The sequence below is a fragment of the Centroberyx gerrardi genome, chromosome 15 (assembly GCF_048128805.1).
Source record: "Centroberyx gerrardi isolate f3 chromosome 15, fCenGer3.hap1.cur.20231027, whole genome shotgun sequence".
NCBI lineage: Eukaryota > Metazoa > Chordata > Actinopteri > Beryciformes > Berycidae > Centroberyx > Centroberyx gerrardi.
In genome coordinates, this window is record NC_136011.1 from 17,090,367 (window position 1) to 17,315,719 (window position 225,353).

The 225,353-nt window shown below is 41.9% G+C and overlaps 2 protein-coding genes across 4 annotated transcripts; one reads left to right on the top strand and one right to left on the bottom strand.

Annotated features, from left to right (window-relative positions):
• The first annotated feature begins 45,428 nt into the window (after positions 1–45,428).
• LOC139929191 (protocadherin-15-like) lies at positions 45,429–185,724 on the top strand. Of its 3 annotated transcripts, XM_078288689.1 has the most exons (39): positions 45,429–45,519; positions 60,838–60,852; positions 61,683–61,748; positions 86,989–87,149; positions 89,801–89,956; positions 91,829–91,948; positions 92,112–92,222; positions 95,154–95,324; positions 97,735–97,843; positions 98,013–98,125; positions 102,807–103,013; positions 104,899–105,033; positions 107,205–107,354; positions 109,080–109,273; positions 110,592–110,724; positions 111,391–111,470; positions 116,029–116,122; positions 120,953–121,081; positions 128,043–128,348; positions 129,664–129,894; positions 135,435–135,551; positions 140,774–140,914; positions 142,008–142,120; positions 156,984–157,093; positions 158,125–158,265; positions 160,591–160,718; positions 163,820–164,035; positions 165,307–165,395; positions 166,850–167,026; positions 169,076–169,294; positions 170,816–170,824; positions 171,998–172,117; positions 179,566–179,587; positions 180,356–180,394; positions 180,539–180,612; positions 182,432–182,543; positions 182,760–183,906; positions 184,105–184,717; positions 185,104–185,176. In XM_078288689.1, the coding sequence occupies exons 1-38, from the start codon at positions 45,429–45,431 to the stop codon at positions 184,692–184,694; spliced, it is 6,336 nt and encodes a 2,111-aa protein (XP_078144815.1). In that variant the 3' UTR covers positions 184,695–184,717; positions 185,104–185,176. The 3 variants fall into 3 exon arrangements, with proteins under 3 accessions (XP_078144815.1, XP_071778112.2, XP_071778111.2); XM_071922011.2 differs by lacking the exons at positions 182,760–183,906; positions 184,105–184,717 and having other exon boundaries at positions 185,104–185,724; XM_071922010.2 differs by lacking the exons at positions 179,566–179,587; positions 180,356–180,394; positions 180,539–180,612; ... (2 more) ...; positions 184,105–184,717; positions 185,104–185,176 and adding exons at positions 173,530–173,535; positions 174,629–176,156.
• A 35,538-nt stretch (positions 185,725–221,262) lies between these two features.
• On the bottom strand, positions 221,263–223,266 carry LOC139929207 (dickkopf-related protein 1-like). The gene is made up of 4 exons (XM_071922041.2): positions 222,913–223,266; positions 222,637–222,781; positions 222,263–222,397; positions 221,263–222,118 (listed from the first exon to the last, which is right to left on the bottom strand). Exons 1-4 carry the CDS (start codon positions 223,126–223,128, stop codon positions 221,853–221,855), a joined length of 762 nt encoding a protein of 253 aa, XP_071778142.2. The 5' UTR covers positions 223,129–223,266; the 3' UTR covers positions 221,263–221,852.
• Positions 223,267–225,353: the final 2,087 nt, after the last annotated feature.

A 225,353-nucleotide genomic window follows, 5' to 3' on the forward strand; every position in this document is an offset into this window, starting at 1 on the left:
TATGTTTGTAGAAAGTTTTATGACTGCGCGACCTTGCTTGGCAGAAAGAAAATTACTATTACCGACTTCTCAGTCAGTTCCAGCAGTGAAAGATCAACTAGCTGGAGGGGCTCGGACTATTACACTGCATGAGGACTATATCCAACTGTTTCCTGCGTGCAGAGAGCGGGTTCTTGGCACACACATTTCAACTTCATTAAACATTTGGATTAAAACTTAACACTATTATTTTCATCACTGGATTGTAGACAAAAACCCTTGACTTCCAAGTCAATGAATGTCGCATCTTCATCCAACTCAGCATATCCACACCTACAATACATGGCTGTTCAGCTGCAGGTGTAGAATTGAGACAGCTAGAGCAGACAGATTTATCACAGCAGCCAGTCTCTGTTGTGTTCTACCCTCTAACAAGAGCAGCAGAGCAAACCAAGTCTAAATATACAAGATGGAGATTCAATGCACTGGAATGGAGCGAGGTTGAACCCAAGGCTGCTGTTGCTTCCAGTTGCAAGCGACCTAAATTTACTTTCAGGTGAGACTGAATAAAGCCTACTCGTTCCAGGTGAGAGAGAGTGTCTGTGGGGCTCTTCACTCTCTTCCTGCAGGGTCCTTGGGATGTAAAGACTTGATTTAGGAGCAGCCTATACCCATAGTGCTTCATGACTTTTATTTTGTTTTTTTGTCACGTTGCTCTGTGGAATATTACAGCCTCAAGGCATGCCTCCTTTTCTAACTTTTTGTTCAATATAATTTTTTCAACAACACACTCAGGCCTACTCCACTCTTGTAGCAAAGTCTTAGATGAAACACTAATCTACTACACTTGTTATTCGTGTGGCCTAAAAAATAAAACCCAAACATCACAAGGAGTCACATCATTGTTTTGAAGTCTGTTGATAATGGGGTCAGATGAAGTGGAGCTTGACTTGATCAAAACCAATGCGGTGCTTCGTCTCTAACAGGCATAACTGACTCCATTAGCTTCCCTGTAATGAGCAGACCTACAGTACCCGCCTACTGGCTGTCATTTGGAGAAACAGTTCAGTCCCAGCATCGCCTGTGGAGCTGCATGTCATGTCTGATACTATAGATTTTCCAGTTGAGGAAGCTTCATGCCTATGTCCCAATATGCCAACCCTTTGAGTCGGAGTTGCTTTTTTGTTTGGGTGCAGATAATTAAAACTGTCAAGTGCCAACTGGTTTCAAACAAAGCGCTGACAACAAACCTTGATCTGTTTTTGAGTGTATGTGTGTGTGTGTGTGTGTGTGTGTATGTGTGTGTGTACGCTTGCTGATGTGCATATGTCTGTGTCTATGTGTGTGTGTGCGCTGACTTACACATGACCATGTTGTTTCATTGACAATGGCTGGCCAAGTAAGAGATGGAAAGCACACTTTAATTGACAACAATTACATTGTGGTCTTTAAACATGCAGAAAGGACATAATGGAGTATCTGAGGAAGAAAGGAAATGCTGCTTCACCTTTTTCTTTACCTCTTCTTCCTCACAAATAGTGAGTGACAACTCTACAGTACATTCACTTTAACCCGACTACTCTGCTGTATCTCAATCTTGGTCTTACACTATTCTTGTGCTTGGTGTTTCTATCCATATCCATATCTATCCATGCTTACATAAGCCTCTTTATTGAGAACACATACTCTTTTAGATTTAGTGTTAGAAGTGCTGCAGCCAGGCTGAAAACTGGTGTTGTCTGGGGTTGAAGGTGAACCACTTGGCCAGTGAAGAGAGATTGTGCTTGGAAAGTTGCTAGTTGAAATACCTGAACTGATGGAGTTCGAGTCTCCCTCTCACCAAGCCCTCTTGAACTCCAATCTGTTTCAGTGGAGCTGCTTGTGGCAAACAGGGCAGGGACTGAGTGTTGTTTGGGAGGTGGAGAGAGCCATGAGCGGTCCCGCCGGTCAATGAGGGGCACCTGCGCCAATTTAACCTCTCATTCTATATCTGTGTGTTTCACTAGACGCTGGCTGAAGAGCTCATAGACTGAATGGCCAGAGCGCACGTCCTGGCACTGAATGACAAGAGCGAGCCACAAGCCTTTCAGTCTGAAAATGTTATTTGTACATACAGGCTATTGCCTTTAGCGCCCAACGGGGAGCGTTTAGTTAGAGACTGTTGACGTATCCCCAGAAGGGGAAGATTGATCTCTTTGATCTCTTGATGTGTTGGTTGTGTTAACATGGTGACAAATAATGATGCACATGGGATAGCAAGAACACTCTTCCCCAGTGTCCGTCTTCTTCAGAGACTTTTCTACACTTTACTCCGTGGTCACACTGTGAGCAACTTGGTTGATGGGTCTTGGTTGATCTGCGTAGTGATGTTGTTGTGCAGCTGCAAAGTTTTGACCAAGAAAAAGAAGCTGCATTTTTCAGCTCTTTTTTTTCGCTGTTTTGGTTTTGCCTTTCATACATGGATTTGATGAGATAACATAGCTAGCTAGCAAGCCCTAATTAGGCAGCACCAATCAAAGAAAAATATCAGTAAAATTACTTCAGAGCCATCGACCCCACCAATCGTTTTTGAGACGTTTGTTCCTGTAGTCTTTCAAATAGAAGTTGTAGATAACTGGGAAGCTTTGAATGGCTTTAATCAACTTCTCACCCATTTTCCACTTGTCAGGAAGAATTATTGTTCATGAAACAAAACTAGGGAAATAAAGAAGCACAAAATCTGAGTTCAGCTGTGGCCAACTTCTCAGCCAACAAGCCTGTTGCCTGTCCACACATCCACCGAGTTTCCCTGGTCACTCAGCTCTGTAGGAATAAAATGGATTCCAGTGACAAGATACAACAAGATACCGCTCCATGGCCAAACGTGCCACATGTATGTATCCTTCAGTCATCCTGCGACTCTGTTTGTTGCAGTTGAATTTTACATATTTAATATTTTTCCTGGTTCGGAAAAATTGTCGACCCAACTGCAAGGTTTTCACTTGGTCAGATCTATTCTAAGGTTTTGCTGCACCATAGCAAAGCCTAGGCTAGTTAAGGAAAAAGGAAAAAAAAAAAAAACCTCATTATTTTTTTTCTCTCTCTTAGCGATAATCACCTTGGTCCCTAGTCCAAGCTGCTTTTCCCTTATTTTGACATTTGATATCAAATATTTCATTAATCCAGCCTAGCAAGGAGCTGAGAACACTGTTTGAACATGACAGGCTCAAGGGGATGAGGAGGGATGGGCTTTTAATGAAGAGGACAAGGTTTTAGCTTGGGAAAATGAACACCAGCAAAGAGTGGGAATTACTTCTCTGCGTCGCTTTGAAGTTAATGTGAGAGCCTCAATTAAATTGAAAAAAGTCCCAGTTTTTTCCGCACTTTGCTCTGCTTAGCAGAAATCCCTAACCTTTTTCATAAAGAGACTTCCCACATGCCTTGGTCTTCAGTGCTACTGCATCTTGCTTCACACTGCTCAAGATGAGGAATTCGGTGTTTTTGCTGCATGCTGTATGTGGGGTATGATACTCGAGGTTGACAGCAGCGTGTAAATGCACATGGTCAAGGCCCATTACCTCTCCAGTGAGTGGTAGTACATTCAAAAGGGAAAATGACTTTTTGGTTCAGTGAAATAAGTGATTTTTTTTTTTTGCTCCATATGTGGGGATAAACACTTTTTTCTTGCCATGGGGGTTGAAAATACAGCTTGCCATAACAGTCTATTTTAGTGATTTCACAAAAGGGAAAAAACACAATAAAACCATAACATGAGTCAAAGAAGATGCGATCTATTTGTAAATGATGTCATGATTGTCCTCATCAAATCAACATGGGTTGGCAATTGAAACAGTGACAACATACTGAGTAATTCACATTTATTTATCATTTGCTTAACAGAGGTAATTCACAGTAATCAAAATTGCAGTGTTGCTTTGATGAAAGTTTACAGCACATTAAAATTAAAAGAGATTGCAGTTTCATATATAACCACGAGTTGCAAGTTGCATAAACTATGCTCTTTGTTAATACTGATGCTGATGACTGTTAATGCTCTGGCGCGGGGAAATGAAATGCAATTTTTTCAGGGAAAACAGCTGACACAATTGATTAAAACTGGAACAATATATGCATTTAAAGCTAACTATATCTGCTCCCACTCAGCACTTTATCAGATTTCACAGTGGACAGCATCTGGTGATATCATTCTGAGTTAAGTTGCACATTACAATGTAAATGGCTTTGGTTTAATATGAGCTCTCTTCCAGTCAGAATCACCCTCGGGCTGCATCATGTGTGTCTTTCAGATGTGACTCTACCTCAGGCATTGGACTGAGAACTCATGCTGAGTACCGTATGTAGCAGGAAAGCGGGGAGTCTTATCTGTATCAGGGGGCTGTTGTACAGCAGCTGTAGGAATGAGGAGGTGAGAGGAATTACTAGAATTACTAGTTGCTTGGAATTACTAGTGTTTAATGATGTTATTCCTATTAAAGGCTTAGCTGATGAAGACTGTGATATACAGTTGGTTTGACTATACTGTTGACAAAATGCACTTATTCCAAGTCACTTTGGAGAAAAGCATCTGCTAAATGACGTAATGTAAGTATGCAGCCTCAAGGCCTCATTGGACAAGTTGAGGGAAAGTAGACAACCAATTGAATTCAGGATATTCCATTCCAGTGCATTCCATTCCATATCCAATGAATAGCACAGGACAGTCTATGCCATTCTAACAATGGCATTAGGGACGGACAGTACAATCATATTGAGCTATACTGTAAACTATTACTATGTTGTCTTTCACATCGTACCTCAAGGCCATATTCTCTAAAGAGAGAATTACTACGTTCATATGTATTAAACGTTATAGCAGATGATCAATTTCAAACGGATTTGTTTTGTTAAAAAGTGAGATCAGAACATATTTAGGTCGCGGTGTTCAAGCACTGGAAAATCCATGTTTCATTGGTCAGTGTCTGTCATCGTTACCACCAACAATATCTAATAACAGAGAGAGAAAAGTTTATTGTAACAGATGGCAATAAGACATTAGTCACATGCTTTGACATGCCTTCTGTGCAGTTGTATTGATTCTTGCGGCTATTTGGTGCATTCATTCAGTAATGCATCAGTGAATGATTTATTTTGAATGTCAGTAATTGTGTAGCGCTATACTAGAATGAATCCAGGACAGTCTGCATCTGCTCGATTAAAGTGCCCAATTGAGACTTTATTCATGCGGTTTTAGTATAATATTGCTGAAAATCAGATTTTTAGTCAGGGCAAATGATGTATAGCATCAAAGAGGGGTGGATGGGTCTGCTTCATCTGATATTGTTCAGTACTGGGCTATAGACAATGCACTGTGCTGGTATTACTATGAAAACAAAACAAACAAAAAAGCTTTATTCAGCAGTATTAATAGATATATCCTTACTCGCCAATAATCACGTTTTGGCTCTGTGTTTGGTGTTGTTGTTTCTCTTTTCTTCTGCTCCTGGCTTGTACACAGCTTCAGCGCTGAATAGGACATCCGTTAGAGCAGACACCAAATCAAACCTTTTACCAGAATGTGCTCTGCTCCTGTCTAATCCTTCCCCCAGTGCACCTCCAATATCAATTCTCCTGACAACTCTGATAACACCAGACGCTGGAGAGCTATTTATACACCAAAACTGCCATTTGCATCCGAAAGCCAGTTGGCAAGCGCAATCACCATTCTCATAACACCCACAACAGGGGCCTCTTAGAAATATTTCCCCATTTTTGACACTGCATTTATTCAGTGGGCAGGAGGAACAAATGTAACCTTGCATTCCATCGTGAAGGTTATTACTTTTGAGGCAGCGTCGGGATGTCTTGCAGGTGCAAGGACGATTTCACAACCAATTACAGCAGTTATACGCTCTTTCTCACTCATCACCATTTGGCAATGTTGCTGCAGATGAAGTTGAGAAGCAGTATTATAGTCCTATTAGAGCCACATCCCTCTAAGCCATCTGAAATGTTCTGCCCTCATCCTCCTGACTTCACACCCATCAGCAGTCTTTTCGCTTTTTTATTTTGTCATCGTAAGGGCTTCTGAAACAGATCCTATAAATAAACCCTCTTGTTTTTAGGGGTGATGATAGCTGGTGCTGTAGTAGTGAAATTATTCGGAATCAGCTGATTGCGTATAGGCTTCAACACAGTCACACAAGGACCACACAGTCCTCTTGATACTGTACATACACTGAAAGGAAGGAGTCATGTTTGATAGTCCTTGCAAGTAGAAAATGCCTAGACTGCATAAATCTGTGTAAGTTATTTTAAGGGAGTGAGTGTCATTTTGCAAGTGTACTTTTAGTTTGAAGTCCTCACTAATTAATCTCACTAGGTGTTTAATTATCAAATGGCAAGGATCTTGTAAACTGCCAGAAAAAATGTTTTCAAAGGCTTTCTGCGACTATCTGAGCAATCAAGTTTCCTCTTTGTCTTCAAACTGCTTTTCTAGATCAAGGGGTCCCAGAGGAGATTAAAACACACTCATGCTCTCACTCCTGCGAGAGATGACATTTAGTACTTTGCCCCCGAAAAGGATAATGCAAGAATCAGTGCAACAGCGCAACAAGCCTAGCCTTTATCAAAGCATGATATGACACTCTGACATTTAAGAAAGTGCCATGTTGCACTTGTTTTCACTTCCAAGGCCGGCAATAAAGAGGCTTCCTCAGCACTAGAGGCTTCATTAATGGATTGCAGGATTTGAAAAATGTGTTAGAGATTTTATTGGCACTCAGCAGGAATGTGCAGTAGTCATACACACACCTGGTGATTTAAGTAAATTAGGTCTGAAATATGGAGCTGTGCTGACATCAGGAGATAATCAAAGCCCTCTCCCCCTCACCCTGGTAGGCGTTCAAGTAGGTGCCCAAGATAATTAAAATAATCAAATTCAGCATGACACATTTCCTTCAAATTGAACTTAAAAATGAAATCAAAGATGATTTTAGTGAATTTTTGTAATGTTTTTTAATGAAACTGACAACAGTTTCATCCATTCACTTTCTGTACTTGCTTAATCCTTTCTCAGGGTCACGGGGGGCTGAAGCCTATCCCAGCATGCATTGGGCGGAAGGTGCTGAAACACCTTAGACAAGTCGGCCAGTTCATCACAGTCCATCACAAATATACATGTTATTATTTGTGTTTGACACAGTCCCTGCTCCATGTCTCTTTGCCCCTGCATGTGTTCCTATTTGGCGGCTTTTCCTTCCTACCTTATTATTGAGTGTGATAGGTTACCTAGCAACAGTGGACATGACACCCTTGGTTTAAGGATGTCAATGTCAATTTTCATTTGCGACTAAACATTCTTAGAACTCAGTGTATATCCAGAGCAAGACACATGAAATAGCTGTTGCTTATTTTATTTGTCCTGCAAATGATTCAATTACAAGTCACTTACTTTTAAAAAGAACCCAGAGAAAAATGCGGGCCTCCTTTGGAGAAGCCACTAATGCATCAACTAGTGAGCAATTGCCAACATTTTTTATTTATTGCAAGTGGAAATGTTTTAGTACAAACTCCACCACAGACGATTTCACATGAAACTCATGTATGTTAAATGTTACGCCAAGCGGAGCTTTGTTCAAATACATAGCACATGAAGCATAGTTTTTATTCCAGAGCACTTACCAGAATAGCACACTGCACCACACGAACACCTAAAGGCTGTGTCTGTTTTATTTAGTAGCAGGTCATATTGAGGTCTTGCTGTGACACGGACCTACAGGGTATAGTCAAATAATGAGGACACCAGCATAAGGACTGACCTCAGTCATGTTGGCTCTGTAATGGTGTGGCGATTTTTATTTTTTTGGCATGGTTTTGGCCCACTCATTTCCTGGAGAGTAAGGTCAATGCTAATCACTAACATAATCACTGTAGTGTAAGTGGTTGCCTGGGACCTGTGGTTATTGAAAATGCCTTGTCACGCTCTTTAAATGTTCCCAAATTCTCCTCAAATGACCATTCATCTGTTCTTGGAAGGGGCATTGTCACACTGGAAAACGCTGCTCCAAGCAAGAAAGAAATGCATCACAGTATGAAGGTAATTCAGAATTGCTATAGGCCGATTGGTAGCAAGCTCACAGACTGTGATGCAGTTGCTGCTTCCCTGACCCTTTATGTACACTTACAGAATGTCTAAATTTAATCTTGAACACAGCAAGTGTTACTGCCCTTCTGATCAATCCCAAGCCCTCAAAATGTGTTCCTTGGACTCATGCAGTGTGGCTGACTCTGGAACACAGCCATGAACACAACTGTCACCCTTGATGTACTGAGAAGGATAAAGATAAAACTCAATAGATTACATTAGTCTTTTTACTTTGTCTGACTATGGGGTTTAATGGCATCTGCAGTAATTCTTAGGACTAGATGAAAAGATCTTTCAGTCGCTTCCTATCTCTCTTTCTTGCTCTCTCTCATTTATTGAGGCTGTCCACACTTCTTTTCCAAAGTGGCAGTTTGAGTGTGGCTGTTTTCTCACTAGAGAGTGTCTCAATGGCTTTTTACTGTCCATTAAAGCACATCAGCCATGACATGTGTTAATAACAAGGAATATCTCACCTTAATGGCCACTACCACAGATCTCTGGCTGTCAGACTGAGAGTGTCGTATGCAAAAGGCATTCATAAAGGGGCTGCTTTTAGCACCCTGTTCCGACAATGCTGATGAGTGATCCCATGATGCCACAGTAGACATGCAGGGTGTCTGTGTGCATGTGTGTGTGTGTGTGTGTGTGTGTGAGGGGACTCTTTCAACAGGGTTCATAAGAGTGCAGTTTTTCATGTTTATAAAGCTTCCTGTGCTTCATTGTGGCTCCCAACTCCCTTTATGCAGTAAGTTTACTTTGCACAAGCAACTGCAGTGGACTGGATGAACTGAGGCTTTGCAGATGCTTGATTGTTGGTTAGTTGACAGTTGCACAGGAAATGTGGCCTTCTCCCCTATATACTGTGACACAGAGCAATGTCTGAAGAATGTGATTAACCTTGTGAACAACATCAATGTGGCATCCCCTTGACAAACAAGACTGCATCATAGTGCTGTGCATTATTCCATTTCAGTCTGCCAACTCACGTAAATAGATTATTGAGAATGAATGCAAATATATATATACAGAGTTTAGTATGGCGTGTAGGCTCTGATCCTGTCACTCCCTGCGAGTAGCTTTTTTTTTTTTGTACTCAAATCTACTACTATGTCACAGAATGCATTTTAAGTGCACAACTAAATGACTTGTAAATGTTTTTAGTATCACTGAAATACTGAAAAGTATAACAATTTCAGTATTTACAATAAGTAAACAACCCAGGGAAGATTACAATTTATGCAAACCCATGCATTTAAAAAAAATATACATTGACACAAATCTTGCTCTTCTAGTAGATTTTTTTGTTTTTATTCTGTCCCTGCGCTCCATACAAATGTTCTATTTCTTTGGCACCTGCCACTGCTTCACCTCTCACCCTGCAGACTGCAGATAGAGAAAACATTTCAATGAGAACAAATGTGGACGGGATAATGCAACATTTGATATGCATTCTTCAAGCAATCTGTCATTGCGGGGGAAGATAAAAGTATTTGAGGTGGCACCTCTGTTTAAACAAAACCCAAAGCTTAAAGACACACAAAAGGAAGCTCAGCAAAGATTAGCAGAATTATTCCTCATATGTCCCTTTTCTAAAGTTTATTCTTTTAGTCAATAGCAGTCTGTTTAAGGCTGAGACTCTTAAGGGTATAACTTTCAGTATCCTATTGGCAAATCTTTGTGTTCTTAGAGGACACAGTTTTTAACCTTTAGCTTTTGGGAATAATTCATCAGGACAGTAAAGTGCAATAAAAGAGATATATGTCTCGTAACGGGAACATGAACATGCCATCTGCTGAGAACAAAATGAATGATAGTAATGGTTTTGTTCATGTAAAAAAAAGCAATCCAAACAATCCATGAAACTGCATCGTCCATCTAGGTAACTAATCATCTTGAAATTGCAAAAAGTCTTTTGGAAAGCCTTCTACTTCTGGTTGGATTTTAAATGTGGGAAGGCTGATTGAAATGCGATCATACACCAATCTGCTGTTCTTTCTTACTGCTACATGTATTAACTACTGCCCTCTCATTGTCATAACTGCCAGAGTCTGTGACAGGTAATTAAGACTATGGTGGAGGGGTGGGGGGTGAAGATCAGGGTGAAGAGCACCTCATATTTCTTCATTATCTCCACAAAGCAGATATTTTCCCCCAAGCAATGTCCTTTCTGTGTTTAAGCATGGGATGTGTGTGTTATTTTCATCCTTAAAAACAGAAGTTCAACCCACATTCGTGACTGACAGAAACGCACACACATACTTGCATCTTTGTGAGTAAAATCTGCAAGCTGCCAATAGAGTTTGCAAAGCAATGCTATGACAACCCTTCCACAAGGTTGCTCAATGTCTAAGTGGGTTGCAGTGGCTGATGCTGCTGCCACAGGGAGAGGCCATCTTGAGGGCGGAGGAAATGCACCATAAGAAGAATATAAGACCGTAAAAGCACATAAAATAAAACCCTTAATGGCTTTTCTTATGTACTGGTTATTTCTCCAATCTCATGATCATTTTGTAAAAGAAAAAAATCTTGAGTTTAAGAATATTGGAGGATCTAAGGAACCTTTTTGGTTGAGTGGAGCAGTTGCGTCAGACCTACTCTGCACTAAATAAATATAAAATCACTCAAGTGCATTAAGACATTATTCTCCTGTAGTACCCCATAAATAAACTTTTGATGTGGCTTGCTTTGGAGTTTTACCTTTTTGGATGGGCACAGTATAGTGCTTGGCACTTTAGCTGCTGTGCAAGCATAAAGCACTTGCATTCAAACTATGGTCATCTCTCTCTCTGTCTCCCTCTCTCTCTTTCTTGCTGTCTGTCTCTCCCTCTCTCTCGCTCCTCTCTCTCTCATTGTTCCTCTCTCCCTATTCCTCTCATATTTTCCCCCTCTCTCCCCTACTCCGTTCCTCAGCTGCTTCGCCTCTGCCTTTCCTTTCTTCATATTCTGTGTTTCTCTCCCCGTTTCTATCATTTTTCTTTTCTCTCTCTCTCTCTCTCTCTTCCTCCTCTCTCTTTTCTCTTGTTTCCTTTGAAGTGCTAAACAATGAGAGGGCTACATTCCCTGTTGAGCTCGTAGGGAAATCCAGGCTGAAACTGCATGGCACAGTGCAGCGCAGCAGAATCATGTCCTCAGGACCACAAGGGAACAGGAGGGGAGGAAGCAGCATTGGAAGTAGTCAGAAGACAGTGACATGACAATGGCTCTGCACCCGCTTGATCCACCCCAGATACCAGGCACAATCAGCACAGCATGGTCCATGAATACTCTGACTCATATCCAGAGAGCATGTCTATCTTTCTTTGTTGCTTTGACTGCTGAATCTTGAAAACTGTCCATTTCCTGACAGCGTCTGAATGTGACAATTGGGGTGCAATTATGGAAACCAGAACATTTCCATGTCAAGACCCTGTTGACTATAATGATTAAGTTAATGCTTTTCATTAGTCCATGATGTCAGTGAAAAGGAGAAAAGACAATGACTCGCCCTCCCACCCTGTCTGTCTTTCTCCTCCTGTCTTTTTCCCAGCACACAGTCACAGACACATACAGTGATGAATGCTATTCATTACTGGAGATGGAACGGGAAATGAAGCAAAATGAGTGCTTTGGGAAACAAGCCGTGACTAGGGCATATACTGTCGTCTGCCGAAGCGTCTGAGACATGTGTTTATCCACTCCCACATGTTTTCTTGAAGCTATATCTCACAGTTACTCACACTACGCTGTATGCTCTGAAATCTGATTCAGTCTCTTTCTCTCTCTCTCTCGTCCATTCTCTCTTTCCCTCTCTCTGTCTCTTTCTATCTTAGTCACACAGGCATACACTATTACCAACAGTGTATGATATTCTTGTATGTGGTCGCTGATGCATTACCAGAATCAAACTCTCTCTTACAACAAACCCTGTCTATCATTCACCCTCCATCTCCCACCCATAATTAATGCAAATAAGCCAATGCTTTGCTTCATAGTGATATGACCACTTCCACACAGGGATTTGAAATAACAAACCAACATTTCATTTACTTTCATAAATCACAAATCGTATTGAGTTCATATCTGTGAAGATATAGAGTGTGCACCATATTTGCTTTTTATCTGCTAATAAATCCCTGCAATGGTGTTTTTAGCACTTTGTGAGGCATGGGGGTAGAAGATTGTTTCACTCTCAGCTTGGCTCTACTCTAACACTCAATCTAATGGCTGTTTAATTTGTTTGATTACTGTGATAAGGAGAACAAGTCTTCAGGTCTCTCCATGTTACTAGAATCGTTTGAATTTATATGCTCTCTGCAGCTCATTGCACCCCGTTAGAAACACAATTTGTTAATTGTGAAGCCCACTGAAAGAATTCCTGCAGAGGGTTTGAAAGACTTGTGTCACAGCACAGGTCTATATAACTGATTACTACTGTAACCTTTGAGAAACGAGGCATTTGAGCTGCCTATCCCGCCATAATCAACATGATATATTAAACATAAACAATTATGAGGTCATGAATTTGGATAATTAAAGCATTAATTAGCAAATATTTCTATGTCAAATTACTCGTCTTCACATAACATATGGATGGTATTAATATGAACGCTGTATCCTAAAGCATTAAGGAGTTATAGTTGTTTCAAGAAAATCTGTTTTTCCTCATTAATATGCAAATTTATGCAGCAAGGAGCTCCAAAATCTAATCAGATCATCTAGTCTATAGGGGGAACCTGTGGTGTAAGTATATAGTGTAAGTTTCTATCATGTATTGTGCTTGAGTTATTGTGTTCACAAGGATATGTCTACAGACAGACAGACAGAAAGACAGATGCCACCATAACAACATGATGTCCTAGAGAACATGGTGGGGCATAAAAAGGTGTGTTGTATCATGGAAAGCTGAGGAGTTTCTCTTAAAGCTACAGTCCGCGATTTGTGCTCCCTATCATGGCTGTGCAAGAGGAATTACAAAAATATCTGCCCCAGAATGTCAACAGTTTTTTTTTTAGCAAAAGCTAATGTGGCTGGCTAGCTAGCATGCTGATGCAAACTAGCATGGTAATGACATCAAAAATGTACTTAGTAGTATAGCAAGACGGTAGCTACAACCAATATTGATCCGGTGCAAGGTCGCATGCACAAGTTCCTTTATCATGCGCCGCTTCTCCCATTGAGTACTAGACGTCATTTAAATGTTGCATCTCTCATATAGCCCAGGATCTTTTTGCCTATGCATAGCCCAGTTTTAGACCAAGAAGTAATGCATTATTACATATTTAAACAATGCATAAACAGCTGTAAATATCAAAAATATGCATCGGAGAAGTCTATATGTATACTAAGCTAAAACGTTGATATCTACTAAACTTTCACTTTTAAACCCTGTGTAGCCTAAATGTAGCCTTGACAGCTCTTAACCGTTTAGACGTCTTTTGAACAGCTAATCAATGTAAAATTACTCAGTGGGTGTAGGTGGAGGATCAGTAGATGTAGCGTCTGACAGTCCCAGGTTACACATCATTACCACTTACGTTATCTTTTTAGATGGTCTTCAACTCAATCCAGCTTCAACCTCTGTCACCATAGGTGTCCTGCCCCCACCCTTACTTATACGCTCACCTGGAGGGGGCGCTGTGGCACTGCCCCATCACCCTCTACAATACAAGGTTTGCAAAACAAGCACAGAGTGAGGCAATGCATCAAACACGGACTGTAGCATGCAGCTAATACTGGACCATCACATGCCTGCCGTGCTAGGCTTTTGAATGAATTTTCTTTTTATTCCTGCTCACATCATGTAATTAACATTCATACAAAGAGTTGCTTTGGAAAATCAGTAGAAAAACCAGCCACACTGTTGATTCCCATAAAGGTCTCAAATGTTATTGTATAAATAATACAGATACACATTCAGCATTCATCACAATACATGACCTCCTGCAACAAAAGGATGCTCTCCCTCTTTGTCCAAGATGAACTAAAGTGTTTCAAGGGCAGTTATGCATCAGATGGCTCAATGGAGGGCGACAGGAGAGGTGGGAGAGAGATGGGGATTACTTGTGAGTGAGGTTATGAACTGGACTCAAATCAACAACTTAGTGAATACATGGTGTGTACCGTAGTCCACTGATCCATGGTATGCCTCACCATTTGTTTCTATAAAGATTTTATGAAGTGTCTTATACTTATTGTGCAGTGTGGATCTGGCATTGAGACTCTCTTTGCTTTATAGGTGTGTGTGACTGAAGGGAGAGATGTGGTGTGATCGCAGGAACTCAAGTCAGGTATGTCTTTCTCAGTTTTTACCTTCTGAGTAATTGGCAGGTTAATTAAATCAATCAGGACTAATGCAGTTAGCAGAAACTGTAATAGATTGATTGATTCAGATGTTGTTTCGGTCTGTGTGTGTGTATTTCTGTTTGTCTGTGTGCATGCATGGTTGCATGAGTGCGTTTGTACTGTATGTTCTATTCAGCAAGTAATGTAATATATGCTGTAATTCTGCCCTGGCCGACTAGAGTGGGACATGCCTGAGCCATACTGAAACAGACAGGAAGGACCAGTGAGGTTTTTAAAGCATTGCTTTGCGATGTTTTATTGATGTCCCTTAGATGATTCACCCTGACATTTGCCGATGCTCTCTGTCTCAAGCAAATCTCTAGCCATCGTAAAACTGCTTGTCCGGGGTCCACTTGGTAAATATTTGAGGTCCCCTGCCCCTTCATTGAATAAGGTCATTCTGGTGCATCAGTGCTCAGCAGCCTCCCAGACAGTCAGTGTCCGTTGCCCAGTGTGTGTTGCCTTGATCAGTGTAAGAATTTTATTGTTGTTGTGGAGTTGCTCGAGGTATTAAATTATGTATTTGGCAGTGTATGGCTCTAGACCAAGAAAGGAATGGCCCATTTACTGAGAGGCGACTTTGAACTCATGAACTTCAGACTAGCATTTGGGCTCGAAGCTTGCCTTCTGAGTCACTTAGACCCTTTCATCTGACAAGCCCCAGTGTGTCCCTATTCACATTATTGTTCAAAATATGGCTTTTCACATCAGGTATTGAAGATGTTTAACTGATATTTGTGTAGCATAATTAAGCAGAAACTTCGATCAGTGATCAATTAATGGCCAAATATTACATGATTATTGCAGATATTACTCTTTTACACTGAATGTCTCTCATATTGAAGCCAGATGTGAATCCAAACATTTTTCACAAGTGTAAATAAGGCCTCATATCTCAATAGTTTGAATCTCTCTCTCTTTCTGTCTCTCTCTCTCTCTCTCTCTCGTTCTCGTTCTCTCTCTCTCTCTCTCTCTCTCTCTCTCTCTCTCTCTCTCTCTCTTCTTTGTTATGTAAATAGGAAAAACTGGTTTTGAATACTAGCTGCTGGTCCACCACCTCTGAAGGTGACAAGCCCAGTCATACACACACACACACACAAACACACACACACACACACACACACACAGATGTATACGCACACAGACTTGTATATGCACATACTTACTGAGTGACAGGTTCAGAGTTTGTGTTGAGAACTGAAGAGGGAGTGGGAGGGAGAGGGAGATGGAGTGGGATAAATAAGAGGCAGTGGTGCAAGAAGTGTGGCATGTACCAAAGCAGAGGGGAGAGATGCTGAGCAAGGGGTAGGAACAGAGAGGGGAGTGGAAACAGCGCTGACAGGGTTCAGATGGGCACGCTTATAGTTAGAGAGAGCATGTGCGATCAAGCACAGGCGCAGACATCAGGCTGGTATGGTGGTAAGATGAGGATTGGGGTCGGAGGTTGGATATATGAGGCGACCTCATATGTAGAAGAAAGTAAAATCGCAGTTGAGGTCAGCGGCTTACTTCTGTAGCTGAAGCACCATTGTATACCTGCACTCCATGGCAGCACAGTCATTTAAGTCTCTCAAGGTACTGTATTTTTAAAGCAATATTCCACTTAGTTTTAACATGGGGGTTATTCGGCACTTGACCGCCATGAAAACCAGAATATAAACTACTCACCAAGATCGGATGCAGCTGGACGAGTTTGCAGCGTTCAGATTTTTACTTCCCATTCATTTGATTGAGGCCACGAAAATAGACTGAAAACTTAAAATTTAACACGTTCGTGAACAGATTCAACAACAGATCCCGCTACTGTGATTTTGAGTTGATGGTCCAGCATTTTAGAACATAATTTCGCCAAATAAGATTTTTATTGATAGACAAGAACATAGCGGAGGGATACCAGTTCCTGTTTGGCAGACCGGATCTACTTTTATTTTTAAATACTAATTTTAGTGTGATATGTTGTTGAATATGTTCACAAACATGTACGTTTTCAGTCATTCAAACACTACAAATGCTACAAACTCGTCCAGCTGCATCCGATCTTGGTGAGTAGTTTACATTATGGTTTTCATGGCGGGCAATGCCAACTAACCCCCATGTTAAAAGTTGAATATTGCTTTAATTTTACGTCACAAAGCCTAACCTGCCACAGGACACAGCAGCTTCAGAATGGTATGAAAAATCTACCATCCCCTGTTCAATTTATTGGATTACATCCGTCCATCCTGTACATTTCATGATTAATCACATTTGTCATCATTGTCTTTCAACCCTGTCCCTTAACAGTTTTCCTATCAGAATAGAAGCGAGGGAAGAGAGGGCCTCTGAGAGGATCCAGTCCAATGCCGCTCTGCAGCTTTACTGTAACACTAACATAATCTCCCTCCTCACTCAAGCCCCAAATGCATCTCCCTGACAAAACAGTAATCAGTGCACGTTTTGCTCTCTCTGGTGCCTTACATCCCGTAATGGGATGTTAAGATCTGCGGCGTGTTTCTAGCTGTTGTTTCGCTCATCTCCAATTTCATTTGGATGTTTCCAGTAGGCAGAGCATAAACAACAAGCCGAGTTGCGGAGGCAGTGCTGTCAGACAGCTTGGCTTTTTTTGTGTGTGTGTGTGTGTGCCTTGGCCTTTGCATCCTGGACCCTGTGCTGTATGGACTTCCAGTTCACCTGTAATTAGCTTCAACGGGTCCAGGAAGCAGAAGCAGTGATGTGGGCGTACACAGCACACAGAGGGATGAAATTGTCTGGAATAATGTCCTTGTGTTTGCTGCTCTACTGTGAAGGTCACCCACTCTTCCCACTGTATTCCGATGATGCCTGTGCTTACAGTATTTCAATTCAGTTGTATTCTGTGTTATTTGGACTGGAGCTCATACACTGTCGTCATTACAGCAGCACTGCGGCTTAGATTTGAACCGTTCAAAAGCTGTGATGGCATGGGGAAGGGAACTGAAAGTTTCTGAAGATGAGCAAGGAACACTTTGTTGTGTAGAGAAACTAAATGAACACTTGAATCACTCATCATAGAGAGAGAGAGTGTGTGTGTGTGTGTGTGTGTGTGTGTGTGTGTGTGTGTGTTTATTAGGGATGGGACGATAAGCTTATCTCACAATACGATTCAATACATGATGTGTGGTTCACGATTTGATACAATCACAATATAATGTAATAAATAAAAGTTCAATGACAACAAAGTATAACTGTGCAGAATTACGTTTATTCCTGAGCCACAAACCTTTCTAGCAATGCAATTTGCTTGCTGGAATATAAACTACAATTTAAAAATGTGCAAGTAATATAATTTTGATGGAAAGCTTGAGAAATTGTGATGGACAAGCTGTCTCATTTGTGATTACTACAGCAGAATTACAGTAAATGTAGGTAATATCACATTTCATATCATTCATATCATTCATTTTTCTGCCCCACAATATATATTGTCACTTTTTTGTATTGTGATATATTGAATTTTGATATATTGTCCCATCCCTAGTGTGCATGTATGTGAGCGTTTACCCATCAACAGTTTTTGGTCTTAATCAAACTCTAATCAGAAAACATTCATGGGCATTTCATTTAGAAAGAAAACACATTTTCAAGTTATCCTGAGGGAGACGTAGTATGCTCTTTGCCTGTCAGTCGACGCTTCATCGTGTCTATGGTAAAGGGGGAAGTACTGGAGATGCACTTTCTGACAAGTAATAAAATGGAGCCCTGCCAGCCGAGCCCAAAGCTGTGATTAGGACCAGATTCTAATGCACTTCATTTGCTGTTCCTCTGTCAGCTGTCTGTCTCCAAACGTTCTCTGCCTCCAGTGTACTCTAGTTGGTGTGGCTTTGGAGCTGTAGAAAATAGGCTCACTCCACCACCTTCATTTCCAATCTCTGTCACGTCACCTCTGTCTGAACGCCTGTGTGCCAGCCGTTCATAAATGTCTGAAATTACGTATTATGCATCACACACGCTCGCGCGCGCACGCACGCACACGCATGCACGTACATACACACACACAGTCACACTCAGGAAACAGGAAGGACCTGAGCTAGGAAATGAACTTGCAGCTGCCACTCAGAGTGTTGTGGTAGGAAATGACAGAAGGGATTTACAGACGAGGAATGTGCTTTTTGAGAGGCACAACTATTATGAAGCTGGAAAGAAAATGTCCCGAATAAAGTCTAGATGCAGTACAGTGTAAGCTAAGCACATTTTGCTTAATGCAGCTCCCTTTTGATTTGTCACTGAGCAGTTGTCTGTGAATTGTGCACTGACTCAACAGTAAATTGGCTGTGTGGTTTCTGCACATGATCCATACATCATCATGATACATGGATGTGGACCGTGGCAGACCAATTCAGCGAGATCATGCTTCACAACACAAAAGCAGTTTAACTGGGGACATTTAATAGCTTTATATCTTTAGCAACTTCAGAGGAAAATTATTCTCTCGCATGTATCTGTTGAATGGAGTTATTTCACTTTGTGCATTTTTCATCATGGGGACGAGTAAGGATTCACATGAACACTAACAGTGTGACGGGACGTATGCTGTGCACACGGGTCAAGGGCATTTTACAGTGAGAGTGTTGTCGCTTCTGTTCACTTTCCCTCTCTATTTCTCTCTCTCTCTCTGTGGTTCAAATGGAAAGTCTTTCTGTGGAACAGTGTCTTTAAAATGGTGATAATAAAGACCTTTTGGAACTCTCTCTCTCTCTCTCTCTCTCTCTCTCTCTCTCCCTCTCTCTCTCTCTCTCTCTCTGTGTATCGGCTGCCACTTCTCTATCTTAGCCCCATCTCTGTCTTATCTCCGATTGCATCTAAGTCCTTTATCTCCTGCATCTTATCTGCAGTGCCAGACACAAGGAATGGCAATCCAAAGGAGAGAGAGAGAAAAGGAGAGCAGGACTCACAGCATTAAGGACAGGGAGAGGGATGGAGGATAAAGAGAGTGAGAGAAAGAGAGATTCAAAGAATTTCTGCAGGTGCTATTAAGCCCTATAGTCAGGCAAAGTTAAAAAAAAGTGTGTGTGTCTCTTTTCATCTGTCAATATAGAGGAAATAGATCATCCCTCAATCCCTCTTTCCTTTGCAGAACTGAATGGAACTGTTCTTTGCCAGATTTCAGTTTTCATCATTCAAATCTTATTTTTATTCCAGCAGGCAGAAGTCCATATATCACCATGAAGTTGGGCAGCATTTTACATTTAGTCATATTTCACATGGACCAATGACACAGACAGCCGCTTTTACATAGGATTCATTACACATCCTTTGCTGAAATTTCAGCTGTACAGTGTATGTTAGAAGGACTTGTCTTCATTACCTAGTGTTGTGTAGCTATTGATTTGCACAGTGTGATAAAAGAATAATGCTGGGGGGCGTCCTGGTGGCTCAGTGGTCTAAGGCAAGTACCGTGTAACTGCAACATTTTGGGTTTGAATCCAGGCCAGGACCTTTGTTGCATGTCATCCCCCCTCTTTCTACCCCAATATTTCGTGTTTCTCTCCACTTTCAACTCTCGAATAAAGGCAAAAAATGCCCCCCCCCCAAAAAAACCAATACTGGCTTTGTGCACAACCTGTGACAGTGATCGGTGTCCCTTTTAAACATTGATTTTGGGACTTAATTGTTAATATTTTGTACAAACTGTTGATTTTTTGATAAATAATAGGCTCTTGATTCGAGTCCATCCATTTTAAAAGTTGAAAGTCCCTGCCACCCTGCTGGAGAAGTCAACTGCTCTTCTAAGTGCTAATGGACTCTCCAGAGGTCCCATTGCCCCTGGTCGTAAAAGTAATAACCTGTGGTAGCTGTCAAAAGAGCTGGCTCCCCAAGGTTGGCAAGGTGTACTCTGAAGAGGAGAAGAAAAGGCATGGAGGGGAAAAAACAGTAAGGGGGAACATTTTCATTACAGCCCTCAGTGTTGGTTTCTTTAGCCGCTGGGACTCCTAGTCACAGATCTGGTGCTACTGCTCTGGTCCCCATGTGTTCCAATTATCAAACCCCTTCAGCTTCTCTGCCTGTGTGATCAGTCCACAGCCACAATGTCTCATGAGCGTCTGCTGTCACACAGCTGTAGGGCAATTTAAAAAGACAAAAAAGTATAAAAAAAATATATCCTTACAACTAGTTTTATTTCAGTTGCATTCAGTTTATTAATTGCTGTTAGAAAGTATTGCTTAAGACAGGTACACCTGCATGAGCTCGTTGCTGCTCATGTTGTTTTTGTTGAATTTGGTGATTGACCTGATGTCCTTTTCCATGATTATCCTAACTGTTGTGACTCTCAAGGATGCGCACACTAAAAGCCTTTTCACACCAAGGATGATTTCTCATGCAGAAAACTCAGACGGCAATAAAATATAAATTGACTCAAAGTCTGCTCTCTAAATGCTCGCACAGTGGCTCAAATCAGGCACGGTTTGATTTTTTTGCAACATTTTGCAGTTTCAACTAATGAACAGGACGTCTTCAGATTAGCTTTGGATTTACTGTCACATTGTCACGTAGTATATTTCCTACCTCACTAAGGAGCAGGAAAACACCACAACATGCTGTTTTGAACAAACCCGTCACAGTTATTTTTAAATCCACCCCCTGTGCAGACTTAAGCCCATGGATATTCCATGCTAAACTGGTGAGTCAGCTGCCTTGCTCTGGCCTCAGCCCCCCTTTTTTTTATTTTGGTTAGAATAAAATTCAAAGTGGGTTAAGATAAATGTTTAAACTAAGCTCAGCGGGAGTACCTGTAGAACTTCTTAACCATTTTTTTCAGATTATTGCTTCTAGCTTTGTTCAGGTTGCAATACAATTACACCCTCACCTCGGCCCCCAACACCTCAACGTTTATTACCATTGACAGGCTACGATGGAACAGAATTATCTGTAATAATGATACTGTGCTCCTATCATGTTATTCCTGGGGATGATAAATATATTTGTAACACCTTAAATGCTCTCTCTCTCTTACTCTATATCTTGTTCACTTGTTTTCTCTGACCTCTCTCTCTCACTCTCTCTCTCTCTCTCTCTCTCTCGCTCACTCACACTGACCTCTCAATATCACACAAGTTGTCAGTGCCACACTATGAATGTCCCTTGACACTTATTCGACTCAAGCTCCCTTCGGCATTTCCATTTGCACAGAGCCAATTTCAATTTTTATATCGCACCGGGCGGGGCTAGTGTAAGGCCTGCAGTAAGGAGCAGCCAAAACTGAAGACAGAGAAACAAGAGCCCCAAGCAAAAAGTTATGTGTGTGTGTGTGTGTGTGTGTGTGTGTGTGTGTGTGTGTGTGTGTGTGTGTGTGTGTGTGTGCGTGTGTCTGTGTGTTTTCTTAAAAGGTTTGCTCACTCATCCAGAGGAGGCCTTTTGAACCCCCTTTTAGCCAATTCTACCATCTAAGCCAAGCTAGTCTAATTACTATCCTTTTAATTGCTTGACAAATACGAATATTGGCTCATCAAGTGCATTCAATGGGATTTTTATCTTACTTCTCCTAAATAAATCAAGCTAATTCATATCAATGAAATATGCATGAGGTCATTATTATGTGATGACTCTCTAGTAAACCAATTATAGTGGGCCTCATTGATGATCTATTGTTTTCTCAATAGTCCTTTCATAATCAAATCTATTTACCAAAGCCATCATCATAAAACCTTATCATTCAGTTCACATACTTTGTATTTAGTCTGAGTGTTCAGTATGTTTTGAGGCTCTAACCCATTGGCTTAAGATATATCTGTTTGCATCTACATAAGCATTTGTAATCCATTGTTTTTTATGGGTTTCTTGTGACACATTCTAAATAGGATTAAAATGTGTTTGGTAGCGGGCATGCCAATAGAATATGAATAGAAGCATTTTAGTTGCACAGTTAGAAATAGGCAGGGAGCTCGGCAGCAGGAGAGCATGGGGCTGAGCGGGCTCTCATTCAGCACCGCAGACAGCGCCACATACTTCACTCTGTGAGGAGAGAGGAAAGCCGCCTTCAACATTGAAACCATGGACAGCTCCCTGCCTGCCCTTCTCTCTCTCTCTCTCTCTCTCTCTCTCTCTCTTTCTCTCTCTTTCTCCAATTCAAATTGAAATGAGCTTTATTGGCATTAAATACTTCAGTGTCTGTTGCCAAAGCAAAACAGTGACAATCAATAAAAGTAGCAATAATAACAATAAAAATGATTGAAGAATAGAAAATAGCAATTATTCGATCACACACAAAGCAGAATAGAAAGTTCAAAATAAAATTAGTAGAAAACTAAATTAGTAGTTAGTTGTCTCTCCTGTCTCAGGTTTTCACAGGATGTTATATAAATGGCAGCTAGAGTGGCACACTCACTTTTTTCTCCGAGGATATACAGGAGGTTTTTGTCATGGGGGAGTTTTTCAAAATTACATACATTTTGGAATTTGGAGAAATAAGTTGCTCTGACATTTTCATATTTCTTATTTCTCTCTCACTCACTCACTCACTCACTCACTCACTCACACACACACACACACACACACGCTCTCTTATGCACGTGCCTTTTTCTATATTGCTCTCTCTGTGCATGTGTTTGTGTGGCCATATCTAACCCTAACTACAGATTTGTGCAAATTTACATTTGTCAACACAGCAGTGTTTCCCCTTATATAAACATGTCTAATTATTTATTTTTTAGCAGTGGTGGTTGGAGGTCTGCCCTTCCTTCTAATGCAGATTGCAGTTCTAAAATTGTGCTTCATATAAACATTGGAAAATAAGGCTAGATTTTGTATTTAAGAAGTGATGCCAGCACCTTTTGAATGAATGCAGGGGTAATGCTGCTATGGGGACATTATCAAGTCCAATTCACATATATCCAGAAAATGTATTGGGGAAAGAAGAGAGAGAATGTGTTATTGCCCCGTGCTGCGCTTGAAAAGCAAGGCATCCCCATCGTACCCTAGATTTTCTTTGCTCATGGTGTCGCACGTCAGCACATCTGGAAGCTGCCCTCCCCTCTTCCAAGCTGTGGTACATGGTACAAACACAGGGAGGGAGGGAGAGGGAGAGACTGAATTTTGCGTTTGTTTGTTTGCTTGTTTGTTTATAACTTTTTCACAGCATTTCTTACTATATTGGCAGTATCAACCTCTAGAATAACTGAATAACTGATGTGCTGCACTGTTTATATCAAATTGCTGTTCAATTACAAGGCCGAGGTTTGAGACTCTCAGCTGTTTCCCAGCTGTGTGTCTGTGTGTGTGTGTGTGTGTGTGTGTGTGTGTGTGCAGTTGCATGTGCGCAGGCGTGTGTTTGTGTTCCCTGGGGATTGCCTACAGGGAGCTCGCAGGCAGAGGATTTCAGGACTGAACAGCTGAGTGCACGGGTACAGTCCAGGGAAATGATGCTTCAACAAGAAGAATTGTTCAATTTGTCCCGAGCGAAAAACAATATTCAAGATGAAGCATACATTTTCGTACTGCCAGTATCTTCTTGGTCTTGATATTTTTTCCTCAAGAGGCTTGTATAGCATCATTGGTGCTGCTTTGATGAGTTTGTTGACAGTATACTTTAAGCTTTCACCTTAAAGATGCAAAGCAATATGAGAGAGATTTTAGAGATAGGCACTGGAGGAATTGTGTTCATTTTCCACTCTTCCAAGTATGGCCACACTCTCCTAGCAACAGGCCTCTGAATGATTTATTGTGCGATTGATTCAAAGAGCTCAAAGAGGAGCACGCACGGGCAGTGAACTAATTTTCAAATCAGAGGGGAGCATCATTCGCGCTTGAACATCCCTGCCAGATCCATGTTGAATGGACTGTTGTTGGAATTTTACATTGGTGGAATAAACTGAGAGACTCTGCTGTGATAAATACTGCTGCAGATGGCATGCAACCAATTACCCAACAGTGTCTATCCAAGTCTGAAAACATCCAATCCCTGTTAGAAAACATCAAGTCATATTCAAACGCGGTTTAATGACCCAAAACCAATTTTATGGGTCGGCAAAATTCAATAGGAAAACAATGCACCTCCCACCTAAAAAAAGGACAAATAATCACTTGCTGTTGAGTGTAGCCCCACAAATGTGAGAAAAGAAGTCATTTATAGAGAATAATTAAACCATTACTGTCTGTCACTACAGGAAGTTCACATCTGCTAGGCAAAGTCGGTTTCTGGAGCTTTAAAGAAATGTCTGAAAGCGCTTTATTAATGCAACATCACTAATAGGAATGATTTTCCCTGCAGATGCCTTGCCTTCTTAGTGATTGAACCCTCAGCTGAATACAGACAATATGCATCATTCATAAAGGGACCCTTAGGCTTCAGTGGTTGTACACTATATAGACACAGACATTGATACAACTCTGAGCATTCTCAGAAGAATACATGGCACCTCAAAGTCAACTTAACTGCCCCTGGTTAAGTATAAAAATATTTTATGTCTGCATAATTAGTTTTACAGCATGCAAGCTTTGAAAGCTTTCGTTGAATAATGTGTCTCGTGTCAGGTTTGAACCACAGAAACAGACTCTTTCTGAAATAAAGGAAATTATTTCTACATTCCCCCTTATATAGGCATTATCGGGACAGGCACACATGTTGCTGATAATCTTTGTTTCTTGAAATTCAGCTGTTTGAGGGGAAAGGGATTTTAAGAGTGATATGAATAATGGAATAATGAAGAGTCAAAGGCCTGTTGATTGCTAGTTATTAATCTGTATTAGACAAGTGCCTGCAGTTATTCTCTTACACACCTATCTCTCACTCTCATTCTCACTCTCTGCATGATTCACTGACACACAAGCAACGTACACACAAATATTAATACCTACACCTGAAACACACACACCTGCATATCATGTCAGTTTGGTGATTTCTCATTACGAAGGCTTCATTGGGGTGCTGAGAGGAGACTTTACAATTCTTCCCAAGAGCAACATATCCCTTAATCACCCTTCTCTGTGGAGTGTCTTCACTCCTGCCTGAACCCTGGCCCCTCGTTTTCTCTGCAGCAACAGAGACGAGATGAGAGGGAGAATTAGCGCTGTGGCAGGGTCTGATTATTAGAGAGAGAGCTTTTGCTCAAAGCCTTCCTCATACCAAAAACAAGCTAGGCCAAGTGGAGGTAGTGATGACTTAACCTGGATTAGCTCTCCATTCTCAATCAGGGCCGATGCATGCCAATTAGAGGGCTATTTTCATGCAAATTTAAATTGGGCATTTCCATGGATGATGGATAGACACAATTGTCTGAGAGCAGTCGTGTGACGTAATAGTGGGCAATATGCATCATTAGAAATGTGGTGCATGTCTTTGAAATTACAAATCACACAACAATGGAAGAAATTAAATAGATACATTCTTATAAAAAGGTAGTTCTACCTCTGCCAGTCTCAAACACACTAGTCAGGATGCACAGATCACACTCTTGAATTAGACAAAGGATATAGTATTTCAAGCAGAGGAACGCATTTAACCAACCAACCTCTTCAGCTCTGTTAAATATACATAGAAGAAATTCTGCTAATTTTGGTGAGGCACACACATTCAGAAAGGTTGGTTTAAATTTCCATGGGTTAGATGGTTGTGATTTCCCTTTTTTGCATGAAATTGACAGCCACAACCTACATGCCCCCCAGCACACGTTTTTGGTCTAATTTGACTGTCCGTGGGTGTAGGAATGTCTGCTTTCGCTAAACCTCTTTATGAATACTGGCAAAGTTGAGGTACAGTAACATGCTGGATTTGACAGGAGCTTTGTTCATTTGTTCATGTCTCACCAAAAATACAGTGACATCTGTTACTTGAGAAAGATACTGTCATATTGTCAGAAGCACTGAAATTTGACTGCTGTTGATGTGTCTTTTGTGTGTAAGAGCACATCCTTGTTTCCTGTGTGGAAGTCTTTTTATATATATATATATATATATATATATATATATATATGTATATATGTATATATATATATATATATATATATATATATATATATATATATATATATATGGATATATATATACATATATATATGTATATATACATATATACATATATATATACATATATTCTCTCACAACCTCTAGTCTGGACTTGTTCAGCACAGCAGATAATTAGAGTGAGCTATATTGATGGGAGACTTTTTGTTGTTGGTTAAGAACTAGAGGGAAGGAAAGGTCAGTGATTGTTGAAAAGTGACAGGTGAATCATAGCTGCCTCCAGTAGTAATATTTCTCAGCTCCACTCCAATCAGTGCAGACAGACCTGGCTAATGGAGTTAACTCTGAAATAATTGACAACTGACAGTAAATAGCTTTTGGTGACCTTGAGTCAGATATTACAGCTGCACTGTGTTGAGAAAGTGACATCGCTCCAATACTGACTGGCGGTGTAATAGGTTATGGATTAGCTGGGCTTTTTTTGGGTAGGTTTGGTGACTTTTTTTTTTCTTCTTGTTCATCAGTTAGAGAATAGACAAGGCTGTGATATGCTTCTGTTTTGTTGTTCAGACTGATTGGAGTATGCTATTCCCAACAGTCTTAAATATATTCTATTTCTGTCAGGGGAATACCTGGTTTGGTTTGGGCAGGTGCATATCTAGCAGATATGTGGGAGGAGGAGGGGGAGTGAAGCTTTAGCCGGCTTCACCTTTACTGACCGGTGTAATAAGATTACCTGCTTTACACGTCATGACGAGAGAGAGAGAGAGAGAGAGAGAGAGAGAGAGAGAGAGAGAGAGAGAGAGAGAGAGAGAGAGAGAGAGAGAGAAGGAGGCAGGCAGGCTCATAGTGCTGCGTCTCCTCCATGCATTTTGCTCGCATTAGACCCAGGTTACAGGGTAGGTTACAGCCCCTCCAGTGAAGCGTTATTTCTGCTGTCCCTCCTCTCTGTGGTGGTCTTAAGGACACTGGGGCAGCAGCCGCGTGCCGATGTGCCCGTGTGAGGATGCTGTAGCGACAGTGCCAGCCGGTATCTGTGGCTCCTTTGCCCGTCCGAGCAGGATTTGTATTGGCTATACTTTTGGAACCAAAACATGGTAAGACGTTTTCTCTCGGCTGTCATGATGATTTCGTGCGTAATTGCACATGGGCGTTGCGATACGCTCACATTCAGTACTCCTAATGTTTTCAGCACGCGATGAACTGTTGATGTGCTGCGTTAAGTGTCGTGTGGACTATGTAAAGAGCTTGTTACGACGCCTGCATGGCCACCCCGCGGTGTTTGAACTGTATCGTTTAGGTTCCCCGCTGTGAAATAATCATTAGGACGTTAGATTAAATCCATTGGCAGTGTCTAGTCGTCCACCACCTCAACTCTGCCTAGATATCTGTGCCGCTAATCTCTTGAGGGCGAAGTTTTAAAACACACTGACTGAGCGCATCAGCGTTCACGTTGGATTATCCAAGGCTGATATCCCATTAATGCCAGTGTTTGACTGTAAACTACATCTGGTGGTTTGATAGACCACGCGCAGGCTACCGCCGACTGCGGTTGTTTTAAATATTTCAGTGAGGGATTCACGTAGCCTTTACGAGAGTTATTATCGAGATTATCATCTTTTTTGTGTGTGAAGACACCTCGATGGAAAACTATAAGCTCTCGGGTCAATTCACTGGCTGAGCCTCGACAGCTGCACTTCTTATTTACTTGACATAAGCATCTTGCCTCACATGCATCTCAATTAAGGCGTTTTATCGAGGACATGATCGGCATGCTACAACTTCCACCTGCGAGTAGCCTAATGTGCATTACTGCGCTGTAGGAGGCAATGCATACCCCTACTTCATTCACTCACACTCACTCTACTCACAGGTTTATATTGGTAAAAAAAAAAATATGTTCACAGGTTTATAGTTGTAAAAACAAATGTAACACAGGTCGTTTAGTCGTGCAGTTTTTTGCTTTTAGGATTTAGTAGCCTTTTTTATTGGCTCAAATGATTGCAGAGTCCAGCATAGGAGATCACAAGCTAAATGACCAGTCTCCTGGCCAAGGTATCACAACAGATAGACAACACAGCTGTGTTTTTGTCTGATAGCACAACAGCTCTGTGATCACAGGATAAATCACTACATATTACATTTGTAACTGCAGACACCAGCAACTAACCTGAAAAATGAAGTTTTATCCACATGGAGTTCTCTAACACACTTATAGCCTATAGCAATTACCCAATGTCACAAACAACAGCTGGCTGCATAGACCCGCCACTTTATTACCAAGAACACAGTGGGGCAATCATGAAAATAGGCCGAGCTAAGTCTGCATAGCCGGTTTGCTACAGTAATAAAGTGTCCATTGGGGTCAGGGCTCTAACTTGGGACTTTTTACTACTATTGCACTGACAAAACAACCGTGCTAATCGAAAAATCCTAGCAGTGCAGTTATCAGGCCCAAGGTTATCAGGATTGTTGCAGTTTACTATTCAGAAGATCTGAGTATTACTCTTTTTATTGTGGAGACTGCAGCCTGTTGAAGTTTTTTGGTGGAGTTGCACTAGAAGATGAGCACGTCAGATGTGATATTATTGCTTAGGCCTATTTGGACTGCCAAAACTGAGTAGATTAGGAGGAAATGCTATAGTGTAGTTTTTGCTACCTCAACATTCTTCTCAAGCTAATGCTCTTCAAGTGGCCCATTTGGCAATAAACACCATTGGGAGAATTTCAAAAGGTAAGGACTCGTCTGAAAACCACTGGAAAGCTAACGCTGTTCTCGTTAATACTATAATCAACAGGTTTATAGCCTTTATGGGCTTCTTGAGTAACAGCCATTGTTACGCCATAATTAGTAGTCTGTAATTAGACATCTGCCCCTGCATGTTAGACAATCAACTTGAAATTGCCTCTATACCATATGTTGTCCTAGTTTGTGTGTGTGTATGTGTGTGTGTGTGTGTGTGTGTGTGTGCATGCCTGCGTGCGTGTGCTATTGTGTCTCTGTGCGGCATTTAGTAGGTAACTGCTCCGGGGGATTCCATCCTTTTAAAATGATAATGTGACAAGTTCCAACACACAACACTTAAATAAAGAGCAAGCTGAGGAGTAAAGGACACCCGCATAAGAGATGGGATCTGTATGTTTGTCTGTTTGTGCGTTCGCGTGTAACATTTTTTGCAATGCACCCTGCTTAGGGGAATTATGGTAAGCGCTGTCTCAGTGGCGCAGAGCCGCAAGAGCCCTGCATAAGGGAAATACAGTGTGCGCTCGTACACCAGGCAGTACGGTAGAAGTCAAACTACAAGCATCAACCAACCGGAAGCTGTTGCGCTGTACAGCCACATACCAGGAAGTAGCTCAGTGATTTTCTAACACATAAATCAAATATTTTGTTCAGCCATTCTCTTAGAACGACACTGTGCGACCGCAGCACTTTGGTGTTAACAGGTGGAGTTTTTAAAGTCAGTATTTCACTCACTCCAATCATGCATATCTTCACCCCACCCCTCTACCCAAGCACCTACTAGCACTTGTAAGACTTGAAAAAGTAATAAATACAAATGTGCAAATATTTTGGATTATGCCATCATCAGTGTCAAATACAAAAATATAACTCAAGAACACACTTCACGATGGTTATTCATAAGTGTAGCAATTAAGTCCACCCAGATCCCCTCTACACCTGGCTTTAATAGGTGTCTTCAGGGTGTTCAGACTGTATTCAGATGAGCTTAATCCGAGGCTTAAAGGGTTTAAAATCCAGGTGTAAAAGCACCATGGAAGAGCCAGTCACCAAAGCCACCCCCTGAGGTGGTCAGAGACATGTTTGGCCACATTAATACCTAAATGTCAATTCCATACATTTACATACGACGACAATGTAAAGAGAAATAAGTGTTTGCGATTCAAACAGAAATGCACTTCAAAATATCTAGGAATGTTGAAAATAGTAATTTATCAAACATGGAAAGTTGTAGTGGTTAGTCTACCAGATGGAATAAATCTCACTTATTTTCCAATCTAGCTTTTTCTTAATTTTCTCCATCTTATTTCAACAACCGTGTCTTAACAAACCTCTGTGCGCCTGACAAAAACGTTTCTAAGTTGGCGCAAAGCCCCACCATGCACCATACACCATCATGAAAATACTGGCCCAACATAGTGTGATAATGAAGACACTCAGTGTAAATTGCAGCCTCTTACATTTCTTCTACCTTTTGTTCCAAACACACTGCTGTTGTTGCTCCCATAAAACACATCACTTACTGTGCAGCAGGGGATTTTTAGAACAGCAAATGTAAACGCTTTCATGAACTGGATCTACGTTGAATCACTATTGTATGCTATCAATTGGTGATAGAGACTAGCAAACCGGACATTTATTTAAGTAATGGTTTATTTGTTACTCTTTCACTTGTATTTAATGAACTCAAATTATATAACTTTTTTTTGTTGGCCTACACTTTCTTTAAAGGCTGCAAATGGACTATTGCCATGTTACCATATGAGTTGTAGTTTTCAAGTTAATGCTTCTACCTCTCTTTAGAAAAGAAAAAAACGAAAATATTGCAATGCATGTCATGAATCATGAAAATGTGAAAATATTGTGACATGATATTTTGTCCATATTGCCCACCCCCTGTATTACAGAGACAGATTGATACCAGATCTTTAAAGCATATCTTACAGCATGAGGACAGTTGAAATGTATATACCATTTTTATGGTCATGAGGGAAGACAGGAAGCTCAAGGCGTCTTCCCTTTAAGTATTAATAAGGTGAACTAAAGAGGTTATAAAATACTCTGGTAACTGAACTGAACCAGGGGGCATGAATTAGGCAGCGGTGAATTATGCTCAGAAGTAATGGAGTGTCTCTTTCATACCAAAGGATGGAGAGGGAAGCCTGCAGGGTGTGGTGCACACAGGTGGAAGTGAAAATGAGACTAATCAGTCCACTGGGTGGTCGGCCTCTAGTAGATGTAGCACGTCATTATAGATGCTGGAGCTTGTTAGAGGGCTGAATGGCTTTCCTTGTTATTCCACCTCAGCATTACATTTCAATATTGAAATACAATGCTCAGCAATGCATGATTTTACAGCTCGAGGCTCTGTATGTTCTGATTGCTCCGGGTGAATCGTTTGCATTTATTCATTCATCGCCTCTTCATTACTGTACATGAGCTCATGCCAGGGAGGTGTGTGTGTGATAAAACACTAATTAACAAGGGTTGCAGCCATGACTGACTAATGATCCAATCTTGTCCGTTGCATCAACGCTTCAGCACAAAATGCGTCCTGGTGCTATGACAACTGAGACTGTAGTAATGCTGCTGCTCTTGAGAAATACATGCACAACACATCATGTTAGATAAAAGAATAGTCTATTTTTAGCCTCAATATATTTGCCTTTAGTTGCAATATGCACCATAAGCCACTGTCAGTTACAATGTGTTTATTTCAAATGGCATGACAACAATAATGGCTTTTTTTCACAAGGTGTTGATCGTTCTGAGTGCTTGGAGTGCCGGCATGAGAAAGGTTATACTTCTGGGGAGTTGTTTAAATGTTGGCTTGATATCTTCGCTGTTACCTCAGGGATTAGTGAGCGCCACGAGAAACACCAGAATTTCAGTCAAAGCAGGAAAGGCCATGAGGTCACTGAAGCAATTACTTGAAAGGTGAAAGGTCAGGAGTGTAGAGCAGACATGGTGCTGGGATGTCAAAACATGTACCTTGGAGTTTTGAACGCTCTCGGGTTTCAGAGAGTGCCGACATGGGATGCACTATAAAAATGGGATTTCATCATATTATAAAGGATATTTTTCCCACAGTGCATCAGTATCATAACTTACTTATCATCCAGCAAATATGACTTTATTCATATGCACAATGGACACCTCAAGGAAACCATTTCAGTATTATTTGATAAGAGACTCGTGGGTAGCGATGCCTGAAATGATTTTGGCCCGTGTGCATGGTGAGAGGAAGAGGAGACAGGCACATTAGCGAAATCCTTTCTCTTCCGTTTCCACCTTCCTCCTGGTGTTTCAATTTCCAGTGATGTTCTCCCACAGATTAGGAGGAGGTGCTGTGGGTTGCAGGCCGGTGTTATGATTTACCGCCTTCTCCCGCCCGTTTTCATGTAGGGAAGGGCAGATACTGCACAGCAAGAGCACCATTATCAGATCAGCAGCTCAGCGTCAGATATTCAGAGGTAGTGAACTCTCTATTCCATCTCCACCACCTGTAGTGGAATGAAATATGGGGCATGGGGACCATTAGTACTGTAACAGTGGCACAGGCTGCAGTGAGCAAGGAAGGGAGTGAGAGACGCAGGCGTGGTATGGGGGACTGACAGAGGCATGAATCTGGGCAGCAGGGGAACTCTTCAATATGGTTTATGGAGTTTGAGGACATCTATTTTCATATATTCACAAATTATAAGTTTTATTGAGTTGAGAGTCTATCTATTCTCTCTCACTTTTCTATATCAAAATGTCTGCCTCTCTGTCAATAGAGCCATCTCTCCTCTCCTTATTGTACCTTTGTGTCAAGTTGCCCTCCTTACTATGGATTTATACAAACCTTGTGTCATTTTTTGTCGTAGTACTTTAGCCTTCTTACTTTAGTTGTGAAGACTAATTAAGTAATGGAATAACACAGGTAGTATATCCAGCGGACGTCCACACTTCATCAGTGCAAGTGTCTTTGTGCTTTCTGTCCAACTTGTCCACTTTATCTTTTGCAATTCAAGAGGGAGAGCATGAACAAAGCTAATATCTCAAGGCTAGAATACAACTGAGCAAGTATTGATTCTCCTTAAGAAACAGACCTTGAGCATAAGGCGTATTGGGAAAACAAGTCACCGTTAATATGCTTAAAAGAGGCAGAGATAGAGGCATTGTACATTACACCAAGGTACTTGGTGAGTAAGTGTGGGATCTCAGAAGCGTCCTTCATTAATTCTGCAGTATGAAGCCTTTCTTCCACATTGTGATTAGTAAGTGAGTGAGTGTTTAAAAGACGGAAATAAGAATATAACTACTTATAACTTAACTAGCTGGCTGACTGCTGTTTAGATTTTTTTTAATTTGGCTTTTAGTGGAAATGGCAGTGATTTATAAACTATCACAGCTCATGAAATCCCATGCAGAGTTGTTGCGCTGCTTTGTATCTGGTTTGGAGAAGATATACACACTGTCTTGGCCTTTGAACCATCATTAGTGTAGTTTGTACTGAGAAGTTTATTGAAAAAATAAGTTTGAGTAGCAATTGACTCCATGCTGTGCTGGAGCAATACAAACTCCATTTGAAAGTTTAATTTAGGGCATTTGCATTATTAATTTGTTTATTGTCACTTTAGTCAGACTGGGTGTGTTCCAGCTGTGAGCTGGTGACTGGAGGGTGGCTGGCATTACATCTATGGTGCCTGTCACCACTGCAGAAATTCCCTTGAGCAATGCTTTAAACGCTGTGCTGCTCCACAGTGTATAGGCAACCCTTTACTCTAAACTTTCTGAATAAAGTTAGTTATGTTAGTAATTCATACTCCCCCATATTTCCCACCAATGCAGTCTACATAACATGTTTAAACTGACACCAGCATGTATTTGTAGAACCCCACAATAGTTTACATTATATCTTATTGCTTTGTTGTTTTTATCAGTGTTATTTTCCTGTTACTATTTGCTGCCACAGTGACCTAATTTCCCCACAGGGATCATTAAAGTTTAATCTAAACTCGTGAATGTATATATGCATAGGGGATGATGTGTTTATCGAGAAGACAGACAGTATGTGGAAAGACAAATGACAATTACCTTGGCAAATCATCTTCTTCAACCAGTATTCACCTTGCTTTGGTAAAAATATACAGTAATAGCAGGCAAAGTAGTAATTTATCACCTTTACATCTGGACTGAAAGATGACAAGATTTTGAACGTTGTTGGATCACTTTGGGGTAAAGAATGACAACAGTGAATTTAAAAAATGCAGAGGAGGCAGTCCAGGAGAAAAAGTGTCTCTAGATGTAACGGACTGAAGGTACACAGACCCTTACATCAGACCCTTCATTTGTATAGCTGCCTGCATAACTAAGCATGTGACTTCAAAAGAGTCATTGAGCCGCCTAGCAGCCGAAGAGTGTCTAGATGTTCGAAGGCTGCAAGATATGTATCTTAAGTTAATGGGACAGGGGTCAAAGGAGCCCATTTGAGTTTCCAGGTAGCTCCTTTCATGTACCTTTACTGCAGGTTTGAAGAATTACTGTGACATACCGTAGCTTCAGCTGAATGTTACTCACAGGGCTTTGTTGGTGCATAAAAGGCCCATTTCAACACAAATGGCTGCACTCTCTCTTTTACACCAACCATTATGGAATCCATTGAAGCCTTTGAAGTGTTCGCAGGAAGTTGTAGAGCTGAGTGGATAGCACCGTATGATTGTGCAAACTTTGACGCGCCACTTCAGCAGGGTTTTTTTACGGGGGAGATGTGGTTGAAGTGAACTGTTTAGACTCGCATAAGGTCATTGTGTTTTTCAGATTAAGATTGAAGGTTGGTTGTAGATAAAGGAGATGCGAGAGGAGCTATTCGAGACTCCTGTGTGCCAAAGCCCTCATTCAGAAAATGTCAATGTCAGGTGTCAGGTCTTGTTAGCATTCTTCACATTCTATTTATTTTTTATGACCTGAATGCACATCTCAGTGGGACACCAGTCAAGCATATTCTCAAACTGAAAAGTAAAGATCTAAAAGACGGTTAAGGATTCTTTGTTTTTTTCTCTTTTTTTGTATCTCATGGTCTACAGTGTTTTGTCTTAAGCTTCTTTATGAATGGCAGCAATAATGATCATTGAGATGTCTAATTTCACAGGGTATATTATAAATCCATATGGCATTATAAGGCTGCCAGATATAGATTTTTTTTTAGTGGTTGTCCTAGCCTTGGAAGACCTGGTAGAACAATGTGTGATATTTCCATCAATTTATTCAGGTCTACATTGCAGGCTAGTGGTGACAGATGGCAATGTATTGTTGGCTTTTACTGTATTTAGAGCAGTGTAGCTATATCAGTCAGCTCACCAGTTAATATATTGTTCTAGTTCATCCAAACTCACTTGGCACATCATGCATTTGATGCAAGGTCTTTGTGCCAATATGTGCCTATTTAGTTTCACATCTCTTTAGCAGGGAGCAATGTGACATTAATCTTTATTATTTCATTATTTATTTTCTTCTTTTTTTAGTTTTTAGTTTTTTCAACAATATTGTTCAACTAGATAAATTCAACATACAAACCACATACATACATAATTCTAAACATTCCGTTTTGGATTTTTTTGTGGAGGGATTAGTAATCATGCATTCAGGCTTGGAAAGAACCTTGTCATGACACAGCCATGCTGCGATTAGAGCGGAGGGAGGGGAGTTGCCCATTAAAGAGGGTAAATCTCCAAAAAGTCCAAATGTTCTTTTGTCTGTTGTCAGCTGCATGTGTTTAAGACCATGTGGCAAAGTGGTTCCCATTGTGTTGAGCCGTGTGCCTTGTGACATGGATACTGCATTTTTGATGCTAAGCAGAGAGCACGGAGCGGCCGTAGCACCCACATGGGCTGAGCTCAGCGAGGGTTTAGAGATTTACAATGTGGTCATGAGATGACTAAGGCAGAGGGATTAGAACCTCCCAGATCTGTGCCACTCTCCCAGTGAATTAGAGGAAATGAAAGGTTTAGTGGACCATTGGGCTCTGTTGACATTAGATGCAGGAGCATACATTATCTACTTACTGCACTTTATATGTTTGCTTTTCAGCTCCATAGTGTGGGTTATTCAACACCAAATGATGTTGACATGTGTAAAGATAATTTGGTATTTGTGGAGTTATAGATATATGTATATGTATATATAGGCTTCAAGACTATAGACTGATTTTAAAGAAAGCTTGCTATGGCATTATAATGAGCGGGTCTTGGAGGTCTAGAAAAAAAATAGTTACTGTGAAATACAATATTATTCCATTTATATGCACCCTTTATAGTGCATAGATCATGTCGTTCTGGAGTGACATGATATACTCTGTTTCCCACTCGGAACAAGGTTATGTCTATTCATCTCTACTACAGCAACATAAAATATATTGCATAAACACAGGCGCAGGATTTATCATGTTCCAACCATCCCAGCCCTTCACAATAATCATGAGAGCACTTGAGGCCCACATTAAAGCTTTCATTTGCTACTGGTAGCACTGTAAAAGCACATAAGGGTGTTTATTCACTTTCACATTAGGGTCAGTCATCCCAGCCGAAATATCCAGGCTAAACACCCCAACCTAACTGTCTGTGTTCGGCACCTGCACCAGTCGGTTCAGCATGCTTTTCAGCGTGGGATATGATAAAATGTAGTCCTGCATGGCAGAGGTGGGCTGAAAATAAAGTTACATATTTAGGGAAACCAAATGAACAGTAACTGCATAACAGCTTTTCATTTCTATGTCAAGTACACATTAAGATCACCACTCACATTAAGGGCCACTCTTTTCCCATAGCCGCATGCATACAATGACCACTCAATTAGGAATCACTCATGTCATAATAGCAGTTACATCAGCTTGCAGCAGACCTATAGTGTTAGAGATTGAAGAAAAACAACATTAAATGATCAAGCCATGCATGGAGCGCATGGCTACGCCCCCCACACCACTACATATTGAGCTGCACCAAAGCATATGAAGTCTGGTGTAATGGTTGAAATGGTATAATTTGCAGCCCTACCAGTGTAATAACATGGATATAAGAGTGTCTGTGTATAGGTGGAGGCTAGTCTTAAATACATTAACATTGATGAAACACAAATCATGTGGTCACCGCTTGGGCCAGTCAGTAACAATTATAAGCAAGTAGCAATAACCGCTTCCCCTTAATTGTATTTGTGCATATATAGAGTCTATTGTATATGTAGTATAGGTGTATCTCAGTCTACATACAATTTACACCAAGTGTGGTGTTGATTGGTCCAAAAATGAAAAAGCCTTAAGGGAAAAACAGTTTCTCAAGATATTCAAAATGGCAGAAAATCCAATATCGCGAACACTGATGTTGCCAGAGGCACATTTGTTGAGAAAGAATAGCAGGGTATTTGCAGAAAATCTCATGTCAATCAAACTTATTGTGTGGAGATATGACTAATTTTGACTTGTAATTAAAGCAACCTTTTTGGGTCAATCAGTATCATTCTGTAAATTTGAAAATGCAGTGAGCAAACTGCATCATTCCCCCAAGATGAATGCAGGATGAAGGGCCCACTTTGGACCAGTCAGTGTAATTTTGTAAATGTCTGAACTCGGTGCATCACTCATCCAACTTTTGTCAAATTTGGACCAGATATTGTGAGACTTTGTGCGTAATGGACAAATGGCGACCATCCATATTACCCCAACGATTTAAAGCTGCACTACATAAGATTTTCATCTAGACCTTATCATCTTATCAGCCTAAATCACAAAGTGGGGCTGCAAAAGAGAAGATCGCCCCATCCCCCCTAATTGAGACCCTGTTGATTTGCCTTTTTTGCCCAGATGAAGTTCTCCGCTGACAAATGGAACCTTAAGAGCGAAATACAAAACTGTCTCCCAAACAGCAGTGAGCGAGCGAGCGAGCGCCCCGTCTAAAAAAAGCTGAACTCACCAACGTTAGATCTTTTGCCTCTCTTTTTCTACTTTGGTATATATTGATCACTGACCGGCTGGGTTGGTAAATATGAGTGTGATGTGGGCAGTTTACCAACATCATCTAACATGATTTCTGGGTTTTGAAGCTCAAATTTTTCAAACAGTTACCTCTCGCTGCCAACATGCGAAGTTGCCTGGTGCAGCTTAAAATGTGATTAGAGCACATGACCCAGCGTAGAGCATGGGTTACAGTGTCCTCTCAAAGCCTGCTTGTCTCAATAATCGGTTGCCTTAATCAGTTAATGAATTGCTTTGGTATCTGTGAACTGGTGGAGGTGGTTTGTATAGGTAAACACAGAGGGGGAGTGAGATAAGGCTTTAGCACCAGCTGCCTGCCTGGATGTTTAGCCTGATTCCGTTCTGTTTTGTATTTGAATGCTATCTTTAGCAGGGTGTGAGCCATGTGGAGGCCAGTCTGTTAGCCCGGGCTAATCACTTCAGTCATTACAGAGTGCTGGGGCTCCCTCGCCACCACTGATTACATCTTGCAGTAGGTAATGAATAGCCCTGCGCTCTCCTGGCACACCTAACAAAGACATTGGCTTACATTAGCTTGCTTGCTTTCTTTATTTCTCTTTCTTACGCTGTTTCCCTCTTTCTTGCTTTTGCTATTTCTTTCTTTCGCTCTTTATTTCGCTCTTTCTGTCTTTCGCTTTTTCTCTTTCGCTCTTTCACACTTTCTTTCGCTCTTTCTTTCTTTTGCTCTTTGTGTGTGTGTGTTTGTGTATGCATGCATGCATGCACGTGTGCGTCCGTGTGTGTGCAGCCATGTGCCTGTGTGTGATCTTACTCCAGGCTCCAGGTTTGGTTACACTCAGTAGTTTTGTGTTGCACACAAGGACCGTGCAGAGGATATTAGATAACTGTGACAGATAGGTTACGGTGAGGATAAACGTGAGCTCGTGTTTGAAGCTGTTGCCAAGGTAAAGATCAGTTTGCACTCAGTTTGGACTTTCTGGTTTCATTTTATGACTCACCAACTGATGCACGTTGTGGCCGTATTCTATGGTAGTAATTTTATCACTTCTACTCCCCATTTCAATACCTTTTTAGTAGGGATGCACCGATCTGACTTTTTCAGTCCAGATACCGATACCGATAACTGGGCTTTGGGTATCGGCCGATACCGAGTACCGATCCGATACCAGTGTTTAATTAATAAACTGTAGGCTATGCCTCACTGTGTGGAAGAGACTGGGATCATTCTTTTATGTGTAAGGCAACATCAGGCTTGACTTTAACATTGCTTTCCTAACTTTGTAAAACAAAATGTAACAAATAAATACATAGATATAAATGTACTCAATTGTTATTTATTATTAAAATAATAAATAATCGTGCTCCAGCAACTTGGTAAAACATCTTCAAAATTAACAGGAATTACAATTCAAGTGTAAACCTTTTAAATGCAGCAACAAATTGGTCAGGAATTAAAATTCCAGTATAAAACAATACAACTGCATCAAATGAGAACAAAATGTAAACATTAAATCACAATTAAGTCACAAACTAGTGCAAACAAACTTGATAAATTAAATCACAATTCACACAAGTAGTATAAACAAGTAACTTGGTAAAAACAAAACATTCAAAATATGCAGAATAAGCCTAAATTACTGAAATAACTCTGGCTTAACTGGTAATCTTGCTTTATGAAACAGCCCTCAGAAAAAAAATCAAGGTATGTTAGTCTGACTATGTGTCGGCCGAATGGAGCAGCAGTACCTGACGAACACGGAAAACACTTTAAATCGTGTTGTGGCAGGAAACAACGTTGACCTACAGCCGAGTCCCTGTAAACCTTGGATTTATGAATGGAGTCTGGCTGGACGCGCCGATTGTATAATTGGTGGAAAACTACTTTACCTCGCAGGTTAAATGGCAGCCTGCTCGGCCGCGCGGTGACCCGGGAGAGTTTAAACATATAACCGAGACAAAGTATTCATGCAGGTGCGTTTTTAACTACCGAGCATCAGCACCGACCCCCGGTCAGCTCACCCCGACCCCGGCTCTGTTATGAGGGTTGGGCGCCAGGTTAGCTTGTTAGCCTGGATGCTAGCTGCGGGAGGCTCGCGCCCCACGAGCGAGAATTCAGTGCGGGAGACGCTGCGCGCGGCAGGCGGGATCCTCCGGGATCCTCCGGAGCTGCTGGACCGGAGGAGCCACCAGACGGACCGAAGGCAAATGGCCGGGTCTACCGGCGCGCTGCTGACGCATGACGTAGTATGCGCACGTAGACATAAACATAGAATTGAATTGAATAGATCGGCCCCATTGTCACCGATACCCGATCCAGCTATTTGAGTCAGTATCGGACCGATATCCGATATCAGTATCGGATCGGTGCATCCCTACTTTTTAGGTACATGTGTAGTCCCCATTTCAGACTTACTATTATGTTGTAGTTGCATGCTATGATAGGGAATACATGATATTACCAGTTGGTCATCAAATTACCATCCAGTGTCATAGGCTAACTGTTCAGGTTAAAGCATGTTGGGGACTCCACATGGCAGCTAGATGTAACTGTTTGAAAATGTTGAGGTAACTGAAAAGTTAACCAGAGGTGGTCATATGACGTGACTTCACACAGTATGCTCATGCTCAACGTGGCCGCGGTTTGTGATTGCTGTATACTACAGGATATCAAAGGAACGAGAGAGGCAAAATTTTAATTTAGGTACGAACGTCAAAGAAACAAACGAATATCTGCATTTTCAAATATTTGTGGCCAAATCACTATGCCAATGTCACAACTATATACTACAATGTGCATTGCCTTGTCTTCTATTACTTGTATTATTTGCCTTGTCTCTCTTTATATTACTTGTTCTCCCATTCCTCACTCCCCAGTTTTGTATTGTGGCAGTGTATCATGTTGATGTATCATGTTTTGCCACACCAGCTGACATTCGCCAGTTCTGGCGATGTAACTTGTTACATCACTAGAATGAATCTTTGGGTGTCTACATTGTCACAACATCACAGCAAAATAATTTAGTTTGCTGGGGTGTTTATGATGGGCCATCTCAGAGCAAAACACTGATGCTGATTGCTAATAGCAAGGTCACTCATACAGACTAGAAATTGTTTTTACATCTTCTTAATTCCCCAGTTGGGTGTACAGTATATCAGTTGCACTATTTATTATGACTTTCAGTTGTGGTAACCTAGTCCAGTTGATTACATGGAAATCACCGTAGCTGTAGTTTTGAATGCAGTGAGATAGAATTGAGCATTGTTGCACAGATTTCACACAGTATCATAGTTTATAAAAATATTTTGACTTCAGTAATGGCACTAAAGACCAGGTTACTATACATGGTTACTGCAGAGGCCAGGCCACTGTTTGTGTCAAGCTGCTAGAAAAGCAATAAGCAGTATGTGTTATCTCCGGGTGTTTTAAATTGGAGTGTGATGGCGAGGACAGTCCACTGCTATTATAATTCTAATTGGGTTGTAAAAATGTTGTAAACATGCTGATTAAACAAATACTCCTTATGTTGCAATTTGTTTGTGCACCCTGGCATTATTATGTTAAATAGGGTGTGCTGATGTCTGATTTATGAAACCATGTGTTGCTGTCGTCTCCCAGATTTTATGACTTGGATATCTGCATGATTTACAGTGCCTTGTTTTTCATTTGTTCACTTGATCAGTCAGATGACATGACACGGCACTGTACTGTAAATCACTCAGTTGGCCATGGGGAGGAGCCACTCCAGATGCAATTTGGTGCTGTTGTTAAACTGATGGCTCTGCAATTTTCATTACCTGCACTGAGGGGAGGAGGTTGATATGAGATTGATGAGGAAATCAAGCTTACTGAGAAATGGCTTTTTTTCTACAATATAAGGCACTTTGTTGCTGAATGAGAAAGTGTGCAATTTAGTTGGTGAATGTTAGCAACATTAGAGTTTTGATGGCGTATCAACCCATGGGTTCAGTGTCAGCAGCAACTTTACCTTTAACAGGGATAAGCCTATACCACAACTGGGAATCTCAAACTCATAATTCATAGTAAGGGAGAACCGCTATTAAAATTCTGAACTCAAACAGACAAACAAAAAATCAACAACTTTGTTGTTTGTTTGTTTGGTTTTGGCTAAGTGTTCATTTGGTTAGCTCTGGTTGGATCTAAAGTGGAAATTAGGCCCGTCAACAGAAGGCAAATTTAAAATTTTCTTCAGTATTCAGACTTGTATAAATCGGATTATGCCAATGAAGCTTGGTTTTTCAGCTTCTAGTCCATTGTGTTCTGCTACAATGGTCGACTGTGCTGTTACAATAGCCGTTGGTGTTCGACTGAACCGCTGTCAGCTGTCCAAGAGAAGCAGCCATCCACACCTCCACTTCATAGCTACAAAGCAACAACAGTGAGGTTTCTTTTCTCGACTGCTTGGGTGGTAACCATCATAGAAGTCCATTACGATCCATATACTGTATCTGGCAATAGCACAGCAGCAAACGCTTCAATATTGTGTCTTAAATGTAGTGAAGTAGAAATGAATAGGCATACTGTGATACAAAACACATGTCTCTGCTTGTCTGTGTCTATGTTTTGCTTGATTGCCAGACTAAAAAAGTGGAACTTCTGTAGTAACTACATAGACATAATATAAGTATTATCTGTACCTCTACATGGTCAACTCTGAGCTGTGTAACATGTCACATGACAAAGATGCTGTTTCAATGTTGAACCCTGACTATTTTAGGTAACATACCTCTTTTATTCCATCTGCTGAGAGGGATATTGATGTCAAAATTATTACAATTTACTTAGGTGGATGGGGAAAGCATTGAAGTGGCTCCTGGCAGATGGGCACATTTTAGATGCGATTATACAGGTACAGTGAGTGGTTAGATTACCTCTTTACTCCACTCATGTTTAATGGAAAGACGTGGTTTCCTTTTATCAAGACATTTGTGACAGTCTGCCAACTCCAAAGCACATGGCGGGGAAACAGGAAGAGGTGGGAAAAAAAACTTGATGCCTGATGAAAGGCGATCGAAGGAGCACAGACAGAGGGAAAGAGAGAGAGAGAGAGGGAAGTTGGTATCGTTTTTTTTCATTTTTTTTTCAGGGAGAGCAAACCCCCTGCACTCAGAGGATAAAGCACTGCGTCTTCAGTCTCCGTGTAATCCATAACTGTGATTGCTTCACCCCTCTCCCCCCACCCAACCTCCAACACCATCCGCTCTCACTTGTCCTCCTCCTGCATCATCAGTTTGATCTCTTTTCTTTACCGTTCCACTATTCCTCACCCTACACCAAAGAGATGTCTTGGCAGAGATACAAACAAACACAGGCGAGCGGGTTTTCTGAACTGAACTCTCTTCCACTCAACTCAGTGGGATTTGTGGTTAGAACAAGTTATAATACCATTATATGCATTAACACAGCCAGATAAAGGAGAGTGGTAGTGAACTGTTGCCCTGGTAGTTAACTTAGAGTTGTAGTAAAGTATTCTGTCATGGCTAGAAACATTGATATCTGTTCATGATGTTATTCACCGGCAGCTATGAGACGATTGCAGCGGAATCGGAGTTTTGGAGCTATTTTTCCTTCAATAGATGGTCAGCAATCTCCCCGGTTCCCCTGTCCGTTAAGTTTGAAGGAACATCGTTGTTAGCCTATGTAAATGAGATACAGCGTTCCCATGTCAACCAAGAAGAGACCTGGAGGAAGCAGTGGAAAGAAATGTCTTCTCTCTTCGGGGTGGCTGGTTTTGCAGGTCTCAGTTTTCTCATGTGAAAGGGATCAAAGCAATCTCGCTCAGCCCTCTTAAGAAAGATAGATGTACGAATGTGGGAAATCAAATCTGCTTCAAAAGGGAACACCACTGGGAGCCAGAGAGACGAAAACGGAGTGAGAGAATAGGAAACCAGTGTGAAATCACTCTGTTGATGCACTGTGAGAGAAGAGAACAAGGCTGTCTCCTGCTGTCCACAGGGTTTTCACGCTCAAGATGTCTGTCGTCGTTTCAATATGTTGGGTTCAGTAGTGTAAAATGTATGGTAGTGTTTGTGTGTATTTGTGCATGTACAGAAAAGAAATGGTAGCAAGTAAGTAAATACTGTACTGTAAATGTGTGTGGTATGCGCATGTGTGTGAGAGACAGAGAGAGAGAGAGCGCGAATGGGAGAGAGAGAGAGAAATGCCCGGTACAAATGATGTTTCTGTCAGGAGTGCTGATAGTATGAGTTACAGAGATGCTGATTCCGTTAAACATGCTTTGATATGATAGCGTTGATGCTTATGAGTCCCTCCCCGTCCCCTTACCATATGCTATGAAAGCTGATTTTGCAGCTTATCGCCTGCTCCCAGAGTAAGCCTTTTGAGGAAGGTGTGACACCAAATACCTCAGACAGATAGAAGCTCAAAGCCCCTCTATTCCTCATACTGACACCCTGCATTCCCCTAGCTCAGAAAGAGGATATGTGCTGTGGAGATTTGCGCACAGTGCACAACATAGCTCAACACACAATCTGCACACGCTGCTTTGTATATAATTTTCACTACAGTTTGAATCGCCGCATTTAAATCCTGTCTATCAGTAGTAAGTCCAGCCACCGGCATAATGTATGGAGCTGACACAATGTCTGTGCATACAGGTGTGTCTCTGTCAAGCTGATCTTTTGTGGGAAAGTAAAAGCCTTTATTTGTCATGAAATTATAAACGCAAACAGTTCACTCGCCTTATCTAGACAGTGAGAAAATGGAGATTATAGAGGAGAAAGCTCTGGCTGGACTCAGAGGAACACATGGCTTTACAGGCAGTGGACTTAATCAATTGTCTGTCTGAGAACACAGTACTTCTCTCTTCTATGGTCATTCTTCAGTCACAAGAATATTGTCAAGGAACAATAACCCTGACCATTGTGCTCTTTATTGGTTGCTTTGATGTTAGTGATTTAGGAATTTAAGCTTGCAATCATTCTAAGTTGCTCTGGATAAGAGAATCGGGCTACAATGCAAATATATTGATGACAATAACCCTATTCAAATCAGAATGTAAATTGGAGTAAAAATATGATTTGGAATATTGTATTGATGTAATGCAAAAGCAACTGAATGAAATCAGGTCGATCCAGTGGATTATGTTATTTACGATAAGCAATGTTGCATTCTGAGTTTAATGTGTTCTTGAAAAATGATGCTGCTAGCCTACTGATAAAGCTGTAGGTACATGTGTATGTGTGCGTGTGTGTGTGTGTGTTCTTTTTTGCATGCTTGGTGTGTGTGTGTGGGTCCCAGCTGTAAATGCATGAGGCCTGGAGGGCTCTCTGAGAAATGAATGAAAAATCCTCTCTCCCTCTTTTTTTTGTCCAGGTGGGCAGGCAATAAGGCTTGACAGAAGATGCGACGGGGGTGGTGGCTCGTCAGATGGCTGGGGACAGGCATGGCAATCCTCTCTTTGCTAACCCACAGCTGGGGCCAGGACACAGAAGGTACAGACAGCCAGCACTAAGGCGATCACCCTCAGGCCCCCCCCTTCTCCAGTTATACTGTTGCTGCACTGCCGAGAGGAAACTTGTGTATAAAAGAAAATGTCTCTTTTCTCTGTTGGTAGGCCAGCGGGGTGGAAAAGCCAATCACATAACAGCATAAAACTATTGTTACTGATTAATTATGTTCCAAACTGCGGTGTGAACCATTTGAATAATGTTACACACTCTTGCTAAATGATTGCTGGAGTAGAAGTAAAAGTCATTTTGAAATATTTTTTTGAAGTTAATGACTATCTCCAAGGCCTTTACTTGCAGAATATGATTGGACATTTTGCATTTCTTCCCAAAATAGATTTAATAGATTTTGGAAAGAAATGCTACATTTCTTCAAGACTGAATACTGTATGTGAATGGTTTCTGTAGTAAATATGAAGTTTACTGTAGATACTATTACTAATCCCTAGAGCAGATAGGCTGTATTATTCTATTCATGCGATTAATGTACATTTTGTGTTCAGTGATAGTGAAGATGATCGTTTTTGGTCATAGTCCAAATGTATTGCAGTAGAGATTATAGATTTGGTTCAAGCCGATGCATAGTTGTAGACTTGCCAAACATCTATAAAGGCTTTGATTGAAATGCCATTGAGAGGTCAAGAAAAATCTTTTTCCATTTACTTGAAGGAGGACCGTAGAGATGTTTCTCTCAGGTGGGCTGTGAATATCCTGCATGCTGCTACAGTGTAAATCAGTTTGCTTTCACTGTAATCTTCCTATCCAAATTTACATAATATTGTTCAAAAGACATTATTTAAAGAGAGTGCATACTGTAAATCCGGCTATCTCCCTACACACTTCACTGAGCTTGCTAAGAGGATTCTCCTTGTAGTTTTCCTGTTCAAGTTCCCACATTACAGAGAGAATCTTTGTATTTATAGTTTCAACTCATCGACTTTAGCAGATGCCAGTTAAAAGTGAATTTTAACTTTGAAAGATTGACAGTTCTTTAAAGACAGTGCCTATGGTGAGCTTACAAGATGTACGGAGGCTAAGGTCAACCTTACAGTAAGATGCTGTACTTTTCAAAGTAGCACATTCCCTGCTCTCTGTTTTCCTTCCTTCCTTCTTTTTATCCTTTCTCCCTTCCTTCCTGCCTTCCTTGACAAAATCACTAATGTAAAAGCATTTTCAGATAACGGTATAATCTCTGCCATTACTTTGTCATTCAAATTAAGATTTTTTTTATAGAGTTTTTCCTTTATGGCTTTATATGATATCATTTTGGCAGAGAAATTGCCTTATGACTGACTGACCCTCTGAAGGTGAACGAGTGCCTTGTGGTTTCCTTTTTGGATGAAGTCTCACTCCCAGGCTCTGAGCGCATTAACAGATAAGTGTTGTTGTGTTGAGTGAGGAAACCACTGACCCAAAACATAACAGCCTTGGAACTCAGAATAGCCCCGTGGAATATGGGTTTGTGGGTACTTTCTTTTGCAACTTGTGATGGCTTTGTCCCCCTGTTAATGCATGGCTTTACCTTGGTGAAGCACACTAAGGTGTAATTCTGTTAAAGCCTCTATTCATCACAGCTTCATATGGTTTTGGCTGACATACAAATCATCCTCATTAATTGGGTTCAGTCACCTTGAGGGAAAGTTAATTCCCACTTAAAGAAACTTGTGTTTGCTTGTTTGTGAGATTTTATGTGTGAGCTAATGCACACTTTGGTTTTGTGTGTGTGTGTGTGTGAGAGAGAGAGAGAGAGAGAGAGAGAGTGCGCGCACGTGCACCTGTCTGTGCATATGCAATGTTTGATGCTGCACTACACATTATGTATTGAAGAGACTTAATATTACAACTGATGACTGTTACAACTGATAACTTGCTGAATGTCCTGTCCTCTTTTCCTAATATTCAGACATCACAGTAAGTAGCAGGTTAAGCTGGACTGGGACAAATCCATGTGGAGCATGCCATTTTAAAAGGACTTTTTGTATATTAGTACTATGATTAGAGCTACTAATACAATAATAAGAAGAATAACAAGAAAAAAACTAATAATATCTATTCAGCACTCATCTAAAACAGTGTTAAAAAGTTTTACATTTAATGTAACAACAATAGGTAGAATCATAATAATAAAGGAAATCAGAATGTTAAAGAAAATGACTGAAACTGACTGTGGTGCCGCATTTGTTTGGAGAAATAGCTTCCTTGTTTCCTTTTATCTAAATATGTATGCCTGAAAACATGCAAATGAGGATCAGGCTAGGAAATTATCTGTCTGTGTGATGCTCAGATGAAAACCAAAACAAAGACAGCACAATACTTTTTAAATGTCTCCAAATTTCCCATCTGCCCCATGCAATAACATTGATCTTTGACATCAAACGGCTGCTTTATTAGTATGATCACATACTGTCCTGGCACCCCTCCGTCCCTGGCATTCTTGATGAATCTGACAGTGTCCTCTGACTATGTAATAAGGGGGTTTTCAGCCCACTGATTATGGATGTGGCCGCCGCCTGTAATTTGACTGGTTGCAGACATGGATAATTACATGGGAAGGGGGAGAGGGTGGGGGGGGCAGGTAGGAATTAGTGATAGCTACACTGCCTGCAAATGAGCCCGGATCGGATCAGAGTGTGCCAGCGAATGCCCCACAGTGTCACAGTTTAATGAGTGAGGGGAGAGAGAGAGAGAGTAAGAGAGTGAATATCTGTGTCGCTGTTTTGGCATGAAGAGGAGGGGTGGGGGTGTTGTTGTTGCCTCCCTTTGCCGCTCAGTGTCACCTAGGGATGATCTTGGTTTGAGCAGGGATTTTCAGCATCCGTCACACACACACACACACACACACACACACACTCCCACCACATCCCTCATCTTCTCACCCATAAATCTCCCCGGTCTGCCCACCTCGAAGCGCCCTTGGCTCTTGGCTGTGACAACCTGTTTGTTGTCTGTCTATCAAATAAAAATAGCAACTGGTGATATAAAATGGCATTGAACTGTGGAATGATGTATCATTGGCATTGATAGTCACAGTGTCTCTCAGGAAACAGTCATTTAGTTCATTTAGTCCACTCAAACAGATCACTTATCATGAAGACTAATAACAAATCTTGTGAACATGAACACAATGTGAGAAAATGCAGTGACTTGTCTCTCTCTCTCCTCCTCTCTGTCACGCTTTCTCTCTCCATCTCTCTCTTCCGTCTCTCTCCTCTCTCATGTCCTGGCTCTGTTCTGCCCCTCCCTCTCCTTCGCTCCTCTGCTGCTCTCTCATTTTTCATCAATAATCCTCTCCCTCCTCCGTCATCCTTTCATGTTCTCCTCCTTACCTCAGATCATCTGACTCTGACTCCACCTTATGCTCAGACGGTCTCTCTCAGCAGTCACACATCTCTGACTTCACATATGTGTGTCTGAATACTGCAGTGTTGCCCTCGTTAACCCGTGCGTGTCCCGTCAATCCCAGCTGTCATTGGAGACCGGCAAGCCCCGCAGTTTAACGAAGGGTAATGAAAGGTCAAACCTCAATCTGGATCACAACAGACAGACAAACACTGTGCATACCCCCAAATCCCTTCATTGCTAAATCCAGATGACGTACCAATGCACGTACACGCACCCACACACATATACAAATCTACATTCAGTAGTATTTGTGCGTGTGTGTGTGTGTGTGTGTGGTGAAGTGTGGATTAGTTAATAAGCCTGTGGACACTTCTTCCATGTGACATCAGCCCACCTTCCTCTCTCGCACTAATTCCGCCTCTCTCAATTCCACTCTCTCCATCTTTCTCTCCCCCTCTTTCTCTCTCTCAATCTCTCTCTCTCCATCTGCACCTCACATTCATTCTGGACCACGATTGTTTGTCTATTTTTGGGATTGTCTGATTAGGGGCCAGATGTGCAGACTGTGTCTGGCTGCAGCAGAAGCCTGTGGAGTAGGGGAGCAGTGGAGTGACTGGGGGAAGGGGTTTTAATCTGCCCGCCAGCAGGCTGTAATCAGGCTCCGGGCGGCCCAAGAAGGGAGGGGGCTCTCTGGGTAAGACTGGGCCCAATGCTGCCTGGGGCCTGGACTTACCGGCCCATACCGGAGCTCAGTACGTGAGCCTGTGAGCGCTGAACAGTTCACTGGGAGTGTGATTGCAACCTTCGCCCTCCTGCTAGCGTTGTTAACCTCACAGAGGGAGAAGGATGGGCAGGAATGAGGGTAAAGTGTTAGAGGGCAGGAGGGGGAGACTCCCCAAGGGATTACACATCAGTAACGTAATCCCCTCCTCTCTTCCATTATCAGTCACAGATGAGGTACTGTACATGCCCGCTTCCATCTCTCTGACGTACTTCATCACTTTTACTTTCTCTAGTCCTACTCCCTTTCCAGTAACAGTCACCCTTTCACCCTTTCTTCTCTCTCTGCCTCCATCTCTCTATACATTTCCTACCTACTCTCACTCTCCCTTTCTTGTGACTCTGAAGAAAAAAGTACATACACACAACTACAGAGAAGAGCCATTACAGAGATGCCTGCACTTCTAGATGACCAGAATTTGTGAGATTGCACTGTGCCGAAATAGACATGCTGTAAGGGGACATATAGGCACATGGCCATTTCCACACTGATTTTGCTGTTTTTCTTTCAAGTGGGGGAATGGTGGATGGCTGAATGGCCATGTGTTGCTAAATGTAAGTGGGCATGCTGTGAGTTTGTTGTTTCTTTACAATAAGAACATCACAGAATAACCTTCATTCCTGAGAGTCTTGTTGTCTTGAATTCAGCTCATCTATTTTAATTCTTGAGTGTTAATTATTATGACTACCTGTGAGTCTTATTGGTTTGTAACTGTGTCAGATGTGTTGCCTTGGTGCAGAGCAATAGCATGACATCAAAGCTGCAACATTTCCTTCTATGTAAAGAAAACTAATGATTCTTGGATTCAGATGCTTGGCTTCCATTGCTTTGCACAGGGAAATGCATATTGCTGGTGAGGTGAGTGAGGGGTAAAATTTCTGGCAAGCATAGTCTTCATGGCACATATAAAATGGTTTAATCCCTCATGTTATATTCAGATAGGGGGGGCGGGGGCTTGTTGTCCCACTTTTGGCTCTCGTGGATTTCTCAGTCAGTGTATCTCACAAAATCAGCTAAAATTTTTGAGTTGAACTTCAAAGACACAGTCGGGGCTAGTTATGACATTGTGTCAACTAGCCCCCCATGGTGAACAACTAGCTCCAACTATGGGGTTGGTTGTCACAAAGTGTGGGGTTGGTTGTCCCTATGTTTTTCAATGGATAAAACACCAAAATATGTACTTTTTTTGTTTTTCTTGCTGGAGACACCAAATCTAAATTTGAAATTACATTTTGAAAAACATCTGGCTCTATTATATCTATTAAATAACTAGGTGGCACTCAGTAGAGCTCATACCTCCACCAACAATATGCAATTTCATCAATATATGCCAGCTCCAAATGTCGGATTTTCACCAAAAATGTATTTCTTCCATGCCCCATTACCAACTTGTTTCACATCAGGAGATGTACAAATTGTCATTACTGTACCTGAAATGGGACATGTATTGAGATATGTGATAGGCCTGTTCAATTTCTAGCACTTTGAAGCATTTTAGCCAATTATCTCAACACCACGTGGCCAATCAGCACTTTTTGTTCAGTGGCCATTAGGGCTCCACTTCTACCACTGTACCAAGTTTTGGAAAAATTGTCTGGGCGGTTATGTATGTCTAAACTGAAAATGAACTCTCTGGTGCCCCCATGTTGTTTGATTGGGCCAATAATGGATGGTTTGCCTCTACTTATGTCTGCTGATAGGCACACAAACATTAATCACTACATTAATCCATTTGGGAATTATATTCCTTTTTGTGAGAAGCCACTCCCCTCTTTGGCCAATTGCAGGGCTGTACAGTGCGACTGTTTTGCTCGCATTTGCTATTAAAAATTATTCTGTGCGAAGATAAATAGTAATCCACTCGTTGCATTATTATCATTGAGATTTGTAAAATCAGCAGCATAAACTAGCGTTGCAACAGCCTACCAAACAGGAGTGCCCGAGAGAGCGTTGCCAAGGACGCGTTGTCAAGGACGCGTTGTCAAGGACGCGTTGTCAAGGACGCGTTGTCAAGGACGCGTTGTCAAGGATGTGGTGGAGGAGGGAAAAGTGGTAAAGTTAGTCCGGTTTTGTGACAGGACAGCCAACGTTAACTGAAGCTAAGGCCAAAAAACAAAAATGAAAAGATATTTTTCGGTTGTTAACGTTGCCTCGACAAGAGAGCATGCTGGCACCTCTTCCAGTGAAAAAAATAGAGCCCGCGTAGAAGAGGACGAGTCCCCCTCATCTATACCGGAGCAAACTACCTTTTAAAGTTTGAACGCCGTTGATAGCTTAAATGATTCAAAAGTAGTTAAGGTCCAAAAATTTGGCGGAAGAATAAATAATAAAATAGAAGTAAATCCGAGTATATAAGTATGACTTGCTGAAGCAAGTACACTAATGATAATGAAATCAACATACACAATTGCATAAATTGAACGATGGAAGATATGAACCAGCTAAGAGATGGGAATAAAGGGGCGACACTATGAGTATCTGAAAACACTGAACAAACTGAATAATCACTTGAGTAACGGAGCTATGTATGATTGTGCATAGACTTGCAGAGCGTTGAGGTGCTAATTATAGGGAACCCAATAAATGCATGAGATGTGATATGGAGTGTCATGTAGTGGAGTAACTACGTATGTGTAGTGCATGGATGATGCCCAGTGGACAATGATCACACAGGTCCGGAGGGAGATGAGGCACGCAGAGGTCAGGAGGCTGTGAAGAATCTCGGCTCAATGGGCTCCTGGTAGGTGATGAAGATCCAACGACGATTCGGAGTTAAACTCAGCAGGGCCGCAGCAGGGCAGAGAGCGTAGGCTGCACAGTTGGCGAGTTGGACAGAGTGGTGTGTGGGTATTTCAATGTTGACGCACCCTGGAGGTTCTGGACGAGTGATGAGCCGGTCTCTCAAAGCATTCGCAGACCCAGCGGGTCCGACGGTTATTCTGAGTTGAATTCAGCGAGTTAGCTGAATAGCGGTGTTGCAGCAGGTAAGGGTCACATACACAGAACAGGTGTTTGTGTGTGTGTTTGTGAGGCAGATGCAGCAGGCACACTTCACCAGTTGGAAGATGGAGCAGATTCTCTTCTTGGCTCGTGGAGCTGATGTTGAGGCAAATCTCTGAGACAAGTCTTAGAGACAAAGTTATGCAGATTCTCTGTAATGTGTTCATGACCACGTAGGTGTGAAATCCGCGTTGGGCATGTGTACATGTGGTTTTGTTATGATGGGTAAGGGAGTGTGTGTGTGGGCTGTGTGTGTGTCTAGTGTTACGGCCGGAAAAATCTCATTACATATGCACAAAACATTAGTTTTGACTCCCAGATCTATGCAATATAATTTACCGTCGTAACATCATTACATTCCGCGCAAATTTCGGAGCATTTTGATATTAAACACGGCTATCTAAGTTCCATGTGGCGATGAAGAAATTAAATTGAATAACTGTTATATAAAACATCACAGTTACACGCAAAATAAGATATATGCATTAGAGTCCACAGCAATGTGATACCCAAGGTTTCATGAGTCTGTATCAAAGATTTCTCCTGATTTTGGGAACATTCCGATGTGTGTCATTTCAGACTCTCTGGTGCCTAGGGCTTATCAGAGACAAGGCTGTGTGTTGGTGTTTTATGGTTGTTTACCGAGTCTCTTTCTTGGTACCATCTGTGAGGAGTGAGAATGAAGTAATTTACAGAGAGGTCAGTGGCCTTCTGTAGGATCCAACCCCCCCCTCCCCCCAACCTACTGATCTGTTATCAGGGAAGAGGCTCGCAAAGGGCCTTTCCAGATGTGGGATGACAATGATGATGTGGGTGCGTTCGCTACACACAGCCCGGTCTCCCCCATTATAACAGAGTGCGTTCATCTGCTTTGACTTGCTGTCTGCTCGTGAGCAGCCATTAACTGGCAATGTGTGTCATTGGACAGGTGCCCTCTGTGTCTCTCTCACCATCCTGTGCCAGCCCCTGCTGGACCTGTCCCAGAGTGCCCTTCTGCCCCATTGGACATTGTTCCATGCAAAATAAACTCTATCGAGCCAACTGGGAAATTAAAAAAGTGTCCCTGTTTGCTCTGTCTCCACTCATCCCTTTCCTGGGCAGCCTGCCACTTCAGGGATGGGTCATAACTTTAACCTCTAACCCCGCAGTATTTTAAGTGGATGCTGGTCAGACCAGAGGTTAGCAGACAATCCTCCCTCAGGTGGACTACTGGCCACAGTGGCTGGCATCGGAGAAATTACCTCATCCAGATTCCCCTGTCCTTGGCTCAAGAAGGGTGACGTTCCGCAGGCTCTGTTAGACAATTCCTCATCATCACATATGGCCTGATATTTATATTAAAGGGCAGGAGTATTTATGAGTGCATATGGATGTATAAGAGGTTTTATGATTGGAGGAACCTTGTGTTGAGTTGGCAGTAAGCCATCCATCCAAAGGACAAGAGAGAAGTGGTTTGCTTTTCTCTTCATTGCTCCTGCCTTACTCAAGAATCTCTTTTCTCTCACTCTCTTTTATCTCTCTCAAGCTCTCTGAACCCTCTTTCACTCTCTCTCTTTCTCTGACAATTTTTTTTGTGAGAAACTGTCCATATCTGGAGAGAACAGATGTGTTTGCCTTGCAGTTTGTTAATATGAAATGATTTGCATATGTTTGAATAAGATGCCTCTGGTTCTGTGTAGGCCACTAGTTTGTTGTAAAGGTGTGCCAGATTGATTGAGACAATGCAGCCTGCCAGACCATGCTACTTATTAGGTTGGCTGTCCTTTAAAGTGTGTTTTTAAGATCTTGACTCCCAGAGAGCTGCAGCACTTTGATTTATTGGTTACTAAAAAGGTGCTTTTGCAGATGAAGCCACAGGAAGGCAGAGGCTATTGAATCGAGTGGCAGGTAAAAATGTCTTTTGAAACTAAATGTCATTGAACAGCATTCATCTTGCCAGGGCCTTGTTTCACTGCTCCAGTAATGTAGCGGTCGATGAGCTGCCTTGTAAAGAATTAAATTGCATGGAGGCGGCTGTCTGTGTCTTAGGCCATCTCATTTGAAGGTTTGCGATGTTGAAGATACTATGCCTGGACCAACACATAAAAAAATAAGAATACACCTTTGCTATAGCATATAGCACGTAGCCCCAATGGTCTGTTTCATGCTTTAATTTGCTCCAATTTGGGATTACTCACAATACCCTTTGCATTCCTTCAAAATACCTTCCAGTTGACTATAGTAAATTATATCTCAAAAACAACTGGGAAGAGAAATAATGAAAGGTGCCAAAAAAAAGCATCTTACAGGTACTGTAGAACATTGTGATGGTCATTTTCACTATTGATTTGAAATGGTATTGTGTGTTTGGAATACATCATAGACAAATTACCTTGTGATATATTCTGCCCAGCTTTCTATCCTGCCTAATCAAATTTCGCAGGTGTACGGTGGAAGAAGGTTGCTCCCATCTGTCATGAACCCTTAACAAATTGATTGAAAACTTGCCTGTATCCATTTTTTCCACCAGATTCTTTTGTGAGACAAGCAATACACATTTTGTAATTGAAGTTTTACGGCTTCAAGTCAAAATTGGTTGGTTGATTAGGGAGAAGATCTTTTTAAATGAGAGCAAATTACCCTGAGGTCAAAATTAGAAAATTTTGATTGTCTTTGGATTAAGCTCCTGAAATGTACAGTGCCCTGATTACCAATTAGTGATTGAATGCTGCTTGTTGCATTTGTATTTCCCCCCATTTTAAACCGCTGACTTCACCCCACCCCCCACCCTATACTCATTTTACTGTGAACAGAGTGATCAGGTCATTAAAAAGCAATGTTCCCTGAGATTAACTGAACAAATGCTTGTTGAGTATCTGCTGAGGAGTGGGAAAGTGAACACAGACAGTTTATCATAAAGGCTGGTAAAATATACGAATCGTGATCTTCTGTGTTGAGTGAAAGCCAGGTGCACACTACACGACTTTAGGCAAAATTTAGCCGTTCCAGACAAGTTTCTTTAAATCTGAGACAAAATCTCCATGCACACAAGGGAACCAGGTAGAGAGGCAGAAAATGTATATAAATTATTGGTTTTGAATGGTATTCCCTAGACAATACTAGATACACAGTATGGACATCAAACAAGGCACAGTCTAGCTAGTTATGTTGATTGCTTTATAATTTGCTTCCAAATCTCTCTGCAGAACAGACAACCCATGCTGCCTGCATCTCCCCCACCATTCCCCCCTCCAAATTTGGCTTTTTTTCTTTATTGGCACAAATGAGTGCACACACAGTGAGCAGTGAGTTGCTCTTCCTTCTCAAGCTCCATTTTAGCACAATCAAGTGAAAAACAAAGTCATGTTTTATGTTTGTTTTTGTGAAGCGCGGGGCTATCGAGATCCCCCACGACCAAATCTAAGTGAAGAATCTTTTGATGTCTGACCCCCCCATCTGTGCCACATTGTTTAGTGTGTGCACTGCTGCGGCGGTAAGACAAGAAGCTACAGGAAAGAGGGTCGTTTAATGTGAGCGCTACAGAGATGTTAGGTTTTTGACATAACACCGACCTGTTACACCAACAACTCCATATTTATTCCAGCATCTTTGCACTCTGCACCATTGCACTATTGTCCTAGTGTTGTTATATGTGTGTATATATATATATATATACTTTTTTATATATATGCATATTTGTACATAGTAGTTAGATGTTTAGGTTTACCTCTGTTCATTTTGTTGTCCTTGTTTTTAGCTGTATATTTATTCTGTGTAAGTACATTGAGAGCAGCGAAAAAAGTCAAATTCCTTGTATGTGTACATACTTGGCCAATAAAGCTGATTGTGATTCTGATTCTGATTCTGACAGTTGAGTTGTTTGCTCTCAGCAGCATTTGTGATGTTAAGGATAGATATTACATGTTAAAGGCATACTGAGCAGGATTTTCCCCCTTGAAATAGCATAAACTCACCCAAAAATTATCCTACTCAATCATTACTTATGGTCCATGCTCATCCACAGCTAAATCGTTTTATATCTAAAACCCACGCTGGCTGCGATAGCCGTCTTGAACTCTAAAACAGAGCAACTGGTCAGAGCTAGTGTGTATCGTGAACTGGAGGCTAGCTATTGTTAGCGTAGCTTCGTTGTAGTAGAAAAGCTGCAGCTAAGCTAACCGGCACCTACCTTTCCAACAGAAAACAGGCCAACTCTGCGTTGCTTTTCATCCCCATCCTCTCCTTAAATATTCTCCAACGCGTGAAAGCAAACCCCAGATTCACTCTCGTTTTGGAACAAGCCTCGTCTGCTTGGCGTTTTGCCTCGCTGTACTTTTTTACAGGTTTTTACAGGTTTTTACAGGTTTTTACAGGTTTTTACCATTCTGGCAACTGCAGGGAGGAGGGGTCAACTTTGAAAGTTGTGTTTACAAGCCACAAGCAGCAAAATCCTACTCAGTATGTCTTTAAGGGAATTGTTACATTGCTCAGTATTTCATTTGATAATGATTTTTTATTTTTATTACAAAAAGATTGGTAATTGGCCTCGAAGGAAGATTTGACATCAAGCTTACCCTTTGATCTACCACATAAAATAGTTGCTTCATTCTCAGTACCACTGCACTTTTTACACAAACTGTGCTGCCACTGGAATACATTGTCCCTTGTGTTGCTCTTGTCACAGTCCAGGCTCAATGGACTTGAAAATGGACTGTACTGGCATTAGTCATGCCGAATGATTGATCGCTGAGGTCTTTAGAGCGTCATGTTTGCCATGACACCTGTCTCTGAAAGGCCAGTCTCACACTCTCATAACTGCGCTCACTGTTGACCCGTTGACTCATTTCAACCTTGAAATAAAACTGCTGCTGAGTTTCCATGGCCACAGTGGTAACCACTACACTTCTAGATCTAGTAAATGAGAAATTGTATGCCACTTAAGCTTCTTTATCTTCATAATCCATTAGCACACCTTGCTAGTTCTTCCTGGCTATGTATTTGCTCCACCATCGGCTTCCTGTTTTCTAATGGTTTTGGTCAATGGCCAATTTCAGGCAAAGGGATTTACATATGTGCACACAGGGTCACACACAGACCCAGACTGATGTATCATAGCCTGTATCCTATTTATTTATTGTTATTTTGATGTCAAAATTTGCATATTGTAGCTTTAACCCAAAGAAGAAAGTTGTAAAGAGGAAGTCAAGTAATGCAGTGTATCCCTACAGCCACAAATGACCTACAGCCATTTAGAACAGTGTGGATCCAGTCACACTCGATTCCATTCTTGAATTTGATTACCATGGAAAATCATCCTCAAGCCTGATTAGCAGACGTGTTGGAAATCTAAATTTCATTACAGCATCCTTTTGTAACTGGAGATCACATGCTCAGTATGTGGTCCCATGCAGTTGCATACCTCTCTCCCTGAGCTGTGTGTTAACTGTGTCTCCACCCAGTTCTCCTGCTGTTCTGCGCTGTATTGATTTTTACTGGTAATCACGTAAAACAATTGCTTCAAATCTCTACATTCCCCCAGATTGCTTGTTTGTGTCTGTGTCTGTGTGTGTGTGTGTGTGTGTGTGTGTGCGTGTGTGTGTGTGTTGTGCCCTTTCCTGTACGCACAAATGTGTGTGAATATTTTCCTTTCCTCTTCATCCTCTCTCTTTCTCTCAGCGTTCTTGGTTATTTGATGTATTGTTTATCCTCTATCCTCATCCTGTTTTTCCATGTTACTCTGCGTGTCAGAGATATACTCCACAGCATTGTGGGAAAAGCTGTGCTCTCTTCTGCAGTCTGAAACAGCACCCTTCTGTTGCACCACAATGTATAATGCCATTTCTCTGGCTCTGCTACCATTTTCCCCTTCTGAGCCAAGTTAACCCACTCTATGCCTCCTGACTCAAGAATGTCGTTTTTTAGGATTGGTCCTGGTCTGCCAGATAAGTGGATAAGTCTGTAAGCAGCTTTCCAATCGTGTGTGTGTGTGTGTGTGTGTGTGTGTGTGTGTGGTATATCCACTGTAACACTATAGGTTTCATGCCGTATTATTACCTTGAAGAGCATTGCAGGCAGCGGTATTTAGGAGTTTTGGCATGACTATTTCACGCTTGCTTGTATGAACCCAGAGAGCCAAGGGATGGGGCAGCGCTAGAGAAACATCTGTGATACTCTCCAGTTATTGTAGGAGGTTGTCTCAACGGGAGGAAACCTCGATGAAGAATGTCACTCAAAAATAACACCAGCTGCTAAAATATGTAAACGTAGCAAGAGGTTGAGACCATTTTGGCTTTGTAGTCAACATGACTCTGAGCAGACGTTGTTAGGAGTGCGCGTGTGTGTGTGTGTTTGTTTGTGTGTGTGTGTATGTATGTGTGTATATGTGTGTGTGTTCATATGGCTGTGCGTGTATGTGTTTCTGTGCCTTGGTGTGTGTGTTGGTGTTCTGATCGCACTAGGGGACCGTTAGCACTGCAAAAGGAGGTATTGTTCTTCATCTCTGCTTGGTTCTGCCTTTTCTCTTCAAAGCAGTCTTTTGACATCCTCCCCTCCCACTGCCACAACTACCACTTAGACATACACATACACACACACACACACACACACACACACACATGCACCCGCGTGCACACACGCAAACACACACACATTGAACACACATATACAAAACTAACAGAACAGACTCCCTGTGATCCTTTAAGAAGCTTCTCAAAATGAGTGAGGCTTCTCTGCAAGTAACTTTTATTCCACACACACACACACACACACACACCACATATGCGCACACATACACACACACACACACACACCTATGCACACACTCTTTCTACTTCACACAGAGAGTATATTCTCTCAGAGCAGATTTGCATACTTATTTTGATGTTGCATGTTGTTTATGTCTCAGATTGCTAGGTGTGACCCACTTGCTCTGATCATTTTGTCGCTATTAAAGGAAACCCTCATCCTGCTATTTCTTCAGCAGATGGGTGCAGGTGTTCTAATTGCTATAAAATCACGCAACTCAAAACCCGAATAGTGAGTACACCATAGAAATTAGCAGTGCAGTGTGAGTATGCATTGAGAATTACTCCCAAAGGATTTTCGATTAGGGAAGGTACTGTGTGCTTCCCAGCAGATTCTTTTCTACTGAGAATGGATTTTCACACTCCCAGTCCTGTGCAATATGGAGCAAAGCTGTAATGCGTTACATGGATGTAAAACGCCGCCTCTGGATAACCTCTTTACACTTGACGCATTTCAAAAGAACATTGACCAGTTCCTGAAACAAACTCAAATTGGAAGGAACAAGGAAATGAATATGCAATTGATGATTTGAATGAAATATTCCATATTGTGGCCTCAGGTTTTCCTTGCCATTTAATTGCTAATTATCATGCGTACCTGCGCTTTGGAAACAGCCTTAATTAAAATTAGAGCAACATTACATCCTGGGGTTTTATCTCTGATTAATATGCGCTTTTAAACCTCCACATTAGTGAAGGGCTCATGGGCATGCATATTTGATAGGAAAACTATCCACTGTTTTGCACCTGGCAACAGGTGCTTAGATGCGCAATTGAAGTTCGGCAACAGAAGGCTGCTGGGAAACCCTAGAGCGATGACTGTTGATGTGGTGTCAATATCCGTCTGTTTTTTGCTGTCCCTCTCTGATTACATGTAATGTAACAGGACACCACCTGACAGCAGGCTGCTTGTGTCTCCATATCTTACAAGATAGAGGGAGAGAGAGATTGAGAAAGAGAAAGAGACTATTCTGACTCACTTGTGTATGGGTTCCAGTGTTCTGTCACGCTGTTATGCCTTTTCCAGGAACACACACTAACACTTCATTTACCTCGAAAAAGTGTTTTAGTTTTGCAGTTGGTTCATGTTTGCAATGCTCCCCACTACCTCTCATGTGGAATAATGTCAGCCGGCAGCTGCTGGCAGCGAGGAGAGATCTGCTGGCCATGTTTGTAACTGTTTGTGGTTCACTAACATTCACTATTTCTCCAGTGGAGACTCCTCTTTCCTCCCCCACCCCCCTTCTGTCTTCCTCTCCCTTCTGTCGTTTTTTCTAATGGTCTTTTTTTTCTATTCTAACGTCGGAGCTCTCCCTCAACCAACTGTTTCATGCTTTTTTTTTATTTCATGCTTCTGCTCTGCTTCCCTCTGGCTCCACTAACCCCTGACCCCTTCAGACTGGCAGTATGAGGGTAAGAGGGCAAACATCCGTTGTCTCCATTTTCCTTTCATTTTATTCTATTTCTGCATTCTCTCTCTCTCTCTCTCTCTCTCTCTTCTTCTCTCGCTGTCTGTCTCTCTCTCTCTCCCTCCCCTATGGAAAGACTCACATTTAATGTTGAACATCCTTCACTTCAGTCGCTGAGCGTGTTGCCTTGCAGCACCTCCTCACTCCTCCCTCGGCACAAGCCCCTCACTCCCCTCCCATCCTCTCCACCTCTCCTTCTGCCCCATCTGGCGTTGTCTGTCGAGCTGCCATTACCTGTGTCTCATGTGCTCATACTGTCTAGCTGTTGTGACCCTCCATCTGTGAAGCTGATCTAGTCAACGCTCTGCTTATGATGTCGCCACATGCATCGACCACCCTGTTTGTCTGCATTTGTGTCAGTGTCGTACAGTCCATTCTTGTCCATCGTCGTACAGTAGCAGTCATTGATACCACCATTTATAAAGAGATGTGTCAGTGTGACAGCTTATGGCATGACAGATAGACACAGAACAGACGTTCTGCTGAGGTTTATTCCCTCAGAGCGATGAAATATTTACATTCCAAGTTACTGTATTTCAGATGGGGTCTTTGCAATGTTGTCCTTGCATTGTTATCTGCCGCATTCAGTACTGTATATATTCAACCCCATGTAGCTTAAATATTACAGCAACAAGCTAATTGTAATTCTTCTACTTTACACAGTATGCAGTCATTTTCATAAGCTGCCATGAAGTGTAATGTACTTGCTATTGCAATGTACTTTTTTTTTTTCTTTGTCAATCGTAAAATTACCTTTTCTCTTTGCTTATGCAGAGTGTAAGCTGTCCCGGTCAGGCCCCCCTGCAACCATAGTGACCATCGACGAGGAGAGCCCCAACGGTATGTACCAGGCACCTTTTCTCCCCACCTGTTTCTACACCGCTTCATTCCGTATTCCAGTATGGTAAACACTTCGACGCTCAGGTGGCATGGATTACACTGTTGGGATTGTTTCAGTAATACAATATTGCTTTGGTAATGCAATACGTATGAAAACTTGCCCTGCTGGGACTGTACAGCATTATTAGGTAATGGACTATGAATAGTTCCACTGAAAGCATGGTCTTGGGACATTAGGTTGTTTAGGAAATGTTGTGTCACACATTTTGGATTTTACTAAAAAAAAAAAAAAAAAGCAGAAAAAAAGAAAAACAAGATTTTTTACTAGTTGTTGGTGGTGTGTATTTGTTTTGGTCGCTCTGGGTAAAGCAGTGGTGTGTGTGTGAGTGAGTGAGTACAGATGGTGTTTGGCATAGAGACGTGACATGGGGCTCTATTAATGAGTAGTTTGCTCCCCGCGCAGGTTGTCTTTACTATGGTGTACCTGGGCTACAGCAGTACCAGAGGACTCACTGGTGCATGGAACAGATGTGCCGTACTTGTGTGGGTCAGGTGTTTTGAAACTGTTCTGCTCCTCCTCCTCTCCTCCTCCTCTACCTCCCTCTGGCCTCTCCATCACCTGCACCCACTTCACAGCTCTGATCTCTCCTCTCTCTGTCTTTCCTGTCTTCTTCTCCCTCCCCTTTGTGGGTTCTTTCCTGTGATGCGGGTTTTGTGGTTTTGCCATCTGTATTTTGTTGTCGGAGTGTGTATGTGTGTATGAGAGAGAGAGTGTATGGATATCTCTATGTGACAGGGAGTGCTGACTGCTGGTTTGGGAGGAGCTATACATTCATTGAGGGAATGAGGAATGCATTTCCAGTGGAGCAGGTGTGTGTTTGTCTCACTCAGCTTTCCCTGCAGATATTAGTACTGCAGGTTAACAGAGTTTAATGAGCAGCACTCTCTGAAGATGCGATTCAGAGCTTGTTTATACAATCAGAATACTATTTCACAGATGCTCCAGTGTGCTGCTACAATATGGGCTGGAGGCACAGCTGTGTGTGTGTGTGTGTGTGTGTGTGTAAGTGTGAGAAAGAGAGAGAGATAGAGAGAGAGATAGAGAGAGAGAGACTGTGTGTGTGTGCTCACATCTGCATACATCCTTGTGTGTATATTTGCATCCCAAGAGCCTAATTGGGTGGCTGTGTGTCAGGTGAGGCTCCCATTCTTCAACTCAATAGCTTCCAATGTAGGCTGTCATACTGTCTCCCCTACTCCTGCCTGTCCATGTGTGTGGCTGAGATTTGGGGCTTTGATTGATTGCCGGGGGAATGTGCATGACGGAGGTAGCCAAGGCTTGCATCCGAAAGCGCCCCTCGCCCCACATGCGCTGATGCTCTGTTTGTGAGGGATTTGTGCTAATCTTCCTCATAAAGCACTCATTTACCTGGGATATGGGTCTCTTCTGGCTCCACCGTCCTTTTATTTATCTCTCGGTGATGAAACGGCTCAGGGCCCGTCCTCCACATAATGGAATGTAAAACAGGCAACCCGTCATTATTGACCAAAGCAATTATCCTTCTAAATGTGTTCCATCTCTTCCCTTCTGTCACGCAGAAACCATACAAATGACACATAATAAGATTCCATCTTTTCTGGGCATTCGCTTTTATATTCATTCACGTCAGTGAATGGGAAAACAAACAACATAATCACCCGTCTGTCTGGCTTTGTTTGGTCAGGGTCAGAAAAATAAAAACCCTTCTCTCCCTTTTCCCTTTTGCTTCCCAGAGGAACAAATTTTACACCAGTCAGGAGAGCCAAGTTAGTATAGGGTTCCCCATGGCAGAGGTGTATTGCTAAGAAACATGATAACATTTGCAACTGTCAAGAAGCTACGTTTTATCAACAGTTCATTTATTGATTGTCTGGGGTAGAATTATATTTGACTCAGTTAAAACAATAGACCTTGGCAAAGACATGTGAAATAAGCCTTTTCTTGGTTCTTCCTTTTTTCATTACAGCTTGCTATGTTTTAGTCTAGGAGGGTTTCTCTTTAGAGAAACGGATGGTCATGGGGGGATGGTAAGCCAGTTGCTCAAATGAAGCATAACATGTTTAATTTATCCAAGCTGCTGCTTCTGCAGGCCCACTGACAGGTGCCAGACACAACACATAAACTCTCACTCACTTAAAGAGTAGATCTCTATTGGGAAGACAAAGCTTGTTTTCTATAGGTTCCTTTGCTTATTCAGCCTGTGAGCCAAATCCAAAAGCAGTTAATCGGATTGAAGAGATTTCTATCTAGTTGAGGAGGGATAGAGGCTGCTGCAGTTGAGGAGAGAGGAAAGAGAGAGAGGGTACATTTTCTCATTGACTGGATGCTTCCTACAACAGCAGTGGGAAATCAGAGTGTCCATAAATGAGAATGCTGTCTCCTAGCTTTTATCTTGTCTCTGCAAATTCATGATTTGTATCAGCTGTTGCCTGAAGCGTGTGAGGATCCTTTCTCCCTCATGCATATTGAGCAACAGCTCGTAGGAAATCAGAAACGAGTGCTGCTGAAGGGCTTTATTAAAAATAATTCAAGCTAACATTCTTTCATGTGCTGTATATGCCAAGGTGGATTCACTCTAGAGACCGATAAATCATTGCATCCATGAGGAAGGCTGACATCCACTTGAATGAGACAATGAAAGTAAAATACTCCATAGGTTGAAGATACAGATGATAGTATCAGTCTCTAAAATTTATACTTGACCTTAAACATTACCTCTTGGACACATGGGATGTTCATATCAAGTGGCTTGATGAGTAATTGAACCAATTCACATATAGTAGAAAAATGCAGTAAGTCAAGCTTTCTTGGCTGAAAGTTTCCTTTTATCAGCGCACCTTTAGCACAGTAATTCTTAGAGCTTTCAACTACTGACTTTATACCACTAATGATGATATGAGGGCTCTAGGCCTATAGAGTAATACACCTATCAGCTGTGCTGTAGCTGAGGAAGCAGATAACCTGCTGAGGAAAATAAACTGTGCCAATACCAGTGTTAAAAGGACAATACCAGTGTTTGGGGCATGTGAATCCTATTATGCCTTAATCAAGTAGAGAGGGAGAAGATAAAACACTTATTAGAGGCTGTTTCTGGGCACATCGGAGGAGGACACTTCAGAGTTTAGTGGGGCCTTTTCATGAAATTTGGTGATTTGATGTGTTTGAGGCAAATTGTCAGATATACCGGAAGTGTATGGTGATAATGAAACAACGCAAAATGGCAAAAAATTACCTTAGTTATGGAAATATATGCCAGAAGGTATTTACTGCTATCATAGCAAGAATGACATAGGACCCTGTCAAAAAGCTGTATTGTTGCCTCAGATACACTACTGATTTTCAGTATAGTATTAACAGCATTAGCTCTGTCTGTTGAAATTATAAAATAGAGAAAAACAAACAAAAAAACACATGAATAAGATATTTGAGACTTCAACTGAGACTTTATCTGAGAGTATCACTACTGGTAGGCACTCCTTATCTCTCTGACAGTTACACTTTGCATTACATTACTGGTTTTACGTTCTCCTGTCGTAACACGTGCCCCGATGAATCATTCATCTGACGGAAAGTACACACTTCTGGGGAAATAATGTCCTTGCCTCGCCTCTGCCTCTTCAGACCCGGCTCAGAACTCAGACCAAAGTCAGTCAGACAATGTTCATCAAACAGACAATGAAGTGACAACTGCGCCACAATCTGTGCGAAGATGAAGAGAGGGAGAGCCAGTTGCAACTTCTATTTCAGCTATTTCCTGTGGTCTAGTGTCAACTCCTTGCCTTCACCCTCTCATCAGTATCTAGTGTCTACGATATCTCGCCTCTTTTTTTAGACTCAAGACAACTAGCCACAAAGCAAGCCTGACACGACACTGGAAGAATTGACATAGCCGAAATGATGGCAAACAGCAGAAAATATAGAGTGCAGATGCTAAATGCCATTCAGTCTGTGCAAAGGTCTCTCATGTCTTCCAGGATGACTAGCTCTCTCAGACAGTGGTGTAGGCTTTCTTCCTGAGGAGAGCACCATGGTCCTGTCAGGAACCGGTGTGCCTGCAGGACTGGAAGGCCTCGGAGGCAGCTTGAGAAAGTATTAAATGTGTTAGCAGGTTTAAACAATTAATGAGATGAGCCAGCCTACGTGACGTGTTTTCCTCAGCCACCATGGACTCATTAGCCTCTCTCCCTAAAGTTAATTCAATCCCTCACACTGTTCCTCTCTCCCTAGTTTGTCATTAGTTTGACCATACTCTCTCTCTGTTGCTCCGTTCCCTCACTTCTACTTGTGTCTCACCGTCCCTGTCTCTCTGTCCGATTCTGACCCTCTTTCCCCCGTGCGTCTTTCTTTCTTTCTTTCTTTCTTTCTTTCTTTCTTTCTTTCTTTCTTTCTTTCTTTCTGTCCTTCCTTCCTTCCTTCCTTCCTTCTTTCTTTCTTTCTTCTCTCTCTCTCTCTCTCTCTCTGAATGCAAAGGCTTGAAATTTAATATTATTAAATTTAACTTTTAGCTATAATTTCAAATTTGGTTTTCCCAATTCAAAATTGAGTCAAATTAATCTTCCTTGAGACACACAAGGGATTTTTATTCCCCAAGTGACGACTGGAAGGCCTCCAAGGCTGCCAACAGTGGGCTAACACTGTTCGCTTACACTGTGCTAACACTGTTCTCAGCCTGTGATTGAGCCTTATACTCCCCACTTAGTGAAAAAAACATGCAAATCTTGTAATTTATTTTAGGTTAGTTAACATCATATCAACTTGATTAATCAAGTTAAAATTATCTGTTGTCTAAAAACATGTGGCCTAGTTAGTAGCAGTTAATGGCTAACTACAGTACATTGCTTGGCAGCTAAATGTTTAGCTTAGTTAAAAAGTGATAATTAACATTTCTCTAATCCAAATACAATCTCTGCTGGCAGTAAAGTCTTTCCATACTTTCCATATGGCTTTGTATGTTTAGTTATTCATCCTCTCAAAGTGATTTAAAGGTGATACATGTTTTTTTGCTGATAAGGTTTTTGTAAATTCCTGTTGTATCTACTAATTCTAGCTTGCAGTAGAGGAAACACATCTGGGCAGTCGTGCCAGAGTTACCCAAGTGGCCAATTTGATTTTGTGGAGCTGTGATTCTGTTCAGGAGCACTGCAGTGTGTGTGCACACGTGCATACACGTGTGTGTGCATGTGCAATGTGTTTGTGTTACAACAGTGTCTGCTTGTTTGTGTATGTGTGAGACTGAGTGTGTGTGTGTGTGTGTGTGTGAGAGAGAGAGAGAGAGAGAGAGAGAGAGAGAGAGAAAGAGTGAGTGAGTATATGAGTGTGGAGATGTTGCATGGGTTTGTGAGTTCTACTTTTTTATAATTTACTGCAGATGTCTGATTAGGATTTGAATGTGTTATCTCTCTCTCTGTCTCTCTCTCGCTCTCTCACACACACACACATACACACACACACACACACACACAGGTCTTTGTTCAGTGCTATGATCACGTCCAGTTGTAATGATTGCTGGGGTAGCAATATATAATTAGAGAGTGGCTGAAAGGCCAGGATTAGTGCACAACACCTGCTCCTTGTGGATTAGAGAGCAAAAGGGGAGGGGGGGATATTCAGTGAGGCTCATGTTGCTTGTATTTTCTTTGCTATACACCTGTTCTTTCAAATTACATATACACAATAACTATGTCATACAAGACTGATCTTTTGTAAAGTTTGTGTGCATAACAGTGTATTGTTTTTATTTGACATGATTCATGGTAAACTCTCTCTAGTTTCCAGAAGATAAAAACCTGTGTTTATCAAATCTGAAGTGGCCAACCCCAGCCTGTACCTCCCAGTCTGCTTGCCCCTAATTAGAGTCCTAGACGTGTTAATGCTGTTGTTTTCCTTAGAAGTGTAGAACGTATTTTAGTGTTTGATGTGCAAATAAAGACAGCAATTACAGTATAGTGTGGAGATAAACGGTCAGCATAATTACTTGTGTTTCTGTAGTAAATCACTTTGCCTCTGTGTTTACCCTCATTACGCCATAGAACCAGGCCTTTCATGTGTTGCACTGTACTGTATCATCATTTGCATGAACGTATTTGTCTTTCTATGTGATTTTCAATAACCATGTAGAACGCTCAGTCTCTGCAATGCAAATCACCTCTGAGTCAAATTGCTAAATCTAACTTAATGTGTTTACTTTATGCTTGATCAGAGAAAATCACAAGATATTAAGTAAACATTCTGCACTAAATTCAAACAATTTTAGGTTCCCTCAGCACTGTAGTTTTCCTTTTTTTTGTTTAGAGGGTGATGTAAAATGCCTTTTTATGAGTGCTAGTTCTGGCATGAGCACAAAACCCACACTGCATTATTCAATTGGTTTTCTCCCGAATATGGTGGGATTGTCAGCTTAGATTAATGTTGTCATCGTAGAATATTTGTTGTTTTTTTTATTCACATCTCTCTAAGGGAATCCTGGGTGTATTTTCACTGCAGCATCTACCCATATTTACGTGGAAAGACTATAGAACAGAATTACTGTCGCCTGTATACTGCACTGTACCGTGGCCCAATAGAATAGAGATATCAGTGTAACACTTTAAATGTAACTTGTAACAAAACAGGGTACAATAGTTTTCAGATTCTGTGATGAGTGAGGTTCTTAAACAGAAAATGCTCCTTGAAGCAGAATTGACATCTTAAAGGATTTATAAACATGAACAAGTCTATCCCAAAGCTAGAGAGCCAACGCTGTCTCAATGGCATGATCAGGAGACAAACCCTGGAGCTGCTCCATTGACAGTGAACAGGAGGCCAAGTTTGTGGATGCCGTAATGGTGCCCAGGGTGATTTTAATGATGTTGGCATTTTCTGGCTCATAACTGTTAGCACTGCAATGAAATTAAGCATAATCAAAACATCCTTGAGTCTTTGGAGTCAGACTGCAGCTCATTGTCAGTGGAGAGGTCCCAGGTTTTACTGCTTGATGAGTTCAGTTTGTGAACTCATCAACTCATGAACTCGTCTTTTAATTCATTTTCACTAATGGTCAATGGTAACAACATATGGGACTTATGTTTTAATGTGGATTTTTGCTTTTGAAGTATATTGGGATTCTGCATTGTAAAAGAGGGTAATGTTCTGATTTTACTATTGGAAGCAACCACATGTGTGTGTGTGTGTGTGTGTGTGTGTGTGTGTGTGAGTGTGTGTGTGTGTGTGTGTGTGTGTGCGCGCATGCGTGCATGTGTGTTTGTGTGCACACAACATACATGTGTTCAGCTATTCCACCAATAGCTTAAAAACGTAATTGAATTTACTGTAAAGTTTCTTTTTCAGACTTGGTGAAATCTACAGTCTTATTTTTCTCTTCAAAAAGTATCAAAATATTTAACATGAACATGATACAGTCATACAAAGAATTATGATATATTAGCATCACAATTCTTTTTAGAAAAACCCTGATACACTTCTTATACACTATATTGTTGGATCTGTTTGTGTGTTTGTTAGCCGGTAATTTGCATTTCCACTGTTAATGAGATACAGAGCATTCATCAATTAATTTCCAGCACATTGTAATGAGATCCTGGATTGGCTTAATCCTCGCATTAGGCTGAGCAGACATTAAAAAGATTGGTCACTCATATTTCATAATTAGATCTCATTTCCGAATAGATTATTCAAAATTGCATACAGAATATACAGTATCTGTTGCCCAACAGTAGGAAGGCTGCTGTGCAAGTTGAAATCTGATTGGTTGCGAATATATTATGAGAATTGCATTTCCTATCCAATCTATATGGGCATAACTTTGTGTTGGACTAATGGGGAACAGTTGAGCTATGTTTGTCTCTTTCAAAAGTCTACCCCGCCTACTGTTTACCTCCCTCAGTAGGTAATTAAATTGAATGGCTAGTTGCCAAAGTTTGGTAAAGTCCACCTTTACATTTGATGCGGAGTGGCCCCAGGAGCGCGCCGACTGCTGAGACATGCTTTTGTAGCTTCTCGTTGCTTCACCCCAGGATGCCAGGCTGGCAGAATTCTTGAGGAGACGCGTGGCACAAGGATAAGAAAAATAACTTATTTGCCCTTGGTTTTAGATTGTGGTAATAAGCACAAAATGGAGTGACAAGGTATGCTGCTGGGACATTGTTAAGGAGCTCATTGCCATCCACAGCTCAACTGTGTGCTGAGGCTGAGCCAGACTGGCACCAGCAGCCTTGATCTCTCTAGCCATTGCTTAGGTCTGGAAAATAATCACACAATCCCTCTAGTTACTCACAAGTGAGACAGAGAGGGATGAAATGGCTGTGAATGACAAACCAAGAGAGAGGGAGAAGTAGGCAGGCGGATACAGTGAGGCCTTGTGTTTTTAGATGGGCACGCTGTTTGAGAATGTGTATGTGTGCAGCAGTATTTTTAATGGGCTTGCATTTTGAAGAGCCTTGGGTCTGTCTGGCTGACTGAGAGTGTGATGGGGCTTTAAGCTAATCAGAATGCTTTCACTCACACCAGATTTAGCACCAGGGACCGACAGTGCAAGACTGAGAAGCGAGTGCTGAGTATTCGGTTATCCCAGTATTTGGCTTTTCTTGGCATTCTTGGCTTTGAATATATTTTTGCTGCATACTTTATGTTCTTAAAGTATGGTTCCAGCAGAATCTTCATGCTTCCTGATAAGTTCAGGTATATCGTGACATCTGGAAAGAGTTTCACTTTGATTTCCACAAATTGAAGATAGTGCCATGCATTTGTACAAAATGACTGCTGCGTGAAATTGAAGGGCAACATTTTACTACCAAAGTTATTAGCTATCTTAAAATAGTATTTTTGAGAATGGCGTCATCTGTTTTTGGAATATGAATTGGTGGATTTCGGAGGCAACAGTTTTTCCACAAATATACAGTGTAGGGTTTTGGAATTAATTATTTTGTATCAAGACCTGCAATACTCATTATTTAATATGATCAAGGAATACTGCTCGGATTAAAGTTAGACTTCAGCATTCAAATATTCATGTCATTCCTATGCCTATAACAGTTTGGTCTGTTTTAGTGAACATTCGTCACTGTCTCCGCCAGAATCAAGAGAGAAGAGTTTCGCCCCATCTCTGATGTCATTCCAATGTACAGCTGCATAGAGAATGAACTGAACATGATGGCAAAGGAGTCAGTACCAATACTCACAATGTCTTTTTGAGCTAACATTCCAGGAATGTACAAAGTCAGTCTCCCGTTCATTATCAATGGAGCAGCTCCAGGCTGTAAATCAGTATGACATCACAGATGAAAAGCTTGGTTCTTGGAATTTGAGCTTCGGAGGGATTTGTTTCATTTATGATATTCACAGATACTGGCTGTGTCTGATTCAGACCTTCACTTAAGCACTATGCAGTGGTGCTTAATTCAGTTTTCACGAGTGTGCCACAATTTTCCGATTCACACACGGGGATCAGCGGCTTCCTGCAGGAGGCATATTGGTGATGAATATATGAATCAAGGCTTGTCCAGTTTCACATTAGGATTATTGTGATGCACACTTAAGTCAAATACGCACCCAAAGCTCTGCAATGTCTAGCGCTCCCCTTGGCTTTTCTGGTGTAAAACAAGACATCTCCATGCATCGACAATTTGACCACTCTCCTCAACTAAGCGGTCAAAAAGTGCCCTGCCATTTATGTGCTCAAGCTTTTAAGGAATCATGAAAGATGGATCATCCTATCCATCCATGTGCCCTCTTCATCCTGGCAACAGTTACTTTCAAAGGCTGTCTGTCTCTTTAAAGGGCTCTGTGGGAATATCTTAGGTCTCCCACTGCCTGACACACTGTACACATAAAAAAGACCTGATCAAGGACAGATTGTATCGCATGCTTTCCAAACATCATAGCTGCAATCCACTGTATAGATGTGACCACTGTAGATTTATACGAATACGAAAAGACAACATTCTATGAACACTGAGTTGGTGTGTTAGGAAGACTAGACTGTAACAAGTCCAGGACCCTAAGGCCCCGAGCAAACAGCACTACAACACGGTACACAGTGCTAAAAGGGCTGTTGTGGAAAGTACTTTTGGCGTCTAGGTTCAGATGTATCAATACTTCTGGTGATACAGTTCTTTTAACACTGGCAAAAACATGCCATGCTTCATTACATCCCTGAGCTGAGGCATAACTGCACCTATGCACCCAGATCCATGGGACGCTGATGGCAATGATGAGGCCATGGTGAGTGCCTGGTGCAAGTGATGTGGTAAACTTGTGGTAACTTATAAACATGTAGCTCTATTGCACTGATAGGCTTACATGTACAATGGCAAATAATTTCCACAGACTTGTGGGAAGCTATCATATTTACTGTAGTGGAAATTATATTATACTGTAGAAGTGGCAGGAATACGGAGACGGACAACTTCTCTCGTTGACTACACCAACTCGTGTGTCATTTATTTCTAACCCACAGAGCAAGACAATTTACCTCGCGCTCAAAAACACAACATTACGTCGAGCTGACGTCAGACTCAGAAAACCAGACTTTCTTAAAGGGACCGTGTCTCCTTAACCCTGAGAAGCACACAATATAACTGTGTGTGTTAAACATACCCAAACCACAGATTATGGTGAATAATGTCTATCGAGTCCGCCACAATACCATTATATACCATTCTATTCATTATGTATTAAGCACAATCTCATTCCTCAATTGAATGCTGTCTCTGCCTTCAGAAATTTTCCGTTCTCCACCAGTTTGAGATAAACAAAGGTTCTGCCCAGAGACGGCCTTGAGTGACCGGTAGGAACTGGATTTTGTTATGCACAGATGCACCCTAATCGCATAATGTTTCAAGTATAAGAATAAGTGTCGGACTTCGCATGACTCAGCTGTTTCTTCAATTCAAATTCAAAATTCAAAATAACTTTATTTATCCGTTAGGAACTTCATTTGTGTAAAAGCGTCCGTGCATACACAACATATATCCAGACAAACGACAAACACAGAGTGGACAACATACAAGTGCAGCTTAAAACAGTTAAGATGTCCGCCATAGGGTTAAGTGTGCTTAATAATGTCCATAAATAAACAGTAATAAATAAGATCAAGCACCCAAGCTAGCTCAGGCATTAATAAGTCTAATAGAAGTAGGCACGAAGCTTGACATGGCCCGCTTGGTCTTGAATGGGAGTGACCTGTATCTGCGGCCTGACGGTAGGTGGCTGTATTGGTTGTGTAGTGTGTGTGTGATATCCGAGGCTATTTGTAGTCCTTTCATTTTACACCGTCTGCTGTAGATGCTGCTTAGTGGTTCTTGGTCCAGTCCAATGATTTTGTTGCTCATTCTGATGATTTTGTTGAGAGGATTACGGTGGATGTTACTCAAAGCACCAAACCAGGCTGTTATGTTGAAGGTGATGATGGATTCAACGAAGCACCTGTAGAAAGCTAGTAGAACTGATCGGTGGACCTGGAGTTTATGGAGTTTCCTCAGAAAGAAGAGGCGTTGCTGACATTTGGAGAAGATGAGTTCACTGTTAGGTTTGAAGGTGAGTTTGTGGTCAATTGTGGTGCCAAGGTATTTGTATGCCTCCACTCTCTCTATGGCCTGGCCATTGACCTCCAGTGTAGGGATGGTGGACTGTCCATGACGGAAATCAATGACCAGCTCCTTGGTCTTGGAGGCATTGAGGTCAAGGCAATTCCCCTTACACCATTCTGAGAATGTGTCCATCTCAGCTTGGAGCTGCCCTTCAGAGTTAGTGGTATCCACAATGACTGTGTCATCAGAGTATTTGATGTAGATTATTTCTGGGTCTGAGCTCCTGCAGTTATCAGTGTACAGAGTGAAGAGCACAGGTGAAATTACAGAGCCCTGTGGGGCTCCAGTGGAGATGGTTCGAGTAGAGCTGAGCTGACCGTTGATTCTGACCACTTGATGTCTCCCTATCAGAAATGAAAGGACCCAGAGGATCAGATGTGAATTGACGTCCATTTGGAGCAGCTTTTGACCCATCAGGTGGGGTTGCACTGTGTTAAAGGCGCTTGAGAAGTCCACAAAGACCATTCTGACATATGCCTTGGGCTTCTCAAGGTGGGTATAAGCATGGTGCAGCAGTGTCAGAACAGCATCATCAACCCCCCTATGTTGTTTATATGCGAACTGGAGAGGGTCAGTGTGCACGCCCACTTCCTTCTGTAACTGGGAAAGAACAAGCCTCTCAAAGCTTTTCATTACCAGGGATGTTAAGGCTACAGGTCGGTAGTCGTTATCACAGGTGGGGTTGCTTTTCTTGGGTACTGGACAAATAATAGAGGATTTCCATATTGTAGGGATTGAGTGTTCTGCCAGGGAGTGGTTGAAGAGCTCGCAGAAAACACCGGACAGTTGACTGCAGCAGGCCTTCAGCAGGCGGCCACAGATCTGGTCAGGCCCAGGTGCTTTGTTTGGGTTTATCCTCTTCAGAGTGAGTTCTACCTCCCCAGGCTGCAGTTCCAGGTTTGCAGTGGTGAGTGACATGGTAGCCAGGTCAGATATTAGCTCCTCCCTCTCCAGTGTGAAGTTGTGCTGGTCAAACCTGCAGTAGAAGTTGTTCAAGTTCTCTGCCATGCTGACACAGTCTTTTGCCTCAGATCTGGGTATGGTTGGATTATTAGGGAGGCCAGCCAGTGTTTTAACACCTCGCCAGGCGTCCCTGGCTTTGCCTTCCTGGAAGAGCTTCTCAACTTTTCCTTGTACACTCTCTTGGCCTCTTTTATTTGTTTGTTCAACTTGTTCTGAATGAGTTTGGACTCAGTTCTGTTTCCTGAGTTAAATGCTATTTTCTTTTCGTTGAGTGTGACTTTCAGAGCTTTTGTGATCCAGGGCTTATTGTTAGAAAATACCTTGACAGATTTTGTGGGGACTATCATCTCCTCGCAAAAGGTGATGTAGTGAGTGACAACATCAGTAGCCTCCTCTAGACTGCCCCCCTGAGTTAGCACCTCCCACTCTGTACAGTCAAAACAGCCCTTTAATGTCTCACATGCATTATTGTCCCATACTTTCACCAGTTTCTTAACCACGCCCTCCCTCTGTAACTTTGTGCGGTAGGCAGGGATGAGATGGATAGCATTGTGGTCCGCAGTACTAAGGGGTATTTTTTTGTGGGCTTTGTATGCGTTCTTAACATTGCCATAACAGAGGTCAATTGTTTTATCACCCCTGGTGGCGCATGTGATATACTGCTGATAAGTCGGGAGTGTTTTGTTCAGCCTACAGCTGTTGAAATCCCCAAGGATGAGGACAGGGGAGTCTGGAGATGCGCATTCAATACGATGGACGCACGTGGCTATAGCCTCTGACGCGCGTGTGACGTTGCCAGATGGTGGGATGTAAACAAGCACTAAAGCAAGCTGACCGAACTCACGGGGGAGATACTTAGGTCTAAATGTCACGGCTAGCAGCTCTATATCAGGTGTACAGCAGGAATCCTTCACATTAGCAGTCTTACTCCATGCCCTGTTTATGTACACACATAACCCCCCCCCCCCCCCGTGTCTCTTCTGGCTGCTCACAGTGTCCCAGTCTAATCTGAGTGGGGTCCCGAAGCCATCTAGAGAGAGTTCTGAGTCGGCGATCGTGTTGTCAAGCCAGGTCTCCGTGAGGCAGATCAGACTGGCCTCCTTGTATGCCCACTGGCATGTTATATTTGCTTGTAATTCGTCCAGTTTGTTGTGTAAAGATCGGACATTAGCAAGCATGATAGAGGGGAGCGGCGGACATACCTGTGTGCCGGTGAGTCTCTTCAGTCTCTGCCTAACTCCCCCCCTTCTCCCCCGCCTCCTCTTGGGCACTTTGTCCCGCTGATCGCGGCCCTCTCCGCGCTGCTTTGTTATTAACTCCCAACAGTCGTCCAGTTTCGGGGCTGAGTAGTCCAGATTTCGTAGCAGCAGTATATTCTCCCGAGTGTACTGCAATATTCCGCCTCCAAGAGCATTTGTTCCCACGGGTGTTGCCAGTAACGACTCGATTGTCCAAAACAGGAACATCAGCAGTAGGGAAATCCATTTCCTCATGATTGTCACTTGATGCAAAATAAATAAGACAAAATAATCCAGTTGACTAATGTGTTGTACAGGGCTCTTGAGAAATTACTGCTGTAGTTGCCACTCGACAAACGCAAACACATGCAAAACCAGGTAATGCACGCTGATAGACGCCTCTCCACCTGTCGCCATTACAGCGCCACACCTATCTAACCTTTATCTAACCAGGCAAGTTGACTAAGATGTACTTCTACTACATGATTATAAAAAGGGTGGACAAAACACATTGGTTCGCTCTTTGTCTCACACACTCGTTGGGTGGGCATTGCGTCTTGCTTGCAAGCAATAAAGATAACAGAAGGACAACTTCTCATCTCCAAGTCTCTTTATTACAGAAAACTTCCACCACATTTACCTTAGTTCTGTGCGCAATTGTTTGTTAAAGTCAATCCATGTTTGGAAGGTGAACCTACAATCAAATGGAATTATAGGCTGCATAATTCAAAAAATGCAGAATACCCTAAATCAATTCAGATTTTGTAAAGTATAGTTTATTACAGCGTGTTTTTATCCAATTAGGGCAAGTCGCCAATTCAATCTCAGTGCGCAGTCAGCCTAAACAAAACTGAATTAAAGGCACACTGTATATAAAGGCAATGCTCAAGCAGAAAGTCATGAAAAAGCAAATTACCCATGGCCCAATTTTCCAGAATACCCATGGGAAGGATAAAGAAGCTAAGGTTTTGAATGAACCTGTGCTCAAGTGAAGGCACACCCAAAATCCTCACTGCACACATCAAAAAGGCAAAAGCTGAATACGAAGAGCGCAAATTGGTGTATTTCTATCCACGAAAGACACATGTAATTTCGCACAGTCTGAATCCAGTTCTATATGGATACAATGTTTGAAGTCTCATTAGTCATGAAAATTGTCGACATACTGCAGTGTAAGAAATTTCAGAAAGGGAAGTTTTATACGAGAATTTTATTAAAGTGTGTCTGTATGTGTCTGGGGAAGGGGGCATTTAAAGGTACATATTGACGCATAAATTCAATGAAAACATCCTTCATCTGTGCCTGCATGATTAAATAAATGTTTTGTAAATAGACAATAGCAAATGTCTGCCAGGAGGTGTGTACCACCCTGTGCATGTGTATATGTTTGTATGGGAAGGATAACAGGGGACAATTAAAAATTTTCAAGGCCCTTTTGGAACACAAAAATACATTACAACATTGGAATTTTAGCTGCACATAGACACACCGTCAATTAGGTGTTATTCTCTTGTTATTATTATTATCATTATTATTATTATTTTTTAGACTATATGATTAACAACAGATGAAACACGCCCACATGGGAAAGAGTAGGACACATACAGCACAAGAGTAGAAACTGCTGCCATACAAAAATATTATGACCAACTTGAGTGTCATTCACCGTTATACCACTGTAGATAGGATGCAGGCAGAGCAGTGCATGGCAGGTCTCACCAAACCATAGTGCAGCCTACAAATCAAAACAGCATAGCACAGTGCATAGTGTTGCAAATTTATGCAAGTAATACTGACAGAATATGCCGCCTCGATTCCTGGACCAATTTGCTTTCTTGAAGCAGCATTATGACTTAAAATCAAAAGTAATGGCAGCGTTCCACCGAGAGAAGTGCATTTCCATCCCAACTATGCTGCGAGTGCTGGTGAAATTATAAAGTAAATAGTAATGTGTCGCATTTATTTAAAAATTTAGATCATTTGATCGCTGTGTGACATCTGTTAACATAATAAAAAATCACAAGGGAATCTGATGATACAATTGTGGTGGAGGCTGTGTAAGTGAGGGAGAAATAGGGATTACTGTATGGAGTCTGATTTTCCATCATCTTCATTTCTGTCTGGAGATTCAAATGATTTTTGGAATATTGAATAAAACCAGCCAGCCTTAACAACTAGGCTGGCAGTTCTGTGCGGTATATCACCACATAGAACTGGAGACACATTTTTCTGTGGGTATGTTTTGGCTGGGCCAGCAGGTATCCGGAGCTGGCGACCAGCCCAAGAGGTTGTTTTTTTCCAACCTTTTGAGCATGTTAAACAAATATCAGACATTTTAAAACCAGCTAGGCTCCATGATTCCTGCAGGCGTGGCTCATGCTGCAGAGGTGTGAGGCGTTGCTTTGGAAACTGCATACAATTCACACTAAACATTCTAAGTGTTACGTAAAATGAGCATGCAGGCGGACGATGAAGTTCCTGGTGCTCGCCGTAGTCCAAATTCAAAAGACTACAAATGTAAGTAGACAATATTAATTTCAATAATATGGCTCATGTGTCATCAGTTATTAAAATGCTAATAGTGTATTCGGATTAGGTATTTTGATGTTGAAAATGCAAATATATATACGGGCCTGCTACAGTAGCTTGTTAGCCTGCTTGTGGTAACTGACCATAGACGTAAGCAACTAGTTAGTTTGGTTTGATAACGGTTTCCCACACCAGCCGCTAGCGTTGATGTTGTAAGCAAATATGTCAGAATACTGAGACGTTAGTCAGCTGTATAACATTAACACCTTACAACAATAACGTGCCCACTGCAAGGTCTCTCCCTGCAGGGAGAAAGGGAAGTCATTTAATTCATCATTTCTCAGAGAACTAATTGATTATGTATTACTGATCACATCTATCTATACTTGTGTTTGTTCGATTAAAGTTATACATGTTTAATCTACTCATGTAGTGACATCTTTAAATTAAAACAAATTGTTTTCTTAATGTGTTTGAGACATGAAACAATTAAATAGTTTGCAATATTTAAATAATTTAATGTGTGACATGAGAGAAAATAAAAAATTCAGGCATATCTGGAGCACTGATCTCTACCTACGAGCAGATTTGTCTTCTTTTTGCTCGTGCTGTTACCACAACATGGTAAGTGATAAGTGGTATGAGATTTATCTGTAGTGGTAGTGAGTGGGTAGCTGATAGAGGGGTTACCCAGTTGACTTCTTCTGACAGGAAATTAGTGAAGAACGGGGAAAATGCATTAACAATGTTATGCAAAAGAGGAACAAGTAAACACGTCTGCCCCCACAAGTGATGCAGGCGCCCCTTGGGCCAATCAGTAGTAAGATGCATTAAATGGTTTTGCCCCTCAATACATCTCAGGCATACTTGATCCCTACAAACATACCTACAACCTCCGCTCACAGGATGCTGCTATTCCTATGATGGTTCCCGTCTTTGGAACCAGCTTCCTTCACATGTCAGTGAATCAGACATTGTTATGTCTTTAAGCCCAAACTCATTTATTTAACATGGCCTACATCCGACCTTAACATCCCTAACAAACCACCATCGCACACACACACACACACACACACACTATTCCTTTCCTCCCTTCCCTGCCAGAAAGTCCTGCTTGCTATGTTTGCCACTGCTTCATCTATTTCCAGAACTCTCTCATATTCACATTCACTTTGCACATGTGGGTGAAGCCACACACACACACACACACACACACACACACATATACATATACACATACACATACATACACATACGCAAGCACACACATGCAAACAAACACATACAAGATCTCAGCGACTCTGTTGTGTTTGTCTTCACATGTTTTTGAATTGTATTTGTGTCCTCTGTTACTCTGTAAAACACTTTGTGACAAACCTGTTTTGCTGGAAGTGTAAACTTAAATTTGATTTGATTTGAAGATGCATCATCCCTCCAATCGGACCATTGGTGTCTGACATATTACATTGGAGTATAAAACTTGACCTTTAATTATGGCGCCCTCATTAGGCCCAATCAGTGTAATTTGAAGGGATAGTTTTGTGTAGCAAGTTCCAAGCCCTAATTTAGTGCCAGCCGCAGATCAAGCACTGTGACCTTGCGAAGTCGCAATTTCATTGGGCGAAAGCAGATTTTTCTCCAGCCTGTGCCCATTCTGTAATTTCGTGGGTCATCATGACATTGATCGGGTCCAAATGGGCAGGGGAGCACATTAGAGGGAAGTGTCAATACTAATTAAACTATGCTATCAAAATTAATTTGAGAATGATGTATTGAGATAAATATTCTACGCGTAGGGACTTTCTTTAAGTAAAACAAACTACATGCAAACAACATAAAAATGGAAACATTTTGTTTTACTCAAAGTTAGGTGTATTTGCAAATGTGGTTATTGTGTGAACACAAAGCTGTCAATGTGCATTATTATGCATGGAAAACATGATGACAGGGAATTCAATATCTTGAGAAATGGGAATTCAACTTAAAAAGGGACATCATCTGCCCATGGAAGCATATTCCGGGTGCTGTATATATGTGGTCATGCTGGTCATGCCTAAGTGCGGTATTGCTGTGAAGTTGCACAAGTGGTTGCACCTTGATGCACAAAAACAGGACCCTTCATCTAAATCAGACTTACAGTGTAGGAGTTATGGCCTTTCAAAGTTAAAAAGTTTGACCTTTAATTATAGCACTCCCATCAGGCCAATTAGTGTAATTATTGTAAACACCAGAAGACACTGCCAAAATGCATTATTCCTCTAAATTTTGTCAAAATCGGATCAGCGATCTAGCAGTTATGGCCTTTCAAAGTTAGAAATTTTGACCTTTATATATAGCATCCCCATCAGGCCAATAGTCCACGCACCATAGAAGCAGAATGGCCCGGCCACCTGTAGGCACACCTCGTCTTATTTTACCCAAGCAGCTCTTGCTATGCTAACCTTAGTCAGTTTCATGTCCAATACAATAATTTTAAGCAGAAAACCATACGATGATGAAGGTGGATAAAACCTAATAACATTCTCTGAGTAGGTCTAATCACCTTTTGTGCTGTGCTGTAAAGGGAACAGTATATGAGTTAATGGAAAAGACAGGTTTCAGTCTCATTTTGTTCTGACTCTGTGAAGTCACCCAGGTATCAGTAAGCTTTTGGAGCCATAATGAGCACTGAGAGCTACGGGGTGCACTGACTGGTTTATAGGCCTTCTACTAACAGCTAACTTTTGTCGCCACCACTTACCATGTGGCAATTCTGCGTCGCTTGTTTGTTTGGTAATGAAGTATTTCATGAAAAGGCTGCTGTAATAAACTATGCCTATATTACCGCTATCTCAGAAGAGCTGCACAGGAGGCAAGACTGTCATTTGGAAGCACAATGTAGTATTAAATGTTTCCGTAGCCTGGGGATGAGGTTTGGCAGAGGCAGTCCGGTTGAGACCAGGGATAAGGACAGAGCTGCAGTCAGTTGTGAGATGGTTTAACATTACAAGACTATTGTACTGTACTGATTTTCATAGACCACTTTTGCAATCAGAAGAAATGTTAACTTATTATTTGGCCATACACGGAGGCAAATTAGCTGCCTGCCAACATGACAAAGTTGATAGTTTCACCCAGGCTGAAATTAACCCACTTTTGGCGGATGGCAGGCTGTTAATTTCATGCCCTGCATTGACACGATTATGCCCAGGGCTCCATATAAGCTCAGTATGAGCATACTTATGACTAACACCTCAGCCAGCATAAAAAGGAAGTAAAGAAAATACTTTACATTCCTCCAGAGGAAGAGATTGCTGCGACGCTGTTTCTCAAAACACCTCTTGGTATCGCTGTTACTGAATGAAACAGCTGCTGCTCTTCTCCTTTGCCTCTTTGACTCTAGTTTACTTTGGCAGAAATGCATAAACAGACAGATGTTTCTTCACGTCAAATTACATCAAAAGTAATTAGAGGTTATTAAGCATTTGGAGTGCTAAGATGGCTGTGGTATAACATCCCTCCTCATTTGGAGGCGGCTGTAACTTAGCACATATTTTTAGCTGGCAATGGGTGCTGCAGGGTGGGTCCCTTGACAGCTGGTGTGTATGTGTGTATGTGTTTATGTGAATTTGTGCCGGAGTGAGATAGAAAGGGAGTCTGAGTCTGTGTGTGTATGTGTGTGTGTGTGTGTGTGTGTGTGGAGATTGGGCATTGGGAGTATCAGTTATGACAGTTGGATGGTGAACTTCATCAGCATCTCAGACTTGCTTTGCATTTTCAGATGTTCCCGATGCTTTACTTTGAAGCACACTCTCATAGAGTAGCTTATGTGATGTTCTGGAAAATATGTTGTCTATGAGCGCTGTCTGCTGTATACAAGACAGAGTCTGATCATCTATATTACAGATTTGCTCCAGAGGTTTATACCCTCTTTTATCAGCCACATCATTTGACCACATTCGCTCCCTAGGTGTGCCTCTTCAAAACATCCTTCTCTTTGTTGTTGCTCAGATTTAAAATATTCCTGCAGGTTTAGAGGAGGTGGTATCAGAGAATCACATTACTGATCTGATTCCACTGTACCCATGTTTCTGAATGCCAAAGGCATTTTTTTGTTTTAGCTTTTGTATTTTATCTGCTCACTTCTTGAAAAATAAATTAAAAAAACAATTCTTATTGTATTTCTCAGAGATCAAAAGTGAATAAACCTTCCCTCTGTCAAACCTAAGTAGAGAGAAAATTAAGTGTTTTATTGACTGATCCAAGCCTTTGGCAAATCTCTGCATCGGTAATTGTCCTGCGGCTGTTTGTATTGCTCTGTTGTTAATGAAGATGTTAGGAGTCATGAATTATCTGCTTCAACACCACATGAAAGATTTTCCTCCTCCATACCCACTAATCATCTAATTTGGTTTGTTGCCTTGTGGCACCTGAATCTATTTAAACTTTTTCATATACAACGACATAGTTTAAGGTCGAAGCATATCTCTGATAAGACTTCATGCTTGATACCAATGAACCTTAGTGCAGCCAACTGTCTTTGGAGCTGAACCTGGAGGCCTATCAGAAATATGCTTCGAGACTTATGTGGTGCCATATTCTAGGGATGCCAACACTATTGATATTTGGGATAAAAGTAAGCCCCCTGTCCTCCCTCTGTGGGGTTACTCTACTGTGAAGCCTAGATCAGAGGCATCTCTGACAGGAGATGGGCTGCTGTGTGGGAAATGACCCTGCCTGAGAGCAAGCCACAGGCTACCAAAGATATTAGAGTTATTTTTATTTTTTATTTTTTTAAGTGCACATATGGGGGTACTCTGAGTAACACTTGCTTTTGTAGCTCTAGACAAACTCTGGTACCATCTTGACTGAAGGAGAGAATGCAACAACTTTGCTGTGTGACTTTAAGATTGAGAGAGGAAGTGACCAGAATAGTGGGAGGGCTGCCACAGTCACAGCAGAACAGCTGAAGTCCAATTAACTTGAGAAAGAAGGGAGGCTCCTTTGCCCTCCCTTGTAATATTATCAGCCATGTAATTTATGACCTGAGAGTTTCAAAAAGATGTAGCCCACCGCTCAAGTTACTGAGGCAGAAATATTTATGAAAAGCTGTGTTTTAGATTAACGAACCAGCAACAGGGAGCGGCTTTTGACTTTTAAATTAAATTCTTAGAAGATCCATTTTTCAAATGGAGTTCAGTCCAAGTGAGACAGAGATAATTATAAGTCCTTGTGATCACAACACAGATGCATCAAACTCTGAGTGCTGCAAACAGGGTGCACAGTCATTAATAGCATAAAAATGGAGGAGTGTAAATTATAATTATAATGCAGAGGCTTCCCATCACTCCTCCATCTGTGATCCTGCTTGAGTCTGGGTGACTCTGCAAAATGGATAAACCAATTTTATGAAACCATAAAATACAAACGGTATGGGCAGTAATTAAAAAGCCCATTAAGATACCACCACCCTCTTAGGTTTTACAGCTGGTGGACTGGTGAGACTTGTCGTTAAGTGTTTCTAGTGTATATATCCTAACATCTGTATATGGCTGAGCCTCTTCAGACTAAACTCACACTCGGGAGAAACCAGTGTACATAGTCTAAGAAAATCACATACTTAGGAGACAGGAGTCAGGTGTTGAGTACAGATGGGAGGTATTGGGCAGATCTGGTTTCTGAAGAGCATGTCAGTCAGCCAAAAGAGATAACACTTAACACATAAAACTTATAAGAACTCAGTAAAAGTCCTATTTTTATGCTAGGCAGCAGTGCTGGCACACATCTACATGTTCCGATCTTGGGTAAGAGACTGTAGGATTTTGATGAAGTCGGTGTTGAACTGTGCATGTCTGAATGGACTGAGGTAGTAAGCTTTAGGGGCCTGCTGATGGCCATGTTGCTCACTTTAACTCACTTGCTTGAACCTGCAGTAGTAACTTCTACTAGCATGCAGACGGTTGATTGACTGCTTGGGCATTGCATACTGCGACAGTTCCCCATAGTACTATGATTGTTAACTACAGTATGTGCCAGCTTTATGTACTGTACCTCTCCTTCTGTAGAGGAATCATTTATTATGGTGTGTTAAGTAGAGCTGAACAATCAATCTAAAAAAAAAAATCGCAATATGAACTTCTGCAATTTCCAAATCACAGAGGCTGCAATTAATGGCTTAAGGGAGGGGCGTCAAACATGGATTTCAAGCAAAGTTAGTCTAAAAAAGTCTAAAAAGAGCTGTAGAGCTCTGGGTAATCTTTGGTCCATTAATCAAGTACAACATTGGTGAAAACCTTTCATCAAACTCTAACAAACTCTGTAACACTCTAACACTAAATGCTGCAGACTGATGTCTATTTTTTTTTACGCAATCACTTTTCTTTAAACGATTTAAAGCTTGTGATGATATGAATCGCAATGTAATTCACAATTGCAGTATTCTGTTAAATAATCACAATTAGATTTTTTGTCAATATCTTCCAGCCCTAGTGTTAAGATGGTAATGTTGTAAGCACATTTGGTTGACTATCTGATGAGGTAAGCTCTTGAATAGGGTAACGATGTTCACTTTGTTTTCTGTGTCTTCAATAGATACTGTAGGTATGGTCAAAAATGCCCTTGACTGGTATATATACTGGTATATTTCTAGGGATGCACTGATCAGGTTTTCTGAAGTAATTCCGATTTTTTTAACACTGTCATCAGCCGGTCACTGATCTGATCGCAGATTGAAACGATGCCTTTAACCCAGACTTTCCACTAACAATGGCACATCATGTACAAGTTCACAGCAAGCATTAATAGTAAAATTCCAACATAGCACTCTGTTTAACAGATTGTTCTTGTGGCTGCGTGACATACTGTAGCTGGCTATCCATGTGTAAATAAATCATAGGTTTTATCCAGACATAGTAATTGTATGTGGGTGTGCTAGATGACTGAGGTGCTTACTCACCTACTGCCACTGGTAGTGCCTGGAAATTAATTGCAGCAGCATAGGCTCTGCCTTCTGTCTAGTATATTAAACTGGTTATAATCTATGATCATAGGTTGTGAAATTCAAAACACACACACTGGTTTTACACACATTGCATTGAAACTTTAAAAACATTTTTAATCGGCCAGTTGAAACATTGATCGCCCAATCACAGATGACCTCCTCCTCCACAGGTGACGCTTATCAGCCAATTATGATCGGTGGTCGAACAGTCGGTCACCTCCTACACCTCCTACTCCTACTCCAAACACACTGTCATCCCAATCGAAGGTGTTGCTATAAGATTAGAGGTGTTGTCTGTATCTATGACACTCGAAAACACAGTTATTTCTTGCCAAGATGCTCATAGCTGACAATCATGTAAATAGCACCGAGCTAATTTTCACTTGTTATAAAGTTGGATAAAGATAGAGTGAAGGATTTAAGATGCTTGAATAACAGAGATTAGGGCAGATTGATAGGCTAACTGCAAAATACCTGCATTATTTTCATTTTCCAGTAGAGTACCTGCTGGATTTTTTTCTCTTTCTTTCTTTCTTTCTTTCTTTCTTTCTTTCTTTCTTTCTTTCTTTCTTTCTTTCTTTCTTTCTTTCTTTCTTTTTTCTGTAAAACTACACTGAGAATTGCTTTTAGAAAAACCTATTAGTGAACTGCCCATTATTTTGAAAATCCACTGCTGATTTGGCCACTTAGGAGCAACACTTAGACTTGGAAGACTTACGGATGACGGCCCCAGAGGGCTGCTGTGTCAAAGTTTAATCTTTCACTGATCAAAAGCTTTGGAAATTAAACCAGAAGATGCTGTTGCCCTTGAGGATGATAATTATCAATGCCAAAGATTTGCCTACATAAGGTATATGCCTAACAATCTACAGATATCTGGGGCTGTATTCACACAGCTTTCTAAGGATTATGGTTGCTGTTCACTGGGCAATTTAGGAGTAAATTCAAAAAACCGTTGGAGTTTCAAAAGTTTTACCAAAACTAATTCTCAAAGCATTGTAGCAGAAAACTAGAAATTGGCAGAGATTACAAAGTGATCCTGGCAAAGTACATTTTTTTCACCTTTTCTTCAGTCATTATATTGGAATAAACACAGGAGAAAAAAAACACACAGAGCTTAGATAATTGGATCCCCCAACAGAATCCAGAAATTTTGTTTTGTGTCCCAGGGCTTCCATAGTCAGTTTAACTTCAAAACGTGAAACTTTACTTAAGTAAGGTTGTGCGGTGTAGAAGCTTCAAACTTTCTGTTTTACATGAATCCAGTAAACAATAGCCATATAATGTTATTTAAAACAACTTGCATTCAAATTATTATTAGGTTTCTGAGAGTCAAAATATTCAAGAACAGTTTTGATTGAAGATTTGATTTTAATTGGCGAGCAGCATGAAGCAGCAGCTCTAATTGCTACTGATCCTGGCTGCATGATGTCTAGGGGTGACACTTCACTATCTTGCTACACTGGCTCTATGGCCACCATTATGGATCACTATCTTACTAAGCTGCGACATCATCCATTATGCATCAAAGCCGCACACAATTTTGCAGATTTGCACTTGTTTATTTTGACCACCTGATCATTTGAAATAATAGAACCTTCATCATCCAATCGAAATGGTTGAATCCCTTTGCAATGGGGTCAGCTGTACTCTTTCAACAACAAAATTCTTCATCAACAAAATTCTAAAATGAATGCAAATTACATTTACGCTTAAGATAAAATATTTTTTTGAGTAGTGTTAAAGGACATGTCGACAAATCATCAAATGACCTCTGACCTCTTTAAAAATCCCTTTCCTTCTCTGCTACCACACATACTTACATAATAATAAAACAGTGAGGCTGAACTTCCCTTTCCTCATAACATGGGCCTGTTATTAACTGGAAGCTGCTCTACCTTCGCAGGTACGGTTCTGGTGGAAAACATGCAGATCAATGGCCGTGCCCAAGACCCAGGCAGAACCATCTCGCTGACGTTGCTGGACAACTATGACTACTGGGTGATACTGGACCCGGCGCGGCAGAGGCTCTTCCTCAACAGCACCGGACGAGTCCTGGACAGGGATGTGAGTATTGGACTCTGATGGGGAACTGTGGAGCGCAGTTTGTTAGTATTGGAAATGGAAAAAGGTGATTTATGTGGGTGAATGTTTTGACATAAATCCATTTGCCATTGCTGGTGAATAAGGAGCTTCTCCAATGTGAGTTGATCCGGTGGTGAGAATTTTAATGAGCACATGATTTAAGCAATAGAACACAGGAGGGAATACCTTTTAATCAGTGGTGGAAATGGACGGACGGTCACTGGTCACATGGTCAGCTGATGAATATCAGAACTTTCTTTAATTATCAGAGCAATTTAATTTTATTAATTAGTCATCATCTCTGTCATTTGTGAGGTTAGTAAGAGGCCATTCAGATGGTGAAGAAAGGGATCAATTGGGAATAAAAACTAGTCAAAGCTTTCTGGGCCTCTGGGTGTTATGATTACATTTTTTTTACGGTTGCTTTGACCCAAGTTTAAAAGTGAATAACTCTTAATGCAAAATTCTGTATTTCCAATTTTGGGCTCAAAACCATATAATAGTATGCAGAATAAAAAGAACTCTGTCCAATGAGGCAGTATGTCATGCCGCCAAATAAAACAGCAAAACAGAGTATGCAAAGGCCATTTCCTAATATTTAGATTATCGAAATAGCAATGAAAAACTCTGTTTTTAAAATCGGGCCAAAGCAATCATAACAGAAGTTAGAAGTTAATCGTTAGAAGTTAAATCATATTGGCAAATTAGAATTACTGCAATGTCAATAGTTCACTCCATTCAAAATTCCCATTTAGTCACTGTTCTTTCTGTCTCTTGGTCATTTTGTCTTGCACTGTCTCTTTGCTCTTTTCTTTTGATTCTTTTATCATCTTTCTTCTGCTTCCTAACAATGAACAGATAACAAAGGTGATATATCAGATCCGACATTTGATATAAATTTGCATATGTTAATGCTTTATTGAAATAAAGGTCATCATGTCAAAATTATCTTCTGAATTAAGACCGTTATCCTCAACACTTATTGGAGCAGAATCTTTACAGATCGATTTATTCCAGTATCACAGATGCTGTAGTCTGAACATCTGGGGCAGTAAGACAGTTGTTTAGCTATCAATGAGAACTGCTCTGAAATATGGGCAGTTAACAAGAGAAATGACAACAGTGGAGGAGCACACCAGGAGACAAACCCAGAGAGAGAGAGAGAGAGAGAGAGAGAGAGAGGGAGGGAGGGAGGGAGGGAGGGAGAGAGAGAGAGCGAGAGAGATAGAGAGAGAGATGCAAACGCATACTATGCAGTTGCATGGCAAGAATGCATGTTGATGTAAACCTGATTTATAAAATGTATTTATTTATTAAATGAAACGGAAAACCACCCTGCTGGAAATCATTCCTATTGTCTTTCTAAGAGAGAGAGAGAGAGAGAGAGAGACGAGCTAGGCAGGCTGCGTTATCTGGCCAGATCATCCTGGTTGCTAAATTCAGGCTGTGCAAAGCTGTCAGACAAGTGGTTGTGCAGTTGACAAGAAACATGCTGCTGCTCTCCAATTTGCTGCTCACATTCAGGTTGCATTCAGGGGACAAAACATTGCACAAGGCATACAACTATTCATTCAATCAGAGATTTGAATAATTTATTACACGTAATTTTTGAAAAGCAGACTCAGGTTGTATTCAATCTGAACCAGAATGCTGCTCCCCTTAAAATTACTGGAATGGCATTGGTCTTTTCACCCCACCTCCATGCCTGCTTACAATGAATAACCTCACCGTTGTGGTGGTTTGGTTTTGTACAGCAGTGCTATATTATAATTTAAAAATGGGATTGAATAACAACCAGCTTTTTTCATCTGCACAAGCAGGAAATAGATCTTCAAAATTTCCATTGTTATCGTCACACGAGCTCATTAATTAGTCTGAATCTAGCAAGTTAGTTTTATTTTTTATCTCAGTGTGATGGCTACACAGTAAGGTGCAGCAATCTCTATCTACTTAGAAACAAGGAACAAATTAATTCAAATAAACCTGGTTCTAATGGCAGTCCTGGAGGATGCTGGGAAACTGTCATTCCTTAATGTTCCATCACAGGAGTGTTTTACAATAAAAACCTTCAAAAACAAATCAAAGAAAGCTTCAAACATTTGATAGGCCCTGCTGATCTGAAGGTCTTGGAACAACTGGCATTGCAAGATGTGCCAAGAGTTTTCTTAACAGATGTGTCTTGGAGATATCCAAACAAAATACCATTTTTGGCCAAGACCTCTCTTCCCTCTTTCTTTGTGCTTTGAACAGCATCATTTGTATTCTCTATCGTTTGCTTGTTGTGCTCGTTGCTTTGTAGCTTTGTCTGTTTGCTGGATGTATTTGAAACCAGTGCCCTGGCTGAAAACCCATGTATCACCTCTCTACTCATGGCCTCTGAAGAAGTATACATATGGTCTCTTGGGAAATGCAAGATGCTGTACTGTTGGAAGAAAACAGGGGAGGCCTGTTATGTGCCCAGTCAAGTGCTATGGCAGCTGGTTGGTGTGCAAGTCAAAGAAAAGGGAGCGAGGAAGTGTGCGAACAATTGTAGCTAGATTTGTTATTTGACTCACTGTCTCTCTTTCCCCCTACCTCTCTGTTTCTCTGTTTCTCCCTCTCACTCTTGCTCTCTCACTCTCGCTGTCTCTCAGCCCCCCAAATACATCACTACCATTGTAGTTCAGATCCAGTGCACCAATGAGCTGGTTGGTACTGTCATTTTGCACGAGGTACGGATTGTTGTGAGGGACAGGAATGACAACACCCCTCGCTTTGAGCACCGACGCTACTACGTTGCAGTGAACGAGGTAAGAAAGAGCCTCCTGCTGTGCTGAGCTTATTGGCCATTGGTTCCTCAGGGTTTCCTCAGCCTTTGCCCACCAATGATATTTGACTGTCAGAGTGATCTCCATGAGTCACCGTCTCAAAGTTACTGAGCAGCGTGACTGCCTGCAACGAAACAATTTTCAGCTTTTAATAACCATCTTTAACAATTAGTTATTGTTGAAGTGAAGGTTTAATTTGTGGGATAATAAATACCAAAGCATCCTTGTCTGACTACTGTGGCTCATACATTTTTATCAGTTTTCCCACACCCCGGCTTAACAGAACATATCCGTTTTTCAATGCAGCATGTGCTACATCCCCCCAAGATACAAGTGTTTTTTCTTCAATACTCAATATTTGTTCTTGTTCCTCTAGTGCATTAAACTGGTACATTTGATACATGTATCTATGCGTGCAGGCTGGCATGTCAGCAGAGAATGGTTGGGTTTCTGTCTCTGCATGCTCATGCTATACACTCAGTGGCCTCATTATTACACACAGCTAGCGAGTGCCAGGCAGGACCCTATTTTGCCTCCAGAACAACCTGTATTCTTCAAGGCATGGAGTCTGGAAGTATCCAGCACCCTTGCCCTTTCTAACGTTAAGTTGAACAATAAGTAAAAATCTCAACCCTGTCTTCATGCTTTATATACTGAGTCATAGCCATGTCAATCACTGTCTGGAGGAATGAGCTGTGTGCGTAAATAGGGAGGTGTACCTAATAAAGTTTCCATTCAGCGTAGATGTCACCATGCCCGATAATTTGCAGACAATACTGTTGACAAATGCAATCAGCTCAGGGAATTTACATTAGTTTGTGTGTGAATGTGTGGGTGCAAATGCATGTGTGTGTACGCACATGCATGCGTGTCTGATAGAGACAATTTTTATTTAACAGAGACGGCTGTGAGCGTTAATTCATGATCCAGACAGACAGCACTGTGGAATCTCAAATGATGTTTTGTGTTGGTTACCACTGTGCCTGGAATGTAAAACATATTCAGCAAAAAAAACAAAAAAAACAAAACAGCCTTAAAGCCATTTATTAAGGCTTTTATGAGAGTCACCTTTGAGTGTGAATGATTTATCATCTTTATTCCAACTGGCTCAGTCTGTAACTGATTAAAATTATATATTGTCATGGTGTATTGTGAAAGCATTGTTCTTGGTAGGGCAAGGCAGAGGCCTAAGGCAAAGTAGAATAAGTAAATAAATATATTGCATTGCTGTAATATACATTTAAAGATGCTTTAGAGATACTCATATATAGCATGTACATTCCACCTACATAACCTACAATCACTCAACACCTTTCATTACACCCAGTGACTTCATGGTGACATCTGTTGCGATGGAAAGATCAGGGTTAAGGGTCCGCCTGCCACGTTTTGGACAACCGTGACTATTATTTCCTTTGTTCACACTTCCTGTGCATTGCAGGCCCTGTCTGCGCGTGTTACCACAGCCGTATACAGCTGCCCCGACAGTATAGTGAGTCATCCCCCACTGCTGTCAGCTTCTCCCCTGAACGAACTCTCCTGCCCAGTGCCTGGTCCTATGGACTTCTCTGAGGGCTCAGGGGAACAGCAGGGGTTCTCATACTCACTTTTTGTTATTCTGGCAGCAGTGTGCATAAGCCTTCAGAGCGAAGTATCAGACTGCTGCTGACTGCAACATTTCCCATTGCCAATTGAGATGCTTTTTTTTTTCTTTTCTTTTTATATAATGGGGTGGAGTGGCAACAGCAAGAGCTTTATGCATGGTCTCTCTGCTGTAAGTAGGTGTTGTACTTTACTCACAGGGGGGAGTTTCAGCTGTTGACATTCCTTTCCTACTCTCATATTTTTCCCTAGCTCACGCCGACCGGAACTACCATATTCACAGGCTTCTCAGGAGATAACGGCGCTACCGACATTGACGACGGGCCCAATGGACATATAGAATATGGCATCCAGTACAACCCCAATGACCCGGTATATGGACAAGTCACGCCATGACAAATACCCTTTTTAAACAACGGCATTGTAAATTTATTCTACCATGAACAGAATATTCCTCATCTCAACTCTCTCAAACCTTTCTCTCCTCCTTTTTCTTCTCTCTCTCTCCCTCTCTCTCTCCCTCTGTGTGTTTCAGGCATCTAACGGGACAGTGAGTGTTGCAAACACCCTTTCAGGACACATTATTCTGGCAGAGAGGCTAAACTACGAGGAGAGAACCCGCTACCTGGTCATAGTCCAAGCCAATGTAAGTCAGCAAACCTGCACAGGCACAGTCACTTTTGATTGTAAGTGTGAAGATGTGTGTACCAGTGTACCCGTCAGTACTGAATATGAACTGATTATAAATGGGCCCTGATTTGTACTTTTTTTCTGTTTGTTTGAGCTTGTCTACCTTAGCCTTGGTCTTGAGCTGCAGAGAACTCTTTATGCCAGTGAACTGATATCACAACTTCTAGTTAGTATTCAGTGGCAGCAGCTGCACCCAGAATTTTTCATTTGTAGCATGGAATTGGAGCACTCAAGGACCTGTTTTTCTCCTGGCCTAAGAGAGTGAACATTTTTTCACCATGGACCTTTCAGTTATTTTAAGGAGCAGATGTTGCGAACATAAAGTCAATAGTTTGCTGCTTCGTTGAGTACAGGTCCTTACACTGCATAATTCCTGTCATTATTGCAGTTGTAGGGGAAGATGTTCTCTTGGTCTATTTTCTTATTGTGATTTTATCACTTGTAATAACAGGTAGCGCATCATTTCTCAAAAGATCTTTTTTTTTTTTTTTTTTCAATTTTACTGATATTAAGAGGAAGGCTAGTTCCTTTTAACATGTTGACAAGTAGTAATTATATATATTTATCCAGGCAGTCCGTGTAGGGAAATCACACAAACAAATGTAGCTCTTTAACTTGCACTTACCTAATGCTAAGCCAGAGTTGCTTGTGGTCAGAAAATTAGGCAGGAAAGGGTGATCCCTTCAGGATGTAATTATTATTTACCTGATTATTTGCATAATGATTGAGGTTGTCTCGGGGCCTTTTTGAGATTACTGTTGGTATTATTTGCATATCAGAGCAGCTTTGCATATCAGAATTGATTTAATTATGGATTTTACTAGAAGAAGGGCATTTTCCCTCATACTCTCACAGGGCAATGTGACCGAGAAAAAAGTGTAAAACAAGTAACCCTAATGACGCAATTTTAGCAGCATGAATTATAATGAAGGCATTTTATAAGTGTTTTCTGTGTGCCTTACCCCTGGTCATTAAGCAGCAAAAGTCTGTCAATAGACTAGAAGCTGTGAACTGCAAGATTATTGCCAAGAATTTGACTTGAATTAGAGAATAGCAAGGTTGGGATACAAGCTTTTCCCAGCTTAGAAAATTAGTGGGAATCTATTCATATATGGACAAATGAGTCAGAGCAACTCAGTTCATATTTAAAATGGGTGAATTGCCTTTTTTGAGTGCTAAGAGGTGCAATATACTTTTATTTAGAAGAAAGCCAAGCAATAATTGCCCTGATCTTTAGACATAATCATTTCCCCCTAACAAGCAGTGGTCAAAGATTATACTCAGATATAATGGGAACGGTATAGTACTGCAGGACAGATAATCATTTAGCAGACAAGTCATCTCCTATTCTCTTTCTACCTCCTTGGAGGATGAGGGAGTAAAAGTCTCAGGCCTTTAGCCTGGCAAGAGGTCCTCCAGGGAGCTTTCATTTTCTCTTGCCAGAGAACGGGCGGAGTGGCGAAGGAAGACATGGTATTTACTAGAACTCTGCGCTGCTTGTGTCAAGAGTTCAATTACACTGACATTGTGAAGCTTGGAAGTGCTGTGCTGCTCTCTTCTTAGAGAACCACTTTTTTGAGGATATCTGCTGCAAAGACATGTTTTATGCCCTAGAAATATTTTCCTATTTTCTCTTTGTATAGGGTGTGCATGCATGTGCGTGTGTGTGTGTGTGTGTGTGTGTGTGTGTGTGTGTGTGTGTGTGTGTGTGTGTGTGTGTGTGTGAATAGCTTGGAAAGATAAAGAGAAGAAGATGTAGTAAGAGAGTATTGTTCCATCTGGTCTGGAGTGGTATGAGATTTGACCACCAGCATATAAAATATATATATATATATATATATATATTCTATATCTTTAACTTCCACTGTCAAACGTTAACATGACTGTTTTTGGCATTCAGCTAATAGACTCTCGCAAAGAGTGAGAGCACATTAACCTGAGGATTGGTTGACAAGGTCTGTTGCCATGGATATGAATACATTTCATAGCAAACATGACAGTCAGGCAGCTACACTTAATCTAACATCACGTTGTGAGAGATTTAAATCGGGTAATAAATAAACCATGTCTATAGTATTTGCTCCTCTACAACATTTGGTTTCGGATCCTTACTGAATTGGACACTTTGACTAGTGAGCCACAGTCTTGAGACCGTATCATTTAGTTTTGCATCAGAGCCCTCCTTCAGCTGAGAAAACATTTTTATCAAATGTTTATTTACGATTACATGAAATGTAATGAAAATGTTATGTGATAATGGCATGTTTACTCAGCAGTGATTATGGAGCTCTTATGGGAACAGTACATCATCAGATTCAACAGGGAATTTCTTTAGCCATCCTGGTATTGATGCACAGTTAAGTACAGTTATTGTAGAGGTCACATTTTTTACTGCACATGTGCTGCATGCAAGTATGAACTACTGGTGTACTGTTGCTCCATCTCCAGAAGGAAAATCTAATTTTGCCTCTATACAGTCAGACGATTATTGTAGAGACACATTTTTTGTTCCTGTTATTTAATTCTTACAGCATTTAAAAAAACAATATGTTGTAAGGATAAAAGCAGAATTAATGCATGATTGGGGACTTCCATAGGATGTATATGATGTGTATATACAGTATGTATATGTATGATGTAAATGACATGTATATGGTATGTAAACCCTTTAAGACTTGACTGTGGTAAAGGGCTATATAAATAAACAAGACTAGAATAATGGTCACCACTGTAATATATGCTGAAGAACTGCTGCAGGGATCTGCTATGGTTTTAACAGATTCCATTGATTTTGACAACAACATTATGTAACCCCAGTGCACAAAGCAACAACAAGTCACCTAGGAGATTGAAGGTTGAACTGTAAAGCATTTGTTCGTCCCTCCAGGACCGCGCTCCATACCCTCCCAACAGGCGAACGGCCACCACGACTCTGACCGTGGACGTTCTGGACGGAGACGACCTGGGCCCCATGTTCCTGCCCTGTGTTTTGGTCAACAACACCCACGACTGCAACCCCCTCACCTACCGCGTTGTTATCCCTGAATTCACCGAACCGGTAAGAACCAGACAGACAGCTAGCCGCGAAACACACTGCAGTTCCACAAGGTCGTTTGGACAGAGATGATGCAGAATTTCCCCCTGTTAATGTGCAGACATGCGTGTATACGTGCGCATGCCTTTATGTTTCTCTAGATTTGTGTGTGCGTACGCGTGTGTGTGTGTTCGTGTCTGTGATCCTGCGTCTGCATGTGCCTGTGTGCACATGTCATTCAGATTTCACTTTGTGGTACATCTGTGTGCTACACCCTCTCCTTAAATCACATCATTACTATACATGTCAAATGTTTAACTATGCAACACTTTTCACACAGTCATCTAATCTTTGCCTCCTCACCTGGACGTCAGAATAAGCCTTGCTGTTTTGTCTCAGCATGGTAATTCCAGGGGCATTTTCTGGTCCGTTGGATGAGCAATTAGAGCTGAAGGCTGAGTTGACCTCAGATGAGAGCTAAACACCGCTGGAATTCAGAGAAGCAAGGAAGAGAGAGAGCGAGGGAGAGAACAAGAGATAAAAGTTTGAAGTGGAGCGAGCAAGTGAGGCACCAAGGCACCGATAGAGAGAAATGGACTGGGGGAAAGTGAAATATGATGGAGTCTTTTTTTTTTCTTTTTCAATGAAAGAAGAGTCTTTAACGGATGTGCACATGTTAGTGCAGGCATAAATGCTTCAGTTTTTCTTGGTCCCAGGTACACAGTTGGAAGACAGGCAGACAGACAGATAGAGAGAGAGAGGGAGAGTGAGAGTGAGAGAGGGATGGGGGGAATGGGGTTGTGAATAACACTGGAGCTGGGAATAATGACGCAGAGGGAGATGTATAGATTGGTTGAAAAGATCAAAAGTTATAGATTGAGACCAACAGAGAGAGAGACAGATAGAGAGTGACAGAGAGGGTGTGTGTGTACTGTATGTGTGTGTGTGTTTATGGGTGTGTGTGGCAGGGTGAGGGCAGCCATAGTGAATCACTGTTGTTTGTTCAGAGTTTGCATTCAGAGTTGCCCATGTAATGTATAATTTATGATAAAAGGTTTGCAGACTGCTAAGTATGCAGGACCTGGAAGCTGCGGCTACGCAAAGCACAGCTTTTTCATCAGTGTGAGAAAATGTTGGCCTTTCCCCTCTTCTGCCTTCTTTTTCCCCCTCTGAACACTGGTTTCATCCTCCCACTGGTTTCATTCTCCCACTGGTTTCATTCTCCCACTGGTTTCATTCTCCCAAAGCCTCACACCAATAAGGCTACTGACTGGCCATTTTACCAAAGCAGAGTGTTGACTCACTCATTCACCCTCTATATATATACTGTATTCTCTGTATACCACTGAGACAGATTGTTTTTCTAAATATTGCTGATCTATTAAGCAGGTTTCATAACATTTCTTTCATTTTTTTCCCTCTGTTTACTTTCTTGTAACAGCGCTTAATTTAATTTCATAACACAGTGTTTTAGGAATACCCTGTATTGGCTCTGCAATTTTCCTTCGTTTTTTGCTGGTCTCTGATTTTCTCCATTCTGCAGTGTAACCATTATGCTAACATATCTGTCCATGGGGAGATTTGTCTTCTCATAATTGATGAGTGTATTGTAATTAATCACAATGGCTAGACACGCATTATTAAGTTGATCTGTATTTATTTTTGCCCTGGGGGGATATAATGTGGGCTCTGGAGTCCCCTGGATAATGACTGCTGGAGGAGGGTATTATAGCTAATCATCATTGTGCAGAGCTAGGGGGATTTGATTTAGCGCACCTCCAGACATTGTAAAAGCGAGAGGGCTGGTTAGGGAGGGGTGTAAGGATTACTCCAGAGCTGAGGGATATAAATATACCCCTAAGGGAAGGATTCTTCCTGCCAGAGAGCTGTTAGCCATGTGCCTGTCTGCGCTAAGGAACTTCAGCACAAGCCCCTTAGCATATTCGCGCATACTGTATTAGCCATATGGAGGTCCTCTGCAGTAGGGGAAGCATGCTTAAATACTGTGCGCTAAACATATTCCCACTTAGCCATATGTTGGTGCGCTAGGGCTGGATAATTACTTCTGATGATGCCTCAGTATGCATGAGCAAGAAAAGTGGCCTACAGCACCATAAACAGATTAGCCTTGATGTACGGTACTATTAGGCATGTTTGGAAGCATGCTGATGAGTAATAGATCTAATAGCACTAGCTTATTAGTTAATTACCCTAATAATTGGCCAGTGTATAGTGTGCTATGGATTATGACTGATAGGGTACTGGCCTATTTAGGGAATTTTGGTTAATGAATTGGATATCAGCAATTTACTCTTTGTTTTTTTACAGGTCTTAATATTCAATGTTGTAGGCCTTTGGAGTGCATTCCAGCACAATGTGTAAGAATCTCTGAGTGTGTTGCTGTTGGTAACGGACTCCCCACTCCTTGTTGTAGACCAAACTGAACCCGCTGAACGTGACCCCTCAAATCCGGGCAGTGGACATGGACAAGAACATACAGCCCCCGTCAGACAGACCCGGCATTCTCTACTACATCCTGGTTGGTAGGTGCAACACGTAACTTCATTGATTTTTACACATTTAATGTTCTTGTATTTTTGGGGCTTTTGTTTTTATTATGCCATGACTCCCGATGTTCATCCTGGTGTTCTTTTATGGTATCATAAAATGTACCAAATCCAAATCTGAGAATGTGATTATTCTTTGTCGCAGGTCACCCAGCCACATACAGAGAGTATTTCTCCCTGAACAGAACCACTGCAGAACTGCGTGTTCTGAAGCCTATCAGCAGAGACCTCTATCAAAAGTTCACGCTCGTCATCAAGGTAAACAGTGTAATCTCATTTTACTTTACCCTCACTTAGAAACTGTACAGAATTACATCTTAATCTCTGCATCACCAGAATCAGCATTGCTTTAATTTCTAAATAGGACCAATTTGAGAATACTGTGAGGTATTGTAATGCAAAATAAAGTGACCTGCTGGTGCAGTTTACTCACATATGTGCACAGTTCACCTAGATTGATAAATAACTAAACAAGACTAGGTTGACCTAGTGCAAGCCGGGCCCTTGATGTGTCACCTCCTCTTGGCTTTCGCACCCTAGTATAATACGCGTTCTGGACTATAGGTAACGTGTATTGAAACCCTGTTTAGCCACGGTGAAGTTACAGTTGTTTCTCTCAACATGGAGACTAGCCTCTCTGATCCATAGTAGATGTGGTGTTCAGAGTCACCTACTGGTAAAGACATGAACAGCTTCACTTGGTGACTACCACTAGCTCTCATATAAACAAAGCACAATAATGTCATGAAAGCGCCGTAAAAGAAACAGGTACCTCACCTCTTTTTAGTGCTGAGCGCTGAACCTGTTTTCAAGTTGAAATAATTTCAACTTTGTCTGAAGCGCACTGCTCATCAATGTCTATTCAGCGTTCTACCAACCAATGAGGATGAGGCAGGGGCGGGACCAAGAGCCGTTTTGTAGCTAACGTTTATCATAGCAACTCCACTCGGAGATGTCGTCTCAACGCTCCCCACTCCAGCGCTCACCTGACGCTGCCAAAGCGCTCAGCACCAGCGCTTCAAGCACTCAAGAGGTTGCTTGGTGGACACGGCCCCTTAGTGATTCTGCCAGCTCCTCTCTCTTTTGCTGCAATTCATGAACCCAAAGCCTTCGGCTATGTCGTTATTTACATTCGAGAGCGAGTATAATAAAAGCACGTCGGTAAAGTCATCATGCACCATATTTTCTCTGAACATTCGGCTCCAGCGATTTCGTTGTAGTGTGAATGCTTGAGCAACACATTATGGTTGGAGTTATCTTTATAGTTGTCGCTCTAGGTGTGAATGGGCCTTAGTGCAAACAACGCAATATCACGTATGCCACCATAACTGTGTAGGTCTTGACGCCACTTCTTGCGTGACTTTCAACAATGGGTAGTCAGTCAGTCAGTCAGTTAGCTACTTTCACTCTTCTTGGCCGGTCCCAGGGGCCCGGCAAAAATAAAATAAATAAGCATGCATAAATGACAGATGTGCAAATCTATTTTAATAGATATCCTAAATAGCTTACATATCAGTGATCATGTGTAGATTAGCAGGGTTCAGTCCATTATTTAGGTAAACTATGCTACACTTATTGTTGCCTATCCTCTTCTTGGCATCTTCATCTCCATTAGGTAAACAAAGCCATATTGTACAACACCTCATATCTATCCTTCACATTATTTTATGCACTTGTACGACATCAAGATAAACACATATCCAGATAAATTTAGCATGCACCTTTACCCGCTTCACCAAGATAACCTCATTCATGAAGGCCGTTAACCTTATCTTTAGCGGCTTTGGAGATTGGGGTGAAAAAGATGTTATGATTTATGGGCTTGGCAGGAAGATAGGCTGCTGCACTCTCATGAATCCTAATTTAGAGTGGAGTCAGGGATTACCTCAGTGCTGGTGCAGAGCAGCAGTGCAGAGTAACTTCCCATCCACCCATCACTAACCTCTACACACCCCTGAGCGCTGTGGAGCCTGCTGTTTACCAGGAGAGCTGGGGAGTAAAGAGATGAGAGCAAGGACTGATCTCCACAAGAGGAAGGAAATGATAGATTGAGCATGTGTGAGGAGCATTTTGCATGTCTCCAGGAGCATTGCGTGTAGCTAGAGGAAGGGAGACAGTTGAGAGAGGGAGCGAGAGAGGAGCGAAAGATAGGAGCCTTATCTAACTGAGTCATAGAGAGATGGAGTAACCATTGCTCTAGGACTCAGTGGGGCAGGGAAGTGAGAATTAGACTTTGGTATCTTGAGACTGCCCTGATACAGCATAGTATGTGGTGAACATACCTAATGCTAGTGGAATGAATTGAGGTCTTACTTGGTGAGATAGAATCACCACACTATAATGGTGGAATAAGAACACTGTGGCATCTCTAGCATATTTCACAAAACCCATTTGTTGTGCTTCCAATGCCATCATTGATCCTGATGGAACAATATCCGCCAAAGGTGTCTAGGATGAAATGAAGACCTAGAACAAGTGACAAAGGCAGATGAAGATGGAGGGAGATGGGGTCGTCAAAAAGAAACAGAATGAGAAGATACGAGAGCGGAAGGACGAGGGGGAGATGGAGTCAGGGTGGGAGAATGAAGAGTGAGTGATAAAGAGTGACTTTTGGTCGCAGCGAATCTCCTGCAGGCCGGTGTATTGTAGCAGTGGAACACAGGTCATTTACCACTGCCACCCAGAAACGGGGACACCGCTAAAGAGCTAAATCACCAGGGAACACTCTAATCCTACACTTCTCCCCTCTCTCTCTTATATATATATACTGTGTAAATATATATATATATATCCGACATACATACACACACATCCACACACACACACACACACACACACACTTGGTCTGTCAATGAGACCACTTTTCCCTCAGGTGTCTGTGTGAGCAGATTGGATCTTGGGGGAGGACTGCAGGCCGGGGATGTGTGGGTGTTCTTTATCATCACTCAGATATGGGAAAGAGGTGGAGGAGGCTTGGGAAAGATAGTCTGGCACCCATGGTGGTGGCGATAAAAACAGGTGTGAATCTCGACTGGATGTGCCAACACTGGAGCAGTGCATAATATGCAGGGGCCTGCAATCTTAGGGGATGCACAGAAGACAAGAAACAACAATGTACAGAGTCTTTTGGCCCCCGCACTTTACTAGTACAGCAATGGAACTATATCCTTCCGTTACAATCGGCACCCTGCAACACAAGCCCAGTGAAATCAAGTTAATGTGCAGAATTAGTTCCAGGTCATGGCTTAAACTGATGTGTCGGCTCACTCCCCCTCTCCATCTGTATTTTCAAAGCCTTAATGTTTCTGAAGCATCCCAGTGTGGGAGGCAATGGTGACATACAGTATGTGTTTAAGAAGAGAAATATTACAGTGACAGCTTGACCAGGCCACATTCATTTGGCTCGGTCTCACAGGGGTGAGGCAGTGTCAGATGCAAGTCGGGTTAAAGTACAGCTTCTTCTGAGGCACACAGGTTCTTTGCTCTGAGTTTGAATAGCGAAGAGAACATACATATTGATATGTAGTAATGTGTCCTGTCCCTCAAGCAGCCATTCAGCCACCAACTGTGCTGGAAAATGCAAGGGAAGGAATGTGTACGTTCCAGTGATTGTGCAATATAGTTTGGTACAGTATCACAGTTTTCACTGTCTGCTACACAAATACCAGCTGAATTTGTATCCAAGCGAGTGAACATCTCACTTTTGCATTTGACTGCAGAGCTCGGGGGATTTGCGCATTAGCTGTCTTTTAAAGTGTATCATGTCAGTTTGCACTGCATATTACAGTATTTTGTAATTTTTAATAGATTAAGGAAGTCAAATCTATGGGGGGATTTGTCGGGGGGGAATGTAGTTGGTTTTCTTCATAACTTTATATTCTCTGATGCAGCAGAATCACCTTCACTATTCATCCCATATTGCTGTCTATAGTGGACACTGAAGATGACATTTAGATAACGATTTTTACTGCTACGAACACACATAATATTTTATGCCATGGCTGGATGGTATACGGCTATTTTTAGGAATAGACTGTTAATGTACTGAAGTGTAGTCCATTTGGATTTTACCATATCAAGTTTCCAATCCATTCATGTGAGAGCTCAGCATCCCACATCAGGAAAAATAGAGAGACACTATACAGAGACACAGAAATTTAGTTAAGCTTAGCTGAGTTTGCACTATCAACTATAGCGGGAGAGACAGAGAGACTAAACTGCAATTGAGTGCTGATACACTCACTTGTTAGCTAATTGAACACAGTTTTTTGCTCAACCCTGGCATTGATTTAGCTAGTAATATTTCCGATGAGCCTTCTTCTACTGTTGGTCGCTCATTTGACGGAGTAGCGAGAGTCCCTAATTACTATCTATTCCTCACAGATGATGGTATTTGTGTTAAGTGCCTTGCCAATTACTGAGGCCTAATCCTAAGTGGACCTCTGATTAAATTTAGTCAATGCAGCTTTTTTGTAATTGAAATGACACTCTGAGAAATTACGCCGTTGTGTCCCTGTGCCTGCACTCCAGCGGAATGGGACTGTGGAGTTGGGACTTAAACGCTTTTAGTTTATGTGCTGTAACTCCCAGCCAAAGGTGTTGCTCATATCATCTCTGCCTCATTATTAGAAAGACAATAGGAACGATTTCCAGCAGGGTGGTTTTCCGTTTCATTTAATAAATAAATACATTTTATAAATCAGGTTTACATCAATATGCATTCTTGCCATGCAACTGCATAGTATGCGTTTGCATCTCTCTCTCTCTCTCTCTCTCTCTCTCTCTCTCTCTCTCTCTCTCTCTCTCTCTCCTCTCTCTCTCCCTCTCAATTCAATTTTCAATTTTCTATTACTACTGTTACTATAATTCTAACATCTCTCTCTCTCTCTCTCTCTCTCTCTCTCTCTCCATCTCTCTCTCTCTCTTCCTCTCTCTCTAGGCTGAACAGGATAATGGTCACCCCCTCCCAGCCTATGCCGACCTCATCATAGAGATCCTGGATGAGAACAACCAGGCACCGTACTTTGAGTCTGCTACCTATCAGGGTTACGTCAGCGAGTCGTCCCCAGTGGGCACCACCATCTCAGTCAGTACCAACCTCACTGCCCCCCTGGGAATCATCGCTCTGGATAACGACATTGAAGAGGTAGAGAGAGAGCCATTGTGCACTGTTGCCTACAGTTTACACTTATCCACCCATGCGTACACGTGTGCATACATGTGCACACACAAACACAAACATGCTCACAGTCCACTGATTACATATCCCCATTTATTCATGTGCTTGTGTTGACAAGTAGGTACATTTGTATGGCACAAAGTCACATGTCCATGAGTCATATTCCTGCTGTTTGTTTCCCTGTTGTAGCTGGCTCCTGGTGATACACCTGTAGGTAAAAGGGCTTCTTTTGGGTGCTCTGACAACAAATACGCTGAAGTGCATGCATTACTTTGCAAAATGTAAAAACAAATTGGAGGCACTCATCACTGCTGGAGACATCCTCAACGTACAATTAGCAACTTTGTAACTGTCATTTGGAGAAAACAATCTCTGCAGTTAGCTCTCCAGTGTGATCTCAACAATGGAAATTAGACGTTTTCTGTTAGTTCCAAATTCCATAAACAATGAATAAAACACCAAGCAGGTCTCCAGTAATGATGGGTGTGCATAGAATAATGCAGCTGACGCATTGACTTTCGTGGCCTATTGGGAGTGTGTGTTTGGAGTGTTTTGCTGTGTTGTGTTCTCCTTGCTTTATATGCAGATAGATGTCTCTGCTGTGGTTTCTGCACTTGCTGTAGTCAAAACCAGTACAGTGGTATTTTCTCTGAATACAAACTTTGTTCTTTCAAAAGAATATATGATGGTATTGCTTCATTCTTGATTTTTGTGTGTGTGTGTGTGTGTGTGTGTGTGTGTGTGTGTGTGTGTGTGTGTGGTTGGATGAAGGGGGGCATTTTGACATAATTGGTTGACACAATTGACAAACAGGCACACAACATCAAGTAAGTGTGTGTGCGTGTGTGTGTGTGTGTGTGTGTGTGCGCGCGCACGTCCTTGCATGCATGTATGATCATCCCAGGAGAACACTAAATTCCTGACAGGAGTGGGTTATCTGACATTTTCAACTACATTTTAAATGGGTGAAAACACATTCACACACATAGCCAAAACAAATAAACAACCTTCATAAGTATGTCAGCTTTCACCCCAATTGTCCGTATTTCTGAACTTTCTCATTGTGTTTTATAATGATGAAAAGTTTGATGATGAAAGTTTGTCCTTGTCATTTCTTCAGAAGTCCTCACAATGATCCCTCTTAACTTAGATGCTTTCTCTTTCTCCCTTAGTTCATCTTTCCAAATGTATCTCTCCCTTTTTTCTCAGTCTTTGAAGAAGATTAACAAATCAAAGTGGAGTGCGAACACAGATAACAAAATCAATAAGCCACCCAATCCTGGTGTTTACCAAACAGTCTGAGAGGACTCATTGACAGACATGAATCACAACTGACTCTCAGCAATGCACCATAATGGACCATAAAGTTTGTTTGTTAACAGAGTCTAACCATAGCAGTGATGTGAAGCTCAAAATGATGAAAAGTCCAGGCATCACTGTTCTGAAGCCCCCAAACTTATTTTTGCATCTGGTCACCCTAAACAAAATCTGTAACACCCATATCCTTTAAGAGCTGCTTAATGTGATTTTTTTTTTCTCTGAAAAGGAACAGAGTGGATAATGGGTCTACTTTGTTTTTACAGAAGACATTTCCTTTCCCCCTTCCTTTATTGATACATCTAAAACAGACATTGGTTTCTGGTTCCTTCCTCAGCTCTTTTCCCACTGTTTCCTGAGGACAGACGAGGGACCTACCAGCAGATTTCATTTTTCCACTCTTTGCCAGATCAAAATGTTCTATTTGATAGTTTTTCTAAGCCCCACAGCTGCGGCCTTGGAAAAAAAAAAAAAAGATGAAACAGCCACGTCACTATGGTAACATGCTTCTTTTTGAATATCTTTCTCTCGGAAGACGAAAGACCCCATGGTGACGATTACTCTGGATGACTACACCACGATCTTCGGCGTGACCCCGACCGGGATAATCCGCTACCTGAGGCTCCTCAAACCCGTGGACCGGGAGAAGCAGATGACCTACACGTTCACGGTAGGCCCTGGACAGAAACACTGAACAGCAGCTACCCACAAGATACAGCGCTACACCCCTGTGACCCACATCCCGTTATCTGTGTATATTAATAGAATTCACAGGTTAGGTCTATACCAAGAGGCACGTCCAGACACAAATTTGACCTGACACTTCTAGAGCAATATGACCTTTACCAGTGGTCAATTACCAACATTGCAGCTCAAGTAAGATACTCTGTTCAATTGAATCTAACTTATAAATGTCCATCCCAAGCCAAACATATCAGATGTTATTGACTGTTTAGTTGAAACAAAGCGATGACATGCGAACCTGATCTCTAATTCATAGCTCATCTGAATTTGCCATTCCAATGAGATAACCTACAGCACATTGAATCAATTTTAAAGAGGCTTACACTGTTTTCTACAGTGACTCTCTCACCTATGAAGAGCAGCATGGGATGGTACGGACTCACCGACCTCCCAGGCTACTTTCATGTTCCATTTCTGACTATATTCTACAAGTTTCAAAGGGTTTATTTTAATTTCTGTTTTTACTGCTGTTAAACTGACGTCAAAGGCCTGGTTTACTGAAGTGAGTAACTCGCTCCTGCACTGCTCAGGAGGATGGCAGGATCTAGGAATATAGCTCCTTCCCTCCAGAGGGATTCTTCAGGATTAGAAAGCATCAACAGGCCAACGCTGAGCCTACAATGAACGCTGTGGGAATGGCTCCCTGGAGACTCAGAAAGTGCAGAGAGTTTCTGAACAGGGATGAATTGGTTTTCTTTAGTTTCTAATGTATTGCTGGGTTTGGTTAGGTTGGTCTATTTGGAGTAGTGGTGCTTTGGACATCACAAATTTCGGGCATCACAAATTTATAAAGCTGCAGTGTGTGTGTGTATGTGTGTGTGTACGACTGGGCCCTGTTGTGTAGGTGCATATGCATGTATGTTTTATTTATTTGTTTAATAATGGATGTGTGTGGTTTTTCATCCACAAAACAGAGGTGCTGCCACTGTGTGTCGACTAGACATGGAACATCAGACAAATAATATAATCTTAATTGGCTAATATAAAAAATTACAAGTGAATGTGCAAAGCTTTCTGAGAGCTTTCTAAAAGCTAGTTAACAGTAGCATAATGTATATTAGATAACTGCATAGAGGTTTTAATGGCTTTCCTTTTGCTATTATGAAGATGGTGTTCTTTCAAAGATGGTTACTGAGAGAAATCATGGCTTTCTGTAATTGCTAGCATCAAATCAATTACAATTATATCCTGGTCTGGAGAGAGAAAGAGCACACAGACACCATTTAGTATGATGTCAGCCCTTCAAAAGATTATTATTTTTGTTTCATTGATTATTTGTTTTATGGTAATGGTTTTAGTGTGTTTGTGTGTGCGCGTGTGTGTAAACGTATGTGTATACTGTATGTGCATGATGACAAAGTCTCAGTAAAGCCAAATTCACTTCCCCCTGGTCTGTGTGGCTTCTCTCTTGTGGGGCTCAGTGGAGAATAGAAACACTAGCTCATTGTCCTGGGAATTCCACAATAAAGAGAGCTGCTCCCTCATGTATGTAATCACATGTTCCAGTATACCACCTTCATTGTGAATCTTTTGCTGCTACTAGAGGTGCTGTCCTGATGTCTAAACAGAAAGACATTTCATTTCAGCGTTGAGTGCAAATTTTGGGGAATGGCAATTTATTTACATATATTCCTCACTGCTGCTGTTAGTTTTCCCCTCTCCTACACTTCATTTGTTGTTCTATTCAGTCCATTTTCTCTTTCTCTTGCCAAGTACTTGAGATCAGAGCTGCCAATGACAAGGAGGCATGCAGTTTGCTCAGTTTGCACATTGTCCTTTAGGCAAGCTTTCTACAAGTTTTCTCCTCTGCTCTCTTTAAAGGCTTTTCTATCTTTAAGGGAGTTGTAAATGCAAAGAATACAAAGGAGGAGTGTAAGTAACTCTGTTGTGGGCTCTCTGAAGGAAATGGAAGTGGTAGTAACCTGCTGCATTTTGACACTTTCTCATATCAGGAAAAAAACTGAAGCCATTACCTCAAACCATATAAGCTGAAAAGTATCTAAAGATCACTGTGATTCAATTCAGCAAAGGCATTTTCTTGACAGCATTTCACTTCAATTTCTATAGTCATACATATTTCGTTCCTGTGTTTGTAAGATGGTGGCGTCGGACGGGGTCCAGAAAAGCAGCCCAGTGACTGTCAACATCCTGGTCATCGACGCCAACGACAATACACCCACCTTTGGCGAGGTCTCCTACAGCGTTGAAGTCTTTACCGACATGCAGCCAGGAGAAACAGTATTACAGGTAATCAATCAAACAATCGTTCCCTTGCCTTTCTCCTTCCCTTTCAATCTCTCGCTCTTGCTCTCTGCTTTACACCTACCTCTTTGTCCCCGTCACACAGTCTCCCTTTCTCTTGCTCACACACGTTCTTTCATGCTCAAAGCGAATAAACACAGCAGTCCGGCGCATTGTGTTGACAGTCAAACCTTTGGAACAATCCCCTTCCTCTGATCTGCAGTCATGACAAACAAGTCAGAGAACATTTTCCTCTCTGTCTTCAATGCACAGGCGTTTTACCCAATAGATCTGCTTTTATCATGACTGTGGCTAATTCACTGTGGTAGACCAACATCGGTGACCATTACTCAATACCCCCACCCCCACCCCCCCCCACCCCCCCCCCCGTTGAGACTGATTTGACTGTAAACCCTCGCATTGCATCAGAAGGATTTGGATGTTTAGGTGCTGGATTTCTGCAGTTTATTTTAATGGATTAGGGGGTTTGTTTATTTGATTTGATTAGTGCATGGGATTTAGAGGTCATGGTGTTTTTTTATGTTTAGACAGTCAAACACATATATACACACACGCATGCCGACCCCAGGCGCATGTACATACACGCACCATCAGGGAAACTTACCTCCAGACTTCATGCTGCTATATGTAGTATTGTGGGGGTTTTCATCATTTCATTGTCTCTTATTTGGTAGGCAAAGCATGATCTTTTGCCTTTCAGTCGATCACTCCGCTCAGCACAGCCTCTCCAAAAAAATGTCAGACACCGAAAAGGTCAAGTTTAATCTGTCTTAAAAACCAGCCGTTTTGCCCTCCCTGAAATGAGGCCAGGGGTCACAAAGCGTCTGGTATGACCGCTTAACCGATTTTTATAAGCCGTTTATGAGAGCCCCGGGGCCCCTGAGGACGCTGCTGCTTATTTGATGCTACAGCTTTCTCTCCAACGTCAGGAGCATGGAAAAGGAGGTCTAGTAGCTTGGATTAAAGTTTCAAGGCCTTGAAGATATGGAGCCAGCTACACTATGAGGTCTCATGATTACAAACAGTGGGGTGCCCAAAATAATTAGCTTGAAGGAACTGGTGGCTGCTTAATTCATTTCATAACATAGCATGAAAAAGATTATTATTATTTTTTTCATCTGAGTTTCCAAAAAACAGTATCTGATAGCTATCTGATAAGCTGCTTTTCATTATTCATGTACTTTCTAATCCTAATCATATGAAAGGTAGCATGGTATGAATTCCAGAGCTGGATTTGTTGTAAACTAATCAATTTAATCCAAACCCTACAGTCACTCAATTGGAATCAATATTTAAGAGGGAGAAAGGAAATTGTATATTGCAGCCCATAGAAACAGTCAGTCAGTTTGTACACAGTGTGCAGCATGTATACTGTCAGCTAAATACCAACCATTTCTTCCTGTCTCTACATGGAAACAAGTGTCATGGATTCATGAGTTAATAGCAGGGCACCAAAATGGATTCTAACATTTCTCCTATCATTATTGGCACAGGTGGGCAACTTGATTGAAGTCAGTCGCCGCCCCCTACTGAGAAACATTTACTGCTTGACTGGTACACTAAGCATGGTGCTGATAGCTGTGCAGAGCTCCCCCTGCACCCCCACTAGACAGTGACAAGTATAGGAAGACATTACTTGTGTCTTAATCTTTACTTTCTATCTCCCTAATGCTCTCTCTGTCTGTCTGTCTGTCTTTCTCCCTCTCCCAGTTGACAGCAGCAGATGCTGACGCGGGACTGAATGGTCTGGTGACATATGAGATACTGGCCGGTGCCCAGGGAGATTTCGTTATCAGTAACCACAGCGGACGCATCACTGTGGCCCCAGGTGTCATGCTCACTGTGGGACGATCCTACGCACTGACTGTTAAGGCCTCTGACAGCGCACCAGACGTCCAGCGAAGGTAGAGCTTGCTATCTATGCTATGCTTCTTCTTTTCTTGTCTTTTTTTGCATATTAACAGTTCCCTTTGGATATTTTCATCAATAGCAATGAAAGATTTGTTAATGTATGTGAAGTGATGTGTAGTTGTTTACTTTTCAAAGTGCAGATACGCTTCCATGTTATTCTTTGTTATAAAACCAGACCTTTAAATTCAGTCAATGTTCCATTTGACTGTATCCTATCACTAGTACATTGTTTTACGTGTCTTTATTTAATTGAATGTGTGTTCATATATTGATTCACTAATTAGCTTCTGAATGGCATTGAAAGCCCTCTTTGGGATGACTTATGGAGAAAAGCATCTCTGAGACAAGCTGTTGTGATTCAAACAACAGATGGTCTTGTTCAGTCTAACATTGCAGACATTGTTTTCTCTCTTCCCTTATTTTGTGGTATGAGATGTTTGATACATTGTCTCCCCTTTATCTTGTGTTGATCAAGCAAAGAACTTTGTTTGAATACTCTGCAAAAGCAAAGACTTTCAGATGCCAGCTGAAATTACAAAGCATTTGGGGGATTTTTTTGGGTTGTGGGTGGAATAGGTATTACATGAGATAGTTCCCCATGACTGGGTTTCACCGTGCAAACACATCAATTGGACCTGCCAAGAACAGTAGGCAAAGGCACATTTCAGCAGCTCAAGATTAAAGCGTAGCAGGTTGCATGTCGAAAGGTCCTTAGAGATAGTGTAGAACAACACTGTACATTATCTGTTATATTTTATTATCTTTTTTTTTTTTTTTGCTATAGTTACCATGATCAAAGCTGGGCAACATTTTCTTCATCTACACACGTACCTTTATAGCAAGCTAAACACAATGTTTCATGACAAATTAATGAATGAATAATCAACACAACACATTCATAGTTCTGTTTTCATGTCTGCTATGTCCGCTCTTAAAATAATAATATCCCGCTTTAGCGAACAACTAAGACCCATAGCCCAGTTGATTACCGCTGCAAAAATGTATAATTGAAACAGTTGATTGTTCACTCATGAATATGTCATGAATAACAAGCCCCTACCAGTTTGTTCACTTACGAATGTGTCAAGAAACATGCTGTGAGTCCATTGTAAACCTGATAGAAGTGCCACTTACAAAGAAATGTTACCAAAACCTGTTAGTTTCACTTTACATCCATCAGTTTCAAACTCAAACTAGATATATTTTCACCGTGCTTTTGGCAAGCTAGTTCAATACTGTGACTCAACAACTTCTCAAGGGGCAAACGATGCGGGGAGTCAGTGGATTGATGTGCGCTTTTGTTTCTGGCAGGAGCTCCATCACTACGGTGTACATTGAGGTGCTGCCGCCAAACAACCAGAGCCCGCCTCGCTTCCCCCTCCTCACCTACAGCCTGGAAGTCAGCGAGGCCATGAGGATAGGAGCCATCCTGCTCAATCTGCAGGTGAGACACTCAAACATGAACACACGCACACACACATGCACACACACACCAAGACACGCATACGCAGAAAATTGTGGAATTTAATGAGACATATGATGCTACATTTTTTTACTTTCTGAACTTTTTTTCAACTACACAAATACTGTCAGGGTTCCCGTGGGCCTTAAAAATCCTTGAAAGTTTGTGGATTTGAGAAAACTAAAATAAGGCCTTGAAAGTTTTTGAAAATGAATGAATAGCATGGAAAGCACTTGATTTTTTCACTCAAATTCATCAGTATGCCTCAGCTCTCTGTACCTCTGTCTATCCTAACATGAATACTTTACATCCTGAGATAGTATTTGTGTTGATGTAGCCGACATGTCATGTCTTATCACAAAACATGGCAATTTTGAATCCGTGAATCTCACCAAATAAGACCATGAAAGTAATCCAAAAGTCTTTGATGTGAATTTGATGTCCGGGTGAGTGTGGGAACCCTGTGCTGTATTTTGCAGTTGTAGTGTTCCCATCAAAATATTTTGTCCTTTTCTCTCATGCATCACTCTTCAGCATATGCTCACCATCACTCCAGTCCAGCATCCTAGTTGCTAAACTGTCAGATCACTTAGCCTTCAGCTAAAATGGTACTATGTGACCTTCAAGCCCCTCCTTTTTTCTCCCCAGGCCACAGACAGAGAGAACGACCCAATCACGTACCGCATTCAGAGTGGGGATTCCCAGCAGATCTTCAACCTCTCTGAAACGTAAGCTCATCTATTTTTCAAGTACAGACAGCCCCATAAGGTATGCCTATGCCACCACAACTTATTAGAGATAGAGGGATGGATGGGTGGGTAGATGGATGGAGGGATAGAGAGGCGGGTGCATCGGTTGCTGGATGGATGGATGGATGCATGGATGGAAAGGTTAGTGAATGGTTGTTTGACAGAATTTTGTCACATATGTTCCTTTGACAGCATAGTCTTAGAATGAAAAGAATATAGCAGCGGCCACATTGATCCATCAGAGAATGGACAGAATTATTGACGGATAGATTTCTGTCTATTGGTTTGCTTTGGAAAGTTGGAATGGTGGGCGAGGCAGAAGTACAGGAAAGTAAAGCTTTGCTCATAATGGTGCTACTTCATAGAAAAAAAAAGACTATTCAGTATCAATTCAATAAGAAACTGACCTGGAAAACCAACAGTCATCCCAACGTTTTATCTTTGTTTTGGTCGTACCGATATCTCTGTGTTCACCGCTATTTTTTCCAAAACAAAGGTAGGGTCACCTGTGATTGACTAAATAGATGGTGACAAATCCGTCCGTCCGTCATCAGCCCTGTCCAGACAACGGACACCTCTCATTGAAAATGAATTGAAATGAACGGAGACGGATAGACACAACGGATCAGTGTGGCCGTGGCCTAAGAATAGGAAAATGCTTTGCTAGACTGTGGCCCAGTTACCCTAACAAGCCCCTTAGCTGGCAAACTGTTATATTTCTACAAGGGTACTCCACACTACAAGGGTTTTTGAGGAATGGGACAAAATCTCTTACGTACAGTGGCTGGCTTATCAAAGGCTCTGTGGAACATATGATCTAAGGGACTCCAGCAAAAGAATATCTTGACTATAATAATCTTCGATAAGCCTTAGCCTTTCATGTTGTTCTCTCAAGTGCAAAGGCTAGAGATGGGCTTTGGCAAAGAGTAATGACATGTTGTGACTGGGAGTTCACAACTGTCCTTCCCCCCACTGTGTTGGGCACGGACCAGTGGATGAAAATCAGGGGAGAGAGATGGGAGGGGAGGCAATGGGAGGCAGAAGGAAGAGGAGGAGGTGCTTCAAACAACTGGAAAGAAGAGGGAAATCATCATCAAGCCTCCCACTGATGATACAGACTGTCAGAGCGAGTGATGGTGGTGGAGAAGAAGGAACAGGAGGAGAAGGGATGTGAGAGTGTGATGGTGGGGTGCAGGGGAAAGGCATAAAATATTTAAGTGGCCAGTGCTTTTTACTGTCCCTTAAATAAGCAAGTAAATATGGAGGGAAGAGGGCCTTGCGTACGACTGAAGAGACGTGGGGAGACTGAAAATGCGGGGCACTGCCAGACACGTTTCTCACTAATTGATTAAAGCCTCTTTCATCTGCATCCTCAGTCTCCCAGCTATGCAAGGACAAGCTGTGTTGCAGCATTGTATTCCTGCCTTTTGTTTACTCTTAATCTGCTCCGCAGTGTTGAAATGGTTTGTTTTATGGAGGGATGATTACTTTCCAGTTTCATGGTGGCAACAGTAAGAGAAAACATTGTGACACTATCAAAATGATGGGAGACAGCTGTTGTTGTTGCCACTGTAATCTCGCAAACCAGATATGACAGAAGTCTTGCTGAAACAAATACACACGTACTGCTCCAGTACATCCTCTGCGGGGCAGAAATATTACAATCACATCACAAGCTCTCAGCAACCTAGCAGTATAATAACTTCAAGCAGGTGCTGATATAGCGCATGATGAATCAAAGGATGATTAGCTGGTAATATATGCTTGATGAGTGTGCGATATACTGAGCCCTTCTCCACACACATTCTTTAAACCCCGGAACTCCAAGATGATGCAGTGAAGAGTTTTTGCATAGCTGCGTGTTCAGATTCAGGCCACATATGGGGCTGGTGCGTTCGATCCAGCTAATATGAATAATGGGCTCTCTAGTCTATAACTCCCCCTAAATGGGGCAGCTTCCCCAGGGGGACGTGGAAGTGCTTCAGATTCACTCACCATTCTAGTGGTGAGCGGGACTCGGGGTCGTACGTGAGCCACGAGACACTACACAGATGGCTTACACTAATGACATCCTAACCAAACCTCAGGTAAAACAGATTACATTTACGCCAGCTGGAACTAAAGTCCTGTACAGTGAGCCCAATAAACCATACAGAGGCACGATCTGAGTGGAATGAAAGATCAAATGTTAGCGTGCCTTTTCATCAAATATAATCCTTGGCTGGATAGCCTCTAACCCCCGCCTTCTCGCTCTTGACTGCGCTGTTAACAAGATCCTATCTGTCTGACAACATCTTTCCGTTTCTGGTGGCCGGGGAGAGGAGGCAAGCCGCTATCATACATGATCAGTGAACCGCTCAGACCCAGCCTCAAGTTCAGATCAGGACTCCCGCTCTAGCTAGGGATAAACTCCCCTTGCTGGCTAAAAGAAATATATATCATTATTATCAGTGTCATTATCACCATCATCATCATCATAGTCATCATCATTATCAACATCATTACCATCCTCATCATCACTATCTCTCCTCATCTATTGCTTCCTGTACCTCTAGCTTCATTGAGCACAGAGAGGGCTTTTTTTTTTTAAAGTATAAATAAACATGAGCATAGCAGCTTGGCTGTGAAGGATGGTGCTCTGCATGTTTATGGTGTTTGCTGGAAAGCAGCACTTGCTCTCATGAACCACAGCTCAACTGGTGGATGGGATTAAAAACAATGTGCTGACTATAACTTAGAGCAAGTGCTTAGAGAAATGGACGACGTTAATCGAGGTTATAGCGATTTGCCTGTCAGATTTTAAGATGAGCCTCTGCGGTTGGATGTTATGGGCCAGGAGAGAAAGGAAGGAAGCAGCGGTCAGGCTGTGCTTGGACTGTTTGGCCACAGGAGCTTTAAATTAGAAATGTGAAGGAGCGGGGCGACAGGAGGGAAATGCAACAGGCATTAATCTAGCAGTGCATTCAGATGCGGTCGTCCTGCCTTCCATTTCTGGTACTGACGGAGCCTCTCCTGAGTGCAACAGTGAAATTGTTTTGTGCATTGTGTGTGTGTGTGTGTATGTGTGTGTGTGTGTGTGTTTATGCTCACGTGTCTTGTGTGCCTGTGTGTGCAAACAAAGATAATTCGGCGTTCTGCTTGGGAATGCATCCACACTTTGTGTTTGGATTGCCAGAGTGCCAAATTATACCTTGTGAAGGAGCAGGAGGGCTGCTGTGCCTGCTGCAGTCATTGGGAGGAAAACGTGGATGCTTCTGTCTGTAGTCTGTGTGCTTTGGGAGCAAGAGGCGGGGGTGCAGAGAGAGACAGACAGAGTGGGGGCATTTAAAAGCCCACCTGCTCATCACCCAAAACTCATCCTCTTTTATCAGCAGCCGTGTTTTACATCTGTTTAATCTGGAAGTAAATAAAGTCTGAACCACATCTTTCCCATCTCCCTCTCTTGCGTCAGTGATGCAGTATACACAAGTATGGAACAAATCTCCCTAAATTAATGCTCTTTCTTCATTATGACAGAAAAAAAGCCACTCAGGAACATTTCTAAACAAGCCCTATCATTGTGTTCTCCCCTGTGAGCTTGTTGTATTAATGAGAATGAATTGCACTTCCACATGATTCTGGCAAAGGCGATAGCCAATGCATTGCAATCCAATGCAATCCATACAAAATCAGCTGCAGATCCTTGGATATCAACTACAAGTTAATTTGCATCCGATGAGTTTTTGTAGCTACTGAAAGGGGTGGATTTCAGTACACAAGCCATGTCCCTTGTTCTATTTTTACTAACTCTTTTGTTGTTTAATAAATATTGGGAAAAGGAAATGAAAGAAATATGATGGTACGGATGGAATATGATGACATCAGAGATATTAGTTTGAAACCTCTTTGAGAAATCCGGAGAGATCAGAAAGTTAAAGTCATAAAGTCAAGATGAGGTCAGTCAGGAGGTAGACTGAGATATTGCAAAACAAAAAAAGAGTCAGGAGGCAAATAATTGCATATTGGTTCTAACTGTATTAAATCAACGTTTTGATCTGCAGACCTTTCTGAAGACATACAAAGTACAGCAATGGGAACATCACATCATCTTCCCTTTATATGTTGACAGCCACGAAGTAAACATCAGTTTTCAATTAGTTCATAACAGAAGGAGTGTCCTCTTTATACAGTGCTATCCATATATATGCCTGGCTGTCAACCTATATAGGGAAGTGATGTTGTCATTGTTGTACTATTTCTTGAGAAAGGTCTGCAGACCAAAATGTTGACTTAATACAGTTGCAACCAGTATGCAATTATTTGCGTCTTGACCTGTTTCATTTTGCTTTATGGATAGTCCATAGGAGGCTTTTGCTGCTCCTGTGTAGCACTGTGACATATTTCTTTTATAGACTGAGATATTGGACAGAAAGCTGCCTCAGTCCTCTTCTTCTCGTGTCTCTCTCTTATCTCCAGAGATGAAACAGTGGATGTGCAGAATAAGTGTTTGTGTTGTCTAGTAATGCCAGTGTCTTCTCTCTGTCCGCTCTCTCCACAGGATTGGCCTTCTGCTTCTGGGCAAGCCTCTGGACAGAGAGACCACTGATCAGTATCGTCTGATTGTCACAGCCTCTGATGGCAACCTTGGAGGGGTGAGACATAACTCTGTCTTTAAGCTATGGACCTGACTCATTATGGTCAATGATCCTGAAATGTTTTGAACACATTCACCCCCAATTAGTTCAGCTCATATAAATTTGTGGTAGTTTTCCAAAGCTCTAGGGCCCATGAACTCAAAAATTTGGCTGACTGCAACTTACGTGCTCCATTAGTTTGGAAAATCTAATAGTGTGTTTGAACCCACAGGGCTTACTATCCGATGACTGTGTCAGGGATTCATAAGAAAGAGTGCTTGCAGTGGACAGTCGCACAGCCTGTCCAGACAATCTAATAAAGTGGCACAACATTACAGTTTCACCCAACAATACTACTTCAAACCAATCCCACACCAGAGTAATGAAGGCTACCTGCTGATTAATATTCAGTGATAAAGCATTGTCATTATGCTAACCAGCACTCTTATTATTTTTTAAGTGGGCAGCCCACTCATCTTTAATGTTTATTTCTTTTTAATTTAGACTGTTGGAAAGCAGAGGGGGGCAGAGGAGAGAAATTTCTGTTGGGATTTGATTGCAGGCTTAACCACTCGACTGTCTCTAGGCACATAGCACCTTTATTATTAAACCTGGTCATGATAAGAGGCATATTTTTTTATATAGTAATGACTATGCTTCATCCTTTATTGAACTTAAAGGTTAATACTCACAACACCATGACGCATCGGAATCTTTGGTATCTTAGCTATGATCAAGGTCTGGTGTCATGATACCTCGATATTGTTTAAGTATCATGCGATGCTTTAGATAAGACAGTGTTGTTTGAAATGACCGCAGGATTAGAGAAATGGGTCCCAGATCAGTTTAGACAACACACTGTGTTTAGGGGCTCTGCTTGGACTATATCATCATTTCAAGATAAGCAAGCAATTCCTCAGGCAGTGTGGATGGGCAGTGTTCACTGAGCTGGGCACAGGGATGGAGAGCAAGAGCAAACATGCTGCAAACTAAAGGAAATGAATATTGATGTCAAATCTTGCCAGTGAATTTCTTTTGCAATACTGCCTTTAGAAACAGTTTTAGATTGATATCAATATGGATGATTTGCAATGGTTTAGAGCAACCCCTCACTGTTCCACATGGAAGAAATATGCTTAAATAACTGCGGCCCATATAATGCCATCACAAGCAGTTATGTATTTTTGGTGTTTACATTCACTGAGCTGTCTCTGTGATTTAGCCCAGAGAAACACAGCAGACACTGTAACTGAATATGAATGCTGGACCCTCTGTCTCCCAGCTAGAGCTGATAATCATATAAACCGTCTTAATTTAATCAGACTTAACCTCGGTTGGCTCAATTTCGCAGCTGCCTCTGTTTGGGGCCGAGGTGAAATGTGGTTTCCTCTTTAAGATGCTGTGTGTGATAGGTAATGAACATTAGCTGATGAGCTGTCACAGGAGTGATGTTGATTGCCCCCCCTCTCACCTGCATACGCATAAACATCCTATGGCTCCTTTTCATCTGTTGGCAGACAGAGTGCTCTGTGTGTGTGTCTGCATGCGTGTATGTGTGCATTTGTGTGTACGTGTGTATGTATGTGTGTGTGTGTGTGTGTTGAGCAGAGCTATAAAAGAAGCATATGGGCCGCTGGTGTGTCCCAGTATTTAAGGATGCCCCAGAACACTAGGAGTGCACAGTAGAAACAGAGTGTCACAGTTAGAGAGGGAGGGGCAGGGAAGATGGACAGGGACAGGGTCAGAGAGGAAAGAGCAAATAAATAAAGAGAGAGGAAGAGGGGGCTTGACCTCACAGAATGAGGTAACCACAAGCAGATGCACTCTGTCCTAATATTGATGGACGGATTGTAGGAACCAAAGCCCTTTACCTGGCTAGTGTGTGCGTGCGTGAGTGTGAGTATGTGTGTCTGTCTTGTCCCCATAGTATATTATTAGCTGACCCTCGTGGGCTAAATGTCACAGCTAGGAAGAAACGCTGTCACAACGGGAAGGGGGCAGATTGAGGGGTTGGGGGGTTGGGGGGTTGGGGGGGCGGGGGGTGCAGTTGGAGGTGAGGAACTCAGTTTGTGAGAGTAAGAACTGTGAGAACAGCTGGAAACAGGCAGAGGATCAAAATAAGTACAGGGCGAGGAGGGGACAGAAAGGAGAAAGCGAGAGCGAAAGGGAGGTAGGAGGGGTGGGGTGGGGGCTCCAGGGATTCTGATATGTAATTAGAACAGAACTTCTGTAACCATGGGAACCGGACACAAGCAGGGAAGCAACCCCTCCTCCCTCCTGGTGCTACTCCTTTTTGAATATAAGCAAATGTACATCCACACACACACATTACACCCGCGCGCAAGTTTAAATTGTTTTCCCATAATGCAATAACCGGTTGAATTTAAACTGTTGTTAGTGCTTGAAACAGATTTTGCTCATCTGCGTGGCTGGTTCAGAATTTATATTCTTAACAGCGCAGGCTGTGATGATAAGAGCAGTTGCCAGGTAGGCTTAGGGGCTAAACATTCACCCAGAGACGCTGGATAAACCTGGTCTTCTTACCCTCAGACGAGGCAATATGTGGTTCTTTACACTCAGAGCACATCAGTCCCTGCAACATGGCTTCCAGTAGGGTTGTCACTTGAAAGGCGAAGCACTACCGGCTGAATCCTTGAGAGTGCAGAGACAGAGCAGTAGACATCACAGAGCTGTGTCTTTTCTATGATAAATAAATAATAGCAACTCATTAATCAGAATGATGGCCGTAGAGCAGCGTTGCTGTAGCGGCAGCATGTTTGCCTTTGATAGGAGCACCCACGCCAGGATGGAGACCCTAATTGGCTTCAGGAGGTGTAGAATGCAACCTCTATGTGGTTAGTTTCATGTCTCTTTTTAAAATGAAAGTAAGGCGAACACACCACTACACCAGCGGTGAGTCGAGTCCTCTTGTATTCTAGCTCTAGTTCAAGTAGGGAAAGAAGGAGAGAGACATCAATTGTGATGGCATTCGGCATGGGTTGCCATGTCATTCCGCACATGAAAGGGCTGATTATGTACGTCTCAGAAGGCAGAACAAAGAAAACAACAATGGTGAAGGCATTCCCAAAGGACGGCGAGATGAAGGTGACATTAAGTAGGTCATTTCCCTCGTGTCGTGTGCCTCTGAACGCCTCATCTGCCAGGGCAACTTCAAACGACTGTCTTCCGGGAAGTATTTTTCTTGCATGGGCCAACTCCTCCCACAACCAACCCATCCTTTCTCCCCCAAAGGAGACCGTTTACACCATTATGTACATTACTGCTTTGTCCCAGCACACTGAGGGATTATAGATTGTGCATATTCAGCTATCTTTCCATGTTGATTTATAGGAGGGCTTCAAAGGTATGCATACTGTGTCATTGTCTGAAGGTTAACAGCAGCATATTGGTACAGGCTGGCCCTCCAAATCATAGATTACTACTATTACCCGGGAGAGGCAGCAGTGCATCCCATTTATGACTCCAAGTTGTTGTCTTTCATTATTGAAGAACCACATTTCTTCCAACGGTGAAATTATACAAAAAAAGAATGTCAAAAAAAATATTACTAAATATAAAAAAAAGCAGTTGCACATGGTTTTTCATGTAGATAATCAAATAAACCAATGCATCATGAGCTCCAGAAAAGTCCTTTCCTACTCTTAAGTTCCTACTCATAAATAACATACCGTATTTCCTCTAATAGTGGCCTGTAGTCAATTAAAAGCCGGGTCTCCGATAATGGCCGGGGCCGTCGTCGACACAAACAAATAAAGGCCGGTCTCAAATACAGGCCGGGGGAAAAAACAAAGGAAACAAGACTAGGTCAAAACCTAGTATATAGCTGCACCGTGTCCTCTCTCCGCCGCTGCCTCTCCACCGCGCCCATGGCCCGCATTGATCCTCCCGATCCAAGCCCCAGACCCCCGCCGAAATCTCGGCCGGATCACCGGGAACACATCGGCGCCCAGGTTCAGTTAGCTTCAGTTAGCTTCAGCTTACATGCAAACAACGGTGGATACCGGTAAACTCCTGCTGCCTGTTTGTAACTGTAGTTTGTAGTAACGTACAAGTGCCACAAGATGGCTCGGCCGGCGGAAGTCTCTGGAGCATGCCGTCGTCGATTACCGTAATTATCGTAATGCATTGCAGTAACAAAAAAACGTCTACCTAACGTACCCCAACAGAAGCAGATCAGAAAACAAGGAGGCTTCGTACTAAAATATGAGCAAATATACTTATCAAACAGAGGGAATTAGAAATAAAGGCCTGTCTCTAATATAAGCCTGCTTCCAATAAAGGCCTGGTACCCTCTGCAGTTGAGGTAAATAAAGGCCCGGGCCACTATTAGAGGAAATACGGTAGCTGCTAATCTGTGCATGCTGATGAGATGTCCCCATAGCACCGTAATTGCCTAGTGATGGCAACAGTGTTCGTTGCCATGTTTTTTTGTTTTTTTTCAAATATTGTATAAATGAGTTTGTGTACTGTGTATACTTGTTTAATTGTTTGGCTTCTCATAATACTTAGTTGTCACTGCAAAGATACCTTTTAAGATTATTTTTGTTATCATTTTGACTAAGTATTTAACTTTTGGCCTTGTTTTTCTAATGCTATTAATATAGCTGTTTGTGCATTAGAGAAACTCATTTTCTGGAGTTCATCACATAAATTATTCATTTAGAGGTTGGTCACACATTTCACCCAAATGGAATTATCCAAAATCATTTTTTATGATAATGGCTCTGTGGTTTAATGGTTTTTCCAAATGACTCGTGTGTGTAAAGAAATGTAAAAATGCTCAAAAATACAATGTGACATCGGTCTCTATTGTGCTTTTTTCCCCAGACGTCCACTACCACTGTGAACATTGTGGTCACTGATGTCAATGATAACGATCCTCTGTTTGACCCCACCATACCCACCAATGTGACGGTCCAAGAAGAAGAGGCCGATGTCTTTGTGGGAAAAGTCAGGGTAAGCATGTAGTCTAATAAGCATAGAACATTGTGTTCTTGTTTAATGAATACATACATCTTGTTTCGACGGCAAACATCTGCATACCCCTCCTTTCTAATCATATTTCACCATTCATTCTTTCCACTCTTGTATATACAGATGTCCTCGCTGATAAGTTGTATTGGCCACTGAGTGACAACTGCACCTCAGATCGTCCATGGAAAATTACATGGCAGTTTCCAACATGGTTGGTCTTGTTGGGCAGATTTGTCACCCAAATCTACATCCCCACTGACTGGTTTGGTTCAGCTCCACTGAGCAGCCAGACTTTTCTAATTACTGTTGTAGATTAATTGGGCTGATTCTTGTCAGTGGATTAATCATGGAATAATGCAAGGATACTTCCTCTCTGCACTGTACATGGTGTAGTCTTGTTTTTTTATTGCCTTTATGTCTCTCTTAAGTTAAAAAGAGTAAGGGAGATGCCTTAATTTACTTAAGGCTTAGCCACTACTTATTTTTTTTTATATAACAAATAAAAATAATTATTGTCCACAACAAGAGGATGTTTTATTTTAATTTAGTGTAAAAGTTTTGGGTAGTGAGTGTACTTACTCATAAGCTCTGGCAAGGTCCTTCACATTCTTCTAATTTCTGATTATTACTATTTCTTTTGGTTTTTCAGAAATTTAATACTACCTCCTTATCCAGTGAATGTTAATGTTATTCCATTAACTATCCTTAAATCGGTTATTACGCGCAACATTTGTATTAGGGGAAAGGGCTACAATAGATTAATTACCCAAAACACAATGATCAATGAGTTCCATGCGCCTGCTGACTGCACCCATCCGTGCCCGTTGAGGCGAAAGCAAGTGGAAGTTCTCAATTTACTCCTTGTCTTCCCTTCAGCTGTGTTTGGGACATATCAACTATTTTTTTGTGTTTATTTTGAGGGGTGAGATGCTTAGGAAATTCATGCTGAGAAGAAAAATATAGTATGTTTTCACTCTGTTATTTGGCCTATTCTCTCTCTGGAATTTGCAATTAAACAACATAGAAAGTCACCAACTACATTTTCATTGATTAGAACATTATTGGATTAGAGCATATTTTTGCACCATTTAAATGTCCCACAGAAGAAAAAAATAAAATAAAATAGAACAATTGCTTGTGCATACAACAAATTCTGTGATTAAAAAACACAAAGTGAAATGTTTGATTTCATCATTCTGTTCCGAAAAATTCAGATCTGGGTAAAAAAAAAAGTTCAGTTCTGGCCAATTTACTTTTTCCTCCATTGCCTCTGGCGGGGGTCACCAGACGCTCTTGTGTCAGTCACATTTGCCTGTCAGCTTTCACGCTATACACTTTTAACATTATGCATTCCATTACATTTCTCAACAGGTTATAGTGTGGATTGCCAGTACATGTTACCAGTTTATGAAGTGTGAAATGAGAGAAAAGGACAGACGAGGGAAGCTTGGTGTTTGCATGAGGCAAAGCTGCTTCCAGCCTCACTCTCCAGTGCGTTTCTTCAGAAATGCAGCCAGCAGCCACAGTGGGGCCCAGCCCACCGCACCTTCTCTCACCCTCTGTCCCACCACAGAAGGTTTTCTCAGCACCTGGCGCTTAGCCAACCTGAGCTGAGGCTGCGCCTTTCTGACTGAAAAGAAAAGTACATTAGACACTTAGCGAGACACAATCCCTTTCCATGCGCATGCACATGGAGAGGCTATAGCCCAGTCTGTGTAGCTGATCAAGAAGGGCTGCATGCTGTAGTTTGATGTAACATAGTCTCATGACATTTTGTGAAATAAGCATGATCTCTGAAATGTCAGATTACGTGTTGTGGACACAAATTATGTGAACATTATCCTCCACCACAAATTGGATTATGTGACAATAGCACAAATCGGACAGCCCATATCCACCTGTTTGTCACGTAAAAAGTCAGCTAACAGTTTAAGTTAAGTTTAAGTAAAACAGCTTTGATTAAGGTTAAACACTAACTAAAACACTTTGGTTTTCCTTTTGTGGTGGGAAAATGTATTTCTCTCATTTTTGTGCATGGAGCATCTATTTGCATTTTAAGATCATCATGCTGATTTCACAAATTGAAGACCAGGCTCTTCTATGTGAGGCTTCAGGCTAATCTATTAACTTGGGCTATTCAAGATGGATCCAGCTATTGTTGGGTCTGTTTGTAGTGGGTTGTACAATGTCACAATGGGATTAATAGACATTTAGCTGTATCTTTCTGTACAGTTTCGTTTATGCTTGTAGGCAAATTGAGACTTCTCAAAAGACTGTGGCTTGTATTCAGGGTTAACATAAGCACACATAGTGGAGATTTATCTGCAAAATTGATTGACATTCAGACTTCAGCCTTGTCCGTGCACCAAAGTTCTCTCTAGGCGCCTCTGGAGTAGCTACACATGTGGAGCAGTTTCCCCAAAAAGAGGTGTTCCAGACATCTTTGGGATTCTGACTTTCAACGTTTGTTCTTTCTAATACACAGTGTCTGCTGTGGAGAAAAGGTGGCAGGAGCCACTGTGTGTTTTTGATTAAGCTTGCATTCAACACCCACTATAAAGACAACAGCTTCAATTTATTTAGCCTGATCTTGTATTCAATATAGGCAACCTCTTTGGCCTCAAGCCATTTCCAAATTATATCTTGATATTGAAATCAAATTAAATAAAAACACAGATTAGCATATTATAGGCCTAATGAATGAACAATGCAATGATGCAAGTCCGTATAATATGCTAATTAAAAAAAGGCTATCATATAATTGGAAATATGGCATAGCTTTTAGGCCTGTTTGATCTATGCTGTTTCGCTGTAGGCCTATATAATTTTCAGTTTCTCAAAATTAAAGTCAAGTGCTTCTCTTAAAGGGAATGTGACTGGCCCGCTGAGAGTGCCAGTCCACAAAAACTAAACCTGGCAAGATGTGAGAGAGGGCTAATTTAAATATCCCCCAACTCAGAGCTACTTGTCCGTGTGGCACGAGTCAGAATACAAGTATTTTGCCTTACATAGTTTTTGTCTTGGCTGAAGAGCGAAGGTGCATGACTTCAGAGCCTGTCTGCCTAGCAAGCCTACAGGGGAGAGAAACAGACTAAGAGAATAGCCTCTGTAGCTCTGCGCCTGTGTCTGTAGGTTGGCTGTGTGTGCATGCAGGCGTGTGAAGCTTATTCGCTTTTCTAAGTACATCTTGACCTTAAAAGCATTCAATCTTTGTAAGTGAAATGAATTGCCACAATGCAGCAATGAAATGAATGATGCAGAAAATGTGAAAACAAATTTTGAATACTGCAGATAATATCTGTTTAGAGAGCACCCATTGCTGAATATGACATTTGTATTCACTTATGTCCCTAGTGTATATATGAAAGTGTTACTTTTGTCACATTTTCTTAACTCTCACTTAGCCTCATAATGGATCTGAATCATCCACAAAGTGCAAAGGCAGCCAAGAGGGAGGAAAAGCAGTTTTACACAGATGAGGATATCTGGTCTTTTGTTTAACGTAGCATACACCATTTAATTATTGCTTTGTGTTTCATCACCCCTCCTGATAGGCTGACAAAATGTTCTATCACCACTAACCCTCTTTCCATGGGCCTCTGTATCGCCTTCTGATGTGGAGATTTTAAGAGCTTTGTGTACAACTACACGTCTATTAAAAGTTGGTCTGTCGGTTAGTCAAGTGGCAAACCGACTATGGAATGCATTGGATGGGGCTTACAGGCTGTTTGAATTCATCTACTATTTGTGTTTACTCAATTATCCATTCAGTTGGCAGGTCATGTGTTAGTGTGAAATCCGTTCTTTTTTCTGCACTGCATTGAATTTACCTGCAGGGAGGGAGCTTTAATGCAGCAGACTACTGAGCTACAGGCTGTTGCTACCAGTGAAGATGACTGCAGTGCAAACACATAATGCTGTTAAGTAGCTTAATGCTATCCCTAAAGCATTTTGGATTATCGCTATGGCCTAATTGGAACTGGTTCCCACCTGTTCTTATTTTACGCACACTCGGATAGACTTGAGACTATTTACCATGCTACCATCACAACTGACAGGATTGCTGCGTGTGTTTATGAAGCCATTTGTATACGTAGGGACATGTCCCACGCTACACAAGCCCATACTGTTTGCTCTTACTGGGGAGCTGTCATCTAGGCGTGCAGATTGGCAATGACTGGAGGACAAATCGATTAGCATTCGTGTCAGCGGCACCATGAAAGCATCATGTAGCATAGTCGCTAATTGGAGAAGCTGTTGAACATGATATCACTCATTCATTAACAAAGTTATTATTACCCTTCCCTTGCAGATTGCTTGGTAAAGCTGTCAAACCCATTGATATGTCACGCACTGTAGGCATGGTTATGCTGCATTTCACTTGGTCAATATACCTACAATAACATGAATTCTGTGAAGTGATCTGCTATCATCATATCACACACAAACTGCTCTTAACCATAATTTTGATTACGGCTTAATTATCACATCACTGTTTTTTTTTGGTTTGGTTGTGAGAGGTAGGCATCAGCACTTTATTCCACTCTATGCCTGAGTCTGGCCAAGATGTAGTGAGACATCATTTGTACCGATAAGTGGGTAATCAGACTCATTCACACAGAAAATTTTAAGTTTCAACATTAGTTGTATCTCAGCAGTTTTTATTGTGGCAGGTCTAATTAACTTTTAATTGATCCAAAAGCAAGATGAATATGCTCTTTTTATGAGTACAAGGAAAACAGCCTTGAACCAAGCCTGCAGCGCACAGTACAATGCTCGGTGTGTGCAGGCACAGTATATGCTTCGTCCACCGGGGGCTACAGAAATATTCAAAATCGTTAATTGATTCATTGGCTATGAATTAATTGGATTACGCCTCTTTTAAAGCAAAGAGCTGTGAGGGTAATTTTGTTATGTAATCCCAGTGCAGAGAGCTGGTGATCCATATGCACATATTGACATGATGTTCTTTCTTCTGTTTTCTAAAGGCTTTATTTTAAGGTTCAAACTTTAGTCTTTGCTCTGAATGTGTGTTCATGTAAAACAAATTGAGGGCAACTCTCTGTAACCATATGTGTATCTTCATCCTGCTCCCTCTGCTCATTGTGGTGCTTTTCTTTGATTTTCTTTTTTGCTGCCCTGTCCTTATTTGCACTGAGGTCAAGAAATTATCGCCAAACAGGCAGATGAAACGTTGCTTAGATATCAAAGCCTCTCTCTCTCTCTCTCTCTCTCTCTCTCTCTCTCTCTCTCTCTCTCTCTCTCTCTCTCTCTCTCTCTCTCTCTCAATTGCAAGAAGGAATTAGCACTACACTTTGGAGACTATTGGAGTGTGAACACACTCTTTCTCTCTCGCTCTCTCTCTCCCTTTCTCTCTCTCTCACACACACACACATACACACACCCACACACACCACACACACACACACACACACACACACACACACACACAATCCACAGGCTTACTAATGACCTGTCATATCCAAAAGGGATTTGGAATTTGTAAAGCAACTAACTTTTTTTTCCCTCCCCTGCAGGATCATCACAGAGTAGCACCATGTGCCTTGCCTTACTTTCGTCTCTCTGATGATTTTTTCCCCCTTTTTTTGCTGAATAAAGAATGAAGTGCATGCTATCGAAACGTGATTTAGCATTCAATGATTTCCTTTTGATGAAATGCAGAGTTTGCATGAAAAAGGCTTCTGGCCTTTTGAACTTGCAAATGATTAGTCATGAGTCTGTGACAAAGACACTAATCTCAATATGAAGAAGAGAAAATGAGACTGAAATGTATGAGGGTTGTGTCGGCTTAGATTTTTTTTCAGTCGCAGCACTGTAGCTAAAGTGTGTTTGTGCTTGAAGGCTGTGTAAATATGTAAGGCATTAAGATAAAGCCGAGCTGTAATGGATCATGTAATGGATCACACCGAACCCAAAAGAGCTGATATCTGCCTAAAGGGGAATACCGCTGCATTTCAGCGTTCAAAAATGTCATTCATATAGCCAAGGACAATTCAGCCTGCATTGGTGAGCATCACCACTCGCTCCCGTAGCCATAGACTAGACAGCGTTTCACCTCCATTCATTATTTAGCAGTCATTATATAGGCTGCATATTCTGGTTCAGAAATGATATCAATACAATAAAATAATGTAATAGTTCACACAACCATTCACTGATTCATAATGTCTATCTGTCATTCTTGCATTCATTCATTCATTCTCTGCCCTGGGATGCACTTTGGTATAACATCTCAGATTGGAACATTGACTGCTCATATTACTGATAAGGCTGTCCTAAGCTATGAGAAAGGCATATATTAACTGAGAAGATATATGCTATTATTGATATATGTTAATGGATTCTTAGTGTTTCCCACAGGTTGTCAGTTCACGTCGACGGCGTCAGGAGGAGGGATTATTGACGACTTGTTATTGACATTTCATTTAGCGAGCTCAGTAACTCATATTTTTTTCACTACAGTCTTTCAATCTAGTATAAGCTAATGGTATTACAACATTAGCTGACTATTATACTTCCATCTGATTATCGAGGCTACGTTTCAAACTGTCTCTCCATTCAGTTTGGGTTGGCACAGGCACGCTGCGACTCGAAGGAGCACAGATGCACTGGTGCAATGAATTACGGTCATTGTAGTTCACTAACTCGCTTTCGGTGCTTGGCAGCATTAAATCTTGATTGTTTGAAAACTACATTGGCGAGAACCACGAGCTTCATGCATCACGACACCTGAAATGAATCCAAAACAAAAATTTACTTGGCAGGCTGCTAATTTACCTGGGCGAGCCGCCCAAATATTAGCCTTGTATGGGAAACACTGGGATTCATATGTTGAGGGGCTCTTCCTTTTATCTGCAGTTTGACAAAACAGTCTCATATATCTCCTCATGTCTAACCCCTCTCATCATTTCTATCTCCCCAGGCCACAGATCCAGATCTCGGGGCTAATGGTCAAGTGCGCTACCGGATAGTGAATCATCCTGACTTGTTCACAGTCGACGCTAATGGCAGCATTTTCACAGTGGTGCCTCTTGACCGGGAGCTGAGAAGTCAATACAACCTGGTAGTGGAGGCCTCAGACGGGGCGGTGGACCCCCGACGGACGACCCTGAACCTCTTAGTCAAGGTCACGGACATCGATGATAACAGTCCAGTCTTCTCCCAGGAAACCTATGTTGTGAATGTACCTGAGAACAGCCCCGTGGGCACTGTGGTCCTCAACCTAACTGTAAGTCTGGGTTTGTGTGTGTGTGTGTGTATCTCCATTGTCAGTTTCTCTCTCTCTCTCTCTCTCTCTCTCTCTCTCTCTCTCTCTCTCTGTCTCCTGTCTCCCTTTACATCACGCAGTATGCAGCAGGGGTGCATTAAACAATTGCTGTATTAACACTCCTTCAGCATCCTTTAACTTCAAAGGAGCCGGCAATTTGGTCTGTGTTTAAAATGTCATACGCTTCCAGGTGGAAACATTTAGCGTTTCACAAATGCAGCAGAGAGAGAAACATTTTGTTTTTTTTCTTCCTTCATGTCAGAGCTCTCTGGGCATTTTTGGACTCAAACAGAGTAAGACTTAAAGCTGGATTTTTCCACAGGAGTCGTAACCAGGCTTTAGAAGGGGATCATTTTTCCTTCCCTCCTGACAAACATTAATGTAACGCTCCACAAATTTCGGAAAGCCTCGTAACTTGATGGAAGCTGTCTCGGGTAGATGCGGCACTGTCAAACATTGGCGCAGGTGTTTGCACTGAAGTGGAGACGCATGGGAAAACCGAGTGCATGCAGAGCAATGACGGAGCGGAGGGGGGGAGTAATTGCTGGCACAATGTGAGTGACATCTCTCTCCGGTAGGCGTGAAGCAAGAGGGGAGGGTGAGGAACAGGGGGTGGGGGTGAGGGGTGGGGTGTGAGTGAGTGACACTGGCACTGTGACAGCATTAATCTCAGAGACGACACCTCAACCCTAAGCGGACGGGGGTGGCTGGCATGATACCTGAAGAGCGAGATACAGCCAGAGAGAGAGAGAGGCGGGTGGGTGGTGGGGCAAAGACCAGTGACATACAGCCATCATCTGGGCAGATATGAAACCGACTGCTCAGCCTCCTTTTCTCTCCTTTACCCTGCATTCCATCTTCATCTATTTCTGAATGTATTTTATTTTTTTTGTGTATCAGTAAATAATGTAATTCCCTCTGCATCCGTATCTCATCATATATGCAGATGAGGCTAATATCTACTTTGAGAGTTGCCATTTGATGCAAAAAGGACCAACCAAGCTCTGTGATTCATTTAATCAGAGCTTATTAATGATTCATATTTGTGCCCCCCCTAGCATAAAAATGTAGAATTAAAATAGAAACATTGATATTCATTGCTCACATTTGCTGTGTCTATTTGTCTATATGCAATGTGCCAATTTTGAAATATATGCAGATCTCCCTCTCACTCTCCTGTCTTGCCATCAGACCACTGTCTCTCCACACATCTCCTCTGCTGCCCTTGACGCAATTCCTCTTTTTCTACTTTTCCATCTCCTCCTGCTCTTCACAGGCGGTGGACTCAGACCTGTTCTCCAATGTCACGTATCGGATCAAGACTGAATCGGCCCGGCAGCTGTTTTCTGTGAACCCTGTCACTGGGGAGTTAGCTGTGCTGCAGACCCTGGACTTTGAGGACCTGGCAGCCATGGGTATGGGGGCCTCTTACACTTTCCAGGTGGAGGCTGTCGACCAAGGAGGGGTCATGCCCCCTGGGCAAGCCACCGTCACGGTGCGCATCAGGGTAAGAGCCCCAGATCGTCAGCCCACTACCCTTCCCAGTGTTCTGTATTCACCCTCCGTCTATCCTCATGGTCCCTCAGGAGCTGCAGCGCTGGCAGCGAATATGCTGTGAGTCACTCGCAGTGTTTTACCAATAGCTAGAATAAGCCACATGGGGTCCATATGGGGATTGGAAACATACACCATTGCACACTGCACTGCTTGTGTGAAACATTTTGTTCCCAGTCTGTATTGACTGAGCAGAATATGATAGATGCTTAACAGAAGTTAATTGGGTAACGCTTTTTTTTTTTTTTTTTGCGGGTCCGCAATTTCCTAATAATCCTAATAATTCCTTCATATGTAACGGTTGACTTCTTAGGAAGTTTCTTGGAAAGAACCATGACATTATCTACTAATGTACTATAATTATTTCAAATAAATAGACTCTTAAAATCTTTAGTTCTTTACAAATCTTTATTTCAAGCAGGTACATTAGAACAACAAGATCCCAAGATAAAAACGGTACATAAAAATTCAAATGACTCAAATGAAAACATCAGTCAAGGCAGCAGTATGTCTCTAAGCTGTTTTTAATGTATTTTTGAAAACGGTGGGAGCCTATGACTTCTGGGAGGTACGGCAAACCTGCAGTGCTACAGAAAATAGTAGCGTAACTGTGGCAAATACACCGGTGGGTCTGGACTTTCCATTGGCAATAATGGTGATAGAAAAAATAATAAAATTACACGTGTTATCCTTTAACAGTGACCTTAAAATCCCCACAGATCCTTGGAGCCTCTCTAGTTCTGCTAAGGCATTTTGGCTTGCTCCCTGGTTTGACAGTCAGCTTAACAATGATGTCTTTCATACTGCCACGTTCTGCATTGAACACGTTTGAACGCTTTCTCAAGATCTCCTGTATTGAACCTGCGTTTCCCTCAGAACAGAAACAGTTCAACTGAAGCTTCTCCAGCCATCTGCGGCCTAGCAGAGCTCAATGATGTTTGCTTGAATGATGTACAGTGGGAGCATCATTGACTGCTTGTTATTCTCCAACTGACACGTCTACAGTGTCAACTTGCATCTGCACAGCTTTGCCCTCCAACAGCGGTGTCACCCAGTTCTTCCATTTTATTTACATGTTCCTTTAGCTTCCCATGTTATGCTAGCTTTTGCCATGCAGTGGCCAGTTTCACTTTAGTTCCACTTTACTCAGTTTTACTTCCTTCCAGGTTATTTTTCCATTTTACTCACTGTCCTAGCATTACTCTGTGGCACTTTACTTCTCTCAGCTTGTCATATTTTCAGTTTCCCTTCCACCTGCAGAGATTCTTGCCTCATCCGCAGTAGCATTGTTAAAATTCATGTAGCATTATGACGTTACGTATGAGGGGTGGAAGTAACAAAAATTAAATGGGTAAAAATGATGAAAATGCATGTTAATTGAAAAATTGAGTGATGAATTGTCATGTAATTTGATAAATCCAACAACAATTTGCTTGAAACAGTGGTGATTTGATAAAAACAGACCAATTTTCATAATTTATCATATATTTATATAATTTCTATCATTCATTATCGCTTTATGATGCATTATGATGAAATTGCATGTGAACTTAAAAAGACAGTGATACATTGTCATGTGACTTGATAAATTCAAATAGCTCTGTGTTTTATCATTTAGCATGAGAAATTTTTGTCACTTCCACCCATTTGTTGAATGTTAGCCAGAGCAGCAAATAATTTTAAGGTATTTTTATCACCTGAACGTTTGATAAAAAATAAATAAATAAAAATAGGGAAATTGGGTAAATAAACAAAAATCTAAAAAAGTACGGTATGCCTTGGAAAATGGTTATGTATGCGTGCAGTGTGGTAAATGGGCTATAACCATTAAAAAAAAAACAGTATGGTCCTTATCAGCTCCACTAAACTGACCTCTTCCATTTTCTATATAGTTACTACATAATTTCTTGGTTCCATGTTGGAAAAGAAATTACAGGTACTTATCAACTCCACCAATTGCCCTGTTCCTCCATTTTCCCCATAAGTAGTACTTACTACTAACATACTGTTATGGCATGGTTCTTTCCAGGAAATGTCCTGAGAAATAATAATTACATATCAACCCGGAAAATAAAGTGTTTACCGGAAATTATTCTCATCGTAGCATCTGTTAGCACCTTGAGAGAGGATTGTTGTCCAGCCTCGTCTAGTCGAGAACACCACCAAAATGTTTGATCTCATCACGACCACGATGATGGATAATACAAGTGTCCTTCAACAGTTTTCCATTTTGTCCCAGGAAACTCTAACCCAAAGTCAGAACCTCGTACTAACTTCAGGTTAGAACGAGGTTAATGACTAAAATTATTTGTGTGTGGGATGTTATCGGTAACTACAGTGATGGTTTCACACAAGTCAGAATCCTCTCTTGTCAAAGCCCACAAGCAGAGTAACTCTCACTCTTACTGTGGCATTGTATTCTGTATTGAAACCTAGTTTGAAAGATAGCCTTGAATGCGTGTCAAGATATTCAGTGCCCAGGCTGAATGTATTTCCTTCGTAAAACGTGTTTTGGCCTCCCGACCTACCTGTCCGCACAGCCTCACCCAGACAAAGACAGGTTGATGGATAGGTGCATCTGCCGTAGACCCGGTGCTATTCCAGGTCTGAGTGACTCATTAGCTTTGTGACTGCAATTATGTCAGGATTTTCAGGAGCTTGTGTTCCCTTTCCAACCTTTCAAGAGATTAAAAGCTGAATCTGAACGAAAGGATTAGACGCCTTCTGTTGTGACACTGCATGTGTGTGTGTATGCTTGAGTGTTTGTGTGTGCATGTGTGCATGCTTGTGTGTGTGTGTGTGTCTACGTGCCTGTGTGTGTCTTTCTCCCTTCTCTCTCCCTGCGTATTATGTGCATTCATGTGTGTGCATGCATATTTATCTCTGTGTCAATGTATTTTGTCCGTATCCACCCCTAGTGACCGTAGGATGCAGAATTTAGCCACTGAGTAGCACAACAAACACTTTGAAGATGGAGAACGCTTCCCATATTACACTGACGACATGTAAAATGAGAGGAAGTGCCTGAGCTTATTCAAGCAGGCTCTCTGCATGGCCTACCTACCTGTAGCGTGAGTTTGTCCTCCGATAAGGACAAGCTTTGATGCAGTGTTCTTGCTGTCACCCAGGAACGGTGTTTGATAGGATAAGGCACAGCAGAGCTAGCGTTATCAAACCCTTATGCCTGCTATTTGAAATGGCAGACATGAATTAGAGTGAGCCTAATGGATTCACGCAGGCTTCCCGGGGACTAGAGATGGAGCTGATTCCAGTGATTCCACTTCCTTCCTCATATAACATCTCCAGAGGGTTATTTGAAGTCACTCGTGTTTGATTTCTCCTTGTTTTGTTTTGTTGTTGTTTCTTCCATCGGATGCCTTGCAGTGATGGATTGGGTGTCCTGCGTGTCTTGCTGTTCCAAATGAATCTCCCAAACTTTTCCCTCTATTCTTTTACTTCAGCAATGTAAGACAGACACCCATGTGTGTGGGTGTGGGCGTGGATGTTGGAGTGCGCGTGCACATGAACACTAGTGCATGCATGTTTTTATGTGTACACGAGTGCGCCTGTGCATGCATTGTGTTCTCAGCCTTCATTGTGAACAGTTGCAACATGAGGACCAGGCTTTGCTGTTGAAAGCAAGCGCTGTGGGTCATAGATTTTCTGCTAGAAAAAACTAAACAAGCTGTGTATAGATCCAAGAGAGACTGCCCTCTACCACTGACTTTATAGAACACTTACTGTTGCCCGCGGCTTGGACAAGAGCAAAAAAAACTAAAGAGAAAGAAAGGATCAGGCTCCAGCATACGTAAAACTAAGATATTCCTGAGAGATATATGAATGACTTATTGAATTTCAGCAAAGCAAAGGTTGCACAGTAACTAGGTTTCATTTCTTTGCAGGCCCATGATATTGTAGAGCTCTGCTGTATGCTAATTGAAGGAGAGAGATAGTGATTAAGAAGAACTGTTTCATGTCCTGAGGTGTCTGAAGTGAAGTTTTTTTTTTTCTTTTTATGTAGAGATGAGGACAGTAGGACAGCAGCGACATGGTGTATTCAACTGTAGTTCTAAAGTTCATGAGGACTTTTAATGTGTCAGTCATAGTGTTCTGCTGGCTCTAAGGGCCAGGATTAGGGTTAAGAATTAGTTTGTCATCATATATTTGTGTTTGAATGATAATTGATCAACTGTCTACCTTGGTTTGATGTTCTAGTATTCTCATGTTGCCATTGTGTGTTTTTATGTCCGTATGGTCACCGTTTGGTTCAAGTAAAGGAGGCATGGAAACATCCATTATTGTTTACACCACATTTTCAAAGGATACCTGATAGGGGTGCAAACCCATAGTATTGAAAAACATTGTATTGGCATTAAGTTGCACAGAATAATGAAACTAGGTTTTTAGGCAGCCAGCCACAGTGGCCTTTTGTTTGCAGATTTTCATCTGCTAATTTTGTATTTTAATACTTAACGTAGTTTCAAATTAGAATACAATAAGATGGCTGGTAGAAGTGACAGGCTTACCAGCCACTGTCAATAATTACTTTTAATTAATTTCCATCTGTGATTGCATTTGGGGTATTCAAATTGCATGCTTCAAACGGAAATAAAGAGTTAACTGCATACAAAAAACATAAGCACATTGAAGACGGATACCAATCATAAACCGCTGCTGTAGATGGTCAGAGATGTATCGTCCATTCTATGTGATGTGTTTCCATGTGATTACAACACCACAATGATTAGTAATTAGGTTCACCTGGCAATCTACCTGTCCCCTATAAATAAGGAACGTATTCCTTCATTTGTACACACTGATGAAGGCCGCATGGCCGAAAACGTTCTGTGACAGATGAACAATTAAATCAAGTGAATGATATATTTCTGAGTGCGACCCTCTCTTCACAAAATGGTTATATGCATCTAGGATAACGCACCAGGTGGTCAGAGCGCAGTGGCATCCCTGCAAACAGAGATGTACACACTAGAAATTGTGTGTGTGTGTGTGTGTGTGTGTGTGTGTGAGAGAGAGAGAGGGAGAGAGAGAGCGAGAGCGTGAAGCCTGGGGCATGGTGGATTACTGGAATGGTTGAATTTTCCTAATTTCCTTTTAGATAATTGGTCCTGAATAACTTGGTGGTAGTATTAATTGAAATCAAACAAATTAGCTGCTCCAGAACCTTCACAGCTACGATATTACCCATTCAGTATACAGACAAAATCAGCAAAAGTAGTGGTAAAATCCATTAGTAGCATATTTCATTTGATCCTCACAATACCAACCATTATCCATCACTGAAGCCATCTTGGCTTCCACCATTCCTGCCCTCTCTTATTACCTGTCAGCCTGTAGGACAGTAACTGGAAATGTTGTACAATGCTGACCCAACAGTGTTGCACACTCTCAGACAATTGCAATGTTTAGTTACAATTGCAAATAGCAGCACTTAATAACAGACCTAACTTAATGCAATCTTTTTCTTGTTTTAAGGACATGAATGACTTCGCCCCTGTCTTCAGTCAAGCCCTGTATAAGGGCATGGTGGCACCCAATGCAGACTCAGGAGCATTCATCACAACCGTGCTTGCCACGGACCAGGACCCACCGGTGAGTATCTGACTATAAACACACTGAGGTTTAGATTTAAGATGTGTACAGTGTATATAACATTGGTAATTAAGAAGCACAGTAATGCCGTCAGTAACCTTAGGGTGCAAAGTTAAAAACATGGTTTGGTGATTTTTACCTACTCCCAACCATACACATGGTGCCTTCAAAACATAAGCCATTTCAGCCTTTTCATTTCACAGGATAAATTATAAAGCAGTATTCAAGACATTATTGAGATGCACTCATTAGAGGTACAGTACTATATGTGTCATTTCTGTTTTATTTTTTTTCCCCTGCACCAGTAGTTCTAATTGTAAGTGTTCCTGTTTAGCATGCTCACTTGTATGAGTCATCTCCCAGCTACCTCGGATACCTCCATGCTGCCTCAGACTCCTTTACCTTATTACATCTGAGCAGGTTCTCCTGGGATCGGAGCTATGAAGTATTTTCTTTTTGGCATCTGCAAACGAAGGAACAAAATTACACGGTGCAGAAGAGAAATTGTGACACCCTGTTGCGCTCAGAAATTGTTTGACTAAGAGGAGGCTACACAGGAGCGATGGAAATCATTATTGTTTTTTGGGGGAATGCAGCACATGCCTGTAGCTTTTTATGGCCTTGGTTCCAATCTGTCAATAGTACAACAAGGCCATTTAGGGTAATGCAAAGATGAATTTCCAAGCTAATAAATACTGGATAACAAGGTTATTTTCTCCTAAGAATATTTGGTTCCATGTCATCAACCCCATTCCAAACTGAACTGGCTTTATTGGCACCTTAATATTTTATAGCACTTGGTGAGTCAGCATTCTTCATGCCCTCTCATGCCCCCTCTCCCTCTCCCTTTTCTCTTGGTTTTGAAACAGAGGTATTTTTCTTTATAAAGTACTCAGCATTGTTAAATGAGCCATATAAACATGAGGTTGGCAAAGTTTTGTTCCACACAGGTTCCTACTCAGGTTCCTATTCAGCAGAACACGAAGATTGCATAAGAGTGCCGCGGCCAAACCAGCTTGTGTCTCTTATAGCATAGGCTACTCACAGTTTTGTTTTTTTTACAAATTGAATGAAAGAGGAATAGAAATCCCCCAGCGCCCTCACCGCCATCCCCTACTAATAGCTTCCAGCTCTGAATGGGCTTTACAGAAAAGGCTAGTATGTCTGGACTTGATGCTTGGCATTAGTGGCCCTCCTGCAGGTGGGATCTCACCAGGGGCAGGGGGGCTTGTGTACTCTCGGTAGCACATAAATGCTGAGGGATATAGATGCCTGTCAATCTCCGCTGTAGGGGGGAAGAGCCTTTCTACCACAAGAGCGCCACAATGATTGCTGCACATCTCTCACTCTCCTTCACTCTGGCTCCTCTTCCCTCTCCCTCTCCACCTCGCTAACTATGCAGCTCTAAAATCATTCTTTCTACTATGACCTTGCGCCTGTTTTTTTTGCTCATTGATGATTGTACCCTGAGCTATTCTAATAGAGGAACCTAACAGGAAATATCCAAAGGCGATGAGTTACAATGGGTGGGTAGAAAACACTCATTGTGTGACTGTAGGCACAGTAGGGAGCAGGCAGTGTATGAGAAACCTGGGAGTGACTCAGGAGAGTGGTTTGACAGACAGAGGGATTAGATTCCCCAACAGGAGCAGGCTAACCCAGTCTCTTATTGACCTGGATTTGGGAACTCAAAGCACTTTATTGACAGGATGCCTGTCATAGACACCTCTGTTAGGTGGAGCAGGGCTTAGTCTAGTGCTCGCTAAATACACACGTACACAGCCTTGCACACACACACACACACACACACACACACACACACACACACACACACACACACTCCCTCTCGAACACACACAGAAAGAGAAGAGAGGAAGTGACTTGCTCTTGCTTGAAGTCTTGATATGACAAAAATGAGCTATGTGGATTTTCCATAGATAGATCATAATTTGGTGTGCACCATTCCTGCTCCTACTCCTCTGTGCAGGTTCACCAAGAAAGAATAATATCTATCCACCCACACCCAGGAAATGGTGACACAAAATATTTTTTAGACAGTGACTATATTTTTGGCGGTGCCATTCAACCCCCTTAACTTAAAGGTCAATATCAGCCTGATTCAGAGAGTAGATCACCATGGAGACAAATGTGAGGAACATTGTACGGTTCCAACAAGAAGCTTTGCTTGTCAGCACCTGAACTGAACGGTCTGTTACTGGATTTTTAAAATATTTTGAACAGTCGTTTCTGACAGGAAATTCAAGTTTTTCTGCAGTATTCTTCATCTCAGCCGGAAAACTCACTCTTGCCCCTTTTTAGGGATGCCGTTTTTGTTTGTTTTTGTTTTTTTCTTTTTTTCAGTCTCTCAGTCACTCACAGACCTAATATATCATTGATCAAGTCACAATACTGTCAGATGAAATTGTTTTAATGTGTTGCCTGTGCTGTGTTACTCTCTCAGCTCAAACCTCCCTGTTCTGTTGTGACTCTGATGCATTATCCAGTGTCTCCCAGTGCTTGTGAGCTTATTCTTTAATTCATGAACTGTCTATTTTACACTTAAGACAAGCAGAATCCGATAAAAAAAATAATAAATCAACAAACAAAACAAAAAATCAGTTGAAAATTGTATTCCTGCTTGCCACTCTCGCCCTTTAAGAAAAGTTGCCCTAGGTTGCAGTACGGGAGTCTCAACATAAATTTCTTAGATGCCAAAGTGGTAAATATGTCCACTTTTTGTTGCTTGCCTGCAATGTTAATGACTCAGTGCATTTACTCCAGCAGAGGGCATAAAACATTCATGGTCTGTGAGTCGAAAGCTAGACGAGAAGAGGTGTTGTAAATCAGCAAAATTCAATAGACAGAGTAAGACGTTACTGTATCTACAGTGCATTCAGAGCCAGACTTGTTTTCAAACATCATTTCTGAGCCACCGCGAGCGCCGGCAAGACAAGGTAGGGTGCCAAATCCGGAAGCATCAGTGACTTCAAAACTGTGCAGTCTATTCAAGAAAATATCAGATACAGAATTGAAATGTATTTTTACTATGTTATGACTCGGGATGTTCCCGAATCCGAATACCATAGTCAGCAAAGCACGAATAATGTGTTTTAAACGAATATTTGTTCCCTCCGAATTTTGTCAATGTTATTCCGATGTTTTAATAGTATGCCTACAGTTATGGAGAAAACATGTTCAACTGAAAATAACTTGACTGGCTTTTGAACTCAGAAGAGAAGGGGCGGGTTGGTGTGTGTTTCCCAGTCTCCCTGTCACACACAGAGACCCATAATAGAGAGACAGAGAGAGAGAGTTGCTTGCTCGTACACATTTTGTTTTCTACGGGAATAGTTTGATTACTAAAGTAGCATTGGTGAGGCCAGTGTTTCACTTTTTCTTGTTCCAGTGGATCTGCTCCTCTGTTCTGCTGGTAGACTTTGTGAGGGGGAGCTGGTTTGAGTGGGAGTGGATGATGACTCTCTGTCCTCTGAGTCTGTTCAGTACAGCAGGGATGCTGTGTCTCGCCATTGTTCCACACTACTTGTCTTCACAAAATACAAGAAATTTGAGCAGGGACATAGTATTTTTCTTATTTGTATTTTTGCCAGAATATGCAGATTAAACAAGTTAAGGTAAAAGTGAAGTGATACAAAACATACATAAACACCAAAAAGTATGCTATTTAATTTGCATACAATAAGCTCAGGGTGGAGATTTTTTTTTCTATTTTCTCATTGTTCTATGGTTGATTCTGGCTGTGTTTATAAAAGCCAATGTTTATGGTTACATAACATCTAGGTTTTTGTTTGTTAAATACAGCTTAAAAGCAAACTGCTTCTATACTTCCCTTACCTAACCCTAACCCTAACCCTATTATTGATAGGTCATTGTAAAACCATGAGTTTAATGCTTTAATATCTCCACAATAGCAATGGCAATGATTACAAAGAAATGATAAAAATATAACATTTTAGTTTAAACCACACCCACTTCTGATCTAAATCCCGCCCACTTCAGGGTTTATCGGAATACAAATACAATTATTTTGGTTGGTTTAAGAAATACAGATACAAATACATTAGTACCACCTCCACACACCTCTAGTTATGACTCAGGAAAACCTGCTTCTTTGTTATTCAAAAGTGAGAATTGACTTTTCCGATTTGCTTTGTATGGTTCAAATGGCCTAGGGCTCAACTATACTTCTGAGTGAGTTTCTAAAGGTTAAATGGTTACTGACTTGACTGTATTGTATACTGTGTGAGGTCTCAATACTGGCTAGCCAGGCTGCCTGGGTAGGATGCTGCTGTTGGAGTTGCTTGGTATCAATGCTACTGTTCTGTTTTGAAGAGCTTTTAGAGAAGAGACTGTTTTTTTTTTTACGGAGATTCCCTTCAGTGAATTCATTCTGATAGTTTCATAACCTCTCAGAGATACATTTGTGTGAGTAAGCCTCCCAAGGGACCTAGCGCTCCTACGGGATTTACCTCCCTCCTCTAGCCCCAGGTTTTACCCAGTCCCTTGGGTGTAAAATCAGTTCAGGCTGGGGAACAGTGCTTCAAAAAGCTTATTAAAAATCAGACTGGATTTGAAGTCCAAAGGGATGAAACTGAAATAAGCTAGCTATAGAGATGATCAGCAATCAGGAACCGTGATTAATCTTAATCAAAGGGTCATATTAGAGTCCAAGCTCTTGCTAATGAAAGTAAGTGTGTGGCACTGGAGAGCGAGGGGGTGGGCCTAATTGGGGAGTTTTTAATTCCAAATGAAAGGGAAGAGGTCTGAATCAATGAGTAATAGAGAGTTAATATTAGGCAGTATGATAAGGGGCAGGCCTAATGAGGGCTATGACAAGCTTAAGAGTTGTTAATATGGATAAAGGTATGAAGTGATACATTTGCATGAAGAACATCCTTCAGATGACACAGACAGAAGAGCAACCTTTTCCCACGTATACCACTTCAGTTCTGTCTCATGATAAAGATATGAGCTGATAAACAATCAAATAACAGTAGAGGTAAAAAAAAATTTAAAAAAAAGAAATTATGTTAAATACCCAAGCAGGCTGTAGCCACACAGCATGGCTCTACATCATATAATGCCTTTTTCCCTCTATACTTTAATGCATTGTGTCTTACTTTACAGCTGAGTATGGTGGAAGTACTGTCCAGATAAATGTATTGTTATTATTATAGTTACTGTTTTTCTTCCCCTTCTTCCAGGACACTCCAGCCGGCGTTGTCCGCTACAGAGTGGACATGGACAGATCGGGCTACAGTGGGAAAATCTTCGACGTGAGAGAGGAGTCTGGAATCGTCGTCACGAGGGTCAACCTCAACGAAGAGCCGACCACCACCTTCAAGGCGAGTGATGGTGACGATGAGAATGACGGTTAGAATGTAGAACAACACATCCACTTTATCATCTAAAACATCGCTATGCTAGACTTGAATGAAAGTGGTGCTGCTGCTCATTTGGCTAAACTGTAAACCAATGATTTGGTGATGATAATGACTATGGTGATGATGATGGTGGCATTGGCAATAATGATGATGATGATGATGATGATGATGATGATGATGACGTTGATGCTGCTCAAATCCCATATCACAGATACAAACACAAAAGAATCACTACTATCAGCTACTTCGCTCTCTGCTGCCTGTTGCTAAATTCTTACTGCCCTGCGCCTTTTAACTGTAATTTTTAGTGCCAATGAGGATCAATGGGTCGGAAAAATATGCATATTGAACTAATGGACTCAATTCAATTCTTCAATTTCTGAGATCATTTTGAGAGTATTAGCATCAGGTTGCCCGCATCGCCTTAGCCATCAGGTCATTGCTCTTCTTGCATCTGTGACCAAATGAGTAAGCGCCAGTGATATTGAGTTTTCTCATATCTTATAGTTGGATGGATGCATGCCCAGCCTCCCATGTAAGGGTATTTTAGTTCAGCTGAGGTGACCTTAGCAAGGCATATCTGTGGTTCTGAATGGTGGAGCAGGTGCTGTGGGATATTAGGTCCTAATGAGGACCAGTCTCTTACACACCCACGTTGTCTCTCTTCCTTTATTTCTGCATTTCTCCTTCCTACTCGCTTAGCCTCTATCTTTTTTTCATCTTGTGTTTTCCTTTCTCTGTGTCTGTCTCTGTTTCTTCTCCCTCTCTGCCTATCTCTCCCCCTCTCTCCCCCAAGGCTCCAGTCTCCACAGTCTATGAATGTAAATCGATACATTCATACTCGCTCCCTGGGAGGTTTGCAGGCTGCTCGCCAGATCTGATTTTGCTAGCCTGTATTTGTTATTAGGATGCCAAACATGTCTACAGAAACATGCTTGGCAACCACAAAGGGGATTGATTTAGAGTGTAGTGAAAAAATAATTGTTTGCTTGTGTGTGTGCGTGTGTGTGTGTCTCTGTGTGCATGTGTGCATATTCTCTCTTTCCCTCTGCAGTTATATGTGATAGCCTATGATAAAGGGGAGCCGGTGAAGTTTGACACTACTTTGGTGCAGATCACCGTCCAGCAGCCCTCTCGCATCCCGGTCTTCAGCGAGAGCGAGTACAGGTAAGTCTTCCTGACACACTATCGATGCTCCTGCTTCTGCTGGTAAATTCTCACACCCAAGGGTGTAGTACACTTTGCACATTTAAATGTAATGTAGTTTTGACTGTGTGATAATATTTCAGAGAGAGAGAGAGAGAGAGAGAAAGAGAGAGGGGAGGGTGTGTGTGTGTGTGTGTGTGTGTGTGTGCAGGAAGTGGACAAAGATATTTTCATAACACCTTGACACACATTCACATCCCTGGTCACATCTTCCATTCAGCTTCTAATACTTTAATGAATATTTAACCACTCAGTGAATTATATATTCACTACTTCATTTATTATTTAAAGCAGTTATCATTATGTGATAATGTTAGCTACCTGTGCATTATGTTCTAATTCAGGATTGCGTTTCAAGAGGCACGCAGTATGCTTCAGACAGATTTCAACACCCAGTAAAAAGGCTCTCTTTTCCCTCTATAACTGAATAATGAGTTTTGTGTATAAATATGTATAAGAGCTTCAGGGTAGATGATGCCGATCATCTGTACTGTAAACCACATTTGTTTCTCTCTGAGGGCAAAGCAGGGCTTCCCCCTGAGTTTATTAAGAGGGTCTATTGGCAAGATTAAATGTTTAGAGTGTTCGACTGGCAGAGAGAGATGCAGGGAGAGGGAACAAATCTATACCGTTCTGACGTGACTGGCTGCTACACATGCAGTATAAAGCTGTATTGGGCCACCGCTGAGCTGAGTTTGTTTGCACTGATGTTAGTGTGCCTTAGGAGGAGGCCAAGAAATAATGTATAATTAAAAACCTTGGATTATTAACAGCTTGGATTATTAGCTGAAGCTGCATTGAAAATCTCCCTTTATGAGTGAGTTCCAGCATCAACAATTTCATTGTGTAATGTTTTTGCCGCAGTAGGTGCCTGTTTGAAGTGTTTAAGGGATTCTAGCCAGACTGTGAAGCTTGGAGTCTGGTGGTAAAGTTGCCTGGCTCAGAGTAGTCTCTGGGAGCTTAAAGTAAAGCTTGTTAGAAGTAGATTGATTTACTAGCTTGTATGTCAGTCAAAGTAGGGAGTCTTGGCAGACAGTATCTTCTCTAATAGAATTTGATATGCCTTTATGCATTAGACAGTGAATATAAGTCCTGCTCAACCTGTCAACACCTCAGTTGAGGTGTGTGTGTGTGTGTGTGTGTGTTTCTGTCCATCGGTTTGTCCATTTGTCGGCCTGTTCACATGTGCATGGTAGTGTGTGTGTGTTTGTGTATGTGTGAGTATTAGTGTATTTCCCCATACAAAGGACCATGCGCACATTGTATACATGTTTTCTTGATGGTGTGTAATCCAACACTTTGTGTGTGTGTTCACGTTCTCCTATTGGGCTTTATCAAGTGATTGATCAATGCGATACACAGGCACAGCAGCATAGCTGTTGAAGGGCCGTAGATTAGCGCTTTGAATGAGTGTTCTGTCCGACACACACACGGAAGGTCGGGACCACAGGCGCAGACCTCTGTAGGGCATCGCATTGACAGTGCTAACCGCACACAGTGGCAGCTCGCCATAAATTATGAGCCATGAAAGCATTAGCCAGGTGCTTGAGCTTTCCTGCTGGACAAGGTTCTCTCCAACGGAGAGCCTCCAATCTGCTCGCTCAACGATGAACGGTCTCTTCATTTCTCGCCTCTCTGTCTCGCCCCGTCTTCCTCTCCCGTAGGAACCTTCTGAACACAAATCACTCTCTAAACGTCCTCAGAAGATCTCGTCCGTCTCAGTGAAGGCAGTTAGTTATAGCAGCAATCAGGTAAGCTGTGCCTACGGCCTCAGAGCACACAATTAAAACAGCTCTGTGGGGCTTTGGCCGACTTAATGATTTCTGCTCCGGCTTTATGGTCGGTTCCTTCCATCTGTCAGAGGGAAATGAGGAGTTCCCAGTCATTGTTGGCTAAAACAAATGGCTTATACTGTAGCCACTACTGTAGCAGCATGCCGCCACTTGCTTCCACAGACTTTGAGCGGAAGACCTCGGTTCTTTTTCGATGGAAACAGAAATATTACATTTAGTATTTCATAATTGCTTTAATTACCCAATTAACAGTCATTCCTAACTAATCTTTGTATTCATCTAATGCATAAGTTTTCCTATTTTTATGTTAAATAAAATATGTGGATTAAGTATAGCTAATGTGCATGAACAGATTTAATTATATTTGAATTATATTATTCTTAATTATTCATTATATCATAATAGTTTATTTAGACCTATCTCTAGATCTAATTCTACATCTCTTTCAAACTGGCAGAGAAAAAACATGTTTTTTTCTAGATTATGAAGCAATTGAAATTGCAGTGTGCTTGCTGTCCAAGTTTAGTTCACTTTTCTGTAAAATGTTGCACAGAATCAGACTTAATCCAGTGTTCCCTCAGCTGCAGTTAACTATGGCAGCTATTACTCTGGTTTTCGTAGCCCTATCATTAAATCACTGTGAATGACTCTTTTATATGGAACTCACGGACACATCCCTGTGGGGAAGTCTTTAGCACTGGGCACAGGGGAAGAGAATGAATATTTATTTTCCCCTGCGTGTGTGACTGCAGTAGAGGAGGGTTAAGCTGCTATCTAAGATAGTCCCACTATGTGAATCCCCCCTCCTCCACCAAGGCTACTTTTCTGGCCCGGCGTTGCAAACCTGCAGCCTGAGCATTTTTCCGTGCTGCTTATCTCCCCCACAGCACTTCTCGTTCTAAATCTACTCTAAATCGCATGAGACTTTTGCCTCGCCACTTCTGAGTTTGTCATTTTGCTCTCCTCCTCCTCCTTTCGCTCACCAAGCCCCCACATCCCTTGAGTTTTCCTCTCAGCTTACGTCTCTCACAGTCAGTTTCTTTCTCACTTTGTCTTCCCTTGCTTCTTGCTTCATTCTACAGTAGCCCTTCATTTCCTCCCCAGTGAGGGGGTGCATTTGTGTGTGTGTGTAAGTGTGTGTATGTGTGTGTGTGTGTGTGTGTGTGTGTGTGTCTGGTGTGTCTCTGTGTGTGCGTCTGTGTATAAAGGCCTTAATTGATCGGTGCGAGTTTTTGGCTCAGTGTAATTAAATGTTCATTAGTCATCTATTACTGTACATTAACCTCAGTATTGACCCAATTGGTGCTTTGTTTTAACTGCAGTCTTCATTTAAACACATGCCACTGGAGGCAAATTATTATTATCATAATTACTATTAATACTGTGGTTGTGTATATTATAACAGGAATTATGTAATGCATTACATAACAGAAAATAGTGATTTATCATAATAAAAGAAAGGCATTTTTTATTTATTTGTTTTGTTTATATAAGTGAAGTTGTTTAAATAAGTAAACTTGATAAACTTGTAGCTTTTGCTTCTGTGACATCATTCAAAGGATGGTGTGTTTACTGACTGAAAACCGTCATATGAAGCACTGCGTTAGTTCATGTATGCCATCATCTGATCGGCATCAGCTGTCCCATCCAAACATCAGTTGATCAGGATCAGCTGACAATCACCAATCACGTTCAAACAAGTCAATGAGGCGGTGTTTATAATCTGACAGCTCACACTCTCACTCTGCTTATCATTCACGCCACTGCTGCTGTTGACCCAACTCCCTCCACCAGCCCAACCTCCTCCTGCTGTTATGTGTACACAGGACGCTTGTGCAGGCTATCTTTGAATTATGTCGGGTTGTATGTCATGGTTTTCATATATTGAATGATGCATGTCTACTATGCTTTGGGGTTTTATTGCACTCCCTGCAGAGTGTCTTGCTGCTTGGATTCATTGGGGAGCATCCTCAAGAGCAGAGCCTTATCTGCCAAGTACAACTATATAACCATTTGTTTCTATAATGGTCCAACTCCTTTGACGTAAAAGTCTCTGACTGAATTGGGAGTTACAAGGTGCACTATTATCTTCTCCCTTCACAGTAGCACATTTAATGATCAATCTAGGGAGCTGGAGCTGCAGACAGCAGACATTGTCCACTACCTGCAGCATTAATATGCAGTCTGGCAATCCTGACAACAACACTACAACCCATTATTGAGCGAAGCTCTTAGTTATACTGTTAGCATAGTAAGTGTGTGTCAGCACTGAGTATTACTACAAGCAACAACATCTTGTCAAACAAACACTTATGGTAGCTGCCCCACTAATGACTGAATTAGTGGCAGTAGTGTTAACGATTAGTGTGTAAACATTTGGTTTGCTGCTACATGCATACATGCATATGCATACATATTAGCCTTTCCTATTCTGAAAGGTGTAATAACCTAGAGAAATACCTTTGTCCCTATTACTCCATCTGAGTTTGGTCCTCTGGCTCTTGCTATGAATGTCACAGTGGTAATAGCTCAAACTGTTGAATTTTGTACAGATGATCTCTGTTCTCCTGCTTCTCTGCTTTTATAGACCATAGAGACTGTCTGTGTAAAATTTCCTGTGGCTCTCTGGTCACAATGTGAGCAGTGATTTAGTGTTCTCAGTGGTCTGACTCACAAATGACTGTACAATACCTGAAATAGAGGTTTGTCCTGGGGCTTGTAGCACCAGTCATGCTGGACTCCACTGACTTTTAGCTTCTCATCAATCAGCCATCAATTACCCATCAAATAAAAATGATATCCAAAGGAACCACTGCCAGTCATTTTGGAGGAATCTGAAACAAAAAGACAACCCCACTCTACATCGACCGTACTTGACCTCTGGAAGCAGATAGCATTTGTCATGTTCAGAGAAAACAAATCTATCCGTATCATTTTTCCAATTCAGACAGGGCTGTAATTCACACATAATTAGCCAGATGACTTGCTTTCATAGCACATAGCTCTTTCACTGGCAGCATTTTTGCAACTGTTGTTTCACCAGACATGATGTATGCAAGTCATAGAGGCACTCACAGCCTACTCATCCACACTCATGCCAGGCACTTAAAGAGGCAGCTATAAAAGCTACAATGTACTCTCCCACACACTGTCTTAATGCCCGACTGCAATGCTACACAACAAGCACTCTCACCCCTCTCTTCTCTTTTTCTAATGTCTCTCTGTTTTAAGTACACTCCAACATACACACATACACACACACACACACACTCATAGAGAGAGATTTGATTTGATTTTATTAGGATCCCCATTAGCTGATGCAGAAAACATCAGCTACTCTTCCTGGGGTCCACACAAAACATATGACAAGGAAGAAACCATCAACACACAAAAAAGAAGTAACAAAAAAAAGAGAGCTGTCTGTCTGTCTGTCTGTCTGTCTGTCTGTCTGTCTGTCTGTCTGTCTGTCTGTCTGTCTGTCTGTCTATCTATCTATCTATCTATCTATCTATCTGTCCCCAGCTATAATGTATGGAGCTCATTCGTACCTGTGAAGGGCATGATTGATTTTCTGCAGCAGGTTTGAAACTGCTGCCCTGAGCCTTGAACCTCTCAGCACCAGCAGCATTGACCTTTCCCTCTTCTCTGCTAAGTAGACGGGCATCACATGTCTGTCTAACAGACGCCAAGCAGCACTCATTGCACACACTCCAAATACCACCTAAAGGTCAATGCTTAAAGCCCAGGAAAAAGCTATGCTAGATACTGTTAAGGGTTTATGCTAACATTACAGATAAGAAGTATCAGGACCAGTGAATGGTATGGATGGGCCCAAGCTATCCAAACCAGTGTGTGCTGCTAAATGAATGGAATTGCAAAGGCTGCAGTAGAAATCTGCAATCATCAAAATATCCCAAAAGTCATAATATAATATAATATAATATAATATAATATAATATAATATAATATAATACGATACAATACGATAGAACTTTATTGTCAGATTTCTCCGAAATTTTGTATCCATCATAGCAGCTCCGTTTTAAAAAAGAAACACACATAACACACAATCACATTGAACATAAAACACATAATCACACTATGCTCAATTACATATTATTATATTATATTATATTATATTATATTATATTATATTATATTATATTATATTATATTTTTGTTTGCACAGTGTGGTTTCTGAACTGCTCAGTGAGCCGTTTCATGCTAGAAGGGCCAGCTGTTGCAATAGCCTCTTTTTACTGAGATGGGTGGTGAGGCTGGAAATTATTGGGTGAGAGTGTGTAAGCAAGTACAAGTAAGGTAATGCAGTGTCAGTGCAGTGTAAGTATATTATAGGTTAGTGTTATTCAAAGAAACATCTGAGATGGAAAGTGGCCCTGACATGCTCGCTCTCTCCCACACTTCATTCTTCTGACTTCCAAGCCACGTTTCTATGGAGCTGCTCACCCATATTTAATAGCACAAGTGATAGTTATATCAGATCCTGTGCATTGGTGACATGTCACGTCGTATTATATCTTGTATTATTATAACGTGGCATATGATCAAAATGATAATAGACATGACAAAGATAATATTCGAAAAAGGGTTTGCGGTAATCTGTCAAGCACATATCTGTCACTGATATTTCCGGCAGCATTCTGCTAGTTAGAGAACTGCCCAATGTCATCCTATGGGTGAGGCCTTCAGGTGTTAGAATAGATAATTCTGTCAATAGCGGAGAGATTTGTTGGTGAACCATGGAGGATGGCATGAGTACCTACATGGCACTGCATGATACCACATAGCAAGCCTGAGCAGCCGGCCCAGTTTGGACAACACAGTCGACCACCAGTGCCCATGCATTTCCCGGCCAGGCCTCCTCTTGCGTGTTAAATGACCCAGTGGATGATATGTGAAGTGATGTCCTGTGGGCTGAGATGGCTAAGCTGGCACAGAGTGGTACACACTGCCTGGCTGCACAATGAATGTTGTTATTCCAGCTTTGTTAACGTTTTCCATCTCCCCCCCCCACAAGATATTTGACTGAAGCCCCTTTCTTTCTTGTGGAACTCAGAAAAATGGCTCACCATGAATACAAAAGAGATACTGAGGTCTGGTGTGGCAAGATAAGTGATCAGAGGAATAGCTCAGGGAGGGAAATGATCAGAGTAGGAGTTGCAAACATTTTTTTTTATAGAGCGTGATGATTTAATGTGAATACTTGCTTAAGCATTACTGCATGTCAGAGGTGGCGGATTTCTGAGTTGTTTGTTAGTACCAGAGCATTTCCTGGTAAATCGTCTTAGGAAGTTTGAGTCAGCAGCTCAGAAAAAAATATGTGCTAATATCCGCTAGCATAGCATTTGTCTTACAACTGAGACAGCAGATGCTGGGGGAGGTGATAAATTGTTAATTTGTCCACAAGTTTAGGAATTTGGTATGAATAAAATGTATAGTAATAGTTTTGAATTGAAGTAGCTGGGGATAATGTTTTGTTTCCCCACTGAAAGGCCCTCCTGTTTAACATAAGCTGTGTAATGTTGGGTAGCTGGAAGGACAAATCCACATTTGATATGTAACAAAATAACAAAATCCAATTTCTAAGTAGCATTTGAGCCAAGATGGTTTTGAAATTGCCCCCCTTTTCTAGGAGGGTCAATGCCTTTCCTGGAGGAGGGCTGGGGTGGGGGGGGGGGGGGGGGGGGGTAACAGAGAATGATGATCTAGCAACTGCTTCACAAACAGGAGTGAAAATGCTGCCTCTTGAAATTTATTGCCAATTGAAGTTCATGAATAAAAGAAGAAATTCCCACAATAGTTACTGATATAAGCTATGCAGCTCAGTTCAAATCCTCATATGTTACATTTTGATTGGTCATTAGTCACTGTTAAAGAGTAGGTCCATCTCAAATCATTAACTGAATTCTCTCTGTATTTTAGTATTTTGTTTTACCAAAAGAGCAGAGTTGGCCACTTCTTGGGGCTAAAAATTACACTTGGTCACAACTGCAAATCGATTGTGATTAGTAAGGAAACTTTGGCTCTTTTACATTAGACTTTTTATTATATAGATGGTAATGCACTGACTCACAAACTGATTTAATGAAAACTTGAGTGCAAAACAATGTTATTGTCTTTTCTGAACGCTAACACAACTGCTTCACTTCACTTCACTTCACTCATATACCCAAAAATAGGCCAATACCCTATTGTTTCTCCAGAAATCCAAAAACAAACTATTTGCATCACAGTAGGCTGGTTTTGACAGTTTTAAATCCAAACTTTCAGGTTTCTATTGAAAATGTACTTTTTTTGTGTTTCACATGGCCATAGGCTGTCAAATGATGTGATTTTGTTCCACACAAAAGTGAAACACATTTGATTCCATTGTTTTCTGTTTGTGTAGATTACACTGAATATATTGATTAATTTGGTACACTGTTGCAGTTTCAATTCTTTTCTGAACCAAATATTGACTTTAACTGCATTCATCAAATAGTTCATTAGGAATTTGACTACCCACAGAGAGCCCTAATGGGTTTTGGTTCGGATGTCATGAGTGAATGGAAGAGAATGATAGAGAGCTCAGCAAACTTGGACTTGGCTAAATCAGAAATGCTCTGTATTCTTCAGTGTGGTCTGGCTTTAAAAAAGACAAAATACTGCTACAATAGTATTTCTTAGTGAAAATGATGACTCAAGGCTTCAGAGATTTGGCTTGATTTTGTGACTATCGAGGATTCAAGTAAAAAAAATATTAAGTTACAGTAGTAAGATGCAATACTTGCACACACATGCATACATGCGTGTGCAGACTTCTCCACCCTGCACAGCATGTGTTATTTGCCCAGTATGTTGTTCCTGCGCTGTGGGAGCTAAGCTGAAGATCGTATGCATTACACCACTGATGAGAGCTGAAGTTTGCTCCTGTGTTGTGACGTTACGCTTCACAGAGTCAGAGCAAGGCTGAGTTACCTCATTAGCATACAGCCAGCGCAGTGGGCACTAAACACCTACACACACGTGCACCCACACGCACACTGATTCACACACAGGCAGAAACGTGCACATAGACAAACTGCTGAATTTGCATGTTCACACATATAGAACCTTTTACGGCTTCTATAGTGGTGCTTCAAACTTAGAAAGCGCAATTTCATACTTACCCAATCTTCCAAATGCATGTATGTCTACACATACAACATATTTGACACACATTCATGCTTAAACACATTTAGCTCATACAGTAGCCCATACCGCAGGGCATGCTTTTCCTCACACCAAGACACTAATCATCTTCACATACCGATGCACACATATGCACACACTAGACTTCAGTATAGTATCACAGTATACACACACGTAAACAAACACATAGGCGTTGTATCAATATACCACATCAGAATGCAGTGAGAAGTCGTGCGACAGACACAGATTCTGTTCCATCTGCCGTCACAGTTTATAGCTGGAGTATTTGAATTTCAATAGCATTGTATTTTAGTGGCTGGCCCAGATCTCCTGCGGAGGATGCCTCCCCCACTTGGAGCAGGTTTCCGTGTAGATACATTCTTTATTATGTGCTAATGCATTTCAGTCTGTACTTTCTGACAGGCAACATTTCTGCAATAAGCTTTATGTCACCACACCATTGTGGCCCAGCTGGGGTTTTTGCAGAGTGTTTTACACAAAGGTACTTGTATATTTTTTTAAGCAGAGAATCTGACTCTTTCCATAATGGAATTGTTATATGATACGCTAGCTGTCAGACCTTGCACCAAAACCTTTTGAATAGCTTGAGTGGTTTTAAGATCTGGAAGTGGCTCTTTGTGTCTCTACTTCTCTCTCCCCCTTCCTCCCTTCACTTCTCCCTTCCTGTCTTCTGTCTTTTCCAAACATAACCTCTCATCTTTAAAGTTCACTGTTCAGCCTAGAACAGGCTGCAGCTAAGGCTCTGTAATGATATTACATTATATCAAGAGCGGCGGAATCTTTATCTTAGCTTGAACTTTGACTGATTTCAATGGACTGTCGTGTTTGTAAAGGAAAAACACATTGAGTACTACGTGTCAGTTAGTGTATAATGATATGATCTGAAGGGTTTTCAATTGAAATATAAATTGAATAGCAAAATTTGTACTTACCTGAAAGGACAGATTAGCTATTTTAAACCTAGTTCAGCCATGATCTTTACAGATGATACTGGCTTGGCTTATTAATGCAGCCTCATTTCCAGTACCAGCATTCCATTGTATCAAATTGAATTACAAACAAATGGAACTGGGATGTCCTTGATATCTTATAGAATGCACATATTTGGTATTCAGCCAGTCACTCTGAGTGTTAAATACACTAATGAAATTTGAAAACCTTTAATAAGGCTCAGGTTAAAAGGCTATTTCCTGCGTAAATCATGGTGCGTGACTGAACTGACTTTGTCTTGGCTGTCAAAAACACTTAGAACTGCGGTCTTAATAGAGAACATGAGCTCTGGATTCAAAAGGATGTCTTCGTAAGTTGTTTGCTTGCGTGTGAGCAGGAACTGAAGTGCCTTGCTTATGTGTAATTTAGTTTAAGTCAGATGAGTCTCTCGTTCTCTGAATTTGCTTCCAGGCAGGAGCAAACAAGTAACACTTTGGGATGACATAATGGCTAGCTTACAAACTGCCAAGCACATATCCACCTCAGCAGTCAGCGTATTAGGCTGATTCATAATTGCTGGACAAAATGTGCAGCGTAATACCATCATTAGCAGTCAAGCAGAGATGTGCCGCAGCACTGTGTACAGTATTTATGAGCAATTGCACACTGTTTGTGATGCCGTTTGCTTATGAGCACATTACAGTGAAATGACTCATGCCGGCCCTCGGTGTTGTTCAAGGCTTTTATACAGTACTCTGTGTCCGCTAGAGAAACGCAGACCTTAGCAGTGACGCGCACCCAGCGAGGACATTCCCTGTGTCTCCTGGCCTGTCTGTCCGCTACTTGTTCACTGGGTTATGCAAAGCTGGAGGAGAGGAGGGAAGGCGAGGGAGAAAGAGAGTCGACAAGGTAACAGCGGCCCCTGTGGCGCGCAACAAGGTTTGTACGCATCTGCCATGTCTCGTCAGCATCACCCCGCCATTGGCCCTGGGGCAGAGTGCTCGCTGACACCTCTGTGTCCCGCGCTTCTCAGTGGCGTGTCATTCACCCTCTCTCATGTTGACACCAGGACTCTCTGCTGCTGCCTGTAGACCTGTCAGCATCTTCCCCCTCCTCTTTCTGTCTCTCTCTCTCTCTCTCTCTCTCTCTCTCTCTCTCTCTCTCTCTCTCTCGTGCTCTATGGATGTGATTTTCCTCATCTGAATATGAAAGGAATGAAAAGTGTCTTTGGCCCTGCTCAGTGGTACATGGTTTTGCACTATGCATAATTGACTCTAGAATACGTAGAATACGCCTACTGCTTGACTCTTAGAATATGCCACTGATTTACCTTGCTTGGTAGCCTCAACTCTCACTATATCAGCATACTCATAACTCCTCCCACTTAATTAGTGGCTACTTACAGTGTGCTTATTATTGCACTCCTTCGGCTGTCTTGGTTGTGCATCTATCTATCTATCTATCTATCCATCCGACTGTCTGTCTGTCTCTTTGTCTGTGTGTCTCTCTTCATCCTTTCTGTCTACATGTGGATACACATTTATACTAATCTACACACATCACACAATTTCACAACCCCCTTGGCATTTCTCAGTAGCTTACACGCCTCAGGCAGAGCCACTTTGTAGCGAAATGATAACATGTCAGCTCTGGCTCTTCCTGGCAATCATATCCATGAAGCTTGGTGCTATAGCGCCGAACAGCCTCAACCAGGGCCACTTGGCATTAAGAGGATTGTTAGCGTGTGTTGAAAACGACAATCTCATCTGGCCATTGATATCTCCACTTCTGGGCTGTCAGTCTCCAGAACAGACACTGGATTGCTGCGATAAAGACATGAGTATTAAGAGTGAAGGAACATACATTCAGTGATAGGCATCGTGTGATGGTTGGTTCCAATGAGTGCCACTCTGATGCGACTGACTCACAGTCTCACACTGAGCCTTGGCGCACCTCAGCCCGCTCAAGCTGTTCAAGGGCTTGCCATTATGTTTTTGTCAGCCTGTTCCTGAGCCAACCAGGTAATCTACTTATAATGTCAGGGCCACATTAATAAATTGGTTCCCATCACTATTGAGCGTGGTATTGCTGTGGTTCTTGATGCAGAGGAGACGGCGATTATTCAGTGGCAGCCCAACAATACAAGTAGAGGGAAACTGGACAGAAATCATTTAATGTCAACCAAACAACACAGAGTCATTAACGTCTCAATGACAGCATTGGCCTTGTTGTGGAAGGTTTCGTCAGCTCATGCAATATGAATTAATTCATTTCAATGTAGCTTAAACTCAACAATATTATCCCCCACGGGTGTTAGAGTCTGTAGTCTGTGCTATTGCAAATAATGCCACATCTTTTCCAGACCTATCCCCAACCCAAGCTGTCTTTGGGGATTGTTTGTCTCCACAGACTGTAACTGAAGCCTCGGGGATGGATACACACATCTCTTGTGCTCTCTGTGTCCTTCAACAACACACTGTTTGCACCTTTGTTAGTCTCTGAAAATTTCAGAGAGATAAACACATTTTCTATATTTGATGTTTGCCCTGCCAACTGTCTGAAGAGTTACTGAGTATGTTGTTTTACTCCAGTGAGCAGCAAAGATGGTGCCATTTATCGTCTCTCGCACCTGTGTCTCCTTTGAGCAAATTCCCTTGTGAATGAAGTTCTCCCTAGCCGTCATATTCACCACGGGAAATTGCTTCAATCTACCCTGTGGAACCTCTCATAAATGCAATTTTATAAGGGGGACTTGAGCTATAAAATAACAAGCAGCTCTCAAGTGAATCCCAGGCTGACCGTGGTTTTGTTCTTACCTGCAGGATCATTTCATTATTCATGTAGTAAAATGTATGGGAACTGCAGGGTCAGCAAAGACTAGAATGATGAAGTAAAAGCGTTGACACTGTGGTCCAATCGCCGCCGGTTACCAATAACATTTATAACACAGACTGCCAAGATATCGTCTTCTCACGAAAATACCCTTTAACACTGACATTGAGTGTACATAATAAAATATGACTGCCGCAGATTATGGTGTGAGCGTTATTCCCACAATGCACACGGCTTTCGTTCTGCCAATATGAATAATAGTGGAACTTTGAATGAAAACTGCCAAGTGCAAATGAAGGCATACAACCATGCATGCACAAATGCGCGCACACACACACACACACACACACACCTCATATACAGAGATGAGAGATTCAGAGAGAGAGAAACCACTGACAGTACCACAAAAGGGTGTCACACCACGTTTCAGTGAGATGACATTATCAACTTAAATCAGCACTCACCGACACACTGCCAAGGCAGCGTTCAATGCTATTTATGGCATCTGTAATTTCTATGGAGAGTGGTGACAATCATATCTGCTGGATATGATTACACACTCTTATGTCTGATAGTCAAACATAGTTATTAGCTGTTACACTGTCTCACTTATCAGTTGGAAAACACTTTAATCTATTCACGGAGCAATTCACGTTTCATTGAATATCAATCCTTTTGTTTGGGTGTTCACTCTATCCTGTGAGCATGGAGACATAAGTGGAGTTGTCTGGCAGTTAGTCTGTGGATTTATTTATTTATTAATTTATTATCTAAGCACTACTCAATTATAATATGATGCTCTAAAGATTAAGGCATCATATTCTAAAGATTCCAAATTAGCATTACGATTATCCATTACTTTAGTCTTAAAAAAAAACGTAAAGCCTTGAAAACATTTTTATCAAATGAATTTGTTGTTTTTGTCTGGTTCTGGAAACATAGAACATTGTATAAGTATTAGAGTTTTATTTGCTTATTTGGGAGAGACTAATCCTAAAGTGGGATAGACTAATTCTTTATTTGGGATAGACTAATCCTAAAGTGCCTCCACAAAATCAATGGCTGGGTTTTTGGATAGGTGGGGTTTACCAAGGACATGGTGATGCAAGCGTGTCCTGGCTTCAAATCAACCAGAATTGCATATGGCTATTTAGGGATTCAGTGAAATTGAAGTGACAACAGGAACAAATGAAACAAATGAGCTGCACCATGTTGCTTATGTAAGGCAAATTGAAGGTCGGAAATGTGAAAAGTTTATTCCATACCTTTATTGTTGGATGAAGTGTTCCGAGAGTAAAATTGCATCCCAAGAACACAGTTTCCCAGAAAAAAAGCAATTTGGCAGTTGTGGTTCCACCCTGCTGCCTCATTTACAATACAAAAAATCATATTCTTGACCTACTTTTGTTTATCTTCGCTTCAAAGGGTTATTATTGGATCTGTGATGAGATTTGGCATCAGTCTAAGCACTTGTGAATGATTACTTTACAAGTCATTTTTTCTTCCGAAACTACTTAGTGCTGCCATAGAGGAAAATCATATGACTTATTAATTTACAAGTGAGGAAAAACATTATGTGCTGCGTTGTTATCTAGAGACTCGGTGAAATTAAAGTGAAGCTGGAAACAAATGAAACAAATGAGAGAAAGAACAAAACAATAATGAAATGAGTGGTGTTCAAATGAATAGAAAGTGGCTTTCAGTGGGCCTTAAATAGAATGTTACATGCTGTGTTTTTCACCTTTTCACACAGTTTCGCTTAGATGTAAAATATTGTGATAATACTGTGAAAATATTGTTATCCATTTATACAGCCAAAGTGGAGTGATTAATTTCTAAATGAGATATCCACTGTTTGAAAAATAGTAAATTACACCTACTCAGCTAATTTTAGAAACACATTAAAGTTATTAGCTGTACATTTATGACAGCCATCATATCCAAGTTAGCTGTTTTCATATCCTGTTTACAATTATATTGGAATACTTGTCACTATGTAGGGCAGCTTCACTGATTCCACCCATTCCTCCCATGGTTTCTGTTTCATGTCCATCCAGGTTCGCTCCAGTTAGTGAGCTTGCTCCAGTTGGAACACCAGTTGGGATGGTCGAGGCTTCTGCTGCCAATCAATCCATCTTCTACTCCATTGTGTCAGGAAATGAACAAGGTATGTGGGGTAGAAAGCACACAGCACAGTCCATTAAGCCTACAACTAGGGCTTCTCTTCTGCAAAATCTCCAAGTAAGAGAAGTTTTTGCATTTATGCTAAATAAGTGAATTAGCTAGTAAATATCTTATTTTATTATACCCATCCCACCACACACACTGCCACACACACACACACTCTCATACTCTTGAAAGATTATGACATGGATTTTGCGGGTAGAGTGCAAAGCCCATTTGCCCATAGTGTCCAGTGTCAGCTTCTACAAAGCTTTCTCTCTGACAACTGTGGATGTCTGAAAACAATAATTTCATCCTGGGAAAGCAAAAATTACACAAATGTAAGATGTTGTTTTTAGAGTTCACATCAATAAATGATAAACGACATTTTCAAATACCCCTTTAAAAGCTCTCAAATTGTTAAAAGATTGTAGGATGTACTTTGCCGGTATACTAGTGCCTATTAAAACATAGTTACTGTTTGTCTTTTATTTCTCTAAGAATGACTAAGAATTTAGTGCCAGTTTGTCAGTCCCACTTTTCACTTTGTATGCTGGCTGGGTAAGTCTGAAAAGCACAATTGCATCCTGGGAGAGCGCACAAGACAGGTGTGAGGTCAGCTCCAGTCTCTGAGTCAAAGGTGGGAAACAAAATTTGGAAGGAAGGTGGGAAGGTGGGAAGGTGGAGGAGGAGGAGGAGGAGGAGGCTGCCGATAACGGCTCTATTGATGTCTTCTCTTATGAAGCAGCGGCCATGGATAGAAAAGGTGTAAAGGAGGGAATAGAAGAGCTGGTTGACCAAAGGGGAAAGCTCCGTGCGTCGCGTTGACTAGTTGTAACTGTAGAGTAACATTAAAAATATTCACCCATAGAAGCAAACAAAGACAAACCGTATAGCTCTGGCTGTCTTCAAAATGAGCACACTATGTAAAATGTGGCTTATCTTTGGCCTGTGTACTTCTTTACATTTACTTACCAAACCAACCAATTTCTCCATTTATCCTGTTTTTCATGTACTCTGACTGTGTGTTTCCAGGTGCCTTTGTGATGAATAACAAGACAGGCGAGATCTCCACAGCGATGCCTCTGGATTATGAGAATGTGACCAGCTATATCCTCATAGTTCAGGCAGACTCCCTGGAGACCGTCTTGAAAGACATGAGGGTTTTCTCCCCAAGTAAGAGAGGCGGTGGTGCAACTATGTGTTCCCATTCTTGGACTGAGATATTTTGATGCTAGTGTTTCAGCTGGAATGTGATTACACTCTTTTATGGTCAGTTTACTGACAGAAGTTGTGTATAATGATGCTCAACACACTAGCAACAAATGGGATTTATACCTCACTCTACATCCATTTGGACTACAACAATCAATGCCCTACTTACCTACCTCTCTCCTTCTCTCACCCTCTGTCTGTGTCTTTCTCGCATACTAATGATAGCAAGCACACACATACCCAGACACACACACACATGCACACACACACACATGCACAGACACATCACACTTCTGATAGATGTGATGTAAAGTAGAGGGCGTTCACAAGGGAGAGAGCTTCCCTGGCATCTCCGGGTTGAGATCCTCTTTTGGCAGATGGTACAGAAGCCATCTCTTATTCCTCTCTTCTATTATTGTAATGCAGATCAGGGCTCCGTGATGGGGAACATCTTTCTTTTCATTATTGAAACTTTATTGAGTTCAAATTATCAGAGCAGAACTGGACTGATTTGTCAGATTAAGATTCACTTAGCCCATTTAAGTCCATCACGTACACACACACACACCCGCACACGAATGCACACACACAAACGCAAACACACACACACACATATACATGCACACAGGGACGCACACCCACACACATTTAATGACGCAGGGTAAGATAAGAATCAATTTAACATGTTTTCTAAATGAAAATGCACTCTTAGGCACACTCAAGAGCTTATTCTGCCATAGCCAATCCTTCCTTTTAATGGACCTATTTATTTTATGAATCTGTGTAAGTGTGTGTGTGTGTGTGTGTGTGTGTGTGTGAGAGAGAGTGTGCATCTCTGCAGTTATGTTTATTTGCATACATCCTGAGAGTGGAATATAGCCATTTTCCGAAGCGAGAGTAGAGAGATAGTGAGAGAGAGAGAAACTGCAGACCTCCTTCCCATCCCCTTGGGTCCTCCCTCTGTGCCTCACACCACAGCTTTCGTGCCTGTAATTTGATGTGCTGTGTTTTTGTTTGTCCTATTCCCCTGGTGCATCCTTAGCTCCTATGCCACATGACTTTACATTTTTGTATGCCGCCAGAAGAAAAATGGTCCTTGACAGTGCATATTTTTCACTTAAACTGCAGTGTTGGAAGGGTTGTGCTCTGTACATATTTATGCTATACACTGCATAGGTGTAACTGTGACAAATTAGGGGGAAGAATGTTTACACTCACCATATATACTTTCCTTTTAAGGCTACAAGACGCATGTTTCAAAGACCTCGCAAAGAAGGCCAGTTTTAACCAACAAATTTTGGACTAAAATTACATATTTTCTGCCCCCTATCCTCACTCACACTTTTGATTCTAAATGCTAGTCATCGCTGGGTTAGGAATTTCCCTTATCCCACCCTCCAAATTATTATTCCTAATAATGTGTAAAATGTGTGCTGGTTAAACCCTCTGAGCCTTTTATGGAGGGTGTTGTCTTGCACCAGGTTGTGGGGAAAACAAACTCCTCAACAATAAATGGTGCGGCTGATGAGCTGTAGGCTAGCAAGCTAGACCTCTCTTAAAAGCCAGGGCCAAGAAGGAGAGATTTCATCTTCCTTTTTATCCTTTCACCCACCCACTCAAAGTGTGAGTGTTATGACTAATTGGTCGGTAAACAGAATGCAAACAGGCACAGTTGTTGTCTGATCTACTCATCAGGGGCAGTGAGAGAGACGAGCAATATCAACAAACTTCAATCTCAATTTCTCAATTCAAAACGGGGGTGTTGTAATCAAAACAAAATTAACCTCCTCATTATTGACTCCAAGTTGTCAGCTACATCAAAATATCTCCCCACACTGTTTCAGTGGAAAGAGTCCAGTTAGAACTACGGAAGATGTGCTTCTTTCCAGCACACAATTACAGATCCCTTTCAAATTGAAAATTATTATTAAATGATCAAAAAAATTTTTACACACGTAATAAGTTGTTCAAAAAATCAGTGGCTGCCAGCCAGTTGCATCTTATTCTAAAAAGCTTTGTTGACATACTGTGATGTTGTGAGTGATGATGACTAACTTGCAGAATGTTCTGGGAAGTGATTGCAAGCTCTCTTTTGAAGTTGTGGAGCAGCTGATGGTCATGAAAAAGCTTTATTGACATGACAGTTTTGAAGCTAAATTACCCAATAGCTGTGATGGTCTATACTACTTGTGCTTGTGTGTCCCAATAACATTTTGCATGTATTTATGTCTAAAGTGAACATCTCCCACTGGACTTGAATGCATTCTGGTGTCATTTGTTTTACAGCCAACGTAGCCAGGGTGTTCATTGAGGTGCAGGATGAGAATGACCACCCTCCCGTCTTCTCCAGGAAGCTCTACATAGGCGGAGTGGCAGAAGACACCAAGAGCTTCAGCTCTGTGCTCACGATAGTGGTGAGAAAATCAGCTCTGGTCTATCTTTTTGTCTATCAGTTCATGTATAAACTTACAAGAGTGTGCATGTGTCCAAGAGTACATGGACACCTGCAGAAAATAAAGTGCCTGATTCTGCTCCCATTTCCTCAACATTTACTCTGCAGCCATGGTGAGAGAATCCATCCGATCCGCTTTCTGCAGCACAGTTTCATTTCCTTCCCTATCGCTCCCTCCATCTCTCCCTCAATTCCACTCTCCCCACTGTCTGCCTTGTCCATGAGCAGGTGGGATCAGAGTGGAGCAGTGTAATCCCAGTCTGTTCATAGAAGCATGGCAAGACATCCTGTCTGATTATCAGCCCGCTCTTCCTAGGAGGTTCCACTCTGTCATTCTATGTACTCTATGTCTGTATGTGCTTGTGGGTGTGCGTGTATGCTTATGTTTGTATTTGTGTTTGTGTATGTATGATGATCAAATGCGAGACAAATTCCTAAAGAACCAGCGTCTCCAATGCCTACCTGGAATGTCTGCGTTACGCTTGACATACATTCATGCATTTATGCATTAGAGTGATATCGCCACTTTGATAATGATCTACCCAGTAATGTCTACACGTGCGCATGCCTGCCTTGGAAAAATAACTCAATATGCAAATTGTCAAATACACTTAAGAATGGTGCACCAAGCTCGCCAAGACTCTAAGGAAAAGTTCAGATATTCTCAATTGATCACAATATTACCCAAGCAAGTGAAAGCAATATATAAGCAACTGTCAGGAAAATCCAGCGCATGGAGGGTATAGCAGCCTATCCAGCAGTGTGCTCATTGTGTTTGTTTGAATTTAATGTAGAATAATTTTGTTTTGTTTGATCCCTACGGTCTCATTTGTGATTGAAGGATATTTTAATCCAGCCAAAGGCAACTGCATTGACAAATTTTGTTATAATTCTCAGATGCTAAAAATCACTGTAGTTGCAATGAATAGCATATGTTTTGATTAGAAGCATCAAGTTTGTAGTTCCCACTTTTGTAAATAGATCTGTACAATTAGCATTAGAATCAGCTGCTAACTTAAAAATAATGATAAATGTTAAATTAGGACACAGAAACATTCCTTTGGGTCTTGGCAAAGCTAGGTGAACCATTCTGGGGTTGGCCTATTTTCCCAAGGCAGGTGATTACACAAGAAGACATACAGACATTATAGGAGATGACTCTCAAAGTGACAATATCCTCTGTAAACACACATAATATGTCTAGCGTAGGTGTAGTGCAGGCATCATTTACACTCTGAGCCAACATTATGTGAAAACCACTTTGTAAACTCTTGGTGTAATCTTAGAGGTTTGGTCAGATGTTACAGGTAGCTATTAAGAATATTGTCAGTCTTGGAACATTAATGTATGTGTGCGTGTGTGTGTGTGTGTGTGTGAGTGTGTGTGTGTGTGTGTGTGTACGACATATTGTAAGATGAGCATATGTGTCCCACCCACACACATACACACATGCACACAACACATGGAGGCAGCAGCTGTGGCATGCCGTGGGCTTTTCTTATATTTCAAAAATTTCCAACTGATTACTGTACATCTGACGTTAACTTCATTCTTGTTTTGAGTCCGTATTAGAGTCTTTACTTTCACCTTTAATTAAAAAAAATTGAGCTTGGACATAATGCCTCAGACAAGTTAAATCAGTGCTGTGGCTGAAGCAACCCATCCAATTCATGAGTCCCTGTTCCTTTAATTTCCTTTAACTTGGAATAGACACTAAAGCATAGAATTATGGGTCAAGTGCTATATATGATTTCCCTCAGGCCAAGACTTCTTTGGAGAAAGCGTACTATAAGAGCAGTTGTATTGGTGTTAGTAGTATTGAAGCTGAGTGCCCCACTCTGGAGATAATCAGTAACATTCGACATATTAACATTTATTGTGACATTTCTGACCTGCTGCTTTTTCACTCTTAGTGTGATTCCCTTTGACTGTAACCCAAATAGTCATAAGCAATAACTGCCTGACTGGTTCGTGTAAGCAAATGAACCTGGCAGTGCCAGATAGGTTAGTCTAATTTGCTGTCAAAGTCCCCTTCCAGTATTTTGGAAGAGTGGAGTGAAGCAGAAAACACTTCAGCAACAAGGTACAACTGTGCTTTTTGGAAGAAATGTCTGAACACATAATTACACTCTGCTCTATGTGGCACTTGCTTGCCCCCATTCCAGAAATAGAAATCATCCTCCCATGTTGTGTTTTTTTTTTAATCAGTAAGGAATTGGATTTCTTCGGTAGACAGAGTAGAGTTACTTTATGTCAGTTGCCTACTTGATTCCTTGGCTTCTTGTTTATAACATCATGAAGTTATCTTTTTGGACATCAAGGAGACCAATTTAAACCTTCAAGGCTTTTGTGCAAGTTTAGTCTTTGGTGTTCTATGGGATGATTTATGTAAGCCATCAGGATCAGTACATTTTTCCCTTCCTGAGTTGACATTCTGAGGCTCTCAGTGGTGTCACTTGGAAGTGGTAACACTTGAGTTGCAGTTTGCAAACAAACCTCACTCAAAGACAGTTTTTTCCCAGAGTCCATAATATTTTTTGAAAGGTTTGCCCTAAACAGTGTTGGTATATCATGAGGGAACGCTGTGTCTACCCAATGAGGATGTCTCACTCTCTTGATTTAAAGGCAGCCCATTGGCATCTTACTCCCCCCGCACCCCCCCCACCCCCACCCCACCCCCCTCCTCTGCCAATACCTGGAGAAAAAAAAGAGAGATTGCTCCTATTCATCAATGTCACCGCAGACAAGCACTCTGAAAATTGATGCCAGTGTGTGAGCTCAAAGGCCGGCCAAAGCCTGTGTGATACCCACTGCATTTTCTCCGTCAATATTAAAACTCTATTTCTCCCTCTGCTGGTTAACTAACATCACTACGCTGGATCCTCAAGGGACAAACAATAAGATCGGCGCTTATGCTACTTGTTTGTATTTTTCAGTATAACACATTGACACTTTCCCGTCTTTTGTGGCACTTGTATGTGTGTGCTGTATGTGCGCACGCGTGTGTGTGTGTGTGCACGCACTTATATATGTCTATGTGTGGGCATGTGTGTGATATTACAGGCCACCGATAAGGACACTGGGAATTACAGTGCCAATGAGTACCGGCTGATTATCCCACCCACAACAGAAGGTCAGGACAGCTTTGTCATCGAGACGTACACGGGCATCATCAAGTCCGCCATCATGTACCGCAACATGCGCAGGTCCTACTTCGAGTTCAAGGCCGTCGCCACAGACGACTACGGGAAAGGTCTCAGCAGCACTGTCGATGTGTTAGTGAGTATTCAGCATCGTAGCTGCGCACGACTTTTATATATGTATCGACAATGGTCAATGTGGGAAAATTGTAAATGTGTACATTCATTGGTCAGTGTGTAAACTGACCCACTGCATGGTGAGTGTGTACATTAATATTAATGTCGGTAAAAAAAAATGCTAATCACAGCGGCACAAGCCTCTCTCACAATCCTTGACTTGCACAGTCACCTGTGCGCCAATGGCATGGTGATTGTACATTGTGTGTGCCCAAAAGGTCTTTTAATGAATAATTGAATCCGATTGTGATATCGTCTGTTTGCTATTCACTGATAAAATAGAGCCTTATTAAGAGGTTTCTGGCTTTGTTGAGTTATGGTAGATTCTGTAATATCAATAGGCCTGATTTACCATTTTCCCTGCTTCACCTTAGTCTATGAATCTGTCAAAACATCAGTGGATGCCCGCACACATATGTACACACACACAGAAAAACTGCCGGTGATGGTTTATTGGTTTCAGTGAAACCTCTGTGCAGTTTTTCCTGGTACTGATTTATTCATCAGGAGCCTGTATGATGATGATGCACATTTTTTTCTCCTCAGTAGACTGTGTCTAGCTTCCAGTCCATTGAATTATTCACAGAAGCCACAGCACACACAACATGTATTGTGTACCCTTCTAGCTGATGATCCAATTAAACTCTACACAGAAGTCTATAGGTGTCTTCAGCTTTGTGTAATTGCTCTGTGTATGTGGGTGCATGTACATCTGTGTGTCTGTCTGCATGTCTCTCTGTGGGTAAATTTTTCCCAGCAGCCCGCTGTGATTGGGCTCAGTTTTGCCCCCAATTCAGTGCTTATCCTTGCTGGCTGTGGGCAGACTTATTTTGCGTTTCCATGAAATATGTCGAGCTAACAAGCCTCTAATGAGACAGAAGGAGGGTCTGGGACATTGCCTGGATATGTGAGAGCAGCGAGTGCTTAACCATAGCGCTCGTTAATTTTCAAGGGGAAACCTAATTTCACAGGAGCCGCATGGGAGATTTGGCTGCAGAGCATAGAGGCTGTTGCCTATGCACTTAACTGCGGCATCAGAATTAGGCCCCGCATGGCACCAATACAAGCAGGCAATTAGGAGGAAGGAAGCATGAGAATGAGTAGACCAAACTCACAGTAGGAAGCAAGTGAACAAGTGGCATAATCACTATATATATCTCTATTTCACACACTGCCTCTCTTTTTTTTTTCTCTCTCTCTCTCTCTCTCTCTCTTTCTCTCTCTGCCTCCCAGGTTTCAGTGGTTAATGCATTGGACATGCAGGTTGTTGTATCCAATGTCCCACCCACTGTAGTGGAAGAGAAGAAGGAGCAGCTCATTAGGTAAGGCGGCATTCAGAGTGATTGAAATCTGAAAGTAAAACCAAGATACCATGTTATGTGAGAAGAAATTAAATATCTGTATTTTCATGTTAGGAGGAGTATGTTTTTTGTGCTCATTTTCACATACAGCATTCTGCCAAGATACAGTGTAACAAAAAAATGAAATAGACAGCAAAACATATTATTTTCATAACTTTCACCAGGTATGACAGATTTGCTCTTATAGGTTTTCTCAGATTCCCAGAGCTATAAGGGGGTTCATGTCATCCTGTCTCTTTTCCTACTCTAGTTTGTTGCAAATATTTCTTATTATACCTACCTATCAAACGAGTTCTTATACAAGTAGTCTCTATGCAATGTACCATTTTCCAGTGCATTCCCTTGCCTTCCAATGATAACACCTTGTCTGGAAGGATTCCTTTTGGTAATTGACTTCCCAGATAGATTCGGCTATTCAGAACACATTTCACTGTTTGATTGCTCAAAGGAAGATACTGCAGAAAGTGGATTGCATCTTTTTATGCAGTATTTCACCCACTGTGACATTGAATAAGTGAACTTGGTTCAAGGTGGCATCACAAACTGGCACCTTTATTTGCATACAAAATTGTTTTTGAAGGACTGGTGTAATGTGTATCCTTCGGCAGTGCCAAACAACTGATGAAAAACAACATGAATTAACAATAAGATTGACATTTAAATACTATGCCTTTCATGTTGCTTTGGAACGTAAAGCTTTTTTTTCATAACCATTGACCAGTCAATTAAAATAACAGATTAGCCAATGAGACAGTTGAGTCTATCCTCTAGAGCCTATTTCCCCTAGTCTAATTTAATTAATGATTGACATTTACAGAAATATCTTCTTTTTGCAGCTCTTGAGGGGAGCAGCTTTTAGCCTAATTAGTCAATCTGAAAGGCAAATGGGTATTAATAGTTGTTTTTCAAAAGCTTGTTGTGCCTCTCCCACACAAGTGACACTGCTCTTTAGGCAGAAAAACACACGCATTAGTCATGTTCAGCTCTTTGCTGTGATGTCATTGGAGAGGTCTCCAGTTTTCCTGGTGATGATCCAGGGCCATTTTACCTGAGTGCTCAAAGTGTTTATCCACCTTGGCAAAGGCAGACCGAGAGGTTTTTCTTTATTGGCTGTAATCTGAGGTGTGGATTTCTCTCTGCCTGAAATGGATTATCTGAGCCTTGTTTTGCCAAGAGCCCAGTGTGGAGAAGCAAACTGCTGCCCATAGGGACAGTCATTGCCAGAGTGGAGCACTTAGATTGGTGGCTTTCATATTGCTTTGGTCAAAGAGGTGCCAAAAATTAAACCCCCTTCTTGAACTATCAACGTAAATCTGAATTTTGGCCCATGTAATACATCTAGACATTAATTGCCTTTAGCATTTATGCCTTTATTGCCTTCATTATATGATTATATGATTTTCTGTTCATTTCAGCATTCTTGAGCGCTACGTCCAGGACCAGATCCCAGGTGCCAAGGTAATCGTGGAGGCCATTGGGCCACGTCGCCATGGTGATGGCTACGAGCTGGAGGACTACAGTAAGTCGGACCTGACGGTGTACGCCATTGACCCGCTCACCAAAAGGGCCATCTCGCGCCAGGAGCTCTTCAAGTGAGTGGGTGAATTTGATTACTAGATATACACTTGACTGGATTCTTCTCATTTCCCTGCTGTGCTGCATATATTCCCACAGTCTCCCTTTACCCTCTGTCCATACCGTGAGTCAGCAAATGTTTTCTCTTTCTTTTTCTCCCTTTGGCTCTCTCTTTGACTGTGTCTCCACCCAATCCCTTGCCACTGCTTTTCTCCAGAGGCTTTAACTTCCCCACAGGTGCACCAGATCTGTCATATGCCAACATGGGAAAGGGGAAGATATAAGGGAGGAAAGGCAGGAGTGAAGTTAGGGAGGGAGAAAGTGAGAGTGGAGCCGGGTGTATTTCCATCAATCCATCATCCCCCCGTCATGCCTCGGCCTCAAAGGCTGTTCCAGGAGTCTGGAGAAATGCCAGCAGTGCATTTTATTCCCCTTGTTTTGGGATGGAGAGCCAGTCCCTGTCAGCTCAGGGTCTCTATCACAGGCAGTGCGCTAAAACACTGTTTGACCACTGAGAGGCCATGTCCACTTGCTGTTAAAGCGCCACAGAAAAAGTGCTTCCAAGGCACCTTTTCACCCCGTCAGAAGAAAAAAGCAGCGCCTTGGCCTTAGCTGGCGGCATGAGGTTAACACACCACCCCAGGACAATGTTGCAACCACCTCTCTCATGTTCCCTCGCTCCTCTGACAGACCTCAGGCACTAATCTTACAGAGCCAACTCCCCCACTACAACATGAGAGGTAGCACTCCGTAGGAAACACCCCCTACTGAGCAGCCCCCTTTACTCTCTATCCCTTTGCTCTCCATTTCTGTGCTTACCTTACATTTAGCTATCTGTCAGACTCTCTCTTTTTATTTTCTACCTATCCATTTTTACTCCCCACATTGTTTTGTTTCTGGCTCTTAAGGCATGAAACCTCCCCCTTCCCTTCTTGACAATTCCAGTTCATTTGGTAATCCTCCTCTCAGCAAATTACTTTTAGAGGTGCTTTGCGTGTATGCTGAATTAATCTGTAAACATTACCTCCCTGTCCTTGACCAGCAGAAGAGCACCAACCTTGTGTTTTCTGTTTTGTTTTTTTTTGGTTTTGGAATGGCACTTGTGTCGTAAAAAACGGGGCCTCTTTCAGCCGGAGCCAGCAAGTGTTGGCCTTATCACAAGTGGCAGCTTTTGAGAGAGCTGTCGCTAATTTTAAAAGAGACTTGCTACATCCCTGCTTTAATAAGAATCCCCCTACTCCGATACAATGTGTGGCTGTCAGGGAAACTCATCTACAGTAGAGGAGAAAAGCTTTTTGTACATGCAGTGCATGTCTGACAGGGTAATTGCATGTTGTATTTCTGCGGCTTTGCTGTCAGATCACAAGGGGGAAAGGGAGTGAAGGAGAAAGAGATAGTGAGAGACTTGGGCTGGGGAGGGGCGGGGGGGGGGGGGGTCTTGCATTATAGAGCGTCCTTATGCCACCTTGAATCCAGCGCTCTCTGCTGTAGGATGTCTCTAGAGGATAGATTGCCAGAGAGGCCAGTTAATGACCTTCGTCTCCACTCGTTTATTCACCTATAGGAGGGTGAAAATGACAGTAATTGGAAGTGGCACTGTGCTCACCCCTTCCTGATGCCAAATGTTTGAGAGTTGCTTTTTAATTAATGGTTATTTTCATTACAATTTGTTTTTTCTTTTTTTGTTTGAATTGAATGCAATTTTATATACATATGGTACATTTTACTACAATATTGATGCAAATGCTGCTTCAGGTCTGCAACTGAAACACTGTATGAATATGAATGACAATTTTTCCCAAAGAAGGGTTACACTGAGCTTTTACATTTTTTCTGAAGACTCCTTTTGACAACTTGAGGAGAACAATACATGTGTAGTTCCCCAGCCCTTTTCACATAGTTTAAAACATGTCAAATCTACTGTATATAACTAGATGTCACTGACCGTGAAGTATTTCACTCACAGACATCAAGACATGGTAAGATAGGTTCCAAACTTGCCACTGGAGACCTATTCATGTATTTTTTTTACTGTATCCATTCTCGTTGTGCACTATTTATTGTAGGTTTCTGGATGGGAAGCTGCTGGATATCAACAAGGAGTTCCAGCCACACCTGGGTCAGGGTGGACGCATCCTGGAGATCCGCTCGCCAGACATCGTGGCCAGCGTGAAGAAGGCAGCGCAGGCTGTGGGCTACACGGAGGGAGCTCTCTTGGCCCTCGCCATCATCATCATCCTCTGTTGCATCCCTGCCATCCTCATCGTCATGGTCACCTACAAACAGTGAGTGCTCTTGCCATAGTAATAATCAGTGTGTTCCGTAATCGTCCTTAATTGGTTGTCAGGGAATTAAGAGGGAAATACATTTTAATGAAGCAGACCTTTGCCTTGGGAGATATTGAGTTACACTCCCTGCTGTTTTTTTTAGCTAAAGCATTTGCTCCTTAGACAAATCACGTATTTCATTATTGGAATGGAAACCATTGTTTGCTAGGATAGAGCTAGCATAACTGCAAACAACAATGATCTGTGGACATTGCTGAAATGCAAATTTGTCGTATTTAAAATAAAACGAGAGCACCACTCGCTCGCGCTCTCTCTCCCTCTCTCTCTGTCTTTCTCTCTGTCTCGCTCTCTCTCTCTCATTAGGCATGCTGACTGCGCACTCTGCTGGGCTAATCTCCCTGCTCATGCTCTGTGAAAGCAGATTAATTAACACTCATTTGTGACAAATATCTACAGCCAATTGTGACGGTCACAGTGCGTCTTCACGCTACCTAATCTTCTCTGCCCAACACACTCACAATAAACAATGTTCTCCCTCTCTCTCTCTCTATTACACACACACACACACACTGTGCACTTCACAACAAATGCCTATGCAAATATGATGCCTCTTTTTGTATCCTGTCATTCTGATTGGTGAGCCAGCTGATCTCCTGGCTGGTAGGTGGGGGTCATAAAGTGATGGCAAGTCAAGCATGAAGGTGTCTTCTGCACTCTAGTCGTTGGTATGCGGCGAGGGTTACATAAACACTGATGTCTGGTCGATGTTTATTCACAGCAGATGGGTTGAGTGGTTGTCCTACGCAAACGCACATACAAAACACACAGCAGAGCATGTTGATGGTGACATTAGACCGAACACACAAACTGTCATAGCAGATGGTGTTGATGTTGGTTGTGAAATCTCTTTGGGGAAATTAAATTATATAAGAAATAAGGATAATTTCTGCATGTCCAACATGTTCACTGTCACATGACTTGAGAAATAATATTGTTTGGATTTTGGATAATTGGATTTGGTTGTGAATAAATAATGATGATGCTAAGCATCAAAGACACACTCAAGAAAGAAGCAACAGCTACTTTTGCATGTAGCCTGCGGTCATCGCTTGAGGCTTGAGTGCCTCATACTTTGCAATGAGAGATGGAGGAGAATATGATAAGGGTTTTTTTTCTCTTATTTTATAGAGAATCAGGTAGAGATCTTTGATAGAGCATTTTATCCACAGTCTCTCTGTTGTCTGAGTATGTTGAAAGGTATTGCATGAATAATGTACATTATTTCACCTAGAGCGGTGTGTTTTTCAAAAGGACACCTCCCAACATTAAATAACCTCCCAGCATTAAAATTGAATGGAGTTGGAGTCAAAGTACCTCTATCTAATTATTTAATTATTCAACATTTTTTTTGTTTCCTTCCTCTCTCTCTCTCTCTCTCTCTCTCTCTCTCTCTCTCTCTCTCTCTCTCTCTCTCTCTCTCTCTCTCTCTCTCTCTCTGCGTCAAAAACCTTCCATCAGATTCAAAGAGTAAGTAATTATTCTCATTCATGTTTTATAAGTGATCACTCTTTCAATTGCATGAAGTGTGTGTGTGTTAAGGACAATTTCTCACATCTTCATTATTCATTAGTCATTTTAAGACGAGCAGACTGTGTGAAGATGATGGGAAAACTGCATGTGAGCTAATGCCACCCTTTTGAAATGACTTGCCTTTAGTATAATGGCACAATGCAACACTGATTCTTCTTGCAGCATGCTGGGTTGATGTTTAATTATGCAGAACGATGTCTCTTCATCTGGAACATCTGGTGAAATGTTATGGAAAATCAACCCAAAGTCAACAAGGCTTTTAGTATCCTTCCACTCACCACTGCCCTTCCAACGCCACCCATCAGTACAAGTTTATAAAAGTGTATTCTCACTGAATGTAACAACCTCAAAAATGCTAAAAGCAATACATAGTCTAAATCTTAACAAAAACAAGCATCTATAATCACTTTTTTTTAGTTGGTTTGCATCATTCTATAAGTCGATTTCACTGGCAATCACTGTCACAGAGAATTATAGGTAACTTTGATTTTGTTTTCAGCAACCTTCAAAATCGGTATATTGAAAGAACCTTCAGATTTGGAGTTACAGGAGTGTTCAGTCATAGCCTCATCTCCTCACTGCTTGTTCACCAATCTGGATCACAACTGGTGGTGTTTTGACAAATGTGTTTAAATAATGCTGTTGACAAATAATGGGAATGGTTGCCACCCATACCTTTTCCCCCTATACTAAGTTATTCATTCCCCATCTCCAACCCCTCTTCAGTTACGACTGAACACATCATTATTCTTAGTTTTACCACCAGTTGCTAGTTATGATTCTTGTTTGCAAAAATGCCTTGCGAAAACACAGGGGCGATACATGGTTGAGGCTCCACGCATAATTGATGCGTCTGCCTTCTCCTCACCTATGACCACACTATTCCAAAGGGAAGAAGGAGAAGTTAATTTGGAGACATTAAGGTTGAGCTTGAGTCAGACTAACTTGGCACAAAAATTGAATTTTGGATAACAGATCAATTTACTCTGCTTTGATAGGCTTCTTTTGATTCCTTTCATTCAGTTTGGTATTTTGGGTTGATTTGTGTCACTTGTGAACTGGAACCCCTGATCTTGGTGACTCAAACTGATGGCACTTCAAATTGCACAGGCGACAGGCTGAGTGTTCCAAAACGGCCAGGATTCAGATGGCTCTACCGCCAGGAGGCAAGGCACCTCCAGCCGGTGCTCCCACTGCTAACCTGTATGAAGAGCTGGGGGACAGCAGCATGTGAGTCAACCCCGACCTCTCATTATCTGCCTCCCATGTTTAACCCATTCCCTTGATAAACAGGTACTGTATGGTACCATGCAGGTTCCTCTCTCTAATATAACTAAGTAGTGCTTTCAGTGTGAATGCTATCACTGCTGCCTTTTCTGAGCATATTTTCCTGCCTTTACTCCAATTATCTATGTCTCAACATCACATCACTCCTTTGTCCTAAAATGACCACTATCAGTCCTGTAGGTGGGTATTGATCTTTGAAGTCTACCCTATTGAGCCGTAGACACAGTGGCACCTGCATCATTGGCTGTCTCTGCTCCTTAGCTCCCTAACCATGATCCACTTTTGTGCTCTGCAAACCACAATGTATGCTGCCGCTCAGCTGGTGATTAGGGCTTCAGTTGCCTTTCCCATTAGAGCACATATGCATTTCAGCATGGCCCTCTCTCAAGGTGAGAGTTTGTTTAAGCTCATAAAAGACACCATAGTTTATTGGGAATAGAGAATCTGGCCTGTGCTTGGTAATTGATTTTGTGATGAATTACTTTTTACTTTCCCCTTATTATTACCCGTGTTGAATGCTTCATCAGCTTCGCTGTGTCCTGAATGTTTTGCCATTAGCACAATCGGATTTAACCTTTCATGTTAAATACTACCCTGAATGTGCAATGAAATGTTAATGGTTTCAGATTAAACGAGATTGAATCGAAATTGCACAGTCCCGATGGTAAATAGGGGGCTTGGTAATTTTGATTTAATGCGTTTTAAAGCAATACTGCTTCTAACTTCATGGTTGCTGTTAAAAAAGGGATAATGGAAATTTTATGGTGAGCTGTAAAGGGCCTGTGCAATGTTTACAACAGATGTTGACCAATACTCAACAGCAAGCAGAAGCTTTTGATTTCACGGCAGTAGAAGAGCTCTCATGGGGATAGTATTGTGACCCGGTGTCATTTATTTTGGGGATATGTTCTAGGCTGCAGTAGAAACAAGAGGAGCTGATCCCATAAACAACCCCATTAAAACACTGTCAGAGTCTTCCTAAGCAGAAAAGTATATGTGCGTTTGTGTGTGTGTGTGTGTGTGTGTGTGTGTGTGTGTGCGTGTGTGCCTGTATGCGTGCGTGTCTGTGTGTGTTCGCGCGTGGGTTTGTGAATGTGCGTGTACGCAGATATGTTGGTCTCCGCATGTGTTTGTGCCTACAGTATATTTTTGGATGCACTCAACAAATAAAACAGTGTATTTTTGGGTGCACACAACAAATAAATTAGAACAGTACATACATACAGTTGAGCTTATTATGCATCCATGTGTTTGTTTTACCTTAATACCTCTGACATTTCTGCACTAGTCTTCTTACATCTGTCTGTTTCTGTCTTCTGCATCATTTCCATTCCCTTGCCCCTCTCTGGATTCAGACTGCAGTAAGTAATCCCAAAATGTATGAGGTCCATATATAGGATTAATGCTGTCTATGAATGCAGCATAGGAACAGCATAGATACATCCTTGTTTTACATCCCGCTGATAGATTTTGCTGAGCATAGGCACAAATCTAGATACGATTTTGGTGTGTACTTGACGTTTATTAAAGCCTTGAGATTTCGGTTTACTGTATGATTAGTACCCTTGTGTTGTAAATTAGTATTAAACTTGCATAGCTTGGTTGTTAAAAATTAATTGAGGTGAACAGCAATTGGAAAGATTCTTATTTAAGCAGATGTAACATTCTAATTGACTGCAGTATAACCTTTTTGCTTTCATGTAGTCATGAAAAATGAAGCTCCCTTTTTTTAGAGGTACTGCACTTTAGTAGGCGTCCCTAGTTGTCCCCCATCTTCCTTCCCATTGACATCAAGCCATGTCTGTTTTATGTGCCCTTACCTTCATTTCACTGTCTCTTAGTGTTGTGATTATGACTGGACAGATGCTTACAGTTTAGGTCGATGTTGGCTATTTATATAGTATCTTTGAACCACAGGCTATATAACACGACTTTCTGCGACCATAATTTTAACCAGTTGTTAGCTTAAACTTAGAATGTTTGTAGAAGATCATTTTCACTTGATTTGCCTCTTTCCTTATTCATATTCATGAAAGGAAGTAGCCATTGTTTCATTTGGGCTGAATTGTCGCTTTGGTAAATATTAGTTCAACATTTCATATGATGTGGCTTAACTAAGTATGGCATTGAAGTCCAGTTCCAAAAATGTACAAAAAGAGGTCCCCAAAATATTTGTATACATCTCTGTCTGTTGGTGTAACCAACTTTGCAGACTCGTAAAGCACAGTTGAAAGTTGAACCATCTGTTTGACCAATCACATTTCTTTGTTGAATCTACTTATACAAATCTGAGTAGCACGCACGATACTAAGAGTCATATAAGTGAAGATTAAGGAACAAATTATAGCATAGTCGTGCCTCACCCTTTTCCTTTGCTTCGCTTCCCCTTAAGCATTCATTCTTCACCTGTTTCAAGTCTTTTTCTTCTCCACCTCCACCTTTTTATTGGGGCAGGGCTAAAAAGTCTGTCATTGAGGAGGCCGACCGCCAGAGGATTCTTAGCACCTTTGCCTGTCGCGCCATTGCAGCCCGTGGCAACGGAACATTGCATGGCAACTTGCCCAAGTCAGAAAGCAACGTGACCTTCCTTTCTGACCGCCACCCGCTCACCACCCACAACCCTGTCTACGATGACAACGGTCCCCTCAGCAGTCCGGATGTCTTCGTAGGGGAGGCAGGCCCATCTCAGAAACGGTTCTCGTTTTCTCCACCGCACTCAGCGGGGCCAGGGTGCATTTGGTCAATGCCCGGCCGCATCCGTGGAGGGCTGCAAGGCTACGAGGCGCTAAGGAGACAGGCTCTTATGGACCCAGCGGAGTGGGAGCTGCACATGCTCCAAGCAGGCATGAGAGGCAGGGAAGGGCTGGAGAGTTTGGACACGTTCCAGCTGAGTAGCTGCAGCACAGAGAGCAAGTTGTCAGTCCGTGAGCAGGCCAGGCAGTTTGAGCAGCAGGCCCTACAGGAACGGACCCTCAAGCAGGTCAGAGAGTCCCAAGGCTCCTTCTCTCCCGTCCTTCTCAGGGATCGAGACAGCGTTGACATGCTGGAGCTGACCTCAGAAACCCTGCTTTCCATCATGGAGTGCGCCTACAGCCCCATGTCAGTGGGCAGGGACGTTCCCCCCAGGATTATCATTACCCAGGGAGACGACTCACACCACCTGGCCAACCAGAGGCCGACTCCACCTATCCTCAGGAAGTTCAGCTCCAGCATCTCCAGCTACATGACAGCGGAGCCTTGTGAGATCACCGTGGAGATCATACCGGACCCTCCAGATAATCCCCCCCCTCCTCCTCCACAACAGCCACCCCCCCGTGCCCCATCCACGTCCCCTCCCTCTAGCACACCCCCCTCTCCTCCACCTGTTCCCTCCTACCTTCCTGAGCCTCCTCGATATCCCCCCCATCCCCCTCCTCCTCCCCTCACTAAGAAGGCTGCTCCCCCTCCTCCCCCTCCACTCCCTCCCCCGCTCTCCCCTGCCAGCGAACACATACGCCCCGCCGTCCAGTTTGTCCCAACCTCTTTGCCGCCCGCGTCCTCGCTTCGCCCCGTTTCGGCCCGTAACCGACCCGCTCCTCCTGCCCCACTGCCAACTGATGGGGGGAAGAAGGAGCTCAAAGGGATCCTGAAAAATATCCAGAATCTAGCCGACATTGAGAGGTCCGTTGCCAACCTGTACAGCCAAGTAGACAAAAGTTGCAAGGTGCCCAAATTTAACAAGAAACCACAAGTGACTGAGGAATCAGAGGGTGCTAACAAACTGCCAGGCTCTGATCCTCCTGATGAGCAGAGCACGCCAAACCCAACCAACTCCAGCTCTGTGCTCCAACTGATCTCGACAGAAAACTCTACTGAAAACGGAACAAGCCAAATGAACATGGCCGTAGAGGTTCAGCAGACAAGCCAATTGGACTTGAACAGCCCAAACTCTGTTGCTTCCGAAGTCAGCGAACACTTTTCCTCTCAGTCCACAGTGTTCTGACTCATTCCTTTCCCTCTGTCTCCATATCTCATTATTTCTTTTTTTTATGTCTCCATGCCTGTTTTTTTCTGTTGTTTCTGAAACTAAACCCTATTGATTTTTGTACAATCAATAGTATTTTATATATGCTGTAGACAAGTCAAAGAATTTTAAGGTGTGGGAAATGCTTTTTTACGTGATATTTTGTGTGAAAATCTAACTTTAATGCCACGAGCCAACAAATGTACCCAGCTCTGCCACGACTGTATGATGTGCTTCTAGGCTTGCATTACAAAAGAGGCTTGTATATATCTATATCTATATCAATATCTATTCTGCTTGGTTTCATTCCCTAGTTTTTTACCTTAAAATGCCTGAATCATGGTGAGATGTATGATGAAGGTCAAACAGTATTTCAACCTAAGTATACACTAGAGTTCAGATCAGAGTTCATAGAATAGTTCAAAAGATGGTTCATCATGTTGTATGTAAGTTATTTCAGGTCATAATCTAATCTAGTCTTCACGCTTCACAAACAAAACTACATAAATTATATTAAACAAGGAAAGCCAAGGGGCTTTTTTTCCCCAAAGAATTTATTGACTCAATAGTGTTGATTTTGAATTTGTTCCTCAACTTGTCCAGACAGACAACAGCATGAACATTTAGGATAGTGTTGTTTGGCAGTGAATCCATTTTCCAATTAATTACCAGAGAATTTACCACTGTTTTGTAAGAACCACCAGGAATTTCCCAAAGCGATGCAAGTTCTGGGAAAGGAGCTTCAGAGTGTTCAGGAAGGACGATCATATGTTTGTTGTCAAAACATTTTCAGGAAGTCGTTGCATTGGTTCAACTCACAGAACCAGACATTGGATATTATACTGAAGAAAGGCTACAGAAAGGTTTTTTTTTACTCTGACGCCTTTGAAGGATTTATGCAGATAATACAGGATAGAGCCAGACAGGGGCAAGTGAAAACATCCTCATATTTTGGTTGAAGCATCAGCTGTAAAAATACATCGGCTGGGGTCCCCCGACAGGCTGATGTTGAATAGATGGAGAAAGCGAATCCCTGGGGGTCCTGTCTTTTCACATGTCGGCAAAGATCCTCCCAGCATGATAAAGTAGTCACTGTGATGTCGGGCTGCACACTGGAAGAGGCTAATTAGAGAACCAATCAATCCTCGTCCAGGGCCGCTGCCTGTGGGACTGTCAACTACAGTTCCCCTCTCCTTTCCTTTTACATCCCTCTAACCTTCTCCATGCCCACCATTTCTTTATTTCTCTCTCTCCCCCTCTCTCTCTTTCAATTCTAATACTTCCCAATCCTTTGTCTCTTCTTGTTAATCTTTCCTCGTGGTTCTCGGGAGATTCCATTACCTTCTTTACACTCAGCAATACTATCTCTCTTTTCTCTTTCTCCCCCTCTCTTTCTTTTTTTTCTCTTCATTTTCTGTGCTCAGGTTTTCACATCCACTCCTCTCCATCTCTCTCCCATATGCCCTTCATATGTTTGTTTCCCCCTCTATGCCCTTAGGCTAATGGCCTTAGTCCACCCACCCCCCCACCCCCCCAGAGCAATGTAATGTTTGATTCATCACACATTCCCCTGATGGGCAGATCGAAGGACTGCTAATTCTGTATTACATGTTCACTACATGAGGTAATCTCTTCTGTCAAGAGGCTAGCAGCTCACATGCTGTTTCTCTCAAAGCACAGTGCAGTCAGCACTGGATGGATGCAATTCTGTTTGTTTTCTTTATTTCCATTGATACAATTGGTTTTATCACACATTTTTTTGTTTCTCTACTGATACTTTAACCTAGTAGCAGGAAAAAATACACACTTGCAAAACAAATTGGGTAAAAATATAGAATTCAGAAAATTGTCAACATAGTATTGGTTTTCAAGAAAATACAGACCAAAGACCATAATGATCAGTAAAATATTAGTGAAACTGTACTTGGTATCTTATGTACACTAAAAATGCTGATCAGAGAGATCAGTTTTCACATTATCATACATTACATACATCACTAACTTAATTGATTACTACCATAATGGTTAGGGTAACTTAGTGTATTGTTGGTAGAGTATTCATGACAGTAAGGCAAGGCAAGGCAAGGTTATTTATATAGCACATTTCATACACATCGGCAATTCAAAGTGCTTTATATAAATAAAAGAAAAATAAAGACATAGGTAAAAATAAGTAGAATAATAATGACCCTAGTATTCGTATTTTATTATATTAAAAATATGCTCAATGAGCAAATTATTTGGCATGTCCAAAGATCCCTTTACGCTTATACCAAATGCACCATTTACTCTCACTCTCATTGAGTACAGAAGTGATGGGTGAGGATCCTCTGGGTTCTTGAGCATTTAAGAGTCAAAGTTGACCTCACTTATTGTTGTACAACATCCCCTTATCACCCATCTACCCCCATGTCCCCTCTTGTGCAAACCTTTCTGTGGTAGCTGTCCGCTGGGCCATTTGTCTTGATGTTTCCTAGAAGCTGCAGTAGCCTGCAGCCAAGCCAGCAGGTCATCCATCAGATCCCACTGCTATCGCCCCCTCAGCCTGGGAGGTGTGGCCATACGGGTCTGCCCTGTCCCTGCTCCCTGCCCATAATAACAGATTACAGCTCTCCAGAGGAAGCTCACATCATTGCTTGGCCATATATCTGAGTGTGAGAGTCGTCATTATTTATGGGCTCAGACAGGTTACAGTTGTACGCTTGTGAACCTGGGGTTTTGGCCAGGCTGCTCCATTAACTCCTGTTTCTCATTGACTTGCACTGAATGCACTGCAGGTTAGTGTTTTCAAGAGCAGCTCTCAGTTGTTTTGTGATGTGTTGGATCAAGTGTGAAATTCTTAGGATTTACATACCACAATTTGGTTGAAAAAAGCATTGCTCTCTATTGAAATGAAATGGCACATTATGCTGTGATAACCAAAGACAAAGACAGCTTTATTAACAGTTTCTTTGAGTCAGTAATTTCTCCCTGAATCGCCATGTCCTTTTTCATATCTGATAGGAGATGGCTCTAGATACAGAATGTCTGTATAAACACTGACTTTTTTCATATTCCTATCTTCCTAACCTCTTTGATATTTGCATTTATTATATTTTTTTTTTCTGTTTGGATGCGATAACAGAAAAAGAAAGAGCCCACACCAAAGTGATAACAGTGTGGCCTTAGGCACTCTTTTTTTAAAATGAACAATATCTGCAACTCTGTAATTTGACACACGAAAATGCACAGTAAGTAAAACTGAAATATCCTCACTGGTCAGCAGAATATATATGCTGTAGTGCTGTAGACTTTACATTTTATTTATCTAAAAGCACTTGAAATGTTGCTGTCAATCCATATTCATTATTTGTCTATTTTATTTCCTCTCTTTTTCCGCGGCACACAGCAGGCGAGGCTATGGCAGACAGGTAAGCATTCTTATTGTGATGTGTTTTTATCTTATTCATTGTGTGCCAAGACATTTTGTCACTCTCAAGGCAGCTTGAGGCAGCTTATACCCTATTATTCTTATCTACAACTCACTTGATGGAAAACACTGAATGAGATTAAGATGAGATCTCAGAGATAGTACTTCTGACACTGACATTACAGTTTAGATTTGATTTTGAAAGTGGTTGGCGTTGTATTCTCAAATCTCGCTGTCAAGTGACAGATAAGCATTTTGGGTGAGTTTTTTCTTCTCGGTTGGAAAAGAAAAACATAATCAGGGACGCAACAAAGATGAAGTGACTCTCGCAACGTTTGACATTATAACGCTTTTCTGAATTGTGACCTTCAAATAACCTGGGAACTGTCAACATCAGAAGTATGCAGCATGATGTTTTATTTTTGATGCAGACTCACAAAACTTGAAAAGTTTGTTGCATTTTTCTTTCTTCATCGTTGGTTGGTTTCTGCTTCTTATTAAAAAGGCTTAGCTCCCTCATATTTTGGTCATCCTATCTTCCCCTCTTTTTTCCTTGCTCTGGATCCATCCATATTTCCATTAATCATTTCATCTTGTATTTATTCCCCAGAGCATATAATATGGCCCTGACAAATGATAATGGAAGAGCCCTGTTTTTTCTGGCTTTAAATCTTGAATATAAAGAGTGAGCTCTGCATTCTGTCTTTGTCTCTCCTGACCATCCCTTCCTTCCATTACCTTTCCCCTCTTCTCTACTAATCTTTGGCAGCAACAGCAACTGCTGAGGCCATCTCTTCTGAGACCTGAGGTAGAAACACTACTGCTTTTCTTAATTCACAGGGATTTAGTAATTCTGCTGTATACTCACCCTGTACGCTGCTGGTGCTTTTCTGCTGCTTTCTTTCACTAAGGAGCGCTGAGCTATATTTCTCTCTGCCCCTCTGAAATGCAGGAACTCTCCATGGAGTCAGGCATCGATCCAGGCCAAGACTACTACACCCAGGACTACTATAATTACGACCAAGGGTGAGCATGCAGCCCACTGACCCTCTCCTCTCTCATCAGTCTTACTCTAATGTAGGGAATTGATCTCCATCGATTCATTTAAAGTAAAAAAAATTACATCATTAAAACGTATTTATCACGGACGTTCTTTCTAGCTCCCCATGCTGAGTCCTTGGGAATGGGGAGCATTTCAAGGAAATTGAGAATGCAATGATGAGCATAACTTACAATGCTTCCCCCTCATCAGTACATACCATCCCTGAGTATTTACCCTCTCCACTCCCACAAAATGAGATCAATTACGTTGCCTTGAGCCAGGCACCTGAGAGTGAGGTGGTGTTTTCCTCTGGCGTAATGGATAGAGGATGTTTTGGCTTGTGTGCTACATTACCCATATGGTCCAAAGGAGAAAAAGCTGGAACGCAAAGCTGTAACAGCTGCTGAGAAATTGTTATTCATTAAACGCTACTGCTCTATGGCAGGTGACTTCCTCCACTCTGGAGAATTATGCTGCAAGTTTATCAAAATGGGGAGCAACCTTTGGACCCTTCAGGCTCAAACCACTTAAAGAAAAACTGACAAACTTTAAAAAGTGGCCATGTTGAAATTAAGTGTTTTATTTGCCTCTTCAGTTACTCAGCGACTTACCTTCTCGTCATCTTAGCTAATTCTAATTACCTTAAACTGTGTCTGCGTCACACTGCCCTTCATTTGCAACAAGCTGTAATTATATTTTAGAGGTCTGTCACAAAGTCCATCGTAAAACCTGCTACTGCTGCTGAGTGTGCTATCACTCTGACCTGGCCTGCCTTTGATCCGTTTCTATTTAAATAGTGGTGCACAATTTAACAGTAGTTAAGCTCTTAATCCAGCAATCACTAGCCCTTGTGGTCCTCCAAGCCACCCTCACATGTTCACAAGGTGTCGGTGAGGCAAATTGCTCTTTCCTTCAGGCTCCTCACTGATTTAATATGGTGCAGTAAGCAAAATATTTGACGTCAGCATCCAGTGTAACAGGAGCACACATCTACATTGGCCTGCTATCTCAGGTCAGACCCAGATGCTAGCATAATGCAGATTGATGCTGGCCCCACATTGCACCTCATTTACAATATCTCCCAGCTACTGCAGCTCGCCACAATGGTCCCTTAGACTAATAATCTGTGACATTTCCATATAAATAAATGTCTGTTTTGCTACTTTCTATCACTGATTGATATAAAACAATTGTGATTCAATTCATACCCAGTTCATGAAAGCTTTTATATTTGTCGTTCTAAATTCTCAGTGAAGGGCAATTCTTTCCCGGGAACAATCCTCTGGCACACAGGAAGTGATGCGTTTTACATCTCCGGCAGCAGCAACAGTAGTTTGTTTGGAAATTAATAGAAGAAAAAACTCGGTAGTCAGCATGACCAGCGAAATCTAACCTAATGAAACAGGAAAAAGACGTCACAGTTTAATAACAGTAAAAGAAATATAGTTGCAAGCAACCACTATAGGGGTCACAGTGTATGTGCCATAATCAAAATATTGGAACGATGTTACATGCCACACCTACATTCACCAATCAGGACCAACTTTATATTTTGACTAGTACATAGCCCTAGAGCATGTGTACAAAATTTCATGCGATTTCAACAACCAGATTAGGAGTTACAGTATGCCATAGATTTGGGTATATAAATTTGACATTTTAGTGATTAGGATCATGAAATTCATACTGACTGTAAGACAATTTGAAATGTTTCTCTTGTGTTTCTATAGGAAACTTAATGTTGCTTTATAGCATATGTTATGTGGGCTATTCTGAAAGATATAATTTTTTTGTCTCTCTCAGGTATGACCTTCCTCAGTACGGCAGTCGTAGGAAGTTGATCGCCCCCATGTATGACGAATATGGAGAGGTGATTATGGAGGATGACGGCTATTACTACAGCCCCCATGGCGAGGTATTGTGTGTCCTTAAATGTGAATGTCATACATACAATGATGATAATGTGAATAATGTCAATTAATGATTTAACTGGTTGAAAGTCCAATGTGTTATTACAATGGCAATTTTGATGCCCTATGTGATAGAATGTGATAGATACCCTATTATAGAATTTATCATTATTGCTGTGTCTTCACTGAAAAGGTTGCTGAATTAAATGTGACTGTCTTAGGGCCGAGGCCGAGGCAGAGGCAGGGGTCGTGGCGGCATGCGAGGTAGAGGTCCACCCAAGAGGGTAGAATTTAGAGACTTGCCTCCAGAGGATGAAATTGAACAAGCGGAGCCAGCAGAGGATGTTGAGCCTTCCAAGGCTGCCAAGAAGCTGAAGTCTGTCATGAAACTCAGCAAACTACTGGCGAGGAAGGGAGGAGACCAGCCATCTGATGCTCGTCCTTCTGGCCCATCTCCATGGAAGAAAGCCAAGATGTTCAAGATGTTTGGCGCAGGGAAGAAGGACAAGGATTATGCCAAACTGATGTCAGCCCGCCGTATCGACAGCCAGGAGAGTTTGACTGGACCGGCAGCTATAGGAGCAATCGACAGCAAGTCTGATGCTCGCAGCAAGCTCGGAAAAGTTCTGAGGAAAATCAACCTCGGCAACAAGTTGCAAGCCCGGAGGAAGTCACAGGGTAGTGTGAGTCATGTGTCTGCTGCAGGCAGTGAGAGGGACGAGGAGGCCTCCCACGTAGCCACTGAGGATGAAGAGAAATCTAAAGTGTCTATTAGTGTGACTGAAAGTGAGCCAGAAGCAAGTGGCAGTGGAATCAGTAAGGAGAGAGGCTCTGATGAGGAATCCTCAGAGAAAGGCAGTGTTGACAAAGATTATCTAAAAGTGGATTTAGACCGGGATGATGCCAACGAAAGCACTGTGGACTCAGAGGAAGAGCCTGATGAAGACCTAGGGGATTCTGATGAGGAAGGCAAGTCTAGATCTGAGGGTGAAGAAACTGAGAAGGATTCCAGCGCTGAGAGAGAATCTGGGACTGAAAAAGAATCCGATTCAGAGAAAGAGTCAGGCACAGAGAAAGAGTCAGGAACCGAGAAGGAATCAGAATCCGAAAAAGAAACAGAGTCAGGAACAGGCACGGCGACAGAGAGGGAATCGGGTTCAGAAAAAGGTTCGGGAACAGAGAGAGACTCTGATGAAGAGTCTGGGGAGGAAGAGGCTTCAGAGGAATCCAGAGAAAGTGGGTCTTCTGCACGCTCCTCCATGAGATCATCTGCCACTGAGGCCAGCAAGGGGACCAGTGCTTCAGGTGCCAGTGGCAGTGAAAGTGGCAGTGGGAGTAGAAGTGGGAGTGGCAGTGGCAGTGGTAGTGGTAGCGGCAGTGGTAGCGGTAGAGGTAGTGGTAGTGGTAGCGGCAGTGGTAGCGGTAGTGGCAGCGGTAGCGGCAGTGGTAGCGGTAGCGGTAGTGGTAGTGGTAGTGGTAGTGGAACTGAGAGTGCAAGTGAGAGTCGCAGCGGTGCCTCTGCATCTGGCTCAAGTGTGAGGTCATCGCAGAGTGTCAGATCATCAGGAAGTGAAGGAAGCTCAAAGAAGTCCAGTGAGGAAGCCAGTGACGCTGAATCAGGCACAGGGACAGGCAGTGAGTCTGAATCAGGAACAGGGACAAGAAGTGGGTCCAGCCAGAGCAAACCGTCTGGTTCAGAGGCAAGTGGTTCAGAGGATGGAGGGTCTTCCAAGAGTAGCAAGAGTTCCGTGGGCAGTGAGAAGAGTTCCACTGGCTCCCGGTCCACCGGTGGCAGCAGCCGCTCCCGGAAGTCCACCCAGACCGGCGGGTCTGAGGACACCATCGAAGAGGAGAGTGAAGAAAAGGATTCAGATGAGGAAGAATCTGAGACTGCTGATGAGAGCAAAGAGTCAGGCAGCGATGTCAGTGATGAAGCAGCATCCAGGAGGTCCAGTGTGGCGTCCGCTGGCCCTGAGACCTCTGCCCAAACAGGTCCCCCATACAGCTCAGACGTCAGAAGCATGAGTGGCATCTCTGAAGAGACTTATGGAGGACTGTCCCCTATCACGGAAGTGGATGAGGATGCCATCTCCTCTGAGAAATCTTCATCCAGTGGTTCTGGGTCAGATTCAGAGTCTCAGGGAACTGCCTTCTAAAGAGATATATGGTCGGCTGTGAAGTAAGACTGAATAAAATCAATTACCCTTGCATGGGAGTGAAGAGAACATTGCTTTCCTCTACAGAGTGTTTCACATGTACAGCTTTTCTCTTTTCCCCTTAGCAAGGAAAAACCTTGGTGGTTCCTCCTGCTGTAGAATTTGATAGTTTTGCTGACTTTCTCCTACCTTTGACTTTTCAAATTCTTTGGATTGTGGTTTTTGCTCTCGTTTGTACAGCATTATGCTCTTGTTTCTGCTGTGAGTGAGATTATGCATGTCACAATGCTATCCTGTAATGTCTTATGAAGCTTCTATTTGCATTTTCTTAATTGTTCCTCTGTGAAAGTTGCACATGAATTGCAAATTAACTGTATATTGATATTGATCCCTTCTCTGATCTTTTTAGCCCGGGAGAAAGAAGCGGATTAAGCTGGTGGTAGATCGAGAGTATGAGACCAGCTCCACAGGAGAGGAGAGCACTACAGAGACCCAGCGGAACCGACTCTCCAATGTCAACAGCCACAGTAACATCAACGGGAACATCTACCTCGCCCAGAATGGCACTATTGTCCGAACCAGGCGGCTGCCCCACCCCAACAACCTCAAGGTGGGCTCTCCATGCCGGCTGGGCAAGCAGTTTAAAAAACTAGACAAGCTGGGTGTGACTCATGAAGAACCACCCCCCATTAATAGCATTGGGGGCACGGGAAACGACACAGGAAATGGTACAGGTACATGCGTTTCCTCTAATGTGGACGTCAACCTCAACACCCAACCCTCCTGTGGCTCACTGGGATCCAGCATCACAGGTCTTAAAAGTTTTGGGTCCAAAACCAATATTGCCAAGGCCCTGATTGACAGAAACAGCAGTGGCTCGTGTGTCACTGACGAGCAAGAGACTTCTGTGGACAACCACAAGGAAGGTGGGGAGACACTGGAGTCCCACAGTGACCACACATTATCAGACGAGGAGGAGTTATGGATGGGACCCTGGAACAGCTTGCACATACCAATGACAAAACTCTGACTGGCCATGGAGGAGATTAGTTTTCATAACTTTTTTTTGTCATTTTGCATTTTGCATTTTATATGTTTGCCATGCTTTTTTGTTTTTGTTGAGAAAATAAACATAAAAAAAAATGGATTGTGTGCCTCAGCTGGATAAGCACTAATCACTGTCCAAGACAGGTGACTGCACTTATGGTCAAATTTTGTTATTTCTTGTGAATGATTCGATGAGACGTGATATGTTGAAAGTTTCTTCTATCAAGCGTTTAACACAGACAGGGCTACTACAGATGGGGACATAGAGCTGCAAGGCAATGAGTGCCTCAAAGAAATGTGAAATTTTATGAGAACTGTGCTAGACTGTAATTGAATTCTATATTCTAAACAAGATGGGCCGCTCTCATTCAGTGATTTCATGTTTTGTTTTGTTTTGTTTTGAGTCAGAGGTTCTGAAACACAGATCATATAGAGATTGTCATTCATTTGGCTGTGGAAGCAAAATGTTTCTTTTGTTACAGATATTTACAGAGAAATCATGGTGAACATATGATGAAATTGTGATTATATATATGATGCAGTGAAAAGCTTATTTTGCTAACAGCGTTTTATTTGCAAATAATGAAGATTGTCATTGATTATTTTATGTTGTGATCACTTGACAATGATTTTGAAAATTTATCTGAAAATATATGAAATTATTTTTGTCTATTTTGTATCTAACAGAGAGGATGGAAATTCTAACATATGACATTAAAGACATAATACATACATGTCTGTCAGAACTGTATTTCGACAATGAAATATGACATATTGAAATATCATTTTCACAGTGTTTTATATAGACATTTGTAACTACAGAATGTGGTATTTTCAACCCCTTTACATGATGCAGATTCACTCTGTTCATGAACTTTTATTAATTGACACATCAGGTCCCATACTTGGGAGAAAGACTACCAAATAATGTATCAGACTCAACAATAAAGTTCTAACCTATTTTGCTGTGTATTGTGAAGCATCATAATTGCAGGCATTGACTATTTCAATCCTGTCGCAACATCCCACCACTTAACCTTGAGGTACTTTTGCAACAAGGAGAATGTTAATAGTAGCCCACAGTTTCGAAAAGTTTAAGGATATGAAGATTAATTGTAGTCGAACAAATAATTGAGTCCTTGACAGTCTATAATAGAGATAAAATTAGAATATAAGGTAGTGCAGCACTAGGACTCAGCAGTAAGCTCATAAAAATACAATACCACGAGAGAGGTCTGTCAGAAGGAGGCCTCTTCTCTGCGGAGTGGACTTTCACTTTGGAAAAGAGCAATGGCAGGTCACCAACCACGGGGATACGGATAAACTGTCTCTGAAAACCGCTGGGAAGTCTGTTGGGAAGTCTGAGAAACCTTCTTGAGCCCGGTTTCTCACCTGTCAACACAAACTGAAAAAAAACCTGTTGTTTCAAGAGACACGGATGACTCTGTGATTATAACCAAACAGGCAGAAGGCATTCAAAATCTCAAACACATTCTCTCTGTCTGTTACTGGGTTTATCAGAGAGATTGACACATCTTGCACATCCAGAATGACATTTACAAAAATGTCCTGTAGTCAATCAAACTGTGAGAATGCCAATCAAGTTCACAGAATTCTTTGTTGGCTGAAGTTCACAAACTAGCTGGAGCTGAATGCCAGAGTGAAGTAGGTTGAAAAGCTGCTCTGAAAATAGGTCAAGAGGGAACCTTGTTCCCACCACAACAAGCTGGGTGTCCTAAAGGATCAAAACAGATCTCTGCTCTGTGCTGATGGAAAAAAAACAACCTTGGCAGCAAGACCAGCAAAAATGCATGAAGATGAACCTGTTTTTTAACAGTCAATTATGTCCTTTCCAACAGTTAAGTATGCAAAACCTGCTTGTGTGGATTAATTTGTGTATTAATGCGTGTATTATCCCAGTGAAGATTGGGATCTCCCTCGTACATGTAGTCTATCCAGAGCAACCCCCACCACTCTGTGTACGCACACACACACACACACACACACACACACAAACCCACCCCTACTTTGAGAATTGCATTGTACACAACTATTGCAGATGGAGCTCACTGAAACAGGTTTCTTCATAAAATTTGTCATTTGATGTATTTTGACAATTTTCTTATAAAACATTGTGTTATTTTACAGTGAACGAGCATTGCATAAAAAAATCAGCATTCACAACCAACAAAAAAATATGAATTAGCAGTAGATATAAATCTGTGCCCTCTGTCTTCTCAAACACAAGGACGTACTTGGAGGTAAAGCTTTATCAATCTCCTATTTTGAATATCCTCTTGGGATGAATTGGATTAAAACAGTGTCAACAAATATTCCAAGGGTTTCCTACTGCGTCTATTACAGGATTATATCCCAACCAATAAATAGGCTTTTTTAAAACACTTTTTTTTTCACCCTGATTATACCAGTGCCTTGATCAAATTATAGCATTGGACACTGGACATACCTCTGTGGAAAGTCTCTTCAAATGGGATTTACTTGCCCTTTCCATTTCATATTCAAACAACATGAGCATATCGTATCGGCATGACCTACAAAAATGATCTAAGCTCATCTGAAGTTCCTTTACTGTTCAGTATCACAAAATTCTGGTTGTCTCTCATATAGAGAAAAAACTGAAGAAACAAAGTGGTCATTTGCATCAATAATTCAAATACACTGATCTACAGAAAAAGCCACAGAACCTTAAATTGTCCATTAAAGTGAAAAGGAATAAATTAAAATCTTAATAATAAATCATAACCAAACATATAACCGTACATTATAAAAAAAGGTTTTAAACCACAAGTAATATCCAACCAATTTCAAAATTGGTTCTTTTTAACAGTTACACAGTATTTGTTGAAAACATTTTCACAATGCCCAGAGCTCCTCTCTGGGAAAAAAATAAAAAAATAAATAAAATATATCCTAGTGGGATGTAGGCCACAGCACTGATTGCTTACAATCGGAAAACAGCTTTTGTCTAAATCCAGAAATTCTATTCTAATTGCATCCTTAGACAATGGTTTAACATACACAGATCAGTAGATGAGATTTAAAATATTAATTTGGTTGTTCAAATAAAATACTACACAAATACATTTTCCATCCCCCAATCCCTCTTAATCCTAATGGGACTGATTGATATTGTTTGCCAATGGTTATGCAAAATTTCTCTCTCTCTCTCTCATTTTTTTTCTCTCTCTGTCTGTCTCTCTCCGTCATACACACACTCACACACACATGCACACACACACACATACAAACTTGTCAAATCCAAAGAGAGAAGCGATTGAAAGTTAGACAATACAGACAAAAAACTGTCTGCTTGTGTGTGTGTCATGTGTGCGTGTGCATAACATTAATTTCTTCTTACACTTTTGTTTATGCCTGCCACTGTAGCTTCAGATGACTTCCATTACATGCTAATTTCAATACTGGCAGGTTGATTGGTTGACTGACTGATTGGCTGATTGACTGATTGATTGATTGACGGATTGATGGATTGAATGCCTGACCAATTGACTGACTTTGTGAAGACAGAGGTTACTTGTTTGACTTTTTTTACTCAAACTGCCCTTAATTGTAGTGCTATGAGTTCATAACCTCAAAATATACCCATATCCTTGGAAAATAATCTTAAGCAGTGTAAACATATTTTTTTCCATCTTCTCTAAATTATTCTCAATAGACCTACTTAAAATGTATTTTTCAGTGGGCATACAGATAACATGAAAGCAGATATTCAGGGGCTTTCCCCTTTAATATTCTATATCTGAATAACTGAGGTCATGAAAGCTTGTACAAAAGGCCTAGTTCTGCAGTAGGAATGCACACTTTAAGAAATCAACAATATCCTCAATTTTGTGCCTGGTAGTAAGTTCGGTAACACTTTATTTTACAGCCCGCTAATTACGGTGTAACTAGTTTGTAATTATGGGGTACTAATAAAATTACAATACTGTAGTTACAGGGTAACAAAACAAGAAGTCTAGTAATTAAGGGGTAACAATTTTGTAATTATGAGAGATTTATAAAGTCGTTATGGTGTAATTGTTTTTGTAATTACCGCATACTTCAAAAATAATTACAGGGTACAATAACATAATTAGGTGGGGACTAAACAAATTGGTGTTTAAAGGTTCATGGACTGGAAAAAGGCCACTGTAAAGTGCTACCCATGTTTCTATTAACTACATGGGTTGATGCACGGGTTGTTCTGGAAAAAATAAATTCTACACCTGAAAAGCTGACTTGAAGATGAATACATTTTCTTTTTATTTCCCTATCCCCTCAGATATGATAGTAGGTAGTAGTAATAGCTAATAGTAATATATAGCAGTAATAGTAGTAGGTAGTAGTAAGATTACAGTGAGCTAACTCGTGGCTTAAAACAGTGAAAGTGTAATATGGATTAGCAGTTAAATAGATGTTTTCCTCATAAAAAATATGGTATCTTAATACAAATTCCAAACATTCAGTTATGTGTTTTTTAATCATGTGTAGTTTATAAACCATGTGCGAAGTGGGACATCTCTGTCATCAAAGTTTGAAGCTACATCAGGTGGCCTTATGGTTATTTGATTATTAAGATGTTGCCATTGCATTTCTTTCAGCATCCATGCAAATGGTCGCTCGACTCAATGCCCTTAATGACGATCGCCATGAAAACATCAACTGCATATTTGTGAAAGTCCTGAATAAGGAGCAGTACCTTTATGCTGAAGCCTCTAGTTTCTCTGGAGTGACTGCTGAGCTCGACTGTGACCTTTCACCTCAGTCTGCTGTTGGTCTCGGCTCCAAATCCGCTTGTGGATTTGAGAGCCTCAATATATGGGAACCAATAGCCAATGTGGCTTCATCAGCATGTAAACTTCCCTTGGATATGGACAAAGGAGACCCACAGAGAAAGAGTCTCCACTCATGACCGAGGACACAGCTGTAGGAAATGCTGGAGCATCCATCCACCCAGCTCAGCATGTTGAGGCTCAATCCAACCTGCTCCGCCTTGTTGAGGCTCCATCCCATGAGGCTCAAATGACTGATGACTTCAAAATCATTGAGAGATTGAGGCTGCTTTAGCGCTCCCCCTTTGGTTTTGATGATGACTACCACCTGGAGGCAGTTGGGAAGAGATACCTCTATGCTCCCCCATGTGACACATCTGGATTTGTGGCTGACTGCTGCTCACCCTGTGGATCCACTCTGGGCTGCCTGGATGAGTGGGAGCCACTGGTCAAATCCCACTTTGACTTGGAGAAGGAGGGATTTGGTGAGAAGCTCCTCTCCGCTTCATCACATCTCTCTAGATTTGTAGTTGACTGCTCCCCACAGCATGGGCCAACTCTGAACCATCTTGACAAATGGGAACCACTAGTCAGCACTGATTCTCACCTGATGCAGTTCCTCTCAGTCCTCCTGGAGGAGGAGGAACTTGGTGAAAAGCACATCTATGCTTCCTCAACAGTGAGTTCTACATTTATGGCTGCCTGCGCTGCACACCATGCCCCTACTCAAGATCATCTTGATGAATGGGAGCTAATCGTCAAAGCTGATTCTAAACTGATGCTGTTCCTCCAGGACTTGGAGATGGAGGACGAACAATGTCCTGTTATCATCAAGAGGGAAACGGTCAACTCTTGTGCACAGACTGAAGCCGCTGCTGAAAGCTCTGTCACCGTCCTGCATCAACCTGAATGTTGCGAGGGAACAAAAGTCACTGTCCTCTCTGCTGGACCTGACAATAACTCCACCTCAGAGGAGGCTCTCCCCATCTCTCTTGCTGAAAACACCCTGATCCACCTGCTGAAGGAAGGATCAACCAACCTGCTTCAGGAGTCCCAGGCTCCAGCCATCCAGGTTGAGGTCAAAGCTCCACCAAGCCTTGTGGTTGAAACTGTTAAGGACATCAAGGATCTGTCCGGTCTGACCCTGGAAAAAACACTTTCACCCGTCCAACTGGTCAATCCTACAGGACCTCAGAGTTCCAGTGCCAAAGACAGCCTGTTGACAAAACCAAAGAAGAAGAAGAAGAAGCGTGGCTTTTTTTCTTGGCTATCCCGCATATTCCGGGGGAAGAACAAGAAATCTGCTGACAACATGGCTGCAACACCAGAGACGCCACTCCAACAGACCTGCCAAACAGAAGGAGATGAGCCAAAGCCCTGCTTGACTGCCCTCTCACCTGCAGTCCAGTTCTGAACTCCTGTCATCTTCCTATCCACTTACAGAAGTGAACAACTGAATCATTTTATTTGAATAGATTTATTTGCACACTACTGTTACAGTGTCTTTGCACATTTCTTCAAAACACATCTTTATTCCTGCAGTTATGGGTAACCTGTAGCCTAAAGCAGTGAAAGTGTAATGGAATTAGCAAATATATGTGGGCCATACCATTTTCTATACCTCTATTACTAACAGTATAATCAATATTTATTCTAAATGTGTCTGTTTTCAATTTTGCTTCTAATATATAAAAAACCCAAACAAATTATTATTACTATGGTGACACTTTATTTTACAGCCCGCTAATTACGGTGTAACTAGTTTGTAATTACAGTACACCTTGTACTTACTCCATAACTACGGGGAACAAGCACCGATAACATTTGTTTTGTCCCCCTAATTACGTTATTGTACCCTGTAATTATTTTTTAAGTATGCAGTAATTACAAAAATAGTTACACCATAACTACCTTATAAATCTCTCATAATTACAAAATTGTTATCCCTTAATTCCCGGACTTCTTGTTTTGTTACCCTGTAACTACAGCATTGTTATTTTATTAGTACCCCATAATTACAAACTAGTTACACCATAATTAGTGGGCTGTAAAATAAAGCGTAAGTAAGTTTCTTTCAGTAAGTTCTTATGCTTGCTATGGTTTTGGCTTAATTTATGTTATTACAGGTCTAGTAAACCAGATAGAAATTCAACTGGTCATGGCAACGATCTGATGCAGTATGTCTATTACCCCCATACCATATAATCTTCACGTCAGCGTTCATTTAAATGTAATTTTATATCTGCATTTTTCTGCAACAGTAATACTGTAATAGACCCATGGATGCAAATCATGACGGAAAAATACTGCTCTGCCTCATAGAGATTCATAAATCTGAGAAGACTCAAAGGAAATCTGGCCTTAGGAGGCCGATTATTCGTACACCAGGGAGTTTGCAAAGTTAGAAGATGCTTGTGTGCACCAGACATAAGGTGAAGGGTTGGGTTCTCTCTCTGCTAGCTTGTGACAGCGTGCTTATTCTAATTGGCCTTTTGACGCCTTGTTTCTGACCCTTAGTTTAATCAGTGCAATGAGCTCATGCATGCATTCAGATACTCCTGACTTCTTTCTAACAAGTGGACAAATTCATTGGTTTGCCAAGTGTGTAGTGTAGCTGTAGCAGATCGAGCCTCAGTGCTCCTGATATGGTAACATTCAATTTGACAGGAAGAGAAAGTGGAAGCATCTTCACAGAAATGCATCAATATTGAATCACAGCGTAATCAAATATTCATAGCGAATGTAAAATAAGAACATAAACTCAATAGGAATTGGATTTCATTAAAACGAATTGTTTCTTTTCAAATATCCAAGGACCAAGAGTATGAAATGTAATATGGACTAATGGTTCCCTGCTGCAATTGATACTTTCGAAGTCTTATTATAATGTTCTTTGAAAACATCACTTCTCCAAATAGTCAACATTTCAGGAATTTGAGAAAAGCTTTGCTCTCTGGGTTCTGAAAGAGTTTTTTCAAGTGGAAAACAATGTGTGTTGTCAATTGCAGTATAAAAACGCTACACTGGTATATAAAGTTTCTGCAGGACAATGACAAACTGTCCTGAAAAAATGTTTTGTGAATATAGCAAGTATTTTGAGAACAGAATTTTAACACACTCCTCCTAAAAATATCAAGGATAAAATACAATAGCTTTTAAATGATTCAAGCTTCCTTAGCAACTAAGCAAACACGTAATGTGTAAAGAGATAGTACACTGATAATTGTCTAGATTAAAACAGGGGTCCCCACCCCACATAAGGAATCTGAGGTTTTTGCACTATCATGTGCAGACACAGTATTAGCAACACTATTTGAATTGTAAGCCCATGTTTGTTGATCTTTACTTATGGGTGTGTGTGAAAAAGCAAATACGACTGCACCACACTTGTATCACATGGAAATATGACATAGATATGTTAAGAGATGTTTGATAGGTGAAGCCATAACATAACCATGTAACTTTATATGTAAGTAAAATGTATTTCCTATGAGTCCCTGCACAGTGGGAGTGGGTAATATAATAATACCATTTCAACTTTCTCAGGAATGTGCTTCCCAGGTACATGAACACTATTCTCATTCCAAGTCCACTGGGGATCTGCCTGAGTTTCACCTATTAGCATAGCCTATATAGGATATCCTGGCCTACAGCGGGCAATATGGTAATCTACCCATGACTCATTCTAAAGGAGATTATCGCAAATCCCAAACGGAGGCAGGAGGAAACTCCTCATAATACCTATCCGTCACCATTGCTTATTGCAGGCTCAGACCTGGAGGGCAGGACTCTTCATTTCCTTTAAAACCTAACCCCAAAATAAGATCATCTATTCCACCACTTAGATCTTAAAGTTATTTATTTATAGCCTATACTTTTGTATATTTGATGAGTATTGTAAATATCCATTGAGGATATGAATACAATTGAAGACAGTGAGTGACTTACATATTACCATACATTTTATGAACCTAAGGGCAAATACAGTTACAGAGGCAGTGTGAGTTGTGTGTTTTGTGTGCCCAAACTGTAAATTCATGTTCATACTCATGCCATGCATCAGGTGTGTCAATATTTTTGTCATTCACTGAGCACTGGCGTTTGATTCATCAAACCAAACCATGTCTTCCCCTTTTTGTGTGAACAGCAGCCAGCATGGGGACAGATGGGAATAGTGCAATGTTGTTGGTGAGACTGGGGCTGCCTGTCTACATGGGTTGGTTGTTGAAGTGCTGATCACAACCACACTAGAGGGCGCTGTGCAATACTGTTCATGCCAAAAATGCAGCCTCTTGTTCTGCACATACCCATCTGGTCATCGCTTTGATAAGCCACAAAACCTTGAGGTGAGGGTAATTTGTGTGTTTTTTATGGGTTAGAATAAATGTTTAACTTTGTAGTGTTTTCTTAATAAAAGTCTGTATGACCTCTATATCCATAAACACATATTTCAAAAGGGGAGCTGGTTTGCTTTAATTTAAGCCTATTTCTGAGTTGCTAGGTTTAGCCATGTGGACGGTAGCTAAAAAGTTAGGTCAAAAAGGTCAAATGGGGTTGGTTGTCTCAGTGCATTTTGGGCTGGTTGTCACGCTGTGAATCCTTTGATTCTGACTACCAAGTTGAAGCTTTGATGATTTTCTTTGAATGTAAGCAAGGTTCATGCTGATAGCTGTCCTGTTGCGGAGGATTTGTCACACGTGCACACGCATACACGCACGCACGCACACACACCTCTTATTTGTTGCATGAAAGAGGATGTGATTTCTGTTTTATATGCTTTTCATTTCATTTCATTTCTGTTCTAAATGCTCTAAATTCTTTTGTTGCTGTGTAGCTGTAAATAATGTGTTGCTTTCTATGATGGCACTTACCTTGTGGTGTTAAACTGTGGAATGTAATAGAAAAATCTTATGGATACAGTCTTGTATCAATACTTATTTGATAGATATAATCGCATCAGCTGTTTTACACATTTTAAGATTCATGTCTGTGTTGTGTCTCTCACATGAAAAACAAAAAAGTAACAAGTTGTAAAAGTGCAAAGAGATATCCATTCCAATCTAAGACTTTAAGTTTTCTGCTGATGTTAAAACATATTTTGTGAGATACACTGACTGACAAATCTATATGAGAGCAAAAGGTGGCAGCCAGCCCCGGTCTCCCCTACATTTTGGAGGAAAACTCCCTGATACTCCCTTACGCAAGATGCATACAGAATTGTGGTTGATAAATTCTCTTACATTATAGAAGATGGAGAGATGAGGCACAAGTATGTTTTGCCCTTTTTTGCTTTGTCAGTGCCAGATGAAGTTACATATTGCAGCTCCTATTGTTCTTGTGCCCTTTTTTGCAGTGCTTATAGAGCTGAGGCAGTTATTGAGTTGTAATGTTTTTGGAGCTCTCAATAGTTCATTAATCCTGCTGACAAGTGATGGTACTGTATAAGCTTTGGCCACTCCTGATCGATGCTAAATTCATCAAAGCATCCCCATTGGCAATAACTTGATTAACCACACTTAATTGCAATTCATAAACATTCTGTGAATTCTCTTCAGGGCATCCAGAGGCCCTCATTTTCCTGGTGATCAATTTGGCTCTCACCTTTTCAGTTTTGCCCTGGGCTCAGCCACCGATTAAGATTCCACTTAACCTGGCTGCTTCAGACTTCAGCACATCACTGCTTACTAATTAGATTTCCTCAGGAGTGTGGTGGGATCCAAGCTCCGATGGGACAGATAGCAGGAGAGGCCAACTGAGAATATCTTTAGGAATCCCTACTTGACCCCATGGAAGCATCTCGAACTAAATTTCCCACAGAGAGGCACACTGAGGAATGGATAGCGGTGGTAAATGGCCAGCAAGAACATCATGAGCTATATTTTCTTTAAAAAGAAGTTGCTGGACAACACTCGAATGAGTGATGGGATAACAGTGCATGGGTAGCAGGGATTTTATTGGAAGTGTAGAGAAGGGGAAGAAATGGATGAGGAGGGTCAGAGGACCGGGCAGACTCTGTGGCTATTTGGCTCAGAGTCTGGAATTGCTGTCAAATGAGGCATGTTGGCTAGGAGGGCTTTTATACTGTGGGTTGGTGATCAAGGTAATTGAGCTCAGGTGAGCAGCAAGTGTTGGCCGGCTGTGTCTGGACAGGAGAAGGAAGGGAGAAAGGGACAATGGGAGAAAGGGAGAGAGAGAGGCTCATTCTTGTCTACTAACTTCAGCTCATAAATTACCTCCATCAAGGTATTGCGAATAATATAAAAGTAAGTAAAACACTCCTCTCAGGTTATTCACATGCGGGCCTACAGCCTAATATTATGTGCATGCCATGCAACTTGTTCAGCCAGCCAACCTTGGGGCCAGTACGAGTTCCTATCAGAAGTTTCTGGATGTGAAGTATTCACAATTATTCATTCCACCTCTGCTCCTCTTGAAGGATGAGGCTCGATGAATATTTGTCATAGGTTTGAAATGCTAATCATCTCTCTGTCGCTGGATATTCCACCTGTCAGTCACATAGAATATATTTACAGACCATTTGAATTTTGGGTCATAAAACAGCAAAGCAGTGCTGAGACGATAACAAATATGATGATGATTGAGAGATATATTGCCATCTGCTTCCAGTGCCATTAGTCATCATTACATCAAATCCACTGCCTAGCTGTCATTCAAGCAGCTCTCAGCTCTGTGATGTGATGCATTCAAGGGAAGAAAATCAAGTGATGTTGTGAGATTCACACTGACAGTGAACCTGAGGAAAAAAACACATAAAAACATGTAAAACAGCATGTTTGATGCTTGGCTTTTAATTACTGCTCTAAATTAGTTTGATTCATTCATGATGCATCCTAACCTCATGTTTACACAGGCATTGTACCTACATAGCCACAAGATGGCGCCTGAAACTTGCTGCTGTGACATTGACATGGGCCTGCAAGATGAGAGGGCAAAAAATGTGATGAAGATGACTTCTAAAGACGTGGTGTTGACTGAGTGGAAGATGATACATTCAAGTATTACGTTCTTGCTTCCTTTGAGTTTTTTCTTATATGGACCTTAGACTGTGCACAGATCCTGTAGCATGGATAGTCATTAATGGTGTGTGGGTTTTATCTCGCCACTAAGTGGGGACATGCTGTAACTGGTTTACTATGATGAAGCTAATAACTCTGTAAGACCAATTTATTAGTATGAAAATACATATAATAATGGAGTAAGTCAAATTTGGAGTCTTTCTGAGGTGTACAATGATGACAGCAGTCTTATCTGCTATCTTGTTTTGTTGCTGCTGTTGTTTATCTGTGTTTTTTTTTATTGTCTATTTTGGTGGTGGTAGCCAATTTTGTATTACTTCAGCTATACATGAATTGATTCTGTTTTGTGTCTCTCTCTTTAGACATGTGGTTATGATGAAAATGTTTGTATCAGTGACCTGTCGCTACTCCTGTCTGGCTCATTAGTTTTCATCTGTTTCAATCAGTATATTTTGTTTCTTTCTTTCTGGCATGTACAGGACAACAGATCAGTCCTATTTTAGGAGAGCGGTGCTTAGGCAGAGGGTAGATTCAAGTCCATCATCATCTCCTCATTTCCTGCAGCTATTTAAGACTGTGCCTCTCCAAAATAGGCGCCCGATGACCACAGCCAGAGCTATCTGGGGACCTGCTTTCAAACTAATTCAAGGATATTAGGATGTCTCAGAATGTTTTGTTTTGACATTTCTATACCTTCTTCAACCGTTGTGTGTGCACAGCGCGTGCCATCTGATTTAATGCCATTTTAAAAGTAATTTCAGATGTTTTTAGGTTTCCATAACCATATATTGTACATTTTGAGTACTTTATAATTTCTATGCTGCACATTGTTATTTTGGAAATGTACTCAAACCCAAAGTAAGGTTTAACTGACAGACAGGTCGTACACACATACACAAACACACACAGTAGGACGTGCAGCTCAGTGCACCCATTCCTATGACATCCCGCCCAAAGGTTATATTCTATCTGAAATGTTGGGTGTGTAGTAAAATACATGCTCCACACTGTCTGCCTCTCCTAATGAAGGGGTTTATGACTCGTAGTCCTGTGTTTGTACCATGTATCATGCAGCGCTCTACCGCTGGATACAAGGACAGATCATATCTCATTCCACATCTCTTCCAACTAGTGGATGTCTGCATTGGAAGCACAGTCCATCAGAGACTCAGTAGTAACTTTATTCTAGGACTTCAAGCCACTATCAAAGAAAGTGATTTTCAATAAGCACTGAGGCATACAAACAGAAGTAAATGTTTTTTGGGTTTGTTTTTTTTTGTTACATTGTTGTTGATTTTATAAATTGGCACATGAAGGAGTTTTTCGTAAAAAGCCTTTCTTATGTTATTCTGAGTCAGACGCAGCTGTACGTGGCCAGACTTGTCAGACTGTGAGCTTTCAGCACCCACAGTGTTAATGTATAATGTCAACGCAGTAGGGAGCCTTGTTAAAAAGCAATTAAGCCAAAATGATTTAAACATTGTGTGGTTTGGCTATTGGCGAGCCTCGAGGTACACACTGTGTTGTTGTCTTAAAATGAGAATTTCACTGTCTGCTCACACTGAAACCGCTATTTGTGTAAGTGTAGTTCTAACCACACTTTCCCACACCCGCCAAACCATACCAAACCACAGACTTCAGATGAGTATGCGCACCACACACACACAATCACACACTATTCACATGAAGAGTAATTGAGGGGTTTGACTAGTTTTTGGTGCATTAAAACAGTAGCTGTTTTAAATGGCAGGGGTTGAGACATACTTGCATTGATGTCTGTGAGGCTGGTAAAGATGGCTGATTGCTGAAAGAGGACGTGGCATACACTACCTCTTGCTATATTCCCCTTTATTCAATAAAGTTTCACTGAATCACACTATTTAGCTGGTTCCTGACTCTATTACATTCTTAATCCATGGCTTTATTGCTCAATTTAATAGTTTCTCTGAATGCTTTCGTACACCAAAGACTTTCTGCAAACATTGTTTTGCTTGGCCTTATTTTTGATAATCAAAGCATTACTGCTGACAGTTGAGTCTTCAACAGGCAACCCAGAGCTATTAAGTTGTTCGCCATGTCTCCAAAGCTACAGCTCATCCCATATTCCATGTGATAATTTGCCATTATGTGTGTCTCCAAATAAGTCTACCAGAGTTACGTAACCAGCTTCAGTTTTAGTTCCAGTGGCCGTTGTCTTAGACAAAGATTAGAGCTAGGCCGTAGTCAGAGACGTTTTAGCTGTTGGCAGATTGTTAGCTTACACTGCTGTGTGCAAATGTGCTCATCACAGCCAGACTGCTTGGATGTGGTTTGAAACATCTGTGTGGTCCCCAGTCCAGAAGAAGACAGACAGGGAGAGCGAGAACGAGACAGCGTCAGAGGGTGGGGAGGGGTGGGGTGGGGAGGGGTGGGGGAGGGAGAGACCCCAGGGCTCAGAAGCCCTCAGTTTTTCCATCACTGCTGTCGCCACCATGGTGGTGTTGCCTCTTTAGTTGGTTTGAGCAGAGCCAGGGGACAGTGTAAGGCAGATACACAGTGTGTGTGTGTGTAGGTGTGTGTGTGTGTGTGTGTGTGTGTGTGTGTGTGTGTGTGTGTGGTGGGGTAGTAGAGTGGAGGGTGGGGTGGTGGTCATGGTCGTGGTGTGGGCGTGGAGGGGGAGAAAAGCCTATAGGAGAAAGGAGAGAGGAAGTCAGTGAGAATGTAAAAGAAAGATGGAGAACAGAGAGAGAGAGAGAGAGAGAGAAAGTAACTGTGTGGGGAGCCATCAGTCTGGAGTCTCGTAGATGACTTATGAAACTGATGGTTAGGTCTGGCGTGGCTAGCGTTTCATAGAGCTGGTGGTGGGGGTGGGGTGAGGGGCGTTGAAAGTAGCCTTGGTCCAAACCTGCGGTCGACTCCCCCCCCCCCCCCACACACACACACACACCTCCCCACCCCACCACCACCGCCACAGCCCAGCTCCCTGCCTGTATGCGTGTGGTGTTTATTTACGAGCCCGTTTAACCACGGCGCGGTCCCTGTGGTGGACTGACACAAGATGACAGCAGCCTAAATGTCTTGCCCTTTAAATCCAGCCTAATGGTCGCTTAGTGCTGTGGAGACAGGCACTGGGATAGGCGCCTGGGGTCTTTTCATAGGGGCCCTCTGAGTAACACATCAGCTAACACATCTATGGGCCAGCGTCCAGGGCCTTATTACTACCTGCTTCTGTGGCTGTGGCGCCACTGATTTAGCCATGGCTCTGTGACGAGGGACAATACGACCATGGGAAGAGACACTATCCACCTATTACAGCTGCTGTAACAATGATTTTGGACATGAATGTCTTTTTAATATCTGTGTCTGTGGCGTCTGGGACAGTTTGAATGGCTACTGGACGACTGGGTATTTGAAGCGGAGTCCCAAGAACAGCAATTTAATATGACGTTTGGGATGTCTGTACTCCAAAAGAGCTGAATTCTTAATTCCAAACCTACAATTTAATTCCTCTCTGAATAGAGTAGAAAAATGACATGTCTTTTTTTTTTTTTTTTTTCTGAAACGTTTCATTGCAGTCTAGACCAGGACATAAAGGGTTAATCCCTAGTGTTTCTCCCTGAAGTAACTCTGTGGTAAGTTAATAGCAGATGTGAGTGTTATTGGGCAAATTATATGCAATATGAGAGCAAACATACACTTCACATAAAAACGACCTGCGTAAACACACCATTCATAACTGCATACCATTCTGTGTGGGCTTGCCAGCCAATGCAATTAGACGCTTTCTGAGAGGAAGAAAAGATTATCATCCAAAACCTCTTGCCTTGCTCAACTCAAGTGAAAAAAAATGTTTATTGTGAGTGAGATTCTGCCTGTCAATAATCCGCATCAGATCTTAGTTAATGTCATTTTGATCACACCTCTAGGATCTATGAGAGGAAACAAGCAAAAGGAAAAAAGTCAGCCACTAATCCTATGGGAATCCATCTTTGTAGAAAAGTCTTCTCCTGAATCACCTGTTGGCCTGGCTCACTGTTGATATCCCAGCCTTGACTGGTTGCTCAATGCAGTACACACCTCTGACACACAAAGGCAAGAGCTTTGAGCTTCAGTCTGCATGCTTCGGTCCTGTGCAAACACAGATCAGACCATATTCATTGGGCCATGTCTCTAGCACTCATCAGGCTGCTTGTACCGCAATTTCCTCCCCGCTCTTATCCATGTTTTGTCCACTGTCATTCCAGCGGGATTATGGGATGCTTTCATCATGAAGGAACATCAACTGAGGCAGTGGGGGAAATGTAAAGGAATCATGTTGTTTTGCTCCTATCATCACACATATTCTTATCATCACACCGTCATGATGAATGAAGCACTGCGGTCTGGAGTAACCCCTGCAGTAAATCCTCATGTTGTAGCTACTCAACGTCTTGTCCATCTACTGAAATACAGGATATGAGGCAAATTCATATTCATTCTAGTCCTTTTAGTCCTTTTTTCTAGTCCATTCTAGACCGTATTTAGCAAAAGCTGAATATACTATACTTAACACATTGCTCCCATGCCAATCTGTTTCATTATAAGCAAATAGTAATACTGTTAATTATAGTAATAGCCTACTAGTAATACTGTAATACTAGTGATGCTAATAGGTTTAATCTACTACCCTACTGAGAAATGTTCAGTATTACTCCATTTACATTTACATGCCATTTTCAGGCTTCCACTTGGACATATTATCCACAAACCTAACATAAAGTTTCAGTGTTATGCCAACAACACTAAGTGCTATATAAATGAAGGTTGTTACTACTGTTGTGATTGTTTATGCGTGTGTATATGCATCCTGCATTTGTGCGTGTGCGCCTGTACGTGTAATTTTCTTCTTAAACTAGACCAATGATGTCAATATCCTCATCTGCAAGTTCTTAGAATAAGTCATCAGAGTAGATTAAAGTTCCGTCTAGACACAATCTGTGGTTAGTTTTCTGTTTTCTCTTCATATTAGTTAAGGCTTTGGTGAGGTTAAGATTATCCTAAGTCATTGCTTCGAGGCTTCGGCCACTCACGGCTCTAATCTGCGGGGGGACAGTTTAGTTGATTCGGCCTTTGATGAGGTGCCCTCCGTCTCCAATACTGATGAGCTGTTAGTCGTCACCACTGCCCAGCCTAGCTGCTGTGGTCTGGGCCTGCCGCCTCCCTCCTATCCAAGAGCCCCATTCATCCCAAGACAAACAGACACAGTCATTACAATTAAGCAGTGCTATTAAAGGGACAGGCTACTGGCAGATTAAGGGAAGAGAAATGATGTGGTTCTTTGTGTTATTGCAAGAAGTCAACTCATTTAGGGTTGAGCTAGTCAAGTTGTATTTGTTGTCCACGTGTCTATATACAGCTAATTACCTTGCATGTAGAGATGTGTGCACAAGATCCTGCTCCTGGGAAAATGACTCATCTAGAAAAAAGTTTTTTTGTGACTAAGAATTGTGCCACTTTCGCTTGGTATCTCAAGTGAAATGTAATGAAAACAGGCCAGAGGAGACACCGAGTGCTCAGGTTCAGTTCTTTAAGAAGCCTTGAGACTTGGAGGATTAAGATTATGGGGGAGGTTCTTTTAAATGACTGATAGTACAAAGTGAGAGAGGGAGCAAGGGAGGGCAGGGCAGGAGTCTGTGTGGCGGACCAGCAGCAGCTTTACTCTTCAATCAGTGAGATGAAAATTGCCACTCCTGTCAAAGTAGAGGTGTTTACTGAAAGGAGGACAAGGGAGAAAAAGAAAAAGAGGGAGACCTCTTGAGAGGGAGAGTTATGCAACCTGTATGGCCCAAGGTTCCCAGAGAGGAGGGCTGCTGCAGAAGAGCTAAATTTAAGCCCCTGGTTTGGCCAACCAGAACCAGAGTTTCTACCTTTAAAAGTTTGCGGACAAAAATAGCAGAGGTGTTGATAGGAGGATTGGATGTAATCTTGCAGTGACGTCTATTGGCAAAACCAAATTGCACATTTCTGAATGTGGCTAAATTGAAAACAGAATAACAATTTTCCAGGAATGCATGTGAGGCATCAGCGTGTTGGACAGTTGTAAGACACTCTGGATGGCTGAGAGAGAGAGTCATCACAGATTTCCACAATGTATCAGGGAGAGTGAGGCAGCAAAAAAACATCTGCAACTACAGAAAATTGTTCAAGGCTAGGAAAGACTGTCAACATGTAAAATGTCATTCATGACCTCAGCTCATAATCATTCACAGGGGTATGAGCATAAGTGATATCATTCACTTTAGGACTACCCTAAATCTAAGCCCTGTGTGGTTTGGTAGCATGGTGGTCTGAACGGTGATTTATGATACAGTAGGGCCTTGTGGCAATGCTGCCCACAATGTATTTTGTGTCTGTCTGGATTTCATTGATCTGTGATGTGATGGAGAGCTGCAGTCAAGCCTATTTGTCAAGGGTTGATGTTGTTGTTTGGCCATAGTTTTATTTACTTTTTAGGTTGGCTGGACACTGAATGCTGAAGGCATTCCTATCCTTGCGGTAGTGATTTTTCCGCATTTTGATAATAGTTGTTTGTTGTTTGTAAAATGTATTTTCAAATTTAGGTTCGGCCCATCTTTCAAGCTCTCACATTTAAGAACAGTGTGGCATGCATAACACAGCAATTTGCCATTTGATGTCATCACGCAAGGCCACTAAATTAAACGCTCATCCATTTAGCCTTTTAAAGAAAGTGGATCATATTTTTGTGGGGTGAATTCTGACATCTTAATAAATCAGCATAATCATATGGTTGTGGTACACCCCTGCCTTGTTTGTGTCTTTGTTAATGCCCTGCACATGTGACCAATGACATGCTTGCGTAGATCAGCGAGCGCCGCCACTCTCTCAGCTGTAGAGGTGGTTGGATGTCTGCTTAGAAGAACATATTGGAGGTGGTGGTGGGGGGGGGGGGGGGGGGGGGCATGCCAGACGTTGCTGAGATGTTTGGCTGTGGGCTTTGGCACCAGAGATATAATAATGTAGCATAAAGCAATGTGCTGCATCTTAAAATCTAACTCCCTACAGCAGTGGATATTTTCCATGTAACTTCTAAAAGTCAGGCTTAAATTTTTCACTACTTTAAAGTCCATCTTACCTTCGGTCACCTTTGGCATTATCTATTTTTGACGTGTTAGATCACTAAATTGATCTTGACTAGCTCTATGAAATAGATTTAGTATATATAATTTTGCCCAATAATCGGTTGAATTTTTGAGGATTATCTTCATAGGAGCGCTATAGAAACACCTTTTATTGTAGCAATATATTCTACTGGACTGAACTTGACCTGCTGGAGGCGAAAGGCAGCTGGGCACCACATGCCTCATATCCCTGGTGAATTCCATGGCCCATTCAAAGACAAGATACTGCTCCCATCTTTGTTTCACTTCACCTCACTGGTTTCTCATCTATGTATTTTTGTCTCTTTCTCTTATCCAAAGATATATATTGCTTACTGTATATCTACACAGGCTGTACCCATTGTCAGACACTGTATTTAAGTTCAAGTTCTCTTTAAAGAGATCCATGCTGTCTAAAGTGGAGGCAGACGGCGCTCAGATAGCAGCTGATGAACGCTGGAATGCTTTTGGTCTTATCACGTCGTCGTGGTGATCACCGCAGCAAGCTGGGCCCGAGACACACGAGCGAGACGCCGGGTCGTCTTGAACTCAGAGGGTTGAACTACACTGTGACTGCACTGCACTTAAATCAACATGACATCTTCCCTCTTTTACAGCTGAAAGTCACAGACAAGCATACAACGCCTGTGAGGAAAGGGATGTCATATTTCATATTTCCTATGGATTCCTATTGGATCCTTTAATGTGTTTTTATGTTGAATTATTGCGCTGTCTAATACTTGCGTATAAATAGCCCTTTGAAAGCTTTATCTGTCATGCCAAAGGTTACTGAGAGTTTGTTGCACTTAGTGTATTTACTCAAAAGGAGGCAGCGTTTCCCCTGTGAGTCTATATAGAATATTCCTGGTTGTCTCGTCAGGCCCATTTGGGACCAGTTTGCTGCACAAAGTGCTCCTCAGTACCTCCTGCCCCTACAACCCATATTCCATTGATTTGAATGTTCCAAAAATTGCCTTTTACATACCTTGATCCTTTTAAATATACTTGATATCCGTCTCAGTTATATCCTTAGGTTGAGCTATCCATTTTCATATTTTATGCTGACACTGTATATTGTAATTCAGTAGAAATGCTACTACAGTCACTAATTCTCGCTGACCACATGAAGAAAAGAAAATATAAAATCCAGTGGGTGGATACATTTTAACATTGTGGTAATCATCAGACCAACCACTGAAATATGTCTAGCTTTTCTTTCATACCCAAAGCACTGGTGACACAGGCGACAACAGCAGACTGTACGACTGTCTGTCAAAGTTTCCAGCAGTCGGTTGTAGTCTACGGTGAGCACAGATCTGGTTGTGATTACTTTAACGGAGACAGTAAATCATGACGCAGCATGAGACCAATTTGTGGTGGGTAAAAAAAAAAAGACCTGGCCCCTAGTTTATGGAGTTGCCGTTAACTAAAAAGGACCCATTAACACGTGTGTGTGGGAGAGAGTTTCAGTGGCAGAGAATCAGAGAGGAGGAGCAGCCACTAAAATGGGATAGCCTATTAAAGAGCAATAATCTTTTGTCTTGTGACCATGAAAGCCGACTAGGCAAAATGAAATAATATATATGTATTCCAGCGGAAAAAAAAAGCTGTCTCACTCTGCTACTTGAGCCATCTTATTAAGCGCATTAGCTCTTGAAACTAAAAGTTAGAAAAATACCAAATAAGTAATTTTTATATGACAACTCACCTGTATGGACTTCTAAGATAGAGGGATACGTGTATCCCTCTATCTTAGAAGCAAATTTAATAGGGACAAGCTCTCAAGTCAGAAGTTTCCACTCTGGTTGGAGGCCTAGTGAGTCAGCATCAATAAAAATTTTAGGGCCATCATGTCCTCTCTGAGCCAAAATACAGCGCTACAAACAGCAGGAAGATAAAGTGGGATTGCCTCACATATCATCTTTCTAGGACAGCCTGAATGGCCTATTAGGACACTTAATCCCCGTCTGTTTGTTTTGGGAAAAGAAATATGTCTTTTTATTGTAAAACCGCAAAATGTGCGACATGCCCCAAAGAGCATCCTTGCATAGAGGCTACAAGGGTCTGGGATAACTAATAGGCATTGTAAAGACTCCTTAATTTTTCAAGTCTCCCGTACAACACAAACAATGTTTAAAGAAGCGTACAGTCTGCCCCTTAATCTTTGGCTGTTGAGATGTTTTCGTCTCCGCTACTCTACTTTTCAGTTTTAACTCCTTTGAATCTACCTCTCTCTCCGGGTCAAATGATTCCCTGGCTTCACAGCAGTTCTGTGGTGGCTCCACTAATGGCGCTGTAATTTTGCATCTCTTTGAAGTTCTCCCGACCGTTGTGTTACCTGAAGTCTGTGCTTCTCTGAGGTTTTGGGATGGGGCAGGCTAGCTACCCTCTGCAGCCTAATTAAATGTAATTGCTCCATTTTGTAGTGGTGCCCGTGTGGAGAGGGGAAGCCTTGTAATAAGGGAGATTGCGTGAAGGGTCCGAGGATCACAGACGCCAAAGAGGAGCCACGAGGAGACGATCGGAGACGCTTCCCCCCCTGTCGCCTCCTCTGTCCTGAGCAGACCTAGTCATTACCCCCTCCACTCTTCTTGCTCTGGCTCTGTCTCTCTTTTCCTCTGTTTCTCTCTCTCTCTCTCTCTCTGCCTCTCTTTCTCCTTCACTCTCATCCCTCAGTCTCTCTCTCTCTCATTATCACTCTTTCTTCCATTCGCTGTCATGCTTGTACACAACATGGTGCAGGAGTGTTTGTAAAAGGTTCCACTTAGAAATATGTTGTTACAGAACTCATATATACAATGAATTTGTATCTCATCCCATTCATAAACTTTGTCAGCTGATGACGACGAATCCTATGATACAAACGCCAAGTCACAAAATAGCGTGGAGGAAGCGTCTGCTATGATCTCTATGACATTCCCTCAGGTGGCGTCACAGTTGCGGGTGCAAAAGCCTGAATTCTTGGAATAGTTTAGGCACCTCCGCGACTCCGTGACTGAGTCAGACACCGAAATGGGCTGTTTAGCCCCCTGACACTGACTGGTGGAGCGACAGGAGACACATTCTTTCCGGGAAAGAGGAGAGGAAAAAAAAGGAAATTACAGAGCAGAGGAGAGACAACATGACACACAGAGAGAGAGGGAGCGCCAGCTTGACCGTGACCCTGCGGGATGAGAGAGGCTGACGGGGGATGTGTGATGATGTGTGTGCTGTGGGTACAAAGGTGACTTAGATAGAGGGATAAGGGTAGCATCATTCTCTCTCTCTTTCTCTCTCTCTCTCTCTCTCTCTTTCTCTCTCTCTCTCTCTCTCTCTCTCTCTCATGGGTGGGAGGTGCCAGAGACCTTGCAGTGGGGATGATGACATTCCTTCCTGCCGCCTTAGCTCCACATGCTTTTCCTGCGGCAGGGTGTCCAGCGATTTGCCTCCCTCTTCTTCCTCCTATTCCTCCTCCTACTCCTCCCTCCTCCTCCTCTCCGTGGTGCCAGCACGTCTGCCACTCGGCCCGTTAAGGCTAATGCGACACAGGCTCCAGATCACATTTCAGCCTAACATGAGCCACCCGTATCCTCAGCCCCCCTTCATGTCCCCCGATCCTTGTATCCCCCTCCCACCCCCTCCTCCCCCCCATTTCCTCTCTTCCAAGCTGACCAGGCCTGGCCCAGGAAGTATACATCTGATTGGAGAATACAGATCAATAAAAACACAGGATCCCACAGCCCCCATTTAGTGTTTTATGATCCAGGAAAGTGTCCGCTAAATGATTTCTCTGCTTGTTAAAACCGTTTCATGGAGCTGTCTGGAGAAGGGGTATGGCGGCAGTAGCCAAAGCTCAGATTGGGGGAGGAGGGGGTGAAGAGGGGGGGTAGTGAGAGATGGAGAGACAGAGAGAGAGAGAGAGAGAGAGAGGGGGGGAGGGGGGGGGGGGGGGGGGATATGGACTGCAAATCTAAGTGATACCTCCCTGCTTTACTGACTGTGAGAGTGTAGGGGTCTCTCAAGGAGCGATGATAAAAGTGGGGAGGGAAACATCAAAAGTGCTGTGGAGAATAAAGTGTGGTGAGATCGCACACAGCGCAGGGCCTGCTGTCTCTCTCATGACCTCCCTGTCATGTGGCTTCCATGAGAACCAAACATCCAGCCACAGTTGTTTCCATATAAAACCAAGCCGCTTTGGTGATCCGACTCCCTCTTTTTTTTTTTTTTTTTTTTACCACAAAGCTAATCGTTTGGCTGTTTCTGCGTGGCTGCTTTTTTTCATCTTATCATGTGTGAAAGTCTCGATATCACACGTAACAGTAGGTGCTTTCTCATGTTTTGGAAAACGCGAGACACACCTATCTGTGTCATCTCAAATTCCCTCTCTCTCTCTTGTTGTTGCACTGGAAAGTATAAGGTCATGTGCTTGCCTCTCTGTCATACTCCTCCCAACTCCAATCACCTTGTTTTGCATAAGTATTTTGGTGAACAAAGTTGAAATATAAAAGCAGTTTCCTCACATTCCCCACATTTATATTGTGTTCGTGTGCTGCTGGTCCATAAATCTGCCAACCTGATCATGCTCCCATTCTACACAGGGGGCATAACCAATTAACCAGGCCTACACAGTAATTAGCTGTCTGCATGTTGAATAACTCCTCACTCCCAGTTCCCATTAGTGGCTTATAGCTGCAGAAGTTCATAATTATACCATGAATTGTATACATGCTTGATTCATAATTATACCATCTGTATAATTATAGATTCATGCTTCCTCTGCAACCTGTTGTGACACATATTTCACCAACTCTTGTGATCAGAGCTATTGGAGTGTAAAAGTTATTGGGCTGGTTGGAGTTGGTGTAAGGATTCCAGTAGATCTTTGGGCAAATGTTTTTGTTTTTGCAAACATTGGGTAAAAGCTGTTTTCAATGCCTTCATTAGGTATTACAAGTTGGAAATACTTCAATCCCTTGTCTCTGAGGATGAGACCATTCATTCCTGTGATGATGCCGACTGATTCTCACATTTTCTTTGTCTCGTGTTCACTCATGTTTTCTGCTCTTAGTGCATCACGGGCTCATGTTAATTTCTGGGTGATACAACTAGAGCTATGAAATATTCTCAACAAAACTCCACATTTCACTCCACAGACAAAGCATAGTAGTTGCCCTGGAATTAATGTAATTGTTTGAAGTGTAAAGTGTAAAATCAGCATCAGATGGCATTCATTTATGGACTTATCAAGTCCAGATGGAGCCATATTTTACCCAGCATGATTCAAATATCCATCTCTTTGAGTCTGCTTGCAATTAAACCATTCAGTGAATGTTCAACAGCCTGAGAAAAATCAGGTCTTTTGGAATCAGTGGGATACAAAGCAGGGTGAGCTGTTAACACTGGGAAAGACCACCCTGATTTTGACTATAAATGATATTATACGTCCGTCAAGCTCAAAGCACTGTGTCAAAGTACAGAGGCAATACAACCTGCGATTGCTTTTTGTCCTTGTGTGAGAAAATCGGGACTGTTTTGAGTGCTGTACAGTTAATCTCTTCTTTGGATACACAACAGTGATGGCATTCCACTGGAAGTATATAAAGCACAGCCAATCAGGTGTCAAGAACACTGAGATAGAGCGAGAGGACCAATAAGAGCGCTTTATGGGGAACTCCAGATGTTTGGAGAGATCGAGAAAAACAAGAAGAGTCCCTGTCAGAAATTGCCCTCCAGCAACATGGGGTTGTAATTTCAACCCTATTAAGATGCATTAGTGTTAATTTGTTTAAAGACAAGGAGCTGTTGTGTTGCGAGAAGAAGGCCTATTGTACTGAGAGCGGGGTGTGGACAGCGGCAATTAGATTTATCTGCAAATGTTGGCAGATTAAAATGTCAATTCTTAATGAATGGAAAATATTTGTGCAAGGTTGATTACAAAAAAAGACCCACACTTACAATAAGCCACAGATACCATCAATGAAAAATGTTGTGTGTGGCTTGACAGGACAACAAATTAAAGCCTCACTAAATGACAGCGCTAGGATTACCTGTGATACAAATCATGTTACAACCACGTAATGAGACGGCAAAAACTTGTTTCATTGAGATGATATCGCTAATCCCAAAGCTAACGTGTCTGCTGTGTGTCTTTCTCATGGAGTTCAAAAGGTAAACCTCCTTATCAGGTGGCAGGCGGCTCAAATCTGGATAACGACTTTGTATCTCCTGTCACTCTCAACTGTACGCTGTCCAATAAAGCAGAAATACCAGAGAAGGTACCCAGAAAAGAAAAGTAATCATGCATGGAAAATAGGTTGAGGGAACTTGCAACATGATCCGCCCATTATTGCTCTCTTTTCGTTTTCCCGTTTTCATTCACTTGATCTGGGAGCAAGGCAGAGAACGAGCCTACGTTAGCACTCTTGTAAAAAAAAAAAAGCTGAAGGTGAGCAAAGGAAGAGGAAGCTAGACAAGGGCATTCGGACAGAGCGTGTGGCTTCTTACCCGTAGGGACGGAGGCGGGCCGTTGAGCCACTCAGTCTTCAGCAGTAGCGTGCGCCAGAGAAGCTTCAAGGGGTCAGAAGGGCAGCATCTAAATGAAAACTTGAAATGAGTATTGGCCTCTCTCATTAGAGCGCAGTGCACCACGGGGACTTCCTGCGTTAATAACCGGGATGGGGTTTGCATTACTTTGTGTCTCAGCAGCAGGAGAGAGACACAGCCCTTTAATACAACAGCTTCAATTACACCACATCAGGAAAAAGATGCCCCTTAGATCCCATTAACAAAAAAATAATACTCGGAAACTGTGGTTCCTGGGTGTGTGTGTGTGTGGGGGTGTTTGATGTTCCTCTCTCTTGGGACACACGGAGGAATCGCGCACTCAAATGAAAGAATCTATTAGTAAAACTCACTGAAAGACTTGGATTACCCCTAGCTTTATTACAGTAAAATTTGGTTCCTCGACCCACTGAACAGCTCCAGAATGGTGAATTTGCCGGGCTCACCCTTCGACAGCACTGGAAAGGCCGTGTGTTCAAAGGGTCCAACAGTGCAGGAACATCTGTTAAATTGCTCCCATTGATAATCATCACAACTACCGGCAAATTGCTGCATCTTATCGTGGGCAATTAACAAAATACGGAACTTCTAAAACACCCTCTGGCTGTCTTTTCTCTTCCTGAAACTCTCTCCCTCTCTCTCTCTCTCTCTCTCTCTCTCTCTCTCCCTTTCTCTCTCTCTCTCTCTATCTCTCTCTCCCTTTCTCTCTCTCTCTCTCTCTCTCTCTCTCTCTCTCAATTCTCTTTGCATTTGAGCGGCTGCTCAGACATATGTAGCCTCATGTCAGGGGATGCCTGTCATAGTGAATGCCCATTGAAGGAAGCTATTTTGCCAAATGCCAAAGCCATTGAGTTGCTTCATATCCTGTCAGATAAGCGGCCACAAAGAGCTCTCTTTTTTTCCAGCTCCCAAACCATTCTTAACATCTCAACATCCTCCTCTCTTCCTCCCCTTCCCCTCCTACTCCTCTTGTTAGTCGATAAAGAGCGTTGTAATGTCAGGAAGGACACACATTCCTCAAGATGTACTCACAGATCTCTGAGGAGCAGGGGGTTAGCTTCCACGCAATGCATGTGACAGATCAGAGAGAAGGAGATGGGGAAGGGGGAAGAGAAAGAGAGGCCGAGATGAGAGGCACAGTGATACAAGAGGTTCGGGAGGAATACAGGAACTGAGCTGAGAAATGCATGGGGTGAAAAGAGTGGAGAGGAGAAGCTTAAAAACAAGGCAGAGTAAGCAGGAGAAATGTGAAATTGGAGTGACAGATCTCTGGAATTCGGCCACAGCAACAATTATAGACCTAGAGCGTAGCAGCCATATTCAAAATGCAATTATATCATAAATGAGCAGTAATTCGTTTTTTTCAAATGAATCAGCTATTCCACTCTGTGTGAAAACTGTAGCACTGAGGGTCAAAATTGGCAAAGTGCTGACTCTTATGTCTCGCAGCTCCTGCACAACATCCAAAACTGCACAAAGTAAAATGCAAGTTTATGTGATTGCACCATGGGAGTCAACAGTAGCAAGTTTTTAAATGCATCAGTTTGATTGTAAATTACATGCAGAGCACAACAAAAAAGGCTCTGTGTTTTCAGCGAGCCAATGTTTCTAAGCCTCCCTTGTGGCAACACTTGGACGTCTTGCAAGTTGAATGCTCAATAAAAGGCAAGCTTGGTACTGAGCCTCAAACCATTAGAAGTGAACTGAGGCAGTCGACGTGGTACACAGGCGTTAATTGCCTGGCTGCCCGTAACTTTTTTGGAATTCTTCTGTAATGCTGTTGTTTTTGTAAACAAGGTTGTTTGGAAGGGATTGTAAACACCTGTGTGCTGGGAAATACAGTATGTGATCAGACACTTGGATGCTCAAGAATCTGTCTCTGGCTGATAAGTGTAATGCTGCCAGTCTGTCCACAGACTGCTGGTCTCTGTTATCTCACAGAAGCATTTGTTTTTTCTTCTGTCCGTTTAAAGACATTTGATCGCTTTATTCTCTTTTATCTTTAAACCCAGCGTTGGTTTCTAACTCTTCTTCTATTCCAATCAGCCTTCTGGTGAAACCAGATCTGGAAACTGTCTCCAAATGGTCAACTGGCCTGTTTTTTTTTTTTGTTCCAAGGAAGGAACAGGAGGAAATTGTTCAATGGAAACCTAATAGGGCCATATCATCAAATATCAAATATCGTCATTATTCAACTTAAATGCAAGAGTGCTTATAGTTGATATGCTCAACAATAATAAGTTCGCGATATTTGAGATTTTCACTCGTATCTGGTACATTAAAAATGATTGAGCGTTTTTTTTTTTTATTCTATAGATGGTAGCAATTTCTTTCCATTCCTGCACAAGTAAACTTCAGTCCTTGCCCATTAGGTTTACAATCCATAACTTTTTACAATCCATGACTGTCTACAGTATATACATATTTTTTCATTTTATTTGCACATATTTTCAATTTGTCAACATGAACTATTTCAATTTTGTTGTTGTTTCACTTGCTGACTCTGCAGAAAAGGTTGCTATATGTAGGACTAGCAAAAACAGCATTACATATGAAGCCTTTCCCAGTTTGGCTCCTATCAAAATGGTTGAGATGCTTGTGGCTTTGTGATTAAGCTGTTGCAAACCACACAGCCCAGGGAGAGTAAACCCAACATTTAAACCAAAAGCCAGAGACAGGCAGCCTGGGCAACAACAGTGGCATATTAGTAATTACCCCAAGACAAAATGTCCGTCATTTGTGTGTAACCCACATTCAGGCAATTCGGCTTCTCAGCACATGGAATTAAGTCTGGGAGGCTTTAGGGGGTTTGGGGAGTATTATGCAGCCCTTTGACAGTCCTGAATTGTCGAGAAGAATTAAGATGACTCGCTGTAAATATGCTGCATGTGATTAATCTTAGGATTTTCTGCTTCATTGTGTCCCTGTCATAACTTTTTTCACATGCTGTTAATTTTTTCTGTTGTTTTTATCATGGTATTTTTGCGTTGATGTCATTCATTACATTAACAGGCAAATATGGATAGCTAGAAAGTTTTGATGGACTTCAAAGTAGACATCAATTAGATATCAACAGCACCATTACTAAGTCCCTGTGAATCCCTCTCTGACCGATGGGACCTTGTCTAGAGGGGAAAATAGTCCATCTGTTTGGCAAATGCTTCCATATGGACACAAAGAGTGGGGCCACATTCTTGTGGAAATGAAAGCTGGTCCTTTAATCTAAGAGACATAATCAATAAATGATAAGGCCTCTAGCCGCAGGACACAGCGGTAGTTTGAAGATAACTTAAGACAAGATTGGTGATGGGACAGAATGGAGGTTGGGGGGGGTAATGTTGAATTAAAACATTATGCATGGGGACTGGAGTCAGTTGCTTGCTAATCACGGGTTCCTATCAGCTCTTTAGATCACTTCCTGCAAGCTTAGCTGAGTCTTATTCAAGTGATCATTGTTTTATCTGGAAGGAATGCTAATTAGAGTTGTAGAGAAGCCAACCCTTGCCTACATCACCAAAATACACTTTGTGGTCAGTTTAAATGAGACAATGGATGCCCTCACGACAACTACTATGCAAAGGAGAAGTCGGAGTGCCAATTTGGAATGCAATCTCTCTCAAGCAAATATTTACCAACAGCTAAAGACAGGGAGCGTAGTCTGAAAGACAACTAGCTCGGTTTGACGGATGAGAGAAGAGAAGGGTTTAAATGTACATTTCAGCAACAGTAAGGGTTAGACTGAGGCTTCTGAGCTGCATGCAAGCCCCTGGGGAATGTGCTGAGTTGGACATTTGATGCGCAAGATAACCAAAGCAGTGGGCATTTTTAATCAATACGTCAACCCAAATTTCAGTAGAGATTCAAAAATAACACCAAGGATTGAGAGAGGTTTTAGGCTTGGCTTTGATTTCATGGTACTATAGGCTTAAAGACCAGAAAAACTTCTGAGTGCCAGGGAAATTTGTTCATCTCTGGAACTGTTTCCAATGATATGGCATGACCTGGACCAACCCTCCTGGTCTTACAGTCCCTAAAAAACAGAGATGTCTATTTGCAATTCCATATTTGGAGTATGCACACAGAGAATGGCAAACTGTGAAATCAGGCAAGGATTTTAATTTTCCCTCTTTTGGTTATTGCGGAGAATTTGTTGTAACAAGCCTAGAAGCCGAGAAAATAATACATCTGAAAATATATTCTTTGTCTTCAGTATTAATGGGGATAGACTGACATACACTGGCATAGACATCATGATTCAATCTTGATTTGTCCTGGTTTTATAATGATTCTTAAAAAAAAATAGTTTTTCAAATCTTCCAATCTTTCCCTTTTCCCCAGACCCTCACTCTTTCCTTCAATCCAAAAAATATGGCACCTATTCATTTCTATAATGTAAGACCAGAGGCTTGAAGATGATGATAAATGCTATAGTGGTTCTCTCCAACAGATCCATTTGTAGTTTGTGGTAAGTACCAACAGGGGCACTTGTGAATTCCTTCAATGTCCACAGTTTATTAAATTAGGAAAAGTCTCCCACCGCCCTTAAATGCATAAGGAAAGGATGTCATGCACTATAAACTTGATTCTTTGTCTTTGTCCTGCGGCTGACAGTGGGTGCCTGAGTGTGTGTGAGTGATTTATACCTATCTCTTTATGTCAGCTGTGAGAGTGACAGTAATATGACGTTTCCCACCCACAACGGAGGAACACACACAGTCTGCAACCTCAACATGACTGCATGCTGTGGCTATAGGGTATTCTCAATCACTTCCTTACCCGCAGCACAGACAATGAGAATGCTGCAATATTAAGATTTGGTCCTGCGAATGGTAAAACTGGCCAGCACTCAAGTAAACAAAGCAGAATTGCGTCAGACTGTAATTTGTGGACATTTTGGAATTGCATCAACACTTCTCAAGCGTTTGTCCGCATGCCATTCGGTCCACTTAGACAGGTTTAGTGGTAAAAGTTCACCGTGAAGAGGGGAAGAAGAGCTGTACTTTTGTCTGCACACGTCTGTCGAGAGAAGCGAACTTGACCGCTTTGCTCATTTGCATTCATTGGGTGTTTCCTTTTGTCAACTCATCAAGGGCCCCTCAGATGTTGGTGCGAACAAATCAACATTTAGATAGCGTACTAATGTGCTGGGGAGATGACCCTCTGAAGATAACCACCTTTGATATGACCCCCCGTGACTCACACTGTCCCCAGCTTAGCCCCCGCCAGCAGGAGCAAGACAATCCAACCCATTTGCCCCCAGCGGAGATCAAAGCCCCAGCATCTCCCTTTTCATTCTCTTACCCAGACTCCACCGTTGCAAAGTCCCTATACAAATGAGATTGTGCATCAGCCTTCTTCTTTTGTTGGGTTAAAGACAGTCTTTTTGAAAAGGGAAAAACAAACTGGGACATTAAAGAGTTGGGGCGAGGAGGGAGAAGAGAAGGGGCCGGGGGCAGGGCAGCGGGGAGCATGAAAGGAGGTGGCGAGTGGCGGAAGAGGTAGGGGTGTTTGGCAGGGGAGGGGACAGAGGGTCAAGCAGTCCTGATTAAGGCCTGATGACTCTTAATGGGACAATGGAGGAACTGCTGGGGCCATTACTGTGTCTTTGTCTAATAGGATGCTTCCCCTATTGAGCAAGGCAAGGACTTTACACAAGGTTCGGGGCTTTTGATGCTTCTGCTTACGGCCGGGCCAGCTGCACAGAGATATTGTCCACGTCCCATGAGAGAGGACCGAGGGTCGAGGGATCCAGGGAGACAGACCAATCTCCTGTTGAGGATTTTCATACTTTCATTTCAAAAACCCTGTTATGAAATAAACAGAGGGCTCGGAGACACCTATTTCCTGTCCCGTATACCGAGCAGTAGAGTCTGTCTCCTGTGAGCATACTGGATTAGACATGGTCACCAACAATGCCTGAGATTTGCCAAGCACTGGCTAAACTGTCTCTCCCCGGTGCTATAAGGTCTTTTGCAAAGTATTAGGTTTCGGTGGTTGCTTCTATTGAATCAGCTGTTTTTATTGACTGTGACTTCATAAGCCTGCCTCCTTTCAATATTATATAACAGGGCAACTTTATTTTTACTGAATAGTGACTCTTCTCTCAGTCAGTGTTAGTTTTCCACCAACTCTCTCACTCGGCAGTATTTTTTTTTAACTTCTTCGAAAACTTTGTGAATAATGAGTAAATTATATGTGTGAAGCAGCTTTGCGCAATGTGGTTGTGGCTGAGGCAGACTTTACATAGCAGGCAGGAGCCGAGCCAGCTCTGGCCCTGGCCCTGGTCCTAGCCCCAGCCCCGGGCCGCCAGCAGCAAGGTCCTGGACCAACCATAATGAAGAGTAGGCATTTTTATCCCCAGCTGTATTTCTGCCCCCCTCCCGGTGCATCTGTTCGCGCCCTGTTTGTCTGGTAGAGTGGGCAGACATCGCATATTGGGATATTATTTGTATAAACAATGGGCAGATTGTTTGTGTGCACTGAATTGGTCCCAGCTGTGGAGGCTCTGGAATATCTGGCACATGGCGATTGGAGAGAGTGAGGGAATCCACCTGAAGGACGCAGGTGGAGGACAGAGTGAAATGGAACGAGGACTGCAGCCGCTGACTTGACTTACAGACATCATGAAATCAGACAGCAAAGTGAAAAGAAATATGTTCATGAGTACAGAAGTCAATAGAGCGTGGCGAAACACAGGGTATTGTGGTTGGGTATCTCTTTACACGGGTTTTCATGTTGTGTTACTGTAATGGGCATCTTATGCAATATGATACGACCACTTGTTTCACTTTCAGCCCGACACACTAGCCTTGTACATCCCCCATCCACCGTAGGCCCTTACAGCTAATGCCTTAGCAGCCAAGTTTCCTTCATGTGGTAACAGGGAACTTAAATATGGTATGACATCATCAGAGTGGGACCTGAGACCACAGTGGAGGTGTCAGCCACAGATGGAGGGAACACCAGGAGGGATCAAACCAGCCATCCTTGGGGCTCCCCACCCCCCGGAGAGTGAACCCAGTGTCATAGCACCATCCCTGGGATAACAGTGAGAGATGGGCTGGGCCTCATGGTTGCCACATGGAGAGCCGTGCACACAGCTCTCTGATGAAGTGGAACTACTTCAGAAACACCATGCTGATATTTTAAATTGCACTCAAATCTGTGCATAGTGTGTAAATGTTCAGCACATGGCAGCAGATTCACCAATTCTGAAGTTTGTGTGTGTGTGTGTGTGTGTGTGTGTGTGTGTGTGTGTGTGAAAGAGAGAGAAAAGTGCAATACAATCCACGAAAAGGTGAATGAGAACAATTGTCATCGCTGCAGAATGCAACATGACACCAATCAAAGTACAGTACGTCATCACCTCACTCTGTGAAAAGCGTTGTTTCCACTGTTTTGTTGACATCACCCAGAAGTTAAATCAGTGCAGCTAACCTGTTTTCTGCTTGCATTCACACACTCAAAGCATTGTGCTGAATGAGTTGTCCTTTGTTTAATTATTATTTCCCAGGGACAGGGAGATTTCCCCTTATTGCTCAATCAGGCAGATTGTCATCGTGAGTGCTGCACAAAGATGAATAGTGTGCATTGTGCTTTTTTTCTATAAAGCGCACGGTGCCAGAACCCAATAGTTTGACACCTCCCTGTGAAATTGTGTTTTCATAAGAGCTCGGTTTTGATCTGAATCCTCATACCAGAAGTATGCAATCGCTTTCATGTGACAAAATAACATGCATTACCTCTGTGTACACTGCCTCATTTCTCTACCCTTTTATCTCTGATGGTTCACTCATGAGTTTGTTTACTTAGAGCCGTCTGTCAAGGGTGTTTGGCAGCCCTGTTAGAATAACAATGGCAGATACACCAGGTACTCAAGCAGAGAAAAGCTTTATTGTAGCTCTCAGATCTTGAAGTGAGATAGCGGATTTGAATGCCGCTCTGAAAACAAACGAGTTTGGGGTTTTATTGCCTATTAAGTGTTATCATAATGCACTTCACTTGCTGAATATTGATATAGCTAGATTTTCAGCAGGCTTGTTTGTTTATCCAAGCTGGAGGATATGCAGATAAAACACACTGTCATATGCATGCTGGAATGAAAAGCGACAGGCTCATCAGTGATAATGTGAGCATTAGAAGCGATAATTAGTATTCTGATGAATCATAGCATTCGTGTTTGATGTGATAAGATAAACAATGAATGCTGTAGTTGAATGTTTCCAGTTTCCAGCTTCCATTTAATATTGCTCGCCCCATTTGAAAGCCACAGTACAGTAGCATGAAAATGCATGTCAGTGGAAATGCTGATTCACTCTTTTGGTATGACAACACCAAATGTTGTTGGTTAGGATGCCATTGCGTTGGTGACTGCTCTGTTATTGTAAACCTCTCACACCCCAAATCCTAAGATTCACCGGTTTAAGGGTGTGTGAATGTGTGTGTGTACATGTGTGGACTTGTGTATATGTGTTTGTATGTGTGCATTGGCTGTGTGTGAGTGAGTGGATTTGTGTAGACGTGTCTCTATGCCCGTGTGTGTGTGTGTGTTGTGCTGCTGTTGTTGTTGTTGCTGTTGTTTCGCTTGAGTCCACTAAATGCAGTTGCATGTGTGACACACACACACACCCTGGCCTTCCTCGAGTCAGGGCACATGCCTGTGGCCTGTGTTAGTTTGTGGTTGGTGTAATGATGACAGGCTCACACACACACAGATTCCAGGACCCCCGCAAACATGACTTGGCTTAGGCCGCACAGTATATTGTAACGCTGACAATGCTGCCATTACTCTTAATTACACTGGGGAATGGACAATACTAAATTGGATAAATGGAGTATGTCTCTCTGTCTGTCTGCCTGTTTGACAATGCATCTATCTTCATGACAGTCAAAGTAAACCTCGCCTTTCTCCCATGCGGAAGAAGCGCAGGGAAACTTCAAAATATATCAAAATATGTCTATATGAATATAAACAGATGAGGAGGTTACCTTGCTTGGTCAGATATCAAGAGTCTGTTGTGCTGCTTTTGATGTGACATGAGAATCAAGCAGAAAGTACAGTAATTTTCTCACCATCTTCTAATCTAAACGGGTCTAATTACAGGCACCAAGGTGCATTTGGGTGGATTCATAGCCTACATATTAGAGCACATCTATTGCACAACAGGCAGGAAATGTGGTGTGCTGTGCAATTGGAGAGATTGAGAAGGAAGATCTTTTTTGCATTGCATCACAAAAACTCAAAGTCCTGTGGTACACCTCATTTCATGAGTCCTTGTGTAGATTGAGTAAGATGAAGTAATTAGAGGCTTTAGCTTGGATAGCTATCTATCTGCTCTGCTTCACATGAAGGCAGGGAAGATATAATTAGAAACTAGCCAGGAACACCAAAGGGTTAGGTGGCAAACACTCGCCAGGACACACATACTTTGTTATTACCTCTTTGCAGTTATCATTTGATATGGCAGCATCCTGTCCCGTCTTTAATGTTCCCCTGATGACATGGCCTTGATGGACCATCCAGTGCTGCCACAGGCTTAAGCAGGATATGGTGTTTTGAGGCTCCAGTAATGATTCAATAAAACTTGTATGTTTGTTGTAAGTATGCACATATCTCAGCAATTGCGCATAATAAGTATGAGAAGGATATCTGGGCCAAACATTTAAACCATCCACCCAGCCTCAACCACTGATTTGCGAAGACTGGGCCAGGAGTTAAATACCACCAAGTGAATGTTCAAATAACTCTTGCTTTCCAGAAGGGGATGGTTGTTACTTTGGAATGCCAGAAACATTTCCCACCCCTGACTCCTTCTCAGTGAATATTTGAACTAAATAGTTCAGCCCTTAACGACTGCAAAGACTTTATATTCTGCACATCTTCAGCGAAACCTCACTGAACCATCTTTCCTATAGAGACATTTGGGTTTTTTTTGTAACTAACATAGCCAAGTGTTTGAACAAAAACATCCAAAAAGCCAAAAAAGAGAGGGCAGAAAGATATATTAAGGTTATCAGAGTGATGTTTAATAAAACAAATATATTGGCATTTTATTTACATGTAACTTAAAAATATAGTATTTTACATAATAGCCTATATATTGTGTACACATTTACAATACTATGAACCATGCAGCACCATGTCTTTATAATACTGGTGTTGACAGAATCCAATATTTCAATTAAGTGCCACCTCCAGGATACTATTTACAATACAGTAATTTACTGCAATAACTGAGGCTTTAAGTTCCATAAAAAGAGAAACAAAACAGCTCTGCCATTTTCGATGACATGAATCGATCTTTCCAAGACCTATGAAATGTCACTTCCTAACTTCCGACTCCTCATCTGTTGATGGGGAATTGGATCAGTCCATCCTACACTGCTGCGTCCCTCTGGGTGTATCGCTTTTCCCAGGAATCATGTCTATCCTTCCGGGTGCTGTGTTTGTGTCAGCGACTTTGGCAGGAAAGAATGTTCTAGGTGTTGGATGTATATGTGTGTGTCAGCATCTCTGGTATATGCAAGACTGAATGTGTTTGTCAGTGTCTGTGACTGATTTGTAGGTTTTCGTGGCTGTGTGTGTGTAAGTGTTTGAGTGTGTGTGTGTCAGCGTCTCTGACAGGTGTGTAGGTTCCGGCCTGCAGTCCTGCTGACACTGTGGTCTCGCTCTCCTTTCTCGGGTCGGCAGGCCAGGCCGTCGCCGCAGTCGCAGCGCTGGAACAGCTCCAAGCCGTGGGCGCCTTTCCTGCGGTGGCGCGTGCACACCTGGCCCTCGGTCAGCACCGGCTTACAGATGCGGGACCAAAAGTGTCGGGCGCAGCACAAACCCTCGGAGCAGTCTGCGGACCGCAGGCAGGTATCCCCCTCCTGACCTGGAGAGAGAAGACAGATTGACGATGCGTTACAAGAAGATCCCAGAGAAGTTCTTATGTTATTTGAACTTATGACGATCAATGGAGGCTATTCTGTCGCAGATGTAAGATCACATCACATTCTCAAAAGCACAACGCACTCACCTTTCACAGAGTGGGGCTGATGGCCGTGGGCAACAGGAGGCCTCTTGGCATGATGCTCCATGGTGTTGTTGTGTCTGTGCCAGCCACTGACGGTGACTGCATCTATGCCTTCTATATCATTTGCCTGGCAGACACCTGGAAGGGACAAAGGACAGATTAGTGCTGCATTTAGACTATCTGTATTTGCCACATTAAACATTCAATCTTCCACCTCTTGCCCAAAATATACCTAAAGGTTATCAATAAGAACACAGCCTTATTGTCAGTGTCACTATGAGACAGTCTTTTCAAAGCTATCAATATATCAAAGAATACTTAATAAGTGTAAATTCCAGTATTTCTTTATTTGTTTAGTATGGGATGCTCCTGCTCACCGTTGCTGCAGCGACTTCCTGAACAGCACATAGAGTCGCGTGCGCACCGCTTCCTGTTCTTACGGCAGGGCAGGCAGGCACCTCGGGCGTCGTTGCAGAATTCATCAGCTCCGCACTCTTCATCATCCGTACAAACACTTGACTGCTATGATACGATTAAAAAAACAAAAGCAGGGTGTCATTGAGGTAACAATATTACTATATAAAACCTTAAGTGTATGTCAGCTTTTCTCGCGGCGCACAGACTTGATATTACGCACGGGGAGGGTTAATTACCTGCAAGGTGTCCACGGGTAATTTGTGTCCCATGCTACCGGATGGTGAGGTGCGAGGACTCGGACTGACCGTGTCGGCGGTTTTGGCACCCCCACCACCGGGCAAGTTTTTGATGGCATTGGAGTTCATCAAAACTGTCCCAGCGTAAACATCCCTAAAGTATCCAAACAGCGTGAGATACACAGCCATGAAGCGACGCGCCGACGGTATTTGCATGATTCTTCCCTTAGATTCTGCTGCAAAGTCAAGACTAAATAAAATCCCTTTTCTTTTGGGAAAGCGAAAGACTAAGTGACAAAGTCCAGATCGGTGTTGAATCCTGAATCCAAAGCTCCAGAGAGAAGTTTCCGCGCGATGCTTGGAGGTCTCCTGACGCACAGCCCCGGGATGATCTCTTTATACATGTGGACCTGTTTGTCTTCCCGCCCCTCGTTGTGCACAACAAAGGCGGAGGGGTGGAATTTCAAAGAGAGCCCCACTGTACGGAAATGGCCATCTATTCTCCCTGCACAACACTGTGTTTCACAATGTTTGTGTATAATAATAATGACCAGCAAAGTCTGACTGGCTACCCATCACTTGCATTCTTGGCGACATACACTGCACAAATATCCATCTTCACAAGTTATTAATCTAGAGCTGAGTCTTAACATCTTTTTTTTTTTTTTTTTTATCCAGTACTGAGTCTTAAAATCTTATTTTCTTAAAACAAATGAAAATAAATCTGCCAACAGGGTGAGATAATTCCACTTGTTTCCAATGACTTGTTTTAAGAATTTTCTTGAAACAAGTGTCATTTTCTTTATAGGTAATATAGTTATCTGCCTTGTTTCTGTCAAGATATTGACATCTGTTTTTAGAAAACCCCTGAAACAAGTTACACTGCATTGTAAACAAGTGGAATTATCTCACCCCACTGGTAGAACTATTATTTATTTTGTTTCATTTTCAAATAAAAAGATGTTAAGACTGAATATGAGACTAAATACCTTGTCATGGTGGCAATTATGTCATTATGGTAGTATGTTTTATGAATGGCTCACTTATTCTTATTTTCTCCAGACTATTACGGTCTAATGAATCTAATAGAACTTGGGTATAGGCTACAAAATGTTCAACACTTCACTTTTTGTATCATTTTCACCATAATTTAGCTTTATGCACAAATGCCGCACCAGAGTTCTTCAATCCTTTTAACTGGCTGGTCAAAATATTTTCGGCGCTATCAATCAAGTTAACGCAATATGGATTTTGTTTCTTTCTTTCTCCATAAACGCTGATTTTTCCTACTTCGTGAAAGCTGTTGATGATTTGCTTTGCGCTGACATCCAGATCCTTTGACATTCAAGTAGCCTAACTGCCCTTCGACTGTGTGAAGACAGTGATTGAAGTTACTTTCGTCGATTAACTACTTCATTTGATCCTTCTGATTGCAAAGGGGGCAATTATCCTCCAAAGTGTGCTTGATTACACTAGCGGCGGACATCAATGTGTAGGATATGCAGACCATTAAGGAGTGTGAAAAGTTTACCGAATTAATGGACTTCCGTGGAGAGGCCTTTCAGGGTTGACTGGCACGTCGAGATAAAAGGCAACTCTGATCTGTCCTGCTCTCTGACCCTTTACGCTCCCACACTGCAAAAAATGCCCATCTTGACAAGAAATTTAGTCTTAAATATTTATATCCAGTCCTCAGATCTGCTAGTTGACCCCAATCTGCCAACCAAGTGAGATCATTTGACTTTTTTTTCCAATGCACAGCAACTTGTTTCAGTAATTTTCTTGCATTAAGTATCATTTTCTTGATCTTTTTTCTCGAAACAAGTGAAACTGCCTTGGAAACAAGTGGGACTCACTGAGTTCATTGGCAGTAAACGTTCCTTTGTTTTCTTTGATTTCAAGACTGAATGAGAAAAACATTGGGCATTTTTTTCTTCTTGTTTTTTTGCAGCGTGTGACAAAGTCAATATCCGATGGCTGATAAAAGCTTGCAGGTGCTGAAGTGCGTGATGGAAACGACCACTTTGGTTTCTCTATTAAGACACCTTGGCACTTGGACGTCATCTGCTGGTCGCGTTTGTTTGTAGAAGTGCGTGTGTGCACGTGTGTGTGTGTGTGTGTGTGTGTGAGTGTGTGTGAGAGTGTGTGAGAGAGAGGCTCCTTAGACACCTGACAAACACAGTGTAGCACTTTGCGCCGTTTGAATTGCTGTATATCTTTTGAAGTAGAGCTTTTATCTACACTTTACTAAATGTTAGTGTTGGTAAGGTGAGCTCCTTTGATGCACTTTGATCCTCTTTGATCTCACAGAAGTGTCACCCTGTTGTTACGGGGCTGAAGCCATTTCCCTGTCCCCAAACAGATTTGTTGTGCGAATAACACTGAGGCCAGAAAGCTGAATAATCTACATTTACCACTGAATTCATGACATTAACCCTAGG

Coding starts and splice junctions, on each gene's coding strand:
- LOC139929191 (XM_078288689.1), top strand. CDS start 45,429: ATGCGACGGGGGTGGTGGCTCGTCAGATGGCTGGGGACAGGCATGGCA. Junction 92,223..95,153: donor TGGTCATAGTCCAAGCCAAT/GTAAGTCAGCAA, acceptor TCGTCCCTCCAG/GACCGCGCTCCATACCCTCC. Junction 140,915..142,007: donor AGCCGACCACCACCTTCAAG/GCGAGTGATGGT, acceptor TTCCCTCTGCAG/TTATATGTGATAGCCTATGA.
- LOC139929207 (XM_071922041.2), bottom strand. CDS start 223,128: ATGCAAATACCGTCGGCGCGTCGCTTCATGGCTGTGTATCTCACGCTG. Junction 222,398..222,636: donor AGGAAGTCGCTGCAGCAACG/GTGAGCAGGAGC, acceptor TGTCCCTTCCAG/GTGTCTGCCAGGCAAATGAT. Junction 222,119..222,262: donor TCAGCCCCACTCTGTGAAAG/GTGAGTGCGTTG, acceptor TTCTCTCTCCAG/GTCAGGAGGGGGATACCTGC.